We start from the raw sequence: 218,484 nt of genomic DNA on the forward strand, positions 1-218,484 counted from the left end.
TGACAGTTACAATAATATACCTTGCCATCATTTATATCATAAAGGTTTTCAGATTCTTTTTTCAGAGGTGGGATATTGCCCTCTGAACTAGTATTGGGCATCTCATCAGATGTTCTCCTTTATGTGTACATTCATCAGAGGTTCTCTCATCAGGTGTGGCGGTTCCATTGTCATTAAGAAAACATGGACCTGCAACCAAACAGAAGACAATGATTACACACACACACACACACACACACACACACACACACACACACACACACACACACACACAATCTTTTTTCTCCCTCTCTCCTTTCACCGAGCCCCACACGAATATATGGAGATACTAGAGATCCAGATCCTTTCTGCCTCTGGATGGAGCTCAAATCTTCTTTAATTCCAGACTGCTGGGACTACGGCTGCTCCTAACGCCATACAGACTTCAGATAAATCCATAATGAACTTTTTCACACTAACTGTTGTTACCCAGATGAGGACGGGTTCCCCTCTGAGTCGGGTTTCTTCCTCTTAAAACATCTTAGGGAATTTTTCCTTGCCACCGTCGCCACTCAGTGTCTTGCTCAGTTGGGATAAATTCACACCTTTAATATCTGTATACCATGTTGATATTTCTGTAAAGCTGCTTTGAGACAATATCTATTGTAAAAAGTGCTATACAAATAAAATTGAATTGAATTGACATTACACACACACACACACATTATATACAATAAAATCCCTAGTGTTGAATTAACACCCAGAATGTTTATATGAGTCCAATTAGCTTATATAAACACTGTATGGTGTAAATTCAACACTGTGGGTGTTAAATGAATACTGGCGATTTTGCTGTGTCCGGTGCATCAGGAAAATATTCACAGATCTTCATTTTCTCCACATTTTGTTATGTTACAGCCTTATTCCAAAATGGATTAAATTCATTATTTTCCTCAAAATTCTACAAACAATACCCCTTAATGACAACATGAAAGAAGTTTGTTTGAAATCTTTGCAAAATTTTTTTTTTTTTAAAAGCACATGTACATAAGTATTCACAGCCTTTGCCATGACACTCAAAATTGAGCTCAGGTGCATCCTGCTTCCACTGATCATCCTTGAGATGTTTCTACAACTTGATTGGAGTCCACCTGTGGTAAATTCAGTTGAGTGGACATGATTTGGAAAGGCACACACCTGTCTATATAAGATCCCACAGTTCGGACGAAACCCCCAACTTCTCAGCCACCACTGAAACAGTCACCTGTGCAATAGGGCCAACTGTATGACGTTGGCTGCTGCTGCCATAAGCTCCAGTAGTCTCCCATAGAGACTGGAGGGGATGCCAAGATCCAGCTTTAATTTGCTCAATGTTGATAGAATTGACTCTACCCTTGTTTGGGATAGAAATGCCCTCATTGTGGTAGAATCCTTATAACCTCTTTACTTGATACTTTACGCATACTTTACTTGGGGTTCAGCCTCAAGCTCTTCGTGTGGGCGAGAACAATATCTCAATGTTGAACTGCCAGTTCCCTGGATCGTGCTAGAATTAACCAGTCATCCACCTTCAGAAATAACGTTTCCATAACATAATGGGGATGTTATGAAAACATTCTTGTAACATAAAACTGTTAGCTGGGAATCAGCTGTGTGCAGAATGATATAAATCTGATGCATTACAGTTAAACCTTTAGTGTTTGTGTTGGCTTTTCCTGATGACCATCTGTACGAAAGATATGGATATTTGGCAGATGGTGTAGTTTATCTCTGCCGGCTTCTTGAGCCGCACATTATAAATGTGACACACCGATGCCACGCCCCTTACTTTGGTGGCATTATTCCTGTCCTAATATATTTTCACAAATTGATATATATTTATTAATATTTTTTAATATTCCATTTTACAAATTATATGCAATTATATTATATGAAATTATATGAAATATATTGTGGTTATAAGTTTCCAATCCGTTTATTTCTCACTGACACATTTACACAATCAGTAATGTTCCAGAGCTTCAGCAGCAGCAACAGTGAGGTATTTTGTGGTTAGTGTAAGTTTCAATTCCTTCTGGTTTCGCATAATCTTTTCTTGCTCTTCAACTGGAAGTATGCGCAACTGCTTTACTCCATCTTGAACACTATGGGCTGTTTGCTGCAAACAGCTGGCTTTTATGTGCACGTTCATGCTGAGTAAACCTCGATTCAGGGTTAATATCTGGGTTTAAACGGAAAGTTTATAACCAGCTTCATGAAACCTGTTAACCTTAATTAACCCGGGTTGGATTAGTTTCGTTTTGTCAACTCTAAACTTATTCTGCAACTCTGAGTTTGTTCAACTCGCTTGCACTCAGGTTTTTTTGATTTTGGTTTTTTTTGGTTTTGTTTTTTATTTTTCTTATGAAAGCAGTTCTGAAAGTTATTCTCTCTTTTCTTCTGTGGTGCCATTTGTGATTGTTTGTTTGTTTGGTTTTTAACTGCAGAAGACCGTGTAACCATCACTTGTACACAACATTCCACCTTTGTGCATTCATTTAAACGTTGTCATGGTGATAGCTTCAGGTGTTACACCTAAAACATGAATGTTGGAACAAAGTATTACTTGTATTATGTTAAACATTGAATTAGGACAGCTTTCACCTCAAATCAACATATAGATCACAAGTCATTAACAGCAGTTAGCTAACATTAGCATATAGTATGTGTGTATTTATAAATCAACATCTGTTTTATTTTACACTGTGGCGTGCCAAATTTATACACTTTTTTTTACTTGATAGAATGTTCCAGTGGGTTTTGTGGTGCACTTGGTGATGGAGGCCCAATTTCATGTTAACTCTTGATAGAAGAAAAAAAAACCTACACTTTGCCTTCATAGTTGTTTTTATTCTTTAACTGTAGACACAGCATAAAGATGGAAGTGAAGTAAATGACCCTTGGTATCATGTCTATAATATAGCAGATTTTAGGTAGATGCAAAAAGCAAAAGAGATCAGCACCAATAAGAAATGACTGAGCACAAAGTAATTCATTTTTTAAACGTTAATAAGAAATCTTTTGTTTAGTGTACTTCTAAGATACTAAAAATGTAATATTTTATAAGGTGTATTAGCAAATAATGCAGCAGTTACTTCACATAACAATTTGAAGTACAAAATAAATTTGCCACTTTGTCACTAAGGCAGAGCATTAATTATACACAAGAACATTACACGTGTTCATAATATTTGTAATATGAGTGCAATTAGAATGGAAGATTTAACGTGAGTTAAGTAGATGTAATAAAACTGAATGATACAACACAATCTGATCCTTTAGAAGAATATTTTCCAGTTAATTGCAAAAAAAATTATATAGAGACTTTATGTATATTTTAAGAAATTAGCAATGTAAGTTTAAATAAAATAATTCCCTATAAAACACATTTTACCAGGAGCTTGAATAACAATCCTGCGATAATTATAATGCATGTGTTTTATGCTTTAGGCGATTCATTGGATATAATTGTAGATAAGTATTTTAATTTATTTTATAGGTATTTTATTGTTAATTCACTCAGAAGTAATCTGCTTCCTCTTCCGCTGTGAATCCACTTTTAACAGCTTCTTGAATGCTCTTTATCTCTTCTGGAGCAGCAGCAGGCAGAATGGCGAGCAGCTCTTTATCAATCTTCTCCAGTCTTGCAGCACTCTTCCTTTCAAACTCATCCTTGTTCTTGAGCACAAGGCGTAAGATGGCTTTCTGAGCCTCATCACAGGAGTTCTGTAACTGCTGACGCTCAGAATGAAACTCTGGCTTTTCCTTGTCCATGGCCATCAGTTTCCCCAGAGAGCTGACACGATCCATTAGGTGGTTGGTGGACACCTCGGTGTAGGTTGTAGCAATCATGTTGACAAGGCTGGCGATGTTAGTGGCTTGAAAGGCTTGATTATAGAGCAAATCTTTGGAGAAGAGTTTTGAGTCATAGGAAAGTGATTGTGTCTTCTCAGATGTGGAGGCAAAATCTTTAAGGGTTCTGGTCAGGCTGGTTTTCACAATGTTGGACACCATTTGAAAGAAGCGAACCATCTTCTCCCACTACTCCTTCACTCTCCCCATGGCAACCATACCTTTGACCAGCATTTTTATGGTGGTTTTAAAGTCTATCTCTTTGACCTCACAGTTCCTCATGGTGACCAGGATATCAGTCAGTTCCTTTTGGTTCTTCTCCATGTTCTCTACACTCTTCTCATAGATCTCCCTGGTCTTGTCCAGTTGAGCGTGGCTCTGCACTATCTTGAACCTAGCATTCTCGGATGCCCTTTCTGAAGCGCTCATCTTCAAAGATTTACTTTCTTCTTTATACATCATTGGTGGTTTGGGTGCCAGGGCAGGACACTTTGTGACATCTTTACTTTTGCTGTCGAAACTGCGAGCTGATTTAGTCAGGTTTGTGATCCTTTCAATCAACTGATTTGTTTGGGCTTTTTCACAGTTCCCCTCTGGTGCATACTTTGCTAGTTCTTCACAGATCTCAATGCCCTCATCACATATATTTTGGGCATCCTGTTTTGCTCTGCAGGTTGGGCATTTTTCTAAAGTCCCCTTGATTCTTTTGAACTGATCTGTCTGGAAATCTGTTGCTGTAGCATTATTCTTTTGATCATACAAGTCTTTCCAGTTAATCGTGTTGTCCTTCACATACTTTTGTACATTCTCTGTGCAGATCAGGATTTCTGAAGACTTGCTATATATGTTAATTAAATCAACAAAATCAGCAGCAGATTCTTCGCCTTTAATGTAATGTATTGTATCAGCGATTTTTGTGGAAGCTTCACAGATTTGGGTCACTGGCTTTGTCATCATGGCTGTTACTCCAGTGACAATTGCTGTGATGTTCTCAGTCATGCCTGAAACAAGATCCATATTCAAAATTGTCATTCCATTGGGTAGTGAATCCATTGCATTTTTGTAACTTTCCTGTGCTTCCTGAAGTTGCCTTTCCATGCTTTTCATTGCTTTGTCTGAGAGTTTAGCAGCTTCTTCTTGAGCAGTTTCATCAGCTTGGCCTCATCCAGTTTCTTCTTGACAACATCCAGCTCTTCCCCATAAAAGCCCTCAGCATTTACACATGCTTCCAGTGGTTCTTGGATAATATTGATGACATCAGTGAACCGCTTTTCTGTTGAATTGGCCAACTCAAGACAGTCATTTGCAATGACCTGAATGTTCTCCAGCTGATCAGGGAGGTGGGCTTGTACAACCTCATCATTGCCTTGGAACAGGATCTTCACAGCCGTCTTCATGTAATCTGGAACTGCAATGGTGTGGAGTCTAATCTGATCCATGTTCTTATGGGCCTCATGGAAAGCCCCCCAGCCGGAGTTACACACTTGCATGAGGCAGGCACGAAATGAATCTGGGTATCTGATGTACTTGTAGCTGTCTTTAGGTGGGTTCTTGTTAATGGAAAAATCTGTATTGGAGGAGATGAAGACCAACTCTCCTAGGATGGCTATGGAGAGTGGAGCAGGAGTCAGATACTCCTCCCAGCTGGCGTACGGCTGCATCATGAGCTTGGTCTGGTTTCTCATCTCCTCTGCTGTGGTGAGGCTTTCATTTTTCTTTGCAATTTGGGAATTGTTGTGGATAAAAAATGTCATAAAATAAACATAAGGGAGACCTAGCATCCAGCAAAAGGGAGAAGAAGAAAAGACGGGCACCTAGACACATAGAAGCGGGATTAGGTGGACGTTGACAAATTGGAATTACACTTTAAAGATCTTTAAGAGGAGTAATAGTCAAAAAAGTCAAAAAGAGGTATACGAGTTGAGCTGAGGAGGGCTAATACACACACACACACACACACACACACTCGTACATTCAAGGGCGGCAAGTAGACACAACATACACACACACTCTCTCTTTCTCATACACACACATGAATAACTTTAATAATATCTTATAGTAATAGAGAAATTCTATAAAAAACAGAATAGTAGGATATGCAGGACAGTAGAACTGTAATGATATTAAGAAATTGGAAGTACAGTAAACCGCTTTTCAAGTAGTATAAATATATATAAAATGAGAATTATAGTGCAAATATGAAAATAAATTATAAACTAGAAATACAGGAAAATGTAAACTTACTCATGACTCAAATGGTGAGGGTTCTTGGCTCGCAAGGAAGGCCTCAATCTTAAGAGAACCATGAAGAGAGCCAGTTATAAGGGTGGCTGGGTCAAACTGCCCCCCCCGCCCCCCCTCGAGATAATGATAAGACCAAGGTCCCTCCCGGTTGTTTAGTCGTCTTGTCTACGTCATCTTATTTCCCTAGGTAAATGAGAATTCTGGTTTCTGACCCCCTAAGGTATCTGAGAAGTCTGGTTTCTGATGCCCTAGGTAACTGAAAAATTCTGGTTTCTGATCCTCTGAGTAACTAGAAACTCTGGGTTTTTATTTTCTGGGTTATTGGAAATGCCTGGGTTCTGATTTTATGTGTAAATTAAAACCCCTGGTTTCAATTCTATGTGTAAGTGAAATCGCCCTTTTCTGGAACATAAGAGTAAGGTAAATGAGCTCTTTTTTAACCCTATTGGTAGTGAGATCATAGTCTTTTTGAAACATATGGGTTATTTAGTGTGTAAATACAGTATAAATACTGGAGCTTAAGCTCAGGGTATTGGGATCACTTCTGAGAATTCTCATCGGTGTGGATCTTGTGTGGTGGAATGGAACAATAAAGCTGGACCCTTGCTTCTTCTCACTCACGGCTGGTGTATTTTTTCTATCTCCAACTGGTCTCAGAGGTAGATGTGAGTATTGGCTTCTAAGTTGAATTTTAAATGTTTTTGGATAATAGGCTAAATTTAAATAATTTAAATAATAAGGCTAAAAGCCAACAGAATCCATGGCTTCCTTGTTCCTGCTAAGAGAAAATTAATTGATTGTACATTTATTATACATAATATTAACATATTCAATTGTACACCATTAATATATAGGTAATAAACAAACAAATTTCTCAGATGCTGTGGTCCATCATGGAGCTGTTCATTTAAAAGTGAACAATGTTAATTATAATGTATTTAAACATTTGAATGGAAATTAAGTGGGTGCACTGCAAGGATTCTAGAAATAAATGAAGTTAGTTCAGGTGAATTTATAATTTTTTTTGTATGTTAAATTTTATGAAGACCTGAACATAGTAGGTGTGCATTATTATCTGTGCCCATAGCCAAAAAAAGATAAGTACTGAAAACTAAAAAAAAATTGCATTTGTGATAAAAGTGCTAAAATATCTGAGATAAAACATTCCTATGGTGCAAAAACACATTTCACCCATCTATAAGATGGGTTCAATATCTATAAGTGGGGTTCAGTTATTTGATGGGCGCACAAGTACAGGTGAAGTGTTTACATCTGTCAACACTGACTGAACTAAAAAAATTTGATTGATCCACACCAAATAAATTAGATGTGAATGTGTTGAACATTATACAGACTTTAAGATTATAACACTGAAATTCATCTTAGACATCAATTCTGCATGAAGCTGACATTGAACGTGACACTGACAAGCCATTCCAAGTTCTAGAAGATGGGTGAAATGTGATCAGGAATTAAAATATTAGGTGTAACATCAGCGTTCTTACCTTGATGTCCAGTTAACCTTTTAGTGAAGGTGTGGATGAGGTTTTCTGCCAAGCTCTGTAATCGAAACAAACAAAAATAAAAACACTGTGGTTTTATAACCTAGATTTCTGGAAATTTCCTGCCTGCTTTCTTGTACAAAATGTCACATCAACGCTGAGATCGGTAATGCTTCAGACAGAGCCACCTACAAACATGACTGCTGAAGACTACAACACCCAACAGCCATCATGACTCCATCACATTCAACGTCCTACTGATTGCACACACCTGGACTCATTTACACAATCACAATGATGCCAATAGTATAAAAGGACATTCATTCCAACACATTCAGAAGTATCGCTCTGTATCACCTGCGATACCAAGCCTAATTATCTTGCCATAGTGTTTTCTGGTTATGATTCCTTTTCTGGTTTATTGGTTCATGTCTTTGTCTTTTATCCCAGTTACTCTAATTGCACATCACCTAACTACTTCCTGTATCCTCACTTTGATCTTGCCTTACGTTTTGGACTTGTTTGAATGTTGCACAAAAAAAACCCTTTGAATCTGCGACTGTCAGCGTCTCCACGACCCTGACACTAAACAGACAGCCAATGTATTCAGGGGCCTCTACAATTTCAAATCAAGTGGTTTAGATTATTACAGTTGAGCAAGAGCAAAGGAAACACAGCTCATAGCCCCAAGCCAAGTCAGCTCTGTATTTGTAATTATTCAATTCTAATTAATCTATGTTTAACTTCTTAAATTAATTTATTTTTAAGTGTTTTACTTAAATTATATTAAATTACTTAGCTATTTAAGTTACTTAAGTTGCACTCCACTTGACTTAAGAGTGCAGTTTGTAAACACAGTACACATGATGTACATTATACATAATATAAATATATTTCTGTGTGTACTGATGCACCATATAACATATACACTGCATAAACACTACATGGCCAAAAGTATGTGTACCCCTGACCATCACACCCATATGTGGTTCTTTCCCAAACGGTTACCTCAAAGGTTGGATACCTGCATTCCTAACTATATAAAAAGGATTAAATGTGTGCACTAAGTAAATTTTTTTTAAAAGTTCAGAACAGTGTCGCTTTTCCTACCTTGATATCCAGTGAAGGTGTGGAGGATCTCTGCAACCCAAATGGAGCAGTGTCACAAAACCGAAACCCCTGTGTATTTATAATCTGTAATTTACTCTCCCCTTTTACCCCACCTCTGCTACAATCTAGTTTCAAGAGAAATTAAGATAACCTTTACTGACTCCACACTGGGGAAATTACCTCATTACAGCAGCTCAATTACACAAAAAACAGATGGGAAAGAATACACATTAAATAGGAATAGAATTGAAATAAAGAATAACATGAGTGGATAAATGGATTATTGTGCAGTAAACAATAGAGGGGTGAGCAACAAATAATAATAATGTGTGGGTTGCTGATGCAAAAAAAAAAAAAAACAGCTAGCAGTGCTACATTATGTTGTTGTTGCATTAAAGAGTCTGACTGCTGTAGAGATGAAGGACCTGCTGTAGCGCTCTTTCTGCCACTGAGGATGCAGCAGTCTGCTGCTGAAGGAGCTGCTCAGGGACACCAGTATATCATACAGGGGATGAGAGGAATTGCTCATGATGGACACCACCTTAACTAACATCCTCCTCTCCCCCACCATTTCTATGCTGTCCAGAGGATAGACCAAGGCAGAGCTAGCCAGTCTTAGCCAGTTTGTTGAGACGTTTCCTGTCCCTCTCTGTGCTCCCAACTCCCCAGGAAACTACTTCATAGAAGATAGCAGATGCTACCACAGTGTCATAGAAAGTTTTTAAGCAGGGCCCTGCACACACCAAAAGACCTCAGTCTCCTCAGCAGGTGGAGACGACTTTGACCCTTTTTGTACAGGTCATCTGTGTTTGTGGACCAGTTCAGTTTATTGCTGAGGTGAACACCCAGGAATTTATACGTCTCCACCCTCTCAATGTCAATACCCTTGATGCTGACCAGCGTAGACCGGGTCTGCCTCCTGCGGAGGTTGACTACCATCTACTTTGTCTTGCTGGCGTTGAGGCAGAGGTGGTTTAATTCACACCAGTTGACAAAGTCAGCAGTGACTTTCTGGAATTCCTGATTGTTCTCCTCTGATACTCATCGAACAATGACCGTATCATCAGAGAACTTCTCCATGTGGCAGCTGTTAGTGTTATGCCTGAAGTCCGCTGTGCACAGGGTGAAGAGAAATGGCGCAAGCATTGTACCCTGCGTTGCTCCTGTGCTGCTGACCACCAGATCAGACATACAGTCCTGGAGCCTCACATACTGTGGTCTGTCAGTGAGATAGTTGGCGATTTCAATTCAATTCAATTCAATATTATTTGTATAGCGCTTTTTACAATAGAAATTGTCTCAAAGCAGCTTTACAGAAATATCAACATGGTATACAGATATTAAAGGTGCGAATTTATAACTGAGCGAGCCACTGAGTGGCGACGGTGGCAAGGAAAAACTCCCTAAGATGTTATAAGAGGAAAAAACCTTAAGAGGAACCCGACTCAGAAGGGAACCCATCCTCATCTGGGTAACAACAGATAATGTGAAAATGTTCATTATTGACTTATATGAAGTCTGTATGGCCATAGAAGCAGCTGTAGTCCAGCAGTCTGGAATTGGAGTAGATTAGAGCTCCATCCAGAGATTTGTTTTATATATATATATATATATATATATATATATATATATATATATATATATATATATATATATGTGTGTGTGTGTGTGTGTGTGTGTGTGTGTGTGTGTGTGTGTGTGTGTGTTTTTCTATATAAACACATGCCAATGCTTTGAAGGATGTGAATTGGAACAGAGTAATGTTATTCAATTGCGAATCTGTTTTTAGAAAATTTAAACCTAACATGGTGAACAAATTATATTATAGAATTCAGGCAATTTTTTAAATTATATTTTTTAACAAATTATATTATAGAATTCAGGGGTTATCTCATACAATGTGGCAAGTAATAACCTGGAAAGACCTTTGTAATATCACAGTCTAAATCGGTAATCAGTAAATCAGTAAATGAATCACATGTAAATGAATCACATAAAAATGAATAAATAAATTAAATATAAAATAAATAAATATAAACGTTGTGGGGGGCAGTATGTAATTAATTAACCCCCCTGTTATGTGCATATTTCATCAATGACTTTGATGTGTGGGGTCATATTGACCCCAAATATTTAATTATAAGATAAATTTGTCACGTAAAGGAGGCAAGGACAGAAGCAAGTGCAGCTAGTAGGCAAGTGTAGGTTAATACAAAGACAAGAAGTCCAAATGGTGATGTAAAAGCCAAAAACTTAAACAGGCAGAGGTGACTCGATCAGGCAAACATTCAAATCAAGGTAAAGCAGAGAGATGAGGTAGTAAACAAGAGCAAAGTCAAAACCAGGAAAACAAACATGATATCAAGGTTTGGTATAGACAGAGAACTAGTCAACTGAGCATATACTTCGCAAATACATAGTGTTCCAAGAATCTCTTTGATGTCAAACATTTTGAGTTCTAATTTTCACCTTTTTTATACAGAATATACTTTATTTACAGAACTTAGTTATCAATCAATCAACCATTTGTTATCCCTGTATTTCTTTTTAATAATAACTTGATTCTCGTGCATGCAGAACACAGTGTGTATTGCTAGAGAACAAATATTTCCAAGTATTGAAACTAAGATAATTTTGTTTTTCCCCTCAGAGGAAATACTGTAGAACAAAAATGAAATGTGAGCTGAAGCAAAGGACCGTTAGCTGGTATGCTATTCTCATTCGTTAATCATACAAAACTTCACCCGAAAATAAATACGCTGAACGATTAGTATAACACAAAACTGTGCATCGTTATTATAAAATGAAAATTATTAATTAAAGTTTCCGCTACGAATATGACCCCTGGGTTTTATTGGGTTGTGCATCATGTGGTCAGTGAATTGTACAGCTGAAGTGATGTAACCAAACAAAACATTCATTAACGGAATACTCCAGCGCTTTCCAAACTAACGTCCATCTATCACAGCTTGTATTTACTCAAGTCTATTATAAAGGGCAGTGTTTGAATTATATCACATATATAACAGTTTTGTGGAATGCTCTCTTGAATTACAAAAAAGAATAAACATAAAACTGCTTTAGTAAGGCTTCCTCTCATGTCTGTGTCATTCTAAAACCTATTCAATCTTAGATTATACGGTTGCATATTTGAAGCATTCAATGACAGAATTTTATCTTAGCCTTACTGTCTAAGTGAGTTTTATTAATTAAACAGGTTTTCAGCTCTTTTCTCAGGGCAGAAAAACAAGTTGAAGTCCGTGTATGTTACAGGTATGATAGAGAGAGATTAGGTAAAACTGGCATAAATTTTAATCCATGATATCCACAATAACTGCGGACAAACTAAGCATTGTGTTGAGATTAAATTACTATAAAGATTACATGAATCTAAAGCATAATTACAGCATCGCTTCTCTGATACCTGCTCAGGCTTGAGCACGCTGCCCGTCGTCCGGCTCGGCCTGGGGCAAGGCTGGACTCGGGACCTGGCAGATGTGGCAGTGCTGCACGCTGTTGTGGGTGATGTTGAGTGAGAGGAGAGTGCGTCGTGGGTCCTGCAGCCGCTGCCCCTGATAGATCAGCTTAATCTCACGTTCGCGCCCAGAGAAGTACTTACTTTTCTGCACTCCGACTGTATCCTGAGGCTTCAGCACAGCCAGCTCCTCTGTATCATTCAAAAACTTCAGCCGCATTGTGTTGCACGTGCCCTCATCCTCTTTGTCCTCCGTTCCCTTGTTCTCCCCCTCACGCCCTCGGCTCATTTTCTTCCGGCCTCCTTGGATATCCAACAGCTCCTTTCCTCCTTCTCCCTCCTCCTCTTCATCCTCCTGTTTGTCCTCTTCTGTTGCCTCATCGCTCTGCTGCTCACCTGACTCCGAGCTGGACGGAGCAATCGCGTAGCCATCATGGCCTTCTAAGCCAATGAGCGAGGCGTGGGCACCCACGGTGAGGATGGTACCCAGGATGTGATCACCACCATCAACCACGTGGGTGGAGAGCCAGGCCAGGACCAGCGCCAGGAGCAGGATGAGCACACCTCCCAGCACTGTGGCCTCATCGCTCAGGCCATCCAATATGGACAGAGCACACACTGCCATCTCACTGCCTCGTCATTAAATCATTCTTGAAAGTTTGTTAATGATGTTGTTTTCAATCCAAAGCCGCCACAACACCTCCCGTGTAATCTCCAAGAGTCTCTTATGTAGTGTGGAGTGAGTGTGTGTGAGATTGTAAACAGGTGTGTGTGGTTAGAAATCCGGGGGAAGTTGAAGGCAAGTGTGTGTGAAGGGGGAGTGTAATTATCTTCAGCCATGTTAGTCACTGGTTTGCTGCAATATAACAGAGCACCCCCCGTTTGCGGCAAGATAAATCGAATGACTGAGCTATGCAGCTGTGTATTGGTAGGTCCAGCTTGTAAGTGACCTCACTGATCTGTTTGATGATTTTAAATGGTCCGATATACCTTGGACTGAGTTGTTTGCACAGGTATAGTTGTTTAAGATCTTTGGGTGAGAGTCAAACTGTCACCTGGCTGGTACTGGTGTTCACTGCGATGATGATCAGCCTTTTGCTTGTAGGTGCGCATGTATTAAAACAGGCATTGGTGTGTGCTTTCCCAAACTTGTTCACTTCCTTGGAGCCACCGGTCAATGGACAGGGAGTCAGTGGGGTTGGCACTGAAGACACACTGAAATAGGATAAGGTGTGTTGCTGAGTGATGTAGGGAGTTCTGGGCATACTGAACCAAGTGGAGGAATCTGGACAAGTCCTCGTGGTTTGACGTATATAACCTTCCTATCTCCTGATTGGCTTGTTCCACTTGAATATTAGCTTGTGGGTGGTAGCCTGAAGTTAGATTGACTGTGATACCCATTTTCTCCATGAAACTGGACCAGACTCAAGACGTGAATTGAAGTATCACTGACATTTCCTCCGGTATTCTGAAATTCCTGAATACATGCTGGATCCACATTTCGGCCGCTGCAAATGCAGACAGGATGGTTGGCAGTGGAATCAGATGCAGTGACTTTGAGAATCAATCAGCAGCTACTAAGAGAGTTGTGTCATATTGGGACTCTGGTAAGTCAATGATGAAGAGGTGGGACCATTGGCGTTCCGGTATGGGTAGAGGCTGGAACTTGCCTGCGGGCAGTGTTTGAGGAACCTTTGACTAGGCACACATCCAGCAGGAGCATACTACATGATGCACATCCTTTAGCATGTTGGTAAACAGGTGGTAGGTGCGTTGACTGCCATGTGGGCCCAGGAAATGAGCTCGAGCCAGTGCTGCTCAGGAACAAACTGCTTCCTTGGTGGGAACACTGCTGGGATTTATGATCTCGGTATGCATGCAAAGGTTTGATCAATTTCCCATTCTATGGAGCTGACCAGACAGGAAGTCAGTAGAATGTATTCGTAGTGGGTGCCTCAAACTCCTGTGCTATGAAGATGGGAGAGGACATCGGCTTTGGTATTCTTGGAAGCAGGTCTGTAGGACAGGGTGAACTGCAATCATAAGAACAGGGACCCACAGACTTGACGAGGTGTCAGATGCTTGGCTGTACGTAGGTACTCAAGGTTCTTATGGTTGGTGAAAATGATGAACGGGTGCATTGTTCCCTCCAGCCAATGTCACCATTCCTCCATGGCTTGTTTGACTGCCAACAGTTCTCGGTTACCCACATCATAGTTTCGTTCTGCTGGGGACAATTTCTTGGAGAAGAAAGTCACAGGGTGATGCTTTGGCTTGTCTCTGAACTTCTGTGAGAGGATGGCTCCCACTCCTGTCTCCGAGCCATCTTCCTCCATGACAAACGGCTTGGAAGGATTGGGGTGCTTTAGAATGGGAGCTGTGGTGAATGCTTTCTTTAGTTGATTTAGTGCTTCTTGGGCAGCTGGAGTCCAGGTTAAACACTTCAGCTTGCCTTTCATCAGGACATTAAGTGGTGTACTATGGAGCTGAAGGCACTGATGAAGCATTGGTAGAAGTTGGCAAAGCCCAGAAATTGCTGTAAATCCTTGACAGTTCATGGAGTTGGCCAATCCTGCACCTTGCCTTGCTCCATGGTGACTCCCTCAGAGCTGATGATGTAGCCCAAGACTGAGATGCTGTGCTGATGGAATTCACATTTCTCTACTCTGATGTAGAGTTAGTGCTGACGGAATCTTCGTAATACGTGACATACATTGAGGACCTATTATACCAGACACTTACACACTAAAACTGTGTACTGGTCAGCACTACACTGTCCCTTCTTGTGTCTATTGTTCTGTTTTATTAGTATTGTACCTGTGTCGTTAGCACACATCTGCACGTGCAGTTTGTGTAGAATGTGTAGATTTTATTTAGTTTGGTGTCGTCTCATGTGTTTAGTGTGATGTTTTATGTAGCACCATGGTTCTGGAGGAACATTGTTTTTTTCATTGTGTACTGTACCAGCTGTATATGGTTGAAATGACAATAAAACCACTTGAATTTGAACTTGAAAATGTTTTTCCGGGGATTCTGAGTATATCAAGATGTCGTCGATGTGCGTGATGACACTTCTCACCAACAGGTCCCTTAGGACATCATTAATGAGACCCTGGAACACTGAGGGGGTGCTAGAGAGCCAATATGGCCTGACCAATTACCTATAGAGGCCTGAGGTGGTACTGATGGCCGTTTTCCACTCATCTCCCTCTTGGATACATGCCAGGTTGTAAGTACTGTGAAGGTCCAGTTTTGTCAAGATGTTTGCTGATCTGAGTTGCTCAAGGGGTGCAGGCCCCAGTGGCAGAGGATAGCGGTACTTGACAGAACATTGGTTGAGGCCCCGGTAATCTATGCATGGCCTGAGGTCACCTCCGTTCTTCTCCACAAAGAAACCAGCTGAACCAGGGGATGTAGAGGGTCGGATGTACCCTTGTTGGAGTGCCTCCTGAATATGTTCTGTCTGTGATACTGGATACACCCATCCCCGAGGTGGACTGGTTCCAGGCAGCAGCTTAATCGCACAGTTATATGGGCGGTGTGGTGGTAGTCCACTGGCTTTTTCCTTACTGAATACCTCCAAGAGGTCATGATATTTGGGTGGTAGTTGAACTGGAGCGGATTGGTTAGGACTTTAGACTGGTGTAGCCACCAGCAAAATGACTGGAGTTTGAAGACAGTGTGCATGTCAGTAAAGATACCAGTGTGTGAGTTGGTTGTTGATCCAGGAAATACGAGGATTGTGTAGTTCAAACCATGGGAAACCTAGGATGATGAGATGTCTGGCAGAGACTGCGATGTAGAGAACGATGCACTCCTTATAGAGTGCGCTGATCTGGAGGGACTCTGTGCAGTGCATTATGATCCCTCCCCCGATTGGAGCTCAATCAATGGATTGAATCTTTCATGGCTACAGTAAAGGACGAATGGGGATGTTGAACTGGTTCACCGGGATTTGACCGATGAAGTTCCCTGTTGCTCCGGAGTTGATCACCCACTCCGCACTCACCCTTTGGGTGCAGCGTCTGGAGCCCCCACTCTCCCTGGTGTCCTGACGAGACTTGAGAGGGCACTGCCAGATGAGACATATCTCCCTCGCTATGTGCTGGACGGTCACTCTGAAGAAGTCGATCGAGTCGAATGGCCAGGTCGATGAGTGAGTCGAGGGTGAGTTGATCTTCCATTGATCTTCCGGGGTTAAGTCCATTGCAAAACATAATCTTTAGCTCTGGTTCTTTCCACTAACTCCTTGCAGCAATGGTGTAGAACTCGAGAGCATATTCTGCTACATTTTGTGAGCCTTGGAATATGGTCAAGAGCTCCTCTCGTGTTTCCTTGCTGTTGGGAGTTTGATCAAAGACACACCAAAACAGCCCCATAAACTGTTCATAAGAGGAGCTGGACTTGCCGCTTCGCTGACGTCCGTTGCCCAGGTGAGAGCTATGCCAGTGAAGAGTTCCATAAATTAAGTGATCTTGCAAGCTTCTGGCATTGCCTGCATAGCTGTCAAAGAACAATGAGCATTGCAGGAGGAAAAAAATGCATTACGTTGGATCACTGGCATACTTCTCCAGCACTGGTTTCGGAGAAAACGGGGTGTTTGTCTGCATGTTGACTGTTGTGTTTTGGGAAAGGCAAGTGACCTGTTTGGTCAGATAGGCGCGCTGTTGGTGGTGTTCGCCCATGAGTCGTCCATGGGTGTCAAAGGCTTGTGGTCTGTGTGATTAGAACTCCGGCGGAAGGTGAACGTGTGCGTGCATGTGTTTTTTGCGTGCGTGTGCATCTGCGTGTGTGTGTGTGTGTGTGTGTGTGTGTGTGTGTGTGTGTGTGTGTGTGTGTGTGTGTGTGTGTGTGTCTGTGGGAAGTGCAGTCATATTTGGCCATGTTAGTAGTTGGTAGTAAATTCTGGGAAATGGAGTCACTGGTTTGCTGTGATATTATTCAAATTCAAATTATGTTTTTATTTGGTGTTTACTCATACTGTCCCTTCTGACCAATATTTTAAATAAAATTTTAGGACAAAATATGGCTTTTATGATTTATATAGTTTATTTGCATATTTAATTAATTGCTTCATCTACATAGAAAAATCACATATTACACCTGCCAAATCAACATTTATTTGAGCTTTTTGTATTCTCAGTGTGTTACATTAATTAATATTTGTTAAGTCTTGAAGCACATGAATTTACCAGATATTTAGGAAAATAATATTTATTACAATTGAGTAATAAATGTCTACCCTGATTCAGACCACAACACATTCCTATTTTAAGGCACAAAAGTGTCTTGCCTCATCCGCACAGGCAAACAGTATCAACAGCGGGTGAGCCTTCATAGTCATAATTGAAAACATTGTCCTCGGTTTCTGAGATTTGTTCTTTTAATTCACTCACATGATTTCTCATACAGCTTAGTTTGAAATAATCTGTTCTAATAAGTATTATTTCATAAATGATGAAGGTTTTTTTTGTTGTGGAATAAGACCTTTGGATTCTGTTGCATGTATAAAAATATGACATGATGTACATGTGTTTTGGGATACATCTCTACATATTTGCTATTGGCTTTTAACTGTACCGTCCATTTACAATGACTCATTTAAAACATAGGAATATAGACTGATCTGTAATTGTAAAAATATGCATTCATTTCAAAGAACAGTATGCAAATTTCCTTGGCTGAAAATGTCCACACTCACACATACACAGTATCTGCTTTGCATGCAAATTACAGAAGAAAAGGGAGGGGTCACAGTAAGGAGCCACAAACAGGTGGAGGTGTGGGAGTGTGTTGAGTTTATTAATAGATCAAATGCTCTGGGCACAGAAAACCTGTCAGAAAAATAACACACACCCTGTTATTGTCAATTACTGGAAGGAACACACACACACACACACACACACACACACACACACACACACACACAGAGAGAGAGAGAGAGAGAGAGAGAGAGAGAGAGAGAGAGAGAGAGAGAGAGAGAGAGAGAGAGATCCCCAGTGTGGCATCATGAACAGATATTAAATGAAAACTTGTGGTTGGATCTTCCAGCAGGACAATGATCCAAAACACACATCAAAATCACCAAAAAAATGGTTTACTGATCACAAAATCAAGGTCCTACCATGGTTATCCCAGTCCCCTTACTTGAAACCCATAGAAAACCTATGGACTTTGAAATTTGAAGGAGTTGGAACTATTCTGTATGGAGGAATGGTCTTAGATCCCTTGCCATGTATTCTCTAACATCATCAGGCATTACTGTATAGAAGACTCAGAGCTGTTATCTTGGAAAGGGAGGTAGCAAAAAGTATTAACTATTAGGGTGCCAATAGTTGTTATACACCTATATTTAACATTTAAAAAAAAACAACAACCTGTGTTTTGTTTGCAATTGTTTGATATCCATGAGAGCAGAGAATTTTTGTGATTTTTTTAAACAAAAGATCAAAGGTTCGCTACATTGATTGGGAGTTTATGTGAATCTGTGACACATGATCTAAATTTAATCCTTCCTATTTGTATATCCATACAAAGACTCCTTAAAGTCTGTGGTCTACTTTATTAAGGTAGGCATCCACAATACATATTTAAATCTGTACTTTCAGTAATATTTTGTTCAATCCTTGTGGATAGTATTTCTATCCACCTTTTAAAAAAAATCCCCACAACACAGGATGGGGCATTTGCTTTAGATTTGTCTGGCCTTGCTTGAATCTCTCATCTGGGTGGGATTGTTTTGAAATGCTCAGTTTGTAATTCTGCATGTACCTGTTACGCCACCGCCGGGAGATGGCACTGCAGCGCGGCTTCTAAGCGGACACGTGACTTGTATTTGGTTTTCCCTCTGGGTAAACAGTGGCTGATTTAATCCAGGTGTCTTTGTTTCAGTTTAATTATGTCTGTTATTTAAACCCCTTGTGTGGGTGTGCTCTTCGCGCAGTATTTGTGTTGAATGAACGTTTGAAGGGTGAATACGTTTATAGTTGTTGTTTTGTTTCTAGAATCATTCATTAATACTGTTTAAATGGATATGATGGAAATCCTGAAAGTCATTTTCAGTTCAGATTGATTTGGTTTTATCTGCACTTAAGAGTTATTGCTGGTCTGCACAGTTTTACAGCACTCAAGCTAAACATTGATGCATGTAGAAGAGTTGCCATAATAATCACCTTTGTAAATAGTGCACTGGTAATAGTGATTAGCAGGAAGTGGGTGCTATTCATGTTGCTTTGGGGGTTTTTTTCGGGGGGGGGTTGCCTCGTTTTGGGTTAGCTAGGGAGTGAGGGAAGAAATTATATTTTTGTTTTCTTTTTTTTTTTTTTTAGGATGGTTAGGCTTTTTGTTGTTGTTGTTGTTGTTCAGTTAGAGGGTAATTTTTATTATTATTATTTTGGCCTGGTCGGCTTATGATGCTCAAACCACTATATATAAAAAGTGAGAATTTAAAAAAAAAAAGTAAAAGAATTTAAGACTTGTATTTCTGTGAAAATTGTGGTTTATTTGAATGAACAAAAAGTCTCTTCGCTCACTGATGCTGCCGTTTTGGCTGATGAGTTTGTGCTCATGCATATATTTCTGATCGCACCTACAGCTCGAACGCTCCTGTGAGCGCACCTAAATGTGGTAGTGAGTCCAGTGAATATTTTTTACTGTCGCGAATCTGGTCACATAATTGCTCCTTGTCCCGTCCAGTCCTAAGAGTGCGGCTTTAGTGTATGTCCAACGAGAACACTGTGACCGTTTACTTTCACTTTCCTCAGTTGATACCACATTTGAACCTTTTATTCGGGATGGTGCAGTTTCGCTAACTGATACCGATTCGTAAACCACTGTGTATTCTGAGAGACACCGGAGCCGCTCAGACCACGGTAAAGTTGAGTTTATATTAGACGTTCACTGTACATTCGAGCTTCTGACTTCTATTTCTCAAGAAATAAACACACAAAGACGACGACATGTGTATTGTCTCTCTCTCGAGTGGACATAGAACCAAGTACAATTGAATATATTTAAATGATTGGCAGCCAATCATTGGGTTTCAGAGCCTCGCGAATCTGGGCCGGCTGCTGCCGAGGCAGCTAGTCATCTCAGAAACGGGGGATCTCATATGGATCTGGAAGAGGAGCCGGAGACCTCTTGCTCTGTCTTCCGGGTCCGGCTCTCTGCTGGATTTTGGAGTTCGCGTCGCGACTCCTCCTTCCGCTATGGAAAGCAAAAATAATAATAAAACACACACACACACACACACACACACATAAATAAATAATAATTTCTCTCTGACTCCGAGGAGCCAGAAGGCTGAGAGTAGCGAATAAAGAGCTGCTTGAGGTGATTACTAAGGCTGAATGGGCTTCTTTCTCCCCAGTGAAATAAACCCCTCACACTGCTGAAAACTCCCCATTTTTTCCCAGAAGTGCTTGCCAAAATATCAGGCTTCTGGGGGAAAACCACACATAAGCCATATTTATAACCCCATGATGTTGGATTATTCAGCCATCATGGGGAATGAATGGCATGGCTTTTTAGCTATGCTGAAGGTGGAGGCACTTGCAAGCTACCTCTCTCCATCGATGGCAGGTAATTTAGGGGGGCCAGCTTTGCCATCCAAGCCATGTATGGCCACCGTGGCATGGGTGGGCAAGGCCTATTCAGTAGTGGGTCTTGCTTGTGGGTCACTGCAGACAATAGCGTGTTGCATTCCTACCAAGCAGACCTGAGTGAGCTTGACATATGGCGGCATTCACGCATTTCCTTCCCTGTTGTGTTGAGTTCACTAGTGCCAGAACTAGTGCAAGGGAGACACAGAAGGCGAGTATAGCAGCCCACCAACCCCCGCAGACAGCCAGGGGAACCAGGCGCTCCCACTTCACCTGCATCTCCTGCACCTGCGTCTCCTGCACCTGTTCATCAGTCATCGCATGTGCTAGAGCTTGCACAATGTGGCACCTCGTCTGTAAGTCCTGCTGGCTTTGATGTTAGTAAACACATTGCTTCAGTTCCTATGTTTAGGGAAAGTGAGGTGGACACCTATTTTCCTGTGTTTGAGCGCATTTCTGCCACTCTGCAGTGGCCTATAAATATTTGGTCTTTATTGTTATAGTGCAAGTTTGTGCATTTAAACCAAGTACAACTGAATATATTTATTTTAATTTTCTCCCGTCAAAGCCCACAGAAGCCAATCTTTCTGAAACGCAGTTCATCAGCGCGTTATAACAATGGAGTGAGGGAATGTGTAAAAAGTGCATGACCTGGGCAACTGTGTAAGATTCTACTAAGATTATAGTCGTCTACTTCGAAGGATATCTAATGTATTGCAGTATTAGGATGAAGTATGGATAAATTTTTATTTTTTTTTATAGCATATATTTTCTTAACGGTTTTTAATGATACACATCAGTTTAAGATTCTGTTGTTTGTTTTTAAAACTCTTAATGATCAAGCTCCTTCCTTTCTCAAAGATCTTCTTACACCACATTTCTCGAACAGACTTCTAAGAATTTCTGATAAGTTTCTTTTGCATGTCCCTCATTCCTGGTTAAAAACAAAGGGGATAGAGCTTGTAGCTGCTCCCAAACTTATTCTTCTGGTCAGATTAAAACGTACGCTTCAACTGATGTTTGTCGTTTCTTTAATTGCATTCCTTCACAACTTAAGCGCATTCAATCACCGTCAAACACCATCAAACACCATCAAACACCATCAAACACCGTCAAACAACGTGAAAAACTGAAATAAAGTGCATAACACATTCTCACATGAGCATATTGTACATAAGCATGTTCTTAAGAGTCCATGAGTATTCATTCATCTTGCTCACATATTAAACTAGCATTAATGGCCCTAGGAAACATTGCGCTATTACATTGCAATACAAACATGAAATGCACAACATCACAAACTAACATACCGTGTGCGCCTTCCGACCAGAAATCTAGGAGTTGCTGTAACGCTTTACTGTTTAATTATTCTCTTCTTTAGCATCTAACTCCGTGTACAGCGTAGCACCAACAAACTGCATGCACATTTTGCACTGCTATTAGTTAGGCTAATCACATGACCACAGTAACTTAAATTAAATGCAGCTCACTAGTTTAACCTGTAGGTGTCACTATTTCTGCAAGTCTTGTGAAACAAAACTCACATAGGCAAATTACTATTAATATTTACAGTGCATTATTGTAATAATAACATAACAAATAAATACTTTAAAGGCTTAAAGAAAGAAATGACACATACATGCTTTCAGCGACAGCTACACTGCCACCAAAATTACAAAGATTTATGTTAACCATATTCTGAATAAACTGAATAAATCGTGTAATTTTCCTATACATTTAGCAAGTAATTTTGATACTTGGTTTTGAACAGCTTAGTCTGAAAGTTTAATATTTCCTGTTTAATGTTTTAGGATACTAGTCTATGAATTCTGCTCCACTAGCACCACTAATTTTTGAACTGGACGCTCAAGTGAAGAAAGTTGCGTTATGCGCTCACCTTTCTTTCCTAAATTACTTTGTCCTATTTGAATTTTGACCTTTCGCACAAGACCATCACCATCTGCCCTTGCCTCAACAACTCTGGCTAGCTTCCACTCATTTCTGGGAATATTGTCATCCTTGACAATAACGACATCCCCAACTTGCACATTTCTTCTGGGCACATGCCACTGTTGTCTGAGGCTTATGCTGGCCAGGTATTCCTTGCGCCACCTGCTCCAGAATTGTTCCGAGAGGTACTGCACTCTACGCCACCTCTTCTTGGCATACAAATCTTCCCGGACAAATTTGCCTGGAGGCGCGAGGGGCACAATGGACTTTATTGTGAGCAAATGGTTAGGTGTCAAAGGTTCAACACCTTTAGGATCATTGATTGTGTTTGTTGTGAGTGGACGACTGTTAACAATTGACATGGCTTCATAGAAGAATGTCCTCAAAGAGGTGTCATCCAGTCTCCCTTTAGCCTGTGCCAGAACAGAACTCATCACGCTCCTAACCGTCCGTATTTGGCGTTCCCAAATGCCTCCCATGTGGCTTGCTTCAGGCACATTCATCAGGAAGTCACATTGCTTTCTTGCAAGGTAAGTTGAAATCCTTTCCTTGTCAAGTTCCATTAGACCTCTCTGCAACTCATTCTTTGCTCCAAGGAAATTAGTACCTTGGTCGGATCGGATTTGTCTTACCGCTCCTCTAATTGCTATGAAGCATCTCAAAGCATTCAAAAATGCGTCTGTTGTGAGATCCTCCAACATTTCTAAGTGGATGGCCCTGCAGCTTAGACATGTGAACAACAGACCATACCGCTTGAATTCCTTTCGACCTTGTTTCGTGTTAAATGGCCCGAAACAGTCAATTCCGGTGTACAAGAATGGAGGAGATGGATCTACTCGGTCAACAGGCAAGTCTGCCATTCGCTGTTCTTCAGTCCGTCCACGCACCTTTCTGCAAGTGACACAACTCTTGATGTGCTTGGCCACTACCTTGCTTGCACCTATTATCCAATATCCGCTGGCTCTGAGCTCATTCAAGGTTTGACCTCGGCCTTGGTGCTGAGTCCTTTTGTGACAGTGGTCAAGTATAAGCTGTGTGACAATGCCTTCCTTAGGAAGGATAACTGGATGTTTCAACTCAACTGATGCGGAGGACATTCTCAACCTGCCACCAACCCTGAGCAATCCATTCTGAAAGATAGGGTCAAGTTGATACATCTTGTGAGTTTTTGGTAGCTTTGTGGATTCCTGACTAAACAATTTCAGCTCCTTTTCAAAGGCTTCTCTTTGTGCTGCTCTGATGAGCACAAGAGCGGCTCCTCTTCGTTCCTCTACACTAATGGGTCCAGACCTGTCTTTGTGTGCCAGTCTCTGAATCCGAGCAATAATGTTGAGGGTTGTATTCCAATCTGAGAGTCTTGACAGCCTATGGAGGAAGCTGTCTCTTTCAACAGCATCTGTTTTCAGGACTTTGACCTCTGGGTCACCTACAAGAAGCTCTGGGGATCTTTGGCTAAAAACAATTTCTTGTTCCCATAAGAACTTTGGTCCTCTGAGCCAATTTGATTCTATTAGTTCTGCCACCTTGAGACCCCTAGATGCGTGGTCAGCTGGATTCTGGCTTGTTTCGACGTAGAACCACTGACTAGGATCAGTAGTGTCTCTTATTTTCTGGACGCGATTTGCTACAAAAACATGAAAGCGTCGGGCGTCATTCTTGATGTACCCGAGCACCACCTGTGAATCAGTCCAGAAAAACTCCTGGTCTATCTTCAGCTCCAGCTCTTCTCTAAGGACACTACTCATAGCGGCAGAGACTGTAGCTGCAGTGAGCTCAAGGCGTGGAATGCTGACCACCCTTGTGGGTGCCACTCTGGCCTTACCCATGACTAATGCACAATGTACTTGTTCATCAGCAAGAATCCTGATATAAGAACATTGCCCATAGCCATTGTTGCTGGCATCTGAAAAATGATGCAGCTCAATTTTTCGTATCGTGCTGAGGTGATCAGGAATGAAGCATCTTGGTATTTGAATTTTCTCAAGATTTTCCAGGTCATGGAGCCATGTTTCCCACTTTGGCTTCAGTTCAAGGGGAACATGTTCATCCCATCCTACACCTCGTTTGCACATCTCTTGCAGCACTCTTTTCCCAGTCAAGATGTAGGGAGAGAGAAATCCTAATGGGTCGTATACACTAGCTACCGTTGATAGGATTCCTCGCCGGGTGGCTGCCTTTTCATTGAGGACGACATTGAATGAGAACGCATCCGTCTCTATGCTCCACCTCACTCCCAGCACACTCTGCATTGGAAGCTTGCTGTAGTTCAGGTCCACATCCTTCACTGCACTTGCCCGTTCACTCTCTGGAATTACATCCAAAACCTTTCTGTTGTTAGAGACAAATTTGTGTAAGCGCAGCTGTCCTTTACTAAAGACTTCCCGTGCTTCATTCACAAGCTGGTTGGCTCTTTGAACTGAATCGACACTGATAAGCCCATCATCCACATAGAAATTTTTCCGGATGAAGACTGCAGCCAATGGGTAATCATTCTCATATTTGCTGGCGAGGTATTTCATGCCATAGTTAGCACATCCAGGCGATGATGCTGCTCCAAATATGTGAACTCGCATCCGGTATTCTTTGGGCTCTCTTGCGGTGTTCCCATTTTCCCACCACAGGAACCTCAAGAAATCCCGATCTTCTGGGGTTACGTGGAAGCGGTGAAACATTTTCTCAACATCGCAATTAATCGCGATCTGATGCTGGCGAAATCTACACAGCACTCCAGTCAGAGTATTTGTTAGATCAGGTCCTGTGAGGAGGTGGTCATTCAGAGAGGTGCCTTCACATTTGGCAGAGCAGTCAAATACGACCCTAATCTTCTCAGGCTTCCTAGGATGATACACCCCATGGTGCGGAATGTACCATGTGTTGCCTTCCTTTGTGGTGGCATTTGTTTCTTCTGCATCACCATCTCTAAAGACATTGTCCATGAATTTGATATAATCTTCCTTGTACTTTGGACTCTTTTCCATTTTTCCTTTTAAATGTTTCAATCTGACTGTAGCCAGCTGCTTGTTATTTGGAAGCTGAGGACGCTTTCTAAATGGTAGAGGCATCTCCAGATGTCCCTCTTCGTTATATTGAATTTTCCCATTCAAGAGATGCAGAAATTGAATGTCATCTTGGGATATTGTCCTTTCTCTTGGATTTGTGTCAAGAAAATCTCTCTCTAATGCTTTGATCACAGAGGCAGGTGTGATAGGTGGAAGTTCTTTCACAGAGATACGATGGCAGAACCCTTCGCCATCCCTTATGTCAGTGCAAGGCATTTTGGCTCCAACTATACTCCAGCCTAAATCTGTCTTGACTGCATAAGGTTCATACTCTTCCCCTGATATCACTGCTTTTGGTTTCAGAGCCCGTGCACAGTCATAGCCAATCAGAAGTCCTGCAGGACAGTTCAACAGATCTGGCATCTCTTCGGCTATGCTCAGAAGGTGAGTCCACCCTGCTGCTGTTTCACGAGTGGGAATGCTATTCTTCTCTAGTGGGATGTATTCTTGAGTGTATGCTGGAGGTAGCTCAATGTACTCTTGTAAATTGTACCCTCTCACCTTCAGTCCAACAACTCTGTGACAATTCAGTATTGAACTCTTGTCAGTCATTGTTGACAACTTCAGTTTGACAGGTTCTGTGTGCGCTTGAATTTTTCCACAGACATCATGGTCAATGAAGGTCCTGGTACTCTGTGTGTCCAGTAATGCATACACTAAAGTCTCTGGACTATTCTTGGCCGCACTAGAGAGCCACACTGGAACAATCATGGAAGTGCGATCACCATTGTCCATTCTCACGGTGCATAAGGCAATGGAAGAATTGTCCTTTTGTGGTAATGCTTCTAGCTTTTCTCCTACAGGGCGTTCTTCGTGAAGTGGAGATGGATGACTTTGTCTACAAATATTGCAAGTAGCCCTCTTTCTGCAATTTTTTGCAACATGTCCGACTCTGAGGCACCCGAAGCACATATTGTTGCTAATGACAAATTTTTTCTTTTCCTCTAGAGGCATCGCTGCAAACTTTTCACATTTATAAATAAAGTGATTTTGTTGACAACACACACAATCTATTTGTCTTTTGGTTTGAGTGGCAGGAGAGTTGGTTGTAGAACTTCCTGATGCACTTGAGTCCTTTGAAGTGAAGCTTGATCTTTGAAACACCTTTGTTGACGTTGCTAGAGTGCTGGCTTTGAGACGCTTCTGTTCCTTTCCATTTTTCTCATCTGCTTGTTTTAATGCAAAAAGAGAAGAAACTGGATTGCAAGCAACACGTGCCTCTTCGGCTACAAAGTCTGAGAACTCCTTAAAGGCAGGATATGGCTTCCCTTCATCTAGTGCTTTAGTGACGTACCGGTTCCAGCGAGTTGTTGCCCAGTCAGGAAGTTTTTGTAACAGCTTTTGGTTTTCTTGACAATCATCTAAAACCTTTAGACCATGAACGTAAGGCATTGCATTCTTGCAGGAGATGAGGAAATCACTAAATTCCCTTAATTTCAGTGATTCCTTTGGTCCAATCTTGGGCCAGCTACTCAGCTTCCCCCTGAATGCTCTTTGAACTATGAAGGGGTGACCATAACGTTTGTTAAGGGCATCCCAAGCCTGCGTGTAGGCTTCCTCATCACTTCTATAAAATGTTCCTTCTAACACAGAAAGTGCTTCTCCACTGATGTATTTTTTCAAGTAATATAGCCTATGAGCTGGGTTTGTGCAACTTGTTTCGATTAAGGCCTTGAAGCAGGTACGCCATTCAGTGAATTTAAGTGGATCTCCTGTAAACATGAACGGCTCTGGTGCTGGAAGTCTAGTCATTGCCAGGGATTCTTTTAATGCTTGAACTAGCGAGGCTTCATTTGATTTTGGTTCTATTTTGCTTTCAGAACAAAAAGGGATTGAAAGGTCTTTGGGATTCTGGGTGCATGGAGTGCTGTTATGCTGCACTGGAAGCTGACTTGGAGACAAAGTGAAGATTTCTCTAGTTTCTCCTATTTCAGCATTCAATTTTAATTCCTCTTCAGCATATACATTGTATTCAGCTTCCATAGCCTCAAGATTCCTTTGTTCTTCCATCAGTTTTAACTTCTCTTGTTGAGCTAGCACCTCTTTTCTTTGTGCAGATATTTCCCTTTCCCTGTTAAGTTCAGCACGTTTCGATGCCAAGCGTGCCGCCGCCTCTGCTTTCTTTACTGACACTTGACTATCTTGCACACTACCCACTCCAGCTCTTGACACAGTTGACCCATAAACTGACCTTGCGTCTTCTCTCTGGAGTAATTTTGAAAGAGTTTCCTTAACAGCTTCTGCATTAAACTCTTTATCAGCTTCTGCGTAACGCACTTTCAGAAGTGTAGTTATTTCAGAAGTCACTGATGTGCAGATATCCATTCTCCTTCGTATATCTTGGGCTGGTGTGGTCAGTGCACGTAAGCTCTTATATTCCTGCTTTATTTCTGACTCATACTTTTCCAAGGTTCTTATCATTTCGCCTAAGTCTGATTTACAACATTCTTCCTTTAGTTTACTTCTAATATACTGAACCTCAGCTTTGAAGGTTACATATGTTAACATGAACTTTCTTTCCTTTTTTATGCTCTCCTGTTTAATGAGCTCAAGCATCTTTTCTGTTGGGTGTTTTTCTCTTTCTGACCGCCTCACTGCTTGTTCAGTGCCAGGTGTTGGCTCCTGGAGCCCTATCCTATGTATTTGGAGGTCTTTATTAATTTCAGCTAACCGTTCTTCAATTCTTTGTTTCTCTGAGGTTTCAAGTTCAGTTTCTAATTCCTTCTGTAATTCTGTTTTCTCGTTTTCTAGAGCCTGTAGTACTCCTTCTAGTACACAAACATCTGGTGTGCTTTGATCCATTTTAGTAAACTATTTTGAAACAACACTACTGAAATATTAAATGATGAAAGGTAAACTAGAATGACCAGGAAAATACACACTTTCAAATGATCAAACAAGTACGTTATATGCACACTGCTATTCAACTTACAAAACTATTCAGATGCAGTTCTCATTTTTCCTTTGTTTCAAATAATAAATTGGAATTGCAATAAATAACAATTTAAACAAAACTGAGAAATGTAAATGCACAGTCTGACCTGGAATCCAGATGTAATGAATGTTCACAAACTCAATTGTCCAAAGATGTCGCGTTGTTGCTTCCCTGTGGTCGTTCTTGGCAGCTGCTGCACCGTCTTCTTCTGGGTTCCACCTTCACGCTGAACTGAAGCTCGCGAGGTCACGTTGGATGAATGCCAGGATGGGTAGGCAGGTCGTTTACGCTGAGTGCGGGACGGAGACTTCACAAGGGGCGGCCCGTACAATATTCCCTGGGATGCTGGCGATCGTTGCTCACTCTCCAATGGCTACGTTGTACATGTCCATGGATGGCGATGTTTTACACCACACCAAACAATACTTTTTCACTGCAGTTCACGAAGCAGTATGTTCTTCACTGTGGCTCGTGGCAGCAGGCCACGTTTTTCACTGCTTTTCCAGAATAGGCCTACGTTCTTCTTCACTGCCTTACCAAAGGCAGTAGGCCACGTTTTTCACTGTAGCTGCTCCCAAACTTATTCTTCTGGTCAGATTAAAACGTACGCTTCAACTGATGTTTGTCGTTTCTTTAATTGCATTCCTTCACAACTTAAGCGCATTCAATCACCGTCAAACACCATCAAACACCATCAAACACCGTCAAACAACGTGAAAAACTGAAATAAAGTGCATAACACATTCTCACATGAGCATATTGTACATAAGCATGTTCTTAAGAGTCCATGAGTATTCATTCATCTTGCTCACATATTAAACTAGCATTAATGGCCCTAGGAAACATTGCGCTATTACATTGCAATACAAACATGAAATGCACAACATCACAAACTAACATACCGTGTGCGCCTTCCGACCAGAAATCTAGGAGTTGCTGTAACGCTTTACTGTTTAATTATTCTCTTCTTTAGCATCTAACTCCGTGTACAGCGTAGCACCAACAAACTGCATGCACATTTTGCACTGCTATTAGTTAGGCTAATCACATGACCACAGTAACTTAAATTAAATGCAGCTCACTAGTTTAACCTGTAGGTGTCACTATTTCTGCAAGTCTTGTGAAACAAAACTCACATAGGCAAATTACTATTAATATTTACAGTGCATTATTGTAATAATAACATAACAAATAAATACTTTAAAGGCTTAAAGAAAGAAATGACACATACATGCTTTCAGCGACAGCTACAGAGCTTTTTCAGTCGCCGCCGATCGTTTATGGAATCAATTGCCACTGGATATCCGCCTTGCACCTTCTATTACCACTTTTAAAGAGGGTTAAAACATATCTCTTCTCCCAGGTGTTTTAATGTAATTTTTACTATTGTCTGTTGTCTGATATTATTTGGTTTTATTCTGTTTTCTATTTTACTTTCTTTACTCTGTTAAGCCCTTTGGTCAGCTTTTCTGTGTGAAACGTGCAATATAAATAAAATTTACTTACTTACTTACTTACTTACTTACATTTTTATTACACATATAAACTTATTGTGACATATAAAACCCAGCGTTATTCTTAGCAACTAAAGCAAAATGCTGTTTTCATTGCTAAAAAAATGTCTGTAAACAAATAGAAATGAAATTTAAAAAATGTATTATTCACACAATATTATACATCATTCTTCTTATCAAAGACAACTCTATTTTGAAAATATCCTAAATAATTTAAAAGGGGTTTTTTGTTTTAAAAAAAAATCATAAATGAAATGCAATAACATTGCTCATGAGTTACACATGTAAAACCAATTGTACTATGATACAGCTTATTATTTCTATCCAGTACAGCAAATAGAATTTCAAATCCCAGTTTTTAATCATTTTTCTTTTATTATAATTTTAAAATAAAATAAAACTCATTTTTATGATGCTTATTTATTTTGCAAAAGAGAAAAATAATAAAAATTCAATAATGTGTTGACTGTATGAGTTACACATGCAAAACCAAATGCAATATGATACACTCTATCATTGCTACTAATTACAACCATTAGATTTTAAATATGGCGATGAAACCTGCTAATACCCACTGTATTGACACCAAAAAATTAGAGTTTGCTCAAATTATACACAAACTTACCTTGGTAACCTGCTCTCTCTCCTTCACACACACACACACACACGCACGCACACACCGGTTCTACATCATTGGATTCAGTGGCTTTTAATCGTGGCTCTTTCTTGCATTCCTAAGTGTGTAAAAATAATAAAATGTTTGCGGTAAGTCTCTTAAAAACTTGTTCAGAACAATGTCCCTCATCCTACCTTGATATCATGATAGTCTTCAGTGAAGGTATGGAGGATCTCCGCAAACCAAATGGAGCAGTGTCACAAAACAAAAGGCCCCTGTGTATTTATAATCTGTATCCACCCTTCCCTTTTACCCCACCTCTACTAAAGTCTAGTTTAAAAGGGTCTGATCTTAAAATCTCACATGAGTAATTGTGGTGAGCAAGAAGAGAAATAACAGCATACAAAAGGAGATAAAATTTCACACTTTAATTAGAGGACTATGTTTAAGAAATCATGTGACGAGGTATTCATGCTGCATTCTGCTTTTCTGGGTGCTATATTCATTTTTAGTGTTTAAATATTTAATAATTGAGCGTTTTGAGTCAAACAGGTAAAATGTGAAAAAATTAATGGCTATGACAAAAAGGAAATAAATATGAAAAACAGAACAATGTAATGTAACCTTGTGTAAGACTGAGACTAGTATAAAGTGAAGTTGAGGTGAAGGGCCACAGAATAGAATGTAAGTGATTTTCTGAAAACACTTTTAAAAAGTATTCTTTAAGAGATACAGATAGCTGGAGACACTGGAGAGGATTGTTACAATGATCTCATGGTCTCTTTTGAGTTTTTCCACCTATAAACACTGGTACTTTTTGTTTCAGAGTAATATGACCCAGCTTTATTCACCTGAGTAAGCTGAATACCAGTATTCACATACAAATGTTTCTTAACATTAAACTGAATTTTAAAAGTAATTGCTTACAACAACAAAAAAAATGCAACAATAAATATAATTTTTTCAGAAATGAAATTACCAAAATAAATAGTTTTCCCTTAAGACTTTTTGATTTTCTGTGTTGAAATGTTGTGTTTGTCTCTGCAGAGTTGTGCTGAAGAACACACCGGAGGCTGTTCTTGTTCCATTAAAAGACGGCATCTCCACCCTGAATGAAGTCTATCAGGCCCTGATTAAAGCAGATGTAGATCCTGTTACTGGGCAATGTTCCAACTATGACTACATCAGACAGCAGATAGTGCAGGCTCATCAGTTCCTGGAGCAGTCAGAACAGATGGCCAGTTCAGAGTTAAAGATTCTGGATAAAAACTTGGAGAGACTTACACAAGATGAGGGGAAACCTGGAACGTGAGATCAATCATACAAAAAAAATTGAGAACTTGAGAACAGAGCAGCCATCTAGTGAAAAAATTGTCAGAGAATCTCAGGGATCAGATGTCAGAGATCTGGAGCTGGCCAGGACAAATCTGAATTCAACAAAACAGACACTTCAGAATCAGGAAAGCCGGAAATATAATGCTGGAATAGTCACAGGTGTTGGGGCGGGGCTGTTTTTAATACCAGGTGTTGGATGGATTGCAGGTGAGAATTACATCATGTAGATAAACATAATGATATCAGAATTGTTAGACACTGCACATTATCATAATCATGTGTGAATGTTATTTCTGACTATTTCATTTCTTCCTTCTCTGTACAGGTTCTGCCATGTTGATTGGTGGTGCAGTTGAAATGGCTCACTCAGTGCATGCTATCAGAGTGGCTGAAGAGGGAATGAGCTCCTCTACAACAATGACATACCAAGGTTCCTCAATCAGTTGAAGGAGAACAGCCAGCGATTGGCAGACATCTGTGCCTCGGAGGAGAACAGCTCTAAGAATAAAACCACTTATCACTGGTTATGTTGTTTTAAACAGACATTCACTGAATAATGGATATTCTGTGGATTCTTCAGTCAATATAATCTTGTGCTGCTTTGCAAAACTGCGTGTCAGATGTTTGTACAAATAAAGATAAAGTGTTAAATAAACAATGGTTCATTGTGATAGAAAATAGGTTTAAACTGATTGTACTGTGTCTGTAAGACTAAATTATAGCAGGTGTACTTTTGTTTATGCTGAAAGAGTAACTTGCAGGAGCATTAAAACCACTAAATATAATCATAAAATAAATACAATAAAATGATGTTGCAGTTAAGTTTGTTAATTTTACACTATTTGTTTTTTTATTATTTATATTTAAACTTATTATTATATTTAAACCATTGTTAAAATAATATTGATGTTAAAATGATTTTGGTCAAACTGATGTGGAAGTCTTTTAAAATATGAAATCAAAATAAATCAGTATAAAGCTTGTGGAATGCAGAATGTTATTCATTCATTAAACACTCACACAAATGTCATAAGTGTTGGGTAAATTACTCAAAAAGTAATCCACTACAGATGACTAATTACTACTTAAAACTGTCATTTGATTACAATACTGATTGCTTTACTTAAGTTACTTTCAAAACTATCAAACCTACAAAAATACACTACTGTCACGATTCCCCCTTGAAGCAGCGTGCTCGAAGCGCGAATGCGCGAGCACGCTGCTTTTCCGCTGTGACTGTAGGGACATCGGGACACGTGGGTTTTGTTTATGTTTGTCATGTCTCCTCCCTGTTTCGTCATTGGCTGGGAAGTCACGTGTGTCCGGATTACCCTCAGCTGTTAGCAGTTGCGAGGGTAATCATGTCCGCATATATACAGCGCGCTTCCCAGCACACAACGCGGAAGATTAAGTAAGTAGTAAGTAATACGAAATACGAAGTACGAAGTGTATGTCGTAGTAAGTAATACGAAATACGAAGTGTATGTCATAGTCATAGTCATAGTCATAGTCATAGTCATAGTCATAGTCATCGACCTAGATTCCTGCCTAGCCCTGTGTATACCTGTTTGCCAATCGCCTGACCTCTTGCCTGTTTATGAATTATGTCTTGGATCACGTTTTGGATTTGTCTGCCTGTCTGTCTTCAAAATAAACACTGTTCACCCTGCGCTTGCATCCGCCTTATCTCTGCTCCATCATGATGTGTGACAGAATCTTCCGCTGAAACATGGATGCAGCAGGAGAACGGAGGAGACGTGGAACCCGGAAGTCGACGCCAACCGTCCCTGCTAAGGACTCTGTCCACTTCCCACAATGGACATTTATGGAGCTTCCGGACCCATTTGACGGATTTTTCGGTGCCCCAGAGTATTTCCTGGTAGACTGTCAATACTACTTCGCCAGCCTGTTAGACCCTAAGCCAGAGGAGAAGCAATGGCTCCGATTTATGTGGTCCCGGTTCTTTGGACCGGCCCGTCAATGGGTGCAGCTCAAACTGGAGAAGCACTGTAGGAACCTGGACGGTGTAGAACAGTTTGTGGGGGGATTTCATGTTGCTATTCGGGAGTCCGGAGGCGAAGGAGGAGCTAGAACAACTTCTCAGGGGGGTAAGTCTGGAAGGCGAACCTGCCCTGCTGTTTACCCACTACTACAGGCAACGTCATACAGAGCTCAACCCTGAGATCCAAGCCAAGCCTCCAGTCAGGAAAGTCCAAGTCCCAGTCAAGTCTCATGTCCCTGATGTCCAAGTCCCAGTCAAGTCTCACGTCCCTGAGCTCCAGGTCAAGTCTCACGTCCCTGAGCTCCAGGTCAAGTCTCACGTCCCTGAGCTCCAGGTCAAGTCTCACGTCCCTGAGCTCCAGGTCAAGTCTCACGTCCCTGAGCTCCAGGTCAAGTCTCACGTCCCTGAGCTCCAGGTCAAGTCTCACGTCCCTGAGCTCCAGGTCAAGTCTCACGTCCCTGAGCTCCAGGTCAAGTCTCACGTCCCTGAGCTCCAGGTCAAGTCTCACGTCCCTGAGCTCCAGGTCAAGTCTCACGTCCCTGAGCTCCAGGTCAAGTCTCACGTCCCTGAGCTCCAGGTCAAGTCTCACGTCCCTGAGCTCCAGGTCAAGTCTCACGTCCCTGAGCTCCAGGTCAAGTCTCACGTCCCTGAGCTCCAGGTCCAGCCTCCAGTCCCTGAGCTCCCGTTCAAGCCTGCTGACACACCCAGCCAAGCTCTGCTCACGCCACAGGCTGCTGACTCGCACAGCCAAGCTCTGCTCACGCCACAGGCTGCTGACTCGCACAGCCAAGCTCAGCCCATGCCCAAGGTTCACCTAGTGACCTCAGAGCCTCAGCCCGCCTGTTCAGCTGAGGACGCCGCTCAGTCATCCTGCTCCATGGCAGATATCGTTCCCCCCTTCTGCGTCGAGGAGACCCACGCTCCTCTCCCTGGCCGCACGGAGACCCACGCTCCTCTCCCTGGCCGCACGGAGACCCACGCTCCTCTCCCTGGCCGCACGGAGACCCACGCTCCTCTCCCTGGCCGCACGGAGACCCACGCTCCTCTCCCTGGCCGCACGGAGACCCACGCTCCTCTCCCTGGCCGCACGGAGACCCACGCTCCTCTCCCTGGCCGCACGGAGACCCACGCTCCTCTCCCTGGCCGCACGGAGACCCACGCTCCTCTCCCTGGCCGCACGGAGACCCACGCTCCTCTCCCTGGCCGCACGGAGACCCACGCTCCTCTCCCTGGCCTTACAGGGGACTTCGCTCTGCGTTCCAGTTCAGCTGGGGACGTCGCTCCGCTTTCAGGCTCCGACGAGGATGTCGCCCTGCTCCGCTGAGTACAGTACTCTGTTTCCCTGTCCAGCTGAGGTCGTCGCTCAGCCTCCCTGTCCAGCTGAGGTCGTCGCTCTGCTTCCCTGTTCAGCTGAGGTCGTCGCTCTGCTTCGCTACGCCAGCAAGAACACTGTCGTTTCCTGGCTCTGCTCGGGACATTCAGCCCAGGGGGCAGGGCCGCCAATGAAGTGGGAAGACTCATGGCACTCTGGGAGCAGTGCCTTTGGGGGGGGGTCTTTCACGATTCCCCCTTGAAGCAGCGTGCTCGAAGCGCGAATGCGCAAGCACCTGCTTTTCCGCTGTTGACCGTAGGGACATCGGGACACGTGGGTTTTGTTTATGTCTGTCATGTGTCCTCCCTGTTCCGTCATTGGCTGGGAAGTCACGTGTGTCCGGATTACCCTCAGCTGTTAGCAGCTGCGAGGGTAATCATGTCCGCATATATACCGCGCGCTTCCCAGCACACAACGCGGAAGATTAAGTAGTAAGTAGTAATACGAAGTGAATGTTTAGCGTTAGTGTGATTCGTGTCATAGTGATAGTGATAGTCATAGTCATAGTCAGTTCGTGCTAGATATCCGCTTCCAGTTAATCATCATAGTTTGTTTCTTGTTTTGGTTATCAACCTAGATTCCTGCCTAGCCCCGTGTATACCTGTTTGCCAATCGCCTGACCTCTTGCCTGTTTGAGTTACATTTTGGATCACGTTTTGGATTTGTCTGCCTGTCTGTCTTCAAAATAAACACTGTTCACCCTGCGCTTGCATCTGCCTTATTATATATTATTTATTATTATTATTATTATTATTATTATTATTATTATTATTATTATTATTATATATTACACACACACACACACACAGTATCTCACAAAAGTGAGTACACCCCTCAAATATTTTTGATTATCATTTCATGTGACAACACTGAAGAAATGACACTTTGCTACAATGTAAAGTAGTGAGTGTACAGCTTGTGTAACAGTGTAAATTTGCTGTCCCTTCAAAATAACTCAACATACAGCCATTAATGTCTAAACCGTCAGTTACAGGCCTAACATCGGCTATTCAAGGGGCTCAAAGATGACCACATCAAAATATTTTTTTTTTACTCAAATTAAAAAGTTTTTGTAATTTATAATTTTTTTTTAAAGCAAGACAAAATAGTAAAAAAGCACATTTTGACTATTTAATGTATGCAATGGTGAAAAAAATGGTAAAATAAATGGAAAAATGCAAAAAACACATGTTCGATATTCAGCCTTTGGCCAAGCTTTTTTATTATATTCTGTTTCGGCTTCGGCCAAGAATTTTCATTTCGGTGCATCCCTACTTTTTACACCAATACTTCTAGACTTCCCAGTCCATTTATTTCAATACATGCATACATCAAAAAAGTTATCCCCCCCAATATGGTTAATATTAGTATTAACCTTATTATTAATGAAAGGTTAGAACAATTCAAATTAATTTAATATGGTATTACGATATATTTTTCATAATCCCAGTTTACAGAGGCTTTCATATCTGTGCTTCCCTGGGTGAAGTGACTGATTTTGATTTTGATAAAATGACTGACTTCCAGAGGGATTTCCCTTGAAGTGTGAACCTTGGCGGCTTTCATAGCAGTGCTTCCCCAGGTGAAGTGAGAGCTATTTTATGAATATGTATAACATAATACCATTATCCTGTGTACTATGATTCTTGTAAAAATTGAATGTATATATGAGTAATGTAATGTTTGTTATAATGATACTATTCTGCTTTTAAATATTCAATCAACTATGTTAAGCATATGAACTATTTTACTCAACTACAATATGTGTGTTTACTGCATTGCTTATGTCAACTACATTACTCACATCAACAATGTTTCTCATGTCAATGACAGCTTTGTTACTCAAAGCTCATGAATGTCAATTACGCTACTCATGTCTGTTATGTTACTCATGTTCAATAACTCTCCAGTGAATAAAACCACATTACTCATGTCAAATTTTAAGTATGTCAAGTACTTCACTCATACCAACTACATTATGTACATTACGTTTTTCAAATATGTTGAGTGTCTTTGTTGAGTAAATTTTAACTCCTCCCCAAGCAATAAATAAATTGTCAGGTTAACACAAATTTATTTTAAAATTACACATGAAAATGAGACTTATTTATGAAAATTTAAGACATAACCTTCTAAATGTTTTCTTATGAGACACTATTCGGGTATTCATATAGAGAACTTATGAGAACTTTTTGCCTGTAATATTGTTCACAGTTTTTAAGCAACCTACAGCTATTCTTTAAAAAAAAAAAAAAAAAAGTACAAAATTATTATTTCTCGAGCACTGCAGAGAGTGCTTTTGTGAATATTTTTGTATAAATATATTTTGATTGCAGTGTGTGTTCATGAGGCTGGTTGTAATCTTCAAAACAGAGGAACGTCATTGGTCTCTATGCCAGTGTTGATGTTCCAGGTCAAAACCACAGATCTGAACCATACAATATGTTTTTTAGGTTGTTTTCATGTATATAATAATAAAAGTGTGCATGTTGTCGAACTGATGATCTTTTACTTGTGTGTTGTACTCCTATCAAGACAGTAGTGCAGTAGCGCCTCACAGTGTTCACTCCAATATTACAACATAACATATACAACATGATACAAGATCTCCTTTTTAAAAAAAACAACAACAACAAAACAACACCTTTGCTTGTTTATCTTTTTTCACTTTACTTAACATTATTAGTACATAATAAGATAGTTACTCTTATGACTTCCATTTACAGTAACTCCTAGGCACTCTGATTGGTCTACCAAATCTTAACACTCTCTTATTACTCATTGGGCGAAACTCTCCATTTCTGCTGTATTCTGTACATTCACAGCAGCTGAAGAACTTGCACTGGCTTTATTGTCCATGTTGTTTTACTGCTCTGATTTCAATTCTACATTTGGTGAAACAACAGGTAAGTCCTCAACAGTTTCAGTTTGAGTTGAAGGAAACGTTTAGTGTCTGGCATTTGTACAAGGTAAGACCTCAGTTGTTCGTGTTTATGAAGTATCACATCAGGTTGCCATTTTTTTCCTGTTTAATTCTCACTTTTTCTCCTTTCTTCATTTCAGGTAGTTTTCTTGTCCCATGATCAAAATAGTGGTATTGTCTGACTCTTGGTTTGAGTAGTTTCTTTGACACTGGTATCTTTGATGTTAGATCGCTTCCCATGAGTAACTGTGCAGGCGAAAAACCTACTCCATCCAGTGCTGTGTTTTTGTACTCTAAGAGAGCATGTATGGATCTCCGTTTCTGTCTTGTGCTTTCTTCAACAGATTTTTTATCGTTTGTACTGATCTCTCTGCTTGACCATTTGACTGTGGAAATCCAGGGCTTGAAGTAGTATGGTTGAACTCCCAGGTGGCTGCAAACACTTGCATTTCAACACTTCAAGCTGTCTAACATTATCTGAAAAAAGTTCATCTGATACCCTGTATCACTTAACATTGCAATTTCAGGGTATTTGGAATAGTAATCCACACACAGAAGATACTTAGCATCTCCGTAGTGAAACAAATCCATTCATACCTTTGACCATGCTCCCTCTGGATTGCTGTTTTTGTGCTTATTGCAGATGTCACATTTGCTGACAACATCCTCAATTTTCTTTGCCATCCCAGGCAAGAACAAAACATCTCTACACTTTACAATACCCATGTGTGCTTCATGGATTCCTTGTAGCATTTCACGTCTCATTTTGTTTGTCACTACCAGTTTTGTACTTTTGAACAACAATCCATCTGTACAAGTCAACTCCTCTTTAAATGTCCAGTACTGCTGAGTGGGCTTTGGTACTTGGCTCCTTGAGTTTGGCCATCCATTCTGAACGGCCTCTGACTAATCTCACTTCCTTATCCTCTGCAGATGCTAACTGAAATTGTTCTCATCTTCTCTGAAACAGGTAGCTGGTGCTCTATGTAACTTACATCCATCATGTCCTCTTCTCTGCTCTCTTAACTGTGCAGCTCTTTTAGGTAAGCTCTGCTCAGTGCATCTGCAATCTCCTTTCCTGGAACATATCTCCCCTTAAGGCTGTACTTTTGCGATCTGTTGTCTTTGTCTTCAAACCCCACACCATAATATCATCCATTACATTAACGACTCCTTACAATCCTTCCAGATGCTGAGACAAACACCTTTGGAACACCTCTGGAGCTGACGAAATCCTAAAAGTAAACCTTGGAAAACTGTACGTCCTTAATGGTGTGTTAAATGTACAGAGTTTCGAACTGTCATCATCCAGTTGAACTCGGCAAAATCCTTGATTTGCATCCACCACTTAAAATATCTTGGCTCTAGGAATTTCTGCAACAACCTCCTCAAGTGATTTGAGAGGACTGTGCTCCTTTCTTATTGCTGTGTTTAGATCTTGAGGGTCTATGCAGATCCTAATCTTGTTAGGTTATACTATTGTCACTGTATTATTTACCCAGCTTGTGGGACCAGTTTTTTTTTTTTATGACAACCATCTTTCCCATGTGTTTCATTTCTGTTTTAATGTCTTTTTTCCAGGACACTGCCACTTTCCTGGGAGGATTGATCACTGGCATGACATCAGTATTTGTCTTAATTCTCGTGATGAACTCCAGGAACACAACCCAGTCCTATGAATAAATGTTCAAATTCTCTCTGAATGTCTGTTGTGGTGTTTTATTTTACTTCAAAAATCCAATTTATTAGACGCAATTTTAGGCACGATGCTCTGCCCAGTGTTGCACAAGCAAATTTCTCAATTACTTGAAATTCCAGAGTGTAAAGCTTGTCTTTGTATTGCTATTCAAGGCATTGTTGTCCCAATGGCGACATCTTGTGGCCAGAATACGTCAATAGTTTACATTGTGATTTTCTCATGTCATTTCTGTCAAGTTTCAACGCATCCAGATGTTTCAGTGATGGGACACTACAAGTTGCACCTGTGTCTAGATTTACAATCCGTTTCTGGTTGTTTACCTTGAGGGTTTCATTCCAGTGTTCATGTCCAGTTTGCAGCTCGTTCTTTTTACTCCATCCTTCTCAATGACTTGGTACAGTTCAGTCCCAAGGCACATTTCTTCATGACTTACTCTTGCATGATCAGTTCCATCTGTTTTATGTTGCTTCTCTGTTTGTGTGTGACTCGTGCATTGTATAATGATTATTTTTGTGACAGGCTTTGCACATTTGTCTGTATGCAGGTCATGTTTTTGGTTCATATTTGTATCCACATCTTGTGCTTTCTTCACTGGCACGGCAAATGCCCACTGCTCTCTGTAGGGTTAGGTCAGGTTCTCATTAACAGCCTGGCTCAGACCTGATCATTTGTAATGCCACATCCGATTTGGTCCTTTATCAATTCTTTGAATTCACAATTCTTGGATGTGAAGCTCCTTGACGTTGGGAAATGAAGAAGCAAAAGGCTAGCTGGGGTTGAGCCCACAAAGTGGCTTTATTTTACTTCCCTGTTTTAATTTTCTTTTCAGCAGTACACTTTTTAATCTCTCTCTCTCTCTCTCTCTCTCTCTCTCTCTCTCTCTCTCTCTCTCTCTCTCTCTCTCTCTCTCAATCACTGTCTCTCTCTCACACACAGATACATACCCATTCATTTTTCAAATGTCCATCTTCTAAGCAGTCTATAATTTTCCTGCACACAGTATAATACTGATAACACACACCTGATACAGGACCTCAGTTTTCTTTCATATCCAGCTCATGTCATGATGTTAAACAGATGTGTGTTTGTTCTTCTCCTCAGGACCTCCTGTACCGTGGTCATCACTGACATCACACTGACTAAAGACTCGTACATCCCTCCCCCGCTGTCGTCTGTCCCTCCTGATCCATGACGCTGGCACGGACGCCGGACTGATGATGTGGGTCAGTGATGGACACTTTCACCAACCTACAGGAGCAAAGAGCTCAATTTCACATGATAAAAGTGTGAAATAATATATACACCTCACATTTAAGGTCTTTAATCCCCTTAAAAACAAAAACATGCCAATCTAATGTCCAGTTACTTATGTTTTATTAAACTATATTACCGCCCTCAGACCTTTTTTGGATCTGTGTCTCAAAACTGGAACTCAGCACTACGTGACATAAATTAATTATTACATAAAATAATATATTTATTTGTTTTAGTTTTATTTAAATATTTTTTAATTATCTGAATTGTTCTATTTATGTTCCACCAGGGTTCCACCAGGGAGCGCTGTTCTACTACATGTTGACATAACACATCACCTGTGTGTAGCATTTATACTATACCACAGTATTTTCATAGGAATTATAGAAAAGTTCACACATTCACACATTATAACATGATGATGTTTTACAGTATTCAGTGTTGTGTTTAGAGCAATATGCTCAGACAGAGAGACAAACTGTTTACTGTGGATTAAACCTTATCTACATCATACTCCATAGAATGAGGACTATATGAATGATGGTAATGTTTAGACACACTCTGACAGACGCAGCTGCATGTGGGGAGCATTCATGATTTTTTATTTTCTGCAGGGAGATGGACGGAGAGAAACTTCATAAACCGGAAGCTGCAGAAGGCTCTGAGAGAAATGTCATAGAAGAACATGGCTGAATGAGTCAGCCATGTCAGACACACTCATCACATCAACACCATCCTCCATCAGCTGCTCTCAGATAAAGCCACAGTCTGTGCAGTAACACTGCTGACTTTAATCACACCAAGTGTTCATGTGCACTGATGCCATATTTACCATGATGTCTTAACACTACACTGCTTCCAAGTACAAAGTGACTTAGAGTACTGATCTAAAAAATTCAAAAATTTCTAAAAAAGATTTCTGCCAGCTGTAAAGTCTTTTTAGGGCTTGATTGAATTATTATGCAGGTCAAGAACTGTCATCAGGAATAATGAATTCAGAATGTAATAAATGATCTGACTCTTCAAATCTTCAAATGGTTTCCAGTAAAAATCAGTCATTTTTGTAAGTAAATGTGACACAGTCAGTGAAGAAACTGAAGCTGAAAAGAGACTGTGTTCTATAACAGGACAATAATCCGAAGCATAGCTCAAAATCCACCATAAACTACTTCATGAAATGCATGCCGAAGCTTTTTTGGAACAGGTCCCACAATCCCCCACTTTTGTCTAGATCTTAAACATGCTGTGCATGCAAGATGGTTGTGACAGAGGACTCTGTCACCTGCCAGGACAGCACTCGCATTCCTACCCCATCTACTGAACTTCACATCATCTCCCCATACACACAGCTGTTTAGCCCTAGGCTGCATACTTCTGTGCTACCACTCCATTTCGCAGATGCATACATTTTCATTAGATATTACTTCTCCCTTCTACACTATATATATATATATATATATATATATATATATATATATATATATATATATATATATATATATATATGTATATATATATATATATATATATATGATTCTAAGCTACATGGACACTGTAAATAAACTTCCTTGCACTGACTTCCTTGCACTTGTGTTAATCTTATCAAAACTGCTTTCCCCAAAACTGATAACAGATATGATGTCCTTTACAACAATATTATAAACCAGTGATAACTATGTGTGAATTCCAGAACTGAAATAATTTTGTCCAATAATCTCAGATGTACACCATAACCCTTAACTACTGAGCTTCCACCCGGTTACGTGCTGGTCACACCAATGTGTTTTGTAAGAAGTTGTTAATGCTTTAATCTTAAGCCCTATATCACAGAAACAGGTATAATAAAAGCAGATTGATATAGTGTAATATATTATAAGTTAATATGTGTATATATACTGTGCAATAATCTTAGGCACATGCAAAGAAATGCTGTTGAGCAAAGATGCCTTGAGAAATAATGAAATTAAATGTTTCTACATTAAAAAAAAATGAAACGGCTGCTAGCTGTTTCACCCCGCTGCTCTCCTGTTTTCGCATCTATCTCAGTGATGTAGCTAAAGATTTATTTTGACCAAAAAGAGGCGATGACACTTCGAAGAGTAGAAACACATGCCAAGATGATTTTAAATTTGTCAATTGAGGATGGTATGTTTGAGGAGTGCCATAAACGGCGTGTTTAAACCAAAAGTTCCCCTCTCTTGCATGGTTTTGTTTCAGCTATATTTTTGCACACCAAAAAAGGTTCTCATGCCCTATTGGACTTTAAATTGCTGATACACTCTGGGTAACAAACACAGTACTAAAGTTTTAAAAATGGTTTTAATCATTTAAATGAATTTATTGAATAAAAATATTTTGGGGAAGAACATTGTTTTGATTTCTGCTTGATTTATGATGTTATTCTGAAGTAGTATTACAATATTACTAACTTTAGATTTATATACTATACTACCTATATATTATAAACTTATGTAATGTCTAATTAGTAATTATTATAAATATTAATAATTAGCAGTAATGCAGCAACACATGTATTACCTTACAATATAGTACAATAAAATACAAATGACAAAATTCAGTCAAATATTGTTTTGTAGTTATACATCATTGTTCGTTATACTGTAAATTATATTACAGTGCAATTACTGTAAATTAAAATACAGCAACTTTCTGGGAACTGTGCTGCCAGTAACTTACTGTAAATACACAAGGAAATAATTTACAGTGTTTATATAAGAAGATAATAAGTAGTTCCGTATCAAGATATAAAAGATAAGAAGTTCCACATCATCATCACTCCACACACATGAATAGATATGGATTGTGTTAATCTTATCAAAACTGTTATCAAAACACATTCTCTGAAAGAGCATCTTTTCCCAAAACTCAGAACAGATATGATATCTTTTACAACAATAATAAAAACCGGTAATAAGTATGTGTGAATTTCTGAACTGAAATCATTGTCCTATAATCTCAGATCTACACCACAACCCCTACTGAGCTTTCACTGGGTTACATGCTGGTCACACCAATGTGTTTAATATTTATAAGTTGTTCACTCTTTAGAAACAGGTGTAAATAAAGGCAACTTGAATGCAATAAAATGTAATTGAAATAAGTGTTTGTGTGTGTGTGTGTGTGTGTGTGTGTGTATATATATATATATATATATATATATATATATATATATATATATATATATATATATATATATATATATACACACACACACACACACACACACACACACACACACACACAGTATCTCACAAAAGTGAGTACACCCCTCAAATTTTTGTAAATATTTGATTATATCTTTTCATGTGACAACAGTGAAGAAATGACACTTTGCTACAATGTAAAGTAGTGAGTGTACAGCTTGTGTAACAGTGTAAATTTGCTGTCCCTTCAAAATAACTCAACATACAGCCATTAATATCTAAACCACTGGCAACAAAAGTGAGTACACCCCTAAGTGAAAATGTCCAAATTGGGCCCAATTAGCCATTTCCCTTCCCCGGTGTCATGTGACTTGTTAGTGTTACAAGGTCTCAGGTGTGAATGGGGAGCAGGTGTGTTAAATTTGGTGTCATCGCTCTCACACTCCCTCATACTGGTCACTGGAAGTTCAACATGGCACCTCATGGGAAAGAACTCTCTGATTATCTGAAAAAAAGAATTGTTGCTCTACATAAAGATGGCCTAGGCTATAAGAAGATTGCCAAGACCCTGACACTATACTGCAGCATGGTGGTCAAGACCATACAATGGTTTAACAGGACAGCTTCCACTCTGAACAGGCCTCGCCATGGTTGACCAAAGAAGTTGAGTGCGCGTGCTTAGTGTCATATCCAGAGGTTGTCTTTGGGAAATAGACGTATGAGTGCTGCCAGCATTGCTGCAGTAGTTGAAGGGGTAGGGGGTCAGCCTGTCAGTGCTCAGACCATACTGGTCTAACAAATTGGTCTGCATGGCTGTCGTCCCAGAAGGAAACCTCTTCTAAAGATGATGCACAAGAAAGCCCGAAAACAGTTTGCTGAAGACAAGCAGACTAAGGCCTTTATCACCCTCGGCTGGAACTATGGAAACTGTTGGCCTGGCCCCGGAGAGGCACCAGCTCATAGATTCTGGTCTCAGAACTGAGGTTGTAGAGACCAGGTAGAATGCTAGAACGCTATTCACAAGAAAATTGTATGTGCTCAAGTGTCAACTTTTTGTCTCGTGGTGTGAGGTAGCTGCTCCCAGGCTCTGGAATACTTTCCCTTTGCATATTAGATCTTCCCCCTCTATTGCCTTGTTCAAATATTCTCTGAACACCCATTTTTATTCGTTATTTTTTAATTCGGTCTGAGGGTGTAGAAGTTTAATTTGTCCATTGGTATTTGATACTATTAAATGTTTGTTTTAAATCTGTTTTACACTACTTGTACAACACTTTGGTTTCAATTTATGTTGTTTTTAAACGTTCTTAAGAAACAACTAAACTAAACTAAACTGAAACATAGGCCAAATTCCCTTAGTCATTGATAATGGTGGGTAAGACCAAGGAATATAGCTGTGATGTGCGGCAAAAAGGTTGTTGAGCTTCACAAAATGGGAAGTGTCTTTAAGAAAATAGCACAAGCATTGAAAACGCCCATTTCCACCATCAGGGCAATAATTAAGAATTTCCAGTGAACTTGAAATGTTATGAATCAACCTGGAATTGGACGTGTGTCTATATCTCTATATCGTCTCAACGCACTGTGAAGAGGACGGTTTGATTGGACAAAAAAAGGATCACAGCTGGAGAAATGCAGAAGTTAGTTGTGTCTTGGGGTTAGAAAGTCCCCAAAACTACAATCCAAAGTCACCGACATCACCACAAGTTGTTTGGAAGGGTTTCGAAAAAAAGGCCTCTACTCTCATCCAAAAACAAACTCGAGCGTCTTCACTTTGCCAGACACTACTGGAACTTCAAATGGGATGGGTTCTATGATCAGATGAAACCAAAATAGAGCTTTTTGGTAATAAACACCAGAGGTGGTTTTGGTGTACACAGAAAGGTAGCCATATGGAAAAGTACCTCATGCCCATGGTTAAATATGGAGGTGGATCTTTAATGTCTGTTTTAATCTTTAAGGGCTGTTTTTCTGCCAGAGGACCTGGACATTTTGTTAGGATACATGGCAAAATGGACTCTAACAAATATCAAAAGATATTAAATGAAAATCTGACTTCCTCTGCCAGAAAGCTTCAAATGGGCCATTAAGGACAATGATCCAAAACATACATCAGAATCAACACAAAAATGGTTTACTGCCCACAGATTCAGGGTCCAGCCATGATCATCCCAGTCCCCTGACCTGAACCCCATAGAAAACCTGTGGGGTGAACTGAAGAGGAGAGTCCACCAGCATGGACCTCAAAATGTGAAGGATCTGGAGAGATTCTGTATGGAGGAATGGTCTCGGATCCCTTTCCATGTATTCTCCAACCTCATCAGGCGTTATAGGAGAAGACTCAGAGCTGTTATCTTGGCAAAGGGAAGTAGCACAAAGTATTGACTAAAAGGGTGCCAATAATTATTGCACACCTATATTTAACAATAATATATTTTTTTGATAAACCTGTTTTTTGGTTGCAATTGTTTGATATCCATTAGAGCAGAGTATTTTTGTGAATATTTTAAACAAAAGATCAAAAGGTTAAACAATAAAGGCAATTTTTTCACAGCCTTCTTTCCTCATATTTACCAAGGGTGCCAATATTACTGGAAGGCACTGTGAATGGCATTTATGTGAGTATTTAATGAATTACATACATACTGCCTTCCACAAATTTTATATTTATTTATTTTAAGTTAATCTTTCAGCCTTCCACACCCACCTGACCAAAATCAGATTATGTTAAAATAGAGCTTAAATAAAAAAAAATGTGTAAACTTAACAAACTTTATTGCAACATATTTCACTGTATTTATTTTGTGGTTACATGTAGTGGTTTTTAATGCTGCTGCAAGTTACCCTTTCTACAAAAACAAAAGTAAAGTAAGCCTGCTGTCTATAATTTAGTCTTACAGACACTGTGTACTATCACTTTAATCCTATTTTCTATGGCAAAGAACCATTGCTTTTTTAACACTTTATCTTTATTTGTGCAAAAATCTGACATGCAGTTTTGCGAAGTAGTTCAAGATTATATTGATTGAAGAATCCACATAATATCCATTAATCAGTGAATGTTGCGTGTTAAGTGTTAAGTATAGTTAGAGCTGTCCTCAGAGGCACAGATGGCTGCCATCCGCTGGCTGTTCTCCTTCATCTGATCGAGGAGCCTTGGCATGTCATTGTCGTAGAGGACCTTATTCCCTGTGATTTGTTCTGTGGCCTTCATCACATCCTCTATCACCTTCCTCACAGGCTCCTGGAGGATGAATCTACGAGTCTGATGTTCAGCTACACTGGCCCTCCCACTCAGAACACCCAGGAGTGGGACAGCACTTCTCACTTTGTTCTGGAAATCAGCTACAGACTCGATCTGCTTCTTCACCTTCTGGATTCCTTCACAAGTCTGCTTCAGCTTTTCATCTTTCTGGCTGGCATAGCGTTTGGTCTGGGAAATCCTGGACTTGTAGTCAGATACTTTATGTTCGTATTTTATCACTTCTTTCTCAGACTTCGACGCCTCTTTTTTGGCCAATTTGATAAAATTTTTTGCTTTAACCATTGCAATTTCACCACCAATTAACATGCCAGAACCTTCATGGATAAAGAACAAATGAAATAGTCAGGCCTGGATTAACACATTGTGGTGCCCTAAGGTGATCACACTTGATGTGACCCCACCCCTCCCCCTATTTTAAATGTAAAAAAGTGAGATCTACCATGGCTATAAAGACCATAGCTTAAAAACAACTTATAGCTAAATAAGCTAAAAAATAAACACCTTCTTTCTTGTTCTGTGTATGCAAAGTCATTAATTAAATCCTTTGGTGCCTATCTGTCAAGGCCATAACCACATCCTGAACATTGGGGGAGGATCAAACCATTTGGTGGGCATGGGGTCACAAATGTAATGGTCCTTTTTAGTTCTCTATGTAATATAGGCCAAATATTTATGTATAGACATTATATATACAATGCAAGACCTTTATATTTAGGATCAAAATAACTACAGTGAGGTCAGTGTGTATTACAATACAAAAACAAGTTAGATTAGATGATTTATTATATTTTCAAATTTACTCACTCTCTACCCCAGGCAGGCCTTTCATCTTGTTATGCATAGATATAGTGAATAATATGTTCCAAACAGTAGAGCAGAGCAAATATGAGTTACAAAACCTTTTTTATCATTTCTGTCAACTTACCCTTCTTTCTGCTGTCCCAAAGCAATTATTTTATGGTCATAATATCTCTGTAAAGTGACATGACTGTGTCAGCTAGCCAGACCAAATTTTGTACACAAAATTATTTACTCATCCTCAAGTTGTTCCAAACCTGTTTTCAGTGTAACACAAAAGGAGAATTTTGAAGAATGTTTACACAGCTATACATAAAAGCATTCCATATGACACAAAGCTCTCATATGGCCAGCTGGAGTATAGTTTTTATGGTGCCTTTACAGTGCACTTTTAAAGTGCACTTATGTTTTTTCAAATATTCCCTTTCATGTAATGTGTTATAGAGCTGTTTGCGAATGTAAAAAGTCTGCAAAATTTAAAAAATCAAAGTGCATGACAAACGGAGTTACTGAAACGAGTCATTCACAATTCCAGACTTAGTTCCTGCACAAACCTGCGTAGGTTTGTAACAAAAGGTTCTGCCTCCGGTCTTCATTGGCTGCTCGCAAACAGCTTTGACACGCCCTCAAACATTACTAGATTACTGTTGTTGCCATGTCTAGAAAACGTCGTTTTTTGCACTGCAAAAGCAAAACTACTTTGCATGGACTACCAAGAAATGAGGATGTAAAGTGTCAGCTGTTAGAATTAATTTTTAAAATGATACCAAACCAGTTCAGCTCCAACCTTCGTTTGTGTTCCTGCTATTTCACTGACAGCTGCTTCTCTATTCTAGCTGAAGCTAACACGGGATTTGCCAAATGATTATTTATTAAAGATGGGGCCATACCCAATTTATTTGGAGCATCTTAAGCCTCTGGATCATAATCTGTAAGTATGATTTATTATGTATGTACATATTTTCTACAGAGTGTTCTAAATGCGTGTTTTTTTTTTTAATGTATACGTATACAGCCAGTGTACAGCAGTTACTCTGTTAGCTGTTACTGGCCTCTGCTAACTGGCTAACTCACGTTATAGAAATACCTTTCCTAAACAGCTGTGGAACCAATATTACCTACAATTATGTCACTTAGGCCAGGGACACACCAGAGGATTTTTTTTTATCTTAACAGATTTTAAAACTGTGGGAGACCACAGACATCAGGACAGTTTCAACCAGTTTTTAACATTATAGTCCTCTGGACGCACACACAAGACAATGCGGGCAGACCACGAGACCACAGACTTGTCAACTGTAGTAACGATTTCATAGACATATGATCTCACAGAAACTCACATTTTATCAAACGTGACTTCAGAAGAAGATATCACTCACACTTCATTTTGTTAATTAGCTGCATATCAGCCGCCTCATTCACACACCAGAAAGTTAAAACAGACTTTTTTTCCAGATGGCGCTGAAACTTGTTATGGTAGTAACAGTTTCCCTGACACTGGGAAAAAATGTAATGCTGTAATTTAAATTATGAGCACATTAAAGTGTTTTTTGACCGGATGCATGTAAATCTATTGGATAAACCTGTAAAACAAAATTAGGCACGTTTCAGAACCATAACAGGTGCACTTTAAAGCTCATGATCACTATCTTCTTTATGGAATAGAGCTGTAATAGAGTGGAAAATAGTGTGTGTGTGTGTGTGTGGGTGGGGTGGGGGGGTCTTCTTTTATGTTATGAAAAGTAACAGTATTTGGGTTTGGAATGACAAAAGTGAAAGTCAATGATAACAGAATTTTAATTTTTAGGTGAATTATCCTTCTAACTTTTTGAGCACATACCTGAGAAGGACATACAGACTAGCATTAAAATACAATGCAGACATTGGGGGTTTATTGTCCAAAAAAGATAATTAAACAAATAAAAAAAATAGTTAAAGAACTAGAATTGCAAATAATTTTATTTTAATAAATGACTTTGTCCTAACTACAACTTAAAAACACACTTGAGTCAAATCCATATGTTTGACCATGTTCTAGTTTAAATCTGAGGAAGATAACTCTCCCACTCTGAGTTTTATAAATCAGTTTCTTAGATAAGTGAAATTACTGAAAGGCTACCATTAAAGCCAGGTAACCACATTTATTATATTCATTCACAATATGCACACATTCATACTCCATCTTCTGCCCTAAATACTAACAATGGCTACATTAATGTTTCTTGTCTCGTCACATTACAATAACACATTACATTACGTGAATCATGTAAATGTTTGCATACCTGGATATTACTGTAGGCCATTTAAAGTTTCTGTCATAAAGCAGTTGTCAAATATTAAACTTTGGCTACTTAGCTTACATCTTACCTCACACTCTTTCACCGCTAGTGTGTGGCTTCTGCCCTTTTTGATTTGATTGGCCATTTCAAACATTTTGGTATTGTCAAGCACTGCTAGACCAGCCGAATTATTATTATTATTATTTTTACTTTTGATCATCCTAACAACATACATAGCAGAGCAGCATCAAAAATTTCAAATATTGGGGTGGGGGGGACAATTTGTCCATATCTGATTATTGGGGGGACGTGTCCCCCTCAGTGTCTACGATGGTTATGGCCCTGCTATCCATGTTCAATTTCGCTGATATGATTGTGGACTCAAGTAACATTCACACATGAAGATTATGATAATGTACAGTATCTAACAGTTCTAATATGTAATTATGTTTATCTATATGCTGGAATTCTCACCTGCAATCCATCCAATGATTGGTATAGGAAACAGAATTGCCCCAACATCTGAGACTAATTCAGCTTTCTGTTTCCTTCTTTTCTGTTTCTGAAGTATCCGTTTTGTTGAATTCAGGTTTGTCCTGGCCAGTTCCAGATCTCCCTGAGATTCTCTGAGTAATTTTTCACTAGATGCCTGCTCTGTTCTCAATTTTGTTAAGGTTTGTTTTGTATCATTCATCTCACGTTTGAGTTTTCCCTCATCTTGTGTGAGTCTCTCCAAGTTTTCATTCAGACTCTTTAACCCTGAACTGGCCGTCTGTTCGGACTGCTCCAGGAGCTGATGAGCCTGCACTATCTGCTGTCTGATGTACTCATAGTTGGAGCATTGCCCAGTAACAGGATCTACATCTGCTTTAATCAGGGCCTGATAGACTTCATTCATGGAGGAGATGCCACCTTTTAATGGAACAATAACAGCCTCCGCTGTGTTCTTCAGCACAACTCTGCAGAGACAAACACAACATTTCACAAAACACAGAAAATGAAAAAACCTTAAGGAAAAATATTTTAGTTTGGTAATTTCATTTCTAAAAATTATATTTATTGTTGGATTTTTTTTTTGTAAGCAATTGCTTCTAAAAATCAGTTTATTGTTATGAATTATTTCTATGTGAATACTGATATTCAACTTACTTAGATGAATAAAGCTGGCTCACCGTAATCTGAAACAGAAAGTAACAGTGCTATCACTCTAAAAATAAAGGTTCTTCAGTGGTTTCTTTACAGCACCTTAGGTTCTGCCTAAGAACCTTCTTCCTGTCAGGAACCATTTTTCATTGACTAGGGTTCTTAAGTTGACCTATATGGATCTGTGGAGATTAAAGAATTTCTTGATGTATCATTATAGGTTCTTCAGAGCAGTGTATTGGTTCTTGAAGGTATCATCCATTAACAGGTTAAAGTGAAGTCCTGCTGAATCCATCAATATAAAAAGACCAAATCTCATTTTTATTGGAACCATTTTATTTGAATGAAAAATGCTAGCTAATACCAAACCTCTAGAGTAAATTTATATTACCTGTATCTGGCCTATGTATTTTAATTGAAAATGATACGTATACGTATGATACGAATCTGATTTTGTGATTTTAACTGGAGAAGTTTAGATTAAATTAGACAAAACCGTAAAAATGCTCTGTGTACACGGTCTGTAACACATGACATTTGAAGCAATCAATTGCCTCTGTACATGGTCACTTTTGCATTTTTTCTCAGGGTATGCATTTATTTCTGGTGCTGGCTGGAAGCCATTGATCTTTACCTAGAGCCGTCAAAATGACTGAGGAGAACATAATATTTTACACTCATTGCTTACAAGAACTTCTCCAGATTACCTTTAATGATGTCCATCATATTGTAAGGCTGTCCAGTAAGATGGAGAAGGGCTTTAAACTACATTTATATTCAAGGTATATGTTGAAGTTACATTGATAACTTTGAGGGTGAGTTTATAATTCTATTGTCTACTAGCATTTTTTAGCAGTTAAGCTATATTTATATATGTATGTGTTTGTGTGTATGTGTATGTATATATATATATATATATATATATATATATATATATATATATATATATATATATATATATATATATATATATATATATAAAGAGAGAGAGAGAGAGAGAGAGAGAGAGAGAGAGACATATTATTTTATACTATTTTCTTTTGTCAGCACGTACATTTACATTTATTCATTTAGCAGACACTTTTATCCAGAGACTTACAAATGAGAGCACTTAGAGGTTAACTTTAAATGCCATTCAAATTCATTTGAAATAATACTGAACACTTATTAAAGTGTATTGCTATGTTGTTAATTTTATATAGACCATTATTTCTTTAATTAAAAATGTATTTCAGTTTAAACTTTAAACAAATTTAAAATGCAATCTAATAATACAAAATGTGTCTGAATTCAATTAAAAATTTAACAATTTGATTATCTTCACAGATTGTATTAAAGGACTGATGTTAAAATCCTTATGTCGAATACTGTGAATCTACATATTGCTAGGTTCTTTATCCAGGGGAAAAGTGTGAAAACTCAGCACAGAGTTAAACCTCTGGGAAGCCTCACAAAATGGGACACAGCAAGTTAAGTTACTGCAATCAGTTACTGTTAGGTTTTAAGTAAAAGCTCTATTTATTGTAAAGTTGTTAATAAAATGTTTCTAAAAAGGTGTGAGGGGAGTGTGAGGGCTTTCCCTGCTTCCAGTCATGAGTTGTTTTATGAATCTTAACGTTAGTTCTGTGTCTCACACTGTAATGACAAGGCCTATTTAGAACAAAATCTAGGAAATCTTTTAGTGGGAACTTGATAGTGCCCTTACTCATTCTTAAGTGTTCCTACCTAATATTTTCTTCTTCATCTGTGAAACAGAAGGAGATCAGAATGTCCAAACAGCTCTTTTTTATGCAACCAAAGCAGATGATGATTTTTTTATATATTATATTTTACTATATTCCAAGTCTTCTGAGGAAATATTATGGCCATTCAGAATACTTTGAATACAAAACACAAATTGTATGGACCAATTTTTTCTGGTGCTTTTTGGAGCTATGAATTGAAAACATATCCCCTTTTTTGTATAGAAAACAGCTGCGCAGACATTCTGCTAAATTCACCCTTTGCTTTTCACAGTTAAGTCTTTTATATGCTTTTTAATGCTTACACAGTCTAAACAGTCTCTGCGTACAACTAGCGGTGGTGTCAATAAATGTTAGACTGCTGCTGCTTTTGAATTTGAACAAAGAACAGTTTAATAACTGATGTTTTCTTTCATCTTAGATATGACAAACCAGTGGACAGTACATAGTTTCTACAGCTAGCTGCGGGAGAATTTGGTACTTTTAAATCAGTTTTCATTGGTGAACTAAATGGACCAAACATACTGCCCAATTAAGATACAAATTAACCCAAACATCTTAACCCAAACAAATTAATCCAACTTCTTTGTGGGATGGGGACAGGGGGGGGGGGGGGGGGGGGTGTACTTGAAACTGAGCATGAGATCATCATAACAATCCCCTCCAGTGTCTCTAGCTATCTATGTTACTGCTCATAGAATAGTTTTTCTTTTTTTTAAAAAGTACTCTATACATTGAAAGTAATCCCCTTAAAGACTTCACCTCAACTTTATACACATTACACAAGGTTACATGACATTGTTCTGTATTTCCTATTTATTTCCTTTATGTCATAGTCATTTTTATTCATTTATTTTAATTTTTTTTTTACCAGTTTTAATCAAAATGCTCAAATTTTCAGTCACTAAAAATGAATATAGCACTCAGAAAAACAGAATGCAACATGATTACCTCGTCACAGGGTTTCTTATAGATAGACATCCTTTTGTATGCTGTTAATTCTCTTCTAGCTCACCACAGTCACTCGTATGAGATTGTAAAATCAGCTCCTTTTAAACTACATTGTAGAGGATGTGGGTGGGGTGAAAGGGGAGGGTGAATTACAGATTATAAACACACAGGGGCTTTCTGTTTTGTGACATTGCTCCATTTGGGTTGCAGAGCTGGTAGAGATCTTCTACACCTTCACTGAAGACTATCAGGACATCAGGGTAGGAAGAGGGACACTGTTTTGAACAATTTTTTAAAGATTTTACTTACTACACATGTAATCCTTTTTATATAGTTAGGAATGCAAAAATATTTGTGTGTGTGTGTGTGTGTGTGTGTGTGTGTGTGTGTGTGTGTGTGTGTGTGTGTGTGTGTGTGCAGTGTGTGTGTGTGAAGGAGAGTGAGATTCAGACTCACTTGATTTTCTCACCTGCACTCTGTTATAAACTTAACAGTAAAAAGAAAAATAACCAAAACCAAACTATTTTCAGCCCTATTTGATGGGATTAAATGTGCATGGGGTCCTGGGGTAATTTCCTATTTTACAGGAGCTCCTCTGTGATTTTATCTACATCCGGGTTAGCAGCATGTGTTTTTCTCTGTCCTTCTCTGAGAAAATTATTAAACACTTCCCGGTTCACGGAACATTATTGTTTTATTGTATATTCAAATCGTTGCTGGACATTTGGTTCTCAACAAAATAAAATATAAGTCAGCATCTCTTTTCTACTCCAGGGCCTCTCCAACTTCCATGTATGATCACGTGCTGAGGGTTCATCAAAAAAAGAGACTGTTAGAAACTCACTGCTCCCATGATCATTGTACTGCTGTCTAATTCCTACCCCTGGAATATGCCTGTTTTAATCAGAGATTTGTTGCATGTAAACACCTTATTCAGAAAATCCACTGAAAGGAGATATATGCACATGTTCAGATCACTTATCTGTAGGCTAGATATTTAAAAATGGCAACTCAGGCATACCTACAACAACCATGTATACAGGAATATTCAGATGTTTGTTCACATATAAACATCGTATTCGGTGTATGGTTGCAAACCGAATATAGACCTTAGAAGGCTTTTGAATGGGCTTCATTTGAACTCATACACTTAAATGAAACCAATGTGATTCCCCTTCACTGCTCATGTACTCTATCCTACAGCCTGCAATTTCTGCTTAACAGGACACATGCAGTAGTACTACATTTTGCATCAGATTTAGTATATTATATAGTAAATTATGCAGTATGGTATAGCGTGTGTGTGTATATAAACATATATATATATATATATATATATATATATATATATATATATATATATATATATATATATATATATATATATATATATATATATATATATATATATATATATATATATATATTTATATACATACATACATACATACATACATACATACTGCTGCTGATAAGTGGAGTAAGTTTCATACATATATATATATATATATATATATATATATATATATATATATATATATATATATATATATATATATATATATATCCCACATCCACAAAGCTTACTCCACTTATCAGCATCACTCCTATAAGTACTGTTAGCTAATGATACACATACTATAGTGTACTATACTAATATTCTACATCTAAGTCCAAATGTAGTACTACTGCACATATACTTTTAAGCAGAATTTGCTGGCTGTAGAATGGAGCACATGAACAGTCAAGGTGAATCACATTAATTTCATTTATGTGTTCAGACAACGCTCATTCAAAAGCCTGCTTTCGAAATGGCCTCCTTACATCAGTCTAAATCATTGGTTTAGTGACCAGGGGGTTGCAATACATTATCATTCTTAAAAGTGCGTCACATTCGCAAAAAGGTTAAGACCTACTGGTCTAGACAATACACAGTATTTTTAAAAAAACATTTTACATCAATGCAAAATACAAATGCATTACTTAAGGCTGATACATCATTGTTACAGGATATCAACACATCTTATGACCTTCTATTGTAGGCTGAACTAGTCCAGACAGACAGTAATATTTAATCCACTGAGAATATCTAATGGACTTAAACAGCGCTGCAGTCTCTGCCCTTTGTGTTTGGGAGATTTTCATGACTTTGTTCTCTGCCAGTTTGCCTAGTCCTTACCATGCTTGTCTTAAGGCGACTATCTGCAAATGTGCATTATAATGATAGTCGTGCATTTCACAGCATGGGTGCTATTTTTGACACAACACCAGCAACACACTCTCTTTCTCTCCCTGAACTTTAGAGAATCATTATGGGTTAAGATTTTGTGAATTATAGATAACACTTACTTTGTTTTTAGTAGGAATAAGGAAGCCATGGATTCCCAAATTGCAAAGAAAAATCAAAGCCTCACAACAGCTGAGGAGATGAGAAACCACACCAAGCTTGTGATGCAGCCGTATGCCAACTGGGAGGAGTATCTGACTCCTGCTCCACTCTCTATAGCCATCCTGGGAGAGCTGGTCTTCATCTCCTCTAATACAGATTTCTCCATTAACAAGAACCCACCTAAAGATGGCTACAAGCACATCAGATACCCAGATTCATTTCGTGCCTGCCTCATGCAGGTGTGTAACTCTGGCTGGGGGGCTTTCAATGAGGCCCATAAGAACATGGATCAGATTAGACTCCATACCATGGCAATTCCAGATTACATGAAGACAGCTGTGAAGATCCTGTTCCAAAACAATGATGAGGTTGTACAAGCCCACCTCCCTGATCAGCTGGAGAACATTCGTGTCATTGCAGATGACTGTCTTGAGTTGGCCAATTCAACAGAAAAGCGGTTCACTGATGTCATCAATATTATCCAAGAACTGCTGGAAGCATGTGTAAATGCTGAGTACTTTTATGGGGAGGAGCTGGTTGCTGTCAAGAAGAAACTGGATGAGGCCAAATTGAGGAAACAGTCATCAGAAGAAGCTGCTAAATGCTCAGAGAAGGTACTGAAAGCCATGGAAGAGCAACTTCAGGAAGCACATGAAAGTTACATGGAAGCAATGGATTCACTACCAAGTGGATGGGAAATGATGGGTATGGATCTTGTTGCAGGCTTGACTGAGAGCATCACATCTATTGTTAATGGAGTAACAGCCATAATTTCCCAGCCAGTGACCCAACTCTGTAAGGCTTCCACAAAAATTTCTGATACACTACATTACATTAACAGTCAACAATCTGCTGTTGATGTTGTTGATGTAATTAATATTTATAGCAAGTCTGCAGAAATCTTGATGTGCTCAGTGAATGTACAAAAGTTGGTGCATGGCAACACGATTAACTGGAACGACTTATATGATCAAAAGAATAAAGCTAGAGTAACAGATTTCCAGAAAAATCAATTCAAACGAATCAAGGAGAGTTTACAAAAAAGCCCAAACTGCCAAGCAAAAATTCATTCCCAAACAATATGTGATGAGGGCATTGCAATCTGTGAAGAACTAGCAAAGTACGCACCAGAGGGGAACTGTGAAGATGCCAAAACAAAGCAGTTGATTGAAAGGATCAGAAAACTAACGGAATCAGCTCGCAGTTTCGACAGCAAAAGTAAAGACATCACAAAGTCTCCTGCCCTGGCTCCCAAACCACCAATGATGTATAAAGAAGAAAGTAAATCTGAAAAGGTGAGAGCTTCACAAAGAGCATCAGAGAACATCAGGTTCCGCATAGAGCAGAGCCGTGCTCAACTGGACAAGACCACAGAGGCCTATGAGAAGAGTGTAGAGAACATGGAGAAGAACCAAAAGGAGCTGACTGATATCCTGATCACCATGAGGAACTGCGAGTTAAAAAAGATAGACTTTAACACCACCATAAAAATGCTCATCAAAGGTATGGATGCCATGGGGAGAGTGAAGGAGCAGTGGGAGAAGATGGTGCACTTCTTTCAGATGGTGTCCAACATTGTGAAAACCAGCCTGACCAGAACCCTTAAAGATTTTGTCACCACATCTGAGAAGACCCAAGCACTTTCCTACAACTCAAAGCTCTTCTCCAAGGATCTGCTTTATAATCAAGCCTTTCAAGCCACTAACATCGCCAGCCTTGTCCACATGATCTCAGCAACCTACACTGAGGTGTCCACCAAGCACCTAATGGATCGTGTCAGCTCTCTGGGGAAACTGATGGCCATGGACAAGGAAAAGCCAGAGTTTCATTCTGAGCGTCAGCAGTTACAGAACTCCTGTGATGAGGCTCAGAAAGCCATCTTACGCCTTGTGCTTAAGAACAAGGATGAGTTTGAAAGGAAGAGTGCTGCAAGACTGGAGAAGATTGACAAAGAGCTGCTTGCCATTCTCCCTGCTGCTGCTCCAGAAGAGATAAAGAGCATTCAAGCAGCAGTTAAAAGTGGATTCACAGCGGAAGAGGAAGCAGATTACTTCTGAGTGAATTAACAATAAAATACCTATAAAATAAATTAAAATACTTCATAATCTACAATTATATCCAATGAAATACCTTAAGCATAAAACACATGCATTATAAATATCACAGGATTATTATTCAAGCTCCTCATAAAATGTGTTTTATAGGGAATTATTTAACTTAAACTTACATTGCTAATTTCTTACAATATGCATTAAGTCTCTACATAATTTTTTTTTTGCAATTAACTGGAAAATATTCTTCTAAAGAATCGGATTGCGTCGTATCATTCACTTTTATTACATTCAATTAACTCACGTTTAATCTTCCATTCTAATTGCACTCATATTACAAATATTATGAACACGTGTAATGTCCTTGTGTATAATTAATGCTCTGCCTTAGTGACAAAGCGGCAAATTTATTTTGTACTTCAAATTGTTATGTGAAGTAACTGTTGCATTATTTGCTAATACACCTTATAACATATTACATTTTTCATTATCTTAGCAGTACACAAAACAAAAGATTTCTTAATAACATGTAGAAAAAAGTTATTATTTTGTGCTCAGTCATTTCTTATTTGATAACGAGTTTACCATTAATTTCTCTTTGTGTTATTATTTGCCTGGGAAATCACAGGTGTGTGCTGATCTTTTTTGCTTTTTGCATCTGCCTAACATCTGTTGTATTATAGATATGACACCAAGGGTCATGTACTTCACCTCCATCTTTATGCTGTGTCTACAATTAAATAATAAAAACAACTATAAAAGCAAAGTAGATGATGTTTTGTTTTTTTTTCTATGGAGTTTTGATGTGAAATTGGGCCTCCATCATCATAACAACCCAAAATGTACCACAAATCACACTGGAACATTCTGTCAAGTATTTTTTTTTTTTTAAATATAAATTTGGCACGCCACAGCTGTGAAATAAAACAGATGTTGATTTATAAATACACACCTACTGTATGCTAACATTAGCTAACTGCTGTTAATGACATGTGACCTATATGTTGATTTGAGGTGAAAGCTATCCTAATTCATTGTTTAACATAATACAAGTAATACTTTGTTCCAACATTCATGTTTCAGGTTTGTTGTTCCACACAACCACCTTACTATTGAGAGGGGGTATGTTAAGCCTTACTGTCTCCATGCTATAATGGTTATAGTTCTGGTTCTGCTTAGGTGTTAACTTCCTCTGTTTCATGTGGTGGTGTTAATAGGCCTGGGTGATCTAGCCACCACCCCACGGTGTCTGTAACTTGCTTCTTATTTTTTAGTGTTTGTGTAATTTTGGGATAACCGGTGTCTTCTTTCTCTCCAGGAGCCAGTGAGTCTTGGTGGGACAGGGGAGGCTAGCTGCATTTATTCGGTGGTGTATGCTTCACAGCATGCTCAGTGTGCCAACACAACAACTTCCTTATGGTGTAGGTAGTGTTTGATTTTGGTGTGACTTGCAGTGGGTTTGGATCACATCCTGAGCTGTAGCTGGCCTGCCTTGTTCCCTCCAAGCCTGGACCTGGAGAAGTGCTTAGTTTTAAAATCCTTATTGTGTGTCTTGGGAGAGTGATTTTATATTTACATGTCAAGTTTTAATGATTCAGTGCCATAATAAAATATAATCTTTATATTCATGCTTGCATCTCACTCATGTTCCTTGCCCCAGTTGGTGATACTTATCTGTGTGCCTTTATTTGGGAGTATTTCCCTGGTTCTCCCCCAGGGTGGTGTAGATGGATTTACTGAATTTGGGATTAACCTTTCCCTCCACTTGGGAATGCCACACAAAAACAAACAAAACCCTGAGGGCAAGTACAAAAAAGTACAAAATTGAGCACAGCCGAGAATGCTTTTGTGAACATTTTTGTATAAATATATTTTGAATGCAGTGTGTTGATGAGGCTGGTTGTAACCTTCAAAACAGAGGAACATTATTGGTCTCTGTCTCTAAGTTCCAGGTCAAAACCATAGATCTGAACCATTATATATATATATATATATATATATATATATATATATATATATATATATATATATATATATATATATATAATTTTTAGGATGTTGTGGTGTGTGTGTGTGTGTGTGTGTGTGTGTGTGTGTGTGTGTGTGTGTATAATGAGTCTGCATGTGGTTGAACTGATCTTTTACTTGTGTGTTGTACTCATATCAAGACAGTAATGCAGTCACGCCGCAGGGTTCACTCCAATATTGCAACATAACACATACTGTACAACATGATACAAGACCTCCTTTTTTTTTAAACAATACCTTTGCTGCTTCCTCTTTTTTCACTTTACTTAACATTTACTGGTCCATAAGATAATTACTCTTATGACTTCCATTTACAGTCAGTACTAGGCACTCTGATGGGTCTACCAAATCTTAACATTCTCTTATTACTCATTGTGCGAAATTGTCCATTTCTCACTGCTGTATAATATACATTCACAGCAGCTGAAGAACTTGCACTGGCTTTATTGTCCACGTTTTACTGCTCTGATTTCAATTCTTCATTTGGTAAAACAACAGGTAAGTCCTCAACAGTTTCAGTTTGAGTTGAAGGAAACATTGTGTCCTTTGTTTTCAGCAGGTCTCTATTACTTCTGAAGACGTGAGTGTCTGGTGTTTGTACACGGTAAGACCTCAGTTGTTCGTGTTTATCAAGTATCACTTCAGGTTGCCATTTGTTATCCTGTCTAATTCTCACTTCTTCTTTCTTCACTTCAGGTAGTTTTCTTGTCCCATGATCAAAATAGTGGTTTTGTTTTGACTCTTGGTATGAGTAGTTTCTTTGATGGTGGTATCTTTGATGTTAGACTCCTTCCCATGAGTATCTGTGCAGGGGAAAAGCCTACTCTACCCAATGCTGTGTTCTTCTACTCCAAGAGAGCACAGAAGATATTCAGCATCTCTGTAGTGAAACAAATCCATTCATACCTGTTGACCATGCTCTTTCTGGAGCATACTTTTGGAATGCTGTTTTTGTGCTCATTGCAGATGTCATATTTGCTGACATCCTCATTTTGCTTTGCCTTCCCAGGCAAGAACAAAACATTTTTACACTTTACAATACCCATGTGTGCTTCATGGATTCCTTCTAGCATTTCACTTCTCATTTTGTTTGCCACTACCAGTTTTGCACTTTTGAACAACAATCCATCTGTACAGGTCAACTGCTCTGTAAATGTCCAGTACTGGTGAGTGGGCTTTGGTACTTGGCTCCATGAGTTTGGCCATCCGTTCTGAACTGACTAATCTCAGTTCCTTATCCTCTGCAGATGCTAACTGAAATTGTTCTCTTATCTTCTCTGAAACAGGTAGCTGGTGCTCTATGTAACTTACATCCATCATGTCCTCTTCTCTGCTGTCTTGACTGTGCAGCTCCCTTCTTATTGCTGTGTTTAGATCTTGAGGGTCTATGCATATCCTAATCTTGTTAGGTTATACTATTGTCACTGTATTATTTACTAGGCTTGTGGGCCTAGTCTGTTTTTTGATGACGACCATCTCTCCCATGTGTTTCAGTTCTGTTTAAATGTCTTTTTTTCCAGGCCCCTGGCACTTTCCTCGGAGAACGAATCACTGGTATGACCTCGGGATTAGTCTGAATTCTTGTGATGAACTCCTGGAACACAACCCAGTCCTATGAATAAATGTTCAAATTTTCTCTGAATGTCTGTTGTGGTGTTTTATTTTACTTCAAAAATCGAATTTATTAGACCCAATTTTATGCACGATGCTCTGCCCAGTGTTGCATAAGCATATTTCTAAATTACTTGAAATTCCAGAGTGTAAAGCTTGTCTTTGTATTGCTATTCAAGGCATTGCTGACCCAATGGCGATATCTTGTGGCCAGAATACGTCACTAGTTTACATTGTGATTTTCTCATGTCATTTCTGTCAAGTTTCAACACGTCCAGATGTTTCAGTGATAGGACACTACAAGTTGCACCTGTGTCTAGCTTTACAATCCATTTCTGGATGTTTACCTTGAGGGTTTCAGTCCAGTGTTCAGTGTTAAGGGTTATGGTGTACATCTGAGATTATAGGACAAAATTATTTCAGTTCTGAAATTCACACATAGTTATCACTGGTTTATATTATTCTTGTAAAGGATATCATATATAACTGACTGCTGAAAGAATGGAACACTCTGTAGCCTACAACTAAAAAGTGCATTAAACAGTTGCATTGACAAGAGTGCAGAAAATGGTTCTATTGGGTTCTATACGGCTGATTATATTGGGGATATATACCGCTCGCGTCCCTGTACACCTCACCGAGTATTATAGTAGATATAGTATAGATAGATACGTTGTTGATGTTATGGTCCTTGATAGATTTAGTTTGTTTAAACTATAGATTAGTTCATTTAGTCCCCGCTGGTTTTTCCACTCCCAGTCCATAGTACTAGTTCATGTTTCTTGTTTTGTGTTGTAACCCTGTTTTTTGAGACCGCGACTCTGATTCCTGCTTTGCCCCATTTATGCCTGTTTGCCGATTGCCCGACCCTTTGCCTGTCTTGACTACGTTGACTACTTGACTACGTTTTTTGGATTACTATTTTGATTTGTCTGCCTGCCCTTAAATAAATATGGGCAGAGTAAGTAAGACAGGTGGAGTTCTCCTGTTTTAGTTGCATTATGGACGTGTATTACAGACATGTAAACACCTTAATCACATTATGAACACTGTGTGAGAGTTTTCACCGCATATTGCGACAGGACACAATCACACACGGCAGTTTTATGAGTCCCAAACCACATACCTGCCTACTATAGGCCTGTAGTGTGGAAAAATACATGTATCACGGCTACTATATAGACGGTAAGTACGTTTTTTGGGACACACCCACGGCTTCAAGCAGTCGTCTATTAGCACATATAGCATGACAAATAATTAACTGCACTTAAAGCGTTCGTAAAAAATAAATAAAAACACCCAAAACTGTATACGGTATATACATAGCGAAGACAAACTCTATGTTGATACGTGAAATTCTGGAGGGATGTCGAACGGCGTGGCACGGTAACATAATGACGTGTGCTGTTAATCTAATTATGTTTTATAACATGTAAAACGGGAACATGACAGGAGTATTCTAAAAGCGACTCATGTAAACACCTTAATCACATTATTATCTTACTCAGAGTAAGGTCAATAATTAGATTACTGCTGTCCATGTAAACGTAGTCACTGATTATACACACACACACACACACACACACACACACATTATACACAGTAAAATCCATAGTGTTGAATTAACACCCAGTGTTTATATGAGTCCAATGTACTCATATAAACACTGTAGGGTGTGGATTCAACACTGTGGGTGTTAAATCAATACTGGCGATTTTGCTGTGTCCAGTGCATCAGGAAAGTATTCACAGCTCTTCACTTTTCCCACATTTTGTTATATTACAGCCTTATTCCAAAATGGATTAAATTCATTATTTTCCTCAAAATTCTACAAATAATACCCCATAATGACAACATGAAAGAAGTTTGTTTGAAATCTTTGCAAATTTTTATTTTTTTTTTTAAAAGCACATGTACGTAAGTATTCACAGCCTTTGCCATGACACTCAAAATTGAGCTCAGGTGCATCCTGCTTCCACTGATCATCCTTGAGATGTTCTACAACTTGATTGGAGTCCACCTGTGGTAAATTCAGTTGAGTGGACATGATTTGGAAAGGCACACACCTGTCTATATAAGATCCCACAGTTCGGACGAAACCCCCAACTTCTCAGCCACCACTGAAATGGTCTTCTGTGCAATAGGGCCAACTGTATGACGTTGGCTGCTGCTGCCATAAGCTCCAGTAGTCTCCCATAGAGACTGGAGGGGATGCCAAGATCCAGCTTTATCTTGATTGGGATAGAAATGCCCTCATTGTGGTAGAATCCTTATAACCTCTTTACTTGATACTTTACGCATACTTTACTTGGGGTTCAGCCTGAGCCCCAAGCTCTTCGTGTGGGCGAGAACAATATCTCAATGTTGAACTGCCAGTTCCCTGGATCGTGCAAGAATTAACTAGTCGTCCAGGTAGTATAGTACACGGATGCCCTTTAGTCACAATGGAGTCAGAATGACATCCATGCACTTTGTGGAGGTGCGAGGGGATAAAACTAGCAATATTTCTATGTGGAAATATGCACCTTTTACATCTATCGTCACACTTTGCCTTTATAATTGTTATTATTTAATTGTAAACACAGCATAAAGATGGAGGTGAAGTAAATGACACTTGGTATCATGTCTATAATATAGCAGATTTTAGATGCAAAACGTAAAAGAGATCAGCACACACCTGTGATTTTGCAGACAAATAATAACACAAAGAGAAATTTATGGCAAACTTGTTATCAAATAAGAAATGACTGAGCACAAAGTAATCCGTTTTTTAAACGTTAATATGTTATAAGGTGTATTAGCAAATAATGCAACAGTTACTTCACATAACAATTTGAAGTACAAAATAAATTTTCCGCTTTGTCACTAAGGCAGAGCATTAATTATACACAAGAACATTACATGTGTTCATAATATTTGAATTTTGAGTATCTTGTTTTATAGGATTTTATTGTTAATTCACTCAGGCGTAGTCTGCTTCCTCTTCCGCTGTGAATCCACTTTAACAGCTTCTTGAATGCTCTTTATCTCTTCTGGAGCAGCAGCAGGGAGAATGGCGAGCAGCTCTTTGTCAATCTTCTCCAGTCTTGCAGCACTCTTCCTTTCAAACTCATCCTTGTTCTTGAGCACAAGGCATAAGATGTCTTTCTGAGGCTCATCACAGGAGTTCTGTAACTGCTGATGCTCAGAATGAAACTCTGGCTATTCCTTGTCCATGGCCATCAGTTTCTGCAGAGAGCTGACACGATCCATTAGGTGCTTGGTGGACACCTCTGTGTAGGTTGCTGAGATCATGTGGACAAGGCTGGCGATGTAAGTGGCTTGAAAGGCTTGATTATAGAGCAGATCCTTAGAGAAGCGCTTTGAGTTGTAGGAAAGTGATTGTGTCTCCACATCTGAGAACACAAAATTTTTAAGGGTTATGTTCAGGCTGGTTTTCACAATGTTGGACACCATTTGAAAGAAGCGAACCATCTTCTCCCACTGCTCCTTCACTCTCCCCATGGCATCCATACCTTTGACCAGCATTTTTATAGTGGTGTTCAAGTCTATCACTTTGACCTCACAGTTCCTCATGGAGATCAGGATTTCAGTCAGCTCCTTTTGGTTCTTCTCCATGTTCTCTATGTAGCAATGTGGCTCTTATTTTCATTTGGTACCAACTACACCACCCCGAAGAAACGGGGAAATAACCCAAATAAAGACAAGCAAGTTCCACTTAGAACAGGCAAGAGGCATGGGTTTTCATATAAAAATAGATTTATTTTAAAAGAAACATCCAACGCAGTCAGGCATTTGTAAAATAAAACAGTCACAAGTTAACAATAATAATAGGAGGGCTGAGGCTTCCTGTATGAAGGGCAGGCTAGTACGACAGCACCAGCTATGCAAAAGGGAAAAGCACCCCACTAATCAGAATCATACCCACCAAATTCACTGCAAATAAACTCAACAATAATGATGACCCTTAATTAAGTAAAGCCTAAAGGTGCAGCAAAGAACCCCCCAGCCTCAGGAAGCTCTCAGCTCCTACAAGCAGAAAACAAAACACAAAGTCAATTACAATATGCTCAAAGCAGACAAACAAAAGAATAAAACAAAACAAAACAAAAACAAACTTGCTGTCACAAAAAAAACACAGATAACCCCACACTCAAACTGATTGCAGGTAGCAAAGTTTACCAAGACTGACCAAAACCACTACCACATAGCAGCATCAGCATAACTGATACAGACTGTTACAACACAGTTGAATTAAAGAAAACTGATCTCAGTGACAGTAACCAACACGAAGCAAAATACTAAAAGAAAGCAGAACAAAATAAAGCACATCAAAACACAAACAAGCACAAAGTAAAAGACAAAACAAACTAAAGCAGCTCCCAAAGCAACCACGCAGCAACGTGACTCCGCGAGTGAGGAGGAGGAGCTATACCGAAATGACCACACCTCACTCAGCCCGCCTTAACGCATGCAAAATCGAGGACCTTAAGAACAAACAGGTGTTACAACCTCAATTTGGAAAGCATGCAAGATAGTTTAGCTCAAGTAACAGAACTAAACAATTTACCTACTGTGATCCGATGACATGATACTCACGATGGTACATACGAAAGTCATGATAGCGTCTTGAATAGTTGTGACGACAACATCTGGCACTCCGACCGGAGCTACGTTAAATTACCATGCTACACAGTTGGGAGCCTTGACGGCACAGCACATCACACCTACACGCAGTCTCTGTAGCCCAACGTCACACTAAACAAGCAAATCACATGGTAAATGGACAACGCTAGCATCACACAGCTAAGCAACAAAGCTAAAAACACATCCCTCTGTAGCCCGTAGCAACGAAAGGAAGTGGCGGGTTTTTGACCATGACACATTCTGAGAGGCATAAACAACCACTTCTATACTATGGTAGGGAGAGAGCCCATTGGCCGTGTAGTTAATAAGGGTGACGTTTTTAACCACGACACGCACCCCACCACATCTACACGCTTCTCATAGATCTCTCTGGTCTTGTCCAGTTGAGCACGGCTCTGCTCTATGTGGAAATTCTCTGATTCCCTCTCTGAAGCTCTCATTTTAACTTCCTTGTAACTTTCCTGAGTTTCCTGAAGTTGCCTTTCCATGCTTTTCATTGCTTTGTCTGAGCTTCTTCTGATGACAGTTTCCTCAGCTTGGCCTCATCCACTTTCTTCTCGATAGCATCCAGCTCCTCCCCATGAAAGCCGTCAGCATTTACACATGCTTACATACAGTAATGTATTTGAAATAAGTAATGCATTAAGACTCATATTGTAGTTGAGTAAAATAGTTCATATGCATAACATAGTTGATTGAATATTAAAAGCAGAATAGTATGTTTATGTAGGTAATTTAATTACAAAACCATAACAAATAAATACAGCATGCTTTATAAGCTTATTATTTGTAAACACACAGATATGAAACATGATCTTTAAAGAAATCCCTTTGTAAACTTCTCATTTAACAAACAAATATGCAATCATGTGTTTTATAAATAAAGCATTTTTAATTAAAAAATACAGTGGATTTTTCAAATTAGCTCATTAGTAAATTAGTTGTTCTTTTCTTTTCTTCCTTTCTTATTCTTTTTTCTTTTTTTTTTTCAAAAGACAATATCTTCTATAAGAAACAACAAACCCTCAAGGCATTAAAGATATCTATTGAATTAGAATTATTGCAGATGTGTACTGAGTCATAAACATTCTGTTTTATTGATAAAAACACAAAGGGAGAATTTAGCACATAAATCATTTTGAAAAAATTGTTTGATAAAAACATTAACAGAATCACAGCATAAGGCACAATATAACATGACTCTGATCAACAGCAGATGGCACTGTAGGGCAAGAGTTCTCATTAATACAGACACAATATCAGAAAGACAGGAGACGGACAGGTGTCTGTACCAGGGATCAAATTGGCGCATTGTTCTGCTTCTAGTATGATGTTTGCAGTGACCTTGGACTTCCATTTCACTCCAGTCACTCCAGTGACCTTGACCTTGACATTAGTTTTTAGCAGGGATCATCGCCATGGTAACCTACACTATATGGCTAACCTGCTCTTTTTAACACATTTACACAATCAGTAATGTTCCAGAGCTTCAGCACCACATCAATGTTGTTTTTTGTGGTTAGTGTAGGTTTACATTCAGCTCCACACCTGCTTTACTCCATCTTGAACACTATTGGCTGTTTGCTGCAAATGTCTGGCTTTTATGTGCACGCGCACGCTGAGTAAACCTTGATTCAGGGTTAAAATCTGGGTTTACTCATAAAGTTGATAACAGCTTTATGAAAACTATTAACCTTAATTAATTGGATTAGTTTGGTTTTGTCAACTCTAAACTTACCCTGCAACTCTGAGTTTGTTCAACTCGCTTGCCCTCAGGAGTTTTTAGTTTGTTTATTTATTTATTTATTTATTTATTTATTTATTTATTTATTTATTTATTTTCTTATAAAAGCTTTTCTGAGGTTTATTCTCTCTTTTGTTCTGCAGTGCCATTTTGATTGTTTGTTTGTTTGGTTTTCAACTCCAGAGGACTGTGTAACCATCAGTTGTACACAACCTTCAACCATTGTGCATTCATGTAAATGTTGTCATGGTGATAGCTTCAGGTGTTTCACCTAAAACATGAATGTAGGAACAAAGTATTACTTGTATTATGCTAAACAATGAATTAGGACAGCTTTCACCTCAAATCAACATATTTGTTATGTGCCATTAACAGCAGATAGCTAACATTAGCATACATTAGGTGTGTATTTATAAATCAACATCTGTTTTCTTTCACAGCTGTGGCGTGCCAAAATTGTAAACTTTATTTTTTACTAGACAGAATGTTCCAGTGGATTTGTGGTAAACTTTGGGTTGTTATGGTGATGGAGGCCCAATTTCACATCAAAACTCCATAGAAAAAAAAAAAAACATCCACTTTGCCTTTATGATTTTTTTTATTCTTTAATTGTAAACACAGCATAAAAATGGAGGTGAAGTAAATGACCCTTGGTATCATGTCTATAATATAGCAGATTTTAGATAGATGCAAAAAGCAAAAGAGATCAGCACACACCTGTGTTTTCCCAGGCAAATAATAACACAAAGAGAAATTAATGGCAAACTCGTTATCAAATAAGAAATGACTGAGCACAAAGTAATCCATTTTTAACATGTAAGTAAGAAATCTTTCGTTTTGTGTACTGCTAAGATAATGAAAAGTGTAATATGTTATAAGGTGTATTAGCAAATAATGCAACAATTACTTAAAATAACAATTTGAAGTACAAAATAAATTTGCCGCTTTGTCGCTAAGGCAGAGCATTAATTATACACAAGAACATTACACGTGTTTATAATATTTGTAATATGAGTGCAATTAGAATGGACTATTTAATGTGAATTAATTAAATGTAACAAAAGTGAATGATACAAGTCAAGCTGATCCTGTAGAAGAATATTTTCCAGTTAACTGCAAAAAAAGAATTATGTAGAGACTTTATGTATATTGACTTTATATATATTATATGATGACGGAACAACACGCTTTGCGCTATACTGCCTTTTCCTCTGGTGTAGCTCGTGCTTGGAGCTATGAAACCTGTAAACAAGGAGTAGTTTCTGTTTTAGAGGAAAATGCACAAAGTTTTGAAGTCGACGCCATTGCTACTGCTGCTTGTTTCGCTGCATGGTCCGCTCGCGCGTTACCTAGGAAAACATGATCTAATTTGTTAGTGTGTGCATCACATTTGCATACTGCAATAGTTTTGGGGAGTAGGACTGAGTCCAGCAGCTCAGAGACTAGTTTGTGTTGGGCTATGTGTGTTCCTGAACTCGTCAGGAAGTTCCTGTGTTTCCAAATTGTCCCAAAATCATGTACTACCTCAAAGGCATATCTACTGTCTGTGTAGATATTTACTGACTGTCCCTCAGCATGTCTTCATGCCTCTATGAGGGCGTACAGTTCAGCTGCTTGTGCTGAAAGGTTTGAGGGGAGACGGCCTGACAGACCATCTTGTGTGCGGTTATTACTGCATAGCCCACTCGATTTTTACCTGTCTCTGGGTCACATGACGCTGACCCATCCACAAAGACAATCAGATCTGAGTTTTCCAATAGAACATCTTTCAGGTCGACTCTAGGAGAGCAGAGTTCGTTAGTCACTACAACACAATCATGTGGTTACCCTGTCTCCCTCTGTTGGAAAAAGAGTAGCAGGGTTAAGGACAGTACATCGTTTTATAGTGACATTCGGCATGTCTAGTAGTATAGTGTTATGGTGCAACCACAATTGGGTGGAAAGGTTTGAGGTTTTCTGTTCAAGTAGGAGTAACAACACCTCATCTGGAACCAAGAGGTTCAATTCTGAGTAATCTACTAGGTCTCTGTGTGACCGTGGATTTAGATTTACCACCAGGAACACATTTAAAGTGTTCTTTAGATTTATATTTATTCAGTAATTAATCTGATAAGGGATTTGGCTATAGTGTTGCTAACAAGTTTTACATCTGACATTACGGCAGTGGGGCTAATTTTATAAAAGTAAAAGAAAAAAATGAATATATTCTTCATCTTGCCCACTTACATCGTTTGAAACAAATAAAAATGAAATAACACCTCCTGCACCGCACAATACCTTCAATTCCCAGGAGTTGAAACTCTCAACATTTTAGATGAACACTGTATAAAAGAACAGGAAGGAACAAATCACATAAGAACACAATTTAAATTGAAACATTTAACATCGTAAATTAGCAAAACAAACTAGCTTTGCACCACATGGTGTTGCATCATACCATCACAGACATTACATGCGATATAACTCTCTTAATATGATACTTTGTTGCCATAAACTAAGAAAACATACATCCAGAAGTGGTCCATCCATCCATGCCATCTCTCTGAGTGGTGCTTCTAGACTGGAATAGTTTAGAATGAAAGTTCTGAGATACGTACACATAACTAGGAAAGAGAGAACTTGTTTCTTCATCAGAGGCTTGGGAATCTTGTGGATTGCAGCTACTTTGTCAGCTGAGAGTTTCTTTCCCTTTGCAGAAATGTCATGACCCAAGAAATCTCATTTCTTTTTGTACATACTGTAATTTGGAGAGACTGGCTTTGTGGCCTTCTTAGGCAAGATGCTGCAACAATTTAATGGTGTCAGTTTCACACTGTGCCCTGGAGAAAGTGGTAGAGGTGCTAAGCTGTCCTTTAGCATTTGATTATATATCGTTAGTGACTCTCAATACCCTTAACACAAGCGAGTGAAAGTGTAAGGACGTCCGTCAAATATGAATGCAAACCGAAACTGATTGTCTTTATCAAGCGATATACTGAAAAATGCATTAGCTAAATCTACGACTGAAACCCATTCGCTATTTGCTGGAACCTGGCTTAATATAGTATAGAGATAGTATATATATATAGATAGTATATAGTATAGAGATTTTTTTTTTTTCACTAGTTTACACTAAATGTCTAATATTCTGTTCTGTTGGAAATATGCCTGAACTGATATCCCCATCCCACCCACCCCCAGATCAGGAGTGGGTAAAGACAGACTGGTGATCTGATCTATATCATATATACGTGTACCTTAGATAACGCCTCTCTGAACGCCATGGTGGGACGTTCCCGAGCTGAAGTACTGTACAAGTCCTAAGCATTAGATCACCCCAATTACTCTTGTATACACTTTCCATACCATCGTGATCTTTGCCTGACGAAACCATACACAAATCATATTTGACATTTGGGGCCTAATTCTAAAATCACCACATACCAAATGCACAACCGTTTTGTCTCACTGCCATCACAAAATAATAATGTTTAAACCTTAAGTAACGTAGTCACGGAGGGTGTATATATTTTTCCACACTACATGAAGTTTGGGGATCCTTATAGACTGTGGAACAGAAGTGTACTCAGTGTGTCTCCGCCGTTTTATTTCATATTGGAGTACAACCATTTTTCTTTTGTACCATTAAGGATGAAACACTTGTTTCTTTTAAAACATCATCTTTAAATGTTTTTCTACCTCCTAACGAAACCCTCGGACTTAAGACACGATCATTGGAGCTGTTGACGCCCTGCTCAGGGTTAAACAACAACGTCTTTACATTACCTTCATTAATAAATTGTCAAACTAACCTCTTGGTTTTTTTTAAAAAAAAATTTTGGAGCAAAAGTCAGGTCCTCTCTCATTTCAACAGGTCCTCTTGTTATTGAATACACAGCAATCTTCTAAGGGTATTAGGATTTCTCGGAGCAGACATTGTAACAGATAGTTGCAGAGTTTCTTCTGTGTTTTAACTACGACGTCTTAACCATTATTTTAACACTGAGACACACGACTCCCTTTAATTCGGTAACAAACACATTTGTAAGAATTCTGGTCAGCAAAACCCCCAAAAGAACACCTGTGTCTCTCTCTCTCACACCCACCCCCCGCACACCCACATGGTCATCAGAGGTCATAAATGTACTGCTGGGACATGGGATGTCAAAGCATAGACAAAAGCTTATGTATTTAGCGATAGTTCTGTGTAAGTATCCTCGTTGGCGAACCATTTTCTGAAATCTCGTTTATAGTTTAAACAAAATGCACAACTCTTTTAAAACACCGTCTTTAAAAAGGTTTTTCACCCTTAAAATAACCTGGTTAGAAGGTAAGATATGTAATACATATTTTCATTTTCTTCAGGCATATTGTCACTTCAGTCTCCACAACGAATAACACCGATGGTTTTGACCTTTCTTTCAGTAAAAGAGAACAATGACATCATACAGCCTTGAAGGACTGTAGAAATGTTTTACACATCACAGTGTTTTTCTCAACAACGTAGCCAATAAATAGTTCAATTATTTCACAAACCTCAGTCTGTTCATTTCTTGACATAAGGATTACACATAGATCATACACATAGGGAGCTACACATGCATAACATGTCCAAAATTCTAATACATCTACCACATTCAGTCACCAGGTCTAGTATTTTCTGATAGATTAGTTACACAAACTGATAATTACCACAGAAGTAATTTCAGAAACAAAGATTCACTTAAACCACAAATGTACACATTGGTAGGGATCGTTAAACCCTGAAACACACGACTCGTCCCTTAATTCATTAACATAAACACACTGTAAGCATTCTGGTCAGCAAACCCCCAGGAAACACATGACTCTCTCTCTCTCTCTCTCTCTCTCTCTCTCTAACACACCCACACACACGCACGCACACCCCCACACCCACATACACACACACTTCAGATGTGTAGGACAGTGTGTATAGGCCTACAAGACATTGCCCGGAAAATGTGTCTTCTAGTTTAAACAAAACTCTCGATTCTTTTAAGCAGCACTTTAAATATTTTACATCCTAAAGGGTTAGGTTTAGAAGGCATGTAATACGCGCGTTTCTTATAAAACACCGTCTTTAAAACGTTTACCTCCTAAAGGGACCTATTTAGAAGGTATGTAAAAAGTTTTTTTTTTCCTTTTTTCTTTTTTACATTTCTTCGGGTATATCAATGTTTTAGAGTATTTATTTCAGTAAATTTTTATTCAAAGTAATGCCATTTTCTCAAAAAGTGCAATCAATAAAGTTTAATTTATTTCACAAGCTTACATTCTGCTCATTTATGTTCACATTCAACCATCATGTATTTTCTAACAGCGGACCTATACAAAACAAACCCCCACAATCTAAATTTAATGTGGGGTTGCAAGATAAAAATTCTAATTTATTGAATTAATTAAATATTTAAAGTTGTACACATTATTTTGATGAGTTGTGTTGACATAATAATGTTGATAATTACATCAACTTAATATTGTGTGTAATTTCTGCGTTAATTGATTTAAAACAAAATTTACATTGTAGTACATTTACATTTATTCATTTAACAGAGTGTTAGAGGACCTGTAGACTGAACAAATACTAAGGACATTACAATGTATCATTTCACTTACAATTAAATTCTACTAAAGCAATGAATTTGGGGCATGTTCTCAATAGTGATATGACCAATAGTGGACTCGTGTATAGGCTACACCTGCTAATACATTTGATGGACTATTTTGCACTAGTACACGTAGCTAATGCTAGTCATATTTAGCAGTGTAATTTGAATATCTACTCTTTAGTTTACCGTAGCAGTGGATTAGAAGGAAAAAGTTTCATTTGACAAATCTGTTCATCTAGAGAGGGCTTTTCAATTGTGCTATAGGAAAGATAAGCATGATTACATTTCTGCTTATTCATGTAAACCTCAACTACATTGTGTAATCTAATTTCATGAATTGATACATTTTTTATTTTATTTTTAAAAATCTTTTGTCATTCGCACACGTAGCCTTCTAGCTCCACAGCCTTTGGACTGTGGATAGTTCTATGAGAGATAAAAGTAGTAGACACAGAGTGTTTATTTTTTGTCTATATTGCTCATTTCATTCAGTGCTTTAACGTGTATAAATCCTGCAGAGATGTTACGTATGAGATTTGTAATGTAAATCACGCTGGATTTTACTTACTATTGTTATAAAACTTAAAGGCAGTCATTTTTCCTGTTTTAAAATACTGCATTCTACTGCAGACAATCTAAATGGAGAAACATAATTTTTAAAATGATTGTCAACTTAAAAACTTGTGTTCATAATTATGGTAATTTAGTACATAACACTTAAATTCCTTTTAAATAATGTGAAAATAAAGTGCGTTTGTGTGCGTCATATTTTTGTTTGGATGTGTAATACACATGGCCGTACCATGTATAGTAACATTTGTGTCAGGAATGGATGGGAACCCGATTTAACATAACTAGCAACGTTTCTGTCACGAATGGATGTGAACCAAATTTAACATAACTATATATATATTTATGACCTACCTCAGAGAGTTTCATATTCTATGTGAAAAGATAGAACATGTGTGTGCAACTTGTGTGGTGTGGAAAACACATGGCCGTACCAGGTATGGTCACGAATGTATGTGATCCAGATTTAACATAACTATATATATTTTTATGACCTACCACAGAGTGTTATAAAGAACATGTGTGTGCAACTTGTGTGGGGTGGAAAACACATGGCCGTACCAGGTATGGTCACGAATGTATGTGATCCAGATTTAACATAACTATATATATTTTTATGACCTACCACAGAGTGTTAGAAAGAACATGTGTGCAACGTGTGTGGGGTGGAAAACACATGGCCGCACGATGTATGGTAACGAATGGATGTGATCCAGATTTAACATAACTATAAATATTTTTATGATCATGACCTTTGATCTAGATATAGAGAGTTAGAATGTGTATCTTTTTGACCTTTGACCTATACCTGTCAAAACTAAGGTTATAATATATACAAAGTATCTCTCTCTGTGGGGGTTTTCTTGCTTTCTTTACCGGAAATATTAGAGTGCGCACTGACGAATCAGGACAGGGAACAATGACCCCTGCCTTCAATAATGAATTGAAATCTGGTCTAATGCCCTCAATAGCGTTGAGTCAGATTTGGGCGTGATCATGACTGGTGGTGCACTTCTAAAAAGGCCTACGTCATGTTTCCCTTGGGCACCTTCTTCAACTGTGGGTGTATCTCTAGGGGTGTGGGGCTTGTCCCAAGGTTCAGAAACATTCCCTTGTCATGACAAATAACATCCCGGTTAACCTTGCACATTTCCTGAAATAATTTTTAATAAACTCCCAGTGTTGGGCTGTACCACATGTTGGAGGAGGGTTTCTGTTCCCAATCTGTAATTTTCCCACTCTCACATAATCTGACCCATGGTCCCACGTCTTTCTACTGTTTGTTCTTTATTTTGGCTAATGAGACATGGGGCACTGATTCTGGGACAATAATATATGCAACTGCGTGTCACTTAATTTGACTGAACATGCACAAAATATAGGTACAGTTCTTCACTTTCTGGGATATCCATAAATCATTCTTTCTCAAAATTAAAGTCTCTTACTTCATGTACTTGCACTGTGCAATGAAGGGCAGAGGACAGCATAAAATCAACATACTTGTCCTTCATCGTATCATGTGCCAATGTCAACAAACGAGCACAGGCTCTAGGCTTGTTATGCATGGACCATTGATAAACACAGAGCTCTGTTTCTTTAACAAATGGAGTTCCCAAAGATGAGTCATCAGATATTGTTACTCCCTGAGGTGAGGACATCAAATTTAAGTGTAAAACACACATTAAGTCCCTACCCCGTAGATTTACTGGACATGAAGACGAAATTAGGAATTGATGGGTTACTCTTTTCCCATTTTCACATTCACAAACTAGCGGTTCAGAGAAACGTTCTAATACTGAATGTCCCACCCATGGAGTGCAATGACCGTGAACTCATTTTCGGGTATTCTTTTAATTCTCAGTGTTTTATTACTGAATACGTTATATGACACTTTGCCCATTAACTACAAGAGATATACATGGTAACTGTGTAAAAGGATTGGCATTATACTTTAAAAGGTTAAGGGTCATCACTGGTTCAGACGTTTGTGAATTGTCAGTCTGACTAATGTTGCATGTGGGTGTGTGCATATATTCCTGTTCTTTGTGAACTAACTGATAGTTTGGGTGTCTAACGTCACCTCTTCTGTTCCCAGGTGCCTCACCCTTCCCTTAGCTCTGCCCGTCAGTTCGCTTCTGCTCTGAGCAGTCTCTTGCAAAATGTCCAACTTTTCCGTAGTTGTAACAGTTTAATCCTGGTCCATAGCCCTGACGGTCGGGTCTTCCTCGCCTGTGTGCTTTTGGTCTTCCTCTTCTCTCCATCTTTCTTTCCTTTGCCTCTCATTGGAGCTTCTCCGTGTGAATTGCATACCTCTCCACTTGTGTGAGGTTTACGGTGTCCCAGGTGATACAGTGTTGTTTGATTGTAGCGGCAATTTCTGGTTTAATGCAGTTCATAAAGCTGTTTCTGAGATGTGCCTCCCATGCTGTGATGGCCACTGCCCATCTGCCAGAGCATCGGGTTTCTCCAAGTCTGAGTTTGCGTCATGGATCTCAGTGAGCCTGGACAGGTACTGTAATACAGTCTCTGAGTCTTGTTGTTTATACATCGCTATTTTTGTCATGTCCAGTCACACAAGAGAAGTGTTCGTCAGCCTCTGCTGGAACGCCATGATTTGTGCTCTGTATCTTGCGTTGACTTCATCATCCCACTGTGCATTGATCAGGCAGACATTGTTCTCTGCCAATTCTCTCAGGCATGCTCCTGATGTCTTCCAATGTCCAGGGTCTGTGAACTAGCATAGGGCCTCCTTCTCCGGCCACTTCTAGCATTGGGGCATTTACCACGGCGTGCAGTGTCCCTTCTCTGTCCGATTTTGTTGGTCTGAAGCCCTCAGGCAGCAATGTTGTTGGACTGTTCACTTGGGATCTCGTGTGTAACCCCACCGGTGAAGATAGGACGGCTGGAGCATAGTTCAGTGGGGGTTGGTGGTTCAGTTCTGACTTCTGTCGCTTCATCGTGAGGAGGTGCCTCTGAAACTGCAGGTTCCTCCCTCCTTACCGGCTGTGGGGGTCGCGGCGGGGCGGAGTCCAGGTCGGGATCGGCTTTCTGCAATTTAGCACACTGAGAAACAGGTGAGGGCCCTCCTGACATTTTTCTCTCTTTTATGTGCCTTGCACTGCCATTCAACAAATGCCGTCCAGTCAGCCAAAAATTGCAGTTCACTCTTTGTTTTATGCGTCTCTCTCTCTCTCTCTCTCTCTCTCTCTCTCTCTCTCTCCTTTGTCTCTAAATTAAGTTTCAGTTGTTCTAACCGTCTGAGGCTAAAACTACCTTTTTCTGGGAAAGAACATTTTTTAACCCGTACATCATATTGATTCAAACATCCTTCCCCATAATTCACACGCATAAATATGATATTAGGATCAACATATGAGCACCCTGTACATACCATAGCATGTGTCACAGGATGAGCTTTGCTCCATGTTTTTCCCATATTTCTATTTTTTATTTATTTTTTTTTTCCTTCTATAACTTTCAAAGTTTTAATCAATTTAATGTGCTATGAAAATCAAGTGAATATGCATTCTCATGCGCAGACAGAAAAGGGTCAAAATGTGTGCCAAATCTCTAGACATTCAATTAATCATATAACTTATAGGTTCAATAGAGCAAACCTTAAGAATGTAAAAGAGTTTACCTGTGAGGACGAGTCCACATACAGCAATTTGGTAGGACTTACAGTTTTCTCTTCCCTTCTTTTCTTATCTCAGTAAAATTTTCTTGTGCATTAAATTTGCCAAATATATAATGTACCATTGATATGATGGAATGAGTCAATGGGGCATGCCACTTGATAATAACACGCTGTAAAAATACTGCGCCTCCTGTGTAATCTCTTTACTTATTCATTGCTTGAACCAGACTCTGTCCGTTAGCAAATATTTTTACCGTTATTATCTCTCTCTATATATATATATACCTGTTGGTATATATCTTAGTTTTGAAGCTGAGATCTAAGAAACACCAATCTCTGCCGTCGCAGAGGCGAAGTTCCTGGAACTTATAAGAAATCGCTCCATGTAATACGTCTCTCAATGTAATACGCGCATTTCTTATATCTTTGACTCCCTTCCACACAGACAGCAATACACAATGACTTCATAAAATTCTAATTGTAATTCTAAATTCTTGATGATTCCTACCAGTCAGTGGCTGCATCGGTCTTTCACTCTGCACAACAAAGGTCAAAACACCTTCGCATCAACACAGACTTCAGAGTGAAACTTTTCCATGAGCGTCCTCCGGTTTGCTTGTTGTCCAGAAAAGCTGAAAAGACTCGCACAGCCCAGCCAGGAGATGCCAGATTGTCGTGGAAATTAGACAATACTCGCAGACTCGTCCTCTGAAGGTAAAAAGGTTTATTACAGAAAGCAGGATAGAATAATGAGAGCGCTCTGAAGCCCTTGTACTAAACCATAACTCTGTGTACGGATAAGAAGCAGTTTGAGGCAGTTCAAACAGGCTTTGTTTTAGGATCTTGGAAGATGTTTAGACGAACCTTGAACAGAAGAACATGTTTGTGTTTCTGTAAGCAGCTAAACATTCTGTACTGATTTCAGTGACATCATATGGCCTTCTTAGGCGTTATCCTCTGATGAGAATGAAATAGAACAAGAACAAACTTATTACAAAATAAAAATGAATAATTTATGAATAAGATGAATAAGAATAAAATGAATAAGAAATCCTGTGATGAGGTAATCATGTTGCATTCTGCTTTTCTGAGTGCTATATTCATTTTTAGTATTAAAAAATTTAATAATTGAGCGTTTTGAGTCAAACTGGTAAAATATGAAAAAATAAATGACTATGACAGAAAGGAAATAAATATGAAAAACAGAACAATGTAAAGTAACCTTGTGTAACATGAGACTAGAATAAAAGGAAGTTGAGGTGAAGGTCCACAGAATAGAATTTAACGGTGGACTTGTTTTTATTAACTTCCTTTAACTTTCCTATAGAGTATTTTTTATTTTAATAAAACGCATTCTGTAAGAGATATCACAGATGGCTAGACACTGGAGGGGATTGTTACAATGATCTTATGGTCTCTTTTGTTTTTTCCTCTATAGCACCGTTACTTTTTGTTTCAGATTAAGATGACTCAGCTTTATTCACCTGAGTAAGTTGAATATCAGTATTCACATACAAACGACTCGTAACATTAAACTGATTTTTTTTTAATTAATTATATTACAAGAACATCCAACAATAAATATATTTTTTCAGAAATGAAATTACCAGAATAAATTATTTTCCCTTAAGGTTTTTTCATTTTCTGTGTTGAAATGTTGTTTGTCTCTGCAGAGTTGTGCTGAAGAACACAGCGGAGGCTGTTATTGTTCCATTAAAAGACGGCATCTCCACCCTGAATGAAGTCTATCAGGCCCTGATTAAAGCAGATATAGATCCTGTTATTGGGCAATGCTCCAACTACGACTACATCAGACAGCAGATAGTGCAGGCTCATCAACTCCTGCAGCAGACAGAACAAATGGCCAGTTCAGGGTTAAAGAGTTGTTATGTACTAGTAATGTTAAATGTTAAGTAAAGAGAAAGAGTTTTAAAAAGGGTGAGTGTATCGCGTTGTATATGTTATGTTGCAATATTGGAGTGAACACTGTGAGGCGCTACTGCATTACTGTCTTGATATGAGAACAACACATGAGTAAAAGATCATCAGTTCAACTACATGCCCACTCTTGTTATTATATACATTACAACAACCTAAAGAATATATTGTATGGTTCAGATCAATGGTTTTGACTTGGAACTTCAACGCTGCCATAGAGACCAATGATATTCCCCTGTTTTGAAGGTTACAACCAGCCTCATGAACACACACTGCAATCAAAATATATTTATACAAAAATATTCACAAAAGCATTTTCTGCCGTGCTCAAGCAATTATGGTTTTGTACATTTGGGGGTTTTTATTTTATTTTATTTTGTTGTAAAATCAGTTCTGAGGTTTATTATCTCTTTTCTTGTGCGGTGCCATTGTGATTGTTTGTTTGTTTGGTTTTTACTGCAGAAGACTGTGTAACCATCACTTGTAAACAACAGTCAACCTTTGTGCATTCATGTAAACGTTGTCATGGTGATAGTTTCAGGTGTTGCACCTAAAACATGAATGTATGAACAAAGTATTTACTGTACTGTTAAACAATGAATTAGGACAGCATTCACTTCAAATCAACATATAGGTCACATGTCATTAACAGCAGTTAGCTAATGTTAGCATGCAGTATGTGTGTATTTATAAATCAACATCTGTTTTATTTCACAGCCATGGTGTGCCAAATTTATAAACTTTATTTTTTGCTTGACAGAATGCTCCAGTGGATTTTGTGGTACACTTTGGGTTGTTATGGTGATGGAGGCCCGATTTCACATCAACGCTCGATAGGAAAAAACTTGGCTTTGCCATTATGATTGTTTTTGTCTTTATGATTCTCTAATTGTAGACACAGCATAAAAATGGAGGTGAAGTAACTGACCCTTGGTATCATGTCTATAATATAAAATATTTTAGGTAGATGCAAAAAGGAAAAGAGATCAGCACACACCTGTGTTTATTATAGGAAAATAACAACACAAAGAGAAATTAATGGCAAACTCATTATCAAATAAATGACTGAGCATTAGATTAAAGTATTGTGTATATTAAAGCAGAGCATTAATTATACACAAGAACATTACACGTGTGTATAATATTTGTAATATGAGTGCAATTCGAATGGAAGCTTTAACGTAAGTTAATTAAATATAACAAAAGTAAATGATACAATAAAATCTGATCCTTTAGAAGAATATTTTCCATTTAAAAAAGAATTATGTAGAGCACTATGTATGCACCTTTTACATCTATCTTCACAAACCAGTCCAGAACTGAATCTGTGGAACGATAAGTTTGCGCGTCAGCATCTTGAACCTGTATGTCTGATGGGTACAGTTCAGATGACGCAGATCTAAAATTGGTCGCATACTCCTCTATTGTTTGCTGACCAGGAAATAATGGCTGTAAAAACCTCCCTTCCTTAGGGAACGGGGAACATGTTCTATGGCCCCTTTGTAAAAGAGGGATCTTAATTCCTGCACTAATGCCGGGCTCTGCTCTGTGCTGACTACTGTGGTGAGCACACCTCTGAACCGGGGAGGGTGTCGAGCTATAAACTGGACCTGGTAACACTTTTCTACAGTAGTCAGAACCCATGGAGACACATTTGGCAGTTGTTTCCTTATCTTTTTTTAAAGGGATAGAAAAGTCCAGAGATTTTGAGAAAAGATAGAGAGGAAATGAAGCGTCTTTTTGTTTCTTTATACAAACAACTGACATTCAGTCTCGCTGAAGATAATAAGGCTGATGGTGTGATTCACAGGTGCCATATATATATATCATGCGACGCACTTAATTGCCACGTCACCTGATCACGGCAGGCCTATAAATAGGCATGATTTCACACAAGCTTCAGATGCCAGTCGCACGTGTGGGCGCTCCCCATAGTGTTATGCTAAACATAATGTGGAGTTCCCTTTTGAAAGGGAACTGGACGTTTTGGACATTCCTAGAACATTCAGAAATAACGTTTCCATAACTTAATGGGGATGTTATGGAAACGTTTTTGTAACATAAAATTATTAGCTGGGAATCAGCTGTGTGCAGAATGATATAAATCTGATGCATTACAGTTAAACCTTTAGTGTTTGTGTTGGCTTTTCCTGATGACCATCTGTACGAAAGATATGGATATTTGGCAGATGGTGTAGTTTATCTCTGCCGGCTTCTTGAGCCGCACATTATAAATGTGACACACCGATGCCACGCACCTTACTTTGGTGGCATTATTCCTGTCCTATATATATATATATATATATATATATATATATATATATATATATATATATATATATATATATATATATATAAATAAATATATATATATATATATATATATATATATATATATATATATATATATATATATATATATATATATATTTATTTATTTATTAATATTTCATTTTACAAATTATATACAATTATATTATATGAAATTATATTAAATATATTGTGGTTATAAGTTTCCAATCCGTTTATTCTCACTGACACATTTACACAATCAGTAATGTTCCAGAGCTTCAGCAGCAGCAACAGTGAGGTTTTTTGTGGTTAGTGTAAGTTTCAATTCCTTCTGGTTTCGCATAATCTTTTCTTGCTCTTCAATCAGAAGTATGCACAACTGCTTTACTCCATCTTGAACACTATGGGCTGTTTGCTGCAAACAGCTGGCTTTTATGTGCACGTTCATGCTGAGTAAACCTCGATTCAGGGTGAAAATCTGGGTTTACTCAGAAAGTTGATAACCAGCTTCATGAAACCTATTAACCGTAATTAACCCGGGTTGGATTAGTTTGGTTTTGTCAACTCTAAACTTATTCTGCAACTCTGAATTTGTTCAACTCGCTTGCCCTCAGGGCTTTTTTTGTTTTTGTTTATTTGTTTGTTTGTTTGTTTGTTTTTCTTTCTTGTAAAAGCAGTTCTGATGTTTATTATCTCTTTTCTTGTGTGGTGACATTGTGATTGTCTGTTTGTTTGGTTTTTACTACAGACAACTGTGTAACCATCAGTTGTACACAACCTTTAACCTTTATGCATAAATGTAAATGTTGCCATGGTGGCAGCTTCAGTATTACTTGTATTATGTTAAACAATGAATTAGGACAGCGTTTACCTCTAATCAACATATAGGTCACGTGTCATTAACAGAAGTTAGCTATCATTAGCATACAGTAGGTGTGTATTTATAAATCAACATCTGATTTATTTCACAGCTGTGGCGTGCCAAATTTATACACTTTTTTTTTTCCAGTGGATTTTGTGGTACATTTGGTGATGGAGGCCCAATTTCACATCAACGCTCCATAGGGAAATGGATATGCCTCTTTTTTTTATTGTTTAACTGGCACAGCATAAAGATGGAGGTGAAGTAAATGACCCTTGGTAGCATGTCTATAATATAACAGATTTTAGGTAGATCCAAAAAGCAAAAAAGGTCAGCACACACCTGTTTATTTTTCGAGACAATAATAACACAATGAGAAACATGTAAGTAAGAAATCTTTCTTTTTAGTTTACTGTTAAGATAATGAAAATGTAATATGTTATAAGGTGTATTAGCAAATAATGCAACAGTTACTTCAGTTATTTCAAGTGAAATGCGAAATAAATTTGCCACTTTGTCACTTAGGCAGAGCATTAATTATACACAAGAACATTACACGTGTTTATAATATTTGTAATATGAGTGCAATTAGAATGGAAGATTTAACATGAGTTAATTAAATGTAACAAAAGTGAATGCAATATGAATACAATACAAGCCGATCCTTTAGAATAATATTTTCCAGTTAATTGCAAAAAACAATAATTATGTAGAGACTTTATGTATATTATAAGAAATTAGCAATGTAGGTTTAAGTAAAATAATTCCCTATAAAACACATTTTACCAGGAGCTTGAATAACAATCCTGTGATAATTATAATGCATGTGTTTTATGCTTTAGGCGATTCATTGGATATAATTGTAGATAAGTATTTTATTTTATTTTATTTTATTTTATTTTATAGGATTTTATTGTTAATTCACTCAGGCATAGTCTTCTTCCTCTTCCGCTGTGAATCCACTTTTAACAGCTTCTTGAATACTCTTTGTCTCTTCTGGAGCAGCAGGAGGGAGGATGGCGAGCAGCTCTTTATCAATCTTCTCCAGTCTTGCAGCACTCTTCCTTTCAAACTCTTCCTTGTTCTTGAGCACAAGGCGTAAGATGGCTTTCTGAGCCTCATCACAGGAGTTCTGTAACTGCTGACGCTCAGAATTAAACTCTGGCTTTTCCTTGTCCATGGCCATCAGTTTCCCCAGAGAGCTGACCCGGTCCATTAGGTGGATGGTGGACACCTCAGTGTAGGTTGTAGCAATCATCTTGACAAGGCTGGCGATGTTAGTGGCTTGAAAGGCTTGATTATAGAGCAGATCCTTGGAGAAGAGCTTTGCATTGTAGGAAAGTGATTGTGTCTTCTCAGATGTAGTGATGAAATCTTTAAGGGTTCTGGTCAGGCTGGTTTTCACAATGTTGGACACCATCTGAAAAAAGCGAACCATCTTCTCCCACTGCTCCTTCACTCTCCCCATAGCATCCATTCCTTTGACCAGCATTTTTATAGTGGTGTTAAAGTCTATTTCTTTCACCTCACAGTTCCTCATGGTGATCAGGATATCAGTCAGCTCCTTTTGGTTCTTCTCCATGTTCTCTACACTCTTCTCATAGGCCTCTCTGGTCTTGTCCAGTTGAGCGCGGTTCTGCTCTATGCGGAACCTAGCATTGTCTGATGCCCTATCTGAAGCTCTCATCATCTCAGATTTATTTTCTTCTTTATACATCATTGGTGGTTTGGGAGTCAGGGCAGCAGACTTTGTGATGTCTTTACTTCTGCTGTCGAAACTGCGAGCTGATTCAGTTAGTTTTCTGATCCTTTCAATCATCTTCTTTGTTTTGGCATCTTTACATTTCCCCTCTGGTGCGTACTTTGCAAATTGTCCACAGATCACAATGCCCTCTTCACATATGTTTTTGGCTTTCATTTTTTCTTTGCAGGTTGGGCTTTTATCTAAACTCACCTTGATTCTTTTGAACTGTTCGGCCAGGAAATCTGTTATTGTAGATTTCTTCTTTTGATCATACAAGTCTTTCCAGTTAATCGTGTTGTCTTGCACAAACTTTTGTATATTCTCTGTGCACATCAGGATTTCTGCTGACTTGCTATATATATTAATTATATCAAAACTATCAACAGCAGATTTTTTACTTTTACTTGTACTATAAATTATTTTGTGAACTTTACAGAGTTGGGTCACTGACTGAGTAATCATGGTTGTTACTCCATTGAAAAGAGATGTGATGCTCTCAGTCAAGCCTGCAACAACATCCATACCCATCATGTCCCATCCACCGGGTAGTGAATCCATTGCTTTGTTGTAACGTTCATGTGCTTCCTGAAGTTGCTCTTCCATGGTTTTCATTGCCTTCTCTGAGCATTTAGCAGCTTTTTCTGATGACTGTTTCCTCAATTTGGCCTCATCCAGTTTCTTCTTGACAGCATCCAGCTCCTCCCCATAAAAGTACTCAGCATTTACACATGCTTCCAGCAGTTCTTGGATAATATTGATGACATCAGTGAACCACTTTTCTGTTGAATTGGCCAACTCAAGACAGTCATCTGCAATGACACGAATGTTCTCCAGCTGATCAGGGAGGTGGGCTTGTACAACCTCATCATTGCCTTTAAACAGGATCTTCACAGCCGTCTTCATATAATCTGGAACTGCCATGGTGTGGAGTCTAATCTGATCCATGTTCTTATGGGCCTCATTGAAAGCCCCCCAGCCAGAGTTACACACCTGCATGAGGCAGGCACGAAATGAATCTGGGTATCTGATGTACTTGTAGCCGTCTTTAGGTGGGTTCTTGTTAATGGAGAAATCTGTATTGGAGGAGATGAATACCAGTTCTCCCAGGATGGCTATGGAGAGTGGAGCAGGAGTCAGATACTCCTCCCAGTTGGCATACGGCTGCATCACAAGCTTGGTCTGGTTTCTCATCTCCTCGGCTGTGGTGAGGCTTTGATTTTTCTTTGCAATTTGGGAATCCATGGCTTCCTTGTTTCTACTAAAAACAAAGAAAATTTATTGATTTTTAATATACACAATATTACACAAACTGAGTTTTGATGATTTTTAAATATTCTGATTTTTTTCACAATAAACACATTTCTCAGATTTCAGTCCATCATGGAGCTATTAATTTAAAAGTGAAAACTGTTACATAAAATTTTTTAAGCAATTTAATGGAATCTAAGTCGGTGCAATGCGAGGATTCCAGAAATAAATGGACTTAGTTCAGATGGAATTATTATTATTTTGTATATTGAATTTCATGGACGTTAATATAGTAGGTGTGCATTATCCAATGTGCCTGTAGCCAAAAAAAATGAGTACTAAATGTTCAGTTTTGATAAGTGTTCAACATCACTATGGTACAAACAATACTAAAAAACTGAGACCCTTGACTTTTGATGGAACCAGGTTAAGTTAGTTGGTGGACACACATGTGTGAGTAAAGTGTTTACATCTGAACTGAACTAAAACTGAACAAAAAAATTTGCTTGATAAACACCACACAATTTAGATGTGAAGGTGTTGAACTTTATACAGACTTTAAGATTATAACACTAAGATTCCTCTCCAACATTAACACTCCATGAAACTGACATTTACATGGACTATTTGACAAGGCATTTTAAATCCTATAAGATGAGTGAAATGTGTTCAGTAAGTAAAATGTTAGGTGTAACCTCATAGTTCTTACCATGATGTTCAGTTAAACTTTTAGTGAAGGTGTGTATTCAGCTATTTGAATACACTTGCTTAATTATTTTTTATGAATGTAGATTTTAAAATATGAATCAACAAATAAAACTACTTTGCATTTCAAGGAAATTGATACAAAATAAATAGAGATTTTTGCTTTTCAGCAGTTAAGTGTTATGAATTCAGTGGGGTCTAATGTTCGTGTGGTGACAGGGGGTGTGGTCTAGAGGCAGGGAGGCAGGCTGAAACATGTCTGGGATGTCTGTTTGCAACACCACTCAGTTAACAACATGCTGGAGTAGAGAAGGGACCCTGTCTTTTATTTGAGTTTGTAGGAAACCAAATTTCCAGCAACGATTTGAAAATGCACTAATTTATTGTAAATTTGAAAATAAACAATATTTTGATAAGATACAAGAATACAAGAAATGTCCATTAAATAAATGACCCGGGAAGTGTTTAATATTCGTGTGAGGGGGCACTGCAGGGGCGTTGCTAAACCATAAAATGATCCCGATAAACCACTGTCTCATGAGGTAGTTTACAGTAGATAAGTCTGAAAATAGGTTTTCCTATTCATTGCACATTATCATTTAAATCATTTGAATTATTTAAAACTTGAAGGCTGATTGTAATACCAGCTGAAGTGAATATATCCTGCACATCCTCTTCAATCATATGCCCCACGATGTCGGACATCTCGGACTGGATGAGGGAACACCACCTTAAGCTCAACCTGGCAAAATCTGAACTTCTCGTCATCCCAACCTGTCCCTCAATCAACCACAATCTCACTGCACAGCTCGGCTCAACCACACTCAAGCCAACCAGGATGGCCAGGAACCTTGGGGTGATTCTTGATGACAGCTTTACCTTTACAGAGCACATGTCAACAACTGCATGGTCCTGTAGGCTCATCCTGTACAACATCAAAAAAATCAGACCCTACCTCACCGAACAGGCTACACAGATACTAGTCCAGGATCTTGTTATCTCAAAACTGGACTACTGCAACTCACTACTCTCTGGCCACTTAGCCAGCTCCATCAAACCCCTTCAGATGATTCAGCAGCATGCCTCGTTAAGAGAACCCATGTCACACCCCTCTTTATCTCCCTCCACTGGCTTCCTGTATCTGACCGCATCAAATTCTAGGTCTTGATGATCACGTACAAGACCTTGTCTGGAACAGCACCCCCCTACCTCAACCTTCTTTAAAAAAAGGAAGAAATTATATATATAAATATAATACTCTGGCACTTACACTGCTACTGTGGGACTTACACCTCTACTTTGCTTTTCTATAACTCAGTTTAAAGATCTTGTTCAGTAGCACTGCTTGTATTGTTCTCTGCTTCATATATCACTTTGCCTGTATTTCCTCATGTGTAAGTCGCTTTGGATAAAAGTGTCTGTTAAATGAATAAATGTAAATGTAAATGAATACAACAGCCAACATCACCAGAAATTAATGCTTTGGTGATGTTTTTGCAAAAAAATTCTCAGAAGGGCAAGCCCCCAGGCCCCCTAGAAATTCTGAAGTACTTTTGTAAAATTCTGTAAAACTGTAAAAATAAAATTCTGTAAAAATGTAAACACACACACACACACACACACACACACACACACACACACACACACACACACACACACACACACACACAGGATTCTACATTATTATTAAGAATTCAATAGTTTTTAAATGTTTGTCTGATAATTAATCTTGCATTCCTATATAAAAATGATCAAATGTGTGCAGTAAATTGAAAAAATTGTTCAGAACCATGTCCTTCTTCCTACCTTGATGTCCTGATAGTCTTCAGTGAACGTGTGGAGGATCTCTGCCAGCTCTGATAGCCAAATGGAGCAGTGTCACAAAACAGAAAGCCGCTGTGTATTTATACTGTTTAAGCCCCCCCCCCCCCCCCCCCCCTTCACCCCACCTCTGCTACAATGTAGTATAACAAATCTCACAGGACTGACGGTGAGCTAGAAGAGAAATAACAGCATACAGAAGGATATCAGATTTTAATTTAACTTTAAATAGAGGTATATCTTTAGGAAACCCTGTGACAAGGTAAGCATGTTGTATTTTGCTTTTCTTTGTGCTATATTCATTTTTAGTATGTGTAAATATGTAATAACCATCATTTTGATTCAAAATGGTAAAATGTCAAATAAATAAATACAATGACAAAAGGGAGAATAAATATGAAAAACAGAACAACGTAATGTAACCTTGTGTAACATGAGACTAGTATAAAATGAAGTTGAGGTGAAGGTCCACAGAACAGAATTTAAATGGTGGTCTCTTATAAACTTTATTTAGATCTTTACAGTAATTTTTTTTTTTTTTTTTAATAAAACGCATTCACAGATGGCTAGAGACACTGGAGGGGATTGTTATGATGATCTCATGGTCTCTGTTGGTTGTTTCCCCCTATAGCACTGTTACTTTCTGTTTCAGATTAATATGAGTCAGCTTTATTCACCTGAGTAAGTTGAATATCAGTATTCACATAGAAATTATTCTTAACATTAAACTGATTTTTAAAAGTAATTGCTTACAAATCCAACAATAAATTAATTTTTTTTTTTCTGAACTGAAATTAACAGAACAAAAATATTTTCCTTTAAGACATTTTCTGTGTTGAAATGTTGTTTGTCTCTGCAGAGTTGTGCTGAAGAACACAGCGGAGGCTGCTATTGTTCCATTAAAAGACAGCATCTCCACCCTGAATGAAGTCTATCAGGCCCTGATTAAAGCAGATGTAGATCCTGTTACTGGGCAATGCTCCAACTATGACTACATCAGACAGCAGATAGTGCAGGCTCATCAACTCCTGGAGCAGTCCGAACAGACGGCCAGTTCAGAGTTAAAGAGTCTGAATGAAAACTTGGAGAGACTTAAACAAGATGAGGGAAACCTGGAACGTGAGATCAATCATACAAAAAACACCTTAGAGAACTTGAGAACAGAGCAGGCATCAACTGAAAAATTACTCAGAGATTCTCAGGGAGCTCTGGAGTTGGCCAGGACAAACCTGAATTCAACAAAACAGACAATTCAGAATCAGAAAAGGAGGAAACACAAAGCTGAAATAATCACAGGTGTTGGGGCAGGGCTGGTAGTTATACCAATTGTTGGATGGATTGCAGGTGAGAATTACATCATATATAGATAAACATAATGTTATCATATGTTATAATGTTAGATACTGTACATTATCATAATCATGTGTGAATGTTACTTCTGACTATTTCATTTCTTCCTTCTCTGTACAGGTTCTGCCATGTTGATTGTTGGTGCAGTTGGACAAGCTCATTCAGCCAATGCTATCAGAGTGGCTGAAGAGGAAATGAGAAGGTCTGATGCTGAAGTGAAAAAATATCAATGTGAAGTGTCTGAGTACGAGTCCAAAATTTCACAGACCAGGTGTGACATCAGTGAGAAAGATGACAAGTTGAAGGAGACGCATGAAGAAATCCAGAAGGTGAAGAAGCAGATCGAGTCTGTAGCTGAGTTCCAGGAGAAAGTGAGAAGTGCCGTCCACCTCCTGGGTGTTCTGAGTGGGAGGGCCAGCGTGGCTGAACATCAGACTTGCAGATTCATCCTCCAGGAGCCTGTGATGAAGGTGATGGAGGATGTGATGAAGGCCACAGAGAAAATCACAGGGAATGAGCTCCTCTACAACAATGACATACCAAGGTTCCTCGATCAGCTGAAGGAGAACAGCCAGCGATTGGCAGACATCTGTGCCTCGGAGGAGAACAGCTCTAAGAATAAAACCACGTAACACTGGTTATGTTGTTTTAAACAGACATGCACTAAATAATGGATATTCTGTGGATTCTTCAGTCAATATAATCTTGTGCTAGTTCAAAACTGCGTGTCAGATGTTTGTACAAATAAAGATAAAGTGTTAAATAAACAATGGTTCATTGTGATAGAAATTAGGTTTAAACTGATTGTACTGTGTCTGTAAGACTAAATTATAGCAGGTGTACTTTTGTTTATGCTGAAAGAGTAACTTGCAGGAGCATTAAAACCACTAAATATAATCATAAAATAAATACAATAAAAGGATGTTGCAGTTAAGTTTGTTAATTGTACACTATTTGTTTTTTATTATTTATATTTAAACTTATTATTATATTTAAACTATTGTTAAAATAATATTGATGTTAAAATGATTTTGGTCAGACTGATGTGGAAGTTTGTTAAAAAATGAAATCAAAATAAATCAGTATAAAGCTTGTGGAATGCAGAATGTTATTCATTCATTAAACACTCACACAAATGTCATAAGTGTTGGGTAAATTACTCAAAAAGTAATCCACTACAGATGACTAATTACTACTTAAAAACTGTAATTTGATTACAATGCTGATTGCTTTACTTAAGTTTACTTAACTATCAAACATACAAAAATACACTACAAAGTGAAACTCAGTTCTTTCAGTCATTTTAATGTGTCAATGTATGACATGATCAGAAAAGGTCGGATTTATTATAAAACATGTCACTGTGTGTAAGACTACCAGACTGTTAAAATATAAAACTTTTCTAACTAGGCTAGTTTGGTGCGGTTAAGCCAGTCGCTCATCCTGAAAGCACCGTCGATCAACATAAATTTTAGGGGCACAGCTTTTACAAACTTAGCGGTAACGCCAAGAAAGGGAGCATCCGCGAGCTCCTACACGCATGCAAATTAATGTTAACGTAAAGCAATCATTTTAAATAAATAAGTAACAAAGCAATCTCAACAAAGGAAGGCACAGCTAAGCTATCATGGTCTGGGTTTAGCTGCTGCAGAGCCATGTAGAGTTCATTATCTTTCCTTCTGCTCTGATCAGATCATGTTCACGTAAACTGGAACTCATATAGACATTTACACACCTTGTTTTCCTGCTCAGCATCAGAAGATATTACTGTTTCAGCTTCAATCTCTTTACTGGTTTAAAAACCCCCGTCGTATATCCATTTTCCGTTTACATGGACATCTATAATCTAATTATTGACCTTATTCTGAATAAGACAATATTGTGATTAAGGTGTTTACATGAGTCGCTTTTAGAATACTCCTTTCATGTTCCATGAAAGTTTCATGTTCATTTAAAGTTTGTTAAATGTACACTATTTGTTTTTTTAATTTATATTTAAGCTTATTATTATATTTAAACAATTGTTAAAATAATCTTGATGTTAAAATGATTTTGGCCAGACTGATGTGGAAGTCTGTTAAAATCCATCCATCTTCAACCGCTTACTCCTTATCAGGTTCACAGGGGAACCTGGAGCTTATCCCAGGGAGCATAGGGCACAAGGCGGGGTACACCCTGGACATCGCAGGGCACACAATCACACACCAGACACTTTAGACACGCCAATCAGCCTACCATGCATGTCTTTGGACTGGGGGAGGAAACTGGAGTACCCGGAGAAAACCCCTGCAGCACAGGAGGAACATGCATACTCCGCACACACAGAGCCATGGGAACCGAACCCCGACCCTGGTGGTGTGAGGCAAACGTGCTAACCACTAAGTCACCGTGCGCCCCGCAAATCAGTATAAAGCTTGTGGAATGCAGTACATTATTCTTTCATTAAATACTCACACAAATGCCATCAGTGTTGGGTAAATTACTCAAAAAGTAATCCACTACAGATGACTAATTACTACTTAAAAACTGTTATTTGATTACATTACTGATTACTTTCAAGTTACTTTCAAAACTATCAGACCTACAAAAACCTACCTACAAAAACCTACACTACAAAGTGAAACTCAGAGTTCTTTCAGTTATTCTAGTGTGTCAATGTATGACCTGATCAGAAAAAGTGGGATTTATTATAAAAATTGTCACTGTGTGTAAGACTAACAGACTGATAAAATATGAAACTTTTCTAACTAGACTAGTTTGGTGCGGTTAAGCCAGTCGCTCATCCTGAAAGCACCGTTAATCAAGCCGCACATAAATTTTATGGTCGCTGCTTTTACACACTTCCGTACTGACTTGTGTAGGACTGTGTGAGCTAGCGTTTGGCAGAAGTGAGAGACCGTCAGCCAATAAGACACTAGTCTTTCCACGTATTTTCCTGAAAACACTGTCTGATTGGTCTCGCCTCCGTTCACTGAAGATATAAATTTACAACACCGCCGGCTTCTTTTACTGATGTTCAGTTATGTAGCGACAAACCGCTCCGAGTGAAGAATTATTCCGGGTTCAGATACCAGTCACGTGCTTCCCACAGCGTGGAGCTCACGCAACATGGAGTTCCCTTTGAAAAGGGTAATTGATTTATTTTCAAAATGCATTTTATTGCATGTTCTTTCTTTAACAATAAATTTGTAAAAGCAGTTAAAGTAATTTTATTGACATCAGTAACTGTAATGAAATTACGTACAAAATGTAATGTGCGACATAACTGTGTTATCAGAAACTGTCATTAATTATGATACTCCCGCTGGAGTGAGCTTGTTAAACAGGAGCCCATCATTTTCTTTATGCCAGGTTTCGGTTAAAAACAACAAGTCCAGCTTTTTATCGGTAAGAAAATCCGATAAAAGCAGCGTCTTGTTATTCACGGATCATGCACTGAATAATGCGGCATAAGCCAGACTCTGAAGCGGAGACGACAGTGGTTTAATCTCCAGGAACTGATATTAAATTAGTATGATCAACACCAGTACGGAGCAGTTTGTTGGTCTTACGTCGTCAGGTAGGGACAAAGATGTTAGGAGAGGATGAGACAGCAGAACTGAGCCTCAAACCCTGATGGATATATTGTTTAGGACGTAGCAGTCCAGCGTGTGGATAGCAGTGACGTGCAGTCAGGGGAGGCCTCCCCTGTGTCATCATATATATATATATATATATATATATATATATATATATATATATATATATATATATATATATATGTGTGTCCACTGATCTGTGATAGAAATGTAATTATTGTATGATTCCAATCATTCCAATGATTTTTATAATCAGTTTGTGTATATTCCTGTTCAAATACGGGGGAAAGATATGAAGGGAGGCAGCGACAAGCTGAGCCTCCTCTCGGATTGCGCAATCCCTCACAAACTGGATTGAGCTGCTCTTTTTTTTTCCCCAACTTGAGCATGTGCAATTGATCTCTCTGTATGTCACCAAGGTAATGTTTGTACACACTTTAATTATATCTCCTCACATTCCATAGACTAGGTCATTTATTTCACTTATGCGTATAACTTGTCTTGCTGATCTGACATAACACCACAGTGAAAAAGCAGGAGGGGAGGCAGCCAGTACCTCTGCCTCACTGGAGGGGGCGTGTGTGAGCATACGGGCTTGTTATGCTATTATTCTTATTCACGTATTACAGACAAATGGCACAAATGTGGGTAATATGCTAGCTAAAATATTCAAGTAGAGAAAGTCAAGTGCACCGCATCAGTCCGTTTATTTTTATTTTTAAGATGGAATATTATATAGATAAGCTAAAACATTTCGCAAAACTGGACTTTCAATCAATACTGGAAGGGATAAATAATAGAAGACCGATGCCGGAGCTAAAAGATTTGCTTCAAATGACGGGACAGAAGATAACACGCTCTTTTCACACGGAGTGGTACACACGAAATCACTGTCTGTGTGGTTGTGCTTCGAAATACCGCCTTTTCTGCTTTCCATGCCTTTTGTTCTCAACGAGTGACAACGTCTGGACTACAACGGGATTTTGTGACTTGAAAAGTATACCTAGAAGCCTCAGCAGACATGAAAGTTCAACTACTCACCTTCAAAGCCAAATTGCTTTAAAAACTTTTTGAAGCGCAAGGATAGATTTGGCTTTGAACGAACTGCAGAGATTAAATATTAGCGTCCACAATGCTAAGGTAAAGGAAAACAAAGAGATTTTAAAAGACCTCATTAATGCAACTTGCTTCCTAGCCTAACAGCAATTAGCATTTCGTGGTAACGATGAGAGTGCGACCTCTTCTAATCGTGGCAACTATGTAGAACTATTACATGCTTTTGCTGAGAAAGATGATAGGTTAGCTAGACATTTGGAGACATCCACTGTGTTTTCGGGCTTATCAAGCAGAATTCAGAATGATTTAATTGAAGCATTAAGTGATGTGATTAGAAATGATATAAAAAAGGAGATTAATGTAGCATTATTTGTTTTGTGTAGAAGTAGACGAGACAACGGATTTCACAAACAAAGCCCAGATCTGTCATTATGCGTTCTGTGGCGTGAAGTGAGGTGGCCTGTGAAGTGAGGGAGGTGTTTTGGGGATTTGATGATGTGAGTAATGACAGATGAGTAAAGGTAAGACCATGCATACACTGCTGTATAGTCCACGACAAAAATAAAAGACCAGCCCTTTTTTAAATAATAACTAAAAAAAAAATTATACAAAACAAGATAAGAAAAAAATTAAGTTATTTTAAAGAAAAAAACTACATTTGTCTTTTTGCTGTGGACTGTATAAACTTTCATTTGTATTGAATGAGTATGAATTGTGGAATTGTGATGGCAAATTAAGAACACACGTAGGGTGCAGAGAAAATGTGCTCACTCTGAGCCGCTAAAATTAAACCTTCTTCTTTGGCCATATATGTACCTTACCTGTGTGTGTAAAGAATGCTGATATGGGATATGAAACATAACCAGTAGTCAGTGTGCAAGCAGCCAGTTGAATGGTGAATTTATGCTACTCTGTTGAATTCATATATTTGTAAATCTGACTTTGAAAGAGTCAGTGCCTCCCAGTCACGAACCTCACCGCACGTCACTGGTCAACAGAGTTTGTAAGAGACTTTGGCTAGACAATAAGAGCTCTGTTTTAATTTCAGAAGCTCGCGTGTAGTGTACCTTAAGGCCATGGTCATTAAGTGCACACTCACAGTGTTGACAAACTGCAAAAGCCCACTTTCAGAGAAATTGAAACTGAAAGAAAATGCTGTACCCTGCATGTCTGGTAATTGTCAATGACTTATGAAGCAGCCCTTTTTCCCCGAAGACTGCATTTTCAGAGAAATTGAAACTGAAAGAAAACGCACAGGAGAATGTTCTGGCTTTTTAGCATTTGTGTTTACTTCAAAGCTATTTTGGGGGACTGGGACTGTTTGTTTTTTGTTGTTGTTTTTTTGCAAATCCTGCTCACACAGTTATTTTACTTTGTACTTACCTGCAAAATTTTCTAATCAATTATATGAGTTGGATCTGTTTCTCAAAATATAAACAAACTAGTAGCCTAATTTAAACCACCGTGACCCTGGCCATGCCGTTACGAAGAATGAATATATAAACACAGTAAATCTGACTGCTCGCCTACTCACACTCAGGTAAAAAACCTCCTGCTTGGTCAACTTTCTTTTTCTTTAGCTACAGGGAAATATTTATCCACTTTTATCCACTTTATTTATCACAAAGCTCGTAGATGTCCTTTTAAACTCGCATTTCCAATGCACAAACGCATAGTAATCCCACCAGCTTGCTTCCACCTGCACATGTTCTGATACGGACAAAAATTGCTGTGCTTTCCTCCATTACACACCTGCCTTCTCTTACTCTCCGTCTACCTGTATACGAATTAGACCCACACTCCACCCGGTGTCAAACAATGAAATTACAACAGACATTGAACACAACATAATGACTCTTACACCCGGCCCTACATGGAAGATTACAGTTCAATACAATATTAATACAAAGAGACATTAAAGTCCAAAGTAACACTGTATAAATGTTGTATAAAACAACCCTCTGTAGGTTGGAGCTTATAGTTTTTGCAATCAGTCCTTTACATTTCCATGTGGTCCTACAATAGACAAAGCTTTGTCACAGGTCTCTCAAGTATATTGGTTTAAGTTTGTACTCACACAGAACATACAAGTCCATTTTTATCAGGAAAAACTTCCAAGACACGTCCCATCGACCAGGACACCTTTCTGAAGCATTGCCTTTTGAATCTTGCTTTTATTCCATGAACTGTTTTCTTAACTCTCTTTCTGCTCCAATAAAGTTGGTACCGCTGTCTGATCTCATATGAACAAGTTGTCCTCATCTGCAAATAAATCTGCGTAGGGAATTAATGCATCAGTGTCCAAGGAATAGGCAACTTACAGGTGAACAGCTCTACTTGCCATGCACGTAAAGATGACTCCATAACATTTCACAATGGAACGTCCTCATTTGTCTTCTATAGGACCAAAATAATCCACTCCTACATTCGTAAATGGAGGAAGATCGGGAATGAGTCTCTCTTTCGGCAAGTCTGCCATCTTCTGCTCACCCACATAAGTTCCCCCTAACTGCCTTTTCTTAGCTTCCTCTACTCTGTACGCATCGAATAGCTTCCTTTTCAGGTACTCAGTCAGCTGCTTAGAGGAGCCCATGGTTGTTGAATGTTACAATTGGCAGCGGTTGGCAGCCATCTGTGCCTCGGAGAACAGCTAGTTAACACTAGTTATGTTGTTTTAAACAGACCTTCACTGAATAATGGATATTCTATAGATTCTTCAGTCAAAATAATCTTGTGCTACTTTGCAAGACTTGTTAGATTTTTGTAGAAATAAAGTATAAAAAAAGCAATGATTCTTAGTCATAGAAAATAGGTTTCAACCTACAGTGTGTGTAAGATGCTTGCTTAACTTTTGTTTATGCTGAAAGAGTAACTTGCAGGAGTGTTACAAAAAAACATTAAATATAAGCACAAAATAATTTCAACCAACAAAACATTCAGTACATCCACACTCGAGCAACCATCTGCTAATGTCTTCTCCATTGCATCCTACACAGCAAATTTTAAAGTGTTATATTCACACTCACAGTGTGAAAATTAACACTTCCCCAGATTTTATATAGGTCCACACTAAATAGAGTTAAATTTACACTTAAGTAGTGTTATTTTTTCTACATTCTCATAGTGTTGAAAAAGCATTGAAAGTGTTCACTGTTAGCACCATTGGTGTAGTTTTTTACTCCTCACAGGCTCCATTTACACTAAGCAAGTGTTGAATCTACACTAAATGTGTCAATAGCAGAACACTAAGGGAGTTATTTTCAACACTAAATAGTGTTCATACCCAGATTGAGGTAATTAAATGTAATCTACACCCTGTATGCCTAAACATGCATACCTTTAAAATGTGTGTAGTCATCAATAAAAGAACAGCTAACACATCCGTTGCTGTATCAAGTTGAACCTTTTTTTTTCAACACAGTACCTTAGATATAACAAACCAGCATGAACAGAGGTACAATATATTCACCATCATCTGACCCATATGGACTCTGTAGATCAAAAGGCCTGTAGAACTTCAAACTCGGGCTTTTACAAGTTCACCTAAGTCACATCTGTGTACTTTAAATGCATGGTAATGCTCTGAGAAATGTTCTGTGAAACATTTCAAAACTGTCAGCTACAGCCACCCTGCGCACATAACTTAAACTTTAATGAAGGATAGAAACTGTGCTTGACTCTCGTGGCTATTTGCATGCAGACTTTGACAACAGAAACACTAACATTTAACCTAGTTCATAAGCTTTGCACGCAATTCCTTTACTCTGGGAGACTCACTGGTAAGACCAACATCAATGTTGTAGATTGTGGTCTGCAGGAAGGTAAAGATGTTGACAAGAGCAACAGGTTGAACACATTGACAGGTTGAACACATAGTGGACTTTGAAGAGTTCATCTATAGCACTCAAGGAGCTGATTACTGTGCAAGGGATGAGGTGGTTATCCAAAACCATGTAGAATTTGTCAATCCTGCCCTTGATCCTTCCTAATGCCAGTAGATATAGCTGCCAGCCCTCCCTGGCCTTCAATACTGGTGAATGACTAGAAAATAACAGCAATAATAAAAATTAGATTAAAAATACAAAATACACCAACTTTGATGTGCAGTGATGAAATCAAAAAAATGAAATCCCTGAAATGTGGTCCTTACCATATTCAGACTTTGATTAAATATGTGCTCTAATCAGAATTAAGAAACACATCAAACATTCTTAATTCAATATGTGCAAAATAAAACCAGTTTGTATCATTCTTTATGTATTACTGGCAACTTCAGGACAACTTCATAAAAGGAATATTTCAACCAAATAATAAAAATTTGCTGATACACCCTCAGGCCACCCAAGATTTATATGAGTTTCTTTCTTCATTTGAACACAAAGAATTTTCAAAGGAAATTCTAGTTCTAGTAGAAATTCTAGTAACCAAAGATGGCACCCATTCACTTGCATTCTATTGTCCTGCAGAGCTCGAATTTAGAAAGAAAGTCACATACATCATGGTTGACTTGAGAATGAGTGCGTTATCAGCACATTTATATTTTTGGGTGATTGATTCCTTCGAGTATCTAACAACAATAACAACAACAACAATAATAATAATAATAATAATAATAATAATAATACAATTCACAATTCACTTCTCAACAGTATTGTGAGTATTACCTTATGGAAATGCACAAGCCTATCAACAGCCTCCATTGGACTGATCTTAGACTTCTTCCTCTCTGAAGAAGGTGGCAGGAGATGCAACAGTAGCAGGACAGATGAAATGTCGCTGTCCCAATCTGAGCGATATATATGTGTGTGTGTGTATATACACACAATGAAATACAAAAATACATAGAAGCCAGAGCAAACATGAAACTATGACATCACAAATCATGCCTACCGTTTTGAGATCCTTGTCTCCCAACTGTACTGAGAAGACACTGAATTTCTGTTGTTGAAGTAAGAGACTTGGCTTCGTTGATGATCTTGTGCTTGAATGCGGTCTCCCACCTCTTAAGCAACTTGTTGGATGTTTCAGCATTGAGCAGCAGAGCAAAGTCCTGATTTACCTAATGATTAAGCATATTTCAGGATATACAAAAGGCTACTTAGGACTTCATTAACAGTGGGGAAAATTACATGCTTCAGTATTTGCATTATGTTTTAACACGTTAAACATTAATCACATAAATTAACAAGTTATTTTTTCCCCGCAAAAATTCTAAAATATAACAAGACCCAGGTCAAGTGAGAAAACTGATGAACCTAACCATTTAAAATACTTTTAAAACCCTTACATCAATTTGCCAGATAATTAGCTATCTAGCTAGCTGGCCTCGTGGTACCTCATGGTTCTCTGCACCATTGTCTAAAAGGAAACAATATTAGCAATCTGGCAATTTTGGAAAACTTACATGTGTTATTAGAAATTTTGAGAATCTTAAATCAAATATTAAAATTGATCAAATTAAGTGGTGCAAAAAGTATTACACTTACATTGCACTAAAATAGCCTACACTGAGACAGAAATGCAGTGTAAATGTGAAATTCATGCTTTTAGGCACCACACAGAAAAAAGCAGACGTAACATGTCGAGACATACCAGACAACTTCTTAATGTTTGAGAAAATGTGAAGCACAGTTATATAATACACTCACAGACATTAGACTGACTTTAAAACGCATTTTTATAGTGGTCAGTAATGAGTAGTTAAGGACAGATTCAGATAGTTCGACAGGCTTCTAGTTAGCATCTACACAAATGACGACAAATAATCTGTTAAAATGTTTCGCTGTATCTGAAATAATTTAATTAACAGTACATATATAAGTATATTTCCACACAGAAAGTCTATCAAATGCAACCTTTTAAGTAGCTTTACTCACCAGTTTTCTTTTTTTTTTCATCCTCTGCGAAGCGAGAAAAAATATAGCGCTGGAAAATTCTTCAGCGACAGAGCTGAATGCCCAGATGTTGGAAATAACACTGGCAGGTGTTGGTTATCTATAACTCTGTGATTTTACACTGATGTAAACCAGCTTCTACACTCACAGAGTTACTTTCTCAAGATCTAACACTACAACTTCAAAACTTCAATCTGAAATGTCTTAACACTGGGAAAGAAACACTGATGAATTTGCTGTGTACTTTGTAGGGTTTAGGTTAGGCTACACCTCCTAAAGTGACATTTTGAATTGCTTTGATTTCAATGTTTTCAGTCTTGACTCAACTTGAGAGAAGTCGACTTTAAAAGACTAACAGGGTAAAGTAATATCTTTATAATTTAAAACTAACTTTAGTTTAAAAAATGGTCTAGCAATTCCTTACTTCCCTGCACTTTATTGACCTCTTATATTTGACTATTATTTGATTATTTTCCATTTTATTATTTCTAGATTATATTTTGTACAGCCGTAAAGTTTGTAAACAACATGGTTAGTGAACTCTTAGTTTACTTTCAGTAATGTTTTGTATGTATAACCATTGAAAAACATTGAAATAACATTTATATTTTACTATAACAAGAGCAAGGAGCAGTCGGTTGCAAAGAAGATTCCTATAACCTAGGAAGAATGTTGAAAAAATGTTTGTATATTATGAAAATTAAATGTTACAATAACGAGTGAATGGAACGTTCTAATAATTTTTTGAAGAATATTATTATAACCACGCAAGAACTGGATGTTTTGGACGTTCTTAGAACATTCAGAAATAACATTTTCATAACTTAATGGGAATGTTATGGAAACGTTCTTGTAACATAAAATTATTAGCTCGGAATCAACTGTGTGCAGAATGATATAAACCTGATGCATTACGGTTAAAACTTTAGTGTTAGTGTTGGCTTTTCCTGACCATCTCTACGAAAGATATGGATTTTCGGCAGATGGTATAGTTCATCTCTGCCGGCTTCTTGAGCTGCACATTAAAAATGTGACACAACAAAGCCACGCTCCTTACTGTACTGCACACTGTGTGTATTAATTGCGAGTGGTACATTCCATGTGTGGCATTATTCCTGTTGAAAAATATATTTTCATAAATTGATATATATTTTATTAATATTTCATTTAAAAATTATATACAATTATATTAGATGAAATGATATGAAATATGTTGGGGTTATAAGATTCCAACCCATTTATTCTCATTGTGAGCCTACGGGTACACTTCCAAATCTCAGAGCACGTAGGCACCCTCAGAGGTTTTGTCCTCGGACGAAACCCCCAACTTTTCACTCACCACTGAAACGGTCTCCTATGCAAAAGGCCCAATGGTATGACGTTGACTGCTGTTGCCATAAGCCCCAACAGTCTCTTGTAGAGATGGGAGGGGATGCCAAGATCCAGCTTTATCCTGGTCAATGTTGATAGGATTGACTCTAAGCATGTTTGGGATAGAAACGCCCTTATCATAGTAGAATCCTTATAACCCATAGAAAAGTTGTCCACTGCACTGGAGCATACTTTTCTGAGGTTCAACCTGAGCCCCAAGCTCTTCATGTGGGCGAGAGCAACATCATTTTGAACCACCAGTTCCCTGGATCATGCTGGAAATAACCAGTCATCCAGGTAGTTTAGTACATGGATGCCCTGGAGTCACAATGGAGCCAGAATGACATCCATGCACTTTGTGAAGGTGTGAGGGGATAAAACTAGCCCAAGGGGAAGAACCCGATATTGGTATGCGTTGCCTTCAATGCAGACCTCAGGAACTTCCTGTGACTCAGCGATATTTCTATGTGCAAATATGCTCCTTTTAAATTTATCATCACAATCCAGTCAAACTGAATCTGTGTAAATAAGTCAGAAGAGTACAGTTCAGATAACGCAGATCTAAATTTGGCCGCATACTCCTATTTTTTGCAGACCAGGATATAACGGCTGAAAAAACCTCCCTCCCTCAGGGAACAGGGTACATGTTCTATGGCCCCTTTGTCCAAGAGGGATCTTACTTCCTGCACTAACGTCGGGCTCTGCTCTGTGCTGACTACTGTGGTGAGCATATCTCTGAACCGAGGGGGTCGAGCTCTGAACTGGACCTGGAATCCTTTTCTATGGTAGAGAGTGCCCAAGGAGACACATTTGACAATAGTTTCCATGCTGCCAGATGGTCTTTTAGTGACGTTAACTTTTCCACATTCTATTGGAGGGAATGCATCAGATTTTCATTGCCCTATGACAGCTCGCTAAACAGAGAACACTGAAAACTTGGGACAGCCTTGGCTAGGGGTGTTGCATTTAGCATAAAAGTATGGGAGCGTGACCGTCATCTGAAGCTTGTGTAAAATCATGCCTATTTATAGGCCTAACATGATCAGGTCACATGGCAATTAAGCGCGTCGCATGATATAAATATGGTACCTGTGAACTGCGCCATCAGCCTTTATTATCTAGAGTGAGACTGCATGTCGTTTTGTGTAAAGAAACAAAAAGATGCTTAATTTCTTCTCTATCTTTTATCAAAATCTCTTGACTTTTCTATCCCTTTAAAAAAGAGAGAAGAAAAAAAAGGAATGAGCGAGAGAGAAAAATATGAGTGAGAGAATTATGGAAATGTGTTATGGCTTGCTCCCGTTTCATCACGGGGAATAGTGCACACTTTCTTTGTGAAGTGTCTAGGTTTAGAGCATGCGATGACAGCCTTGAGAGGCTGCGCATTGTAATGCCTACATCAGGCAGCTCCGCTCACGACTCGCGTTCTTCTCAGGAGCCAAAGCGAGTTGGGTTTCAGAGGCTCACGGATCTCGTATGGATCCGGAAGAGGTGTCGGAAATGAGCGCTGCTATATCTTTTGCTCTTCTGGGTCTGGCTATCCACTGGATTTTGGAGCTTGCATTGCGACTACTCCTTCCGCTATGGAATGACAATAAGGAGAGAAAAACACACACAAAAATAATAGTAATAATTCCTCTCTGACTCCGAGGAGTCAGAGTGGTGTACGAAAAACTGAGAGCAGCATATAAAGAGCTGCTTGAAGTGATTAGTAAGGCTGGATGAGCTTTTTTCTCTCCAGTGAAAGTAAATCCCTCATACTGCAGAAAACAACTGATTCTTCTCTATGCACAGGGAAAGTTTTGTCAGTGAGTGCAATGCACCTTCTGGGAATATGGGGGCAGAGATCCTGTTGAGGCAGGGGCTGAGGCCCAGTAATTGGTGGCTTCATCCACAAGTGGTGGAGTCCATATGGCGGAGGTTTGTCCAAGCGGGACTGCATGTGTTCGCCTCTGAGGAGACAACACATGGCCTGCTGTGGTTCGCCCTCACTCCTCCAGCACAATTAGGGCTAGACCCCATGGTGCACATGTGGCTGAGGTCACATCTGTACGCTGCACATGTGGCTGAGGTCACATCTGTATGCTTTTCCCCTGGTTGCTCTGCTCCCACAAGTTCTAGCAAGAGTTCGTCGAGACAGTCTATGGCTGCTGCTAGTAGCACCTTATTGGCCAGCTCGAAAAATGGTTTTCAAAGATAATATCCCTGCTGGATGGCACTCCTTGGGAGATTCCCATCCAAAGGGATCCACTGTAGACCGAGTGAACTGCGCAATAGTTACAGCCCTGGAGTTCTTACAAGAATGTTTCTCAGCGGGGTGGGCTCCCTCTGCAATCAGGGTTTACGTGGCCGCCATTTCGGCCAGCTATGCCCCTGTTGATCTGTGGGGCAACATCCTCTAACTTCGAGGTTTATGCGTGGTGTCAGGTGGCTGAGGCCCATCTGCAGGCCATGCATACCTTCCTGGGACCTTTCTGTGGTCCTGGAAGGTCTGTCAGGTGCCACATTTGAGCCCTTAGAGTGGATCTACTTTCTCAAGCCGGAGGGCTGATTTATCACCCTCAGCCAGAACTATGGAAACTGTGGGTCTGGCCCCTGAAGGGCACCAGCTAATAGATTCTGGTCTCACAACTGAGATTGTAGAGACCATGTTAAATGCTAGAGCACCATCCACAAGGAAATTGTATGCACTCAAGTGGCGGCTTTTTGTCTTGTGGTGTGAGAAACATCAGCTAGACCCAGTGGACTGCACAATAGCTGGAGTTCTTACATGGACGTTTCTCAGCGGGGTTGGCTCCTTCGTCAATCAGGGTTTTTACGTGGCCACCATTTTGGCCAGCCATGCCCCTGTTGATGGAGCCTCTGTGGGGCAACATCCTCTAACTTCAAGGTTCATGCATGGTGTCAGGCGGCTGAAGCCCATCTGCAGGCCATGCATATCTTCCTGGGACCTTTCTGTGGTCCTGGAAGGTCCGGCAGGTGCCCCATTTGAGCCCTTAGAGTCAGCCTCTGAGACGCTTCTGACTCTAAATGTAGCTCTTCTGCTGGCCCTGACATCTCAAGTGAGTAGGAGATATTCATGCGCTCTCAGTTGCCCCTTCCTGCCTTGACTTTACTCCTGGATTAGCCAAGGCCTTCCTGTATCCTATGACAGATTATATTCCTAAAGTGCCTACATCCGCTTCCTATTACGAACCCGGTCTAGGTTGGGCCACAACAAACAAGGAGAAAAAAAGAAATAAATAAAAGATAAAGAGTTGGCGAGACCAAGATTGCGTTTGTTTTTTTTTATTCTCCAAACGGAGCACCTTTTATATACACAGTGGTCTTAATCTTCAAAAGCCGACCAGTCCAAGATAATAAACAAAAATTCCCTCTAACTTTACCAAAGAAAACTAACTAAACTACAAGAAAAGAAAACAAAAATACACCGTCTTCCCTCACTCCCTGGCTAACCCAAAAACAGGAGAAAAGATGAATCAACACAAATGGCGCCGACTTCCTACTAACCACTCCTAACCTTGCACTATTTACAGAGGTGACCATTAGTGTGTTAAATAACAAAATACTATATATATATTTATAGTACATATACAGAGCATAAACAAAGTCAAAGAAGGCATAAGTTCATACACAGGCGAAATGCACTTTTCTCTACACACAACACAAATGGCAATGATCTGTCCGGGGATGAAGACTGACGAGGCTTAAGAACACTTCCAGAAGCGTGCCGGCAACCAATCCCGTCGCACAAGGCTGGAGCAGGCGGGAACAAGACGTGATCGTCCAGTAGCAAGCCGGAACGTGACGCATGCAGTAGGCGGGGTCTAGAGAAGGGGGAGGAGACAAAAGAAAACCCAGCCCACCACCGACATGGACACACAAATGGCACATAGAGCAAACAGAAATATACTGAATAACATAACACTGCCCAGGTGTTGCAGGCTTTTTGCCCTCCTCCGTTCCTCACACCGGAACAGTCTTCCTATTAGTGTTCGGGACTCAGACACAGTCTCAGTGTTTAAGTCCAGGCTTAAAACATATTTGTTTACTCAAGCCTACCCTGACTAGACTTTCTATTATACTAATTCCCTGTCCTAATAATCTTTTCTCTCCCGCTCTCCTTCTGCCGAGCCACACACGATTTTATGGAGATACTAGAGATCCAGATCCTTTCTGCCTCTGGATGGAGCTCAAATCTTCTTTAATTCCAGACTGCTGGGATTATGGCTGCTCCTAACGCCATACAGACTTCATATAAATCCATAATGAACTTTTTCACACTAACTGTTGTGACCCAGATGAGGATGGGTTCCCTTCTGAGTCGGGTTCCTCTCAAGGTTTCTTCCTCTTAAAACATCTTATGGAGTTTTTCCTTGCCACCGTCGCCACTCAGTGGCTTGCTCAGTTGGGATAAATTCGCACCTTTAATATCTGTATACCATGTTGATATTTCTGTAAAGCTGCTTTGAGACAATGTCTATTGTAAAAAGCGCTATACAGATAAAATTGAATTGAATGGAATTGAATTGAATAACATAGTTGATTGAATATTAAAAGCAGGATAGTATGTTTATGTAGGTAATTTTGTTCCAAAACCATAGCAAATAAATACAGCATGCTTCATAATCTTATTATTTGTAAACACACAGATATGAAACATGACTTTTAAATAAATCCCTAGGTAATCTTCACTCATTTAACAAACAAATTTGCAATCGTGTTTTATAAATAAAGCATTTTTAATTAAAATACAGCTGATGCGTTTTTAATTGTGGGAATCATGGATTTTTCAAATTAGCTCATATTAGTAAATTAGTTTTTCCTCTTTTGTTTATTTATTTATTTATTTATTTATTTGTACAAGAGACAACATATATCTATCAGAAACAATAGACTCTCGAGGCATTAAAGATATCTATTGAATTATAATTAGTGCAGATGTGTAGTGAGTCATAAATATTCAGTTTTATTGATAAAAACACGAAGGGAGAATTTAGTGCATAAATCATTTTGAAAAATTGTTTGATTACAAAAAAAGAAAGGAACCACAACAGAATCACAGCATAAGGCACAATATAATGCGACTGAATGTGATCAACAGCAGATGACGCTGTAGGGCAAGAGTTCTCATTAATATAGACACAATATCAGAAAGACAGAAAGAGATAGACAGGTGTCTGTACCAGGGTGCATCAAAGTGGTGCATTGTTCTGCTTCTAGTATGATGTTTCCAGTGACCTTGGACTTCCATTTCACTGCAGTTATCCAGTCACTCCAGTTACTTTGAATCTCATGCTGATTCTTTGGCTCAATTTAACTTTCTATATCACACACACACTCATACACACCTGCTCTGTTACATTAACACCCAATGTAAATGTGTAAGCAAATGTGAAAATGTGCCTGAGGTCCAAAAAAATGTGGCTACAATCCAAAAAACAGACAGACAAACAGTATAAAAATCAGATCTGGCCTGCTGTGTGTACAAAACCCCAGAGGCCTGTTTCATGAATCTGGTTTAGGTGGTGTCATGGAAATTAGACCACAGTCACAGACTCGTCCTCTCAGGTGTAAAAGTTTTATTACAGGCAGATTAATACAGGATAGAAGATGAGAGAACTCTGAAGCACTCGTCTCTCACATGCACTAAATAAGATTAAGCTAAAGAGTGCTGTGAGTCTCGATAAGGGAGTTCTATGCCGTTTGAACCAGTTTGGTGGTTTCAAGTTCTTAGCATATGTGCAGATATGCAGACATTCCTGAAGACAATAAAACGTTTGTGTCAATGTAAGCAGAAAAATCATTCTGTACTAATCATTATGACATGACCGCAAGCGGTATTATTCACTCATGAACATGAAAAAAGTGAACAGAGCTATTACAAAGTAAAATTAATAATTTACCTCAAATTTTCCCCCTTTTAATCATTACAAAATATGATAATTAAAATTAACAGAGAAATTATTATGCTGTGAGTTCATCAGCACTTCAGAATCCTTTTACGGTTCAACTGAGCACATAATAATACAGTCACAATATAAAAGCTAAGGCTGTTTTTGCGGATAGAAAGTGGTCAATCAAGCTCATTTATGGTGAAATGAGAGTTGTCATGGTCAAAGTAATATTTACAACAGGTGTGAAATGGATGTCAATGGATGGATGGATAAATTATTTAATTACATGAAATATGTTGGGGTTACGTTCGCCTCACACCTCCAAGGTCCGGGGTTCGATTCCCATCGGGGCCATGTGTGTGCGGCGTTTTCATGTTCTCCTCGTGCTGCGGGGGTTTCCTCTGGGTACTCCGGATTCCTCCCCCAGTCCAAAGACATGCATGGTAGGCTGATTGGCGTGTCTAAAGTGTCCGTAGTGTATGAGTGGGTGTGTGAGTGTGTATGTGATTGTGCCCTGCGATGGACTGGCACCCTGTCCTGGGTGTACCCTGCCTTGTGCCTGATGCTTCCTGGGATAGGCTTCATTTTCCCCCGTGACCCTGAAGAAGGAGTAAGCGGTAGAAGATGGATGGATAGATGTTGGGTTTATAAATTTCCAATCCGTTCATTCTCACTTTGAGCCTATAAAAGTAAAATTACACATTTACACAATCAGTAATGTTCCAGAGCTTCAGCAGCAGAAACAATTTAGTTTTTTGTGGTTAGTGTAAGTTTAAATTCCTTCTGTTTTTGCATAATCATTTCTTGCTCTTCAACCAGAAGTATGCACAACTGCTTTACTCCATCTTGAATGCTATTGGCTGTTTGCTGCAAACGACTGTCTTTTATGTGCACGCGCACACTGGGTTAACCTCGATTCAGGGTTAATATCTGGGTTTACTCAGAAAGTTTATAACCAGCTTCATGAAACCTGTTAACCTTAATGAACTCGGTTTGGATTAGTTTGGTTTTGTCAACTCTAAACTTATTCTGCAACTCTGAGTTTGTTCAACTCGCTTGCCCTCAGGGCTTTTTTTGTTTTTGTTTGTTTGTTTGTTTGTTTGTTTGTTTTTCTTTCTTGTAAAAGCAGTTCTGATGTTTATTATCTCTTTTCTTGTGTGGTGCCATTGTAAGTGTCTGTCTGTTTGGTTTTTACTGCAGACAACTGTGTAACCATCAGTTGTACACAACCTTTAACCTTTATGCATAAATGTAAATGTTGCCATGGTGGCAGCTTCAGTATTACTTGTATTATGTTAAACAATGAATTAGGACAGCGTTTACCTCTAATCAACATATAGGTCACGTGTCATTAACAGAAGTTAGCTATCATTAGCATACAGGAGGTGTGTATTTATAAATCAACATCTGATTTATTTCACAGCTGTGGCGTGCCAAATTTATACACTTTTTTTTACTTGACAGAATGTTCCAGTGGATTTTGTGGTACACTTGGTGATGGAGGCCCAATTTCACATCAACGCTCCATAGGGAAATGGATATGCCTTTTTTTATTGTTTAACTGGCACAGCATAAAGATGGAGGTGAAGTAAATGACCCTTGGTATCATGTCTATAATATAACAGATTTTAGATAGATCCAAAAAGCAAAAAAGGTCAGCACACACCTGTTTATTTTTCCAGACAATAATAACACAATGAGAAACATGTAAGTAAGAAATCTTTCTTTTTAGTTTACTGTTAAGATAATGAAAAATGTAATATGTTATAAGGTGTATTAGCAAATAATGCAACAGTTACTTCACAGTTATTTCAAGTGAAATGTGAAATAAATTTGCCGCTTTGTCACTAAGCCAGAGCATTAATTATACACAAGAACATTACACGTGTTGTTTATAATATTTGTAATATGAGTGCAATTAGAATGGAAGATTAAACGTGAGTTAATTAAATGTAATAAAAGTGAATGATACAATACAAGCCGATCCTTTAGAATAATATTTTCCAGTTAATTGCAAAAAAAAAGAATTATGTAAAAAAAATATATATTATTATGTAGAGACTTTATGCATATTATAAGAAATTAGCAATGTAAGTTTAAGTAAAATAATTCCCTACAAAAACACATTTTACCAGGAGCTTATAATAATCCTGTGATAAGTATAATGCATGTGTTTTATGCTTTAGGCAACTCATTGGATATAATTGTAGATAAGTATTTTATTTTATTTTATAGGATTTTATTGTTAATTCACTCAAGAGTAACTTGCTTCCTCTTCCGCTGTGAATCCACTTTTAACAGCTTCTTGAATGCTCTTTATCTCTTCTGGAGCAGCAGCAGGGAGAATGGCAAGCAGCTCTTTGTCAATCTTCTTCAGTCTTGCAGCACTCTTCCTTTCAAACTCATCCTTGTTCTTGAGCACAAGGCGTAAGATGGCTTTCTGAGCCTTATCGCAGGAGCTCTGTAACTGCTGACGCTCAGAATGAAACTCTCGCTTGTCCTTGTCCATGGCCATCAGTTTCCCCAGAGAGCTGACACGATCCATTAGGTGGTTGGTGGACACCTCGGTGTAGGTTGTAGCAATCATGTTGACAAGGCTGGCGATGTTAGTGGCTTGAAAGGCTTGATTATAGAGCAGATCTTTGGAGAAGAGCTTTGAGTTATAAGAAAGTCCTTGGGTCTTTTCAGACGTGGAGACAAAATCTTTAAGGGTTCTGGTCAGGCTGGTTTTCACAATGTTGGACACCATCTGAAAGAAGCGAACCATCTTCTCCCACTGCTCCTTCACTCTCCCCATAGCATCCATACCTTTGACCAGCATTTTTATGGTGGTGTTAAAGTCTATCTCTTTAACCTTACAGTTCCTCATGGTGATCAGGATATCAGTCAGCTCCTTTTGGTTCTTCTCCATGTTCTCTACACTCTTCGCATAGGTCTCTCTGGTCTTGTCCAGTTGAGCACGGCTCTGCTGTATGCGGAACCTGGCATTCTCTGATGCTCTTTGTGAAGCTCTCACCTCAGATTTATTTTCTTCATTATACATCATTGGAGATGTGGGTGTCAGTGCAGGAGACTTTGTGATGTTTTTACTTTTGCTGTCGAAACTGCGAGCTGATTCAGTTAGTTTTCTGATCCTTTCAATCAACTTTTTTGCTTTGTCATCTTCACATTTCCCTTCTGGTGCGTACTTTGCTAGTTCTTCACAGATTGCAATGCCCTCATCACATATTGTTTGGGAATCTAATTTTGCTTGGCATGTTGGGCTTTTTTCTAAACTCTCCTTGATTCTTTTGAACTGATCTGCCTGGAAAGCTGTTACTGTAGCTTTATTCTTTTGATCATACAAGTCTTTCCAGTTAATCGTGTTCTCCTTCACAAACTTTTGTACATTCACTGTGCATATCAGGATTTCTGCAGACTTGCTATAAATATTAATTACATCAACAACATCAACAGCACTTGATTTGACTTCTTGATTTTTAATGTAATGTTTTGTATTAGAAATGCTTGTGGAAGCTTTACAGATTTGGGTCACTGGCTGTGAAATTATGGCTGTTGCTCCATTAACAATAGCTGTGATGCTCTCAGTCAAGCCTGCGACAAGATCCATACCCATCATTTCCCATCCACTGGGTAGTGAATCCATTGCTTCTGTGTAATTTTTCTGTGCTTCCTTAAGTTGCTCTTCCATGGTTTTCATTGCTTTCTTTGAGCGTTTAGCAGCTTCTTCTGATGACTGCTTCCTCAATTTGGCCTCATCCAGTTTCTTCTTGACAGCATCCAGCTCCTCCCCATAAAAGTACTGAGCATTTACACATGCTTCCAGCAGTTCTTGGATAATATTGATGACATCAGTGAACCGCGTTTCTGTTGAATTGGCCAACTCAAGACAGTCATCTGCAATGACACGAATGTTCTCCAGCTGATCAGGGAGGTGGGCTTGTACAACCTCATCATTGCCTTGGAACAGGATCTTCACAGCTGTCTTCATGTAATCTGGAACTGCCATGGTGTGGAGTCTAATCTGATCCATGTTCTTATGGGCCTCGTTGAAAGCCCACCAGCCAGAGTTACACACCTGCATGAGGCAGGCACGAAATGAATCTGGGTATTTGATGTACTTGTAGCCATCTTTAGGTGGGTTCTTGTTAATGGAGAAGTCGTCTTTGGAGGAGATGAAGACCAGCTCTCCCAGGATGGCAATGGAGAGTGGAGCAGGAGTCAGATACTCCTCCCAGTTGGCGTACGGCTGCATCACAAGCTTGGTCTGGTTTCTCATCTCCTCTGCTGTGGTGAGGCTTTGATTTTTCTTTGCAATTTGGGAATCCATGGCTTCCTTGTTCCTATTCAAAACAAAGTAAGTGATATGTATAAAACACAAAATATTAAGGCATAAATATTCTTTCAAGTTCAGGGGGAGAGAAAGAGAGAGAGAGTGCTTGTGTTGTGTCAAAAATAGCACCCCTGTCGTGAAATGCACCTCCATTGCGGAAACACACATTTGCCTTAACATGAGCATGGTAAGAGAACAAAGTAGTGAAAATCTCCCAAACACAGAGGGCAGAGACTGCAGTAGATGTTCTCAGTGTATTAAATATTATTGTCTGTCTGGACTAGTTCAGTCTACAATGGAAGGTTGTAAGATGTGTTGATATCCTGTAACAAAATATATCAGTATCATATACTGCATTTGTATTTTGTATTGATGAAAAATGTTTTTATTATTATTATTATTATTATTGTGTAATGTTTAGACCAGCAGTTCTTAACCTTTTTGCGAGTGTGACACACTTTTAAGAATAACAATGTATTTCGACACCCAGGTTAAGAACCGGTGGTTTAGACTGATGTAAGGAGGCCAATCAAAAGCAGGCTTTTGAATGGGTGTTGTCTGAACACAAATGAAATTAACTACAGCCAGCAAATTTGCTTAAAAGTATATGTGCAGTAGTACTGTATTTGGCATTAGATGTAGTATATTAGTATAGTATGTCACAGTATGCTTATAGTGTATTATACAACCCCAATTCCACAAAAGTTTGGAGACTGTGTAAAATGTAAATAAACACAGAATGCAATGATTTGCAAATCTCATAAACCCGTATGTTATTCACAATAGAACATAGAAAACATATCAAATGTTTAAACCAAGGAAATGTACAATTTTAAGGAAAAAATAAGGCAATTTTGCATTTCATGGCCGTAACACGTCTCAAAAAAGGTGGGACAGGGGCAAAAAAATGCTGGAAAAGTAACTGTTATTAAAATGAAACAGCTGGAGGAACATTTTGCAATTAACTAGGTTAATTGACAACAGGTCAGTGAGATGATTGGGTATAAAAAGAATATCTTAGAGAGGCAGAGTCTCTCAGAAGTAAAGATGGGATGGAATCTGGATAGAAGTATATGTTGCTCTAAAACCTGTATATACCTTTCAGCATTGATGATGCCTTTCCAGATTTGCAAGCTGCCCATTCTATAGGCACTAATGCACCCCATGCGATCAGAGACACAGGCTTTTGAACTGAGAGCTGACAAAAAGCCGGACGGTCCCTCTCCTCTTTAGCCTCTTTAGTTTAGAGGAAGCAGACTCCATGGTTTTTCAAAAATAATTTAAAATTTTGGTTTGTCTGACCACGGAATTTGCATGTTCTCCCTGTGCTGTGGGTACTCCGGTTTCCTCCCCAATCCAAAGACATGCATGGTAGGCTGATTGGTGTGTCTAAAGTGTCTGTAGTTTATGAATGGGTGTGCGAGTGTGTATGTGATTGTGCCCTGCGATGGACTGGCACCCTGTCCAGGATGGGGTACACGCCTTGCGCCCAATGCTCCCTGGGATAGACTCCAGGTTTCCCGTGACCCTGAAAAGGAGTAAGCAGTAGAAGATGGATGGATAGATGGTTCGTCTGACCAGAGAACAGTTTTCCACTTTGACTCAGACCATTTTAAATGAGCTTTGGCCCAGAGAAGGCAGTGGCATTTCTGGATCATGTTCACATATTCTTTGCATGATAGAGCTTTAACCAGCGTTTGTGGATGGCACGGTGAACTGTGTTCACAGACAATGAGTTCTGTAGGTGTTTCTAAGCCCATGCAATGATTTCCATTACAGAATCATGCCTGCTTTTAATGCAGTGCCACCTGAGAACTGAAGATCATGGGCATGAAATATTGATTTCCACCCTCATCCCTTGTGCACAGAGATTTCTCCAGATTCTCAGAATCATTTGATGATATTATGTACTGTAGATAATGAGATATTCATAGTCTTCACAATTTTACATTGAGGAACATTATTCTGAAATTGTTCTACAAATTGTAGACACATTTTTTCGCAGATTGTGAACCTCTGCCTATCTTTACTTCTGAAAGACTCTGCCTCTCTAAGATCCTCATTTTATACCCAGTTACTGTTACTGACCTGTTTCCAATTAACCTCCAGCTTTTTCTTTTTACTAACACTTACTTTTCCAGCCATTTGTTGCCCCATCCCAAAATTTTTGAGATGTGTGGCATCCATCAAATACATTACCTTATTTGTCCCTTAAAATGGTACATTTCTGTTGATAGAGAGTGAAGGAGTGACTGAGTGATAGAGAGTGAGGGAGTGAGTGAGTGATAGTGCGTGAGTGAGTGAGTGAGTGAGTGAGTGAGTGAGTGAGTGAGTGAGTGAGTGAGTACGTACGTACGTACGTACGTACGTACGTACGTACTAACTAACTAACTAACTAACTAACTAACTAACTAACTATACTAGACAAAGTAGTTTTATAGGTGCATACCACAGACACACCCTTCCCCCATGGGAACATTGCAAAATGTAATTTTGTGTGCATGAGAGAGAGAGAGAGAGACCGAGACCTTAAGTACTAAACAGATAGGGTGGCTGTGGTACAGAGGGTTGTCCACTAATCGTAGGGTTGGCGGTTCGATTCCCGGCCCACGTGACTCCACATGCCGAAGTGCCCTTGGGCAAGACACTGAACCCCAAGTTGCTCCCGATGGCAATTAGCACCTTGCATGGCAGCTCTGCTACCATTGGGGTGTGAGTGTGTGTGTGAATGGGTGAATGAGACACAGTGTAAAGCACTTTGGATAAAAGCGCTATATAAGTGCAGACCATTTAAACAAATTCATAGCATGTGAAAATCCTTTGCTCTCAATAACATTTCTTACTGGGGTCAATATGACATCACATGTGTACTCATGTCATTTCAGACATCAGAAACATTATCATTAAGTTAAAAAAAAACATTTCTGAAAGTAACTTATGTAATTAGGAAAATTCATGAAATATCTGGATTAAAAAATAACAATGCATATTTTTTTTTATTATTTGAAGAGGGTCTGGGGTCATATAGACTCCAAACAGAACATAAGGGCTAATTATCTGCTTCTATCTGAACATTTGGTTGACCTTTTATGGCGTTTCACGGCAAGGGTGCTTTTTTTAGACACAATCACACACAGGGGGTGTCTGTAATACAGTAAATATTTATTTACACGTCTTCTCAGTAGTGGCTACATTTACATGCACGTCAAATTCCGTTTAATGTTTATATTCGGAATATGATGTTTATATGTGTACCGGCATCAGAATGTTCCTGTATACACATGGTTGTTGTAGGTATGCTGTAGTAATGCCATTCCTAAATACCTAGCCTGCAGATGTTGACTTATATTTTAGCTTGTGGTGAACAAAATTTCCAGCATGTACATTTAATGCCATCCGAATAGGGCTGAAGATAATTTGGTTTTGGTTATTTTTCTTTTTACTGTTAAGTTATAACAGTGCAGGTGAGAAAATCAAGTGAGCCTGACGCTCACTCTCCTTCACACACACACACACACACATACATACACACACACACACACACACACACACACACACACACACACACACACACACACACACACACACACACATACACCCACACACAGGGCTCATCATTATTGTTATACATCATTATTAAGAATTCAATGGCTTTTAAATCATTGTCTCTTTTTTGCATACCTGAAAAAAACTTGCATTCCTAACTATATAATAAGGATTAAATGTGCAGTAAGTAAAATCTTTAAGACATTGTTCAAAACAGTGTCCCTCTTCCTACCCTGATGTCCTGATAGTCTTCAGTGAAGGTGTGTAGGATCTCTGCCAGCTCTGCAACCCAAATGGAGCAATGTCACCAAACAGAAAGCCCCTGTGTATTTATCATCTGTAATTCACCCTCCCCTTTCACCCCACCCACATCCTCTACAATGTAGTTTAAAAGGGTCTGATCTTAAAATCTTACACAACTAACAGTGGTGAGCTAGAAGAGAAATAACAGCATACAAAAGGATGTCTGTCTTTAAGAAATCCTGTGACGAGGTAATCATGTTGCATTCTGCTTTTCTGAGTGCTATATTCAGTTTTAGTGTTTAAAAATGTAATAACTTGAGCGTTTTGATTGAAAAATAATTTTTTCAAAAATGACTATGACAAAAAGGAAATAAATAGGAAAACAATGTAATGTAACCTTGTGTAACATGAGACTAGTATAAAGTGAAGTTGAGGTGAAGGTCCACAGAATAGAATTTAAGGGGTGGACTTGATTTTACTAACTTCCTTTTGGTCTATAGAGTATTTTTCTTTTAATAGAAAGCATTTTGTAAGAGATATCATAGATGGCTATAAACATTGGTGGGGATTGTTACAATGATCTCATGCTCAGTTTGACGACACCCCCCCTCCCCCCCCCCCCCTTTAAAAGTAAAGTTTCAAAAACAAAAAGGCTTTTTCAGCTTGATGCCATAGGAGAACATTTTTCCAGTACCAGCCTTATATTTATTAGATCTCTGAAGAACCACTTACAACCAAGGGATTAATAAAAGTGCTAAATCTTTTATTAAACTGGTCACCATTTACAACATCCATAGATGTCATTCATGAAGATCGCACTATTAATTACTTTTTACAAGTTGCAGTACTTTCATGTGGGACTGAAGAACAGTTGTATCAGGGTCAGAGGCTCAACAACAGTGTCTCTATGTGTTTCGGATGTGATCATAAAAAGATTTTACGTTTATGTACTGGTGAAGGCAGTTATCAATTCCACATGCAACATAAATTATTCTCATTTTCATGGTAAAGTCACAGATGTTTGAGGTATTTGGAGTAATTTGTGCTCTTAATGGGATATCTTGGGCACTATGTTTGGTCCATTTAGCTCACCAGAGAAAATTGATGCAAATGTATCAACAAAATTCTCCTGCAGCTGTAGACAACATGTAACAATAACAACATTCAAATAAAATGGTCCCAATACATTTAGATTTAGTATTTTGATATGGATGGTTTCAGCAGGACTTCACTTTAACCTGTTAGTGGATGATACATTGAATAACCTAAAATACTGTAAAGAAAAACTGGAGAACCTTTATTTTTAAGTGATAGCACTGTTACTTTCTGTTTCAGATTACGGTGACCCAGCTTTATTCATCTAAGTAAGTTGAATACCAGTATACACATAGAAATAATTCCTAATAATAAACAGATTTTTTTTAAATAATTGCTTATAATAAAAAAAATCCAACAATGAATATAATTTTTCAGAAATTAAATTACCAAACTAAAATATTTTTCCTTAAGGTTTTTTCATTTTCTGTGTTGAAATGTTGTTTGTCTCTGCAGAGTTGTGCTGAAGAACACAGCGGAGGCTGTTCTTGTTCCATTAAAAGGTGGCATCTCCACCCTGAATGAAGTCTACAAGGCCCTGATTAAGGCAGATGTAGATCCTGTTACTGAGCAATGCTCCAACTACGACTACATCAGACAGCAGATAGTGCAGGCTCAACAGCTTCTGGAGCAGTCAGAACAGACGGCCAGTTCAGGGTTAAAGAGTTTGGATGAAAGCTTAGAGAGACTTACACAAGATGAGGGAAAACTCAAATGTGAGATGAATGACACAAAAAAAAAATTAAAAAACTTGAGAAAAGAACAGAAATTAAATAAAAAAATTCTCAAAGAATCTCAGGGAGCTTTGGAGCTGGCCAGGACAAACCTGAGTTCAACAGAACAGACACTTCAGGATCAGGAAAACAGGAGATACAATGCTCAAATTGTCACAGGTGTTGGGGCAGGGCTGTTACTTATACCAGTTGTTGGATGGATAGCAGGTGGGAATTACAGCATATACAGTAGATAAACATAATGATGTATCAGAACTTTTAGATATTGGACGTTATCATAAACTTCATGTGTGAATGTTGCTTCTGACTATTTCATTTGTTCCTTCTCTGTACAGGTTCTGCCATGCTGATTGGTGGTGGAATTGAAATACACCAAGCAGGAAATGCTATCATAGAGGCTGAAGAGGAAGTGAAAAAGTCTGATGCTGAAGTGAATAAATATGAATGTAAAGTGTCTGACTACGAGTCCAAGATTTCCCAGACCAGGCGTGACATCAGTGAGAAAGATGACAAGCTGAAGCAGAAGCATGAAGAAATCCAGAAGGTGAAGAAGCAGATCAAGTCTGTAGCTGATTTCCAGAAGAAAGTGAGAAGTGCCGTCCACCTCCTGGGTGTTCTGAGCGGGAGGGCCAGTGTGACTGAACATCAGACTCGTAGATTCATCCTCCAGGAGCCTGTGATGAAGGTGATGGAGGATGTGGTGAAGGCCACAGAGCAAATCACAGGGAATAAGGTCCTCTACAACAATGGCATGCCAAAGCTTCTCAAACAGCTGAAGAAGAACAGCAAACGTTTGGCAGCCATCTGTGCCTCGGAGGACAACTCTCAAATGAACACCACTAAATGCTGGTTCTGTTTTTAAACAGACATTGACCGAATGATGGATATTCTGTGGATTCTTCAATCAATATAAGCTTGTGCTACTTTGCAAAACTGCATGTCAGATGTTTGTACAAATAAAGTGTTAAAAAACAATTGTTCTTTGTTGTTGTAAATAGGTTTAAACTGATAGTACACAGTGTCTGTAAGACTAAATTATAGCAGGCTTACTTTACTTTTGTTTATGCTGAAAGAGTAACTTTCAGGAGCATTAAAACCACTCAGTATTATCACAAAATAAATACAATAAAAGGACATTGCAGTAAAGTTTGTTAAATGTACACTGTTTGTTTTTTATTTACATTTAAACTTATTATTATATTCAAACCATTGTTAAAATAATATTGATGTTAAAATGATTTTGGTCAGACTGATGTGGAAGTCTTTTAAAATATGAAATCAAAATGAATCCATATAAAACTTGTGGAATGCACTCCGTTGTTCTTTCATTAAACACTCACACAAATGCCATCAGTTCTGGGTAAGTTACTCAAAAAACTAATCCACTACAGATGACTAATTACTACTTAAAACTGTAATTTGATTACATTACTGATTATTTACTTAAGTTACTTTCAAAACTATGAAACCTACAAAAATACAGTACAAAGTGAAACTCTTTCAGTCATTTTAGCTCGTCAATGATCAGAAAAAGTCGGGTTTATTATAAAACATGTCTCCGGTGTTGTCACTGTGTGTAGGGCTACCGGACCAATTAAACTTTTCTAACTAAGCGAGTTCGGTGCGGTTAAGCCGCCCATCCTGAAAGCACCGTTAATCAGGCTGCACATTAATTTTGGGGGCGTTGCTTTTACACACTTAGCGGTAACGGCACCAAAAGGGAGCTCCTACACAACAGAAGCAAATTAACGTTTATATAAAACCATAATTTTAAATAAATAAGTAACAAAACAATCTAAACAAGGGGAGACACCGTTAAGATATCATGGTCTGTGTTTAGCTGCTGCAGAGCCATGTAGAGTTCATTATCTTTCCTTCTGCTCTGATCAGATCATGTTCACGTAAACTGGAACTCATATAGACATTTACACACCTTGTTTTTCTGCTCAGCACCAGAGGATGTTTCTGTTTCAGTTTCAACACTTTTACTGGTTAAAAAACAAACCGTCATGTATCCATTTATCCTAACACTGACTACGTTTACATGGACAGACAATATTCTGATTAAGGTGTTTACATGAGTCGCTTTTAGAATACTCCTTTCATGTTCCCATTTGACGTGTTATAGAACATAGGTCAATTAACAGCACACGTCATTACGTCCCCACGACACGCCCTCCAAAATTTCACATATCAACATATAGTTGGTCTTCGTTATGGTACAGTTTACAGTTTTGGGTATTTTTATTTTTAATTTTTACGAACGTTTCAAGTGCAGTTAATTATTTGTCATGCTATACGTGCAAATAGACGACTGCTTGAAGCCGTGGGCTGCGTCCCAAACCGTGTACTTACGTACTGTATAGTAGCTGAGATACATGTATTTATCCTAATATATACATGTATTTCTCCTACTATATAGCAGGTAGGTATGCGGTTTCAGACGTAGCTATTCTCTCTTGCTTGCTGTTAAACGGTTGAGCACTGCCGTGTGTGTACATGTCCTGTCGCACAATGCAGTGAAAATTCCCACACGATGTTAATAATGTGTTTAAGGTGTGTACATGTCTATAATACATATCGATAATGCGACTAAAACAGGAATACTCCACATGTCTTAATTCCATCTGTCTTTACTTCAAGTATGACTTTAATTGGCTTAAGGTAATAAAAAATTGCTCTTTACATGCTAGTTTCTTAATTAGAGTATTGTCTTAATCAGGTTAATATTGGATTATTGTTGTCAATGTAAACATACTGAATGACTGTGAGTTGGAAGAATTGAGAGACTGTCAGCCAGTAAGACCTGAGTTTTTCCACGTTTTCCTGTAAACCCTGTCTGATTGGTCTCCCAGTTCAATGCAGTTATAAATTACATCACTGCCGTCTTCTTTTACTGACATTCAGTTACGTAGAGACAAATCTGAGTGGAGAATTATTCAGGGATAAAGAACAAATCTTCGGGGCAAAACATGATTTATTTTAAAAATGCATTTTACTGTATATTGTTTTCTTAACAATAAATTTGTAACACAAGTTACATCATTTTATTGAAATCAGTAACTGTAATGAAATTACATCCATTTAAAAATGTAATGCGCTACATTACTATGTTATCAGAAAAAGTCATTAGATTACAGTAACGCGTTACTTTGTCAAAGATATAATATACAGATGTTTAATACATTTTAAGGCACTTTATTTGTACAAACATTCAGTAAGTTATAAACAGCAGTTTAGTACAGAGGCGGATTTAGTGTTTAGAGTTAATTGTTATTTTGTAATGCGTTACACCCAACTCTGAATGACATCCACTAAAATAATTTTTTAGGTCTAATTATAAAGTGAACCCCACTGGCAAAAGTTTTTTCCTAAAACCATTATCTTTAAAGTCTAAACAGTACATAATTCTGTGTTATTGGCTTGCTACTGCAGAATACTCTCCAAAATATACAATAGAGCCTAAATACTTCTTAATTACTGGCAGCACTTCTCCATCAACTGTACATGAAGCCCCATTTGTCCCAGATGTTCTGTTTGACACAGAAATGTATCTGTTTCACCTTTATGATGTCCGTTATTTCATGTTTTAGCTCGATTGATTATCAGAAACTTGATCCATATCTGAACAATTGCAAGTGGTATTACAGATGAGGTGAGAGCTTACATTAATGCACATGCAGAACAGTTGTACAAACTTCTCTAGGTTACACAACTTCATGGGCAGGTGAAAATATATGACTGGATATAACTAAGTAGGGTGTGGTCCACATGCACCTGGTAGTGTTATTATCGTCTTAATTAGCAGATCGTACTTGCTTATTATCATGTGGATATCACTCTTTGTGATCACTGCTTTCTTGTTCAGTGTTGTGTGTTGTTGACAACCTAAGTGGTCTAAATGATTCATGTTTGTTTATATTTCTTCTATAGTTATTCAGCACAACAGCACAAAGTGTATCAGTTACCAATGCACCAATTACCAATTATATCCTCCAGGAATGATGTCCTGCAGGTCTATTTACAACACACACATCCTGCAGGACTATTGTGTAGGATAGATGTGAAGTTCTGTCGGACACGGTGAGCGTTTACAGTGAGGGAAAAAAGTATTTGATCCCCTGCTGATTTTGTACGTTTGCCCACTGACAAAGAAATGATCAGTCTATAATTTTAATGGTAGTTGTATTTGAACAGTGAGAGACAGAATAACAACAAAAAAATCCAGAAAAACGCATGTCAAAAATTTTATAAATTAATTTGCATTTTAATGAGGGAAAAAAGTATTTGACCCCCTCTCAATCAGAAAGATTTCTGGCTCCCAGGTGTCTTTTATACAGGTAACGAGCTGAGATTAGGAGCGCACTCTTAAAGGGAGTGCTCCTAATATCAGTTTGTTACCTGTATAAAAGTCACCTGTACACAGAAGCAATCAATCAATCAGATTCCAAACTCTCCACCATGGCCAAGACCAAAGAGCTCTCCAAGGATGTCAGGGACAAGACTGTAGACCTACACAAGTCTGGAATGGGCTACAAGACCATTGCCAAGCAGCTTGCTGAGAAGGGGACAACAGTTGGTGCGATTATTCGCAAATGGAAGAAGCACAAAAGAACTGTCAATCTCCCTTGGCCTGGGGCTCCATGCAAGATCTCACCTCGTGAAGTTGCAGTGATCATGAGAACAGTGAGGAATCAGCCCAGAACTACACGGGAGGATCTTGTCAATGATCCCAAGGCAGCTGGGACCATAGTCACCAAGAAAACAATTGGTAACACACTACGCCGTGAAGGACTGAAATCCTGCAGCGCGCGCAAGGTCCGCTGCTCAAGAAAGCACATATACATGCCCGTCTGAAGTTTGCCAATGAACATCTGAATGATTCAGAGGACAACTGGGTGAAAGTGTTGTGGTCAGATGAGACCAAAATGGAGCTCTTTGGCATCAACTCAACTCGCCGTGTTTGGAGGAGGAGGAATGCTGCCTATGACCCCTGGAACACCATCCCCACCGTCAAACATGGAGGTGGAAACATTATGCTTTGGGGGTGTTTCTCTGCTAAGGGGACAGGACAACTTCACCGCATCAAAGGGACGATGGACGGGGCCATGTACCGTCAAATCTTGAGTGAGAACCTCCTTCCCTCAGACAGGGCATTGAAAATGGGTCGTGGATGGGTATTCCAGCATGACAATGACCCAAAACACACGGCCAAGGCAACAAAGGAGTGGCTCAAGAAGAAGCACATTAAGGTCCTGGAGTGGCCTAGGCAGTCTCCAGACCTTAATCCCATAGAAAATCTGTGGAGGGAGCTGAAGGTTCGAGTTGCCAAACGTCAGTCTCGAAACCTTAATGATTTGGAGAAGATCTGCAAAGAGGAGTGGGACAAAACCCCTCCTGAGATGTGTGCAAACCTGGTGGCCAACTACAAGAAACGTCTGACCTCTGTGATTGCCAACAAGGGTTTTTAAACCAAGTACTAAGTCATGTTTTGCAGAGGGGTCAAATACTTATTTCCCTCATTAAAATGCAAATCAATTTACAACATTTTTGACATGCGTTTTTCTGGATTTTTTTGTTGTTATTCTGTCTCTCACTGTTCAAATAAATCTACCATTAAAATTATAGACTGATCATTTCTTTGTCAGTGGGCAAACCGACAAAATCAGCAGGGGATCAAATACTTTTTTCCCTCACTGTATGTCCTGCAGGAACATACAGAGGAAATAACTTCACAACTGAAGCAAAATATTTTCACAAGTGAATTCATTTATTTATTTAAATTATGTGGCATTATGAGTGATGCAATCTGTAAAGTTTCCAATCCTGAGTGCAATTCACACCTAAAAAAAAAAAAAAAAAAAAAACCAATAAAAAAGGTAGAAAAATTTTTTTTTGTAAATAATAGAATTAGCCGGACTGGCACCCTATCCAGGGTGTACCCCGCCTTGTACCTGATGCTCCCTGGGATAGGGTCCAGGTTCCCCGTGACCCTGAAAAGGAGTAAGCATTAGAAGATGGATGGATCGAATAAAAACGTTACAATAACTGTGTATTGCCTTCACACAATAGGTAAAATAAGAGATATTAAATATGCTTTAATATATTTGTATAAAATATAGTATGGTCAAATTTGAAGCCAGACTGGTTAGGATTTCTGAGGTTGTTCTGTGAGAGATAGAAAGACAGTTGATTGTAGATTGTTCGAGGATTTTAAAAAGAAAAAAGAGAAGTGATACTGGTCTGTAGTTGCTGATGTCTGAGGGAGCCAGAGTTTCTTCAGGAAGGGAATAACCCTTGCTCTCTTAAATGCAGTTGGTACATGGCCAGATGTTATGGAACCATAGATGATAGTAGTGATCAGGGAGAAGTTCTTGTGAGATGGTCTGTAGCATTGTGGAAAGCTGTCGATTTTTCACTCATAAAAGTACATTAAATGAAGAAGAGAGTTAAACAAAAGACACTTTTTGCCATTTTTCATGTACCTGTCACCAGGTCTTTACCAGGTCTACTGCTATGAACAGAACAGTATCCACATTGTTGGAAAATGATAACTTTTAACTTCACTGTAAATTGTGAGCACAGAATCTCAATTTATTTCAGTTAAAATTAAAGTGTCTTATTAAAGTAAGTTTTTTTTTAGACTTAAAAATACTTTAAATATTCGTGATTTGACCATACTATATTTTATACAAATATATTAAAGCATATTTAATATCTCTTATTTTACCTCTACCTGTCATTTCAGGTTGACCCTGAAGTGTGACCATTGTGCCAAAGTGCCAGGTCGACTCGCTCGATCTTGTAGTGAAAAACAGGAAAAACCTCAACCTTTCAAGCTCACATATGGGCATACTTGTCTAAATTGCCTAAATATCTGTTACTGCAGGCCAGATGCTCCAGCCATTGGTAGGTGCGTCCATAAACCCATGACACAATGAACCCAAGCTCCTGCCTCTTGTCTGGCTTGGGGTTCGCCAGGCTTGAAAAGTACATTTGGCAGTGGAACAGGAACTGCCTCGGGTAGTCGCACAATCCATAATTTGGAATCCGGAAGTCAGTCGACTGGGGAAAATGGACTGACATGAATGGTGGCCAGACATCCATATGTTGAGGCAAAGTGTTCTGTCATGTAATGTAGTTGAGGTCAGATGCAAATACAGATAAGAGTTTTATTATAGGAGATATAGGCAGACAAATCCAAATCATGAAACAATAGCATGGTCAAAACAAGCAAATGGTCAGGTGATCAGCAAACAGAATAAACTAAAGACTCTATTCAAATAACGAGAACAAGAACCAGATCAAAACCATGAAACATAAAGCTATGAAAAAAGGCTTGGTGCATGACAGAGACTATAGCAACACTGGCTGGAGGCCCATGCAAATTAAAAAGATTCAGGTCATGGACTATTAGCAAGTTATTTTCATTCATTCATATAAATCCAGCAATTATTACGTGTCTTTTTTCACTATTTAGCTGTCTTTTCATTTTAAGCATTTTTTTTTCCTTTTCTTTTTTTAATTTCAGCTCAAGCAAACAATCTCCAGTTTCATTTCTACTGAACATTTCTACTGAACATTTCTGCTGGACATTTCTGCAGAACATGTCTGTTGAACATTTCTACTGAACATTTCTACTGAACATTTCTGCTGAACATTTCTACTGAACATTTTTGCTGAACATTTCTACTGAACAATTCTGCTGAACATTTCTCTTTTTTTCCCACAAATATTTTATTGAGAAAAAAAAAACAAACAGACTGACACACAGCAGCAACCATTCACATTTTTTTTCTCTTTATACTAACAAAGGAAAACAAAATTAAAAAGTACAAACGCTGAAAACAAACCTGCCCCCCCCCCCCCCCCCCCCCCAAAAAAAAAAAAAACAAAAAAAAACATGGAGATCAGGGCAGAAGAAAAACATATGGGATTACAGGGAGAGCCATGGCATTTATCACACTTGTCCTCTACGTCCGGATATATTACAGAAAATCTTGACTTGGACAGATGAACTCTGTGTAAAACTTTGAACTCGATAAGTCCAAGATGAGCACAAGAAGTGGTAGACTGTACCCTATAGCATGTTCCCAACACTCCTCACTTATCTGTACTCCTAACTCCGTTTCCCACGCAAGTGTAATTTTTGTGATTTTTAGGTTATTCGTCCTTTAGTACAGCCTCTGACCATACAATCAAAACAGATTTTATTCAGAAACAGAAGTAACTAAATACAAAAATGCTACTTTAAATTTTAACTCTTGACATCGTGTTTTCAGTTCATGGATGCCCCATTTATATTTTTGATGAGCTGCAGAGATATTCAAGATAAGTATATTATATTTTTTTAATTTAATATATAAAATTGTTTTATTCACAAGTGTCATTTTTGTGTTATGTAGAATATTTTGATCAAGCAATATCCAGAAATAGGTGCATTTTTATAGCCTACCATTTAATTTTTCAGTTTAACTTTTACTTAACAGTAGATCAAAACATAAATGAATGCTTTGTAACATTATTTTAAAATGACAGAAATCACTGCCTATTCCAAATGCAGTTTGTCTTTTTCTGTCTTCAGAACATTGAATGAATATTGTTCATGATAAAAAATATGTTACTATATTGTTTGCAATTTTATAATGAGTCTTATTGAGCAACTGATAATTTCTTACTGACCTATGTCCCACCAGTTACAATTGTGACCAGTAATTTTCTTTTAAAAGTTAGTGAAAGTACCACTAACTTTTTAAAACCTTTTTTTTTTTTTTTAGAAAAGCAATGCAGTTTGTTTAATTGGGAAATCCAGGGAGTAAACTGCATATGCTCACTTACTGTACATTCAATAGCTTCAGACTCACATCCAAATGTCTGGGCAATTGCAGTGGAATTGGTCAAATTGAAGGGGAGGAGCAGAATCTTAAAACTTGGAGAGTCAAATAAATTCTATCCAGGTCAAGCTATTTGAACATATTTGCAGTCTATGACATCGCAGTGGAGGCAAAAGCATTTTACTCAAAGAGAAGCATTGCTGACAGGTGATAATAGTTGTGGGGGGAAAGGGAGCTCCATGTGTCAATAAGTTTACTGGTGAAAAAGTTGCAGAATTTCTTTGTTGTTGAACCCAGTCCTATGGAAGCATTATTATTGTTATATTTCTTCCACTTTATCCTTCCCATGGTGAGTGTCCCGCAGTTTGTACACATGGAATCATTTTGGGGTATAAAAAGAGTATCTTAGAGAAGCAGAGTCTCTCAGAAGTAAAGTCGGGCAGAGGTTCACCAATCTTCTTTAAGACGTGATGCTGCCATCAAATTGAAAATTACCTTAATTTTCCCTTAAAATGGTACATTTACTCAGTTTAAACATTTGATATGTTTTCTACATTCTATTGTGAATTAAATATGGGTTTATGAGATTTGCAAATCATTGAATTCTGTTTTTATTTACATTTTGCACAGCTTTTATATGTTGATACTGATAGTTGTTGTGCCTTCCTCATTTTTTTTTTTTTTTAGCTGGAAACTCCCACAGGTGCCTTTTCTTTCAGCAGAGAGAAAGTTAGAAATTTTGGCCCTGTGCCATGCATGGGGTTTATTGAAATCAGGTGCTACCATTCTTATGGAGGTCTGCAAATAGGGTCTCTGGATTTTCTGTCAGTGTCTTGTTTGTGCAAGCTTTACATGCAGTTTCATTTGAAATATATTTTGAGTAATTCAGTGGAATAGCCTCCCACTTTGGGTTTGTGTGGGGCTAGGGTTATGGGACATTTGCACCTGTGCATGGGGTTTGGTGGGGATCATTCTTGCTATCGTTTTGGATAAGACGTTTTCACACCTTCCATTTCACACCTCCAACATGTAGGTTGGCTAGTCGGGTATAGAAGAACCCTCGTAGAGCAGCTGTTCAGTGCGGAGAAATATATGGTGGAAAGTAAAAGTAATATTATTAATAATTGAGTAAGAGTAATAAAGTATACGATGAGAAGACTACTCAAATTACTAGTTACTTCAGATCTGATTAAAATCAAGGGAAAATCTTGAATTTCATACTACATGGTGAACTCTGTGTATGTTGACACGCTTGTTTCTTCCCGCTTTCCAGGATGTTAAAAACATGAGCGGTTGTTGTGTCAAACAACTGCAGAGTATTGCTAGGCTTGCAACCTCAATGTATGTCATTTAAACTAATTATTAAAGCTACACATATTCATTAATATTTAACAGTAACGGAGGAAAGGCACACAATGTAGTGAAGTAAAAGTATATTTCTGTGATTAAAAATGAACTTGAGTAAGAGTATACAGTATACAGCATCCGGAAAGTATTCACAGCGCTTCACTTTTTCCACATTTTGTTATGTTACAGCCTTATTCCATAATGGATTAAATTCATTATTTTCCTCAAAATTCTACAAACTATTCCCCATAATGTATAGTAAAGAATTTGTTTGAAATCTTTGCGAATTTATTAAAAGTAAAAAAAAATAATAATAATAATAATAAAAAGCACATGTACATAAGTATTCACAGCCTTTGCCATGACACTCAAAATTGAGCTCAGGTGCATCCTGTTTCCACTGATCATCCTTGAGATGTTTCTACAACTTGATTGGAGTCCACCTGTGGTAAATTCTGTTTATTGGACATGATTTGGAAAGGCACACACCTGTCTATATAAGGTCCCACAGTTAAAAATACATGTCAGAGCACAAACCAAGCCATGAAGTCCAAGGAATTATTTGTAGACCTCCGAGACAGGATTGTATCAAGGCACAGATCTGTGGAAGGGTACAGAAACATTTATGCAGCATTGAAAGTCCCAATGAGCACAGTGGCCTCCATCATCCATAAATGGAAGAAGTTTGGAATCACCAGGACTCTTCCTAGAGCTGGCCGCCTGGCCAAACTGAGCGATCGGGGGAGAAGGGCAATAGTCAGGGAGGTGACCAAAACCCCAATGGTCACTCTGACAGAGCTCCAGAGTGTCTCTGTGGAGAGAGGAGAACCTTCCAGAAGAACAACCATCTCTGCAGCACTCCACCAATCAGCCCTGTATGGTAGAGTGGCCAGACAGAAGCCACTCCTCAGTAAAAGGCACATGACAGCCCACCTGGAGCTTGCCAAAAGACACCTGAAGGACTCTCAGACCAAAGATTGAACAAAGATTGAACTCTTTGGCCTGAATGACAAGTGTCATGTCTGGAGGAAACCAGGCACCAGTCATCACCTGGCAAATACCATCCCTACAGTGAAACATGGTGGTGGCAGCATCATGCTGTGGGGATGTTTTTCAGCGGCAGGAACTGGGAGACTAGTCAGGATCGAGGGAAAGATGAATGCAGCAATGTACAGAGGCATCGTTGATGAAAACCTGCTCCAGAGAGCTCTGGACCTCAGACTGGGGCAAAGGTTCATCTTCCAACAGGACAATGGCCCTAAGCACACAGCCAAGATAACAAAGGACAACAGGACAGGACAGGACAACTCTGTGAATGAGATCTGAAAATGGCTGTGCACCGACGCTCCCCATACAACCTGATGGAGCTTGAGAGGTCCTGCAAAGAAGAATGGGAGAAACTGCCCAAAAATAGTTGTGCCAAGCTTGAAGCATCATACTCAAAAAGACTTGAGGCTGTAATTGGTGCCAAAGCTTCTTCAACAAAGTATTGAGCAAAGGCTGTGAATACTTATCTACATGTCATTTTTTTTGTTTGTTTGTTTGTTTTTCTTTTAATAAATTTGCAAAGATTTCAAACAAACTTCTTTCATGTTGTCATTATGGGATATTGTTTGTAGAATTTTGAGGAAAAGAATTAATTTAATCCATTTTGGAATAAGGCTGTAACATAACAAAATGTGGAAAAAGTGAAGCGTTGTCAATGCTTTCCAGATGCACTGTAAGTATGGCTAGTTAACTATTAAAAGTTTTTTATTTTTTTCAAAACTTACTGAAGTAAATATAATGAAGTAAATGTAGTGCGTTACTACCCACCTCTGAGTATCCGTGACGGTCAGGATGTGTAAATAACCTTGTGAAAATGCCCTTTCTGTAACAACATATTTGATCAATGTTGCCACATGTTTAAATTAATACATAAAATGTTTGAATATTTGATTTAATTTTTATCAATTCACACAAAACAGTACAATATAACTCAAATCAATGACATGGAAGTGATGTACAGAAAAAAGTAAATTCAATAAGCTTTTTTTTTCAGTGTGTGGACTTCACACTGTTTGAATATTTGATTTAATTTCTATCAATTCACACAGTACAGTACAATATAACTCAATTCAATGACATGGAACCAATGTACAAAATAAGTAAATTCAATAAGCTTTTTTTTCTGTGTGTGGACTTTAAACCAGTTTTTAAATAACTTTTAATTTAAGTATCATATCACAGCAAACCAGCACCTACATTTCCCAGGATACACCTCAAACTACAAACATGGCCGAAAAGGACTACACTTCCCGTACACACACACACACTCACCTTCTCCGGATTTCTAAGTACACACATTTCGTGACACTAAGAAAAGAACAAAAGTTTCCATTACCTATAAAGGAGAAGATGTAGTTCATTCAGCGTTACCTTGAGGAACTTTCTACAGTGGAAAAAAATCTACTCATTTAAAAAACATTAAACTAAGTGGATAGTCAACCCCTGGCACTGGTGTACTACACTTGCATGTTACCACTGCACTACTCAAATACACATACCAAACACACATTAATGTAGTTAGCTATATTACATGGCCCGACCACACTCACTCTTGTAATTAGAAACTTGTTTAAATTAGGTTTATCGTTCGTGTTGATGAGAAACATAATATTTTATGTAAACCACACGTAATATTTTTTCTTGAATCTAACCTACCACACATTCCATTTTTTCAGGATCCACAACGTTTAATGTGCTCTGCTAAATCTTGCAAAACGGTTCTGAGAGAGGTTCACAGATCTGCGGGCCAAGCACAAGCAGATCATGGGCTTCAGTACATGTAACAGCACCGTTTGGTTGGAAAACAAATGTATGTGTATACAGTATATGTTCAGGCAGAACTACTGTATCTACTAGCAAGCTGTGTTTATTCAAATGAAACATAACTGCCCCCTACTGGTCCTGTATTCCTGTGCCCGCAGCACGCACGTACTATCTCGTGATATCGCATGAAATCATAGGATCCTGTTTTCTTTGGCATGCATTTTTAATGGCCACATCTGTAGGGGTGATGTGGCCATACTTTCTGGTTCTAGTAAGGACTCTTGCATCTGCATCCTGGACTAACTGGAGTTTGTTTATGCTCCTACTAGAACATGCAGACAGTAAGGCATTACAATAATCTAGCCAAGAGGTGACGAAAGCATGAACTAATATTTCTGACTCGTGTAGTGACATTATATTTCTTATCTTAGCAATATTTATGAGATGAAAGAAGACTATCCTAGTAATATTATCTACATGAGCGTCAAAATAAAGACTGAAGTCAATAATCACACCAAGGTCTTTTACTGCTGCATATGATGAAATGGAAAGTCCATCCAGAGTTACTATGTAATCAGAAAGATTACTTCTTGTTACATGTGGTCCTAGTACAAGTTCTTCTGTCTTATCAGAGTTAAGTAAAAGGAAATTAATAAGCATCCACCATCTAATGTCTTTTACACATTCCTCAACTTTACTAAGCTGCTGTCTGTCCTCTGGTTTTGCTGAAACATGCAACTGTGTATCATCAGCATAACAACGGAAGCTAATTTCATGTTTACGAATAATTTGACCTAGAGGTAGTATATATAAAGTAAAAGGCAGTGGGCCTCAAACAGAACATTGTGGAAGTCTCCATTTACATCTACGAACTTATAAAGATCGGTCAGATGAGACCTGAGCCTGGAGAGGACCGTTCCCGTAATGCCAACAACATTTTCTAATCTATCAAGTAGAATAGTGTGATCTATAGTATCAAAAGCTGTACTAAGGTCAAGTAACACAAGCAGCGAGACACAACCCTGATCAGAGGCCAGTAGTAGGTAATTTACTACTTTAACTAACACTGTCTCTGTGCTATGATGAGTGTATATACCTATATACTAACAACATTTCATGAATGTTGATAGTATATAGGTACGAGCATTGCTGCTGTGCTACAACCTTTTCTAATATCTTGGAGATGAAGGGGAGATTTCATATTGGCCCATAGCTTGACAGTTGACAGAGGTCGAGGTCAATATTTTTTAATCAGGCATTTAGCAACTGCTAATTTAAATGATTTTGGTACATAGCCAATGCTAAGGGAAGAATTAATTATTTTTAGAAGAGGTTTGATTACTCCTGGAATAATCGGTTTTAAGAAACATGTAGGTGAAGGATCTAGTATACAACTTGATGATTTTGCTGAAGAGATTACTGAAGTTAGTTTGGTCTCTCTAAGGGGGTCTCTCTAAACATTCTAATTATTGATTTATATGGATGTTACCAGCCGTCCCTGGGATTTATCAAGCATTCTCTCTTATACCCGTGAGCCTCTTTGAAATGTATAGTTACCAGGACACCAAATGAAAAAGAAACTGTATGTTTTATGGCAGGATGCACCCCCAGCTGATTAGCTCACCCTAAGGAACTGTATGTCAATTAAGTTCCTCAGAGTGAGTCGGTGGGAACAAAAGGAAAAAGGTCTGTATTTCCTTATGATGCAAGCATGTCAGTGTGTGTGTGGGGGGGGGGGGGGGGGGGGGTGCGTGTGCATGTGCGTGTGTGTGTGTCTGTATCTACCTGCACCATCTGAAAGGAAGTGGTTGCATTTAGTTTCATTGTGCTCTTTGTTGAATCACCTGCTCACGCTTCTTGTGTGGAGACAAAGTCTTTGTTATTTTTGTGTGCTTCACATTTATATACTGTCTGCTCTTTCAGGAGTAACACAGACTCTATAAGGAAGTTTCTTTGTTTCCCCAATGTACCAAAATGATGAACAACTCAAAAAACATATCTACTGTGTGTATAGCTATTAAGTGTTTTCCCTTCAGCATATCTACCTGCTTCTGGTAAAGCTTTCAGCTCAGCTGCCTGTTCAGAAAAATTAGATGGCAATTGTTCTGCTATTACAGTCTCATGGGGTTTTTTTAACTGTGGTTGTGCCACATGAGACTGAGCAATCCACAAACAGCTCCACTTCTGCATTTAGCAGTAGAACTACTTGTAAGTCAGGCCTACGGCTGCATACTTCTGTTATTGCCACCACACAGTTACGTGAATTGCCATCCTCTACTGTTGTGATGAAAGGTGCAGGGTCTAATACAGTACATCTTTTAACAGTAATATTAAGCCATTTCCAGTAATTTCCAGCTAGTAGCCACCTAGCTGCTGAGGTGAGAGGCTTTGTATTCCAGTAAAATGTTTGATATGGTGTGACGTTCTATCACATCTTGATAGCCTACTAAATCTCTGGAGGCTAACACTGCTTCTTCTGCTGCTGCTACAGCACACAGACATTTTGGTAACCCTGCAGCCACTTAGTCTAATTTGGATGAGGAATACTCTACTGGTCTCATTTTCCCTCCATGCTCCTTCAGCAGTACAGAGGCCAGGCACTTGATTCTCTCCCCCACAGTCTGAGTGAAAGGTCTAGTCATGTCAGGTCATCCTAACATCTGTGTCATTTCTAATGCATGTATATAAATGCTTTTTCTGCATTCAAGATTCGAATCAAGGTCATCTTGGCTTGCCAGTTCTATGAAATTTTTGAATAGGGTGGTGAATCCTATAGTATAGAAATGCTTGTTTATCTCTTTCACCACCCCTCCTCTTCAGACATGAGTTACTCCATAGCTCAATTCTGCAGTATAAGGAAAGAGTACTTTAGGTAAAACAGGTTTCTTATCAGACTCATACCAAACATTCTCCTGAAGTGTGCAATTATCTTTGTTCCACAACATATTTTCTTGAGGAGGGCATTCATATGGACTTCCTCAATTTGAGGAAAGGTTAATTGTTTCATGAGTATGTTTTGTAAAAAAAAAAAAAAAGACACATAATGAAGAGGCACCCGTTTCGCTTCCTCATCAGCAAACACATTTGCCCTTGTGAGCCTCACATTTACAGACCGCAAGTGCAAAACTGCAGTAACAATGCCTCTAACAATTGTAAAATTAGGTCCCTATGCGTGATAGGTTTACTTGTTGAAGTAATCATTCCTAGTCTGTCCAGTTAGCAAAAGTCTAAAAGGCTAATATATAGAGAGAGTTGTTTTCCACTGAGTCGCTCTCTCAAATGAGGAAACTGCTAAAAGGACAAAATGTTACAGACAGTTCAAACATTGGATTACAAGAGTTAAACAAGACATTTTTTAAAATCTACAGCATAATACGATTTCTTCCATCAATGTATTCTCCACGCTCATCAGGCATTATAGGAGAAGACTCAGAGCTGTTATCTTGGCAAAGGGATCTTGCAAAAAGTACTGACTAAAAGGGTGCCAATAATTGTGGCACACCTATATTGAACAGATATATTTTTTATGTAAACCTGTATTGTCTTTTGCAATTGTTTAATATCCATAAGAGTAGAGTATTTTTGTGAATTCTTTGAACAAACGATCAAAATGCTAAACAATAAAGACAATTTTTAACAGCCTTCTTTGCTCATATTTTCCAAGGGTGAAAATATTAGTGGAGGGCGTTGTATATGAAGTGCCATGTGTAGTACTGCTGGGTCTTACTGGGTTAGTGCATGTGCAGTGGTATGAGAGTTACTGGGATAGGTGTTTGGTTAGCCTAGGTGAGTGTCGGGAAGCAGCAGGGTGTTGAATAATCTGACTGCCTCAGGGAAGAAACTTTTGTGCAGTCTGCTGGTGTTGGCATGAATGCTCCTGTACCTAGGACTGCATACTTCAGTTATTCCCAACACACAGTTATGTGAATCGCCATCCTCTACTGTTGGGATAAAAGTTGCAGGCTTTAATACAGTACATTTTTTATAGTAATATTAGGCATTTCCAGTAACAATGAGAGGTATCTTAGCCACCTAGTTGCTGAGAGGTGAGAGGTTTTCTGTTCCAGTAAAATGTTTGATATGGTGTGAAGTTCTAGGGGGATCACATCGTGATAGCCTACTAAATCTCTGGAGGCTAACACTGCTTCTTCTGCTGCTGCTTAGGCACACAGACATTTTGTTAACCCTGCAGCCACTTAGTCTAATTTGGATAAGGAATACTCTACTGGTCTCATTTTCCCTCCATGCTCCTTCAGCAGTACAGAGGCCAGGCACTTGATTCTCTCCCCCACAGTCTGAGTGAGAGGTCTAGTCTAGGACGTTTGTTGGCATTCCTTTACCCATGAGCCCAAATCTTTTCATTGTAACCCTTTTGCTTTACCTAGTGAACTATATAGTGATGAATTTGGGCAATAAACAGCTTTGACAGAAATTCTGAGAGTTTAAAACCTACGTTGCATATTTCTTCTGACCAATATGTCAGTGTCACAAGCAATCTTTCTTTCTGACAACTTCCTAGAAACTGCCATTTTTCAAGATCTAGACTTGGTCCTTTACTGACAATAGTGGTGCAATTTAAGTCTTCTGCCTTCATGTATTTTACTTTGTTTCCTGTTTTCTTTTGGTCTGAGTCTAGCACAAATTCAGTGGTTAGGCAAACACATACAGGGTGATCTGCCAGTCGTTCACATACAGGGGCACATATATGTTAGCCCAGAGCCTTTCCATACTGACTTTCTCACACTGTTCTTTTCTAAGTCCTGTATCTGAACATGTCAGAATTATGCTGAGCCGGCACATCAAGTCTTGCCTCAGTAAATTTACCAGACAGAACCTGAATAACAGAAAGGTATGTTTAAGACATTTTCCTGTTTCTGTTTGGATCATCACAGGGACTGTATAGCATTCCCTCACGGTGTTCCCAGAAGCACTGATAGTGTATAAGTATTGTCCACTCATTTTTGGAGTGGGAAGTAAATCTGACATTTTTATCACTGATTCTGTTGCCCCGAGTCAGCCTGTAGTAACAGTGTGGCCAGACTTCTGTATGCGTCATATGGCAAACTCAACATGCATTTTTGTGATGAATTTTATGTATAGAAATAGACATACTACATAGATATTAACTATTTTCCCTTCAGCACATCTACATGATTCTGTTAATGCTTTTCCTAGGAAAATGGTGATTTAGGTGTCAAGGGTAGCTTGGTCATCTTGGCTTGCCAGTTCTATGAAATTTTTGAATAGGGTGGTGAATCCTATAGTATAGAAATGCTTGTTTATCTTTTGTACCACCCCTCCTCTTCAGACATGAGTTACTCCATAGCTCAATTCTGCAGTATAAGGAAAGAGTACTTTAGGTAAAACAGGTTTCTTATCAGACTCATACCAAACATTCTCCTGAAGTGTGCAATTATCTTTGTTCCACAACATATTTTCTTGAGGAGGGCATTCATATGGACTTCCTCAATTTGAGGAAAGGTTAATTGTTTCATGAGTATGTTTTGTAAAAAAAAAAAAAAAGACACATAATGAAGAGGCACCCGTTTCGCTTCCTCATCAGCAAACACATTTGCCCTTGTGAGCCTCACATTTACAGACCGCAAGTGCAAAACTGCAGTAACAACGCCTCTAACAATTGTAAAATTAGGTCCCTATGCGTGATAGGTTTACTTGTTGAAGTAATCATTCCTAGTCTGTCCAGTTAGCAAAAGTCTAAAAGGCTAATATATAGAGAGAGTTGTTTTCCACTGAGTCGCTCTCTCAAATGAGGAAACTGCTAAAAGGACAAAATGTTACAGACAGTTCAAACATTGGATTACAAGAGTTAAACAAGACATTTTTTAAAATCTACAGCATAATACGATTTCTTCCATCAATGTATTCTCCACGCTCATCAGGCATTATAGGAGAAGACTCAGAGCTGTTATTTTGGCAAAGGGATCTTGCAAAAAGTACTGACTAAAAGGGTGCCAATAATTGTGGCACACCTATATTGAACAGATATATTTTTTATGTAAACCTGTATTGTCTTTTGCAATTGTTTAATATCCATAAGAGTAGAGTATTTTTGTGAATTCTTTGAACAAACGATCAAAATGCTAAACAATAAAGACAATTTTTAACAGCCTTCTTTGCTCATATTTTCCAAGGGTGAAAATATTAGTGGAGGGCGTTGTATATGAAGTGCCATGTGTAGTACTACTGGGTCTTACTGGGTTAGTGCATGTGCAGTGGTATGAGAGTTACTGGGATAGGTGTTTGGTTAGCCTAGGTGAGTGTCGGGAAGCAGCAGGGTGTTGAATAATCTGACTGCCTCAGGGAAGAAACTTTTGTGCAGTCTTCTGGTGTTGGCATGAATGCTCCTGTACCTAGGACTGCATACTTCAGTTATTCCCAATGCACAGTTATGTGAATCGCCATCCTCTACTGTTGGGATAAAAGTTTCAGGCTTTAATACAGTACATTTTTTATAGTAATATTAGGCATTTCCAGTAACAATGAGAGGTATCTTAGCCACCTAGTTGCTGAGAGGTGAGAGGTTTTCTGTTCCAGTAAAATGTTTGATATGGTGTGAAGTTCTAGGGGGATCACATCTTGATAGCCTACTAAATCTCTGGAGGCTAACACTGCTTCTTCTGCTGCTGCTACAGCACACAGACATTTTGGTAACCCTGCAGCCACTTAGTCTAATTTGGATAAGGAATACTCTACTGGTCTCATTTTCCCTCCATGCTCCTTCAGCAGTACAGAGGCCAGGCACTTGATTCTCTCCCCCACAGTCTGAGTGAGAGGTCTAGTCTAGGACGTTTGATGGCATTCCTTTAGCCATGAGCCCAAATCTTTTCATTGTAACCCTTTTGCTTTACCTAGTGAACTATATAGTGATGAATTTGGGCAATAAACAGCTTTGACAGAAATTCTGAGAGTTTAAAACCTACGTTGCATATTTCTTCTGACCAATATGTCAGTGTCACAAGCAATCTTTCTTTCTGACAACTTCCTAGAAACTGCCATTTTTCAAGATCTAGACTTGGTCCTTTACTGACAATAGTGGTGCAATTTAAGTCTTCTGCCTTCATCTATTTTACTTTGTTTCCTCTTTTCTTTTGTTCTGAGTCTAGCACAAATTCAGTGGTTAGGCAACCACATCCAGGGTGATCTGCCATGCGTTCACATACAGGGGCACATATATGCTAGCCCAGAGCCTTTCCATACTGACTTTCTCACACTGTTCTTTTCTTAGTCCTGTATCTGAACATGTCAGAATTATGCTGAGCCGGCACATCAAGTCTTGCCTCAGTAAATTTACCAGACAGAACCTGAATAACAGAAAGGTATGTTTAAGACATTTTCCTGTTTCTGTTTGGATCATCACAGGGACTGTATAGCATTCCCTCACGGTGTTACCAGAAGCACTGATGGTGTATAAGTATTGTCCACTCATTTTTGGAGTGGGAACTAAATCTGACATTTTTATCACTGATTCTGTTGCCCCGAGTCAGCCTGTAGTAACAGTGTGGCCAGACTTCTGTATGCGTCATATGGCAAACTCAACATGCATTTTTGTGATGAATTTTATGTATAGAAATAGAGATACTACATAGATATTAACTATTTTCCCTTCAGCACATCTACATGATTCTGTTAAAGCTTTTCCTAGGAAAATGGTGATTTAGGTGTCAAGGGTAGCTTGGTCATCTTGGCTTGCCAGTTCTATGAAATTTTTGAATAGGGTGGTGAATCCTATAGTATAGAAATGCTTGTTTATCTCTTTCACCACCCCTCCTCTTCAGACATGAGTTACTCCATAGCTCAATTCTGCAGTATAAGGAAAGAGTACTTTAGGTAAAACAGGTTTCTTATCAGACTCATACCAAACATTCTCCTGAAGTGTGCAATTATCTTTGTTCCACAACATATTTTCTTGAGGAGGGCATTCATATGGACTTCCTCAATTTGAGGAAAGGTTAATTGTTTCATGAGTATGTTTTGTAAAAAAAAAAAAAAAAAAGACACATAATGAAGAGGCACCCGTTTCGCTTCCTCATCAGCAAACACATTTGCCCTTGTGAGCCTCACATTTACAGACCGCAAGTGCAAAACTGCAGTAACAACGCCTCTAACAATTGTAAAATTAGGTCCCTATGCGTGATAGGTTTACTTGTTGAAGTAATCATTCCTAGTCTGTCCAGTTAGCAAAAGTCTAAAAGGCTAATATATAGAGAGAGTTGTTTTCCACTGAGTCGCTCTCTCAAATGAGGAAACTGCTAAAAGGACAAAATGTTACAGACAGTTCAAACATTGGGTTACAGGAGTTAAACAAGACATTTTTTTAAATCTACAGCATAATACGATTTCTTCCATCAATGTATTCTCCAAGCTCATCAGGCATTATGGGAGAAGACTCAGAGCTGTTATCTTGGCAAAGGGATCTTGCAAAAAGTACTGACTAAAAGGGTGCCAATAATTGTGGCACACCTATATTGAACAGATATATTTTTTATGTAAACCTGTATTGTCTTTTGCAATTGTTTAATATCCATAAGAGTAGAGTATTTTTGTGAATTCTTTGAACAAACGATCAAAATGCTAAACAATAAAGACAATTTTTAACAGCCTTCTTTGCTCATATTTTCCAAGGGTGAAAATATTAGTGGAGGGCGTTGTATATGAAGTGCCATGTGTAGTACTGCTGGGTCTTACTGGGTTAGTGCATGTGCAGTGGTATGAGAGTTACTGGGATAGGTGTTTGGTTAGCCTAGGTGAGTGTCGGGAAGCAGCAGGGTGTTGAATAATCTGACTGCCTCAGGGAAGAAACTTTTGTGCAGTCTGCTGGTGTTGGCATGAATGCTCCTGTACCTAGGACTGCATACTTCAGTTATTCCCAACACACAGTTATGTGAATCGCCATCCTCTACTGTTGGGATAAAAGTTGCAGGCTTTAATACAGTACATTTTTTATAGTAATATTAGGCATTTCCAGTAACAATGAGAGGTATCTTAGCCACCTAGTTGCTGAGAGGTGAGAGGTTTTCTGTTCCAGTAAAATGTTTGATATGGTGTGAAGTTCTAGGGGGATCACATCGTGATAGCCTACTAAATCTCTGGAGGCTAACACTGCTTCTTCTGCTGCTGCTTAGGCACACAGACATTTTGTTAACCCTGCAGCCACTTAGTCTAATTTGGATAAGGAATACTCTACTGGTCTCATTTTCCCTCCATGCTCCTTCAGCAGTACAGAGGCCAGGCACTTGATTCTCTCCCCCACAGTCTGAGTGAGAGGTCTAGTCTAGGACGTTTGTTGGCATTCCTTTACCCATGAGCCCAAATCTTTTCATTGTAACCCTTTTGCTTTACCTAGTGAACTATATAGTGATGAATTTGGGCAATAAACAGCTTTGACAGAAATTCTGAGAGTTTAAAACCTACGTTGCATATTTCTTCTGACCAATATGTCAGTGTCACAAGCAATCTTTCTTTCTGACAACTTCCTAGAAACTGCCATTTTTCAAGATCTAGACTTGGTCCTTTACTGACAATAGTGGTGCAATTTAAGTCTTCTGCCTTCATGTATTTTACTTTGTTTCCTGTTTTCTTTTGGTCTGAGTCTAGCACAAATTCAGTGGTTAGGCAAACACATACAGGGTGATCTGCCAGTCGTTCACATACAGGGGCACATATATGTTAGCCCAGAGCCTTTCCATACTGACTTTCTCACACTGTTCTTTTCTTAGTCCTGTATCTGAACATGTCAGAATTATGCTGAGCCGGCACATCAAGTCTTGCCTCAGTAAATTTACCAGACAGAACCTGAATAACAGAAAGGTATGTTTAAGACATTTTCCTGTTTCTGTTTGGATCATCACAGGGACTGTATAGCATTCCCTCACGGTGTTCCCAGAAGCACTGATAGTGTATAAGTATTGTCCACTCATTTTTGGAGTGGGAAGTAAATCTGACATTTTTATCACTGATTCTGTTGCCCCGAGTCAGCCTGTAGTAACAGTGTGGCCAGACTTCTGTATGCGTCATATGGCAAACTCAACATGCATTTTTGTGATGAATTTTATGTATAGAAATAGACATACTACATAGATATTAACTATTTTCCCTTCAGCACATCTACATGATTCTGTTAATGCTTTTCCTAGGAAAATGGTGATTTAGGTGTCAAGGGTAGCTTGGTCATCTTGGCTTGCCAGTTCTATGAAATTTTTGAATAGGGTGGTGAATCCTATAGTATAGAAATGCTTGTTTATCTTTTGTACCACCCCTCCTCTTCAGACATGAGTTACTCCATAGCTCAATTCTGCAGTATAAGGAAAGAGTACTTTAGGTAAAACAGGTTTCTTATCAGACTCATACCAAACATTCTCCTGAAGTGTGCAATTATCTTTGTTCCACAACATATTTTCTTGAGGAGGGCATTCATATGGACTTCCTCAATTTGAGGAAAGGTTAATTGTTTCATGAGTATGTTTTGTAAAAAAAAAAAAAAAGACACATAATGAAGAGGCACCCGTTTCGCTTCCTCATCAGCAAACACATTTGCCCTTGTGAGCCTCACATTTACAGACCGCAAGTGCAAAACTGCAGTAACAACGCCTCTAACAATTGTAAAATTAGGTCCCTATGCGTGATAGGTTTACTTGTTGAAGTAATCATTCCTAGTCTGTCCAGTTAGCAAAAGTCTAAAAGGCTAATATATAGAGAGAGTTGTTTTCCACTGAGTCGCTCTCTCAAATGAGGAAACTGCTAAAAGGACAAAATGTTACAGACAGTTCAAACATTGGATTACAAGAGTTAAACAAGACATTTTTTAAAATCTACAGCATAATACGATTTCTTCCATCAATGTATTCTCCACGCTCATCAGGCATTATAGGAGAAGACTCAGAGCTGTTATCTTGGCAAAGGGATCTTGCAAAAAGTACTGACTAAAAGGGTGCCAATAATTGTGGCACACCTATATTGAACAGATATATTTTTTATGTAAACCTGTATTGTCTTTTGCAATTGTTTAATATCCATAAGAGTAGAGTATTTTTGTGAATTCTTTGAACAAACGATCAAAATGCTAAACAATAAAGACAATTTTTAACAGCCTTCTTTGCTCATATTTTCCAAGGGTGAAAATATTAGTGGAGGGCGTTGTATATGAAGTGCCATGTGTAGTACTGCTGGGTCTTACTGGGTTAGTGCATGTGCAGTGGTATGAGAGTTACTGGGATAGGTGTTTGGTTAGCCTAGGTGAGTGTCGGGAAGCAGCAGGGTGTTGAATAATCTGACTGCCTCAGGGAAGAAACTTTTGTGCAGTCTGCTGGTGTTGGCATGAATGCTCCTGTACCTAGGACTGCATACTTAAGTTATTCCTAACGCACAGTTATGTGAATCGCCATCCTCTACTGTTGGGATAAAAGTTGCAGGCTTTAATACAGTACATTTTTTATAGTAATATTAGGCATTTCCAGTAACAATGAGAGGTATCTTAGCCACCTAGTTGCTGAGAGGTGAGAGGTTTTCTGTTCCAGTAAAATGTTTGATATGGTGTGAAGTTCTAGGGGGATCACATCGTGATAGCCTACTAAATCTCTGGAGGCTAACACTGCTTCTTCTGCTGCTGCTTAGGCACACAGACATTTTGTTAACCCTGCAGCCACTTAGTCTAATTTGGATAAGGAATACTCTACTGGTCTCATTTTCCCTCCATGCTCCTTCAGCAGTACAGAGGCCAGGCACTTGATTCTCTCCCCCACAGTCTGAGTGAGAGGTCTAGTCTAGGACGTTTGATGGCATTCCTTTAGCCATGAGCCCAAATCTTTTCATTGTAACCCTTTTGCTTTACCTAGTGAACTATATAGTGATGAATTTGGGCAATAAACAGCTTTGACAGAAATTCTGAGAGTTTAAAACCTACGTTGCATATTTCTTCTGACCAATATGTCAGTGTCACAAGCAATCTTTCTTTCTGACAACTTCCTAGAAACTGCCATTTTTTAAGATCTAGACTTGGTCCTTTACTGACAATAGTGGTGCAATTTAAGTCTTCTGCCTTCATCTATTTTACTTTGTTTCCTGTTTTCTTTTGGTCTGAGTGTAGCACAAATTCAGTGGTTAGGCAACCACATCCAGGGTGATCTGCCACTCGTTCACATACAGGGGCACATATATGCTAGCCCAGAGCCTTTCCATACTGACTTTCTCACACTGTTCTTTTCTTAGTCCTGTATCTGAACATGTCAGAATTATGCTGAGCCGGCACATCAAGTCTTGCCTCAGTAAATTTACCAGACAGAACCTGAATAACAGAAAGGTATGTTTAAGACATTTTCCTGTTTCTGTTTGGATCATCACAGGGACTGTATAGCATTCCCTCACGGTGTTACCAGAAGCACTGATGGTGTATAAGTATTGTCCACTCATTTTTGGAGTGGGAACTAAATCTGACATTTTTATCACTGATTCTGTTGCCCCGAGTCAGCCTGTAGTAACAGTGTGGCCAGACTTCTGTATGCGTCATATGGCAAACTCAACATGCATTTTTGTGATGAATTTTATGTATAGAAATAGACATACTACATAGATATTAACTATTTTCCCTTCAGCACATCTACATGATTCTGTTAATGCTTTTCCTAGGAAAATGGTGATTAAGCTGTCAAGGGTAGCTTGGTCATCTTGGCTTGCCAGTTCTATGAAATTTTTGAATAGGGTGGTGAATCCTATAGTATAGAAATGCTTGTTTATCTTTTGTACCACCCCTCCTCTTCAGACATGAGTTACTCCATAGCTCAATTCTGCAGTATAAGGAAAGAGTACTTTAGGTAAAACAGGTTTCTTATCAGACTCATACCAAACATTCTCCTGAAGTGTGCAATTATCTTTGTTCCACAACATATTTTCTTGAGGAGGGCATTCATATGGACTTCCTATATTTGAGGAAAGGTTAATTGTTTCATGAGTATGTTTTGTAAAAAAAAAAAAAAAAAGACACATAATGAAGAGGCACCCGTTTCGCTTCCTCATCAGCAAACACATTTGCCCTTGTGAGCCTCACATTTACAGACCGCAAGTGCAAAACTGCAGTAACAATGCCTCTAACAATTGTAAAATTAGGTCCCTATGCGTGATAGGTTTACTTGTTGAAGTAATCATTCCTAGTCTGTCCAGTTAGCAAAAGTCTAAAAGGCTAATATATAGAGAGAGTTGTTTTCCACTGAGTCGCTCTCTCAAATGAGGAAACTGCTAAAAGGACAAAATGTTACAGACAGTTCAAACATTGGATTACAAGAGTTAAACAAGACATTTTTTAAAATCTACAGCATAATACGATTTCTTCCATCAATGTATTCTCCAAGCTCATCAGGCATTATAGGAGAAGACTCAGAGCTGTTATCTTGGCAAAGGGATCTTGCAAAAAGTACTGACTAAAAGGGTGCCAATAATTGTGGCACACCTATATTGAACAGATATATTTTTTATGTAAACCTGTATTGTCTTTTGCAATTGTTTAATATCCATAAGAGTAGAGTATTTTTGTGAATTCTTTGAACAAACGATCAAAATGCTAAACAATAAAGACAATTTTTAACAGCCTTCTTTGCTCATATTTTCCAAGGGTGAAAATATTAGTGGAGGGCGTTGTATATGAAGTGCCATGTGTAGTACTGCTGGGTCTTACTGGGTTAGTGCATGTGCAGTGGTATGAGAGTTACTGGGATAGGTGTTTGGTTAGCCTAGGTGAGTGTTGGGAAGCAGCAGGGTGTTGAATAATCTGACTGCCTCAGGGAAGAAACTTTTGTGCAGTCTGCTGGTGTTGGCATGAATGCTCCTGTACCTAGGACTGCATACTTCAGTTATTCCCAACACACAGTTATGTGAATCGCCATCCTCTACTGTTGGGATTAAAATTGCAGGCTTTAATACAGTACATTTTTTTATAGTAATATTAGAAATTTCCAGTAACAATGAGTGGTATCTTAGCCACCTAGCTGCTGAGAGGTGAGAGGTTTTCTGTTCCAGTAAAATGTTTGATATGGTGTGAAGTTCTAGGGGGATCACATCTTGATAGCCTACTAAATCTCTGGAGGCTAACACTGCTTCCTCTGCTGCTGCTACAGCACACAGACATTTTGGTAACCCTGCAGCCACTTAGTCTAATTTGGATAAGGAATACTCTACTGGTCTCATTTTCCCTCCATGCTCCTTCAGCAGTACAGAGGCCAGGCACTTGATTCTCTCCCCCACAGTCTGAGTGAGAGGTCTAGTCTAGGACGTTTGTTGGCATTCCTTTACCCATGAGCCCAAATCTTTTCATTGTAACCCTTTTGCTTTACCTAGTGAACTATATAGTGATGAATTTGGGCAATAAACAGCTTTGACAGAAATTCTGAGAGTTTAAAACCTACGTTGCATATTTCTTCTGACCAATATGTCAGTGTCACAAGCAATCTTTCTTTCTGACAACTTCCTAGAAACTGCCATTTTTCAAGATCTAGACTTGGTCCTTTACTGACAATAGTGGTGCAATTTAAGTCTTCTGCCTTCATGTATTTTACTTTGTTTCCTGTTTTCTTTTGGTCTGAGTCTAGCACAAATTCAGTGGTTAGGCAAACACATACAGGGTGATCTGCCAGTCGTTCACATACAGGGGCACATATATGTTAGCCCAGAGCCTTTCCATACTGACTTTCTCACACTGTTCTTTTCTTAGTCCTGTATCTGAACATGTCAGAATTATGCTGAGCCGGCACATCAAGTCTTGCCTCAGTAAATTTACCAGACAGAACCTGAATAACAGAAAGGTATGTTTAAGACATTTTCCTGTTTCTGTTTGGATCATCACAGGGACTGTATAGCATTCCCTCACGGTGTTACCAGAAGCACTGATGGTGTATAAGTATTGTCCACTCATTTTTGGAGTGGGAACTAAATCTGACATTTTTATCACTGATTCTGTTGCCCCGAGTCAGCCTGTAGTAACAGTGTGGCCAGACTTCTGTATGCGTCATATGGCAAACTCAACATGCATTTTTGTGATGAATTTTATGTATAGAAATAGACATACTACATAGATATTAACTATTTTCCCTTCAGCACATCTACATGATTCTGTTAAAGCTTTTCCTAGGCAAATGGTGATTAAGCTGTCAAGGGTAGCTTGGTCATCTTGGCTTGCCAGTTCTATGAAATTTTTGAATAGGGTGGTGAATCCTATAGTATAGAAATGCTTGTTTATCTTTTGTACCACCCCTCCTCTTCAGACATGAGTTACTCCATAGCTCAATTCTGCAGTATAAGGAAAGAGTACTTTAGGTAAAACAGGTTTCTTATCAGACTCATACCAAACATTCTCCTGAAGTGTGCAATTATCTTTGTTCCACAACATATTTTCTTGAGGAGGGCATTCATATGGACTTCCTCAATTTGAGGAAAGGTTAATTGTTTCATGAGTATGTTTTGTAAAAAAAAAAAAAAAGACACATAATGAAGAGGCACCCGTTTCGCTTCCTCATCAGCAAACACATTTGCCCTTGTGAGCCTCACATTTACAGACCGCAAGTGCAAAACTGCAGTAACAACGCCTCTAACAATTGTAAAATTAGGTCCCTATGCGTGATAGGTTTACTTGTTGAAGTAATCATTCCTAGTCTGTCCAGTTAGCAAAAGTCTAAAAGGCTAATATATAGAGAGAGTTGTTTTCCACTGAGTCGCTCTCTCAAATGAGGAAACTGCTAAAAGGACAAAATGTTACAGACAGTTCAAACATTGGATTACAAGAGTTAAACAAGACATTTTTTAAAATCTACAGCATAATACGATTTCTTCCATCAATGTATTCTCCACGCTCATCAGGCATTATAGGAGAAGACTCAGAGCTGTTATCTTGGCAAAGGGATCTTGCAAAAAGTACTGACTAAAAGGGTGCCAATAATTGTGGCACACCTATATTGAACAGATATATTTTTTATGTAAACCTGTATTGTCTTTTGCAATTGTTTAATATCCATAAGAGTAGAGTATTTTTGTGAATTCTTTGAACAAACGATCAAAATGCTAAACAATAAAGACAATTTTTAACAGCCTTCTTTGCTCATATTTTCCAAGGGTGAAAATATTAGTGGAGGGCGTTGTATATGAAGTGCCATGTGTAGTACTGCTGGGTCTTACTGGGTTAGTGCATGTGCAGTGGTATGAGAGTTACTGGGATAGGTGTTTGGTTAGCCTAGGTGAGTGTCGGGAAGCAGCAGGGTGTTGAATAATCTGACTGCCTCAGGGAAGAAACTTTTGTGCAGTCTGCTGGTGTTGGCATGAATGCTCCTGTACCTAGGACTGCATACTTAAGTTATTCCTAACGCACAGTTATGTGAATCGCCATCCTCTACTGTTGGGATAAAAGTTGCAGGCTTTAATACAGTACATTTTTTATAGTAATATTAGGCATTTCCAGTAACAATGAGAGGTATCTTAGCCACCTAGTTGCTGAGAGGTGAGAGGTTTTCTGTTCCAGTAAAATGTTTGATATGGTGTGAAGTTCTAGGGGGATCACATCGTGATAGCCTACTAAATCTCTGGAGGCTAACACTGCTTCTTCTGCTGCTGCTTAGGCACACAGACATTTTGTTAACCCTGCAGCCACTTAGTCTAATTTGGATAAGGAATACTCTACTGGTCTCATTTTCCCTCCATGCTCCTTCAGCAGTACAGAGGCCAGGCACTTGATTCTCTCCCCCACAGTCTGAGTGAGAGGTCTAGTCTAGGACGTTTGATGGCATTCCTTTAGCCATGAGCCCAAATCTTTTCATTGTAACCCTTTTGCTTTACCTAGTGAACTATATAGTGATGAATTTGGGCAATAAACAGCTTTGACAGAAATTCTGAGAGTTTAAAACCTACGTTGCATATTTCTTCTGACCAATATGTCAGTGTCACAAGCAATCTTTCTTTCTGACAACTTCCTAGAAACTGCCATTTTTTAAGATCTAGACTTGGTCCTTTACTGACAATAGTGGTGCAATTTAAGTCTTCTGCCTTCATCTATTTTACTTTGTTTCCTGTTTTCTTTTGGTCTGAGTGTAGCACAAATTCAGTGGTTAGGCAACCACATCCAGGGTGATCTGCCACTCGTTCACATACAGGGGCACATATATGCTAGCCCAGAGCCTTTCCATACTGACTTTCTCACACTGTTCTTTTCTTAGTCCTGTATCTGAACATGTCAGAATTATGCTGAGCCGGCACATCAAGTCTTGCCTCAGTAAATTTACCAGACAGAACCTGAATAACAGAAAGGTATGTTTAAGACATTTTCCTGTTTCTGTTTGGATCATCACAGGGACTGTATAGCATTCCCTCACGGTGTTACCAGAAGCACTGATGGTGTATAAGTATTGTCCACTCATTTTTGGAGTGGGAACTAAATCTGACATTTTTATCACTGATTCTGTTGCCCCGAGTCAGCCTGTAGTAACAGTGTGGCCAGACTTCTGTATGCGTCATATGGCAAACTCAACATGCATTTTTGTGATGAATTTTATGTATAGAAATAGACATACTACATAGATATTAACTATTTTCCCTTCAGCACATCTACATGATTCTGTTAATGCTTTTCCTAGGAAAATGGTGATTAAGCTGTCAAGGGTAGCTTGGTCATCTTGGCTTGCCAGTTCTATGAAATTTTTGAATAGGGTGGTGAATCCTATAGTATAGAAATGCTTGTTTATCTTTTGTACCACCCCTCCTCTTCAGACATGAGTTACTCCATAGCTCAATTCTGCAGTATAAGGAAAGAGTACTTTAGGTAAAACAGGTTTCTTATCAGACTCATACCAAACATTCTCCTGAAGTGTGCAATTATCTTTGTTCCACAACATATTTTCTTGAGGAGGGCATTCATATGGACTTCCTATATTTGAGGAAAGGTTAATTGTTTCATGAGTATGTTTTGTAAAAAAAAAAAAAAAAAGACACATAATGAAGAGGCACCCGTTTCGCTTCCTCATCAGCAAACACATTTGCCCTTGTGAGCCTCACATTTACAGACCGCAAGTGCAAAACTGCAGTAACAATGCCTCTAACAATTGTAAAATTAGGTCCCTATGCGTGATAGGTTTACTTGTTGAAGTAATCATTCCTAGTCTGTCCAGTTAGCAAAAGTCTAAAAGGCTAATATATAGAGAGAGTTGTTTTCCACTGAGTCGCTCTCTCAAATGAGGAAACTGCTAAAAGGACAAAATGTTACAGACAGTTCAAACATTGGATTACAAGAGTTAAACAAGACATTTTTTAAAATCTACAGCATAATACGATTTCTTCCATCAATGTATTCTCCAAGCTCATCAGGCATTATAGGAGAAGACTCAGAGCTGTTATCTTGGCAAAGGGATCTTGCAAAAAGTACTGACTAAAAGGGTGCCAATAATTGTGGCACACCTATATTGAACAGATATATTTTTTATGTAAACCTGTATTGTCTTTTGCAATTGTTTAATATCCATAAGAGTAGAGTATTTTTGTGAATTCTTTGAACAAACGATCAAAATGCTAAACAATAAAGACAATTTTTAACAGCCTTCTTTGCTCATATTTTCCAAGGGTGAAAATATTAGTGGAGGGCGTTGTATATGAAGTGCCATGTGTAGTACTGCTGGGTCTTACTGGGTTAGTGCATGTGCAGTGGTATGAGAGTTACTGGGATAGGTGTTTGGTTAGCCTAGGTGAGTGTTGGGAAGCAGCAGGGTGTTGAATAATCTGACTGCCTCAGGGAAGAAACTTTTGTGCAGTCTGCTGGTGTTGGCATGAATGCTCCTGTACCTAGGACTGCATACTTCAGTTATTCCCAACACACAGTTATGTGAATCGCCATCCTCTACTGTTGGGATTAAAATTGCAGGCTTTAATACAGTACATTTTTTTATAGTAATATTAGAAATTTCCAGTAACAATGAGTGGTATCTTAGCCACCTAGCTGCTGAGAGGTGAGAGGTTTTCTGTTCCAGTAAAATGTTTGATATGGTGTGAAGTTCTAGGGGGATCACATCTTGATAGCCTACTAAATCTCTGGAGGCTAACACTGCTTCCTCTGCTGCTGCTACAGCACACAGACATTTTGGTAACCCTGCAGCCACTTAGTCTAATTTGGATAAGGAATACTCTACTGGTCTCATTTTCCCTCCATGCTCCTTCAGCAGTACAGAGGCCAGGCACTTGATTCTCTCCCCCACAGTCTGAGTGAGAGGTCTAGTCTAGGACGTTTGTTGGCATTCCTTTACCCATGAGCCCAAATCTTTTCATTGTAACCCTTTTGCTTTACCTAGTGAACTATATAGTGATGAATTTGGGCAATAAACAGCTTTGACAGAAATTCTGAGAGTTTAAAACCTACGTTGCATATTTCTTCTGACCAATATGTCAGTGTCACAAGCAATCTTTCTTTCTGACAACTTCCTAGAAACTGCCATTTTTCAAGATCTAGACTTGGTCCTTTACTGACAATAGTGGTGCAATTTAAGTCTTCTGCCTTCATGTATTTTACTTTGTTTCCTGTTTTCTTTTGGTCTGAGTCTAGCACAAATTCAGTGGTTAGGCAAACACATACAGGGTGATCTGCCAGTCGTTCACATACAGGGGCACATATATGTTAGCCCAGAGCCTTTCCATACTGACTTTCTCACACTGTTCTTTTCTTAGTCCTGTATCTGAACATGTCAGAATTATGCTGAGCCGGCACATCAAGTCTTGCCTCAGTAAATTTACCAGACAGAACCTGAATAACAGAAAGGTATGTTTAAGACATTTTCCTGTTTCTGTTTGGATCATCACAGGGACTGTATAGCATTCCCTCACGGTGTTACCAGAAGCACTGATGGTGTATAAGTATTGTCCACTCATTTTTGGAGTGGGAACTAAATCTGACATTTTTATCACTGATTCTGTTGCCCCGAGTCAGCCTGTAGTAACAGTGTGGCCAGACTTCTGTATGCGTCATATGGCAAACTCAACATGCATTTTTGTGATGAATTTTATGTATAGAAATAGACATACTACATAGATATTAACTATTTTCCCTTCAGCACATCTACATGATTCTGTTAAAGCTTTTCCTAGGCAAATGGTGATTAAGCTGTCAAGGGTAGCTTGGTCATCTTGGCTTGCCAGTTCTATGAAATTTTTGAATAGGGTGGTGAATCCTATAGTATAGAAATGCTTGTTTATCTTTTGTACCACCCCTCCTCTTCAGACATGAGTTACTCCATAGCTCAATTCTGCAGTATAAGGAAAGAGTACTTTAGGTAAAACAGGTTTCTTATCAGACTCATACCAAACATTCTCCTGAAGTGTGCAATTATCTTTGTTCCACAACATATTTTCTTGAGGAGGGCATTCATATGGACTTCCTATATTTGAGGAAAGGTTAATTGTTTCATGAGTATGTTTTGTAAAAAAAAAAAAAAAAGACACATAATGAAGAGGCACCCGTTTCGCTTCCTCATCAGCAAACACATTTGCCCTTGTGAGCCTCACATTTACAGACCGCAAGTGCAAAACTGCAGTAACAACGCCTCTAACAATTGTAAAATTAGGTCCCTATGCGTGATAGGTTTACTTGTTGAAGTAATCATTCCTAGTCTGTCCAGTTAGCAAAAGTCTAAAAGGCTAATATATAGAGAGAGTTGTTTTCCACTGAGTCGCTCTCTCAAATGAGGAAACTGCTAAAAGGACAAAATGTTACAGACAGTTCAAACATTGGATTACAAGAGTTAAACAAGACATTTTTTAAAATCTACAGCATAATACGATTTCTTCCATCAATGTATTCTCCACGCTCATCAGGTATTATAGGAGAAGACTCAGAGCTGTTATCTTGGCAAAGGGATCTTGCAAAAAGTACTGACTAAAAGGGTGCCAATAATTGTGGCACACCTATATTGAACAGATATATTTTTTATGTAAACCTGTATTGTCTTTTGCAATTGTTTAATATCCATAAGAGTAGAGTATTTTTGTGAATTCTTTGAACAAACGATCAAAATGCTAAACAATAAAGACAATTTTTAACAGCCTTCTTTGCTCATATTTTCCAAGGGTGAAAATATTAGTGGAGGGCGTTGTATATGAAGTGCCATGTGTAGTACTGCTGGGTCTTACTGGGTTAGTGCATGTGCAGTGGTATGAGAGTTACTGGGATAGGTGTTTGGTTAGCCTAGGTGAGTGTCGGGAAGCAGCAGGGTGTTGAATAATCTGACTGCCTCAGGGAAGAAACTTTTGTGGAGTCTGCTGGTGTTGGCATGAATGCTCCTGTACCTAGGACTGCATACTTCAGTTATTCCCAACACACAGTTATGTGAATCGCCATCCTCTACTGTTGGGATAAAAGTTGCAGGCTTTAATACAGTACATTTTTTATAGTAATATTAGGCATTTCCAGTAACAATGAGAGGTATCTTAGCCACCTAGTTGCTGAGAGGTGAGAGGTTTTCTGTTCCAGTAAAATGTTTGATATGGTGTGAAGTTCTAGGGGGATCACATCGTGATAGCCTACTAAATCTCTGGAGGCTAACACTGCTTCTTCTGCTGCTGCTTAGGCACACAGACATTTTGTTAACCCTGCAGCCACTTAGTCTAATTTGGATAAGGAATACTCTACTGGTCTCATTTTCCCTCCATGCTCCTTCAGCAGTACAGAGGCCAGGCACTTGATTCTCTCCCCCACAGTCTGAGTGAGAGGTCTAGTCTAGGACGTTTGTTGGCATTCCTTTACCCATGAGCCCAAATCTTTTCATTGTAACCCTTTTGCTTTACCTAGTGAACTATATAGTGATGAATTTGGGCAATAAACAGCTTTGACAGAAATTCTGAGAGTTTAAAACCTACGTTGCATATTTCTTCTGACCAATATGTCAGTGTCACAAGCAATCTTTCTTTCTGACAACTTCCTAGAAACTGCCATTTTTCAAGATCTAGACTTGGTCCTTTACTGACAATAGTGGTGCAATTTAAGTCTTCTGCCTTCATGTATTTTACTTTGTTTCCTGTTTTCTTTTGGTCTGAGTCTAGCACAAATTCAGTGGTTAGGCAAACACATACAGGGTGATCTGCCAGTCGTTCACATACAGGGGCACATATATGTTAGCCCAGAGCCTTTCCATACTGACTTTCTCACACTGTTCTTTTCTTAGTCCTGTATCTGAACATGTCAGAATTATGCTGAGCCGGCACATCAAGTCTTGCCTCAGTAAATTTACCAGACAGAACCTGAATAACAGAAAGGTATGTTTAAGACATTTTCCTGTTTCTGTTTGGATCATCACAGGGACTGTATAGCATTCCCTCACGGTCTTCCCAGAAGCACTGATAGTGTATAAGTATTGTCCACTCATTTTTGGAGTGGGAAGTAAATCTGACATTTTTATCACTGATTCTGTTGCCCCGAGTCAGCCTGTAGTAACAGTGTGGCCAGACTTCTGTATGCGTCATATGGCAAACTCAACATGCATTTTTGTGATGAATTTTATGTATAGAAATAGACATACTACATAGATATTAACTATTTTCCCTTCAGCACATCTACATGATTCTGTTAAAGCTTTTCCTAGGAAAATGGTGATTTAGGTGTCAAGGGTAGCTTGGTCATCTTGGCTTGCCAGTTCTATGAAATTTTTGAATAGGGTGGTGAATCCTATAGTATAGAAATGCTTGTTTATCTTTTGTACCACCCCTCCTCTTCAGACATGAGTTACTCCATAGCTCAATTCTGCAGTATAAGGAAAGAGTACTTTAGGTAAAACAGGTTTCTTATCAGACTCATACCAAACATTCTCCTGAAGTGTGCAATTATCTTTGTTCCACAACATATTTTCTTGAGGAGGGCATTCATATGGACTTCCTCAATTTGAGGAAAGGTTAATTGTTTCATGAGTATGTTTTGTAAAAAAAAAAAAAAAAAAAAAGACACATAATGAAGAGGCACCCGTTTCGCTTCCTCATCAGCAAACACATTTGCCCTTGTGAGCCTCACATTTACAGACCGCAAGTGCAAAACTGCAGTAACAATGCCTCTAACAATTGTAAAATTAGGTCCCTATGCGTGATAGGTTTACTTGTTGAAGTAATCATTCCTAGTCTGTCCAGTTAGCAAAAGTCTAAAAGGCTAATATATAGAGAGAGTTGTTTTCCACTGAGTCGCTCTCTCAAATGAGGAAACTGCTAAAAGGACAAAATGTTACAGACAGTTCAAACATTGGATTACAAGAGTTAAACAAGACATTTTTTAAAATCTACAGCATAATACGATTTCTTCCATCAATGTATTCTCCAAGCTCATCAGGCATTATAGGAGAAGACTCAGAGCTGTTATCTTGGCAAAGGGATCTTGCAAAAAGTACTGACTAAAAGGGTGCCAATAATTGTGGCACACCTATATTGAACAGATATATTTTTTATGTAAACCTGTATTGTCTTTTGCAATTGTTTAATATCCATAAGAGTAGAGTATTTTTGTGAATTCTTTGAACAAACGATCAAAATGCTAAACAATAAAGACAATTTTTAACAGCCTTCTTTGCTCATATTTTCCAAGGGTGAAAATATTAGTGGAGGGCGTTGTATATGAAGTGCCATGTGTAGTACTGCTGGGTCTTACTGGGTTAGTGCATGTGCAGTGGTATGAGAGTTACTGGGATAGGTGTTTGGTTAGCCTAGGTGAGTGTCGGGAAGCAGCAGGGTGTTGAATAATCTGACTGCCTCAGGGAAGAAACTTTTGTGGAGTCTGCTGGTGTTGGCATGAATGCTCCTGTACCTAGGACTGCATACTTCAGTTATTCCCAACACACAGTTATGTGAATCGCCATCCTCTACTGTTGGGATAAAAGTTGCAGGCTTTAATACAGTACATTTTTTATAGTAATATTAGGCATTTCCAGTAACAATGAGAGGTATCTTAGCCACCTAGTTGCTGAGAGGTGAGAGGTTTTCTGTTCCAGTAAAATGTTTGATATGGTGTGAAGTTCTAGGGGGATCACATCGTGATAGCCTACTAAATCTCTGGAGGCTAACACTGCTTCTTCTGCTGCTGCTTAGGCACACAGACATTTTGTTAACCCTGCAGCCACTTAGTCTAATTTGGATAAGGAATACTCTACTGGTCTCATTTTCCCTCCATGCTCCTTCAGCAGTACAGAGGCCAGGCACTTGATTCTCTCCCCCACAGTCTGAGTGAGAGGTCTAGTCTAGGACGTTTGTTGGCATTCCTTTAGCCATGAGCCCAAATCTTTTCATTGTAACCCTTTTGCTTTACCTAGTGAACTATATAGTGATGAATTTGGGCAATAAACAGCTTTGACAGAAATTCTGAGAGTTTAAAACCTACGTTGCATATTTCTTCTGACCAATATGTCAGTGTCACAAGCAATCTTTCTTTCTGACAACTTCCTATAAACTGCCATTTTTCAAGATCTAGACTTGGTCCTTTACTGACAATAGTGGTGCAATTTAAGTCTTCTGCCTTCATGTATTTTACTTTGTTTCCTGTTTTCTTTTGGTCTGAGTCTAGCACAAATTCAGTGGTTAGGCAAACACATACAGGGTGATCTGCCAGTCGTTCACATACAGGGGCACATATATGTTAGCCCAGAGCCTTTCCATACTGACTTTCTCACACTGTTCTTTTCTTAGTCCTGTATCTGAACATGTCAGAATTATGCTGAGCCGGCACATCAAGTCTTGCCTCAGTAAATTTACCAGACAGAACCTGAATAACAGAAAGGTATGTTTAAGACATTTTCCTGTTTCTGTTTGGATCATCACAGGGACTGTATAGCATTCCCTCACGGTGTTCCCAGAAGCACTGATAGTGTATAAGTATTGTCCACTCATTTTTGGAGTGGGAAGTAAATCTGACATTTTTATCACTGATTCTGTTGCCCCGAGTCAGCCTGTAGTAACAGTGTGGCCAGACTTCTGTATGCGTCATATGGCAAACTCAACATGCATTTTTGTGATGAATTTTATGTATAGAAATAGACATACTACATAGATATTAACTATTTTCCCTTCAGCACATCTACATGATTCTGTTAAAGCTTTTCCTAGGAAAATGGTGATTTAGGTGTCAAGGGTAGCTTGGTCATCTTGGCTTGCCAGTTCTATGAAATTTTTGAATAGGGTGGTGAATCCTATAGTATAGAAATGCTTGTTTATCTTTTGTACCACCCCTCCTCTTCAGACATGAGTTACTCCATAGCTCAATTCTGCAGTATAAGGAAAGAGTACTTTAGGTAAAACAGGTTTCTTATCAGACTCATACCAAACATTCTCCTGAAGTGTGCAATTATCTTTGTTCCACAACATATTTTCTTGAGGAGGGCATTCATATGGACTTCCTCAATTTGAGGAAAGGTTAATTGTTTCATGAGTATGTTTTGTAAAAAAAAAAAAAAAGACACATAATGAAGAGGCACCCGTTTCGCTTCCTCATCAGCAAACACATTTGCCCTTGTGAGCCTCACATTTACAGACCGCAAGTGCAAAACTGCAGTAACAATGCCTCTAACAATTGTAAAATTAGGTCCCTATGCGTGATAGGTTTACTTGTTGAAGTAATCATTCCTAGTCTGTCCAGTTAGCAAAAGTCTAAAAGGCTAATATATAGAGAGAGTTGTTTTCCACTGAGTCGCTCTCTCAAATGAGGAAACTGCTAAAAGGACAAAATGTTACAGACAGTTCAAACATTGGATTACAAGAGTTAAACAAGACATTTTTTAAAATCTACAGCATAATACGATTTCTTCCATCAATGTATTCTCCAAGCTCATCAGGCATTATAGGAGAAGACTCAGAGCTGTTATCTTGGCAAAGGGATCTTGCAAAAAGTACTGACTAAAAGGGTGCCAATAATTGTGGCACACCTATATTGAACAGATATATTTTTTATGTAAACCTGTATTGTCTTTTGCAATTGTTTAATATCCATAAGAGTAGAGTATTTTTGTGAATTCTTTGAACAAACGATCAAAATGCTAAACAATAAAGACAATTTTTAACAGCCTTCTTTGCACATATTTTCCAAGGGTGAAAATATTAGTGGAGGGCGTTGTATATGAAGTGCCATGTGTAGTACTACTGGGTCTTACTGGGTTAGTGCATGTGCAGTGGTATGAGAGTTACTGGGATAGGTGTTTGGTTAGCCTAGGTGAGTGTCGGGAAGCAGCAGGGTGTTGAATAATCTGACTGCCTCAGGGAAGAAACTTTTGTGGAGTCTGCTGGTGTTGGCATGAATGCTCCTGTACCTAGGACTGCATACTTCAGTTATTCCCAACACACAGTTATGTGAATCGCCATCCTCTACTGTTGGGATAAAAGTTGCAGGCTTTAATACAGTACATTTTTTATAGTAATATTAGGCATTTCCAGTAACAATGAGAGGTATCTTAGCCACCTAGTTGCTGAGAGGTGAGAGGTTTTCTGTTCCAGTAAAATGTTTGATATGGTGTGAAGTTCTAGGGGGATCACATCGTGATAGCCTACTAAATCTCTGGAGGCTAACACTGCTTCTTCTGCTGCTGCTTAGGCACACAGACATTTTGTTAACCCTGCAGCCACTTAGTCTAATTTGGATAAGGAATACTCTACTGGTCTCATTTTCCCTCCATGCTCCTTCAGCAGTACAGAGGCCAGGCACTTGATTCTCTCCCCCACAGTCTGAGTGAGAGGTCTAGTCTAGGACGTTTGTTGGCATTCCTTTAGCCATGAGCCCAAATCTTTTCATTGTAACCCTTTTGCTTTACCTAGTGAACTATATAGTGATGAATTTGGGCAATAAACAGCTTTGACAGAAATTCTGAGAGTTTAAAACCTACGTTGCATATTTCTTCTGACCAATATGTCAGTGTCACAAGCAATCTTTCTTTCTGACAACTTCCTATAAACTGCCATTTTTCAAGATCTAGACTTGGTCCTTTACTGACAATAGTGGTGCAATTTAAGTCTTCTGCCTTCATCTATTTTACTTTGTTTCCTCTTTTCTTTTGTTCTGAGTCTAGCACAAATTCAGTGGTTAGGCAAACACATACAGGGTGATCTGCCAGTCGTTCACATACAGGGGCACATATATGTTAGCCCAGAGCCTTTCCATACTGACTTTCTCACACTGTTCTTTTCTTAGTCCTGTATCTGAACATGTCAGAATTATGCTGAGCCGGCACATCAAGTCTTGCCTCAGTAAATTTACCAGACAGAACCTGAATAACAGAAAGGTATGTTTAAGACATTTTCCTGTTTCTGTTTGGATCATCACAGGGACTGTATAGCATTCCCTCACGGTGTTCCCAGAAGCACTGATAGTGTATAAGTATTGTCCACTCATTTTTGGAGTGGGAAGTAAATCTGACATTTTTATCACTGATTCTGTTGCCCCGAGTCAGCCTGTAGTAACAGTGTGGCCAGACTTCTGTATGCGTCATATGGCAAACTCAACATGCATTTTTGTGATGAATTTTATGTATAGAAATAGACATACTACATAGATATTAACTATTTTCCCTTCAGCACATCTACATGATTCTGTTAATGCTTTTCCTAGGAAAATGGTGATTTAGGTGTCAAGGGTAGCTTGGTCATCTTGGCTTGCCAGTTCTATGAAATTTTTGAATAGGGTGGTGAATCCTATAGTATAGAAATGCTTGTTTATCTCTTTCACCACCCCTCCTCTTCAGACATGAGTTACTCCATAGCTCAATTCTGCAGTATAAGGAAAGAGTACTTTAGGTAAAACAGGTTTCTTATCAGATTCATACCAAACATTCTCCTGAAGTGTGCAATTATCTTTGTTCCACAACATATTTTCTTGAGGAGGGCATTCATATGGACTTCCTCAATTTGAGGAAAGGTTAATTGTTTCATGAGTATGTTTTGTAAAAAAAAAAAAAAAAAAAAAAAAGACACATAATGAAGAGGCACCCGTTTCGCTTCCTCATCAGCAAACACATTTGCCCTTGTGAGCCTCACATTTACAGACCGCAAGTGCAAAACTGCAGTAACAATGCCTCTAACAATTGTAAAATTAGGTCCCTATGCGTGATAGGTTTACTTGTTGAAGTAATCATTCCTAGTCTGTCCAGTTAGCAAAAGTCTAAAAGGCTAATATATAGAGAGAGTTGTTTTCCACTGAGTCGCTCTCTCAAATGAGGAAACTGCTAAAAGGACAAAATGTTACAGACAGTTCAAACATTGGATTACAAGAGTTAAACAAGACATTTTTTAAAATCTACAGCATAATACGATTTCTTCCATCAATGTATTCTCCAAGCTCATCAGGCATTATAGGAGAAGACTCAGAGCTGTTATCTTGGCAAAGGGATCTTGCAAAAAGTACTGACTAAAAGGGTGCCAATAATTGTGGCACACCTATATTGAACAGATATATTTTTTATGTAAACCTGTATTGTCTTTTGCAATTGTTTAATATCCATAAGAGTAGAGTATTTTTGTGAATTCTTTGAACAAACGATCAAAATGCTAAACAATAAAGACAATTTTTAACAGCCTTCTTTGCTCATATTTTCCAAGGGTGAAAATATTAGTGGAGGGCGTTGTATATGAAGTGCCATGTGTAGTACTGCTGGGTCTTACTGGGTTAGTGCATGTGCAGTGGTATGAGAGTTACTGGGATAGGTGTTTGGTTAGCCTAGGTGAGTGTCGGGAAGCAGCAGGGTGTTGAATAATCTGACTGCCTCAGGGAAGAAACTTTTGTGGAGTCTGCTGGTGTTGGCATGAATGCTCCTGTACCTAGGACTGCATACTTCAGTTATTCCCAACACACAGTTATGTGAATCGCCATCCTCTACTGTTGGGATAAAAGTTGCAGGCTTTAATACAGTACATTTTTTATAGTAATATTACGCATTTCCAGTAACAATGAGAGGTATCTTAGCCACCTAGTTGCTGAGAGGTGAGAGGTTTTCTGTTCCAGTAAAATGTTTGATATGGTGTGAAGTTCTAGGGGGATCACATCGTGATAGCCTACTAAATCTCTGGAGGCTAACACTGCTTCTTCTGCTGCTGCTTAGGCACACAGACATTTTGTTAACCCTGCAGCCACTTAGTCTAATTTGGATGAGGAATACTCTACTGGTCTCATTTTCCCTCCATGCTCCTTCAGCAGTACAGAGGCCAGGCACTTGATTCTCTCCCCCACAGTCTGAGTGAGAGGTCTAGTCTAGGACGTTTGTTGGCATTCCTTTACCCATGAGCCCAAATCTTTTCATTGTAACCCTTTTGCTTTACCTAGTGAACTATATAGTGATGAATTTGGGCAATAAACAGCTTTGACAGAAATTCTGAGAGTTTAAAACCTACGTTGCATATTTCTTCTGACCAATATGTCAGTGTCACAAGCAATCTTTCTTTCTGACAACTTCCTAGAAACTGCCATTTTTTAAGATCTAGACTTGGTCCTTTACTGACAATAGTGGTGCAATTTAAGTCTTCTGCCTTCATGTATTTTACTTTGTTTCCTGTTTTCTTTTGGTCTGAGTCTAGCACAAATTCAGTGGTTAGGCAACCACATCCAGGGTGATCTGCCACTCGTTCACATACAGGGGCACATATATGCTAGCCCAGAGCCTTTCCATACTGACTTTCTCACACTGTTCTTTTCTTAGTCCTGTATCTGAACATGTCAGAATTATGCTGAGCCGGCACATCAAGTCTTGCCTCAGTAAATTTACCAGACAGAACCTGAATAACAGAAAGGTATGTTTAAGACATTTTCCTGTTTCTGTTTGGATCATCACAGGGACTGTATAGCATTCCCTCACGGTGTTCCCAGAAGCACTGATTGTGTATAAGTATTGTCCACTCATTTTTGGAGTGGGAACTAAATCTGACATTTTTATCACTGATTCTGTTGCCCCAAGTCAGCCTGTAGTAACAGTGTGGCCAGACTTCTGTATGCGTCATATGGCAAACTCAACATGCATTTTTGTGATGAATTTTATGTATAGAAATAGACATACTACATAGATATTAACTATTTTCCCTTCAGCACATCTACATGATTCTGTTAAAGCTTTTCCTAGGCAAATGGTGATTAAGCTGTCAAGGGTAGCTTGGTCATCTTGGCTTGCCAGTTCTATGAAATTTTTGAATAGGGTGGTGAATCCTATAGTATAGAAATGCTTGTTTATCTTTTGTACCACCCCTCCTCTTCAGACATGAGTTACTCCATAGCTCAATTCTGCAGTATAAGGAAAGAGTACTTTAGGTAAAACAGGTTTCTTATCAGACTCATACCAAACATTCTCCTGAAGTGTGCAATTATCTTTGTTCCACAACATATTTTCTTGAGGAGGGCATTCATATGGACTTCCTCAATTTGAGGAAAGGTTAATTGTTTCATGAGTATGTTTTGTAAAAAAAAAAAAAAAAAAAAAGACACATAATGAAGAGGCACCCGTTTCGCTTCCTCATCAGCAAACACATTTGCCCTTGTGAGCCTCACATTTACAGACCGCAAGTGCAAAACTGCAGTAACAATGCCTCTAACAATTGTAAAATTAGGTCCCTATGCGTGATAGGTTTACTTGTTGAAGTAATCATTCCTAGTCTGTCCAGTTAGCAAAAGTCTAAAAGGCTAATATATAGAGAGAGTTGTTTTCCACTGAGTCGCTCTCTCAAATGAGGAAACTGCTAAAAGGACAAAATGTTACAGACAGTTCAAACATTGGATTACAAGAGTTAAACAAGACATTTTTTAAAATCTACAGCATAATACGATTTCTTCCATCAATGTATTCTCCACGCTCATCAGGCATTATAGGAGAAGACTCAGAGCTGTTATCTTGGCAAAGGGATCTTGCAAAAAGTACTGACTAAAAGGGTGCCAATAATTGTGGCACACCTATATTGAACAGATATATTTTTTATGTAAACCTGTATTGTCTTTTGCAATTGTTTAATATCCATAAGAGTAGAGTATTTTTGTGAATTCTTTGAACAAACGATCAAAATGCTAAACAATAAAGACAATTTTTAACAGCCTTCTTTGCTCATATTTTCCAAGGGTGAAAATATTAGTGGAGGGCGTTGTATATGAAGTGCCATGTGTAGTACTACTGGGTCTTACTGGGTTAGTGCATGTGCAGTGGTATGAGAGTTACTGGGATAGGTGTTTGGTTAGCCTAGGTGAGTGTCGGGAAGCAGCAGGGTGTTGAATAATCTGACTGCCTCAAGGAAGAAACTTTTGTGGAGTCTGCTGGTGTTGGCATGAATGCTCCTGTACCTAGGACTGCATACTTCAGTTATTCCCAATGCACAGTTATGTGAATCGCCATCCTCTACTGTTGGGATAAAAGTTGCAGGCTTTAATACAGTACATTTTTTATAGTAATATTAGGCATTTCCAGTAACAATGAGAGGTATCTTAGCCACCTAGTTGCTGAGAGGTGAGAGGTTTTCTGTTCCAGTAAAATGTTTGATATGGTGTGAAGTTCTAGGGGGATCACATCTTGATAGCCTACTAAATCTCTGGAGGCTAACACTGCTTCTTCTGCTGCTGCTTAGGCACACAGACATTTTGGTAACCCTGCAGCCACTTAGTCTAATTTGGATAAGGAATACTCTACTGGTCTCATTTTCCCTCCATGCTCCTTCAGCAGTACAGAGGCCAGGCACTTGATTCTCTCCCCCACAGTCTGAGTGAGAGGTCTAGTCTAGGACGTTTGATGGCATTCCTTTAGCCATGAGCCCAAATCTTTTCATTGTAACCCTTTTGCTTTACCTAGTGAACTATATAGTGATGAATTTGGGCAATAAACAGCTTTGACAGAAATTCTGAGAGTTTAAAACCTACGTTGCATATTTCTTCTGACCAATATGTCAGTGTAACAAGCAATCTTTCTTTCTGACAACTTCCTAGAAACTGCCATTTTTCAAGATCTAGACTTGGTCCTTTACTGACAATAGTGGTGCAATTTAAGTCTTCTGCCTTCATCTATTTTACTTTGTTTCCTCTTTTCTTTTGTTCTGAGTCTAGCACAAATTCAGTGGTTAGGCAAACACATACAGGGTGATCTGCCAGTCGTTCACATACAGGGGCACATATATGTTAGCCCAGAGCCTTTCCATACTGACTTTCTCACACTGTTCTTTTCTTAGTCCTGTATCTGAACATGTCAGAATTATGCTGAGCCGGCACATCAAGTCTTGCCTCAGTAAATTTACCAGACAGAACCTGAATAACAGAAAGGTATGTTTAAGACATTTTCCTGTTTCTGTTTGGATCATCACAGGGACTGTATAGCATTCCCTCACGGTGTTCCCAGAAGCACTGATAGTGTATAAGTATTGTCCACTCATTTTTGGAGTGGGAAGTAAATCTGACATTTTTATCACTGATTCTGTTGCCCCGAGTCAGCCTGTAGTAACAGTGTGGCCAGACTTCTGTATGCGTCATATGGCAAACTCAACATGCATTTTTGTGATGAATTTTATGTATAGAAATAGACATACTACATAGATATTAACTATTTTCCCTTCAGCACATCTACATGATTCTGTTAAAGCTTTTCCTAGGCAAATGGTGATTAAGCTGTCAAGGGTAGCTTGGTCATCTTGGCTTGCCAGTTCTATGAAATTTTTGAATAGGGTGGTGAATCCTATAGTATAGAAATGCTTGTTTATCTTTTGTACCACCCCTCCTCTTCAGACATGAGTTACTCCATAGCTCAATTCTGCAGTATAAGGAAAGAGTACTTTAGGTAAAACAGGTTTCTTATCAGACTCATACCAAACATTCTCCTGAAGTGTGCAATTATCTTTGTTCCACAACATATTTTCTTGAGGAGGGCATTCATATGGACTTCCTCAATTTGAGGAAAGGTTAATTGTTTCATGAGTATGTTTTGTAAAAAAAAAAAAAAAAGACACATAATGAAGAGGCACCCGTTTCGCTTCCTCATCAGCAAACACATTTGCCCTTGTGAGCCTCACATTTACAGACCGCAAGTGCAAAACTGCAGTAACAACGCCTCTAACAATTGTAAAATTAGGTCCCTATGCGTGATAGGTTTACTTGTTGAAGTAATCATTCCTAGTCTGTCCAGTTAGCAAAAGTCTAAAAGGCTAATATATAGAGAGAGTTGTTTTCCACTGAGTCGCTCTCTCAAATGAGGAAACTGCTAAAAGGACAAAATGTTACAGACAGTTCAAACATTGGGTTACAGGAGTTAAACAAGACATTTTTTAAAATCTACAGCATAATACGATTTCTTCCATCAATGTATTCTCCAAGCTCATCAGGCATTATGGGAGAAGACTCAGAGCTGTTATCTTGGCAAAGGGATCTTGCAAAAAGTACTGACTAAAAGGGTGCCAATAATTGTGGCACACCTATATTGAACAGATATATTTTTTATGTAAACCTGTATTGTCTTTTGCAATTGTTTAATATCCATAAGAGTAGAGTATTTTTGTGAATTCTTTGAACAAACGATCAAAATGCTAAACAATAAAGACAATTTTTAACAGCCTTCTTTGCTCATATTTTCCAAGGGTGAAAATATTAGTGGAGGGCGTTGTATATGAAGTGCCATGTGTAGTACTGCTGGGTCTTACTGGGTTAGTGCATGTGCAGTGGTATGAGAGTTACTGGGATAGGTGTTTGGTTAGCCTAGGTGAGTGTCGGGAAGCAGCAGGGTGTTGAATAATCTGACTGCCTCAGGGAAGAAACTTTTGTGGAGTCTGCTGGTGTTGGCACAGATGCTCCTGTACCTTCGACCAAATAGCAGGAGGTTGAATATTGCAATAAAATGGTAATAGGGAAGTAGTTATATCATACTCTTTCTGTCAAACTGTCAATCAAAATTTATGTCCAGAGGTGTGGGGTAACACTTTCGACTGTATCAGTGGCTCATTTTGGCACCTGTACTGTATGTTTGGGTTGTGTACTTCCTTTCCAGGGGGTGAGGGTTTTGTGTACTGTGGGGGACCCCAACAAATGTTTTATGTTAATGAGACTGTTGTGAAAACATGTTTCTCTCAATATAAATCTCACACAATTTATACCTTTTTGTGGTATAAGAGAATGTTTGTTTTCTGAAATTACTTTTTGTGATATTGTCTTATTTGAAGCTTAAGGATGGTTTAGGTGAAATATGTCTAATGTAAGAAAAAGAGTATCACATGGTTAATATTGGGTATACATGTGTTATTGTGTGGGGGATTTTGTTTTGTGTATCTACATCATTAGAAAAAGCATGATCGTTTAATGTGTACTGTCGTGACAGACCGACAGCCGGTGCACAAGGTAATAAAATCGCTCCTTCCTCGACTACCGTGCTGGCGCAGAAGAGACAGCACACTACATATGTGATTACTCACTCACTCACACCCCACCAATGCAAAGTCCTCTTGCTTGGGCAACTTTCTTGTTGTTTTCTTGAGCTAGATTAAGCCTAGTTAGATACGGAGAATGTTAATAATATTACTAATTTAAACCAGCTGAGCCCAATCTTCGTTGTAAAGGATATCATATCTGTTAAAAAAAAAAAAAAAAAAAAAAAAAAAAAGGAAAAGCTGCACTTTCAGAGAAACTGAAACTGAAAGAAAATGTTGTACCCTGCACATCTGGCATTTGTCACTGATGTATGATGTAGTGCTTGATGTTTTTCCTTAGTTGTTTTCCCCTGAAGGTTGCACTTGTGAAACTGCAAGAAAATGTATATATTGTGTGATTTATGGCAGCTGTTTTTTTTTTTTTAATCTAATAACGGTTTTGATAAGGATAACACAAGCCATATCTATTGATGTGTGTGGAGTGATGATGATGTGGAACTACTGCTTAAGGTCTTTGCTGATCCTGCACACTTCATATCTGACCGCTCGCATACTCGCTCCTAATCCAAAGTAAAATTATTTTACTTAGGCAACTTCCTTATTGTTTTCTTCGCTAGATTAATAATAGATTAATGGTAGCTAGACCTAGCTAGTTATCATAAACAACATTACTAAGAACATTACTTCTGTGTAAACTCTAGAGTCTTTGTTGTGTGTCTAAATCCCAGGAGATGAGCAGTTTCTAAAATACTCAAACCTTAAACTCTATCACGTCAATTGTGTTATGAGACTTTAGAACTGGCAGAGTGTCCAAACTTTTGCACATGACACAATTAGTATTTTTTTTTTTTTCTATTTCTCGAGTTAATCAAATATAAAATAACATGTGCACTAACATTTACAGGAGAATGTTAATGGCTGTACTTGGTGTGTTTACTTCAAAAATCAATAAAAAAAAATGTACATGACCAAAAGAAAAACACCAAATAACTAACACCGTTTCTTTTACCTCCTGAAACAATCTACCAGTTGATTTTATAATAAAACTGCACCACAATGTATCTGACAGAATTTGTGTTGTTTACAATAAAAGAGTCATTTTGTTGTTTTACAGTTTACTGCTCAATATAGTCACTATTCTGTTATTTCTCACTTTTACTTCTCAATATAGTCACTATTCTGTTACTTCAGCACTTTTACTGCTCAATATAGTCACTATTCTGTTACTTCAGCACTTTTACTTCTCAATATAGTCACTATTCTGTTACTTCAGCACTTTTACTTCTCAATATAGTCACTATTCGGTTACTTCAGCACTTTTACTTCTCAATATAGTCACTATTCTGTTACTTCAGCACTTTTACTGCTCAATATAGTCACTATTCTGTTACTTCAGCACTTTTACTTCTCAATATAGTCACTATTCTGTTACTTCAGCACTTTTACTTCTCAATATAGTCACTATTTGGTTACTTCAGCACTTTTACTTCTCAATATAGTCACTATTTGGTTACTTCAGCACTTTTACTGCTCAGTATAGTCACTATTCGGTTACTTCAGCAATTTTACTTCTCAATATAGTCACTATTCTGTTACTTCTCACTTTTACTTCTCAATATATTCACTATTCTGTTACTTCAGCACTTTTACTTCTCAAATAGTCACTATTTGGTTACTTCAGCACTTTTACTTCTCAATATAGTCAATATTCTGTTACTTCAGCACTTTTACTTCTCAATATAGTCACTATTCTGTTACTTCAGCACTTTTACTTCTCAATATAGTCACTATTCTGTTACGTCAGCACTTTTACTGCTCAATATAGTCACTATTCTGTTACTTCAGCACTTTTACTGCTCAATATAGTCACTATTTTGGTTACTTCAGCACTTTTACTGCTCAGTATAGTCACTATTCGGTTACTTCAGCACTTTTACTGCTCAATATAGTCACTATTCTGGTACTTCAGCAATTTTACTTCTCAATATAGTCACTATTCTGTTACTTCTCACTTTTACTTCTCAATATATTCACTATTCTGTTACTTCAGCACTTTTACTTCTCAATATAGTCACTATTTGGTTACTTCAGCACTTTTACTTCTCAATATAGTCAATATTCTGTTACTTCAGCACTTTTACTTCTCAATATAGTCACTATTCTGTTACTTCAGCACTTTTACTTCTCAATATAGTCACTATTCTGTTACTTCAGCACTTTTACTGCTCAGTATAGTCACTATTCGGTTACTTCAGCACTTTTACTTCTCAATATAGTCACTATTCTGTTACTTCAGCACTTTTACTGCTCAATATTGTCACTATTCTGTTACTTCAGCACTTTTACTGCTCAATATAGTCACTATTTTGGTTACTTCAGCACTTTTACTGCTCAGTATAGTCACTATTCGGTTACTTCAGCACTTTTACTTCTTAATATAGTCACTATTCTGTTACTTCTCACTTTTACTTCTCAATATATTCACTATTCTGTTACTTCAGCACTTTTACTTCTCAGTATAGTCACTATTCTGTTACTTCAGCACTTTTACTTCTCAATATAGTCACTATTCTGTTACTTCAGCACTTTTACTGCTCAGTATAGTCACTATTCTGTTACTTCAGCACTTTTACTTCTCAATATAGTCACTATTCGGTTACTTCAGCACTTTTACTTCTCAATATAGTCACAATTCTGTTACTTCAGCACTTTTACTGCTCAATATAGTCACTATTCTGTTACTTCAGCACTTTTACTGCTCAATATAGTCACTATTCTGTTACTTCAGCACTTTTACTTCTCAATATAGTCACTATTCTGTTACTTCAGCACTTTTACTTCTCAATATAGTCACTATTCTGTTACTTCAGCACTTTTACTTCTCAATATAGTCATTATTCTGTTACTTCTCACTTTTACTTCTCAATATAGTCATTATTCTGTTACTTCTCACTTTTACTTATCAATATATTCACTATTCTGTTATTTCTCACTTTTACTTCTCAATATATTCACTATTCTGTTACTTCAGCACTTTTACTTCTCAATATAGTCACTATTAATGTATATGTGATTGTGCCCTGTGATGGATTGGCACCCTGTCCAGGATATACCTTGCCTTGTGCCCCATGTTCCCTGGGATAGGCTCCAGGTTTCCCCATGACCCTGAAAAGGATAAGCTGTATAGAAGATGCACAGCAAATTGAACAGAGTTAAATTTTTGGTGTTGTTGAACAGAGAGTCAATCTAACTCTACTTGGAGTTGATCTAACTGTATGTGGTCTACACTGTTAGATTTCACATTGAACCATGAAAGAGTTGGTGTCAAAATGGAGTATTATAACTGTTTTCTAGAAATCAACTCTGATAGTGTCACCACTATGGTAGACCGCACCATTAGGTGTGACTGACATAGATCAGACTGTTCGCTGATTTGTCAGTCTTTCTGGCGGGAGTTGGGTTAATAGACCCCTCCCTTAACTCTCATGGAATGCACAGCAGGTGGAAGGAAGGATATTTGGGGGAAGAAAACTTTGCACATTATGTCGGTAACAGTTTATTAGATGACCCAACGTGTGCTATTGTTATATACAGGTGAAAATACGTATTTATATTTTGGTATGATGTTTATAGTCACTGCAAGGAAGAGCAACAGTAAAGCTAGAACCGACAAATTAGCTGCTAATTAAGTGTCTGGCAAGCTAACGTTAGCTATCATTTGTTTCTTCTTGTTGTGTTAACAGTCTTTTGAATAAGAGAACAGCTAAAATTAGCTAGCTAATTAGCTAAAGTTAGACAAGAACCTTTAACACCCAGTGTGTTGAATTTACACCCTACAGTGTTTATATAAGTCCATTGGACACAAATGAACACTCTGGGTGTTAATTCAACACTAGGGATTTTACTGTGCACGTGTTAGCTGCATGGAAGCAAAGCTCCTGATATGAGGACTGGGCATATCAAAATTAAATTCGGATGATCAGACATGTGTGGGTAGTTAATTTGAAGTTAGTAACGTAAATTTTAAGGACTCATTCACAAAGGTCGGTGGCGGTAATGTTACTGCAGTCCAGAGAGAGTTGCTCTAGTGTACAAAGAGCACGTCCGCCCGCCTCCGAAATGAACAATGTTTTAACTATAGAGGTGCAGGAATTACAGCCAAACCAACTGAGAAATGAATGCGACTGTCCTCAAATGATCAATTTTCGTCTCATTTTTCATAAGCAAGGAATAATCTACTTGACAGGCAGAAAATGTGCCAAATTTGCTGACGTGTTTATTGCATGTTTTGACATGATTTCACAATGCACAATGCACTTTTGTGTAACAATGTCTTGTTTTAGAGAGGTATTATAACTGGCTCCTAATTGGACTGTGTTGGCCTGGCTGGATTAACAAATAGTTATTCTATATCCTTTTACAGGAAATGCTGGCGAAAGTGGAGAGAGGAGGAGTGCAGAAATATATTAAAGTTCCACAGACTGAAGTCTGTGAAGTCTGAAGTCAATTTGAGAAGTTCCTTCAAGAAGGTTTGTAGTTTATTTATGGGAATATTTTTGCATTTAATGCTGTTATCACTGTAGTGCAATATTACAGATTCTCTAAATAAAGAGTTTGCGAGTGTTATAGTGTTAGCATATGAATTACATAAATGGTTCTTTCAGCAAACAAAAATCATCTCCATGCCTATTTAATATTGTATTATCACAATGCACTGTACTTTTTATTCTCCTAGTAACAGACAAGTTTAGTCTGCAGCCAGACAGTTTCAGTGAGGGCCAGCTCTCAGTCACTGATGTGTCAGGAACAGAGGTGGATGGAGATGTCTTTGATGAACTTGTCAAGTCAGGTGTCTTGACCTTCAAGGTCCCTTTACCAGTAATGGGTAAGGATGTCAGGGCATGGGAAAAGGCAGGGGTTTCATGAGGTATCACAGGCAGTGTAAACTAAGAGGCATATAGTGTGTTGTCTAAAATATCTTTTTTAAGTATCTGTTCAAGTATTTGTTGAAATGCTTTTGTTACTGATAAATATATATACATTTAAATTGATTTTATTCTGTCTGCGATTTTGTAGATCTGGATGTTCCGATCAAGCATCCTCCTCTGTACTGACTCCGCTATCCTCAGCGATATCTACAATATAACATTCTACTGATGAATCTGTGGTCAAAGAGGAGCGCGACTTTCCAGTATCGACAGAAGATGGTCGGTGAGGATACATCATCTTCAGTCCTGAATTTTTTCCCTCGTTTCCTTGATGTACCTGGATTGGTAAGAAAATCTTTAGCTTTGGAAGTAGTTTTGAAAAAGAAATTACCTTCTCTGTAGTTATTAAATGAGTTCACTGGTACAGTAGAGAAAGGACTTGTTCAATGATCACCATAACACCAACAGGCCGGTCCAAACTGAGAAATTCAACGTTCTAATGTTTTATATCCCAATATGTATGCATAAATAACACAGCAGATCTTAATTTTTAGTATTTGACCTTTCATCCATTCATGTCCATTATGTTTAAACCTGTATAAATCTTTTTTATGGATCGACCAGGATGTCTCCATGATGTTTGGTGACGAAGTGTCTCAGGAGTACCTGGCAAAGTGGTCAATATTTTTCAAGCCAAAAATCATTGCAGACTGTAAGACTCTTAAGAATATGGGCAAGCTGCTGTCAGGAACTGAACCTGAACCTGAGGACTACAACGGTCAGTATAAACTGTTTTGTATTTTAAAAATATTCCAGTCTTTAAAAAATAATTAAAGAGAGGTCATTTAATTATTTTGTGATATCTTTAGGATGGGACAGCGATATGTCCTCAATCCTTTTGCTGCTGCATCTGCTCGCTCCAACCTCAAGAGGCCAGAAAAAAACATCCAAGGTCAGTTCAGTTCAAGCAACCAGCCATCTTGTGAGATATCTTAAGGTATGCAAGAGTTATTTAAACATCAGATCTTAATTTTAGGAATTCTTAAGGTGTAGATTATTTTGAGATTCTGGGACCTGCATCTCATTTTGCTTACTCCACCTTCAAAAAAAGATGTGATGGTGCTAGTGATAATGTAAAAAAGAAAAACATGCGACGAGTTATATTTTCATATTTATTTTATGTCCCTTTATAGTCACTATTCTGTTACTTCAGCACTTTTACTGCTCAATATAGTCACTATTCTGTTACTTTTACTGCTCAATATCAAGGGCGTAACCACGTGTTCTTTGGTGGGGTCGTGCCCCCCCCCCCCCCCCCCCCCCCCCCCAATGTTGAGGAAATACCAATCAAACCCAATACACAGTACAAAATATTTTCTATATGTCCCCCTTTAATGAACCCTCCCAACGGATCTGTCTTTTCTTCATCTATTCTATTTACTTATGTCTATTCCTTTTTAATATATTTCCCGTTTGTTAAGGAAAATAGGTGTGTGTGTGTGTCCCAATTGTACACTTGGTTGCGCCCATACTCAACGCAAGTTTGTTGATATATTTTATCAGCTCAGTCTGTAAGAAATGGAGACAGCAGCCAAGCATAGAAAAGTGCAGCAGAACATATGAGCTTTTTTCAGACAGTAAGTAACTAGATTCCTAAATAGTAGGTAAACTTAGCTCAGTGTAGAAGGCATCATACCATGGCTTGGTTTGTTCTTAAGAACGTCAATGAACTGTTGATATTTGCACACTCACGAAGTATTTCCAGTTTTTGACCATTGACATTACACTCACTTGCAGATCCTCCCGCCGAGTTCACTATGAACCCTCACGCTGTGACAGACTGTTATAAATGCGAGTGAAAGTGAGGAAAGTTGCAAAGCATTTCGTTCCTTTACAATACATTTGGGCTAAGGACAACTAAGTGATTTTACAAATATAAAGATCAGCATAATACTGAGATGTGCTAGCTTGGCAATGAGAGTATCTTTTTTATGGAGATACTAGTGATCCAGATCCTTTCTGCCTCTGAATGGTCTCCAATTCCAGACTGCTGGGACTACGGCTGCTCCTAAGGCTATACAGACTTCATTTAAGTCAATAATGAACTTTTTCACATTATCTGTTGTGACCCAGATGAGAATGGGTTCCCTTCTGAGTCGGGTTCCTCTCAAGGTTTCTTTCTCTTAAAACATCTTAGGGAGTTTTTCCTTGCCACCATCACCACTCAGTGGCTTGTTCAGTTGGGATAAATTCACACCTTTAATATCTGTATACCGTGTTGATATTTCTGTAAAGCTGCTTTGAGACAATGTCTATTGTAAAAAGCGCTAAACAAATAAAATTGAATTGAATTGAATAGATATGGAACTAACGTCTGTGTTGTGGCCATATTGTAGTTCTCCATTCAGAACTAGTTATGGCACTTTGTCTTTAGAATTAAGAAAAGAAAATTCCAGGACCCTTTACATAGCTAACGTTTCAGGTTACCACTATATATTGTTGTACACTTTGTACACTTATTACATAGCAATCTAAACAGCATGATGACATTAACATAATAAATGACACCAGTTACACAAACAGAATATTCAGTTCATATCAAATTAAAATGATCATCTGAGTCAGTCATTGCTCTTCTGGGAAAATAATGTTACCTGGTCACAATGCAGGCAGCACAGCACTGCTTGGAAGCATCCGTGGGGAAATTGTATTTACAACATATATAGTGTTGAATTTAGTTTCATAGGTAGCCATCCTTTCTGAGTTGGTTTAAATGTCGTAATTGCGTGTTTAAATGTTAGCGTGTGTGGTTTGCCTGCACACATCTTCGCTCGCCTCTGCTTGGTGTGGTAGGTTTCATGGTGGGTTATGGAGCAGAGAATACATCTGTCTACAGCACCCTACAATTTCCCCATGCTGTGGGAGCTTCTATCACTTAGAAATCACGTGAATTTAAACGGTAACTGTAATCCTAAAACTATGTTCTAAATATGCTAATTTTCAGTATCAAACTTTGGATGTTGGGGGGGAGCTTGGACCCCCAATGTCCATACTATGGTTACGCCCTAGCTCAATATAGTCACTATTATGTTACTTCAGCACTTTTACTGCAAAGACCGTGGCTTTATTTGAGAGCAGCTAATGGAGGATGGTGTTGATGTGATGACTGTGTCTGACATGGCTGACTCATTTAGCCATGTTCTTCTGTCCCATTTCTCTCAGAGCCTTTAGCAGCTTCCGGTTTATGAAGTTTCTCTCCGTCCATCTCCCTGCAGAGAAGAAAAAATCAGGAATGCTCCCCATATGCGGCTGCGTGTGTCAGTGTGTGTCTAAACATCACCATCGTTCATATTGATCTCATTCTAAGGAGTATGATGTAGATAAGGTTTAGTCCACAGTAAACAATTTGTCTCTCTGTCTGAGCATATTGCTCTAAACACAACACTGAATACTGTAAAACATCATCATGTTATAATGTGTGAAGGTGTGAACATTTCTAGTAATTCCTATAAAAATACTGTGGTCCAGTATAAATGCAACACACAGGTGATGTGTTATGTCAACATGTAGTACAACAGCGCTCCCTGGTGGAACCCTGCAGAAGTGTGTGAACAGAAATATATAACGACATAAATAAAGTAATTCAGATCAAATTAATTTATGTCACGTAGTGCTGAGTTCCAGTTTTGAGACACAGAACCAAGAAAAACCCACGTCATCAATCCAGCATCCGTGCCAGAGCTGTGAATCGGGAGGGACAGAGGACAGCGGGGGAGGGACGTACGAGTCTTTAGTCAGAGATGACCACGGCACAGGAGGTCCTGAGGAGAAGAACAAACACACATCTGTCTAACGTCATGCCATGAGCTGGATATGAGAGAAAACTGAGTTCCTCTATCAGGTGTGTGTTATCAGTGTGTTATACTGTGTGCATGAAAATCACAGACTGCTAAGAACCATACAGTTGAAAAGTGAAGGGGTGTGTATGTGTGTGTGTGTGTGTGTGTGTGTCTCCCTCTACTGGCTGTCTGCAGCACGATCTGTACCAGAATAAAAACACAGACCAATAGCCAAGTTTTGAAATTAAGTATTAAAACGGTGTGCATGTTATTGATATGAAAAAGGGGCGTGTCGACAATTAATGTGGGTGGGTCTAAGGCAAAAACAAAACAAGTTGGTCTCTTTAAATGTGGTGCTCTTTTGGGAATCAAAAAATGTTAAAATTGCAATGATGTGCAAAAATGCAGTTGTGTGTGTGTGTGTGTGTGTGTGTGTGTGTGTGTGTGTGTGTGTGTGTGTGTGTGTGTGTGTGTGTGTTTGTTACCAGGGAAAATGTTGGCAAGCAGGCAGTGTCCCAGCTCCAGGAAGCCGCTCTGTTGGTCAGAGTGTGAATCATGTAATGATAGAGTTTGTCGTATTATTTCTGAGGAAACTTTCTGCACTACACCTCTACATTTATTACACAGAAGTTACTGCCTGGAGTCATCTTAACACACCATATCATGTGTGCCAGGTACACACCATTGTACAGGTAAACAGGTAATAACCAACCAGATTTCTTCCACATCTGACTCTGACAGATACCAAGAATTAATCACTTGATCTCTCTCTTTAAATACACACTTTCTGTTCTAGTCCAAAATTTATCCGGCCATCCAGATTCATCCCTACAAGCGTTCTCCTAAGTGTGTTATGTGAGGGAAATTACTAATTTTTACTTTGTAATAGTTTTGTTCTTGTTCTGTTTCATTCTCATGTGAGGATAACACCTAAGAAGGCCATGTCATGTCACTGAGATCTGTACAGAATGTTTATCTGCTTACAGAGACACAAACATGTTCTTCTGCTCAAGGTTCATCTAAACATCTTCCAAGATCCTAAAACGAAGCCTGCTTGAACTGCCTCAAACTGCTTCTTATCGGTACACAGAATGATGTCATGCTCTGCGTTTCATATATATATATATAGTAGTGGTTTAGTACAAGGTCTTCAGAGCGCTCTCATTATTCTGTCCTGCTTTATTCTATCCTGTATTAACCATCTTTCTGTAATAAACCTTTTTACATTCAGAGGACGAGTCTGCGAGTGTTGTCTAATTTCCACGACAGTTTAGAGCTTGGAGACATACATTAGTAGTTGGAGTACACGAGATGAAGTGCACTAGTACTGTTAAAGTGTCTGTCTATCAAACACTTGCATTCTGGTTATCAGTGTTATTCATAGTAGAAGTTACTGGAACCTTGTTTTATGTCCTGTGCTCTAATTGGTCAGTGGATATCATCCTCAGATCACACCTCCTAGATTGGTACACACACACTCACACACCTACATAGTAAAATAAAAAAATGTTCACAGGAACTGACAGTAAAATAAATGCAGCTGTAAATAGCATGATGAGCGGTACCTATTAAAATGTTCAGATTGTACATAACTCTACATTCTGAGAAATAAAGGTACTAAACTCTACTCTTCTTCTCCCTGTGAAGATGCATGTGGTGAGATTTGATTAATAAGAGTCCAGAGATGGACCTTAAATCATTGATCAATGTCAAAAATGACATAAATTATGCTTAAATTATTTAGAACAAACATATCCAGATCATTTAGATGTTTTTTTTACTTAATAACTAGTTTTTTACTTTACTTACTAGTGATATAAACATGTTGGGTTTTTTTTTACGTGTAAACAAGGATAAAAAATAATTGAAATTTTACAATGTGTTCATTTAAGAAAATTGTGAACATTCAGGTCTTAAAAATTTAATCTTGACGACCATTTTAAAAAACAGCATATATATTTATATATGCACAGTATAACGATATTCTTGACATTTATAACTTTTATGCAGTTTAGGACACAATGCTGATGCGGCTGATTTTGGAGATTAAATCTTTCATTTCTGCCTTTGTGTAGATGGTTTGTAAAGATAGACTGGAGACACTGAGAATGGCACACAGTCTCGAGAGCAGCAGACATCAGGAGAATCTCTGTCAGTAATCATCATTAGTTATGTAAAGTTTTCTTAGGTTCTTTATTCTTTCTAACCAACATACAAGACGAATCACTGCATCAGAAACGGCTATAATGAATGAATAAATATATGTTTTAACTTCCTGAAGCACTAGAACTGTATTCATTGTTTTAAACTTGTGTTGAGAATAACCATTTTCTTTTTCGTAAATAAGAAGCCCAGAAGATCTCCATCAGCTCTTCCAGTGGACGCTCCAGAGTATCCATGAAGGAATGGAAGGGCATGTTGATGATGTAAATGAGGATGTGACTGGTCTTTATAGGCTACCAAAGACGGAGAGAGGTCGAGGGGGCGTTCATTTTAAAATATCTGGCTTTAAATGATTCGGTGGTGTTATCAGATACGTAAGGGGTTTTTTTAGGGCGAACTCACATTTCAGTTCAGCTGGTTCTATTTCTTCTGTGCCTTTATGCACTTTCACATACAGTATATTCACTCATGATATTATGTAGAAGATTCATATTATCACATACACACAGTGTTTTGGATATGAGAAGGTAAACAGTGTGTATGTATAATTTTTCTCTTTATTTGCTTGAACACAGGAAAAGAACAGGTTTGTGTTACCAAATTAAAGTTATTATTATTATTATTATTGCTGCTAGTATTATACAAATGATACTAAGAAAATGGTTTTGTCTTGTTGTTTAAAGTCAAATTTAACAACAGAAGATTCTTAGCACATTAGCAAAGCTACAGTTTACTCAGGTGTAGTATTTTAAACCATTCAGTATGTAGTGAACTCAGTTTGTGAAATACGGGGGTCCTTAAGCGTTTTAATTACATTCAGTATATTACTGGATTTTACAGAAGGACATAAATGTAGTGCACACGTTTACAATCTGTAATGCTAAGTTTAACCATTTATGTTCTTCTATACAAGCGTTCACTTCCTGTCATTACTGTGGATTATAAACATGGTCCAATAGCTAATTAGGTGAAAGCAATACATAAGGCACTGATTAGAACATTTTAGAGTGCATTTTCACATCTGTGCTCCACCTTTCTGATCTAAAACCCAACCTGAAATATTCATTGTTTTGTCTCTCACTGCTTTTTTCCTTTCCCTTCAGAGATGACGTGCTCCGGCGCCGCCCTGGAGAACCACTCGGACCACGAGCCATCGTACAGGTACACGTCCGGGTGTCCACACAGGTGTGCTGCGAGCACGATGTGGCAGGCCGTGACCCCCGACCCACACGTCACCCAGAAGGGCTTCTGAAGGTCGACGCTTGCATTTCGGAACATCTCCTTTAGCTCCTCCACCGGACGCTCCAGTCCTGAAGAATCCATGAAAGAAGGGAAGGGCATGTTGATGCTGCCCGGGATGTGACCGGGTTCCGTGCCTGAGATGGGGGGGGGGGGGGGGGGGGGGGTAAAGGTTCAGGAATAAAGTGTTAAGAGGAAAATAGTCAATGACATGGTGATGTGATTCCATTTTCATTTATTAAAGAGCCTTTTATAGTTACATGTAATGTTGTGGAATGTCAGAAAAACAGTGTCTGTTCTCACTCGGGTTATAGCAGTCCTTCCCTCACCATATGATCTACCCATATCTCCATCTCTCTATTAATCGGCCTGTCTCTCTATCTAAAGATCATCTATTTATCTATAGATCATATCACCTACCCATCTATCTATTAATCAATCAGTCTGTCCATCTAGCAAAATATCACCTACCTATCTATGTATCTATGTATCTATCTATCTAACATATCATCTATCTGTCCATCCAAAGATCATCTATCTAATAAGAAAAATGTGATTAAAGTTTCATCTGTAATCAAAACCGTATTTGTAATAAAACAAGACTTTACTGTTAGTTGAACGCAGGTATTAAAGAACAGCGCGTGACACTACAGTGTTTACCTTCTCGCGGTTCAGGCTCGAGCCCCCGGAAGCGTCCTTCCACTCTCGCGTCTACCAGCTGGAACTTCCGGTTGGTGAGGTTCTGCAGGACGTCTTCGTACGTTTTCACCCACGCCGCGTTCCTCTCGGCCCTGAACTGCGCGCGCTCCGGTGCGGAGAGCAGGTCTGTGACCGGGCGGCCCTCGTGCAGCCAGTTCTTCATCCCGCCGTTCAGCACCGACACGGACCGGTGACCGAAGAAGCGGAACATCCACCACACGCGCGGCGCCGCGAACGAGCCGAAGTCGCTGCAGTCGTACACGACCACGTGCGTGTCGTTCCCGACGCCCAGATTTCCCACGTAGTCGGCGAACTCGTCCTCCCCGGGCAGCATGTGATCATACGGGGACGACCTGTCGCAGCACTCGTCTATGTCGAAGAACGACGCGCCCGGGATGTGACGCTGCGCGAACTCCTCACGCGCATCCCGTTTTAGTTTCGGTAAGTACCACGAGGCGTCCAGAACCCGCAAACTTGGTCCCACGCGCTTGTTTTTCAGCGCTTCGGCTAACCATTTAGCACCGACCAGAGTCTTCACCTGACCGGCCATGACACCCGCTCATCGACTGATTCACAAAAGAATCGGTTCTTTTGAACTCCTTTTTCTTCATCGAATCCCACGAATCGGTTCTCAAGCACAAACTCAACATTTTCAAAAAATATTAACCACTACACCACCTGAAACTGAAACTTATTAATAATTTGCTGTAAAATTAAAAACTATATTTACCATATATAATTAAAATATGCGTATAGGAAATATAGACACACATATATAACAGACAAAATATCAATGTCAAACAAAACTCGTGGAGCAAGACAATTGCAGTGAAAAGGAGTTTTTGATAGAAATAACACTTTTTGACAATTCATCATCACAAACATATGACTTTAAAATAACAAAATAACAAGTAGATTTTTGAAAATCATAACGAACTGTATTTATATTTAAAAAGATTTAGAATATCTTTTGCATGTCATCTCATTAATTTTTTAATGAAATACAGCATTAGAGATCTTTATGGTTTATTATTATTATTATTATTATTATTTTCCTTCAAAACAGGAAGTTACAGATAAAATAAACAAACATTTTTTGATGTTTTAACAGGGTTTCCATTTGTTTTTATTTGGGATATAATGGTTCACTCATCACAATTCGCTTCAAATCAATTCTCAGAATATCTGGAACAAAGTTTGAATGAAGATAAATGATGACTGAAAAGACAAATTTTTTATTCATGAATCATAAACCATGCAAAACGATGATCGACTGAAACATAATGAGCTGTGTAGCAGAGACTTAGGCATTGTTTTAACTGAAAATAGAGCTCCAAAGTCAACCAAAATGCCTGAGTTCTTCTGGTGTTCCAACAGTGTGACTATGTTAGATGTACAATTAATAGAATGCTGAATCCCACGATGTGAATCACACATTTCAATGATGCACATCACATTTTTGCATCTCAGTGCATCGTTACACCCCTAGTTTTTAGGAATGGATTGATTTGCGTTCAAGCATAGAGCTGATTTTATATAAAGTGAAAATTCCATCCACATTCATACAACTCATCACTCTGACATTTAAAACATGTAAAACTTTCATTTCCAGCCTGATGTGAACTGTAGATATATTGAATTTAAACTGTCAAATTGTCACGAGGTTGAGGAGCCATTTTGTTTTTATCTGTGTGTGTTCCAGTCATGAGAATGTGATTAAACGCTCTTGACCCTTTTATTATAATATGTGTGTTATATTTATGTTTAAACCTGAGTAATTTATGAAGAGTGATATGCTGGTGTTTTGATGTTTTAAATGGTGTCACTAGAGATTTTGCTTTTTATATTCTTGCCATTAGTAAATTGTGGTAGAGACGTGCATCAGGACTGGGATCTTATGGAAACTGAACCCTCCTACACCCTGTGTGCACAGAATTTTCATGTTCTCCCCATGCTTCGGGGTTCCTCAGGGTACAACGGTTTCCTCCCCCAGTCCAAGGACATGCGCTGTAGGCTGACTAGCATTTCCAAATTGTCTGTTGTGTGTAACTGTGTGTGTGAGACTGTGCCCAGCAATGGGTTGGCACCCCGTCCAGGGTGTTCCCTGCCTTGTCTCCCGAGTCCCCTGGGACAGGTTCCAGGCTCCTCATGACCCTATGCAGGGTCGTGATGATGGATGACTTGGCACCAACAATTTAATTATCCCAACTCAACTTTACATTTCAGATGAAACAGCTCACAGAAAACAGAGATACTTTTATGGTTAGCATAAGGGTTTTATTCATATTTTTCATAATTAAGAAAAAAAATAAAGTTGCCAAGGAATGAAATTATCTAATGAAGTCGCAGGCTGCATACATAACCCATGTTGACTTGCCCTAGATTTACTTAATGATTAGGTGTACAAGCTGAGCTACATATGTTTATAGAAAGCTAACAGTTATTTTATCGAGAGCATCGCTGCACTATAACTGAAAACATACAAGACATTGCAAAAGTTAAATCTCCAATTTTATATATGTGGTTGTTTAAAAAAATCAACTTCTTTTAGTATGTGGAATCTTACTGTGTTATGGTACTGGATCAAGTTAAGTAAATTAAGTAAATAAAATGTAATGTCACTGCCTTTCATAATAACTAAAATCCAATGGGAATTGTGTAATTGTTCAAAGAGTAGATTTCTTTATAACTTCAAATACTCAATACTGGATTTTAAAATGCAGTTTTTACAGTTTATTCAATAATATACTTTTGTTTAAGGCATGTATTTTTTGGCTTTCATTCTGGGGATGATCTGCATGTCTCTAACATCGTTGTGCTGTAGCAGCCAACACAGGTATCTTTCTGTACCCATTCCCCAGCCACTTGTAGACAAAGGCATGGCTTTCCTCATGTTGATGTACCATCTGTATGATTCCTCTGGCACAGCATGGTGTCGTAGGGCTTCTTGTACCATCTCAGGGGTGGAGTGTCGTTCCCCAAGACCTACTGTCTCCCCCAACCCCAAGAGCAAATCAGCGGCTTTTGCTTTGGTTTCACTAGAACCTTCAACATAAGCTTGGTAGAAGGGCACACTGAGGTGATCCATTTCTGTCAACCACACAGCTCCACCATACTTTTCAATCAAGACTGATTCTCCTTTGCGAGTAAGCTTTCTACCAAACTGAGGCTGCCCCTCTTGTACCCATTCAATACAGTCAGAGGATGGCATCATTGGAATGGCTTGCTCCAGAGTCACTCTTGGGAGTGGTTTCTCCATCCTCTTCATCAGATCCTGTGCATGAGACAGCATTCCTGCTGTACTTAGGATGATCTTTGAGTGATTTTTTAACATCGCCTGAGTCAAGTGGACCACATAGCCTTCTGCTATGCTAATGCCAGCATCCATATCACCAAGCAGCTCACATTCAACATGGTAGAACTGATTCAGATGAGTAGCATCAGGGTCCTCTCCTCGAAAGCTGGGGGAGACATAGTATGCCCCTGGAAGTCCCTCCTGAAATCGTAAGAAGTATTCAAGCACAAATTGCATGGAGTCAGCCAAGTACACATCTTGACCTAGCATATTTACAAAAACAGGCTCTGAGTCAGATCCTAAGCCCATTGGTGAAGAAATGGTGTCAGTTGTGATTGGTGTCAGAGCATAGGAGTACTTGCATTTGTTTCTGAAGTAATCGACCGTGCTGTGGAATAGAGTATTTTGGATCTGAAAGAGATTGCGGTACCATTGGCTCTTGATGGCTAATATGGAGTGACTTTGAGGTTTTTCCCAAGTGCGAGGTGGAGTTGTCTTTGTGATTTTTGTGTGGATCTCATTAAGAGCAACTGCACTTGCTGGAGGACCATCAACAGATGTGACATATCCAGGATAGATTGGGCAGAACTGAGCAAGCACAGCGAGAGGCATTTCACCTGGCTTTGTGACAATTGGAATTAACTTGGCATGGGCATAGTTGATTTCCAAACCCTCAAATATGAGGGCCACACCTCTTGCACCCATTCCCTCTTCCAGAAGTTGAGCTACTTTCCGTGTGGCCAAGATGAGGGCTGTGTAGTCATTCTTGTCTAGACGGAAGATGTCACTTGATAGTGGTCGCCTAGGCACCAGAACAGTAAAGCCAGGTGTATTAGGGAATGGAGTAAGAAAGGCTACATGTTGATTGTCTTCCCAGACACGCCAATGTTTCTCCTCCCCTCTCACAATGCGTGAAAAAAGTCCACTGTCCGATGGATCTCCATGGTAATCATAGTAAGATGGAGCATTGGGTGTTGGGAGCTGAGCCCTGATCTTTGCCTGTACTTGGTCAAGGAATGCATCCTCACAACGTGGGCCACACTTTGAACTGCAGTAGCCAGGGTCATGAATGTGGAATTCCTCTTCCCTGGTAAGATAAGCTTTCCAGTTTGGGTCTAGGCCATAAAGTGGTAGGATTTTGATAAGAGCAGGCTTGTCTGGTTGGGGTCTAAGCACAAGGGCACAGCGGTACACTCCTAGTTTCTCACAAAGCAAGTTAGCAACTGTTTGTGCACTTAATAACATTGCCACATAGTCAGGCACAGTTAAGTGAAAAATACTGTTTGGTCCATTTAAGGCCTTTCGAGTGAGAATGGTTGTTCCTGGGGTCCATGGTTCAGAATGCAAATAAGCTACTAGTTCATCAGTTTCCCAAATCACATTTGCAAATTTCAGCATCGGTCTGAAGACTTCAGCTCGAACAACACCACTGTTCATTGATGCAACAAACATTACTCCAGCATTTGTTTCAACTACAGCTTCACCTTGGTGATCAACAGCAATGATTCCGGCACATTTTGCATCCAGAACCTCGTAAATCACTTCTCGGCAGGCTTGCCTTAAATTGTATCCTTTGAGGTTGTAGAGACTAGCTACTTTATGAGCAACTGTATGACGTAAGAATGCATCGCCATCACCAGAGCATGTCACAGCTAGTTTATCATCAGCATATATTCCAGCCCCGACAATCGCTGTGTCTCCAACTCTACCTTTCCACTTGCCTACTAACCCCCCTGTGGATGTGGCTGCTGCTAGCTTGCCCCAACAATCCAGAGCAACTGCACCTACAGTTTGAGGATGGTTGTTTGTATTTCCACTTAGTTTCATTGCAAGTTCCTTATATCTTAAATCAGTGTGAAAGTAGTCTGTTTTCATTGGCTTTTCTTTTTCTGAGAGACCACTCAAAAACTCCTGAGCGCCATCACCTGTTAGTAATGCATGGTTGCTCTTTTCCATGACATGACGGGCTGCTTTCACTGGGTTCTTTACATTGTACAAGCAAGCCACTGATCCAGACTTCTTTTTGTGTCCATCCACAATAGTAGCCTCCATCTCATGCTGGGCATTTTGGTTGTACACAGAGCCCTTACCTGCATTAAATAAGAAACAGTCTTCTAAAGCAGCGACACTTCGCTGCACTGCATCCAAACTACTGCCTCCATGGCTTAGTACTCTCGCTCCCAGTGTAACTGCTGTGTGAAGGGCAAATTCGATAACCCCAACCACCTTACTGCTCAACATCATTTCCTCTCCTGCTCCACCATGAATCACCAGGGTGAAATCTGGCTTTCCTGTGAGAGTAGAACCTAGGGATTGTTTTTCCTCCACCTTATTACATTCATTTGTGGAATCATTTGCTTCAATGCCATTTGATTCTTTGTCTGTTCCCAGAAGGCATTCAATGGCTCCCATCTGTCCGGCAATTGCATACTTTATTGACAGAAGCATCACCAACTTTATGTTCAGTTCGAGACACTGTTTGAGTTTTCCTAAGATGCCGGCAAATGTTCCCTTTGCATTCAGCACAAGACGGACCTTGTCCTTCTTGCCGAGGTAGGTAACAGCTAGCTGGTCAGTTGCATAGACATTGCCAACAGCACATTCAACACCTTCCATCAGATCTGATCCAGTCAGGTAGATGGAGGGGCATCCAAAAAGATCTAGAAATTTCTTAAGTGGGTTGTCTTGGCTCATACCATTGCGCAATACAGCTAAATGAGGCCCTACACCACTGCCACTTTTAGTGGCTTTGATATGTTTTTTGTGCTCCATGAATGCTAAGTGGAACTGTTGAAAGAGCTCCTTGGTATGGTGAGGGACATCATCTGGCCCTATGCAGGACACCAGGGCTGTAACTAACTGACGAGACAGCATTGTGACTGAATATGTGGGATCACAGCGACCATGTTTGTAGTGTCGCATATGAGTAGGGGTCACCATGATGTATCTATCGGCTGATTCTCCGAGAGTTTGCCTTAGAGAGAGCTGCAGTGCAAAATTGATCCATGCATCATATAAACCTCTGTGACCCCTTAGAGTGGTGAAAACATCTGGGTAAGCTGAAACTTCAAAGGTAACGATGGGGTTACTTGCTTCTGAAAGTGGGTAAAGAGGTTGAGCCAGCAGTTTAATACCTCCTAGTGGGAACTGAAGAGATTTTGGGTGGGAAATGGTATGATCTGATCCATCTATATGTTCTATAGTTAGGGACTCTGAAACGTTCCATACACGTCCAACCATGAGACCAGCCACCATGCCATCCAGGGCACTGTGTTCAAATAGCATGCCAGTTACACCATCTTTGAACACCACCATGTTTACCACCTGTAGAGAAAATATCAATAATTGCATATCAATTTCCTCGCATGTACCTTTTAATGAAGCAAAAGTGGTTTGGAATGAAAAAATATATCCTTGCTACACTGAAATACACTGTATGGTCAAAAGTATGTGGAAACTTGGCCATCACACCCTGTGTGTTTGTTGTTCATCCCATTTCAAAACCATGGGATTTAATATTGAGTTCATCCTCTTTACCACAATAATAGCCTCCACTCTTCTGGGAAGGCTTTCCACCAGATTTTGGAACATGGCTATCAGGATTTGTGCCCATTCAGCCAAAAGAACATTAGTGAGGTCAGGAACTGCTGTGCAGGAGAGCAGGCCTGGTTCACAGTTGTTTTACAGCCTGGTTCCCTATTTAGTTCAAAGGTAATTAAAGGTGTTAAGTGTAATATACTGAGATTGAGGAGTTGGATTAATATTAACTCTTATTCACAGACGCCAAGTACCAGAATACAATAGTAACGGCCGGCTTAACTGAACACAAGCATAAAGCAACTCAACACTTCCCTTCTGTACTAATGCTCAGCGTTAACATAACCTGCTTTACCAGAGAATGCGTCTACTGGTCATACTCCCAATAACACTTACATTACTACATTAAGGGATCTGTGCAGGGCACTCAGGTTCTTCTACTCCAACTTGGCAAACCATGTTTTTATGGACCTCAATATGGACCACACAGGGACATTGTCATGCTGGATGAGGTTTAGTTCCGGTGAAGGGAAATTGTAATGCTACAGCACACAAAGACATTCTAAAAATTGTATGCTTCCACCTTTGTGGCAACAATTTGGGAAAGTATATGGATGTGCTGGTCAGGTATCTACATATTTTTAGTCATATTTGATGTTAAAGATGAGATGAGGAAAGTGTCCTGTGCCGTGTGCCAAAATTGAGAGATTTAAAGCCAGGTTTAAACTGTATGATTTTTGATCATATGTTGCTGTCATAGACAACATTTGTTTGTTTTTATGCAAACCCATTTTCTGCACAAGAAAGGTCTATCATTAAAGTATCGACATCATATAATTCCAGGATTTTAATGAGATCACATCTAGTATAAAGAGTAATAATCTTTCAATAGCACTGAAATCACACAGTCTTAAGACCAGCTTTAGAAAATTAAGAAGCTATCTATCTCAGGCCACACCACACTCACTTCCTGGTTATGCAAAAAGAATAGTTTCAAAAGCATCCACATTTATTTTCCACATACCTTGTCATAGTACCTCAGACACCTGCTGTTCCCTCCTCCTAAACGGACCACGTTGAGGATATCTGCAAGATCCACTGGTGCAGAGCAGTCTTCCAGTGACAGAGCTAGAATGGCACTCTCCATCACTCCAAGTGATTCTGCTGCTTCACCACCAGCTTTCAGGATCTCCTCCCTAACGGCATACCATGCTCGACGATTAAGGGCAGATAAACCGCAGACTGTGGAAGGATCATGAATAGCCGATGCAGTTGGAAGATGCATAACATGTTCTAGCTGGGTGTAGAGGTTAGGAAGAGGCACAGGTGAGATCTTGCCTGCTTCACTACAACTCTTCATAATCTGAATTGGAAATACACCTCCTTGGCAGATCACAATGGCATGGAGGCTTCCTGGATACACCTGAGAATAAAATTAGGAATATTTGAACTGTTGTTATGAAAGTATATTCATATGTACTATTCAGACGGGATTAGCATTCTGTGTATATGTCTGCTAAATAATGTCAGAGTACTTCTGATCTGATAAATCAAAGAGATGAATATGTCTTCATATACTACACATCTCATTTTAATACACACTGATTGTTTTTATTTTTATTTTATGCGCTTGTTGTAAGGGGTGTGGCCGTGTAGGTCAAATAACCACCATAACATGTCTGTTGACTGTACCTGTGCAAGAACCTCAGTAACTTACCTAAGACCCCGTAAGCATTGCTTTTCTGACATGTCGTTTTAAACTTTGTCTATATTTTATTAGTCTGCATCTTAAATGGTTTTGATGGGAGACAATAGGTAGTGTCTTTATACTGATCACAAAGACCTCTTTTCCAACATGTGCAACAAATACAGTCTTTACCAACATGTCGGTTCGGATGGGATGCATATTACTCGGCACATCCTTACCTTGATGTGATCCTGATGTTTACCTGGTAAACGACTGGCAGCAAACACCTCTGACTGTTGCGTGCGCTCTGTAGGTACATCACCCTCGACAAGCCAGGGCTCACTGTACAGCTTGGCTACAGCCCACAGCAGAGTGGTAGCCCTCTCAAGCTGTGCACACTCTCCCTGAGTTTTGGATGGAGGCAGCACTGAGGGAATTGCTGTGGAGGTCGGCAGGGAGTCGAAACAGGACAGGAGACGCTGTTTGAATTGATCAGTCACCCAATTCTCATGGCCGGAGAGAGTGGATTTCAGCTGCTTCTGTATGTCCTTGAGGGCCTCTGTTTGCTGGGAAAGAGCACTTTTATAGTGGACATACTCCTCTGGACTCAGAATGAGCTGAAGCACCCGGCTCGCTTCGTTCAAGGTGATGTCTAAGTCGGGAACAGGATAATCGAGTAGCGCCATCCTGAGGACAAGAGAACCAGGACCGTATTTCTTTGATCACTTCCTAAACCAGGTTATACGTGTAAATTATCAACTAATAAGACATCTAGAAATTAGTTCATGAGCATGTATAACAGTTGAGTGCAGAAGTTTTGCATCTCTGTGATTTTTACATTTTTTAAAAAAAGGAAAAAATTAAATGTTGCTATTTCCTTTCCATCTGAATTCCCCATCACTGTATATTTACTTCTGCTTATTTTTCCTGAGATGTTTAGGTTTGTTCTGCCCTGCTGCTCATCTGACATTTTCCTTTATGATTATTTATCCATTATTTTGTCCCTTTATTTGTCCTTATTTTATTCAATCTATTCATTCAATTCAATTACATTTTATTTACAGTATATAAGCACTTTTAACAGTGGACATTGTCACAAAGCAGCTTTACAGAAATATATAAATTCAGGATATAGATTTTAAGTGTATGAATTTATCTCTAATGAGCAGCCAGAGGTGACGGTGGTGAGGAAAAACTCCCTGAGACGATATGAGGAAGAAACCTTGAGAGGACTCAAATTCAAAAGGGAACCCGTCCTCATCAGGGTGACACCAGATAGTGCGATTATAAATAAATACACCCCTCCTATAAATGTGCTAATACTACATCCTCAAATAGTACTGTTGTGTAACCAGGAAATTCATTACAGTTTCTACATGAAGTCTGTTTGTTGAACTTCTCCACAGTTCACTGATGGAGACCTGAGTGCAAAACTGTTCATAAAGCCATCTTCATAGTTTTTAAGTGAAACTCTCCTCAGTAATCTTATTCATTCCCTTTCATGTATTTAATTTGTATTTTCTCCTACTTATTTTGCCCATATTTTTTTTGCCTGATCGCGAATATGAGTATGTTTCTGTAAGCACAGTGAGGAACATGTGACTCATAAATATAAATCACTTTAGAATGATCTCTTCACAGTTCACATGATCTGCAGCACCTCGTTGTTTAGACCAAAATTCAATAAATTCATTATCTCATTTTCTCAAACCAGCGACGTCTTTCACTGAAATTCCAGTGCAACACAGAGGCTTTAATTTCTCAGTGCCCGAGAGAAACTTTTGTTTCCAACATAATTAACCTGGCACAATGTTTGCGTGTCATGGAAACACGACCCCAGTACTTTAATATCATTTTGTCTGTTTGAGTATGATATAGCTCTTGTAAAGATGCTTCTTAATGTACAACAGTGATAATTAGCATTAATTATATTGTATTCTTAGCAACACCTAAAAAATTTCTTAGACACAGTAGAGAACAAAAATCCATTACACAGCTACGCAATCCACACTTAGGAATCAATTAGAGATTTACAAGATTTTGTCATTGATTTAACATAAATAAAGTGTGTGTCTGTGAAAGAGCTGTTACTATAAAGAAATAATTCAATACTCTCTGACCAATCAGAATCCAGAACTCAACAGCACTGTGGGATAAGTATTCATTTTAAACCAAATTTCACAGGATGATCTTAAGGTGAATTTTCTCCGGATTTATACATTTGGATCTTGATGCACTTCTATACTTATTATAGAACATATATATAAATTTTCACTCACCTCAGAGCAGAATGTCAGATTCAAGCCGTGTACTGAAGCAAACACAAGATTTGTTGCAGAAGACAAACAGGACGAAGGCTGTAACACAGACTGTGTGACTTTAATTACAGAATTTAATTTCCTACCTCCTTGTACAGGCGGAGTTTATCCCTGCCCCATGTGTTCACCTCACCATTCTTTACAGTCTAAATCAGCAATGTAGCAAAACGAGGAGCTGCTAAATATCAGAAACACATATACAGTACTGTGCAAAAGTCTTGACAAAAGGCACATAAGATCTTTATGCACATCTTGTCATATGTTTGGGACTTCTGTATTGTTGAGTTGTTTTAGATTTCCGAATATTATTTTTCCAAAAAAAAAATGTCACAAAAAATGTGTGTATGTTAGTAAAGAAAGCACATTTTAAATAATAATACACTTTTCAGACAGAAACATAATGAAGTCTGTTGGGTTTGAGCTGTCCGAGTCAGAGTCTCCAGAAGAACTCCAGCAGATTCTCCAACATGATTAACTCATTTCCTTATAAAACTGCACACAGTGTATACACCTGAGACAGCTCAGGGCTTTTGTTGCTATTGTTGCTGTTGTTGTTGTTGTTAAGCAAAGGGTTTTCACAGAAGATATTGACTTTGTTTAGTTTATCACGGTTTACTGCTCCTTATAGAAATATTTTTATGTAGAAATGTTTCATTTCATTATTTTTGAACGTCTCGCTGCATTCCTTTACGCGTGTTTAAGACTTTTGCACAGTCCTATACACCGTGAATACAGTGTTTTGTTTTACTTTAGTGTCTCCGTTAGTAAAAATGAAAGCTGAAGTATATACAGAGATAATTTAATTCATAACCATGTGGTCTAGTGGTACAATCTCATAGTCCATTAAAAAATATATATGAGTAATATGAACAGTACATATTTGTGGGTTACACAAATATAAGCATGCTATTTTGGAACAACTTGTGGCAACATAAGTTTATTTAAACTGTAATTGAGCTGTGTTTAAATATATCTGAAATGCCTTTAGTAGCGCTTCTTAGTGTTTTTAATTTTAACACAACTCGAGTTGCACTCAGGTAGTTTTAAATTAGTCATTTTTAAACAGCATTGCTACGCACTGTTTACATTTTATATGATAAATCATTTTTTTAACTTATTGAAGCATACTTAAAAATAGATTTTAATTCGACAAATAAGGAAATAAAGTGTGTTATCTAAAAAGTTTAAATTGTTTATAGTTTAAATTATGTTTTAGTACATAAAAGAGGTGCAGTTCAGTGATTTTATTTCACCACATTAAGTGTATTTCCTTACAGCATGCTGAAGTATAATTCAAAGGGTTAGAGTTAGAAAAAAAGTATATTTTAAGCTTATTTCCTGATGGTACAGGGAATTAAATATTCACTTTTAATCTTCAAAGTATACTATTTATAAACTTAATAGTTATGAACTATAATTTGAAGTACTTCAGTACTGGAGCTGATAATAAATGCACTGTGATACATTAAAGTCTTGTTATTCATACACTAGTTAATTTGCCATATTATCTCGTTTTAGCCTAATAGTTTAATGTGACAGGCACTTTTATCATCTTGGTCATCTCTGTGATCAGATTTTCAGTCAATTTCACTTCTTCACACAAAACCTGTCAGATGCTGGAGGTTTATTTGTTAAGGATCTGGGGGGGGAAACCATGTGACTCTCACTGTCCACATGTGATCTCACACCTGAGAACTCAACACAACTTTTTCTTAGTAAAGTGTCAGTGTTATTGTATGCAGTTGCAGTGCTGGATTTAAAATATCCGGGGTAAAGCCTTAAAGGATCTAGAGAGTGTAGAAAAGAGATCATAAACATACACTGGTGACTCAGTTCTGATTTTTCTAGCTTATAAAAACTGTTAACCTTAATCTGATAACGTATTGAAGCATGTATATCAGATCTGTGGCATTCAGGATTTTATTAATAATATTTTGTAAGTGGCATTATATAAGGTAATATCATAGTATATTTATAAGTGTCATCTTATCAATGAAACTGTCATAATTTGATTAAAAGGACACCGTTTTTAAAGGACTAATATGTAAATAATAATAATAATAAATTAATAAATAAATAAATTGCCGTTTGATATGAAAATCACATGCAAATAAATGGCAGGTGTCAAACTGACTCATTTGCATATTAGCTACTATTGTAATACAAAGAAAATACATTGTATTATTGATATTTAGCTTTTAAACATGTTAAATTTGATTGTAATATGGGTAATTCGTTTTTTCTTTTAAATAAATATTTTCTTTTTCAATTTTTGACCTCCGGAATAATTTTGTCTGTTGCGGGGGAGGGAAAAAGCGGGTGGTCACGTGGTGTTGGTCTTCCGGTGCCGGAACGGAGTGCTGTTTGCAGCTGTGCCTTGGAATAAAGGACGAAACCTTTTTATAAACTTCCTTAACGTAGGTATTTCTGTTAAAGTTATTAAAATGTGATTGTTTCTGTGGTCTGGATATATATATATTTTAGTTTAATAATTCTATTTCCGGTGTTGTTTAGTTATGAAAGGTCACCGAGTGAGGTGTTAGCTAGCGAGTTAGCCACCTAGCTGTAACGGTTCCGATTTAAATATTTGATGTGTGTGTGTTTTATTTATTTATTATTAATATTTTTTACAGATTATGATTAGCTAATGATTAAATGGAAGTTTAAAAACACGGTTACATGCTGATTAGTCCTGCTGTGAACAGGGTCGGTGAGTTTAAACATTGATTTGAAGTCGATTTATAATGATTTAACTGCTGATTGTGTGAATAAATCACATTCGTTTGTTTGTTTGTTTGTTTGTTTGTTTCTTACACAAGTAAATGATTTGCTCGCCGCAACATAATCCCAAATTCTTCTTCACTCCCTGTACATGCACTCTGTTTAAGGAATGATGTAGTCACATAAGGTAGAAGCATGACGTCATGAATAAACTGTGTGTGTGTGTGTGTGTGTGTTGGAGTAAAATACTGAGTGACGAGGTGGTGTGATGAAGCCGAGTTACTGTTACCCCCCCAAAGTTGATTGTTTTCCTGTAACAGCATGTTCCCGTGTTTTATTCCTCTCATACTGTAGCAATTTCCCAATAATTACCATTTTTATTTATAGTGAAGAACTCCTCATACTTTATCTCTACATAAAACGCTGTGAAAGTTACGTTCTAGCAGCTATAAACAGTCGCTCCCTCACCGGCTTTCACTGGAGACTCCGTCCCTAAATCAACACCTTCTGACCAATCAGAGTCCAGGATTCAACACGCTGCTCAATTATGATGCTGTTTTATTAATTTATAAAAAATAAAAAACACACGGTGGTGGTTTAACGCTGTGCTGAAGGAGACGAGACTCGCCGACAGACTGATAAAGTCCTCACATCGCTGACAAACGAGATCTCATCTTCACAAAACTACCGTTAAACTTCGCCGTGTGCTTTAACACTGCTGATATTCCTACACCTATTTATAGGAGCTTTTTAAAAAATAATTGCATTCATGTATGTAAATAAAACCAGAACATCTCCTCTTTCACTGTTATTATAACAGTAAATAATAATGACCAAGTATTTCACTCTGTGATCTGATCTGCCATACACGTCTGACTAGGGATAGGAATAAATGTGTGAAATGATGATGTATGCACTAGAAAGTGAAATGTTTGGTTGTAAATATGGATTTTAAGGAAATCGGTTTTAAAAGTACGACATGTTTTAATGAGTTTCCCCTCAGGTTAGTGTGATTTATAAAGGAAACGGATGTGTTTATATTTTAATGACACTCAAACTGACCAAGAAGAATTTTTTTTTGTTGTTGTTCCTGATCTATGACATGGTGTGATTGTGAAGGGGGCGGAGCTTCAAGTCTTCTTTAGATTTGTTATGTAGCAGATCATGCAGTGGAGATAAACGGACAAAACCATTTTGATATTTTTAAATATAAAGCAAGAATATTTATAGATCATTTATCATAAATTTATTCACAAATCATGAAACATGATTGATGCGAGTGCCTGCGAGTCTTTCCATAAAGTGGACATTACACTTCCTGTTTATCAAATCCAGTTTAATAATATTGTAGTGGGTGTGGATTAGAGGATCACATTTTTGGTCTTTTTTCTATGTCCTGTAGGTGTGTGTGTGTGTGTGAGAGAGACTCTGAGAGCTCTCCCTGATGGGCGGCTGGTCCCGCGGCGCGGTGCTGGAGCTGTACCGAGCGCTGCTCCGCGCAGGGCGCCACCTGCAGTACACCGACCGCAACTACTACAGACGAACCATCGCCCGCGAGTTCAGACGCTGCCAGTCGCTCAGTGAGCCTCGAGAGAAAGAGGAGGCACTGAAGAGGGGACAGTTCTTCCTCAACAGCCGTCTGGGAGGACTCATCTAGACCCGAGCAGCAGGTAAATGTCACACAAGTCTTAGAGGAGTGTAAGCACTGTGTATCCTGCTGAGTAAATTGGATTTAGGGTCTTTAATCTAACTGGGGTGCACTAACGTTTGCCTTCACGTTTTCTGCATTCTGTCTGAATTTCTGCCAAATGATTTACGTCCTGATGAGGATCAGATGACGTTATTTATATAAAAGCACATGAATCTAAGCTGAGTACTGGTGTTAGTGGTGAGTTATAGTCTCTCTCTCTCTCTCTCTCTCTCTCTCTCTGGTGAAGGATGGCCGGAGTGAACGGAGATCGGAAAGGTAAGAAAGATGACAACGGCCTTAGCTCAGCCATCGACTTTGTGCTGTCCAACGCCAAACTGGTGCTGGGGGTCGGCGGAGCCGCCATGCTTGGCATCGCTACACTCGCTGTCAAGAGAGTAAGTGTGTGTGTGTGGAGGGGGGGATAGGGTATGTGGGGGTGTGTGTGTGTGTAATATGGTCCATAGATTACTCACTCTTTAAGCTCTGTAGGTTTCCTTTTTCTAATGTTCAGAGATTACCTGATCTAATGCTTTCTATATGTTCTACACATTACATGTTCTGTAGACATGATAGTTCCATAAGTTCAATAGGACACCTGATCCATAAGTTCAATAGGACACCTGATCCATAAGTTCAATAGGACACCTGATCCATAGGATCCTGGAGCTGTTTACGCTTTTTTATTTTTTTTTTCACCTGTACATGGTTTTCAGATTTCCAGTAAGGTGTAAAGATGTTCTGCTGGTCTTTCTCTCTCTGAACTCCTCTGCTCACTCTTCTTGTGTGTTGTTGTGTCACAGATGTACGACCGATCCCTCAGCGCTCCCTCCAGCCCCACCAAAACCAACCATTCAGGGAAGAGGAGCTGGGAGGAGCCGAGTTGGCTGGGGTCATCGCCACGGACGCTGAACCACGACATGAAGCATAACGTCAGTCGGTCACTGCAGACGCTCCCCACGTCCTCCAGCTCGTTTCAGACTGGTAAAGTGGTCTTTATTCTTTGCACCGCACTCACAATGTTAGTGTGCTTCTACCTGTTTTCATTGGGTGGTAATTTAACCAGCACGCGTGTGTATGTATGTGTCTTCAGATTTTCCACGGAGGACAGCAGGACGTCCCAGCAGCAGCAGGAGCAGTAGTAAAGCGGCGCTGCATCGGGGGCGGATGCGTCTGTCTCTACAGGAGCACCTGTGGGCGTTTTATCACGAGCGTGTGAACATCTCGCCCGAGGAGCAGCAGGCAGCTCGACATGCTGCCCTCGACATCTGTGCAGAGCTCCGAGCCTTCATCCACACCAAAGTGCCAGACATGCCACTCCGAGACATGTACCTCAGCGGCAGTCTCTACCATGACCTGCAGGTCAGCGATCAAAATAATATTAATAATAATAATAATAATAATAATAATAATAATACTGATGATGATGATGATGCCAGATAATAATCTCTCTGTGTAGGTGGTGTCGGCGGATCACGCTCAGCTGATGGTTCCTCTGATCCTGGAGAAGAGTCTGTGGTCCTTTATTCCCGGTGAGGAGACCATCATGAACGTTCCCGGGTTCTGGCTCGTGCGTCGTGAGAACCTGGAGTACTTCCCTCGCACCTCTAGCTATTGGGACCGCTGCCTGATTGGCGGTTACCTCTCACCGAAGAGCGTGTTGGAGGCCTTTGAGAAGCTGGTGACTGGGTGCATGAACTGGCCGGCGATCGGCAGCGTGCTGGGCTACGTGGTCCGTCCTGCCGTCCCGTCGCACATGGAGGCGCTCGCGCTCTCTCTGGAGGTGCAGTACGACTCTGAGCGATGGCTCCACGTCGACTTCCTCCCTCTGCTTGTCTCCGAGGACGCTGTGTCTCTGATCGCCAAGCCACACCGCGAGCGAGAGAACCTCTGGAGGCAGAGTTTCTGGTCGGCGGAAACGACAAAGCTGCTAGCTCTGGACCGAGACGATAACGGCTGCCGCTGTGTTTGCATGAAGATCGCCAAAGCCGTGTGCAAACTGAACCCGGCTCTGACGCCGCTGAACGCCAGCCACCTCGCCAACGCCGTGCTCCTGCTGAGCGAGAGTGAGCGCGACTGGAGCCGCGAGGCGCTGGCCGAGCGTTTCACGCAGCTCATCCGTGCGCTAGTGGGACACCTAGAGGCCGGGAGGCTGCCATGCGCCCTCGACCCCAAGGTCAACCTGCTGTGTGAGCTCACACCGAGAGAGGTCGACGAACTGGGGTACACGCTGTACTGTTCGCTATCAGACCCTGAGAGTCTGCTCAGAACTGTGTGACTACGCACACATTACAATGTAAAGCTTGACACCGATACCAAACTAGCTCATGCACCAATTAGTTGAATAAGGTGTGTGTGTGTGTGAGAGAGAGAGAGAGAGAGAGAGACGAAACCTCTCATTTCTAAAATAATCTGCTGCTAAGCTATATCAGTGTTGAAAAGGTCACGTCACCTCACTCACTCGTCTGCTCACGCTGTTTTCATTCATAAAACAGCGAAGTGTGTGTTAGCATGTCAACCAATGTTGCTAATGTAAGTGTATGTGCTTGATATCAAAACCCTGCCATCTGATTTGATGAATTCAGAAAGAATTTAAATAAATCAGCGCTGATGTCATAAAACTCCAGTCTCATTCTTCATAACGCAGTGCAGGGCGAAGTTACTGCCTGCACCCCGGGGCTGATTAATTTCCTATAACAGCACCTCCCTATGTGTTTTATTCCTCTTACACCACGGCAGCTTACCAGTGAGTCAAATTAGTTGTTTGTCAAAAAATTACGCCATACAGTTTGACCATTTGTAGTTGCATTTAAACAAGTTAGTTCCTGTTGTCACTTACGTTATAGCAGCTATAAACAGTCCCTCAGCTGCCCTCTCTTTATTCTCTCTCTTTATACTCTCTCTCTATTCCCTCTCTGTTCTCTTTCCACAAGGAGGTGTAAAATCCTCTGACCTGAAGATGTGGGAAAACCTAAAGCTACAGCTTCACCTCTGACTCTTACAAAGTGCTGACACTGGAGACTCCTTTCTTACACGTTACATAAACGTTTTAATGTGTGAAATGTGTCTTCTGTACCAGTCCTTGTGAATGAGCCGTTACTATAGAAACGATAATGAACTGCTAATAACGAACGAGTGCACTAATATAAACCTGCGATGTGCAGCTGCACTACTGTCAGAGCCGCTGTTATAGAAAACTAATCAACATCTCCTGACCAATCAGCATCGAGAATTCAGCAGCACTGTGAAGTAACCATGATGTGATTTAGAGGTTTTATTTCTGTCCCTCATGTCATTTTATTAAACCAAATAACATTCTGATTTTCATCGTTTGATTTAAGGACATTTTGAATCGTTTTTCAAGTTTCTTTTTGTCCATTAAGCCTCGTGGATTGTGTGTATGTATGTATGTATGTGTGTGTGTGTGTGTGTGTGTATCTGTGTATGTATGTATGTATGTATGTATGTGTGTGTGTGTGTGTGTGTGTGTGTGTGTGTGTGTGTGTATCTGTGTATGTATGTATGTATGTATGTATGCATGTGTGTGTTAATGGATTTAAAATCCTGAGTAAATGTATTGCCGGATAAGAGAATACATCGCTGTGATGGAGGATGGAGACGTTGTAGAGGAGATTAGAGATCATTATGCAAACATCACTTTAAATATATTTTCTTTTTCACATGAGTTTTTTTTATGCTTTATTGTTTATTATAATAGAGTTGTATCAAATCCTGTGTGTAAAATGAAAAAGTAGTTGTTTTTAGAATTGATGTTTTGGAAATGTTCTGCATTAATAAAAAAAAAAATCAGTAGCATAAACTGTTCCTATATGCTGATAGACAGGGTATGTATATTTTGGTACTTTAAGAATTTTTGTTGTTTTTGTCTTGTTTATTGTTTGCTGAGGGTCGTGTCTGTTGATAATAGATGTCTCCAATCTGAACTTTCTTAGCATTAAAATGTTTACGTAATGCTAATGACCTTCGGCAAATGATAAATGGTGATAAAAATAAATAAATAAATGTTATGAAAGCTATTTGTATATGAAATGCAACATGAAGTGAATGCAATAAATATACCTATTCTTATGTCACTTCAGACTCCAGTAAATCTCTAGTTACATGTCTTTTGATGTGGCCTGTGTGGGTGGAGCTTAATAGGATATTGCATGTGTGGTTGGGGCTTAATGAGATGTTGCATGTGTGGGTGGGGCTTAATGGGATGTGGTGTGTGGGGGTGGGGCTTAATTGAGATGTGGCATGTGTGTGTGGGGCATAGTTGGGTGTGGTGTGGGGGTGGGGCTTAGTGGGGTATGACATGTGGGTAGGGCTTAATGGGATGTGGCATGTGTGGGTGGGGTTTATCGGGATGTGACATTCGATTACAGATGTTATTTTTTATATTACTGACAAAAATTGTGAAGAAAAAAAAATATTTTACAAATAAATCAAGCTAACGGAGAGTTCATCTCCTTTCAGAACTGTCTGATACGTAGACAATCAGAGACTCTCCCTTTCTTCTGGCCTTTCTGTATAAAAACATCTGTTCTTCCTCCTAACACTCAAATTAAATTATCGTCTCACGTTACAGTGATCAGGGAAGTCATGTGATCAGGACAGGAGACGGCTGGACTCTCTGAACATGAGCGAGGCTTAAAAAGTCAAAGATTTACCTACATTTCAAACGAATGATCTTCACCGCTGACTCAGATAATAGTAAAGGTTATAAAAATGATAAAGACGTAGTTTGCCCCGTATTGATGTAGCGGCTCACTGTAAGTTAAAGCCAACAGGAAGCCGATAATAATGGGAGATATACATACGTATACATACATATATACATTATATATATATATACACACATTATATATATATACACACATATATACACACACACATTTCGCAATATTTTTTATTTAACTAAAAAAGAAATTAAGAACTTATTGAGATGTTTCAAAAGTCATAATAATAATAAACTAAAATTTTCCGATGAAACCTAATTCCGAAGTCTCACAGGACAAAAACTGTTAAAAAAAAAATCTGTTAAATAAAATATAAAATAAACCTTTGAAATACTGTGATTTTTTAATGTAACAGCAACAAAACTTAATTGTTCACCAATGAAGAAAATCTGAAACTGTTCTAAGGTAATCGATTAGATTAACAACGAGCTAGCATTGTTTTATTCATTATTAGTGTATAAAGCATTGACTCAGAATTATTTACACTGTAACGTCTCTCTGAAATGAAGGAAATTAATTTTTTCAGAAAATCCTTTGTGCTTTAGTGCTAAATCTGATACAAAGCAGATGGATATGACTGGAGGAGTTTAGAAGGCATATCATATGATGTAACTGACGATGGTTGAACATCAGGCTATCGTGGCACCGTGTCTTCTTCGCATCCTGAGAAGATGCTATTCATGTAATCTTTCATAGCAATTAAACTCTGGCTGTAAACTATAAACCCTGATTTTAGCACAACCAGCGGACGGACCGTGACAAGCTCGCAGTTGTTAAATAATCAACGCTGTATCAACCCAACAGTCGAATGGATCTCCTCCGATAACTAATCAGAACAAATTAAGACAAAAAACAAGGATTTGTTTTAATAAAACACACATTTCTTTATTTCAAGTTTCACAGCTGAAAGCCAGCGCAGTGCAAATCCATGTCTCAGTGCAACAATCAGCTAAAATATAATAAAAATTAAACATCATCATTTAGGTCTTTCTGGAAATGATGGAGCTTCAGTAACAATCTGTCAAAGCTAAACATACAGGAAAACTAAAAGACCTCCCAATTTCAGCAGCTCAAATGTACAGAGATTCAACAGAACTTTTAAACTGATTCACCACTTTTATTTTTTAAGAACTTGTAGCTATATAGAAAATATATAAAAATAAAAAAAAACATTACATTTGCATAGTTTTAGTCCAAATGCTGTACTTCTCTCATGTTCCTGGTTTCTTCTCCACTAGCTGTAGATATGGATAGAAATTAAGAGAGGTTTGGTGCGGGAACGACTGTTTATAGCCGTTACAATGTAACTGACAACAAGAACCAACTTGTTTACATTAAATGTAAATAAACAGATAAAAAAGATTTTTCGTCATACTTCATGACGTCGCCCAGGTGTAGTATTCAGCTGGAATTTAGCGTTTGTTTCTCCTTTTCTATAAACACAAAATTCTGAAAGCTGCCGGATTTTTTTGCAGGAAATTTTAACACAAGTTCTAACTGATGCTTTAACAGTCGACCCTGTCCTCAGATCACATCCTGGTTATTCAGACCTCTCATGATTGGACACATTTAAACACAGCAAAAAAGGAAATTAAAGCTAGCCAGGAGATTAAAGCGTGCTTAAGGTCCATGCGGTACTTTATTTATAATCCAAGTTCCAAGCTTGATGTTAATAATGAACATAATAGTTGAACCTGTGCTGGTGTTCGTCACGCGGTTTCGTTTGGTAGTGTGACGGAGCCGTTAACCGGACCTGTCTGACGCTCTTTTGATAACGTCGTCTCACACTTGTACTCTTTTTGGAAACTTTGCAAAATATTCAAACAGAAATGTAGGAGAATGAAACAGGAATTTGAGTTGACTTAAAAAAAGAAAACCTTTGTATTCAGGCTGAATGTGACTGGACATGATTAAACTTTATGATAAAAAAAAACAAGCTGATATGATCAGAGAAAGGATTTGATGTGTGTGTATGAAGGAAAAGAGAGTGAGACAACGATACTGTGCTGGTGTTTGTGAAATATACCGTCATTAACCTTATATTGTTTTAAGACTATATATATTGTTAAATTCCGTTTTTGGCGTATATTCAACTTTGTGAAAGGTTCAAATAATAATGGATTAATAATGTAAGCAAATATGGAAAAAATTAAATGGCAGAAATTTGAGTTACATTTTGGGTAATGCTAGATGTTACCCCACTGAGTTACCCCACTGAGCTGGCCCATTGAATTAGCCCATTGAATTAGCCCACTGATTTACCCCACTGAGTTAGTTTACACTTCGAGTTACACTTTGAGCAAACCACTGAATTTAACCCTTCATCTTAACCATTGAGTTACCCCACTGAGTTACCCCACTGAGTTACCCAATTGAGTTTACACTTCGAGTGACACTTTGGGTGAACCACTGAATTTAACCCTTCATCTTAACCATTGAGTTACCCCACTGATTTGCCCCATTGAGGTACCCTTTTGAGTAACCTTTTTTTTTTATTATTCCACTTGGAGAACCTGGAGTGAGCCGGTTTTTTACAGACTTAATTTTTTTTTTGGATCCATTTAAAGAGTTTCATTGAAAAGAAACACTGCTTAAAGAGTTGCTCAAATCTATGCGCCGTTTACATGCAAATAAGGAGAGAAATGTCAGAACAATGTCAGCACTCAAACACTTCTTATCAACCACCTCAAGGTTCACTGGAATCACTTGGCAGGAGCGAATCCCACTTGGTTGTTGTCTCGGTCGAAGACGGTGTAGAAACGGCCCATAAAAACATCTCCCAGGATCCACAAAGGACCAGCAGGGGGCGGTATGTCCAACGCCATGAAACCAGACAGACACACAGACACGCCCATCTTTGTGGACTGAACACACACACACACACACACACACACACACACACAGAGAGAGAGAGAGAGAGAGAGAGAGAGAGAGAGAGAGAGAGAGAGAAAGAGGGGGTTATGTTTACTGCACCTTAACAATACAACATTCTGAACTTTGTATCCAAGTCACACCGTCAACTGACAGCGTGAACTTTAATACGAGAAACGAGACTTCTTCTCGTCATTCAGACAAACAACAGCAGCACAGGAAACAGGAAGTGTGTTACCTTGTACACGTAGTCCTCTCCAGTCAGGTTGAACACTTTCCCTCCCAGATGGAAGGAAACCACCGGCAGTGAGGGAATTTTACTGCAGCTAATCCAGTACTACAGCGAGAGAGGAAGTATCGTTTAGTTTCCCTGTCTCTTCATCTAGGTGTACAGTTGTAAACTGTTGCGTGGTACAAAAGTATTGGCACCCCTGTACTCAATCCATCATGCGGCTATCATTTGGCTGGTGGTTTATTCTCAGTAAATGAGAAACAGGGCAACCAGAAATCTATTAACTGACCCTGATGAAGGATAGAAGACATTTAACACACACTGTGCAAGGACAAAAAGATGAGCTTAAACCAACACAAACAGTCGCTTGTAGTTTGTCCATTGTGGGAATGATGAGAAACATTAGTATGCTGTACAGCATTAGTACAAATGTACAGCCTACAACACGCTACACCATCTATACCCAACACTTCTGCTAAAAATGTATTGAAGTTTGTTGTACATGATACACGCTCAGGCTTCATACTAGCTTCGAGCTCAGATTAGATTAGCAAAGTGAGCTAGCTACGTAGACTCACCAGAGGCACCAACGAGACCTGCTACTTCCTTTTTCTTCCTAACGTCTCTACACATATTTAATGAGAACTAAAAGATGAAATGAAAACATGTTTCTATTTCCATTTATTTTTTGTGTGTCTAACAGTAAAAGGGAACAAACTGCAGAGAAGTAACGCAGTGAGCAGCGAACTGAAGAACGTCAGAGGAGAACAGTCTGAGGAATCGTTCGAGGAATCATATCGTTTGGATTTGTCATTACACCTCATTTGTATGGAATTGAGAAACTCATTTCATAAGAGGGTGTGTGTGTGTGTGTGTGTGTGTGTGTGTGTGTGTGTGTGTGCGTGTGCGTGTGCGCGCGCGTGCATGCGTGTGGTCGCTCACCTCCCCCATGATCAGAGGGACGGCCCCGATGGCTTTGTTCAGAGCTCGAATCTCCTCCACAGGCCCTGTGATCATGGACGTTCCCGAGTCGACAATCGCCTGGCAACCGTCCTTACACAGTGTCAGTGTGCTTCCCACCTCCACTCTGCAACAACACACACATCACACACACACCATATCAACACACACACATACACACCATCATACACACACTGTAACCCGATATCATCAGTTTTAGTGTGTATGAGTGCAGTGTTATTATAAACACACCCAGCACACACTAAACACTGATCTCAGATGTTTAATGCTCTTATCACTGTACTGATCTTTTATTTTCAGCAAAAATTTGTGTCTCCTCTTTCTGATATGAGCACTTATCTATCAGTCTGGCTTTTTAAACTCACTTCTTAAATTCATTTAAAGCATTAAACCGATTAACCTATTTTTTTTTTTTCATTAAAAAAAAAACACTGCTTTTACTCGCTGCTCGTTCTGTCAATGAAGTTCATTAAAAAAATCAGACTTAAACTTACCATGCTACACTGAGTGTTAGCTAAGATAATAAATATATATAAATTCAATAAAATGTTATGGAATTTATCTGTATTGTTAAATTTCTTTATTTATTGAAATTAATTTATTTATTCTTTAACTGGGAAACTGATTTGCACTGAAAACTGTTCATGGGCATGTGATGTGATGTCCGATCTTTGTTTCATCAGTGTTAATACGACTGAATAGTGTTGTCATGGTTACAGTGTGTGTGTGTGTGTGTGTGTGTGTGGGTGTGGGTGGGTGGGTGAGGTGGGGGGGGGGGGGGTGTAGTTCACAATCATTTCTTACGTGTCCATCTTGATCTGCCAGTAAGCTTTCCGGGTGACGTTCAGGTAGTGAAGATCTCCATCAAAATACTGCTTATCACAACCACCCAGCATCAGCTCCCCCCCGACCTCCGCTTTAGGGTCCCTACATACACATATACACACACACACACACACACACACACACACACACACACACACACACACACACACTTTAGGCAAAGCATTCCATCATGTGATCTTTGTCCGCCAAAAAAAGCAGAAGTGAAATTATTGAGTATTGAGCTACGGGGAAGTTTTGGGCAGGGGAGGGCCGGGCACGATGAAGACGACACAAAAACACACTGAGCTTGTTTATAAGTAGACCAATAATTGTGAAAAGTGTTGTTAAGTGCTACTTTATTTAGCAGTATGAACAAAGAGAAGTATCGACTGTAACTAATGGAGAGAACGACGGAGCTGGAAATCAAACTGCCGCCCTGTGCAGAGATGTAAGGAACCATGTAATATGTGGAACAGATAAAGACAGGGGGAGGTCTCAGAACGTTTTACTTTGGCGCACAGCACCAGTGTCATTTCTAGAACATAAAATTATAAAGAACTGAATAAACTCTACTCCAGAGCTCAGCAACTGGACCCAAATCACACACTAACGTGTAAACATCGTCTCCATTCAGTTGTGCCAGTTGCTTATCAGGAGTGAGGATCCTGACCACACCCAGAAGGTGGAGTGAAGCCGTACCTGTTGATGTAGAAGGAGAAGATGTTCTGCTGCAAGAGTTTGCCAGCCATGATGGAGTCGAATATAGGTCGGACTTTTCCCACTGACAGGATAGGATATGCCATGCCGAGCACGCCATCGAACTTCGCCAGGGCAAACACCACGCCTGGCTGCTTCACCGCCTCGGCAAACATCTGGTTCTGTACACCCAGACCTGCCAGCTGCGCGTACACATACACAAACACACACAATTACATAACAGCTTTAATCGTTATAAAATGTTAAACACATTCCATCAGAATGCAGGACATTCACCGTGACCGTGTCCTGACTGAAGAAACCGCTCAGACTTCCTCTGCCGTACTGGATGGAGAACTGAGTACCGTTCTGTACATACGTACTCGACTTCTTGGAGTCATATCGATGGTGGAGCCCTGAGAGAGAGAGTGAGAAAGAGAGAGAATTTATCCCTATGGGTGCCAATAATTCTATTAGATCTCTCTTATGGCGTTGGAGTCTCCTGTAGAGATCAGCTGTGTTTACTCACAGCAGGCCAGATCGAAGAAGGCGCAGTGGATGGAGGGAACCCACAGGTTGGAGGAGCCGGTATCAAACAGGACGGTGAACTCCTGCGGCGGAGTCCCGATGCTGATCACACCGTAATACTGAGCCTGAGAAAGTCACAGCAATATACAAGTTCATTATTCTCCAATAACGGCACATCCGCAAGTGTTTCCTCTTACACCACAGCACCTTCCCAACGATTAAACATTTTTACTTATTAAAGACTGACACCTCGTACATCTTATCCATTTATAGTTACTTTTTATTTTCAATGAAACAAGTTAGTTCCTGTTCTCAGTTACGTTACAGCACCTCTAAACAGTTGTTCCCTCACCAGCCCTCTCTTTATTCTGGAGACTCCTTCCATAAACAGCTCACAAAATATCAAGGATTACGCATGTTTTTTAATCTGTACACGTCCCTGTGAATGAGCTGTTACTATAGAAATGGTAAAGTATTAGAACGAGAGCATTAATATAAACCTGCGCTACTGCGGTTATAGAAAATCTATCACGAATGCCAGTGCTGTGGTGTAATACAGTATAAAGAGCGATGTCCAGGTCACCATGACGACACATTATGAATCAGTTAAAGGAACTACTGCCTCCAGGAACTACTGTGATAAAGCTTTGTTAGAGGTGTAGTGTAGCAGTCTTTGTCGAGGTGCTGCTGCTGCTTACGTCCATGAAGTTTGAGAGTTTCTCCACCGGACAATGAGTGGCGTCCGTGCTCCACGCCATGTCACTGCCTTCCTCCGCCTTCCACAATTTCAGCTGGCCCTGAGCGAGAGCGTTGTCCACCAGCATGCGGCGAACAGAGGGCATCCGCCGCAGAGGAATCCTGAAATACATCCAGTGTGAACACTTTTTTTGTGATGTGATGCGCTTTTTCATGATACGATTTTACAGGAGATAGTCATTACCATGACTTCTTACTTAATCACTATACAAAGAATCTGACTGGAAATTAAAAACAGAATGGTTTCTTGCAAAAATCATCAGATTTTCCTTCCTTTTCTTTCATCTTTATTTTACCAGGAAGTGGTAATGCACGAAATGCAACCAGACATACATACATGGGAGCCTGGATTGTAAAGAAAGGGTCCCCATACGTCCCATATATATAGCTGTGAGTTTGTCTCACCCTGCCTGGTTTCTCTGTCATCAAAGCGAATGACACGGGAGAAAACGTGGAATGTCTTTAAAGACCTGGTGCCTGGAAATCTTTCCACTCCAGTGTCAGCATGCCAAAGGCTTACTCTTGCTTCTCCTTTTGACTTGTACACTCCTGCCAAAATCAGCAACCCAGTGTAGGCTTGCACGTGGGGCACATCCAAATCTTTCAAATTGGCCCCATACACGCGCCTCACCGCTAAGTTTGCCATCTCAAGTATATCCTTTTCAACTGGTGGTGTTACGAGAGCTCACATGTTGACGTTATGTCTTGGACATGGCTGACAGTATATCCGGTGGGGCCGGGAACCATTTTGATGACATTAGCATCATTGAGTCTACCTGTCGTTCAAGTGGGACCATAATAACTTCACATTTTTGGAAGGTAACGTGTCCGCTGGTGGTTGAGAGACAACAGAAGGGTTAACACTAAGAGTCTCAATCTCATCAGAGGAAGATGCCTCATAATCAGGGTCCGCCTCAACATTATTGTCTGTCTCAGACACATTCTCTTCTATTGCTACGTCGCTTTCACTGTCAAAGAACTGTGACAAACCCAAAATGGAGGTCCTTTTATTGTTTAAAAAACTGCTTTCCTTATGAAGCTACAAAGAACATAGTGGAGAGTACATTTTTTAATCTATAATTGATTATGCTGACCTTGTTTACGTGCATGCAGCTTCATCTTTATTAAGGAAACTGGACTATGTGTGTATGTGTGTGTGTGTGTGTGTGTGTGTGTGTGTGTGTGTATCGATCATGCAGCGTTACACTTTGTTTGTGGTGCAGATTCACGCACTGAATACTATATGAATCATTGGCATGGACATCTTTGCATCATAGGAGGAAATTGCATATGTATATATTCATTGCTAAGGCACTTCTAGGTAAACTGCCCTTTTATATTTCTAATCTCTTAACGTTTTATACAAATAGTTATTGTACTAGATCTCAGTCACACATTCGGTTAAAAGTCCAAAAGGTTTACTCAGAATTTGGCAAACATGCCTTTTCTTTTTATGCTTTTATACAGCTTCTGAAAACGGTGTTAAAGGAGTCTTGTAAGTGCTTTTCTTGATTTTACTCTTATTGTTTTCTGTGATTATCTCTGTGAGAAACTGTGTGCTGCCGTCTTGACCAGGTCTCCCTTGAAGAAGAGATTGTAATATCTCAAAGGGATCTTCCTGGTTAAATAAAGGATAAATATACTTTTTTTTTTTAATTTAAGAACCTCACTGACAAAAAAACCTTTGCTTGGAGGTCATTTTCAATTGAGACAGAGAGATCCCACAGAGCATCAAGAGAAATGGTTTAGAAAGCTTTCTCCTGTTTGCTCCTCCCCTATGCTGGGTGAACTATCAATGTCCTCGCGAGAATGATGTTTTCCCCTCCCCCATGTCATGTGAACCATCAGTGGTACTGCGAAACTACCGGTATAGTTATGTTAGATTAGAACCCTAAAGCAGAGGGAAGTTTTTGAAGATTATAAAATTGTGTAATAGTGACCTCAATATCATCCTAAATAGATTTGTGTAAAATTGTTTTACATTTCTTACGTTGTTTTATACAGCTAAAACAGCCTGAGCCCAAAGAACACTAATGCTACAAAAGGTGTACAGGACACTGAAAACATATCATCATGGTAATTTTATGTTTACGCAGTTGTCAACATTAAATTAGGGGGAAAAAATCCATTAAATAAGAAGCCAAACAAAATATGATGAATTATGTATTCAGAGGCGGTAAACATTGAATGGGGTCAAATCGACCCCAAAGATAATAGGAGGGGCATAGTCAGAGTTAAACTGTGAGTAGGGTCATGAATACAGAACAACTGAATTTTCAACTGAGTCACAGGTCTTTAGATCAGAGGTGTCCAATCTTATCCACAAAGGGTCGGTGTGGGTGCAGGTTTTCATTCCAATCAAGCAGGAGCCTCACTTGATTCCAGCTGTTTAATCAGTGAGCTCGGCTTGGTTAGAATGAAAACCTGCATCCATGCCAGCCTTTTCCAGATAAGATAGAACATCCAGGTGTCCATTCTTTTTTTATGTACTGAACCACAGCTTGATCAGGAACTGCACACTGGATCTGCTTGTACTTGTACAGTGACCTTCACTGAGTCGCTTTATAACGTTCACCTCAGAGTCGACTCTTTTACAAACGACACATCACTGTATATATTTTTGTTTTACTGCAGCCGAGCATGTCCAAGCCTCCTCACTTATTCCTGAAGTACACTTACTTTTCTATTACTTCCCCAAACAAGAAAAGTGATAAAATAATAACAGGGAACTGACAGGAGAGAGTCTGAAGGACAAGAGTCACTTTTCTGTCGCAGGAGGCGAAATAAAGAGAGACCCGAAAACGAAACTTGTTTGGTTTTTTTTTTTCTTTCCAGAAACAGAGTAGAGTAGTGAAACAGCGAACAAAGGCATGGACTTATGAACCTTTAAGACTGCTTTAATCACGAGAGCTTCCTCTAAATATTTTACATAAAAAGAGACAATAAAAGTGCAAATAAAGAGATGAGTAAAAAGAAGACATGCAGTTGGTGTGAAGGAGATATTACACAAGCAGACTTTGTGTTTTAATCCCAAACATACGATGCATTAATCAGAGTAAACACACACACACACAACCCGAGCTCCATTTTATAGTCTATTTATTATTTTATTAATCTTCATTCAACAATCATAATCATAAAAATGAAACCTCGTGCATTTCTCCTCCATGCATCGACTCTGAGCTTTTTAAATGAAATTAAATAAAAACAAAACAAAAGTTATATATATATATATATATATATATATATATATATATATATATATATATATATATATATGAGAGAGAGAGAGAGAGAGAGAGAGAGAGAGAGTTTTTTTTTTTTTACCTGATAATGGCGTCACTGCTCATAAAAAACAGCAATAATCCCTGAATCAGTCCGAGATTCTTCATGTTTACACCTCAATCCACCAGCAAACAAAGCGAGTGGAAGATTAAAGTTTGTGAACTCTCTCTCTCTCGCCCAGTATGACTGCACCCGAAGACTTCCGCTACTGCCTCTGAGCTTCGGAAAACTTCGGCCATTCTCGGCTGTGTCCGGTCCTGTCAGCGCTGATTCGAGGAACATCATCTCGTCTGTGATTGGCTGCTGATGATGTCAATCAAATCACACCACAGTGTTGCCAGATCCCACTCTATCAGTGTTTCAACGTTTTGTTCTTATCTATCATTTTGTCATTTTATGTAAATTAGATATTTATATATAATGTAGTTATTATATTATTTTAGTTAATTCCAAACTTTCCAAATAAAACTGCAATGCAGTGTGGGACTGAATTATTGGCACTCCTTATGGAAAATGAACACAAATTCAGATATGAAGAGAATAACACGTGCAATATGTCATATTTTGAAATAATAACGTATAATTTTTACCCCCTTTGATGATAATTTGTTTGCATTTGTTTAAAATATTGGTTAGGACTGTCAGTCATTTGGTGCCTGATGGAGAACCTCACCTGGACCTTCAACACCAGCTCCATAGCCAAGAAAGCTCAGCAGCGTCCCTGCTTTCTGAGAAGGTTGGGAAAAAAGCTTATCTCCTACCAGTCATCCACACCAATTTGCACCGTATCGGATCGCAAGACCCTACAGCGGATAGTGAGGACAGCTGAGAAGATCATTGGGATGTCCCTTCCCTCCATCATAGACATTTACACCACACGTTGCATCCGCAAAGCCACCAGCATTGGGGATGACCCCACACACTCCTCACGAAACCCGCCCCCCATCCCAACTTGAACATATATTTTTGAGACAAATAGGCAACAATTAATCCATTTAAAATAAAAGTGCTGAGGTTTTTTTTTTGTGGAAAACTGAAAATGTTGAATTTCTTGTGCACAATACACAAACATTTGCACATTTTATGAAGGGTGCCAATAATTCTGAAATAAGTGATATTTTCAGCTCAAAAATACAAAGACGCTGTACATCTTTATTTACTAAGATCAAATGTTTTCTTAAGTGGTGCAATTAGTTTTTTTTTTTTTTTTTTTTTGGGGGGGGGGGGGGGGGGGGGTAGCCCTATTTGTTTTCAAAAATATTTTGCGACACCTGCTGTTCACTGGAGAGAATAACAGCACCGGGTCACTTCCCGTAATATCTAACAGGGTTGGAGAGACGACCTGGGTCCACTACTCCATCCAGAACACTTTAAACCCGTCTATATACTGAGGTTTGTGCGTGTGGACGTCCTTCTTCACGTCACACCACACGGTTTCAGATCCTCAGAGTGTGATGCTCATTAAGCAATAATTTGCAAAACAATGTCTTTGTGTTTCATTCATTTCTGTGATGATTTGGAAAGGTGTTTGACATGATCATCTTGTTGAAAGCTCGCTCTAGGCTAAGTCTTAACCTCCTGGCAGAGGCAATCATTCTTGAGGCTGAAATGTCCTGGAAATAGAAACAGATGCTGTGATGTTTGTTGTTGGAAATCATTAAGACGTGTATTTGACTCTCATCTGTGTGTAAGCAAGGCAGCGTGATGTAAGTGCAGACTAATTAATATCTGACTGACTACTGTAGGCTCAATTATGCACCACTTTACTGTTTTTACACATATTTAAATAGTTCTTTCATAACATACTCTACATATATACATGTATATATAATACAAACTATGCAATTCATTGAACATTTAGGAGTCTGGCACACGGTGGCTTATGCACGTGTTTAGCACGTTCATCTCACACCTCCAGGGTTGGGAGTTTGCATGTTTGCCGCGTGCTGCAGGGGTTTCCTCCGGTTTCCTCCCCCAGTCCAAAGACATGCACGATAGGCTGACTGGCATGTCCAAAGTGTCCGTAGTGTATGAATATGTATGTTAATGTGCCCTGAGATGGATTGGCACCCTGTCCAGGGTGTACCCCGCCTTGTGCCCAATGCTCCCCGCGACCCTGAAGAAGCAGTATAGCAGTGGTTTTCAAAGTGGGGGCCGCCAGGGGGGCCTCAACAATTTGGTGTGAAAAATAAATAAATGTATGTTTTCTCTTTCTCACTCTCAGACACACACACACACACACACACACACACACACACACACACACATAATATCAATTCCTAATGTAAAGATGTAATTACTAAAAAAAAAAAAAGGGGGATATATTCAGAAGTCTGTATTTTTAATGTGTTTTAAAGACATCTTGTAAAAGGGGGGCCTCAGTCAAATGTTAATGCCATTTGGGGGGCCTTGCCCTGGAAAAGTTTGGAAACCACTGCAGTATAGAAGATGGATGGATTTGGGAGTCAAAAGATTCAGCTCTTATCAACAAGCTGATTTGACTCACTGAATCACAGCTGAGCGTGACGCCAACATTCAGTCCAGGAACTTGATACTTGAAGTTGAACTTGATAGAACAGTGATAATATAAATGTAAATACCAAATAACAAACATCTCATTATTATATAATGTAAATAGTTTTTCATTCTGTAAAATAAAATCAATTAAATCGGTTAATTATCAGTTCTTTAACTCTTAAAACCAATATAATGACAACCAAACATGATCAGAGCTGCTTCTCTTTATTGAGATGAATACGTTTGTATAATTTAATTATATATATTAAATCCAGACATATTATGACAGAGTACACATGTAACACATTGCGTAAATCATAACATCAAATAAATATTTATGCCAACATAATAGATCATTTAATTATATTATTTTTAATAAATAGAAATTGCAATGATAAGTTAAAATATGATGATAATAAAGTGACAAAGGTGTTCTTCGGTTAAAACCAAATCAGGCATCACAAATGACACTGCGTGAACACAAAACCAGGTTCTGACACCCTGTGAACGTAACGGTATGGTCCGTCCAGTCGTGCTAATCTTTGTTTTCCTTGGCTTTGCTGAAGAAAAAAAATACTGTAATATGGCAACTACAAACTTAAACACAAAGTGCAGTGACTGAAAACGGGAAATAGGTCAGGAGTTCAAATAATGTGCAAATAAATGGACAAAGATCAGTAGTTCATGAGAGATTTAACACTGTGTAACACTGAAAAGGATTAGAAATCACACTTCAAACACTAGAGGCTTCATTTACTAAAGATTGTTAGATTAACCATTTTAATTATAATTAATACTCGATTTAAAACCCATTTGCTGACTATAGGATGGGTTCAAACTGTAGTCACATATCTGAATATAAACATAGCTGCTATAAGATGTTTATTATGTCGTGTGTGTTTAAAGATGGCCAGCGCTGGAGCTCGTGTCAATGTTTCTAAGCCGTTTCCATGCCGAACCGGCTGCATTAAAAACAAGACAATGACTATTATGTCGATAATATTTGCTTGCAAGAAATTTTAATCACATTCAGAATTTTCTAAAAAATGCAGCATGGCTGAATCGTATGTGCCACAATCAGGGATTCATTTTTATACACACACAGATTATTATTAAGTACACAAGTCTTGCAGCCACTCTGTTACTTTTATATAAACACTCGTACCTGTGCCACACATACTTCCACATCAGTGTCACTGCTGTACTAAGAATCAACACCACCTGAATCATCACTGTGCTCCAATCAGAAGGCAGGAAAACGGCGGAAAAATTGTGTCCTTTACAATGAAGCCAATCCTATCATTCTTTTCACAAACATGGCTGATCAAACGGTCAGTCCAATCGAGGAAGTAAGTGATTTGATTGATTCATGTGATTTATCTCATAGCTGAAAATCGTAAGGGATTTGGTAGATTCTCTCGTAAATGTGTGAGATTTGAATAATTTGTCTGACTTCAACTGATTAACAATTTCCCTCATGGATTAATAAAGTACATAAATGTAAGTAATTTGACTGATATGAATGATTCAAGTCATTCATCCCATAGTAAACAATTGTAAGTGATTCAATTGTAAGTGATTCAATTGATTCAACTGATTCAACCCATAGTTAACAATTGTAAGTGATTCAACTGATTTGTCCCATAGTAAACAAATGGTTTGTATAATGGTGTCTGATGACACTGAACATGGTTTCTTACTAGAGTTAAATGCTACCCAGTGAAACAGAGACATTTGAATGACGTGGACGCACATCACATGGTGGTCAGTGGTTGTCCCACCCCCCCACCCCCCCACTCCCCAAATTCATGGATGGGGTAGACCTATGCCAATCCTGTAGTGTACAGTACAGTCAGTGGTGGTGGACCTGATGAAACGGCAGCTCGGTGTACAGTGAGATGGAGTAATGAGATCCCTGACTGTGGCTTCAGGACTGCAGAGTGAGGATCAGAGCCGAGGATCGGAGCCGTGTGTCTGTTCAGCATACAACTGATCCCCGAGTCTCAACCCAACATGACTGTTTAAACACAAACACAAGCTGCCACTGTGTGTGTGGGGGGGGGGTGTGTGTGTGGAGCTGGTGAAAGAGACCTAGCTGTGATTATTCTGGCTGTTGATAACACTGCCACCAGGGGGCGCAATGTGGATGGAGTCCAGGATCGGCCTCAGGACCTGACCAAACGGCCTGAGAGACACACACACAAGGTTGAACATATAATAATAATAATAATAATAATAATAATGTCATTGTGCTGTGAGGGTATCCTGAGCTCCTGTTTGTCTGATCTATAACACAGCTCTGGTTCTGACAACAGACATGTCACTGTGTGTGTGTGTGTGCGCGTGTGTGTGTGTGAAGAGAAAAAGTCAGACGATGTGACAGAAATTAGAGCTTCACAGCGTTTATTCTGGGAAGCTTCATCGGTTGTTGTGTGATCAAAGTGTTTATTACGGCACCGAGGGGCCGGAAACTTCACAGGATCACTTCCGAGTGCTGATAAATCACACCCCGGGTTAATTTTAGACCCGTGTGTCACTTCACAGCCACAAACGGATCAGAACACGCTGTAGTACATTCGTCTAATGCATAGTGTGTGTGTGTGTGTGTGTGTGTGTGTGTGTGTATGTAAGACATACGTGGAGAGCACTTCAGACGGCAGGTCTGTGATGTAAGAAGGAATCTTTCGGCCTGTCAGAAACTGAGCCACTTCGTTAGTGAAGGTGTTACAGTTATGCTCAAACAACCTGTATCTCTCCCCTCTACACACACACACACACAGGGAGGGAGAGGGAGAGAGAGAGAGAGAGAGAGAGAGATGACACAATTCAGTGAAATCTAACACACACCAACAGTAAAGTGTCACAACAGGAAGTGATTACAGCTCCAAAGTTGATTATTTTCCTACAATAGCAGAATACCCATGCATTTAAGGATGTAACTGTAGACCGTTAAGTTTTTCGACATGTGCATGCACCTGTATGTGGTTTCTCCAAGTGAGGACAGGTAGTCCATGAAGATCTCCTCGTTCACCTCCGTGTTGCCCAACTCCACTACTGTATCGGGTGGCCCGAGCATCGTCCCGCCCTGCAACACACACACACACACACACACACACACACACACACATACACACACACACACAAACACACACCTATACCTTAACTGTGTATTCCTGTTGTCTTCACCTGAGCTCACTGGCTCAAACTGCAGTCTGAGTGACGTCACACAGTGGGCGGAGCTAGGAGAGATTTACCGGAGGGCAGCTGGAGATCCCTACACCTCCGAAGAAGAACTCCTCTCCGAACACCACGATGGACGTGTGCCTGAGAACACACACACACACACACACACACAGAAGAGGCGTATAAATCCAGAGGCTCCACATTTCTATAAGGATATAAAGTTTATTTAACATTTATGGAAGGAGACTCCAGTGTCAGCATTGTTTGTTCGCCAGAACGTACCAAATTCCATCGAGCTGCTTCCCTGTAACAGAAAAAATAACAAAGGACATTGGAGTTAAAGCTCATCATGAATGTGTAGTATGTGATGCTGTGTGAGGCTGTTATCTACAAATGCTGTGCGCGTGTGTGGGGAGAGGGGTATTACCCTCATAACAGGGGGCATGGCCTAAAGTCTGAAGGCGGAGCTTGCACATTGGAAGTCATTCTGATGAGAATACACTTGCTCTTCCTTCTCTCTCTCTCTCCACCACAATCCCCTCCCTTTTGTTTTTAATTCATTTCTTCCCTCCTGTTCCAACTCTTTCCGTTTTCGGCTCCCTTTCTGTCTCTCCTACTTTCTTTTCCTTCTCCTATATTTCTATTTAATTTATTCTTTCTCTGTTCAACCTGCCTCTTTTTTTTCTCTCTCTCTCTCTTCTTTTTAATTCATGCTCTCCTCCATTGCTCGTTTTATTTCAATGTCTCACACTCTTTCACTCTTCTTTTATTCATTCTCTCTTCCGTTGCTCCATTCTTCCTTTTCTTTCCCTCAACATCTCTCTCCTTCTCACCCTCTCTCTCTTATTCTTTCTCTCTATCCATTCCATCTTTTCACCTTTATGTTTTCCTTCTCGTCCCTCTCGCGCCATTCATCCTTACCTATTTTCATTATTTTTTCCTTCATATCACTTCAATCAACAGGATATTTAACATTTATTCTCTCCATTCTTTTCAACCGTTCTTAAATATCGCGAGAGTTCCTGCCTCCACGAACTGTAAGCACATTCTAAATATCGCGAGACTTTGCGACATCGCCGTCTGAGGGGGGAAAAAACTCCAAAAGGAGACATTTTCCTCATCTGAACTTTTCACCCTGTACCTCCCGAGGACCGTGTTCCTAAAATAAACACTAAAATGTCGTTATTTCAGCTTGACATACATCATCACGAAGCTGATTTCACTCGTGAACGCACTCAACGCGACTTAAACGTGTTGCCATAGTGACCATCCTCCCAGAAAACGAACGGATTAGCATTAGCCGGTTATTAGCCGTTACATTACGCTAAGCATACTCATACAGATGAATAAGCAGAAACAGGTTATTTATCTCCGCTCACCGAGCATTATCGGGCTGAGCTGGCGCGCCATTCCCTTTGACAAGTCGTAAATATAAAGCTGGACGGAGAATGTTGTACTGTTTTTATCCATTTTTTCTTTTTTTTTCCTTTCTTTTTTTTGTTGCTATGCTGGTGATGAAAATGACCAGCAATCCACAGCCGCCTGCCGCGTCATTTTCCGCACCACAAGCCCCGCCTCCTGCGCTAGGATTGGACAGCACTAGTATTGGTCCGCCTCCTGAGACAGGATTGGCTAGTTATGCCTACTCTCAATCAGGCGATTGGACAGTCGGTTTGTCGATCACGTCACCTCCGCGACCGCTATGGAAAGGGAGAAGCTGCAGCTTGACTCACACTTCAGTTGACTCATACTTACTCAGGAATGAAATGAAGAAGAAGAAAAAAAAGAAAGACATAAAAGAGATTAGATCAGGTTGATGTATGACTGCCAGCTAATTATTACAGGAAATCTATATCTTAATGCGATACTGCGCTCTAAATCTTTCGAACATTACTGTAGATGAGCTAACCAGTGACGTGGACATAGGTTTTAGACATGGGGGGGCAAAATAACTCAAGTCCTGCCACCTTTTAAATACACTGTATGGCCAAAAGTATGTGGACACTTCACCATCACACCCGAGTGTGCTTGCTGAACATCCTGTTCCAGCTATTATAATGCGTGGTAATCTTCTGGGAAGGCTTTCCACTAGATTTTGGGGCATGGCTGTGGGAATTTGTGTTCATTCAGCTACAAGAGCGTTACTGAGGTTGAGGTCAGACGCTGATGTTGGGATGGTGAGGAGGCTCCGGTTCCAGTTCATCCAAAAGGTGTTCAGTGGGGTTGAGGTCAGGGCTCTGTACAGGACACTCGAGTTCTTCTACCTTCTTCCAACCTTCACACACTACGTCTACGCGGAGCTCGCTTTGTACACAGGGGCGTCGTCATGCTGGAACATGTTTGGGCTTCTTAGTTCCATTGAAGGGAAATTTTAATGCTACAGTGTACAAAGACACAAAGATACAAATGTGTGTTTTAAACTTTGTGTTAACAGTTTGGGGAAGAACCATATGGGTGTGATGGTCAGGTCTGCATTTACTTTCGGCCATATGGTGTATATATACACTCACCATCCACATTATTAGGAACACCTACACACCTGTACATTCATGCAGTTATCTAATCAGCAGTCATCAATCAACACTAGTCAGCAGCACAATGCATAAAAGTCTTGCAGATACAGACCAACATCATAATGAAGAGAAAGTAGGGTCTTTGTGACTTTGGTCATGCCATGGATGTTGGTACCAGATAGGTATTCCCATCCACCTCAAGGTTTGATGTGTTGTGTGTTCTGAGATACTTTTCTGCTCACCACGGTTGTAAAGAGTGATTGTTTGAGTTACTATAGACTTCCTGTCAGCTCAGACCAGTCTCCTGGTCTCCTTTTACCTCTCAGATCAGTGAGGTGTTTATGCCTGCAGACCCTCCACACCTGGGGTGTTTTTTGTTTTTCAAACACCATTCTGTGTAAACCCTACAGACTTCTGTGTGAAAATCCCAGGAGATCAGCAGTTTCTGAAATACTCAAACCAGTCCATCTGGTAGCAACAACCATGCCACAGTTAAAGTCACAGAGATCACACTTTTTCCCCATTCTGATGTTTGATGTGACATTACCTGAAACTCTTGACCTGAACCTGCATGATTTTTCACATTGCGCTGCTGACACATAATTGGCTGATTAGATAACTGTATTAATGTGCAGATGTACGGGTATTCCTAATAAAGTGGACAGTGGCTGTAGAATGTCTCATTGGTTTCATTCATCCATTTTCAGTAGGCAATATATTGTGGTCAAGGTCAAAGCACACTCAACAACCAGCACTGGTGGAATGTTGAGTCTTCTTTGTCCCGTTTTAGTTTGGAGCTCGTTTTCAATCAGACCCATTTGGGAAAATACACTCTTTATTAAGTTTTCTTTTCATTGACATTAGTTTACTGTTATCCATGTTGTTTTTCATCCACTTATCTAGCGCCCGTTAAAAACAGTTAGGACCTAACTGACTGCTCATTGGTTGCAAATTCAGACTCACACACCAATAACATTTCCCAATTTATTTCACATCCTGTAAATCACATCACAGGCTCATTTTCTATTGCTGCTTTCAATTAGAGGCTGTAACCTTTAACTCCCAAACTCTGACCACAAAAAAAAAACAAGCAAACAAAAAAAAAAATTTGGAATCTGGG

At 39.0% G+C, this 218,484-nt stretch overlaps 15 protein-coding genes, 1 long non-coding RNA gene and 1 pseudogene across 22 annotated transcripts; 7 read left to right on the forward strand and 10 right to left on the reverse strand.

Moving 5' to 3' along the window:
- Positions 1–3,343: 3,343 nt before the first annotated feature.
- On the reverse strand, positions 3,344–5,688 carry LOC108272982 (uncharacterized; annotated as a pseudogene).
- A 6,461-nt stretch (positions 5,689–12,149) lies between these two features.
- LOC108273021 (transmembrane and ubiquitin-like domain-containing protein 2) lies at positions 12,150–13,062 on the reverse strand. The gene has a single exon (XM_047158941.2). The coding sequence runs from the start codon at positions 12,824–12,826 to the stop codon at positions 12,155–12,157; it is 672 nt and encodes a 223-aa protein (XP_047014897.1). The 5' UTR covers positions 12,827–13,062; the 3' UTR covers positions 12,150–12,154.
- Positions 13,063–21,767: 8,705 nt separating this feature from the next.
- LOC108273038 (uncharacterized) lies at positions 21,768–29,989 on the reverse strand. Of its 2 annotated transcripts, none has more exons than XR_008397236.1 (2): positions 22,112–29,989; positions 21,768–21,930 (listed from the first exon to the last, which is right to left on the reverse strand). XR_008397236.1 is itself a non-coding variant. In XM_053683942.1 (2 exons), exon 2 carries the CDS (start codon positions 28,610–28,612, stop codon positions 22,622–22,624), a length of 5,991 nt encoding a protein of 1,996 aa, XP_053539917.1. In that variant the 5' UTR covers positions 28,613–29,466; positions 29,648–29,989; the 3' UTR covers positions 21,768–22,621. The 2 variants fall into 2 exon arrangements, 1 of the variants encoding a protein (XP_053539917.1); XM_053683942.1 differs by having other exon boundaries at positions 21,768–29,466; positions 29,648–29,989.
- Positions 29,990–33,514: 3,525 nt separating this feature from the next.
- On the forward strand, positions 33,515–36,289 carry LOC128634050 (MAGE-like protein 2). The gene is made up of 2 exons (XM_053683957.1): positions 33,515–33,621; positions 33,924–36,289. The coding sequence occupies exon 2, from the start codon at positions 34,262–34,264 to the stop codon at positions 35,534–35,536; it is 1,275 nt and encodes a 424-aa protein (XP_053539932.1). The 5' UTR covers positions 33,515–33,621; positions 33,924–34,261; the 3' UTR covers positions 35,537–36,289.
- Positions 36,290–47,372: 11,083 nt separating this feature from the next.
- LOC108272473 (uncharacterized) lies at positions 47,373–54,871 on the reverse strand. Its single transcript, XM_017480893.3, has 4 exons — positions 54,803–54,871; positions 52,116–52,144; positions 51,441–51,925; positions 47,373–48,203 (listed from the first exon to the last, which is right to left on the reverse strand). The coding sequence occupies exons 1-4, from the start codon at positions 54,830–54,832 to the stop codon at positions 47,701–47,703; spliced, it is 1,047 nt and encodes a 348-aa protein (XP_017336382.1). The 5' UTR covers positions 54,833–54,871; the 3' UTR covers positions 47,373–47,700.
- A 123-nt stretch (positions 54,872–54,994) lies between these two features.
- Positions 54,995–60,820, forward strand: LOC108272981 (uncharacterized). 2 transcript variants are annotated; one of them, XM_017481895.3, is made up of 2 exons: positions 54,995–55,062; positions 57,163–60,820. In XM_017481895.3, exon 2 carries the CDS (start codon positions 57,179–57,181, stop codon positions 59,246–59,248), a length of 2,070 nt encoding a protein of 689 aa, XP_017337384.1. In that variant the 5' UTR covers positions 54,995–55,062; positions 57,163–57,178; the 3' UTR covers positions 59,249–60,820. The 2 variants fall into 2 exon arrangements, with proteins under 2 accessions (XP_017337384.1, XP_053539928.1); XM_053683953.1 differs by having other exon boundaries at positions 55,009–55,062; positions 57,166–60,820.
- Positions 60,821–79,735: 18,915 nt separating this feature from the next.
- On the forward strand, positions 79,736–80,922 carry LOC128634060 (uncharacterized). The gene is made up of 3 exons (XR_008397249.1): positions 79,736–79,802; positions 80,527–80,576; positions 80,762–80,922. It is a non-coding gene; the product is annotated as an uncharacterized LOC128634060 (long non-coding RNA).
- Positions 80,923–84,506: 3,584 nt separating this feature from the next.
- LOC108272984 (uncharacterized) lies at positions 84,507–87,166 on the reverse strand. Its single transcript, XM_017481900.3, has one exon. It carries the CDS (start codon positions 87,164–87,166, stop codon positions 85,106–85,108), a length of 2,061 nt encoding a protein of 686 aa, XP_017337389.1. The 3' UTR covers positions 84,507–85,105.
- Positions 87,051–179,557, reverse strand: mpst (mercaptopyruvate sulfurtransferase). Of its 2 annotated transcripts, XM_053683965.1 has the most exons (3): positions 178,952–179,557; positions 89,684–89,733; positions 87,051–87,182 (listed from the first exon to the last, which is right to left on the reverse strand). In XM_053683965.1, the coding sequence occupies exons 1-3, from the start codon at positions 179,538–179,540 to the stop codon at positions 87,180–87,182; spliced, it is 642 nt and encodes a 213-aa protein (XP_053539940.1). In that variant the 5' UTR covers positions 179,541–179,557; the 3' UTR covers positions 87,051–87,179. The 2 variants fall into 2 exon arrangements, with proteins under 2 accessions (XP_053539940.1, XP_017337453.1); XM_017481964.3 differs by lacking the exons at positions 87,051–87,182; positions 89,684–89,733 and adding an exon at positions 177,592–178,428.
- Positions 89,865–91,930, forward strand: LOC128634051 (uncharacterized). Its single transcript, XM_053683962.1, has 4 exons — positions 89,865–89,960; positions 90,330–90,379; positions 90,558–91,042; positions 91,169–91,930. The coding sequence occupies exons 2-4, from the start codon at positions 90,357–90,359 to the stop codon at positions 91,678–91,680; spliced, it is 1,020 nt and encodes a 339-aa protein (XP_053539937.1). The 5' UTR covers positions 89,865–89,960; positions 90,330–90,356; the 3' UTR covers positions 91,681–91,930.
- On the reverse strand, positions 110,500–179,000 carry LOC108272980 (uncharacterized). Its single transcript, XM_017481893.3, has 3 exons — positions 178,952–179,000; positions 116,956–117,005; positions 110,500–113,187 (listed from the first exon to the last, which is right to left on the reverse strand). The coding sequence occupies exon 3, from the start codon at positions 113,172–113,174 to the stop codon at positions 111,099–111,101; it is 2,076 nt and encodes a 691-aa protein (XP_017337382.1). The 5' UTR covers positions 113,175–113,187; positions 116,956–117,005; positions 178,952–179,000; the 3' UTR covers positions 110,500–111,098.
- LOC108273003 (uncharacterized) lies at positions 117,131–120,100 on the forward strand. 2 transcript variants are annotated; one of them, XM_017481938.3, is made up of 4 exons: positions 117,131–117,215; positions 118,302–118,330; positions 118,518–118,564; positions 119,131–120,100. In XM_017481938.3, the coding sequence occupies exons 1-4, from the start codon at positions 117,186–117,188 to the stop codon at positions 119,655–119,657; spliced, it is 633 nt and encodes a 210-aa protein (XP_017337427.1). In that variant the 5' UTR covers positions 117,131–117,185; the 3' UTR covers positions 119,658–120,100. The 2 variants fall into 2 exon arrangements, with proteins under 2 accessions (XP_017337427.1, XP_017337426.1); XM_017481937.3 differs by having other exon boundaries at positions 118,518–119,002; positions 119,131–120,098.
- A 1,007-nt stretch (positions 179,558–180,564) lies between the features above and the next one.
- si:ch211-256m1.8 (uncharacterized) lies at positions 180,565–189,911 on the reverse strand. The gene is made up of 4 exons (XM_017481883.3): positions 189,789–189,911; positions 187,749–188,196; positions 186,847–187,245; positions 180,565–185,609 (listed from the first exon to the last, which is right to left on the reverse strand). Exons 2-4 carry the CDS (start codon positions 188,193–188,195, stop codon positions 181,746–181,748), a joined length of 4,710 nt encoding a protein of 1,569 aa, XP_017337372.1. The 5' UTR covers position 188,196; positions 189,789–189,911; the 3' UTR covers positions 180,565–181,745.
- A 2,222-nt stretch (positions 189,912–192,133) lies between these two features.
- Positions 192,134–194,205, forward strand: LOC128634056 (MIEF1 upstream open reading frame protein-like). Its single transcript, XM_053683990.1, has 2 exons — positions 192,134–192,244; positions 193,951–194,205. The coding sequence occupies exon 2, from the start codon at positions 193,993–193,995 to the stop codon at positions 194,203–194,205; it is 213 nt and encodes a 70-aa protein (XP_053539965.1). The 5' UTR covers positions 192,134–192,244; positions 193,951–193,992.
- Positions 194,206–194,486: 281 nt separating this feature from the next.
- mief1 (mitochondrial elongation factor 1) lies at positions 194,487–198,329 on the forward strand. The gene is made up of 4 exons (XM_017481916.3): positions 194,487–194,633; positions 195,039–195,219; positions 195,329–195,597; positions 195,695–198,329. Exons 1-4 carry the CDS (start codon positions 194,487–194,489, stop codon positions 196,511–196,513), a joined length of 1,416 nt encoding a protein of 471 aa, XP_017337405.1. The 3' UTR covers positions 196,514–198,329.
- Positions 198,330–199,836: 1,507 nt separating this feature from the next.
- On the reverse strand, positions 199,837–209,387 carry napsa (napsin A aspartic peptidase). Of its 2 annotated transcripts, NM_001200478.1 has the most exon segments (11): positions 199,837–199,926; positions 200,154–200,215; positions 201,663–201,841; positions 202,087–202,185; positions 203,023–203,167; positions 203,866–203,988; positions 204,586–204,785; positions 204,880–204,998; positions 205,112–205,235; positions 205,809–205,968; positions 209,194–209,267. In NM_001200478.1, coding segments are annotated over 9 exon segments (1,197 nt in total). In that variant the 5' UTR covers positions 209,259–209,267; the 3' UTR covers positions 199,837–199,926; positions 200,154–200,215; positions 201,663–201,679.
- A 2,490-nt stretch (positions 209,388–211,877) lies between these two features.
- Positions 211,878–216,426, reverse strand: desi1a (desumoylating isopeptidase 1a). 2 transcript variants are annotated; one of them, XM_017481995.3, is made up of 6 exons: positions 216,231–216,426; positions 215,134–215,155; positions 214,923–214,992; positions 214,644–214,753; positions 214,306–214,428; positions 211,878–213,853 (listed from the first exon to the last, which is right to left on the reverse strand). In XM_017481995.3, exons 1-6 carry the CDS (start codon positions 216,319–216,321, stop codon positions 213,760–213,762), a joined length of 510 nt encoding a protein of 169 aa, XP_017337484.1. In that variant the 5' UTR covers positions 216,322–216,426; the 3' UTR covers positions 211,878–213,759. The 2 variants fall into 2 exon arrangements, with proteins under 2 accessions (XP_017337484.1, XP_017337485.1); XM_017481996.2 differs by lacking the exon at positions 216,231–216,426 and adding an exon at positions 215,279–216,224.
- Positions 216,427–218,484: the final 2,058 nt, after the last annotated feature.

The sequence above is a fragment of the Ictalurus punctatus genome, chromosome 12 (assembly GCF_001660625.3).
Source record: "Ictalurus punctatus breed USDA103 chromosome 12, Coco_2.0, whole genome shotgun sequence".
Classification (NCBI taxonomy): Eukaryota; Metazoa; Chordata; class Actinopteri; order Siluriformes; family Ictaluridae; genus Ictalurus; species Ictalurus punctatus.

What these genes read in the sequence shown, in the direction of transcription:
- mpst (XM_017481964.3), bottom strand. Translation starts at nt 179,540, where the DNA reads ATGGCCGGTCAGGTGAAGACTCTGGTCGGTGCTAAATGGTTAGCCGAA. An exon ending in CGAGCCTGAACCGCGAGAAG is followed by an intron (nt 178,429 to 178,951) that starts GTAAACACTGTA and finishes CCCCCATCTCAG; the next exon opens with GCACGGAACCCGGTCACATC.
- LOC108272984 (XM_017481900.3), bottom strand. Translation starts at nt 87,166, where the DNA reads ATGGATTCCCAAATTGCAAAGAAAAATCAAAGCCTCACCACAGCCGAG.
- LOC108272980 (XM_017481893.3), bottom strand. Translation starts at nt 113,174, where the DNA reads ATGGATTCCCAAATTGCAAAGAAAAATCAAAGCCTCACCACAGCAGAG.
- napsa (XM_047158770.2), bottom strand. Translation starts at nt 209,258, where the DNA reads ATGAAGAATCTCGGACTGATTCAGGGATTATTGCTGTTTTTTATGAGC. An exon ending in AACTCTCAAACTTCATGGAC is followed by an intron (nt 205,236 to 205,808) that starts GTAAGCAGCAGC and finishes TGACTTTCTCAG; the next exon opens with GCTCAGTATTACGGTGTGAT. An exon ending in CTTCTTCGATCTGGCCTGCT is followed by an intron (nt 204,999 to 205,111) that starts GTGAGTAAACAC and finishes TCTCTCTCTCAG; the next exon opens with GGCTCCACCATCGATATGAC.
- LOC108273003 (XM_017481937.3), top strand. Translation starts at nt 117,186, where the DNA reads ATGTCTGTCTTTAAGAAATCCTGTGACGAG. An exon ending in TTAAGAAATCCTGTGACGAG is followed by an intron (nt 117,216 to 118,301) that starts GTAATCATGTTG and finishes TTTCTGTTTCAG; the next exon opens with ATTACGGTGACCCAGCTTTA. An exon ending in AGTTGTTGGATGGATAGCAG is followed by an intron (nt 119,003 to 119,130) that starts GTGGGAATTACA and finishes TTCTCTGTACAG; the next exon opens with GTTCTGCCATGCTGATTGGT.
- mief1 (XM_017481916.3), top strand. Translation starts at nt 194,487, where the DNA reads ATGGCCGGAGTGAACGGAGATCGGAAAGGTAAGAAAGATGACAACGGC. An exon ending in CTACACTCGCTGTCAAGAGA is followed by an intron (nt 194,634 to 195,038) that starts GTAAGTGTGTGT and finishes GTTGTGTCACAG; the next exon opens with ATGTACGACCGATCCCTCAG. An exon ending in GTCTCTACCATGACCTGCAG is followed by an intron (nt 195,598 to 195,694) that starts GTCAGCGATCAA and finishes CTCTCTGTGTAG; the next exon opens with GTGGTGTCGGCGGATCACGC.
- desi1a (XM_017481995.3), bottom strand. Translation starts at nt 216,321, where the DNA reads ATGGATAAAAACAGTACAACATTCTCCGTCCAGCTTTATATTTACGAC. An exon ending in GGATCTCCAGCTGCCCTCCG is followed by an intron (nt 214,754 to 214,922) that starts GTAAATCTCTCC and finishes TGTGTGTTGCAG; the next exon opens with GGCGGGACGATGCTCGGGCC. An exon ending in CTTGGAGAAACCACATACAG is followed by an intron (nt 214,429 to 214,643) that starts GTGCATGCACAT and finishes GTGTGTGTGTAG; the next exon opens with AGGGGAGAGATACAGGTTGT.
- LOC108272473 (XM_017480893.3), bottom strand. Translation starts at nt 54,832, where the DNA reads ATGTCTATCTATAAGAAACCCTGTGACGAG. An exon ending in ATAAGAAACCCTGTGACGAG is followed by an intron (nt 52,145 to 54,802) that starts GTAATCATGTTG and finishes TTTCTGTTTCAG; the next exon opens with ATTACGGTGAGCCAGCTTTA. An exon ending in AATCATTGGATGGATTGCAG is followed by an intron (nt 48,204 to 51,440) that starts GTGAGAATTCCA and finishes TTATCCATGAAG; the next exon opens with GTTCTGGCATGTTAATTGGT.
- LOC128634050 (XM_053683957.1), top strand. Translation starts at nt 34,262, where the DNA reads ATGTTGCTATTCGGGAGTCCGGAGGCGAAGGAGGAGCTAGAACAACTT.
- LOC108272981 (XM_017481895.3), top strand. Translation starts at nt 57,179, where the DNA reads ATGGATTCCCAAATTGCAAAGAAAAATCAAAGCCTCACAACAGCTGAG.
- LOC128634056 (XM_053683990.1), top strand. Translation starts at nt 193,993, where the DNA reads ATGGGCGGCTGGTCCCGCGGCGCGGTGCTGGAGCTGTACCGAGCGCTG.
- LOC108273021 (XM_047158941.2), bottom strand. Translation starts at nt 12,826, where the DNA reads ATGGCAGTGTGTGCTCTGTCCATATTGGATGGCCTGAGCGATGAGGCC.
- LOC128634051 (XM_053683962.1), top strand. Translation starts at nt 90,357, where the DNA reads ATGAGTCAGCTTTATTCACCTGA. An exon ending in AGTCAGCTTTATTCACCTGA is followed by an intron (nt 90,380 to 90,557) that starts GTAAGTTGAATA and finishes TTGTCTCTGCAG; the next exon opens with AGTTGTGCTGAAGAACACAG. An exon ending in AATTGTTGGATGGATTGCAG is followed by an intron (nt 91,043 to 91,168) that starts GTGAGAATTACA and finishes TTCTCTGTACAG; the next exon opens with GTTCTGCCATGTTGATTGTT.
- si:ch211-256m1.8 (XM_017481883.3), bottom strand. Translation starts at nt 188,195, where the DNA reads ATGGCGCTACTCGATTATCCTGTTCCCGACTTAGACATCACCTTGAAC. An exon ending in AACATCAGGATCACATCAAG is followed by an intron (nt 187,246 to 187,748) that starts GTAAGGATGTGC and finishes TTTTATTCTCAG; the next exon opens with GTGTATCCAGGAAGCCTCCA. An exon ending in GTCTGAGGTACTATGACAAG is followed by an intron (nt 185,610 to 186,846) that starts GTATGTGGAAAA and finishes TTTTCTCTACAG; the next exon opens with GTGGTAAACATGGTGGTGTT.
- LOC108273038 (XM_053683942.1), bottom strand. Translation starts at nt 28,612, where the DNA reads ATGGATCAAAGCACACCAGATGTTTGTGTACTAGAAGGAGTACTACAG.